This window comes from Dermacentor albipictus, chromosome 4, assembly GCF_038994185.2.
Source record: "Dermacentor albipictus isolate Rhodes 1998 colony chromosome 4, USDA_Dalb.pri_finalv2, whole genome shotgun sequence".
Lineage (NCBI taxonomy): Eukaryota > Metazoa > Arthropoda > Arachnida > Ixodida > Ixodidae > Dermacentor > Dermacentor albipictus.
In genome coordinates, this window is record NC_091824.1 from 118,587,079 (window position 1) to 118,875,436 (window position 288,358).

Sequence of the window (288,358 nt, forward strand, 5' to 3'; positions counted from 1 at the left end):
AAATTAAAGAAAGAAAGAAAGAAAGAAAGAAAGAAAGAAAGAAAGAAAGAAAGAAAGAAAGAAAGAAAGAAAGAAAGAAAGAAAGAAAGAAAGAAAGAAACGAGTGTGCATGGTAGCTGCATGGGGCTACGGTTGTGCGTAGCACGAATGTTTCGAAGAGACGCTACAGTGGCACTTTTTTGTACGCACGCACGCTCGCGTAGAAAAGGCATGCGGATCAATAACATCGGTACCTATGCGGTTCCCCTCCTTCGACGTGCCTCCTGCCATTGGGAGAGTGAGGAAAACAAAGAGTACACGACAGCGCCCCCTTGACGAGGGTGCGACTCCCGTCGTTACAATAAAAGCGAGCCCTCTGAATAAAGACGTCGCAAAAGAAATCCAATATTAATAAATAAATAAAAAAGACTGAGAGAACGACAGCAGCGAAATAAACAAAGGGTCGCTTCAATTCTTTGCCCCTGTGTCGCCAAGACTTTGTAAACGTTACGTCTACGGAAGACATTGGTCCGCATTATTGAAGCGTCAGATGAAAAGGACAACCAAACGATTGGCTCCCCACATAAGGGGAGAGCGAGAGAGAATGAAATATATATATTTATTTCTTATAATAGAAATAGGAAAGATGCGGTTAGCTTACGAGCAGCGGCGTAGGATCCGTGCGACTCGGACGAAGCAAAGAGAGGCCTAGCAAAGAAAAGGCTTAAACCCACTGAAAGAAGGCCACGGAAATAAAAGGCCATTTCCCTCTCGAGAGAGGAGGGAAAGCGGACTGTAGCCCCGGGTTCGCACCTGCGTGAGTTAATGCCCTTCCGAGTGTGGGTTCCTTTCCGCATTCTACGTCCTTCGGTCACGTTCCTGATGACGGAACGTGGCTTCCGAGATCACTGCGGATCCCGGAGACCACGGGTGGAAAGTGGGTAGCCAAGAAAAAATGCGGAACAAATACTTTGCCGTTGCCAGCATGCTTCTTCCAAGTTCTTGCCAAGCTTGTGCGCGTATCGGGAACCTCGCGAAGAGCGTCAGGCTTGTCCTGTCGAGGTCGTAGTGAAGAATTTTGAACTCCATAGCGAGAACAGTGTCGCAAAGACAACGCCAAACCACTCTGAAGAGACAGCGACATTTCTTCCTATTTTATGCAACTGCTCTTCACAAACGCTCGCACTCAACGTCATGAGTGATGTTGTAGCAATAGCGCATTGTTTGGCAAGCTGGTTCCTTGCTGGTTATTTTTGTATAAAGATGGAACCACACATGAAATAGGTAGGGCTGTGGGAATATTCTATTTGCGACGTTCAATGTTCTATTTGCGACGCGCTGGTCTGGATGCCGGCCGCTTGAGTAGGTGGCGATGTTGTGCCATTACCACAAGCCCGGATTCCGAATCTGCAAGATGCGGAATCTATCCTGCGAGCGCCATAATTCTCCCTTCACAAGACAAGATGCTGCGCCTTCGTCCGGGAGAAGCCTCGGCGAAGCAGCGTGTTTAAACGTGTCCGCGTGTGGCCGACAGCCCGGCGCCGCACCTCCCTTGCCTGGAGGTCACCGCGCGCGCGAACTTTGAACCGGGTGGCCAGCGCGGTCGCTGGTTGGACCCCTCGGACGACCGTCGTGTGCTGACTTTGTATTGGGCCGTTTGAGTGACAATGGGCCTCGGGGATTATAAAAGCAGTGACACGCCGCTCGAAAACAGGATCTGCCGACCCCACCGGGAGAGAGTGTCGTCCCGACTGGGGTGAGATGTGTAACGCGTTTTCGCCGGACGTCGTCGTGCGAGAACAGTCGCGTTTGTTGTGAGCACTCGGCCCCAGTGCCGACCCGTTCATGTCCTGTATGATAACCTGTATATAATGTATAAAGTCCCTTTTGTTATTCTCATCGACGCCAGGCTCGGAGTCATCGCTACCAACGCTCTGTCACGAAACGGGTGACGAGCGCTACGGGACCACAAAGCCGTAATCGTGGTGCAGCGGTACAAGTTCGTAACACTGGTGGCACCGGTTGGATGTCGTAATACTGGTGGCACCGGTTGGAAATCCGTAACACTGGATGGCAGCTACGGGATTGACCGGCATCAGCTACCTCGGCGCGGTGAGTGCCTGAAGTTTACCTCGAACACCAGACTTTCTCTGACACAGGTTATAGTAGCTTAGGGAAGGATTTGGTGTTGCATTGTGATAACCTTGTGTGTTTCAAGCCTAGTAAGAGTGTTTTGAAAACCAGGGGATGCTGAGGGGGTAAACAGGGCAGTGTGTGAAATACTTGCATATGTCTTACTAGTAGTGTTATAGTAGCGTACGGCAGGTATATTCAAAAAGGGTAAACAGCAGGAGGACAGTGTGAACGATGGAGAAGTACAAGGTGAAGGAACTTCTCGAAATTTGTGAGGAGTTGGGCATTGAGTTGGGCTCAACCAAAAGAAAGAATGCGATCCTTGAGGTCATGAGGACTGGGGACGTAACGGCTGAGGAGGCCGCTGAGGCCTGGGCGGATATCAATGAACGACGGGAAAGGGAGGAAAGGAGAGAACAGGAACGTCGCGAAGAGGAGGAAAGGAGAGAACAGCAACAGGAGGAAAAGAGGGAGAAGGAACGTTGCATGGAGGAAAGGAGAGAGATTCGTGAGCACGAGCTTAAAATGAAAGAGTTGGAGACCCGAAATAGCTCGCCAGCGCCTAGTCTCACTTCTAACATTCCAAGAATACGCGATCAACTTCCACCCTTTGTCGTCGGAGAGGATATGGCCAAATACCTCGTGAAATTTGAGCACGTGTGCGAACGGAATAGCATTGAGCGATCCCTCTGGGCACAGAATCTGTTAGCGTTGCTTCCTGGGGAGGCATCAGACGTAATAACTTGCTTATCGAAAGAGGCGTTTGAGAGCTACAGTGATGTGAAGGAAGCGCTACTGCGGAAGTACAAATTGTCGCCCGAAGCCTTCCGGCAGAGGTTCCGGTACGCAAAAAAGGGTAAGGAGTCGAATGTTGACTTCGCGTTTCGTCTAAAAGCCGACCTGGTGGAATGGCTGAAGGGCGAAGAGGTTTACGACGACCGCGACAAAATTGTCGAATGCATCGCGTTGGAGCAGTTCTACCGTTGCATTGATGAGGATGTCCGGCTCTGGCTGCAAGATAGGCTAAAGGAGGTTAAGCTAAACAAGGCAGCAGAGTTAGCGGAAGAGTATTACACCCGCCGCAGCTTGCACAGCAAGGCAGTGCGTGTAGAAAAAGCAGATAGAAGAGATGTGTTTTCCGGGAAGCCCGACGAACGGAAGGAAATCACGCGTCGCGAGTTTCAGGACGACGAGTCCCTTCCCAAAGAAACTGTAAGGGATGGACAGAATGCATCTCAGAATGATGACGATGGTCCGAAACAGCGAAACGAAATGACGCGTTCTTTTGAAAAACGGAGACCGTTAACCTGCTACAATTGCAAAAAGCAAGGGCACATCGCTGCAAGCTGCCCAGAGAGAATTGCTTTTGCAACGATACGGGAAACTCACAAGAACATACGTCTATTGGAGCCCTATGTGCAGGAAATTAAGGTAAACGGCAAGAAGTGCCGAGCACTGCGGGACTCTGCAGCAACTATGGACGTTGTTCACCCGTCTTTCGTCTCCTCGAGTGATTTTACGGGAGAGTGCGTTAGGATACGGCAAGTGGCCGAGAAGGAGAGTGTCTGTTTACCGATCGCAACGGTTAGCATTGAAGGAGAATTTGGGAAACTTAACACCGAAGCCGCTGTGTCAGCCGCCCTCCCGGAGCAATTTTCCTACCTCTTCTCAAATAGCTCGGAGCAGCTGCTGAGGGATCAGGGCAAATCATTCTTTGCCGACGTGGCGTACATGGCCCCCACGCGATTCAAAGCGCGCCCGCTGTCGAGGGAACTTGACTTAGCGTCGGTGAGCGAACAGCGGTGCGGCACACGGACCGATCACGGTAACTTGAGTGGCGAGCAGTCACGGGAGAGGCAAAGCTCGGAGGCTGGCCTAGACGAGCGGGTCCTGGAAGTGAGTGGGAGTGACGCGTGCAGTGCTAGCCGCGATAGAGACTCGACGCCGCAATTAGGCGACGCGGGCTCCGCACTCGCTCCGGTTTCCGCCAGCCGGCAGGAGCAGGCTGCAGTTGAAAGAAAAAGTCTGATTCGCGAGCAACAGGAAGATTGTTCATTAGCCGATCTGAGGAAGAGCGTCAAACGGGGAGTGGAAAAAAAGGGGGTTTCATTTGGCAAGGAACCTGGCTTATTGTACCGCCGCTACACGGATAAGCAGGGTCGCAAATATAAGCAGCTTCAGATTCCGCGAAAATATCGCCGGGAAAAATGAATGACCTCATTTGCTTCCTCAGAAGTATGTTTTCGGTCCAAAGCGATTTTAAGGGGACCATTCTATTTGTAATTATTATTGCTGATTGTTAATTGTTTCTATTTTGGTGTGTTGTTGATTTGAAAACTGATTGTTTGAGCCTTGTGTGCTAGATCGTACACCTGCCTCTTGTTGCAGCGGGAGCAAAAGGGGATAGCGATTTAGTTAGGTTGATTTGAATTATGGCCTTGTCTGGTGTTTGACGGGAGACAGAGGGCACTTGTTCGTGTTGGGTGTTGCCTTTTGCCGGTCGATTTTGCAAGCTGCAGAACGACCAAGCGGGACCAGTGGCGAGAAGCAAGGTCTTAGGAACGACCCGAGCGGAGCTGGTCAAGGTGCCTTGGCGACGACGTGGTGAGCAGAGCTCCTGTCCTGGCGAGTCGGACCTGGGCACGTGATGTTACCTGGCGTCCCGACACTGGACGTGAACTTGGACGAGCCGGACGAACGTGCGCGCCTGGCATCCGAGCCACGTGGAGGCAGCTCGTCTTCCCGGCGCCTTATCTGAGGGCGGGGATGCTGTTGTGCCATTACCACAAGCCCGGATTCCGAATCTGCAAGATGCGGAATCTATCCTGCGAGCGCCATAATTCTCCCTTCACAAGACAAGATGCTGCGCCTTCGTCCGGGAGAAGCCTCGGCGAAGCAGCGTGTTTAAACGTGTCCGCGTGTGGCCGACAGCCCGGCGCCGCACCTCCCTTGCCTGGAGGTCACCGCGCGCGCGAACTTTGAACCGGGTGGCCAGCGCGGTCGCTGGTTGGACCCCTCGGACGACCGTCGTGTGCTGACTTTGTATTGGGCCGTTTGAGTGACAATGGGCCTCGGGGATTATAAAAGCAGTGACACGCCGCTCGAAAACAGGATCTGCCGACCCCACCGGGAGAGAGTGTCGTCCCGACTGGGGTGAGATGTGTAACGCGTTTTCGCCGGACGTCGTCGTGCGAGAACAGTCGCGTTTGTTGTGAGCACTCGGCCCCAGTGCCGACCCGTTCATGTCCTGTATGATAACCTGTATATAATGTATAAAGTCCCTTTTGTTATTCTCATCGACGCCAGGCTCGGAGTCATCGCTACCAACGCTCTGTCACGAAACGGGTGACGAGCGCTACGGGACCACAAAGCCGTAATCGTGGTGCAGCGGTACAAGTTCGTAACAGCGACGAATGAGCATACGAGCGTCATCAAGCTTGCGCATTTTGATCAGTTTCCGATTCAACACCATTTCTGCAGAATCACTTCATGTGCTTGAATAAACATGTCTCGCCATAGGCAGCCTATACGAGTTTGCCGATTCGACTTAGGCAAAGATTTTATTCTTTGGCCAGTGTCACAACGTTAGTATTCATTTTAAACGACGTGCGGTGCTGCTCTACTATTACACTTAGCACCTTAAACGAACACTGTGCTCTATTACGTGCACCTGGTGACGTCATGCTTTTTTGTTTCATCACGGCCGATGTCGTGGTGCACAGGGTACGATCGCGTTTCCTTTATTTCTCAATCGCAAGCTGCTGAGTTACCATCACACCCATTTGTTAACTGCATCAAATGTGTCACATTAACGTAAATAAATACTTTTTGCCAAACAGGCTCCGCAGGAAGTTTATTTTTCACTTTGGTTAGGAATGGGAAGCACGCGGTATTAGACTCGGTGCTCCAAGGTTGTTTATCTCGAATATTCGTATTCAATTTGATTCAAACGTTTTGCTATTCGAGCACTCTTAATAAGAGAAAAAAATTCGTTCGCAAGCTCGGGGAGACGAATTACACAATGGGGGAAAGAAAATAAAGAAATTTTAGAAAGGGATCTGCAGTTTTTAGCTACATTGCAGAATTCTTGTTTCTAGAATTTGAATTTTAGAATTTTAGGACGGAGAAATGAAATTAGCGGAGGGGGGGGGGAGGGGAGGGGGGGCGAGTTCAGATCCAGATTCTATTTTATTGTTTCATTAGTGGTATATATTTATAGCGTGACCTCTTGTTTCTCGTTGCATAAAATATACATTAATAAACTGGCGACATTTGCGATTATAAATAAACAAAAAATGTTTACATAAGTTATACAATGTTTAAGCAGTAAAAGAGAGAACAACACATCTGAACACGAAAACTCTATGTAATGAATAACAGCAGGATGTAGGCAAAAGGAAAAAAGGAAAATGTGAGAGAGTTGTAGACACTTTTTAAACTAAAGAAACATATTACACGGTAATCTATTTGTTTTGTCTAGGTAATCATAGACGGCTCGCCAAACGTTCCTAACCCTGCTGTGCTCTGCCAAGGAGAGAGCACAGCAGGTCTAATATTAGACCAAGATTACTATGGCGAAACCTTGAGAAATCTTTTTTTTTTTGTAGTCTTGTATTGGAAAACCACTGGCAGAATAAAAAAAAATTTGGAAAAATAATAAGTATCAGATGATCCGAATACGCTAAATGAGGTACATGAAAGTTGTTCGTGGTTCATAATTGGTTTATGTGGTGATCGCAACTTTTACGCAATATGTATCATTCTGTTCTGTACTTGCAGTGTATTACATGTTTTGTGTGTTTTGGCTGTTCAAAACATCTGACTTTATATATGCGTACGTGGACTGAACTAATGCACAGAACTTTGCGACTCATGTACTGTTGGACTGTATATTTTTTATTCATGCAGTGTTGTACTGAGTGCCATATTTCGTGTCGCTATTCTCCCTTTTTACGCAAATTTTTTTCGTTTGCCAAGTGACAAGGAGTAGCCGGTGCCACCATAAAGACGCCAACCTCTCCTAACGTTCACTTCAATAAAATGAGAACGCAGACACCCCATAAATGGACAATATTGTACGATGCCAAATCAGCGCTACAGGCGCTAAAATACTTTTTAAACAAAGGACCATACTATCGGCTCGTGCTGGAAATCGTCGAACTTTATCACAGTGCCGAGTTAAGTGGCCACGTGATCACCTTTCAATGGGTGCCTAGCCATTGTGGTGTTTTTGGTAATGAACTCGCTGACAGTGAGGCAAGATCGGCCTCCCCTTCCTGTGATGAAGTACGGATTGCCTACTCGCGACCTGACACCAACTCCATGATCAAGGCACTCATGCAGGACCTTACAAAGGCTTACAGAGCCCACTCTGATAACATTCACAGACGTCTACGTATGATTGACCCAGACGGTAAATTCTGTTTACCCCCGAAGCTTACACGGAGCAAAACATCATTGCTACACAGGATTCGGCTCGGCGTTGCTTTCACCCGTCGCTACGCACACCTCATCGGCCAATCGAACAGCCCTGATTGTGTACACTGCCAGATGCCCGAAACACTGCAACACGTACTGTGCGACTGCCCAGCATATGTGCTGGAGCGAAGGACGTTAGACAGTTTCCTAGCCAGCGTTGGCAGACAACTACTGTCGGAGGAAGCTATTCTCGGCCCATGGCCTGACACTGCAATTTCAATGCTTGCCACAAAAGTATTGTTGAAGTTCCTGCAGGACACCAAGCTCGACGAGCGGCTCTAGCGAGGGAACTGTCTCATGTACATAAGCACTCACCACTTCTCTTATCATCATCATCCATCCCAATACTTTCACTCCCCTTCCCTCTTCCCCAGTACAGAGTAGCAGACTAGAGCGCACTAGCTCAGGTCGACCTCTCTGTCTTTCCTATCAACAAATTCTATTCATTCATCATTCATTCAATAAAAAAAATTGCTATGAATGGATTCTATTTTACTTTATTTAGAGCATAGATGAGATAGTGCCAGGCTAGACTTCTGCAAGTGTAAATTAGCGATGAGGACATGACAGTGGAACATCGTTAACCAATCTTCGAATTGTCGGGGATTGACACCACCCTCCTAAGAACAACGCAAGCGATAAAATTATATATATATATATATATATATATATATATATATATATATATATATATATATATATATATATATATATATATATATATATATATATATATATATATATATATATAAATTTTTGGTCCTAGACGTCCCCAAAGTGTGCAGTTCCCTTAACGGAAAAGCGCGTGATTTCAACTCCTTCTTTGATCACAGTTGATCACCAATCGCGGTATACCTCAGAGGTGGTAATAAAGGAAAAGCAAAGAAAGTCGCGTAAGCTGAGTGGCTATGGCATTCCGCTGCTGAGTGTGAGGTCCGTCCGACTCATTTCGATGTGCGCGGAATGCAAAAACGCTCCTGTACCTTGCATTGGGTGCTCGTTAAAGTAACCCAAGTTGTCAGAATTAATCTTCGGTCCCTCCCCTAGGATGCGCCTCAAAAGCACATCGTGGTTTTGGCACTTAAAACCCACTCCAGTATTTCAATAAATTTGACTAATTAAAAAAAAAGACGTGTAATGTTGCCCAGCGCTATTGCTGACCAGCGATATCTGTGCCTCTAGATCTTCCGGCGTACTCAGAATTGTTGTGTAAGACTACAACATCTACGGAATTAGTGGCAATAAGAGAGGCCGTTCAGTATATTGCGCGACAGCCTCCTCAAATATGGACAGTTTTCCGTGACGCAAAATCGGCTCTTCAACTACTTAGAGTGGTGTTGAAAGAAAGCGCTTATAGAGTGTTGGCTCTTCAAACTGCTGAGCTCTACACTTTAGCGCAAGAAAACGGCCACCACATCACATTTCAGTGGATCCCTAGTCACTGTGGTATACAGGGCAACGAACTGGCCGACGCCGAAGCGAAGAAAGCACTCGAAGAACGAGAGTCACTGCTTTCAATTCCATTTTCAAGAGCGGACGCCAACTGTCTCCTCTCCAGTGTCATCCGAAAATTGACAGCAAAGCACTGGGACAATCCGGATAATCGCCACAGACGACTCCAGAGATTGGACCCCACCATGAATTTTAGGCTACCACCGAAAATTCAACGAAGCTGTGCCAGTCTTCTGCACAGACTAAGGCTGGGGGTAGCGTTTACGCGCGGATACGTGCACCTCATGCGACGCAACGAGTCTCCACACTGTGAGGTGTGCAATGTGACTGAGACTATAGGTCATGTGCTTTGTGACTGCCCTAAGTTTGTGGAAGAGCGTGATAGGTTGGTAAAGGACTTTACGCGTCTCGACAGCGCACCGTTGTCGGAGGACGTTATTTTAGGCCCTTGGCCAGACGCTCAGTCGAGTTTCAAGGCCATCAAGGCATTACTGAACTTTTTAAAAATTACGGGCCTGGATTGCAGACTTTGAGCATGCCAAATTGCTTGCCATATGTTCTACATCTTCCTTCTATCGTCATCGTCGCCCATCACGCACCTCTTTCTTCCCTCTTTCTTTCCCTCTTCCCCTTCCCCCAATGCCGAGTAGCTGGCTAGAGGAATATACCTCAGGCCGACCTCTCGGCATTTCGTGTCATTAAACTTCTTTCTCTCTCTCTTTTTTCTACACTTTTTTTTTAAAATAAAGAGGCTATATATCTGAGCGCAGCGAACATGGCGTTCTTATGCAGAGACGTTTAAAAAGTATAATTGTCAAAATATTGTCAATTAACCTTCCCTTAGAATCTTCGGGGCAGTTGTTTACATGAAAAATTTGTAGGCAGTCACATTTTGAGTAATCTCCTTTTTTTATAGTATTTAAATATCTCACATAATTCGAGATAATCATCGTCGAATGTCAACGCTCAATCCAGACATTATTGAAATCGAGTGCGCTGGTAGCGCATCATACGGAAACACCTTGCGAAGAAAAGCGCGGCGAAGATTGAAACCGTACGTCTCGAATAAATTCTGGGGTCTTACGTGCCAAAACCGCGACCTGAGAATTAGGCACGCCGTATTGGGGGACTCTTGATTAATTTCGACCACGTGCCAGGAGATCGTAAACGTGTCCCCAATGCACGGGACACAGGTGCTTTTTTTTTTGCATTTCTTCCCCATCGAAATGCGGCCGCCGCGGCAGGGATTTGATCTCGCGACCTCGTGCTTAGCCGCGCAACACCATAGTCGCTAAGCTACCGCGGCGGGTGAAACTGAACGCCATCTCCAGTCACGGCAGTTATACTGACACGGCACGTTTCGACTGTCAAGCATCTGCCGCGACTGCCGTACCAGTATATTTGCCGCGATACACTTGAAACTTCGTCACGCACTTTGTTGCGGCGCATTTCCGTCTGACGTCATCCCAGGACAGCCTTTCTTGCATTTCTGGTGCACTCGGTTTCGATAGCGCTTGGATTGAACATAGAAATTCTATTATGAGGATCCCGTATCGTGTGAATTGTGGAGACTTTTCACAGCGGAGCTGTTACACGCTAGGTTCTGGCGGTTTGTGTGCGTAGGCAAAAAAGACAGCGGCCACCAAGCGCTAAAAGAGCTAAAGCATAATGCAAAAACGTATCGCCGGGCATTCCCGAGTTGCGTTCAACAGCGAGAAGTGTCAAAACACATTGTGATAAAAAGGATATCGTAATAAAAAAAGTAAGACCGAATAGACACTGGAATAGACACGTCACGGGCTCTATAGGCAAATCAAGGGGCAACCCACGTAACCCAATTCCCTTGCACCCATGCAGTGGGTAGGCCGCGTGCGGTGAGTACTGCGGAAGAACAGCGCGCCTACGAAGAACACCGTCGTGAACACAAGCGGGAATGTGCGCAGCGACGGCGGGCGGCACGTAATACGTATACGAAGATCGTGTCACAAACGCAAAGAGTATGCACCTTTGGTTGGATCACCCCTACCGACTCCGCTCACATGGTTATTGTGGGTGATAACAACACTGGAGAACATTTCAAGTGGAGGACATCGAAGCACCCTGAGATTTGGAGGGAGGGGACATGACATCCGGGCAACCTTCCCGGACTCGTGCATGCTCGTGCCCTCGCTCCCAGCTGCATTCTAAGTTGCGCCGTCATTACCGCAGGGCAACTGCGCATGCGAAGTGAGTGCGTGCTCCCTTCCATGATCCGCGTTAACTTTCTGAGCTTGAAGAACTGAACAATAATTTTGCAGGTGTTGCGGGCGATAATTTTGGTTAAGGAGACACTTCAGCAGTGCATGGAAAGACTGGAAACCGTTTTGTCGACGAAAACGACTTCGGAAACTAAACCTCGAGCAATGGGCTGGGCGTTGTTATACGAGCCTCGCGCCAGACCCTTGATGTGCTGTCAATTACGTAAACCGGCTCGGAATGAGAAATGTTTTCAACTAGTAATAGTCGCCCCTCAGTTAGCACTTCATAGGGTACGACACTGCCTCTGCGCAAAGCTATGATGTGTTGTACTGCATGGTGTGGCGCGCACGCTATTTTACCAGTGAGGCAAGTCTGCGTTCTGGTAATAGCATGAAGCCAGTGGCGTAAGCATTCGAGTCGCACTTGCCGCCCTCTGCGACTGATTCGGCACGTCTCGGTGCTGTTTTAGACTACGGGCACGTATATATCGCAGGGTTTTCACCACTGCCATGACGAACGCGTTACCGCATGCATCGCGGAAAAAAGCTGTACAGTTCCGTGGGGCCAAACGAAAAACAAGCCAGGAATGTCGCCGCACATGCCATCGGAATGCTTCGCACGAGACCCAAGTAACACACTCGCGGGGTCGCATTATACAAAACTCCGAGTCAAAGCCGTCTCCATAGCGTCGCTTGACGCCGTGGCGGGCGCGATCGCTTGCATGGGGTTTGTACTTGCCTGACAAAACAAAGTGTTGGGTGCACTTCCCTTCTATACCCGCACGTATGCCATGCCACACGCTACGTCTCGAGAGAAAACAACACTTACCGTGCAGTGCACTTGCACTCGACGTGCTGAACTTTTGCAGGTTGTTTGTTCATCGTGATGAGCTGCTTGCAGCGTCTGCTCTTCACTGAGGGCAAGCGCGTGCATGCGCGTGTTAACCGCGTCATTCACGTCGAGCCACTGCTAACGACGGGCGAGTTTATCCCGCAGAAAATTCCTGCCGGGACACGTTGGACGGTCACACGAGTATTCGCCAGTTGGATCAAAGTATACTGGCCAAGCTGTTCAAGAATGAATTCTATCCCGGCCACGGCGGCCGCATTTCGATGGGGGCGAAATGCGAAAACACCCGTGTGCTTAGATTTAGGTGCACGTTAAAGAACCCCAGGTGGTCGAAATTTCCGGAGTCCTCCACTACGGCTTGCCTCATAATCAGAAAGTGGTTTTGGCACGTAAAATCCCATAATTTTTTTTTTAAGAATGAATTCTGACGCATCACCAAAACCTCGGTTCCATGCTTTGTCGTCGCTATAGATGGAGAGGAACGGTCTGCATGCCGCAATAGGCATGTTGCCTTCGCGTCGATAAATGGAAAAGTTGTTATTGCTGTTTACGTTAACAAATGTGTGCGCGTTAGAGCAAGGACCATGTGAAGCTCCTTCAACAGCACAAGCAAGAAGGAAGAAAGAACGAAGAAAAAATGGGAAAGAAAGAAAAAAAATAAACGCAGGGACGCCTCGAGAGGCTGCTTGGTCAAAAGGTACCACTTCATAGAGTCGAGAAGGGGCGGAATCAGATCCAACATGTGCGTTGGATTTGCATAGCTAAGAGAGAGAGAAGAATTTTTAACATATTCGGGTTCTTCCATGAAATTTGTTGCTGAGAGGTGTCTTCCTGAATTAGCAAAACTCTAAAGCCGCGTAATTATTTTCAACCTTCGCGTAACTGATGAAATCTAACACAGCTAGCCCTTTATAGAACGACAGCATGCTACTATTGCAGCAGGTAGAGCCACCGGTAACAGTGACCTCACAGCTGAACGCAATGATCGGATTGGTTAGTATGCAGCTTGACTTTCGTCCTGTGAAATTAAAGAACTGATAGTATCCCGTGTGTCCCGGCTAACGTTAGCCGGGACTAAGGTACCTATGCAACCTACGCGCATAAATCTTATACAGTGTTGAATGCCGACAGCCTGAGGAATACACACTATTTATTTAGTCAAGTTAGCTAACAATAATTAACCATTCTCTAAATGTTCAATTTTAGATTACGTTTAGAGGGAAAATTTAGTCCACTATAAAAAACATCAAATTCATCGCGCCGCGATACCTGTCACGCGGTATTTATTTATTTATTTATTTATTTATTTATTTATTTATTTATTTATTTTGTTAAATAAACATGCAGCCTGAGCGAAAAATTTGCCACTGCCGCCGGTTACACAGCATGCCCAGTGGGCCCAACTTGTATTGAGGATGCCCGCCGCATTCACTCAGTGGAACGACAGCGCCACGCCACGGCTGTTCACGGCAGGTGCCTCACGTGGGTAGAGTGCATCTGCGTCTGTTGCACCGGCTGCGAATTTCAATGTTTCAGTCTACTTGCAGCAGGGATTACGTACAAAATAGGTCGTACTAGAACAACACCCGGCACGGCGGTTGACGTAAAATGATTGCTGGAACACGCTATGAAATCTATGCGAATATAAAATCAATTTACTAAAGAGGCCGCTGAACTAAAATTACGCAACTGGGTGCACTTCAATCAAACCTCCTAGGCCTTAGTATACAGGCTGCGCCATCTAGTATGAATAAAAAGAAGACAGTCATAGCCTCTAAGATTACAGATGCTTTGCAATCTTGGAGGCAAAAACGTTTTGTTTTTTGCCTTCAGATGGCGCCACATTACAACTAGTTGCTGTTGGTGTAGCGTTTTTTACTGATAAATAATTAATCATTGAATCCTTATCGCAGGTGTGACAGGCTTATCCTTACATTCTTTATTATACAATACCATGTGTCTTTGAGACATTTTCTACGTCTATAAAGCAATGAACAGGCCGCAAAGAGGTATCGGACACGCCCAGGAAGAAGTCAACAACTCCAACGAAAACAAACTTAGCAAAGCAGTAATATTGCTGTGCATACTTCTGCGCGTTTGCGTGTTCCTCAAGGACTCGTGGAATTATTATTTATTGGACACCACCAATCAAAACCCCCATTTCTGAACAAGCTTCGATTATGTGGGACTGAAATGCACGCTAATAGCCTTATAAGCATATAAATTTTATTGAATTTAGTGGAAGCGGAAACCGTGTCAAAATAAATGTAAATCTACGTTTGAACTAGAAATAGTAAAGTACTAAATTAAAAAGAAAGCTAATAAACTTAAATTAAAAAGAAAGCTAATAAACCTTGATAACAAACCAAAACTTTCTGTGATAACGTCGCTGAGAAGCACCTACTAATCACAGAACAGCAACGCACCGCAGAGAAAACACAAATCACATCGTACTAAAGCCCGCGAACAACCACGAACAGTCGGGCTGTCGCTTCGGAGCGATCGACCGGCAAATCCAAAACCGAAACCTTCCCGACAGGCGTCGTGGCGCGCGCCAGGGGCGACGCATGCGCAATGCACCTGTTTGTGCGTACGTTTCAATGAATGTGCGTGCGTTTTCATCCGGGCATCGTAGCGCTGGTGCGAGGCGCGAAAGCAACCCGAACTTCTTGAAAATTTCGTCAGCGCATCGTAGCCAAAGTTCTGCGCGAAATCTCAGGTAAGTTGGGCACGCTTTTGACCTAGATTCGTCAAATGGCGTCGCGGTCTAGCCGCGGCGCAGGTGGCTACACCGCTACGGACAAGCCCCCGCTAACAGCGCGGCACCCAAGGTTGACATTCTGATGCAGATGCCTAGGCCTAGCGCCATTACTTGTGGCGGGAGACGTTAGCTCGGCTGTGTTTTTTTCTCACCGACCTGGCGTGCACGGCTCGTATTCGGCGTCGTGTCTCAACTGCGAACGTGGTGATAGTCTGCGACGCCAGCACGGGCGGTATCTTTGCGGCTCTCTGCCGCAGAGGAGCAGACGTTAGCAGTCTGAAGATTCAAAACTTTCGCCAAAACAAACAAACAAGCGTCGCAGCTGTTTCGGTCTGCTAGGACGAGTTTCCGCGGCGGTCTTCCTACGGGCTGGCTTCAGCACGGTGGCGTATTATGTTCTGCTTCGGATATTGTAAAAGCTGGAGAGCTCATTTTCCTGCCCGCAATCGCGCCGGTGTGAACGATCGCCGAGCGACTCGTAGGGCAAAACTTGCGGTGTTGAAGGTAGGCGGTACAGAAGGCCTCGGTAGGTCGATGAGCGCTGTCTCGAAATCGATTCGTGGGTGCTCCGCATAACGAGCGGAAGGTGTCTCGCTTTCACCTGGGGTGCCGCGATCACGTTTGCATCGTGATGTCCCGGTATGCATGCACATGACTTGCTGATCCGAAAGCCGCCAAAACGTTTCGGCAGGCGCGCGCGTGTGTCTGCTGAAATGCGCGGAGCATGGTTCGAACGAAGTGGCGGTGGTGGTGCTTCGAGCGTCACCCTAAAAATAGCCCCTCTATTTAGGCGGTGTGGGCCGGGCAGCGTCGCTATGATAGGAATTTACGATTCCTTACGCCACAAGGAAAGGAACGTTTCTTGTTTATACTTGCGTTTTTATTTCGCTAGGTTTCTTGGTCAGCTTGCGCAAACTTTCGTGAACGCTCGCGCGCGCGCGTTTTGCACGAACGCTGATCGCATGCGCGCAGTACAGGTTGCTCGTGCCGATGAACTTCTGGCACGCCGCACGCGTGCCCTACAGTGAATAATTGCGAGCGCAAATTGCGCCCTTGTGTTCGCAGTGCGTGCGACGACCGAGAGAGAAAGCTTAACAGCTGCCTGTTTTAAAACATCTGTTTCAAACGTTTAACGTGCTGGATAGTTCGTGCCCTCTCCGGGCGTCAGTTGACTCAGCTGATGACTCATCGGCTGACCGATTTCAAGGCGTTCCGCCGCCCGGTATTGATGTCGCGGTGATGCCTTGCGTGGGCTTTCTCGATGCAAGGAGGAGAAGCGCCCGCGGCCTGCTGTAGTCGTATTCGAGAGGAATGCGTTGATCACGTGACGCGCTCGCCTGAGTATTGGTCTCAGGTTCTTAAACGCGGGTGCTAGCTCTCGAAATAACAGTATGCCGTAACACACCCGCGTATATGTTTGAGCGGAAGGTACTGTATTCGCCTCCTCAGGTGTATAACTATTGCGTTCCTCTTGAGCAGAACACATTGTGTGAATTAAGCATGTGTGTTACGTTTTGCAACGCTTTTATTAGCCAACCATTCGCGCAAGCTTCCAGTGGAAATTTTTACCGTGTTGCAATGCACGTCTCCTCTTTGCCATGTTCCGTTAACAACAGGTGCGAAAATTCACACCTTGCGGGGAACGCGGCAAATGACAGTTTTTAGAAACACAAAATAGAGCAAGTTACCTGCATCATTTGTCCTCTTAGTAAGTATATATAAGGAGAAAGGAGGAGGAAAGGCGAGGGGGGGTTGCTATTTTGTTAGTGTCAACCTAGCGGACATGATTTCGTCTGCTGCTAAAGTGCTGATTGGCTGTGGGCGCCTGTCTCCTTCTCACGCGTATTTCAGCCCAGCCAATAAGAACTTCAGTAGCAGACGAAATGGACATGACCACTAGATTGACACTTAAAAATACCTCCCAATTAAAATTGAATTTAGTATTGTGGAGTTAGGGCAGAGTGAGTGAGTGAGTAAAAACTTTATTGAAAATAAAATAAGGCACGATGGTTGGGTCCCCCCCCCCCCCCATTCCAGGGCCCCACTGGCACGAGCGGCTCGCTGGGCTTGGTCCAGAAGAGCCAATTTGCTCTCCCGATCCATTGTGGAAAGTTTGGTGTCTCAAGAGCTTCCTATGAATTCTGGGGGGAAAAGAAAGGAAGGAAAGGAACAAAAGCTGACCGACTCCACAGTGCTAAATTAAAAGCGCCAATACCACTTTATTGTTCCTTCAGTTGCTGCATTACCGGTTTGCCCTTTTCAACGTAGAATTCAGTGACCGTAGTACCAGTGAAGGACAATCCCGGCTCTTGTATAAATGGAGCCACCTTAGTGCGGAAACAGTCTTCAGAAGATACTTTAGATTCGACGAGATTGTGATTGAAGCACTAAATTTACGTAGGCACTGAATGCCCATAGAAATTTTAGGTTTTTCTCTCTCCTTTTTTTTTTTATCTCCAACCAGGAGCACGCAGTATTCACCTGCGCTTGGGCTGCTCCTAGAAAAGACCGTGCTCGGAACGTACTCGAGAAGAGACGTTACGAAATGTAGGCTGTGTGACGCTGATTGTGCAGGGAAGGACTATAATGTGGCATGATGCAGCATGACAATGAGCATGTTGGAGCTTGATGTACACGTATCTCGCGTGGCTACGCCAGTGTATTCTGCAAGCAGTCGAAACCGCAGCCGAGTGCCACGGAAAACACTCAGGTGGCAGGGGTCACTCCGCAGTGGAGAAGGTACGAGTTCCTGTAAAGTAAATATGCGTCGGTAACGTATACGAATGGTGTACGTATACAGTCCTGAGACTGCGAGCGCTACGTTGCCCGGTGATTTGAGGCATTTGCAGTTCATCGCATATGGCTTCACGGCTAACACGAGAACAGACAGAACGCGAGAAAATAGCGAGCAGAAGTGCACCTCTCGGCTCCTTGTCGGAGACCCCGAGGAGGGCAAAAAAGCGCCGTTAAGCATGCATTAAACAACATATATCCTAGGAACCTACCACCTCCTTGAACTAATTTACTATATATGATAGGTATTTATTCTTAGGTCGTATTTCTTTTCTCTTATTATATATTATGATCAGGTAACCCACAATTTTTTTTTTCATTGGTTTGTACCTTTCGACCTGTGCTATTCAGCAGTGCAGCAGGAAGTGACACTTTCTTGACATTAGCCTGTTCGAAGACTGAGTTGTATTTATAACCCACGACTGGAACCGTGCTTCCGTTTCCACAGCGCAAAGTATAATGTACAATATTCGTAAGGAAAGGGTTCGCCCGAACTCTGACGCATCTCAAGTGACCAACCGAGGCAACAGGTGCCACGCAGTCGGCCAATCGCTATATAGGGTTCACGAACGGAGGCTTCGTGAACCCGGCCCAGGCTCAACTCGACGACGCTCATTGGACGAGGGCTTGGAAAAACATTCGCGCGGCTCACTGGCACGTCTGATCACATCATCCCCGCCGCACGGCATATATCTCGCGACGCAGTGTGGAAGCAGCGGCGAATGGGCCCGTACCGCGTCTCGCATTCGCCGCGCTGTATCTTCGAACCATCGAATCGGCGGTTGCGCTTATCCTCGCGTCGGCTCGAATCCGCTCGCGTGCGCTCAGCTGTTCGGCCTGTACCTGCGCTCTCTGGAGTTGGCACGGGGGCGACGGAAAAAAGCCGAGCGCAAACAAAGATCGGCCGATTGCGCTCGGACACGCAGCGAGGGGCGGGCACAACCCTTTCGCCGCTTGGCGGCGTTGACTGCGAGTAGAGGTCGAGGTGTAAGTGAACGACGGGGGAAACTGCCGAGTCCCCCCCGTGCAAGAGCAGCCGCTGCAATCAGCGTCCGCAAGGCGGCTCTCGCAAAACAACTGTTATTATACCGCTTGGCTTCACTTCTGCCACCGCTACTCATGTGTCCTGTGTCGCGAGAGGCAATTCCGCGAGAGGAAACAGCGACCCTACACCGCTTTCTCGCTGACTGAGCTCACTCCTCTGTCTTGGCAGCATTGTATTCAACGCGCATTGTCACCACTGTGCACTACAATACGCGCAATCGTGTCCAGTCTCGAATATGCGGTGGCCCGTCGTGGCTCAAGGAGTGAGAGTGCACGTGGCACCCCACGTACTAGCTGTCCTCCTTTTTTTGTTATTATTACGGCGCCTGTTGTTTTCATCGGTGGTACGAGCCACAAGACTGCACTACGAAGTTAAGGCGCAGGAAATGCCGTCCAGGTCACTTCGAAGTAGCCGTCACGTAACCTTCTCCAGAGTAGTTAAATGACGCAGCATTCCCGCTGGCGCGGCTTTGTTCTCGTTTCTAAGGAGATCCTGAACCTTTTCTTTTATGAACACGAAGTCTTTTCGCTGCTGTCCTGGTCCCGTTATTGTATAACCATCATTCGACAAAACTATAGTATGCCGTAACGAACGACACGCGGCACCATGTGCACAGGAATTGCGAATTACTGTCGTTCGGAATTCCTGTTTGATCAGCCGAATACGCCCTGGAATTCATCTCGCTCGCGGTAACAAAACAGACGCACTACCACTTATCGTTAGTTGCCTGAGCTGCGGGTCATACACAACGTGGCTAAAGCCGTCTGCTCGTTCGACAGTCTTGACGCGGCCCACCTACGTCTGTCTGCACAAGTCGCCGAGACACGTCAATACACATTCCGAAAGAATTCGCTAAGGCAAACCGAGTACCGGGAAAGATACAGACATCATATGCCTTGTCAATCCACGCTGAACCAGTCCGCACCGAGTGCAGTGGACCATGACTATCGAGCCGACAGTATACGTAGCTATCTCTGCGCTGAGTATGTGCTATATATAGAGGAACAATGAGTTATCGCTCGCACCACGGCGGTGTGAATCTTCTGGAGTGCATCGCACCAACGTGCGCGTTCGAGTTTTGAGGCTGCAGCATGTTTTCGTACAGTTGCCTGTCGCGCTTGAATGCTCGTCCGAGCCGCGACATCAAGTGATATTTGTTCAGTTTGTCTACTTAGGGGTGAATTCGCCCAGAATGGGGCCACACTCTCTGAAAGAAAGCCGAAAAGAGGTTGTGAAAAGTGCGCAAATGTTCTCCAGCTACAGAAAAGCCAACCGCGAGGGTACATGAGAGAGAGAGAGACAGACAGAAATAAAACAACCAATGTAGCTGTTTGGCGGTCTTATCACGCTACCCTGTATCACGCACACATTCCTAATTAGTCGAGCAAAGAGGTCAAACCAACGAACTGTTTTTCCTGCAGCTGCATGAAAAACGTTGATTGATAGTTGTAGGACGCACAAAAGGAAAAAAGCTCGCGTAGCGGCGCAATTTCCGAAGGCGCACCTGCGTTGCGAAATTACTTTGCATCAAATTGCGGGACAAAAAAAAAAAAAAACGTGCCGAAATTGTGGACCTCATGCCGAGCCACTTCCACTTTCGCACTGCTTTCGCACTGCAAAATCGTGTCGCAACCTTTGTCGTCCTCTCTCCCGTTTTTCTTTTTCTTCCTTCCTTTCTTCCTTTTTTTTTTCATTAGCTAAACCTCCAGTGTCCTAGACTGCGAGAGAACTTTCATAAGAACAAATGCGGAAAGCCTGGAGAAAATCTGGAAATTCGAAAGCACTAACGTTGTAGACACACTGAAATACAGTTAAAGGAGTTAGAGGAGTGTGGACACCAATTTCAGAAGCCATATTGACTACAGCATAAGCTTTGCATGCTTACAAGGAACGTTTTCACGAGGTATGATTGACAGCAGACGGCTAAATGATTATTCATTTGTTTCAAAGTCTAGAAACGAAGCGTGCGGTCCCTCTTCAGACTCGTCGTGATAGCCATGATGAAAACGTCGTTCTTATAGGAGCAAAATGTGCCACGTTAGAGTGCTGGCCTGGCCTGGTTGGTACATCATTAGGACGGGAACAAATAGCGCTTGGACGGGACGAATTGAGGACGACAGACAAGGCGCCAATGTCTGAAACTTAGTGGTCCCATACCTATCAATGCAATTGCTAACTTCATCACACACGAGGTTGTGGGGCAAATAATTTTCACTTTCACTTTCCCGGTGAAGGCGCCTACTTGCTCCGGGCACTCAATCTGAAGGTATTCAGAAACCCTGTTCGGGCTCACGATGAGGCACAGATGGTCGACGGCAAGGACATCTAGGAATGACTGCAGATAAGAAGGCACCCACCGTTGCTTGGTATGGCGCTCCGAGAAAAGATTGCCTTCATTGTGGGTTTTCGCGGAAAAGAGCACAGACAGGCACAAATTTCGTGCTGCCTTAACAGATGGTCGGCCAGGGCAGAGACCCACCTCTTCACAAATCTTGACCGCTTGGGTTCTAACTTTTGCCTGGTTGACACCGGCCAGCCTGTCGAGTTCCTTGAGACGGCCTCTACAGCTTTGTAGTCGTATTCCCGCCTTGGCGCTATACAACCTTGCCTTACACGTCGCGGCGGCGAGCAAGCTCACACAATTGACTGATGACTTCAGAAGTTAAGGGGAACAGTAAGGGGGAACAGCAGAGAAGAAGGGCCCAATGAGCTAGAAATGAACTCAAGGGGTGTACTGATCTGGGCTGGTTGGTATACATGAACGTCAACAAGCAGCGCTTGGATGGGACGAAGTGACGACGGCACACAAGGGGAAACACTGCGGGGAGTCGCATGTGCGCGTCTCCCACGTAGCATCGGCGCGTTTGCTGACTGTGTCAGACGTGGGTGCACGTGTGGAATCCAGCAGACTAGGGGTGAGACATCGTCGTTGCCGTCAACGCTTTGGTGGTTCACGGGACGTCTGTGGCGTCGGGCATGGAGTTTCATACAATAATTGCGTCGGGCACTCTTGGCATACGTATTCGCCCCTGCTGGCGGGAATTTGAAATCTGGAACTATGCGATAAAAATTGTGTGATTGTAAATTGTTGGAGGCAAGATCGTGCATATGCCGGCCAATATGACGGTCCCCAAGGAGCTGCGCATTACAAAAAAAAAAAAGAAACGGATAAATTATCATTCGAAAAGCAGCACATCTGCAGAAATTGTTCGATTATGCGGCTCGTAGGCTGTTCTTCACCCAGAATGATTATGTATATACAGTGTCCTGTGTTCGGAGTTGCCGTCGAATAACGCCGCGAATGCATCACCTTGAGTAACAGCTCGACGCACTCCGGTTAAGGGGCCCCCCTCCTCGTTTTTCATGCCATGATGTCACGTGTGACACAGTGCGCGCCAGTGCAGTCATAAGTCTATCGGAAATCGAGTAACTCAGCGCCGCGCAGATACCGCTTCGCGTATACGCGGGCCCAGGTATACGGAGTCGTCGGCGCCTTGCAGAGACGGTGCCATCGAAGCGTCACATCCGCCCTGCATCCGGCGCCTAGTGTGTCACCCCAGGCAGTCCCGCTTTCTCACGCCGCCCCGCATAGGAGACACCGCTCTGGCACGTCCTAGCACGTGTCGGGTGCAGCGTGCGATCGCGTAGCTGAAAGGCAATGCGAGCGTATAGGTGCTTGCTTGCGTGTTTGTTTGTTTGTTTGTTTACGTGTGTGCGTGCGTGCACAAGGGCTGGGGAAGGGGCGGGGGGAAGGAAAGCATTGTAGTTTTACGTGCCAAAATCGCCGTATGATTACGAGCCACGTCGTAGTGCGGGACTCCGGATTAATTTTGACGGCCTGGAGTTCTTCGGCGTACACGTTTAAGCACACGAGCGTTTTTGCTTTTCGCCCCCATCGAAATGTGGCCGGCAATCGAACCTGCGACCTGGAGCTCAGCAGCGCAGCCACAGCCACTGGGCTACCGCGCCAGTTCGAGGGAGAAGGAAGACGGGCTGACTCGTTCCGGAGGAACGATCGCCAGTTGGCCAGTCAGTCATGCACCGAGACCTGCTCCCTAGCGGCTGTAGAATATAGCACCACTCTTTTAAAACCACCCATCATCGATCGGCCGGACGGTCAAGCAGCCCACCTGTCACTCAGTCAGTCGGTCAAACCACCAGACGCGCACGCACTCACTCACTCACTCACTCACTCACTCACTCACTCACTCACTTAGTCGGTCAGTCAGTCAGTCAAGCCGTCAGTCATTCAGTCCACCTTGCACTCTAGTCCAGTTAGTAAATCAGCATGTTCTCTCCATAAGAGGATATGATTGTTAAGTGTACGTGACTGAAGAGAAATCATTATTTCGTGAACACTGGTTCTAAAACGCGATTGAAGGTGCACAGAGTGCATCCCTTTCGCAGACGTTGGGCCGCCTATCATCACTTTGGCCTCTCCTTTCAACTACGTTTTGCAGCGTTCGATGAACTCCGCACCCTGTGATAACGTTCCGCCGCTTTCCGGACGCCCCCCGCATTCTTCGAATTTGACAGGATCCCTGCCGGACGTCGGAATCGTCGCCAGGGTTCGGCACGCGACGCCCACAGCACGTTGTGTCGCTAGGCGTTACAAGTATCCGGTGTTCGTGGTTGCAAACAAGCAAACAAACAAACAGACAGACAGAGTGCTGTATATACCTACTCCCACTTTAGCCTTTGCGCGATCTCCACTCATACAGCAGTTTGTCGAGTATATAATAATCGGCTAATCGCACATTAGATAACTCTAGTCATATGCGTTTATATGCAATTTTCAGGACGCCATAAAAGGTTACGACCAGCCGTATATGTAGATTACGATACATTAATTGACTATATTGGCACATCGCGAAGAGACATTAAGGTCAACGGTCGTATAGGATATGGGCTGCTGTTCTCCAGACAAGTTCCGTCGTGTTGGCATTTTGGGCCTCTCATATAGAGGCCGTAGCAGTCTTGTGGGGCCTTCCCATTATGTTGCGTTTATTCCGAGCTCAGACAGTCCTTTTCTTTTCTTTCCTTTTTTTTGGGGGGTCGCAGTGACTGTTGAGGAAACTTAATTCAGAATGCAGTACGCTCGTTGTGCAAAATTCGCTGCCCTGAGTTATCCTCAAACGCATTCCTCGGTGCAAGACTTTTGCGGGTGCCTTTCTTCTTTCATCTCCTTTAATTTACTTGCGTTCAGCCGCAGCATCACGTGACATGCAAATTACGGAGGCCCTCAACCCGACTGCTTAAATGGACGGTTAAAATCAAGAGAGCGAGTAGGGAGCGCTTTCGAAAGCCTGGTAAGCATTAAGCGTTGCACAACAGCCGTGCGCCAGAGCCTTATCGGCAGTTCGTCGAAGAGTCGTAGCGCAATTCGATTTGCGCTAGCGTTTATAGGCGCGAAGCTCACACCGGGATGACGCATTCGCACTTCGACATGGGAAGTCAAGGGCATTCTTACTAAATTTGAAGTTGCCTACTAAGGAAAGAAAACGTTCAGTACCGTCGTTGGTCCCTCTCGCTCGCTCTCTTTTCCTATGATTTTCCCCCTGCATCTTACAGTATATAATAGACCATCGTTTCTTCTCCGAAGGCTACGTGAGGGACTTTTTTTTTTTCTGTGAAGGAAAAGGCAGGTTCTGTGCGAATGAGAGTAGTTGTTTCTATTTCATTCCTTTGCGCTGCCTAGAAACGCAGTTCGTACATTGACGTTTCACCTTTACACAGCTCTGTAGAGGCTTTTCGAGGTCCTTATGCCGAGCAGCAGGTCAGAACTTTGATTCAGGCCGACCTCTAAACTTTTCTATCATAATAAATGTCTTTTTTTTTTTCCTGTCTTTCAGGGCCCTTGGTTACGAGTCAAATATCGCGGCTCCATCCTGCGCATGCGCCGTTGCGATCCTATTGTTGCGCGAGTGCGTTCCGGGCCCCTGCTGTGCGTCTGCGTCGCTTTTGTCACGACTGTAAAGCAGGCACGAAATAGCCCTTTGTGTGTGCTTGCAGCAAATGACTGTTATTTTTTATTCTTTTGTAACGTGCTCCAAAGATGAGGGCTTTGCCTTCGTCCGTACGTGGAGCTAAATTACGGCCGCGTTGATCAGGTACCTCTGCGCTATTCTGGGGCATTCCAGTGTTCAGAGGTCTTTGGGCAAACCGTCGATTTGTAGGTAATGCGTACTTCGGCGGCTTTCGTGCAGGTTCCAAAGGCAGGTGTTGGTACTTTTTGTGCCCCTACTGCACCGATCGTCACACTTTCGTCGAAGGGCCGAACCGCTCATTTTATGCGCTGTCGAAGGATCGGTCAACACAGAAAAGTGCCGTAATCATAGGGCCGGCAAAACCGCGCGCATGCACGACAGGTCTGTCACGTCATTTTTCCTTGGATCATATTTTTTTTCCCTTTCCGTAGCTGTTTTAGGCTTGTAGCGCAGCTCGGAAGAGCAAAAAAGGAATAAGGTAGGGGTAATCAAAGGGAACGGGATTGCTCTTCCGAGCTGCGCTACAAGCCTAAAACAGTCATGACATACCAACTCGCCCAAACTGCTACGCTTTTGACCTTTCCGTAGCTCACTATCGTGTTTAGTCGATCGCGCGTTTTCGGCCTGTCAAACGTTGCTCAACTCTCCACAAGTCCCCCCTCGTGTTGGAAATGTCCGCACTAACGGCCATGATGTAAGAGTAACTTCTTGTCGAGAAAAAAAAAAAAAAACAAGCTACTCGACGTGTTGACGTCAGCCACGCTTGCTCGGTGGCGGGATATTAGGCCGGCGCTTCAAGTTGCTTCTCATCGAATTCTCGGACGGTTGAACATTGCAATGCTCGTAACTAGAAGTTGCTGTCACGCTTCTGACTCACCCGATTTTTTCGTCACTTGTTTTTTTCTTCCAAGCTCTCCTCTTCCTCCTGTCAAGCGTCTGTGGGATCTGAGACATTGCTTCGTTTTCGGCGCTGCGTTCTGTCGATGCGAACGTCTCCATCCTGCAACAAGATGGCTCGTGAAAGAGGAGATTCGTGCTGAAGAGTCTGATGTCCAATTGCCCAACTCGTCCGATTTCATACCATGTGTTATAAGCGCTTAAGTGTATATGGAAGGCCTTTATGTTGAAAAAAGGGGTGAAGGTCCGGTAGGGGGGTGGGGGGTCGTTATCCTGCTCCTCGCGCCACAGCTGTCTCGCTACTGGCTAGGCAGCTATTATCGTTAGCTATTAAGCTATTAGCGTTAAAGTAACGCTAATAAATATTATTTTGGGATGTATCCGTAAATTACCGTTTTTAAAACATCGAAAAAGGCCCATTCTAACCGCCGGAACAGGCTCGGGCCAAAAAAGGCGCAACAAACGACAGACGGAGGAGGGGACGTCACCTTCAAGTTCCCGCACCAGCTAGCCGTGTGGTCATAAATTTTGATGGCGGGCTGTCTGCTCGGGCCTACCTAATATATATTCCTTTATCAGAAGAGATGGTCTGCATTGTATTCTAAGTGATCCAAGGACGCTAAGCAAGTTTCGAGAGCGTTTGTTTACCCAACCTAAACGGCACAAATACTATGTGATACCTCGAAATTCGTGACGTCACGCTGGCGCACCGGTGTCGCGGTTACGGCGGGAATTTGTCTTAAGAAAAAAAGAATTGCCATGTTCATTTTCTTAGCTAGAAATCGACCTCTTACCGCGAAATTAACGAAAAGAGTCTTGAAGAAGATCAAAAATAAATGAACACTCGAAACAGTCTGAACAGACCCGCGGGGGAAAGGGAGATTTCGGCTCTCGGCCTCGAAGGTATTCGGCCTCCTCCCTCCTACCGAGCCCGATACTTGGGAGTCGGGGCGTCATGACGACGAAAGAGTTCTCCGACGGCTTTCCTCCGCCGCCCGTGCAGGGCCACCGCCGGCACCTCGCGCGGCGAGGGTCGACCGTATGGAGGGGTGGGCGGGCGCGAACGAGGACAGCCGCGGATGGCGCTGTGGCAGCCGCGTCGCGGTGGTGCTGCGTGTACCTGTTGGACCTGGCCGCCGCGCCGCTGCCTCCCGCGAGAGGGAGCGAGGGGTCTCTCGCGTCGCTCGTGCTCGTGCACCCCGGGACCATGTGAATGTGCTGTACCTGCGGTACAAAACGAATGTCAAAGGAGAACAGTTTTTGTGGAGGCTTTGTTGAAAGATTTGGTGATGGCGAGATAGAAGAACCACATGAAGAGCCGACCTGGAACACTGTAGACATCAGCGGCACGCCGGCGCATTTTCAGATGGAGATTAGGCTCAGCGGGGGAGTGCCGTCCCTCGTAGTTCATCGTAGTCGTCCCCGCGCTACCCCCCAACTCCATTGGTTGTCGCCGCCGCCATGCTCGCGTCTCTGTTTTCCCTTTTCGCGTCGCAGCCGTCGCGCGTGTTGTGCGCGAACGGTCTGAGAGGAGAGGCTCGTTTCTCTCGTCATCCCTCCCCTCCCCCTTGCCGCCGCGGCACACTGTCTTGGGAGGGTGCGCCTTGTTTATCTCGTCCCTGGCTCACGCACACCGATGGAGCTTCCGCTGTTGTGCTGCTCCTCCTCATTTTATCGTGCGATTGTGCGCAGACAACTCTCGTTCATGGACTCCGGCGGTAGGTGTGATAGTCGTCTCTTATTGTGTCACTCGGTAGAAGAACGGAGGAGTGATAGCTATGAGAGTGCGAGGCCTGTGTTTCAGAAATTTGTGTAATTCTGTACCGTCTCGCCCAAGAAGAGTTAATGAGCTAGAACAAGACTCCTTAGACAGGGTCCACAAACCCGGTCCCTTGTTTGTGATGCCTGCACAGACATTTAACCTTTTCTTCTACACAAACGGAAGACCAGTGTCTACAAATGTAGCAGCTGTGTTCGTATAACGAATCACCTCGAAAGTCTGTTACGAACGTCGGCTGATGTATAGTTTGCCTTTGGTGTTCCTATTGAGTTGCATGCCGGAGAGCTGCTGCAATGTTGGAGCCACTGCAGACGCCGATGGCGCTGTGTATACTGTTTCCTTTAGGTAGTCTAATTGTATACGTTTGCTTCCAAGTGTAACTCATCATGCTCAAGGACCTGAAAGTTCCGAAGATATTTCGATGTCGCTAAGCGTATTCTACGTCGTAAGGTAAGCGCTATGAATCCAATCACGGGGCTAGAAGAGAAACTTGGGCGAGATGGTGATTCATGTTTCGGAAATTCACAGCGCAAAACAGACAAGGCAAACAAAACAAACTGCGCCAATGTCGTGTTTTTCTTTTCCTTCTTTGTTGTCTGTTCCGCGCTGTTAATTTCCGAAATATGAATCACGGGGCGATAACTTTTTTTCTTCTTTTTTTTCCCCGTTAGTCTTCTGTAGGGCGGGGTTAAAAGAAAACGAAAATGCCGTTATGCGAGAGTCTACAATCTCGGAGGCTATGTAGAAACAAAGGGAATTCCGCGATGCAATACGCCGATACGAGTGATAGCGTGAGACCCATATATAGGGTGCAAAATGCGCCGGATAAAATACGCCCACTGGAGCATGTGCACCAGCTGCGTCAGGCTGACTTCTGTGCCCTCGTTTTATGTAGATAGGCGCAGGCTCTTTGGTTCCACTTCGTTGTGTAACGACGATGATGTGTTGCGCGTTTCCTCGTGTTCATTCGTATACGACTCGTCTGCAGCTTTCGCTTTTAGTTGAGGCTTTTCATCTTTGTGGCACTCGACGCCACCGCTAAACTAGCTCACTTATGCCCGTATATATAGTACGTTTTGGCAAGAGAAACCGTGGATGCCACTCACGCGAGTGAGCAGTCCGCGCGCTCGACTGTTACGAGTGGCTGTGTGTTCGTGCTCGCATGCCCGTTGTGAGCATTGTGCGGCGTGGCGCGATACCGGCCTCGAGCAGCAGCGACAGTTGCCGCAACGTAGTACGTATAATTGAGCCAGGCTGCGCGCTGCCACGGAACCGGAGAAGTAGGCCACGAGCGCGTTGCACGGAGCACGTGTCCTCCGCCCCGTTGTCGGCGCGGGAGTCGGGTGGAGGTGGGGTCGCGGCACTTTTCCTGCGAGGACAGCGGTCGAGACAACGTGCGCACGCAACGCTGGAAACGAGACGCGGCGCGCGCGAGAGGGTTCTCGTTTTTTTCGTCGTCGTCGTCGTTACCGCAGCGGTCGCCATAGAGCTATAGGCCACCACCAGACGAGAGGATAGGCGGAACGAGTTACAAGCGGATATATGTGTCTCGGACTTGCTGTCCGTGTTGGATATGTTGCAGCACAGAACAAACGGGGGAAAAAAACGCGTTTACCCGGAGGGCGGGCGGCCTGATTGTTCAAGCCAGCTCGTGTGAGCTGGACAAAGAATGTAGAGGGAGGAGGGGGTGATATAGTTTGCGGTTATGGCTTTGGCTACAAAGCCTACTGTGACAGTATGACGTCCTGATAGCTTCGTGCTAGACACACGCACTGATGACTATGGCTACGACGGTAGCCTGAAGTTCTAACTTCGTGCTGCAGTCGAGTGGGTGATAATTTTCCCGTTCATGAAACTTCCTCCAGCATGCGGTGTTGCGCAGAACTGATATGTCATAGGTGAAAAGAGCTCATAGGTGAAAAAGCTTATATGCTTTTTCGTGCGCGTTGGCGCAAATTGGCGCTGTCTTTCCAACTGCACGACACTTCAGAGCAATCGATTTGAAACAGAACTGACACTTGCGAGCGTGTGTTTGCTCTGACGCCACTTTCTTTACCGTTTCTGGACAGCAGTTGGTTCGCAGGCAGGCCTGTAGAGTCGTAAAGCTCCTCAGCGTTGATAATAAGGTGAAGAGTTTGTGACGTGGACACGCCGTATACGCGCTCCGTGGGACAGTTCCCTGCCACCCCTAGCTGGCCGTCCTGTTGCGTGGCTACGCGAAGCCGGTATTGATCAGGGAAAGATGAGGGATCGATGAGGGCCAGCCGCAGGCTTCTTGCCATGCTACGCCTTACCGGTCGGCCGGGACGCTCTCGCTCGCCGTGACAGAAGGGGGCAGTCACGTCAACACCTCCTATGTTGGTCACGTGCGCTCTAGGTTCCTATCGCGTGCGCCTGGGAGTGTATGGACTTAAGGTCCCTATGTAAACCTTATGTGGACGAGCCTGCGCAGCATGACGTCACAAAGGCGCGATGGCGGTGTGATGGCGCTGCCGCCTTTTTCGGGTCACTGGCGTTCGTTTCATGAAAGACAAAATTAGCGCTCAGTTTCATGTAAACGAAGGGCGGGCTGCGACGCGTAGTGCAGGACTCCTGGTAATTGTGTCAGACGTGTAGGAAATGATAGCGGAAGAATGCGCCAAGTTCCCGCTTTAAGTGACGTTGAAAACTTTGCCTCAAGTATCCGACCTTTTGATGAAATTCATGCCAACGGTTTTTGTCGTAACTGACAGAACCCAAATCCTCAGAAGTCGATTCGCCGTGCGGGCCGATCTCGGATATCGGTACATCGGGCACGTTAACTAATTTGGCTAGAGCCTCGGGCTCATATGCTGGAGGACCTTGATTCAAATCCCACCATCGGACACGTATAGTTCTTTTATTAAAAAGGTCCCACACGAGGCGAGACAGGAACCTATATACCTACCGCTAAGTGTCTGGTAAGAAGCAACAATGCCGCCTACTAGCCACTTTGCTTAGGGAAGAAAAGAAAATAAATTCCGGTGTTTTACGTGCCAGAACCACGATCTGATTGCGCCACAGATTAATTTTGACCGCATGGGGCTTTTTAATGTGCACCTAAATACACGAGGTTTTTTTGCATTTCGCCCCCATCTAAATGTGGCCGCCGCGGCCGGGATCGCACCCGCGACCTGGAGCTTGGCAGCACGACGCCGTAGCTACTAAAATTCCGCGGCGGGTACTTTGCATAGTTGTGTAACCACTCAACAAACGCCTACACGACACCCGTCGGCACCTTTTGCAGGCGCACATCCCCGCTCAACGGATGAAGCGCGCGAGCTTCGCCCGGCGCGCGCGCGTTATCGGACGGGATTGAACCGCACGCGCTCGCGTGGTCGCGGAAAAGGCCAACGTAGCGAGTACAAAAGCAAGAGTGGAGTCAAAGTGGGAAAGAGCGTAAAGCGAAACAACTTCGATCTCTGGCGGCCGCGGCGGAGCCCCGACGCGCCGCCATCCGCGGATGCGCGCGCGATGGGTTTGCGCCTGGTGTGGTCGCGGCGATCGAGGCAGGCACGCCAGGGGGGGGGGGGGGGGGGGGGGGGGGGCGACGCTTAGGAGTCCCTCCTCCGGCGCGAGTGACGGCAACGACGACGCTGCCTGCTTGCTGCCCCGGGGCGGCGTAATCGCGGTGTCGTGCGTATTGATCGCCGCCCACGCTCGCACGCCGAGCGGCCTTTCCAGTTTCTCCCGTGGGGAAGATGATGGGGGTCGTCGCCGTTCGCGCGGGCGGGCGCGCGTGCGAGAGAGAGAGACAGCTTGGGAGCGAAAATGAGTGCGCTGGAGAGCGAGCGGGACGCTGCATGCATCGACCACGCGAAGGGTCGTTGTCGATTTCGGTGCTGCGGAGCCGCGATAGCACATCATTCGCAGAACCAGCCGTCCGATCGAGTCTCTGTTGGAAGGCCGACAATGCAAATATTCACTGATTACGACGAAGGCGCCAAATAAAACGACGGCCGAAGGAAGGCGACACGGGACAACCACGTAGGCGCTACGTGTTTCCAGTGTCGTCTTCCTTCGTCCGTCGTTTTGTTTTGCGCTTTCGTCGCAATCATGTATAACCAACTCGCCCACCAGCACGTGCGCAGTAAATATTCACTCGAAGGAATTTTCTGCTGCGAATGAAGGACTGAGCCGATCGGGAAGGTCTCCTAGCTCTCGGCTTCGAAGCACCTGTTCACCATGTGCCAAACTGCATGACCAATCTTACATGCATAAAAAAGTTTGCGTTACATTTCATCATACTAAAGTGTACTGTTTGTTCTTCCTCATTGGAAACAAGGCTGCAGAGCCACTTTTTAATCACCATGACTTGGATACGGACAGACACAGATGCGAATGTTTTAGATATGGCATAACTGATGCAGTGGAGCCATATTTTTAGCAATTCATATCATTTCCCAATCTTTTTGCCATTCGTGATTGGCTCTGCATTGCTGAGTGACGACGTCGCAACATAACTGGCATTGGTCACTCAGCATGACACGAGACAATAACAGAAAATGAACCGGAACATTATAGAACACTGGTACTCATCAACTTATCGAGGCAGTCACTTGAGGCAAGTAACAGGGGCACCTGGAGCATTTTAGCTTAGCACATTTGAGGGAAATGTGCAGATATTCAGGTATAAAAGGACAAGCACACTGAAAACTGGGTGTGCCTGGTATTCCCTTCACTACAACATGGTAGGTGACCGAAGGAAACTGGCCATGGGCGCCTGAAGTCAAGTAGGCCGGGTAGTGACAAGGTGCAGCATTGCAAAATTTGACAATTTATTTGCGTCATGAAAGTCAAAACCCAGTGAAAACACTTTGCCCGTGGGACACTTTGAAGAGAAATAGGACATCCGCTGGACGTCTACCCCTACGATGCGTGCCCCTTGTGCGGCGACACGGTAACACTCGCACACATGCTCTAGGAGTGTAGAAATGCTCCGCCCGGCTTTACCTCGGACAAGGGGGAGAGGACCCTATGGAGCCTGCTATTCCAAGACCAGCAATGGGCCGTCCAGCAGGCTCGCACAGCAACTGCCGTTCGCGCAGCGGCTACCAAGTACTCCCTGTCGGTCTCTGCGTGGGAGACGCCTACTGCGCACTGACGTGCGTCCCGCATGACCTTTCATAAAGTTTTTCCAGTACAATCCTCTGGTCGTTCAAATTTGGATATCTTACCACGGATGTCCCAGGGACATTGTCATGGACCTGTTTCAGATATCCTACCATCCCAAACAAGCCTTTTTTGACATACACACATGAGTATCTGTCCTCCAATCGAGCCTTCGTCTTTGAGTTTTCTCGTAACAGAATTATGTTTTCTCACATGTTTGAATTGCAATCCAGAGATACCATGTCTGCAGCTCGTGCCTACATCGTAGCTTACAAATTTTCTGGCGCAGTTTGAAAACTTCAATCAGTTCAATCAGCCACTGGCACTTGGCGGAAGGCCTAGAAGGATGATGATTGAGTGTCCTGCACTTCCACACATGTGCATGTATGTGTAACGTACACATGTGCACAAAATGTATCTTCTTGATGTGGGGGCGCTCTGCATGTTGCATCTATCACGCAGCGTGTGCTGCTACCATAATAGGCATTGTGGCGAAGACAGTGGAAAAGGCCCTGGCATATGTTTGTAAAATGTATGCAGCATATCCCCATAATGTCCCCTGCAGACATGCAAGGGAGGTCTGCAGGACATGGAAAGTGTGGTCAAACGGTCATGTGAGGGAAGCATTGGTAAAAACCTCTTTGTCACTGATTTCTCTGTGAATGTTTCCTTCAGGGCAGTGGTCTAGTTCGCCTTTGCAACACCTGCCAAATTGACCATTGCTAAGCCACCACAATGGAGTGTGCGTGTGTGTATATATATGTATATATGTAGATGGCACACAACTCGGTAAACTTTTTTGGCCGTGGCACGGCTTTTACCAGAGTATTCCCTTTTCAACATACCTTTTCTTTAGACAACAGGATTAATAAAATTTTGTGTGTGTGTGTGTGTGTGTGCGCGCATACATTGGCCCCATATAGATTGGTTGATTGTTGCCATTAATTTTTTAGTCTGTGAAATGCAGTTTGCAAGAGTTGCTCTTCACTGCTGATGTTCATGGCAGGCATTTTTCTGTGCAGGGCAGCCATGCTGTCAGCATGCCAGTAGGCAGCCGGCGCACAGCTGGCGAAGGCCGCCAGTGGGCTGAGCCTGCAGCAGCAGCTGTGACGACGCATGAAGCTCGCAAGGCACATCGGGCTAATCTGGCCACAGTGGCAAGGTGCCGTGCAACCCCTGGCATGCGTGGATCATCGGAGAACAGAGGAAACAATGTGAGCATAAAGCCAGAGGGACATGTATAGCATATTCTTTTATAGTTAGAACAAATAAAAAAAAATTGTGTGTCAGCTAGTGCAGACATTACTTACATGACAAATCACCATGACCAGGTGGCTAATTAAGAATATTAACTAATGAACTTTTTATTTATTGACTTTAGGGTAGATACTGCAATAGTGAAATTAAAGAAAACAGTATCCGTGGAGGCAGGCTTGCTTAGAGGAAGTCTGAAGATTAGCATCACTTTTGAGAAATCCGGCTTTAAAGGGGCCCTGAACCACCCGTCGGGCTATAGTCCGCGGGTAGCACACGCTGCTGTGAACATCTCAGCCAAGTTTTGCTGTCGTATGCGGTGCATGGAGATCACAAAACGGAGCACAAAGTCACCTTTCTCTCAAATGCTCTCTCTTCAAATAGAAGCCTACTACTCCTCGCTCTCTTCTGGCCGCTTTATTTTGTAATAAAGGCGATTCTAATACACGGCTGCTATTGGTAGCTGCGGTCGACTGCAGAGCGTAGATACCGCGACCGCCGCGGAGTGCCGCCACGAGTCCACTGGCTAAGCACACTGCAGCTCGCTGAGGGCAATCACGTTTGGCTTACGTTTAGCGCGTTACAGGCACCAAAATCAGAAGTTGTGGCGTCTACGTTAACATCCAAAAGGAAATTTGAACTGCATGCCACAATGGCATATAGAAGGGAGAGTGTTGTGGGCATGCCCCACTTTGCCGTAGCCTTCAAAGTGCAAGGCACTGAAGAAGGAACGAGCGGACAGTGGAGGCCATGTTTGATTGCCAATAGATTTGCTTCTGTTGAACGCATTGAAGTACTTTTGCAGGCAAAGTATTTCAGAAATAGCCTATTTTTACTTCAAATGCCTTTCTGCGCTTCAATAAAAATTGTTCAGGGCTCTTTTAATCTCTTAACAGTTTTGGACAAGCCGCTCTCACCAGTCCAAACAATTGTATGAGTGTGGCTCGTCCCTGTGGTGTTATCCCTTGAACATTTTAAATGAGAGACGCTCATCTGCGGCTTCATTGGTGTTTCCATTGGCAGACGGCAGCATGCCCAGTGATTTCTTTCTTGTACATCTTGAGTGCGCTTTTCATGTGGCAACTGGCATTTTCAATATGGCGTCTGACAGGCAATATGTGTATCACTGGCCCGTCTTGTGAAAAAAGAGAAATTTCTTCGTCATCTTCTTCTTGCGGCAATGATGGTTCAGGCATCGAGGTATGCATAGTTTCAGGAAGTGAAGACTAATGTGATTATGACTGAGGTCAGCAACTCTTCGGAGAAAAGAGACGAATAGAAAAGCTCACAGGACGACATCGCAAGCACATGTCCGTGGACTAAAATTTATCTGAACAGCATTCCGACGAAGCCTCCTCTGTTTCCTTTTTTTCTGTACCCAGTAAGAAGTTTATTGTAAGCTTGCCAACTGAATTGTTTGAATAAATTGAGTATTTTTTAGAGGAAGAGCTGGTACTAACGATAATCGATGAAACCAATTGGGAAGTGACTCTGTGTGATCCTTTGTTTTGAGCTGTACCGCTGCCAAATTTCCCTTTGTTAAATAACACACTGTTAACATGCGCAGCTAATGTGACAAAGACAAAAGAATTTCTTTGCATATTCCTTCCATAAATTTGTTGATTACTAGCAGGTTGTTGGTGCATTTATACTATGCAAAATAAACTTCTGTAACCTACTTTTATTTCTCCTATGAATTGGTTATCTTTTTCTGCCTCAAAAACTTGCTTTTTATAACAATGTTATTCACACTCTGCAATAAATAAAATATAAGCATTCTAGGTAAGAAATTTATTGATAAAATGCAATGACTAAGGGGTTAAAGTGCACTGTGACATGCATTGTTGTTCAAGTTAACAGTTTACTAAAAGCATGCATCAAGCAGCTTGAGATGATCTTAACTGTAACACCAATGCACTTTTTAGCAGTTTTGGGGGACAGGTATCTTGAAAAGTTGCCCTGGACAGGATTTCTCTTATGCAGCTGTGGCTTCACTACTGCACCACTTTAATTTTGCACTTGCAACATCCATGCTAAAGACAATAATGAAAGAGTTAATTAGTAAACCTTTTCAATTAGCCACCTGGACATTGTGGTTTGTTGCGCAAGTAATTCAGCCGATGGGCCAAAATGTGCTACTATGAGCTCCACGTCATAATTTTTAAAAATTTGTTCGCAGTTAAAAAAAAACCATGTCAAGCATTCTTACTACTGTCATTCTTGAGTCTTTTATGCACAGAATGTTCTTCCGGCAAGAAATTTGTTTGCTGTCGATTAAACTGTGAGTACAGACTGAGGAAACAGTGTTGAGCAGGAGTTCCAGGAGAAAGCTGAGGGTGATAGTCGGCTTGTTGTTAAGCAAATTGTACTAAGACGCAGACCGACATATGCAGGTGTCTGTGAAGTAGAAGTATCTTCATTACATTGTCAATGTTCTAACATACTCAAGTTTTCATCATGTATTTTGAATGTGCCTTACAAGTGTGATTCTGTTTGTCATTGAGTGTGTTTGTTGACTATTATGTTTGTGTTATTAGTTTTCCAAGACCATTTTCAAAAGCCAGTCATGCTGTCGCTTCTGTCAAGGATTAGCTTATTAAGTAGGCGAGGTGGTTGCCAGTGTAATGTCAATTCTGGGGCATGCTAACTTTATTATTATTTTCTTTCGTCATGTAGGGTTCATACATGGCCATGAGAAAGCTGGACAAGCCACGGTTTGCCAGTCCACTAAGAAAGAAAAACTCAATGGTGAGAGCATGCTGTTTGTTGCATATTCAAAAATATTGGAAAGATACAGTAACTGTGAACATTTACTACATTCATGGCCAACTTTACCGTAGCTGTGAAGAGAGGGAGGAAGAGAGGGCGTAGAAAGGCAATGGGGTTAATGGTTCTGGTTGGCTACCCTGCACAGGTATAGGGGGAATAGAAAGAGAGAGCAGGAACACGAACATCAGGGGTTAGGAGCTTCCTTGCCTCTCATATTGGTAAATAGTGCATATTTGTAAATAGTTCCATGCAATTTTCGGTTCAGTTTTGCTACCTACAGCACTACCACAACTTAACAAAAAAAAAACCTTGCAGCAAAATGACATTTTGCCTGTCTTGGCTGTAATATGCAAGATGAATCAGCAAACAAGAAACAATTCTATTAGATAATTTTCTTTCACTTTCAGATGTTGTGAGGCAAGGAACACCTGATGTGTTAGAATTCCCATTTGTTTTGATTTGTTGTTTACATGTCAACATGTCCCTCCTAGGGTTGTGGACTCTTTATGGCATGATAAGGAGGAACACTAGTAAGTTAAATTATGTGGATGTTACTACACTTCTAGAATCGCTTATAGGCCACCCATATTGTCAGTGGAGGCTTTGTAAGCCATAACAGACGCAGAAACTTGGGGAATGCTTAAGCTTCGCCGTTAAGAGTGGAATGCAATAGCATTCAAAGATACCCGACTGCTTCTCACGCTTCCCGGAAACTTCAGTTTATGTAGCCATAATGTTTACCAAAAAACGCTGGCAGCGAACGCTATGCACAAAGGTGAGCTTTCTGTTAGAAATTAGGCCTCTTGTGTGGGCTGTGGAGGCGCGGAGACGAGCGCCGTCTGGATCGTGGTGCCAGGAACCGGGCGGGCCACTCTATGAATGGAAGGCACACTGGAAAAGGGGTTTGTGTTTAACTTTCCACGTAGCAGAATTATGTTTTCTCCTATATTCAAATTAGAATATCACGCTATGTCTGTAGGTTGTGTGTAAGTCATACTTTATGAATTTTCTGACACACTTTACTTTGAGAAATTCAATTAGTTCAGTAACGTAATTGCTTTACTCGAAGGCCTGCATGGTTGGCCCGGAGAAGTTTCTATAACGCAGCTATTGCTGCCTTAACATTGGATCTTGTACTGTCCTGTGACTGGCACAGCATGGCCTTAGTCGCTTTTGCGCCATTAAACTCGAATTAATTAAATTAAATCTGAAGCAGGCAAAGTCGACAACAGCAAAATCATTGCAAGAATAAATTGTGCCCCAGTGGAGTTTTCGCTCTTTACTCTCCAAGACACCGATTTCACTTGCGTTTGTGAAAAACTAAGTAAGCTTGTCGCAAAAGGTAAATCCCATTAAAAAAAGAAGTGCTGCCGCCCGCAACCCCCCCCCAACCCTGCTGCAATATCTTCAGGTTGGCAAGTATGCATGGATGTGAATGAAGGAAAGCTGTCAACATTTTTCAGTGCACAAAGAAAAACAAACTATTAGACAGGTTTAGCTTGACGTTTACTGTCCGTTTAGCCCAGACCAGTATATGCACCATGGTGTGGTATACAACGCTCATGCCAGCAACAAAATACAGAATGTTGCCTTGGCTCCAACAGAGCCAATTTAGGCATACCATGATGGTGTGTCCACTTTGCTTTGTCGCTTTTGCATGAAAACACACTTGCACATCTCTTGGAGATCCGACGGCACGGTGGTAGCAACGCCAATATTGATGGTGCGGATGCTCTGTGCGAGCATCTGTATAATTTATAAAATAATTATAAAGCATTTCAAAGTGAGCAAGCGCTCGACCTTCTCACATTTGTGGACTTTTAGTGCACATAAATTGTCCTGTGTGCATGAAAAGAATGTAAAAATCCATGATGCTTGTCAGACGTCACTGATAGACTGGTTTTGGTGCAAGGTCACAAAACAACAGTTCAGCCTTCTTTTTCCCTGGTAATAATGAACATTTTTCAACTAAGGAACGCAGATAAAAATGCTTTGAAACAACAATGTGCCATGAAAGATTTGGTGTTTCACTCATTGTCCCTTTAAAGGGGCCCTAAAACCCTTTTATAACTAATCATAGAATAGCCTCACTATTAAAGTATGTTGTCCCACGAATCTCATGGCGCAAACATTTTTTGAATCCTTCAACTATAACAAATTATTGCACCAACAGCTAGCTTTCTCTGTCTTTTCATCTCTGCTAGCATGCTGGAAGCTACACAGCAGAGAAATCAAAAAGGCAAAGCCCCGGCGAGAAGTTTAGTGCCGCGGTGGCAAAAGGGCTCATTACGGCACCTCATGATAGCCACGGTAGACTACGCTACGCAACACACTGCCTGCCTGACTACGCTACGCTGCCATTTTGCAACACTGTGCAGCTTTGTACAGTGTAAAGATGAAATTACTTTTCTGTCTTTTTGAGATTGCAAACATTGATATTTTTCATTTATTTAACTCAAAATTAGCAATTATGTATTACTGAGAATGTTCTTGCAATCGCGAAATCAGCCAGTAGTGTTGGTCGGTCAACAGGTTTCGATTAGGTTTCGATTAGCTTTCGATGTTGACATTGTGGATGCAAGGGCAAGCACCTTTTCGCTGCTTTTGACTGAACATTGTAAATTCCCTGCTGCATGCAGTGTAATATTTGGCTCACATGTTCACAGGAGCCTCATTAACAAATTGGCAACGTTTTCTTGCTGTGTTCAAGAAGTATTTCAGGGCCCCTTTAATGCACTCTCAAAAACTAGTTGTTTTACAGCTCAGACTGTGTAAGTAAGTGGTAAGGAAAATACTTGCATCGTCAAGCTATTCTGAGCATTGAAGCAAGTGGAACAAATGCTACCATCTTCCCTGGCACCATTGGTCTGGCACACACACACTATGTTCATAGTGTGTGTGTATGTGTGTATTGACCTTGCCAGTGCCACCAGTCTTGTGTCTGCATGTGCAACAAAATCTCGTGTGACAGGGACGTAATATTGCTACTATGACAGATAGAGGTACTGTGAATGGTTTGGTCTACAACAGAAATATAACCACGACAAAAACAAAGCTGCCTTTATGTTTATGAAAACGCAACAGTAAACAAAGACAAATATGCAACCAAGCTGTAAGGTATACAAGAAGAAAATCTGGTTGTTTGATAATTGTTATTGTGTAAAAAAAAATGGTAAAAGGCTGGACAAATATATTTGGCCATCCTGACTGGGTCAAGTAGGGAGCCTTACTGAAAAGTCGGGACTGTCCTGATAAATTTGGGACGAATGGCAACCTTAGATAGTACGCAAGCACTTTTGAATTCATATCTCCATTGACATGTGACCAGTAATCCAACCCATGACCTTTAGCTAGAACACCACTGAGGCACGTCCAAGCACATACGTAAATAGTAGTATGCATTCCTCACAAAAGCAAAACTGAATTCTTAGTTACCTGAAAAGCAAGAATGCATTTGAGACTGTCCAGCAGTGTCTTTTCTTGTGTGCTTTCTTTTCTTTTTTCTTTTTTCTCCTTGTAACTTGGGCTCCTTTGCCACAAGAAGTTGTCTGCGAGTGTAATGGAAAGAGAAAGCACGTACAACTGGCACTTCAACTTGTCCTGAGACATTTGGATGCTTTGGTTGAACTTCAAGGACCTGCGCTCATGTGTGCTTCTGGAGATGCGCTATTCGTGTTAATGGGCAACCAGCATTTTGATTGGTGCTCGGCAAGCAGCGGTGTCATTATAGGGGTGTTGATGCAGTATGCAGTACAACATACTTTAGCATTTAGCATGCGGCAAGCTGTGTAGGTTTGTTCTATGGGGAAAGTACATTGCATGTAATTTCCATGTTTCTCTGTTTCTCTGTACAGTAGCCCGATTCTTTAATAATGTCAGCGCTCTGCAATGGGACATACACAGTCACAGTGAATGGAGCATCCTAGCATACTACACTGTAACATGTGCGCTTTAATGCCACCACGTCTGCCCCACCACAAGGTGCTGGTATCATTAAAGAATTGGGGGGCTGTACATGAAAAGGTGTCATGTGCTTGGTTATGCCTGTAGAACTTGCCTGTGTGCTGACCTTTGCCACTTTGTTGTTTGCAGACGAATGAAGAAAAAATACTGTTAAAACGGCCGAGGGACTCTGGCAGCTTTGGTGGCTGCGACAATGACACCAGCCTCATCACCAGCGGCCGGTGCATACAGCAGGCTCGGCAGAAGCCAGGGCGCCAGTGTTGCAAAAAGGCTCGCATCTTTGTCACAGGTGCATCTTGTGTGACTTTTCATCTTTCTTTTCTTCACATGTTCATTTTGTTGTGGTAATTAATTGGGATTATGACAACAATGACCACCGTACAGACCAGGATGTTAAGAATGTGTACTAAAGCAACTGACAATCTAAATCCTCAAATGAGCTGGCTCTGTTATAGATATCCTTCAGCTTACAGTTTTAATTCAGAAGCATTGGTCGTTAGTTCTAAAAGACATAGTTGAGATCAATCACTTTGTCGATGTTGTCAAGCATAGTGGCAGCAAAGTGATGTTGCCAAGGGCCTTTATTTCGCCCTTCCTGGCTTACCCATCCTCTTCTAGTAAGATCGGCTCATTTAGTATTCTGGAAGCTACTTACTGATCTAGCTTAACTTCCTCCATAGTGTCTCTATAACACTACTGTTAGTGAAGCCTCGTAGATTATCCTTATAGTATTTGAAAACCAGTAATATTAGTTTATGATAACTTAAATTTAGTTGAGTATGCTTTTTTATCCAAGGTGACTGATGATTTATGCATGCATGTTGACAGTAGAGCATGCACTTGATTTAGTTGTGTGAAAAGATTCCTACATTGTCATTAACATCTCACCAGATGACACCCCCAGTGAAGTGACAGAGCCGTCGGGCCCTGAGGATGCACTCTTTTCACCTGTCTACCAACTTTTCAATGGTATGTTATTAGTACAGTGTTGGTGCCCTTGTATGGTAACACTACTGGATAGTTTTCATTTTGATCACTGTGGTAGTGTATGTTATTAAAGAGTATGATCAGCACTCCAAATTATTCAGGCTGAATTCTTTGTTACCATTGCTGTGCACGAAATTGTGAATGTGTGCCGTAAGCAACTTAGTTTTGTGATGGTACAACTTCTATGAGTTCGTTGAGTAGCCTGGAAGCAAGAAAAACGTGTAGTGCAAGTGGTTAGCAATACCAATGGTTCTGCTCACAGCCCACTAACTTATGTGGCCATTTTTTTTTCTTCTTTATAAAACTTAGTGCCCGCAAATTATTTCAGTGTAGCAACACAAAATTCAATGAAATTACAAAATGGCAAACTTGCAAAGCAGAAGTAATTTATATTATGTTGTGTAGCTGAAGGAGGGACTTCAACAGCTTTTTTAGTTGTCCGTATACAGTGCTTATTCTAGTAACACAAATTTCTTCATCTTGCAGTGCGTGCCAAATGTGATTCTAAGTTTCTGTTGTATTTCACTTGGGGCTTTCATGGCACGGTGAGACTAATGGTGAATATTTTGATGAAAGCACTGACTGTAATAGTGACTGAAACAACGGGTAAAATTTAGGCAGTTTGGTGAGGTAAGCCCAATGTAGAGCGCAACCAGATGCGAGGTGCCAGACTGTTTTCCGCTGTTCCCATACATTGCTACTTCTGGTTTTCCAGAGGCAAACACAGACGCGAAGCTGGGATTCCAAAGTCTTGCAGTTGATCCTTGCCCAAATTCTGATGATGAAGAGCCACTGCCTGTGGATGGTAAGTCCTTGGCACACTTGTGTGATTGACAGCAAGCCCATGATGCACCAAAAATGTGTTTTATATGCTTGCACATTTAGTGCTGTGCTCTCTACTTCGAATGAAAATGGATTAATTGATTGATTTTCCAGAGCTGCAGTCATGTGACTTAGATCAGCTGGTTGACCTCAAGTCCGACGTAAGTGCAGAGTGCCCGTATGTGGAGCAGGCATCTGCAGTCTACAGCTCCGAGTGTGCAACGGCTGAAGAGGCCAAGGTTGCTGAGGACTGGGATACCTTTGACCCGTACGTCCTTTTTTTTCCCTTTTATTCTATAAATTGATATTGGCAGCGGTAGTGTGAATGTTCAAAATTTTATTTATTTATTTATTTATTTACTTCATACATACTGCTAGCTTGCACACGGAGGTTGTTGCAGGACATGGGAAAATACATTGCATCATAATATGATTGACCAAATGTTATACACTTGTTAATAGCATTGCAGCTAACAACAAAACATAGTTGAGCAGTACAGTAAGAGGGTATGACCTTGAGCCAGCCCTTAAATATTAATGAACAAGTGGACACATTTTGACAGTTTAATAAGTTTATTGATGCTCATCAGCTGTTTTGTGTGGTATTTTCACCTGTCTACCAAACTGTGTGGTATTCAACAAACTGAGGTTCGTGAAAAAATTGTAAAGGTATAAATAGGGAGGGCAGCACAATACACTATATACCAACTTGCTTCCTTTGAGCAAGTTTATCCTGTATTTGCTCCTGATGCAGGTGAAACTGGCAGCAAAAAAGTTGCTGAGAAAGTGAATGTGATCTAAAAACAATGCATCGCTTATCAGTCTCTGCTGATAACTGCAGTCCCTGCTGGTTCCAAGTTTGCTGTTGCCTCTCTGCTGCATCTAACGTTAAATCATCCTTAATAAAACATGTCTGCCACAAAAGGTTGTGCTAAGGGCAAAGTTTTTACAGATGCGTGCCATCTTTTAGGAACTTTAAAGATCACAGGTGGCAGGTGTAACTGTGGCTTTCTTTTCTACGCATGTGTGACTCCCATGATACATTGATTTCCACTCTGGCCACAGGGCAATTTGGGCGCCTGCAATTGTGTAAAACTGTCACAATGCCATTGTTTCTGTGTTTTATTGTTGCCAATAAACTAATTTTCTTTTTTCCAGCTATTACTTCATTAAGCATCTGCCGCCATTGACGCCTGAAATGCGTGCCCGCTGTCCTGCGTTGCCACTGAGGACACGAAGTAGCCCAGAGTTCTCGCTTGTGCTGGACTTGGTGAGATTTGGTGGTCACTTGGTTAATTTTCAGAAAGAACGCAGAATTGCATTCACATATAAGACGAGAGCTCTTGAAAGTAAGAGGAAGCACATTAAGCCTAATATAACTAGCAGAACACTGTCAAAGGTTGTCTCAAAGTCTAGAAGCCAAAGAAGGAAGCTTCACATAATGAAGAAAATGCACGCATGATTGAAAAAGAGGTGCGGGGATGAAGACATGCATATGCTAAGTTCTCGTAGTCCCTCCCAATGCCTGCATAGCAAGAAGAGTGAATGCATTGCAAGAATTGGCCAAGCTTAAGCATGCGAAAAAAACGGCAATGCTCGTGGAGGCAACTGTGTTGGTGATAGTACCAATAATCATTCTTTCTTTTTCCCCATTCTTGCTTTCTACAGGATGAAACTTTAGTGCACTGCAGCTTGGTAGAATTGGAAGATGCAACATTTACCTTTCCAGTCACCTTCCAAGATGTAGAATACAAGGTAAGCGCTAATTCTTTCTTCTTATCTTTATCTCTTCTTGAATGCTGTGCATTATTTCAAAGATGTGTTTCTAGTGAACAGTGATGCTTTATTTTCCCAACAGGTGTATGTTCGAACGCGCCCTTTCTTCCGCGAGTTCTTGGAGCGGGTGTCCAAAATATTTGAAGTCATTCTCTTCACGGCCTCCAAGAAGGTCTATGCGGACAAGCTTCTGAATCTCCTGGATCCTCAACGGAAGCTTATCAGGCAAGTTTGTTTTTAGACATGTTGATCCTGGCTGGCAGGGGTGCTCAACTTCTTGAATGCAAGAGCATTATTAAGGCTCATACTCTTGGCTTCTTTTCCTCAGTTTGTGTTGGAAACATTCCGTTGACCAATATAAATGTAGAGGTAAGGTGAAAATGCCTTCTGGATTAGTCCTCATCATTTACCCATTTGAGTTTGCTGCACAATCAAGGCTTCTTCCTGTAGATCGCCAATTACCCCTGTCTTATCCCAGCTGACACCATCTTGTGCCTGGCAATTTTCTAATTTCATCACACCTCGTACTATCAATCATCAGCATAGTTGTGCCTAGCAGCATTTGAAGATTTGCTCCGCATGTCTTGCACTGCGCTGTCGATGATGTCTTCACGAAGTCTTTCCAAATAGCACTTTTTTCTCTTCGTTTCGGCATGGTCTCCAGATTGTTCCTCCGTTTCGCAGACTACTCGCCATAATCCCCTTCTTCTGCCATGGTATGCATCGGCTAAAGTGCAAAAAATCGGGTCCTCGTATTGTAGGTTAGCCCCAAAGAAAGTCAAACGATCGCGTCCGTTTGGCGCAACACACAAAGAAGCCATACGACACACAACCATGCTGCTATAGTCAATGTCGATGAGCCTTAGCAGGCCTTGCATACACCATGGTGGCCATACACCATACACCTACATCATACAGCAATGAAAGCGTGTGCTGTGCACACATTCAAGCGCAGTCGCCAAGTTTGTTTGCTGTCTTGGGGGAAAAAAATAAAATAAAAATAGATTGTCGGCTTATTTCATAAGTTTCGCATAATCGAATCCCTCCAAATATTTGACGATATCCAAATATTCGAAACCTTTAGAATATTCGAAATGTTAGAATACATAGCTTTCGAAGCGAATACAAATATCAAAAATTTAATATTCGAGTAATATTTAAACATTTCTAATATTTTCACACCCCTAGTAACCGTAAAAGTGGCGCCTTGGCCTTCGACCGATTGCAGAGGCCATGGGAATGCCATCAACAGTCTGAGCAGACTTGGCAAACATGGCACGCCGATTTCTGCCAATGCCCTGCTGCTATTGGTGTCATCGTATCACATTATGGGGGAATGAAATGTGGCATCTAAAACAGTGATAATTCGAGTATAAATCAACTCTTATAATTTGTAACTTTTTTTTTTTTCTGGCAGATAACTTGGATTTGTGTGGGTCAGTTTTCATAGCTCCTTTTGCCAGGTGTTCTATGACATGCTAAGAATAGACTTAGAGCAAATATGATGACCCAAAAGAAGTGGTGGAAGTCCCCTTAAAAAGTGGTAGACCACATTCAAAGTCAATTTTTTGCACAAGATTTGGCTTTTTGTTTTATATATATTATGTATGCCCAAACATTCAGCAACATGCTGAGAAGAAATTATCTTCCTATCATTATTAGTTTGGGAGTTACATAGAGTTTTTCAACCCTTATTGTGAAACTGAAAATCAGTACTATTTCTTTTATATAAATGTTATTCAAAATACCTTTTACATTTTATGTTGTTGCCGAGCAGTCACACGAACAAAAGGAGACTAGTGCATCTCTTGGGGGCTCCAGCTATGAAGCTGGTGCATTTTAGGCCCCTGTGTAGTTTTGACATCTTTCACATGGTTTGAAGTTCTGCTTATGTTTTTCTCTAAACACGATTTTGCTCCATCTCATGTTATGCAAACTTTGATAACTCAATTTTGAGTGAGCATTTTGATGTGAAATTTTGCACACTCATTCCTCACATAGAGATATGTGCAGTTAGAACAAAGGAAATTGATGCAATATTTTTACGTTTACAGCTCATTTTGCTAATAAATTTGGTCTAAATTGGCTATTGTTTTCGCTTTGCTTAGTTTTTTTTTTAACATTACATTCTTAATATTAATCACATTGCATTTATCCTAGTCCATTACACAGGACCCCCACTTAGCTACATAAATGTCAAAGCTTTACTCCCTTCAGCAATTCATTAGTTACTTATCACTGCTGGCTCAACTAGCACTTTTAAATTATTGGATTTTACATGCCTAAACCACAATCTGATTATGAGGCATGCCGTAGTGGAGTATTCCATAAATTTGGACCACCTGGTGTACTTTAATGTGCACCTAAATCTAAGTACATAGGTGTTTTTGCGTCTCGCCCTCATCGAAATGTGGTCGCCGTGGTTGGGATTCGATCCCGCGACCTTGTGCTTTGCAGCCTAACACCATAGCCACTAAGCAACCACGGCAAGTGCGACTAGGACTTTTGCCACATTTTATGACAAAAATTGCCTGCCAAAAAATAAAATGAACCATTTTCTGCAATTTAAATATTTGAATAAGCTAAATAAGACATGCTTATCTAGGAAAAAAGTTTGTTTGAATCGTGGCTTCCGATTTAAAGAAAAAGATTTTGTGTGTGGCCTACAACCTTAGGAGCAGTCAGTATCTGTGGTGGCACATTTCTGGTAACGCACTATTGCCCTTTTGTTCAGGTTCCGGCTGTTCAGGGAACATTGCGTGTGTGTCAGTGGGAATTACATCAAGGACCTGACCATTCTGGGCCGTGACCTTGCCAAGACTATCATCATCGACAACTCACCGCAGGCATTTGGCTACCAGGTAAATCGGGATGCATGCTAAACAGCATGGAGCACCACATCCGGAAAAATAAAACGAGTGAGATGTCTATTACGAAATTTTTGTCACAGGTTTATAAGAACAGAAAAATACATATATCTCGTTCAGGAGCTCCTGGCCTGTGGGTTGGCTGTTGATTATTTGATTCTGTTCGGATGTGTATTTTAGCATATCATATGAATATGGCGAGCTGTGATGCACAGGCTTGCATCTGCTGGATTAAAGGTGTAGTGTTTTCTAGTCGGAGTCTGGTCATGGTGAAATAGTACTAGCAAACACAGACAAGTTTTGCGCCAAGACCACACACACAAGAAAGGAGACAACAGCGGTGGATAACCCCCATGGGGGGTTATGTCAGATAACCAACTAGCGCAGCAGTTCACTCTTTTGTAGTGTTAGCAAAATTTACAAACATAACTCTTTTTCTTAGTCTATGCATTTGCAAGGTTTGCAGATGGGCATGTTCATTGCATACTCCTTTTACTCCTGCTCTTCTCTCTGTTTTCCATACTCATGTGATTTTAGTTTATTTAAATTGTGACACACCACCTGCCTTCAGCTGATTTTCTGTGCACATGATATGGCATTCTCACATGCCCTGAAACTCCCTTGTGCACGTTCCTACTTCCTTCCTGTGTATTGCAAACTACAATTGGTAATTAGCACAATTATAATTAATACAAATGGCAAGCTCCAAACTGCAAATGCATACAGGTGAATGAAGTGACTGCACTTAGGCACTGAACTGCCTGTTCATGTGCTTACGGAATCGCCTAAAGGTGAAAAGCAGTGCGATTCATTTTGCCTTCTAAAAATAATGCTGAGATCCCTTGGTGAGCTTTATGCAGCACCAAACGTTCCCTCCCCCCCCCCTCCCTCCCCCGAGCGTATAGTCTTTGTAGCTACCTGAGCTGTGGGAGAAGGCATTATTCACAGACATCATGCAGTGGTGTGTTAGAAATCAGTTTCATGTTCTGTTGACAGCAGTAGAACATACTTCAGAGGCAGACAGAAGTTGTTGGTGAATAACCGCTTGAAACACACTGCGCTGTATTTGCTACGTGTTGCAGCTGGAGAATGGCATCCCGATTGAGTCATGGTTCATGGACAGGAATGACAGGGAGCTCCTGAAGCTTCTGCCATTTCTTGAGAGTTTGGTGTCAATGGTAAGCAGAACTCTGAATGTTGCTATGCCAAATTATATCATTCAAGTCCAGTGATGAGGTACCCATACAGTTTGTACCAATACTGTGATAATTAGTTTTTATCAAGCTAACATTCTTCCTTTTTTCCAGCTTTGTGAATGTCCTTACAAGTGAATCGCACTGCATGATTTTGGCTTATATGTCCCGGCCTATTTAGCCTGGTACATTGTGCAACTGTTGCTAATGGTTGCTTCCTGGAAGTGCGCTCTAGAGAGCGTAGCTTTAGGTCAGGGCCACCTTCGATTTTGCCCATTCAAATACATTCAGGGTTCGTACACCTCCTTAAAATCCTCGAAAACCCTTCAATAGAGACTTTTAGCAGTGCCGTGTTACTGTATGGTAAGTGAGGTATACGGTATGGTATTACCATTCCGTGAAATAGTCATTTTGGCCAATATTAGAAAGCTTTAGCTAGTCCATGCACATATTACTCTTTACGGGTGCGGATGCCAGTAACAAAGCCAGTAGCGACATGTGACACTTTGTCCAACAACATGTGATTTTATTATTATTATTGTCACGTGGTGGTGACGTTGAATAACACAGTAGCAATACTGTGAACGAGAAAACTAACTTTTATTGGGCGAACCTGTGCCCACAAAACAGGCTACACTTATAGCTCAACGAAAGCGGCGAACACAGTTGGCGATCGGCGAAAATCTGATCAGCGGCTCAAGCGCGTCGGCTTTTATAGAGCAGTCGTCGAATGTTCCAGACTAATCGTTTGGACCCGCGTGCCTTCCACAAAGTTCTACACCATTCGCGTTACGCGATGAAATCAGATAACACAAAGTTCGGTGACAACAGACAGCCGGGAAGAAGCATCGATAACTTTCCAGAAACGTCGGATACATGCAGGCGCATCCCTCGCTGTGCGATTACATTCGTTAAGCGGCGAAACGTGGTCGCCCGATAAAGATAAGTACACGTGTCAATACCCCCCTCTTAAAAAGCATCGACCCGATGCTGCAAACAAACGAAGGTAATAAACAAAAGCACTTGTAGCAAAGAAAAGAACAAAAAATGGCGAAGTTTGTCAGCGTCCGTAAAAGGGTTTAAGGCGCACCACGTGGACCACTTCAGATCGTGCGCGGCGCCGCTGTGAATGCGAAATGCCGTCTGGCACGACCTCATAGTCCAGAGCGCCAATACGTCGGATGACCTTGTAGGGTCCGAAATAGCGTCGGAGTAGTTTCTCACTGAGTCCTCGTCGGCGTATCGGGGTCCAGACCCAAACACGGTCACCAGGTTGGTACTTGACGAAGCGTCGTCGGAGGTTGTAGTGTCGGCTGTCGTTCCTCTGCTGGCTCTTGATTCGCAGGCGGGCGAGCTGTCGGGCTTCTTCGGCGCGCTGGAGATAGCTAGCGACGTCAACATTCTCTTCGTCAGTTACGTGCGGCAGCATGGCGTCAAGCGTCGTCGTCGGGTTCCTGCCGTAAACCAGCTTAAACGGCGTGATCTGTGTTGTTTCTTGCACCGCCGTGTTGTACGCAAAGGTTACGTACGGCAGGACCGCGTCCCACGTCTTATGTTCGACGTCGACGTACATTGCCCACAAAACAGGCTACACTTATAGCTCAACGAAAGCGGCGAACACAGTCGGCAATCGTCGAAAATCTGATCAGCGGGTCAAGCGCGTCGGCTTTTATAGAGCAGTCGAATTAATCGTTCGGACCCGCGTGCCTTCCACAAAGTTCTACACCATTCGCGTTACGCAATGAAATCAGATAACACAAAGTTCGGCGACAACAGACAGCCGGGAAGAAGCATCGATAACTTTCCAGAAACGTCGGATACATGCAGGCGCATCCCTCACTGTGCAATTACATTCGTTAAGCGGCGAAACGTGGTCGCCCGATAAAGATAAGTACACGTGTCATTATTATTGCGATAGCAATTACATGGACATTCCAGGCGCATTTCTGCCGTCGCCATGAGGTTCAGTATGAGTGAAACCGTGTGAGGGTGAGCTGGCAACCAAGGTTCAATCTCGCATGCGCGAGCAAGGAAGGAACAGAGAACTTGTCATCTATTAGAGAAACAGAACATGAGGAAGCAAAAGAGTGTCGAGGGCCAGGAGAAATCAGACTTGTGATGGTATTAGTAAATTTGTAGCCATAGCGTTAACATAAAACAGTGGTATAATTACAACTCTGGGAGAGGCCTTTGCCTGACAGCTTATGATGACAATGATACGCCAGCACAGTAACACTGCAAGTTTCCAAACACACCTTCTCCTCGCAGAGGGATGACGTGCGGCCCCACATCTGCAACAAGTACCATCTGGCAAGCTTCCTTCCCCCAGACTAAAGACTGTAAAGCCATGAGACATCGACACCACAACAGCCCACACCACTTCGAGGACAACCGGACAGGAAAGCATCATTTAGGAAGCAGTTCTCTGTACATAAGTAGTCTGTGCCGCTGTTTTTTTTTTCTTTCTTTCGGCACGACAACAGTTTATTACATCACTGCATCTCAGTATACATACCGCTTCTATGAAAAGTTTTGCCATTGGATGTTTGTTCGTAGCCCTGTCCTGAGAGAGAGCAGAGTGCTTGTGATGTGTGCCTGCAAGAATAGGCCTAGACTGTTTGCATGGTAGGAAACATGGCTGTCCTTTCTCCAAGCTGTGTTGTTCCACCTCTCAAAGGAGGTGTAGATGGTCTTTGGCATAGCAGAGACGTAACAGTGTAGAGACATGCCACAGTACTGAAAGGCATATCTGGGAACAGTTGCTGCACTTGTGGTGGCACCTTGCGAGACTGTGGTGAACTTTATTGTGCTAGAAGCATTCTTGCTTCACATGACCCCCCCCACCTCAATAAAGACTTTTTCACAATTTAATACGTAGGTAGTGAAGGAGAGGAATGAAAGTATCTTCGTGATGCTTTCAACACCTTTATGCCAGCAGATAAGTGTAAAATGGCTCGGCTGGGCTAGTTGGTGCGTTTTCCATTGCTGAGACATAATTAGGCAAAGGAAAAGGCAAAGGGTAAGAACAAATAGGCAGGACAGTGCACTAACTTTAACCCACCCAGGGTTACTTTTCTTAAATTTTTTACAGATTGAAAATTTTTATACTTATTTCGAGAAATAACAAACTATTAATGTTTTAGATGGCAGTAGGGAGTTTTAGATCTTGCGCACCCAAGGTAAGGGCTCGCAAATCATGGAGCATACAAAAGAATGCAACACAGCGTACAAAACAATGCAAGCAGAGCATGGGCCTTTGGGTACGCAAGCACTCGGGTGTGCCATTTCTAAGGTTTCCCAGTAACATGACAAAGAATTTTTGTATGTGCGCAGTTTTTACACTGGTTGTCATTAAATACATGGACAAACTAGCACAATTAATTTTTGCAAATGTAATAAAATTCACACAACTTATTTTTGTGTTCTAAATAGGCTTGACACAACTAGGGCCCTATTCTGATGTGTTCCATCTCATATTCGACTTTCATCCGTCATGCTGAGGGTGTGATGCAGCAGCCTATGAGCCACACCTGAACTAATAGCAAGGAGTCGGAAGAATGAAAATGAAGTGGATAAATATTGAATACTGCCTGAAGGACACGTGGCCTAGCGAAAGCAAGGCATACCGTGCGAGCGCCTGCAAAGAAACTCGGTGGTGCAGCATACCCGTCAAAAAAATAAAGCGAGTGAGAAACTTGCAGTAATCAATTTTTAGATCGCTAGATGAGATTTCGTCATTTCTTGTGCGTCTTGCAAAAGAGAGATTCACACTCGACATTATCGCAAGTTTGTGAACGCCCTCCTATAAACTAAATAACCGCACGACTACGGGGGAGCCATGTGGGCGAGCATCTCGTGCTAAAGCTTTGGGTAGTAAGAAACACGATAGAAATCGGTGTTTCCAATGCCTGTAACTCAGAACGACACACACGGGCATGTGCATGTGGAGGTAAGCTAGGCAGAGCAGGAATGCTTCCAAACTACTGCAGTGGTTCTGGCAGAATCAGTTTTGACGGAAGCGAAGGGGCCACAGAAAAATATGATTTTTTTTCTAGAAGTCACGGAACGTTTCAGCACCTCCAAGGCGACGCTAGGCGGCGCTTTGTTTTTAAAAAGCGTGTTAATGTTCGGTTGCTGCACTAGACATAGGGCCATAACCACTTGGGAGTTGTCACCGCCGCCTACATGTACGACGACCCTCAAAGGGTCGACACCACTTTAGTTAAAGCTAGTGCTCTGTCCTGTCTGTTCCTTGTCTTTTGCGTTTTCCCGCATCAAATTATGCTTCAGCATACTTGGCAGGACGTAGCCAAGTTCAAGAAGAGAGTGCTGCGCACTTTAAATGAACACAGTCTCACTTGATGCTGCCACCAGCGTTGCTGCACACATCTATGTCATCCAGTACTTCGTTATACGTCTCTGCTATTAAGTCTTAATGTGCCAGAACTTTCCTCTGAGAGTTGCAAGTAATATTTTACATTATTGTGTTATATCTCACAAGGTGAGGCTTTTATCTGCACTATACTGTTGTTTTTAGCTGCAAGTATTTTTGTTGGTTTCTGTGCAATAGCTTTTGCTTAAGAAATGACATGTGATGAAAAAAGTGTGCAGTAAGGAAGGGATGGAGAAGAATTCTATATGAAATTAAGACTCCTCTCTTTTTTTTTTTAACCGATGTGATACAGAAATTTTAACAGCTGCCTAACCTAACTGCAGTGCAAACTTATGTATGTAAGAGTTTTAGAATATATCAAATTTTAATTTCATTTTGTTTTATGACTGGTGTGGCGTGTGTCACTGCCCCGGGAGATTAGGGCAGGGCAAAATGCAGTGTTAATAGCTTATGGTGTTGGAAAATAATTTTTTTGTATTGTTTTTGTTTGTTTGTGTGCAATGCAATGCTTCATCTGAGACGGCAAAGACTCTAAACCGTTTTCAGAATGTATAAACCATAAGCTTGGTTTTATTGTTCATTTGGGCAGATTGCTTGTGACAGGCTTCACATCACGTGTCTGTTCTTTCTTGCATTTGATTTCACAAGCAGCTCAGTGTTACTGAGCCATGCAACAGAGAGAGAAAAAAAAAAAGACTAATATAGTTGTGTAAGTTTAAGCGGGAATCGCCAGAAGAAAAAACACACGAAAGGAAAAAAAGAAAACATTTTGACACCGCTGAACTTCTGTTAGTACAGTAACCCACGTACGTGAGCCATCTGCATGAAAATGTCTCATGTTTACTTCCGAGTTCATAACACTCAAATCTCGCACAGAAGCTACATCTTTTAGCCTTGCATTAATAGATCTGGCATTGGTGTCTGCTTGGTTTGTTTGGTAGTAGTGGAAAACTGCTATAGCCTGCAAGACTGGCTGGCCATTTGCACTGATGCTGCCACGAGGTGGGGGTAAACAAAGCTATTATCATGGAAAACAGCAAAGGTCAGTGGCTTGACGGGCAACTCTGACTCAAAGTCCAAATTCGCAGAGGAGGATGGCTTTCCACTTTTTGCCAAATGAGCTAGGCAACTGCCAGTGCCAAAGATTTGTTAGAAAGGAAATCCTCACTCATAACAAAAGCTATGTATAAGAACCAATTGAAACTTGTGTGGTTGGCGAGGACGAACCATATAGATCTAGGACATGTAAAGACACAGCGCAGCAAATAGACTGTACACCCTTGCAATTTTTTAATAATATCGCATGGCTATGAACTGCACGGCGTGTCAGTGGCCTTGTAGTGGGGAGGGGTGGCAGGATCAGTAAATTTATACGCGGGCACACAATGCGATTTCCATATTTGAATGTATTCTGCTGTGCTGTTCGCTCCAGTAATGCCCCTTGCCGCTACAAGGCAGCTGACACGCTGTGCAGTCAGCCCTCGCGCGGTAGTATTAAAACATTGCAAGGGTGTACACATGGTGAACATGGATGCTGTGTGTTTTCAATTTGCACTTTAGTATAGTTTACTCAATGTGAGATTTAAGTGCTAACAAGTTGTACTTCTTTCAAACTTTGCCCAAATGAGCATAATGCCACGTACGTACGAGAAAAGCAGAGGAAATTCAAATAAGAGTGGAAATGTCTGAAGATACCATAGTGATCTGTTTGTGTGGCTGGCTTGGAACTTCGTAGGAGAAGGCCAACAGCATCTAATATATTGGCCACTGATGAACAAACATTCTTGTTCCACCCTTTCTTTTTTTTTAAATGTATTTGAGTTGACTCATTCAACTTTAGTTTGCCGGTGGCTGTTTACATTCACAACTATCTGGATTGGCAGAAGTTTTGTCCCGGCAGAAAGGGGGGCTTTCGTCAGTGACATGAGTTTTGTTTCTTGTTTGGTATACTGTTGGGAGCCCATTGCCTGTTACAACTTTGTCAACAGAAACACTTGCTATTACTTATTTTTTTCTTTCTTTCTTTTGGTGAAGTGCAATTTCTGCAAGTTGGCAAGAAGACAACTGTAATGGCTAGCAATTTGCTAAGAGTATGTAAAAGATGCTGCAAAGTGTGTAGTTATGCTAAGTATGCTTGTGAGTGCATTCACGATATGGAAATATATAGATTGAAAATTTATAACACTGAGTAACTTACGTGCCAAAAACTGAACGCTAATGCAGACAGACTTTTCCCAGTGAACCTGGAAAACCTGGCCTGCTGTACCTGCTGCAAAAATATATTAGTATGTGCAAAAAAGAAAGTGTGGATGTTTTGTGGTTTTTATTGTACGCTGTTAAAAGACTAGCAGAAAGTTTTTATTATGTTAGTTATTATTTCGATGCTTGAATCACATATCATTATTTCTCATCATGCAGGCATGCATATGGATCATATTTGCTGTCCACAAAACGGTTTGTAAGAATTGCATCTTACAGTGGGTGCCCTTGCCAGAGAATTTGTGCGTTAATGAGTAACTGTAACTGTATGCTTCTGTGAGGATTTCTGTTTATGTTTTATTTACAGAACAGCAAAGGAAATATATTTTGACATGTTGTAGACTGTTGATAAAAGTGCAATCTCTAATTCAAATGACAAAATAAGATGAAAGTCCCCAAGAGAAAAATCGAGGGGGGGGGGGGGGGAATTTGTTTAAAGTAATGACTCTAGGTTCAGTGTTGAAAAGAAACACGCAGAGTAAGTAAAAGAAAAAGTAAATCCGCTATAGGCAATATCCACGAGCTAGTTTCCTCACATGGTCTGAACATGACCACTAAGGAGTGTGCTGCACTTGGGAAAGCAAACGAGTCACTACAGACATGCTCCTTGCTTCATGCACTTTGAGTGGAGGTGCTGCCATTCAAGTAGCGGTGTTCGAGTTGTGTAAAGAGGAGCCTTCTTGTGCAAGTCATTAGCATGTTGTGGGACTGAAGAGGGATGGCATTGCTTGTCTGTATACGTAAGCTGAAGCGGTAGCACTATGCCGTAGCTCTGTGCTGATGTGGGTATGCTTGGCAATACAAGATCACGTGTGGTGCGATTGAGTCACGTGTTTATCTATAAATGCCTTTACATATTACTGCTGTGATGAGCTTCCCATGGAACATGCAGTGGAGTAAATGCGCCTATGCCATGCTTGGCTCTTGGTGAAAACGAATGTTGTGAAAGTATTGTACCAGAGAGCATCAAGGGGTTGGCATCCGAGTGGTTCACATTACAATCTGGCTCGAAAGAATGGAATAAGTTTTGGGAGCCTACATTACTGCTATCAGCTGCAGTTATGCTTTCGTCAGCAGATTTTATCTTTCACACATTTTGAAAAAAGAATAAAGTCAAGATGTTTCGCATGCAGTTTGCAGTGATCAATAACAGTGAATTCACGTATCTATTCTTGTGGAAACCTGAAATTTATATCGAATCGATATTATGACTCGTAAGAGTAAGAGGACATCATGAAAAACATCAAATTTTCAAAGATTGTTTTTGATATATGTGAGCCTTGTTGCCCAAAAGATTTCTGCATTCTAGTGTTTCGGACAACACAAGATGCAGACCCTGGGCTCCAAAACTGCTGCATCTAGTGCAAGTTGTGGCTTACTGCAGTCACCTTGGAAAGTCATAGTATGGCTCATCATAACTTGTTCGAAACTTTCAGCCAGTGTTCAAGTATGTATTAAAACAGGGTTGGCTGGCTTGGTGAATATATGAATGAGGTGACTGCTGGCTTGCGTAGTTGTGTGCCGAAGTGGAAGAAGAGTGGCCAGAGCAGTTTAACCTGTGCTATATCATCGCATGTTATCATACCATGCCAGCTGTAAAAACTATGCTTTTAGACGTTCCGATGAGAAGGCTTGTCTCTCTAGATTGTTGTTTGTTAGATATGGCACATTGTTAACGAGCGTAGCTGTTGTCTGTGTGCTCCTGTTGGTTCTTTGGAAAGTTTAAGATAGCTCTTGGTGAAACGGGGATGGCAGGGAATGTAAAAAAACAACAAAAAAATTTACAAAACGGGATACTGGAGATAACGAATGCTTATGAGTGCCATTAAACTGTATGTGTAAATGTGTGCACTTATCAGAGGATCTCACTATCATTTCTGTTCACTGTACAATGTATGGCGTATACAAGGAAAGCCTCAGGCAGGGTTGTGTGTGTCGCTTCTAAATGTTGTGAAACTTGCTGCTTGTGTTTTCTTGTTATTGTTTTTGAGAGAGTAGGCACAACGCAATGATGATGTGCTGTTCTGAAAGCGTGTATGCAAAGAAAAAGGCATCTATGGAAATTAGCATTTGTTGAGCTGACCGTTGTGGCATTTGTCCCATACACTAAACCCCCGAAAGGCTCAAAGGACATTGGCTTGCATGCACTTCTAGTTTGTGCTGTTTGTGTTAAGCTTTTGAATTAAGTAGAAAAGAGAATACTGTCTGTTCCACAGCAGAGCTTAGAGGCCGAAATTGAAACTGCGAGTGTTTGTTATGTCTGCCAAATTTTCTGTCCAGCTTTTTGTCTTTTGTACTCTTTTCCTGCATCTCTGTCCAGAAGACTGCTAAAAGTAGTACTTCGACAGCTTGTCTCTGACGGAGATTCATCAAATTGGATTAATTATCATAACCTGCCTTTGGTTGTGTCCAATTTTATTTTGCTGGCTTGTCACTTTGGTCAATATTTCAAAGAAAATCCCAAAAGGGGGAACTTTCTACCCTCTAGTTGTGCCCAGTGTGTGCTTTTCTCAAGGCATCTTGCTTCTAAAGTTTCTGCACTCAATACCTCAGCAACGGCACCCGCCTCGCCCATGTCCCACTTTTACTCTGGATGTCTCCTTTTCCTTGGCTTTTGTGGGAGCACTTTCACATGCATAGAAGTGCCACAGCCAGATGGATAATCTATCATCCTAGCATAGTTTGACTACTATCATCTAGATGTCATTATACTATACTTCGCATTTTATACTCTGGGCAGGGGTGAAAGAAGAAAAAAAAAAAGAAGAAGGGGGCCAGTGGTCTAGACGTGTACATTACCTGCCATGTCAAGTGTGGAAAGCAGCAAGCAGCGCAGGGGTACCAGAGACCGCACCAGGCTGTTTGAGTTGTTCTGTTGCTAATGGAAATTATTGCAATAGTGCCTGAACTCTGTACTCCAGCTGGCAAAACCAGACAGCGTTGCAGTGTTTCTGAGGCATGCCTTTCTTTGTGATTTGGCAAGTGCAAGTTGTGGTGCGAAAAACACTTTGAAGGAGAAACTCCTTCATTGCTTGCCTGTTTATCGCGTGGCTGAAGAAGGTCACTTCAGGGTATGCATATGAGGGAAGAAAATTCGTAAAGGTGCCGTCTAGAGGCATATAGTTCAAGCTTGACTAGTTTCCATGGTGGCTGTGGCTGCAGAATGGCAGCAGGTCTGTTGCGTTTGCCTGCTAATGGACTATGCCAGCACATGTGAATGGCTGTGTCACCAGCAGCCTTTGTGATGCTACCTGGCTAAGCTGGAGTTTCTGCTGCCAAATGTTGCTTGCTCCACAAGTTTTGGTTGTAGGGTAAATGCTTCTGCAAATGTGTCGTCAAAGCCGAAAGCCAAGTAACTGTTGGTTCGCTTGCATAAAAGTTTTATGCTGAAAGAATGCCCCTAGAAAATGAAAGGGATGCACATTAATATATCAATTGAGAAAACTGTGAAGGAAATGATAGAGAGATGGATGCTCCCATAATGGACGTTTGAAGATGCATGAGTAACTTGTACAGATGTAGCCAGAGTCCAAATGGAGCTGTGCATCCAGTTGGCCACAGAAATGGTGCACAGGAAGCATAGGACACATTGTGTTGATTGAGGACAACATGCCTTCATTGCTTTTCTACTCCCATCGTTTTAAACTGCAGTTACCATGTGGAAGTACCGCATAATTTGGAGCCAATCTTCCTCACATGCGAAAAATTCCAAGTTTTACTCTCTATAATGCGCACTCGCACTGTATGCCAAGCTGAAAGGGTGGCATGCACGTTCGGGTTGAGTACGACGAGAACTGCCTGCATTCGTTTGATGCAGCCCTGGACATTAGTATTTTGTACAGTACGCTGAAGAAGTCTTACCTCTTCGATACTAGAATTTTTATGCAAGTTTCTCATCAGATGCATCCAGACAATAGTAGTGCTCTTGTGTAGTTCAAAAAAGATATGTTCAGTAATGGCAACACTTTGGGTTGCACTGTTGGTGTGTGCTTCTCTCGACTTCAAGCTGCAGTTTTTTTGCAGTCATGCAGAACTCGTGGAAATCAAAATCTCCAAAATTTGTGCCATGTGTAATGCGACTGAAGAAGCCAAACGTTGCGCTCCGAGCCTGCTGCTCCACTAGCTTGAACGTCTCGGATTAAGAGCACTATTGCGCTACGTCTTGTTCTGGGAGTGCCTTGCCCACAAAAAATGTTTGCGCTTCAAGGCAAGTGAACCGGTTTTAAGGACGTTTCCAGCACCTTCAAAACTGCAGTATGTGCATTCTTCCCAATTTTCTTAAACTGGTTTGTACCATACCAATTACAAGAGAACAGTACATGTACAGGCATTACTAGAACTGCCTGATACTCGCTATCGTAGAGCTTCATACTAGAACTACTGGAGGGAAGCCCCTTGCTAGTGTTGACAAGAAACAAATATGGCTGTTTGACCATGATGGAAACTACAGGATGTTGGAACTGTCTTGCATCCATGTGGCCTCCTTGCAATTATTTTAAAACAATTTGACTTGTGCAAATTATATTGCTTTAGTTCAACCTCCACCTAGCCGTTTCTAGTGCTTCTAATGTAACCCAAACACTTTAGTCACAAACTGTCTGTCAAACCCGAGGAGCATGTGTACAAAACGACCGGTTTCATTTATGTACCCAGAATTCTGCAGCACACCGAATTAGTTCCAACACTGAATTGTTGTTGCTGCTAGGTATTGCTGGGTTGTGAACTAAGTTATTATCAGTAATAATATAGCGTAACCAAATTGGCTCACGAGATTAAGGTTGATCATTCCATTAGAAGTTAAATTGTTAGAACTCAACTCTGCCCTCCGGTAAAGTTTACGTTATAACTCCAACCGCTAATTGTATGCCTGTCTAAATCTACACATGACGCAGGCATATTTTAAGCAGAAGCATTGTCTGCGCATACCTAAAAAATTAAAATTTGGGACAATTTTTAAGCAAATAGTTCTTGTCATGCATTGTTACCCTTCCCACTTTATTTGTAACTGCTGGTGAGTATTGCTGTCGCGGTTTGCTTAAATTGAATCAGCTGTGTACATTTCTATGCCCCTGCTGCTGTTTTCGTGCAATTAAACATATAATTGCGCATTTATTATACTGTCTTTCATTGAGTCAACCAAATAAACAAACAGTCTACAGTTGCGTTACTGTTTTCTTAATCTGCTTGCTGCAAAGCCTTGCTCTGCAGAAACGCTGCAGTACTGCAGCCAAAACACCTCTGATGATTTCTCGAACCGTATCAGTTCAATAATGCAGGGCTTTGATCAGTTCTGGACTTCACAAGCAGATGAGGGTAAGAAATGGTTCAGGCATGCATGTTTAATGGCAGTGCATTCTTTATTTTTGGGAAACGGGGCCTTGAAGGTACTGGCTCTGTGTTAGCATTATGTGCTGCCATCTTGGCGACGAGATTCATTAGTTTCGTATGGTCAGGTCTCAGTGCAGCTGTCTGCAGTGGTGGAAAAACTGCGCCAATTGTGCCAAACTGCGCAAAGAGCAGACCCTTGTGCTATCCTACGCCAAAACTGCGCTTTAGCGGAAAATTGTGCCGAGCCTGCACCAAAGCATGTATGAGAGCACACCCCTTCTTACATTGATGTTTCGCAGATTACAAAACTGAAATCGAAACCAACAGCACGCTATCATTGAAGCAGAGGCCTGTCCATGGAGTTCCTCACTATATGGTGAGAAACTCTATGGGCACGTTGGAGTCCAGTTCGTCATTCACACATTTTTTTTTTTCTATCGGATGTACACAATGTAGTGGATCATAGTTTAAGAATGGTATTAGCGAATGAGGTCGAATGTGGTACACCACGAGAGCTTGCACTTCGATGGGTGCCGCCATGTTCATTGGCACAAAACTTTTGCATTGAGCTTGGGTCACTGTGTTATTTCAGTGAAATGGTATTGCCGATGTAAATGCAAAACCCTATTTGCGTCTCGCACATGCGCAATGGCACTGACACTTTTTTTCCCTTTTTTCTCTCAAAAACTCCTTAATGTGCATGGCATGAGATAAGTATATTGCATGATGTCGTGTTCAGTGCAGGCACGCATACTCAGTCAGTCTTGCGGCGAGCCTTTGTCCACAAGCCGTCCATGACTGTTGCACTTGTTGCATCCTAGGTTAATAAACATGCTTGTTCATGATTTGTCTGTGGTACCCCCTCTGCACCGTATTGACATACCCGGCCATAGTGCTCTCTGCATCACGGTGTGGAGGAGCGTCGCATCCTTTCCTGACCGCACTTGCACGGTAAGCCTTGCGCAAACCCGTCTCCACAACATGTCGACTATATCACTTAAATTTTGCATGGTATATGGTAAGCACATGCGCGTTGGGTGCTGTGCCAGAAGTGCTTGCTGCTGCACCAAATCGGCTTTTTGCCTGTGCCAGTACCTGTGCTGAAAGGTGAAATGTCTGTTCCACCACTGTGTCTGCGTGTTCTGGTTAATTCTGCTGCAAGCACGTGCTTATTGTTGCCAGACATTGTGGCCAACTGACGCACGTTTCCATTTGTTTGCATTTTGCTTGGCCATGAGCAAAAACAGCCAAGTGTATGCGAACTTCCTACTAACGAGGTACAACCAACATTGGGACCAGTGAAATTGATCATAGTGCATCCACCACTTCTCTATAGTACTCTACGCGATAATGAACTTAGGCTGTGAGCTACCTAAACATTAAACTCGTTTTTATTGTTTGTTTGCCATATTTGATCTAATATGTAAGCAGAGAGTGAAGGGGATATATGGCTGGCACATGTACACTGTGTTTGTATGGTGCGTGTGTACCTTCGGTTTTTTTCCAGTAAATGCTCAGTTGTAGGAGGCAGACGTGTCCCGTCTCCCTTCACCTTGTCTCGTTCTAAGCCCCTTTTTTATTTTATTTCAGTGTGCTGTCAATTCCATGGACAGGATTATTACAGGAGTGGGTGTACAGTATAGACGAGATGAATGGCAACAACATTCAGTTATGTTGCGATAACACCATGGTGCTAACACAAAATTTACAACTCTAGTGTACAACTCAAGTGCATTACTGTTGGATAAGACCCATAATGCAAAACTTAATTTAGTTTTCCAAAATAAGGAAAACTAAAGTAACTTGAAATGGTTTACATTTATTAACTTTAATTTTGCAATGTCCCACTGTATAATAATAGCATTGCCAAAGGCATTTTTCTCCTTCCAGAGACGATAACAAGTTGCAGTGTGCAAAGAAATGCGACAAATATCCATAGGAGTGTTGCAACATGAAGTTGTGGAGACACCAAAAAGGTGGAAAAAATGGGAGACCGCAACTCTAGGCTCCTTGTAGCACGCATGTAGCCGAGTAGTATTTCACTCGTGTTCACTGCAGCATTGTCTACAGTTGGGTAGATCACATACCCCTAAATAAGATGTGTTGCAGATACTCATCTATGATGCTGTTTGGTACCTTAAGTCAATTGTTTCACTGTATACCTGGTGAACAACGCCCCCTACCAGTAACCCTAGAGGTTGTCTTTGTGGCTAAGTGATAACCACATGCAAAAACGAAATAATGAGTAAACTCGATTGGTTGGTTACATTTGTGAAATGACAAATGGGCCCGTCTTACAAGCAGAGCTAGGTATGCCAGAAATACAAATGCAAAAAAGAGATGGCAATCTCACTTAGGGATACACATGCAGCGTCTTGTGATGTCAATGTTTGCACTGTGTTTGTGATTATGTGATTGTATATAAAAAGATTACACTGCATTCATGCACACAAATCAATCTGCAAACTTTGGTGGACTTTCCTGTAGTACAACATATGAGAATACGTTGGGCAATGGCTGTTGTCACTAGCACTGTGGTTTCAGCAGCTAGTCTAGGAAATTAAGTTTGGCACTTACTTCTGTTACTAATAGGCAGTCTTTTTTATGCCAGAGTATTAAAGGAGTAATCCATTAGCCCACACAGACCTAGCCATGCATGTTACTGTCCCATAATAGGCTTTAGCTCAAACCAGGCCCTTGGCAAGTTTTGTTTTTTGCAGACAAAGTACCAAAACAAATGCAGCTTCTGCAACTGAAAGAGCAGTCAAACATGCCAAGGATCAGAGAGAGCTTGCACGTTTGAAACATGCATTACATATTGCCAGAAGATGAACTACAGAAGTACTTTTTTTTTTGCAAGCTAGGGTAGTTGGTCTATTTCTGCCAAGAACATGAAATGTTATGCAAAGTCAAGGGAAGAGAAGTCGACTTTTCCCCATAGGTATTGTACAGAATTTCAAGTTCTTAGCATTTATTACAACTGTGCTTACATGCTGCACATGTCCAAACCTGTTTAGGGCTATTTTTGCAGTACACAGCATGTTTAAAAAAATGCCACAGCATGAAATTAAATGCTATTGCATTTAATGTAGCAATTCAAGCAGGCTAGACAACACACACACACTGTGGTTGAAAATTAAACATTTACTTCTGCCAGGACCATACAGGCATGGCATCGTCAGAGCAAGCAACCATAGGCAGGGATGCACAGGATCTTCAAGCCAGGCCCTTTTTCTTGAATTTGGGGCCAAGCCATCATACGGTGCGCCTTCCGAAACCCACAGTGGCCATCCGAGACACCAGTCGCACAGTCGACCAGCAGTGCAAATGTCCAGCAAGGGGCACCTCACAACAGCTTCTGCCTTGTGCACACCCACACACTATGCAAGCCAAAGGTAAAATTGAACACGCTTCTGCAATTCAAGTTCATCGGCACATCACTTAGCTATAACTTAGAGGTACTATGAGCCACAGTGCTTGTGCATGACAAAAAATGCCACAATCTCACCGGGTCATGTGACAACCAACTTTGATGGCACTATGTTCTATTTAACTTCTGGTGTGCATAGCGTGTGACGGTTCACTGTGCAGGGACTGCTGCATGAGGTGCTTGCTCAATAGCCTGGAATAAAATAATTACCATTTAGGTACACTGTCCATCACTAAAAATTATGGTGTTATATGTGTTCGAGAGTTAATGCTTTTGTGTGCAAGCATGTGCATTCCGAGTTTGGCCTTACACCAGCGAGCACACCTCCAAGGCTGGTAACATTTAACTCATTTCTCAAAGAGGAGAGAATTCATTACAGGGAAGGCAGATAGATGAGGCCGAGCTAGGATATCGTTTCTTGCTGTATTTCACAAGGGACAGTGGAAAGGAGACAAAAACGATTAATGAAAGACGATAACAGGGAAGAACAGTGTATAAATAATAACCACACATGCAAAGGGCCATGTATCTTTGTTTCTATATTTGTCTTTTAGACCCGTGGCTTGTAGTCAGCCCGAGTTGTCAATTGATTTTTTAACCAGCCTTTAGAAATTTTTCCGTGAAGAATAGGGCAATATTGACTCGTGTGCTTTGGAGTTTTCTTGATTGCTACATGTGACAATGCAGGCTCATGCAAATAGTATGCATTCGTGCTCGCAATCCAAATTGGAAACAAGTTCCCAAAGAAATAAACTTCAATAGACTTAACGAGTGCTGGATATCAGCTGAATTTTATTAGAATTTAGAAATATGCACGCACGTGCATTGTGCACAAGTGTGGATAAAGAAACTGTTAGTGACCCAAAATAGGCCTCTGCAAATGATCCATAACAGCCCTCAAAGCTACTCTTGCTGCAGTGCAGTCACACAATGTACAGCACCTTCTGATGCCTGCCAGCATCTTTCATTGTAGCATGCATGTACACAGGGCAGGTGCAAAAGATGTTGCAGTCTAAACAACAGGCATTGTTCAGTTTGGGCTGTTCTTCATGGCCAATGAGGCGTGCGCAGTGTTGAGTGAAGGTGACGTCCAGCCAAACTCGGGACAAGCATAAGTGCTTGCCTGGCTTTGCTTGACTTTAGCTGGGAGCCCTAAGACCTGTCAGGGTCCATTTCTCACAAGTGCCTGACCAATGGTCTGGTTGAGCCCAATGAGCTACTGTACAATATCCCATGAGCAGAGTTAGCAAGGAGTTTCCATCAATACGCAAGTATGAGATGGTTACCTTGGCAGTCTTAAAAACAAGATTCTTGCTTCTGTATCAGCTAGCATTTTCCTGGCCAAGCCAATGCTCAGCACCAATTGTAAGGTACTAGAGTGACTATCCCTCAGCACAGTATCAAATAGCTGTACGACATATAGGGCCAAGTCATAATAATGTCCCCTCTTCAAGAATCAGTGGCTTGAGGTACTGATTTTACAAGAATGAGTACCATCCACATACAATGTATCAGGCTGAAGACAGAGTGGACAGCTTCTCTCATCAAAACTAGTTCGGCAGCTGTTGACGACCTATGGTTTAATTTTAATTGACGAGAGGTACCCAGCTGTGGGATCACAAAGGTAGTCATCGAGATGCACGAAGTTATGGTCTACGGCAGCCAAAATTTTTTTAAATTTAATTACCGGGTTTTATGTCAAACCCATGATTTGCGATTTGTTCGTGAGGCGTAGCAGGAGACTCCAGATTAATTTTGATCACTTGGGATTCTTTATTGCGCACATAAATCTAAGCACACAAGAGATCTTGCATTTTGCCCCCATTTAAATATCACTACAACCGGTATCAAACCCGCAATCTCATGTTAAGCAGCGCAATGCCATAGCCAATGAACTACTGTAGTGGAGAATAAAAAAATGTACTTCGTGACTAAACACTTTTTCTTTTATCTCTAGGGATGAATTGCTTCTTTCACTGACAGAAGACACCGTTCATTGCAGAAACAACATAAAATGCAAATTGTCTTTTAGTTCCAACCATTCAACGATGTGCAGAAACTGCAAATGGCTAAAAAGCCAGCAACAACAGCCTCTTTTAAACAAAACGGTGGATCTTCATTCCCGCAAAAGAATTTTAGGTGCAGCCAAGAACCCCAAGAAATGGAAAGAATCATACCTGGTTATGATTTCTGCATGCCGGTGACTGGCTGCACAGGCTTCCCTTGGCTGACATCCAAAACTAGGGCGGCAACCTATCGAATGTGATGAAGGAAGTGGGTAGGAACTTATCACATGTGCAGAGATTCTCAGTTGACCAGCAAACTAGGTCAAGGCACGGTTGAAGTAGTCTTAAAATTTGGTGTGGGGAGGTTTCCTGGCTTAATACTGACAGCATAATAAAAGGTTTGTTTTAGCTTCTTGGTTCAAATGGAATATGTTTACAACAGACACGCTTAGCACATATGGGACACACACCCAAAACAATTTGCCATAAATGGTGGCACTCATGCCATAGCTCTTGAAAGTTGTGCTTGTGACATAGCGGAGGGAAATACTTTTCCTTTCAATTGACCTGCATGCAAAGTCACCTCAAGTATTTCAGCAGTATAACCAGACCAAGCATGCATTTTCCATCACTGCTTTAACAGATAACGAAGAATTGGACAAGACCATCAAATATTTTCAGAATCAGAATCAGAATCAGTTTTTATTCATGACAAAATGATGATAATTACAACATATGTATATACAGAAGGAGGTCCCGTAGTTAGAAACTGAAATGGGACCTCCTAAATGGGACCTCCTCCTTTTAGTGCTGCAACTGTGGTGCCGAACGTATGGATGTCTTGAAGCTTAGAAACGCTCTATGTACTGGTTCATTGTGCTCATTTTTGCGTTTTCAATGTTAACACATAGGTACAAATGTGGAATCCTTACAGTAGTAACTTACAAATGTGGACTCCATGGTACAGTAGTAAAGTTAACTGAATGGTAATTCACCAAGTTTAATTTCTACATATATTTATACAAACCACAAATCAAAACTACACGTTCAGAAACTTAAAGGGGCTCATAATAAAGTTCATTACAGCGCAACACAAGACAAGGACAAAAGAAGGTATAAAACGACGATCTTGACTTGTGTTGCGCTGTAACGAACCTTACTATGAATCCCAACCAACTAGCCCAACTTGCCATCTTCATACTTAAAGGGACACTAAAGGCAAATATTAAGTCAAGCTGAAGTGATAGATTGGTGCTCAAGAATCTCTAAGGCGTCAATATTATTGCAAACAGAGCCTTAACAATAGAGAAATTGAGGTAAATGTAGGACATGGTTAGAGACTCCCCCAGGACATTCAAGCACTTGCCCAATGACGAAAGCATTCCTCAGTTAAATTCTGTCACTAGTACTCAACCATCCATTGCAAAAGTCATCCTTGTGTTGTATTGTAATATGAAATAAAATGCTACTTGTCCAGTTCTATTTCATTTTTTAGAAACGAGAACTCATTGAAATTACCCTTGACAATGATGCAGGTGGTCGAAAGGTTTCATTTTCGCTCGACTCCGCATCACCCACGTTTTCGCATTACACAAGCTTCGTTATCGCGTAATGCTGCACTGGTTTTGCTGGCTCGCGAAACTCTCACAAACTCCAAGTAGCAGAGAATTCAACGTGCATGTGATGTCGCAGAATGCCCAAACAGTTTACTCCACTTGACCAAAACGCAGCTGTAGAGGCGAATCCACCACTCTGTCTTGGCTCGGGCGCCGTCTGTTGGGCGGGGTTTTACTCACCGCCGGCAGCAAACAGTGGCAATGGCGTATGCAACGTCACTACTCCAATGGTTGGGCGGGGGAGATACGAATTTTGAAAAAGACGTTCGGACCCTTTAGGTGGAATTTTCTCGTAAACTAAGTCTTTTTCTTGGTCAAAAGCGTTGCAAAGTTTCTGGAATAGTATTTAAACAGTTCTCGTCAACTTAATATTTGCCTTTAGTGTCCCTTTAATAATAATATGCATGTTTTCATGTTTTGAGATCAACAAATATGTTGTGAACCTACCTCTCCAAAGTCAGGGAAGGAGCCCTTGTCGAGCTTGGAGAAGACCAACACGTCATTGATCTTGACTTCAAAGGACCCTGTGCAAACCAATGAGAGGCAGTGAGCATGATCTGTTGAACACTAGAACTTGTGAATTTATGGCGAGTAAGAACAAAAGCAAAATTTTATCCAAATGTAACAGAACAAAGCGTTGGTTCAGGCTAAATTCTGCGCTATAACAATATTAAGTTTATCCAAATGTTGGTAGTCACCAGTTGTTTTGCTTAGCTAGCTTATTCATTCACGGAGAGTTCAACATATCAGGATTACGTCCACTTGTACTGTGCATCTTTATTTTGTTTCACACTACATTTCTTTAACATATTTTTTGTGTTATCGAGAAGCGCACTGAATCCCACTAACTAGACGCAAGTCCACAGATCATTGATATCAAATAATTTGGCTTAATTAACAGAGTTAAAGGGCACACGCTAAAACGACAGTCACACTTTGTTGAAAGATGCCTTTGAGCAGACATAAGACCGTTATATTACTGTCTGTGTGCCATGCAAGAAAAGGCACTTTCACCCTTTTTGAGAAACACTTATCTCAGTGACATAGCAATTTAGTTAGCTTGTATGTTGCTTATCTATGACATGCACTGAGCATACAAACTTATTTGTCATCATTTTGGTCTGGAGTAACACACTAGGAGTAGCAAATCCACCCAGTTTTAATAGAGTCTCTCTTTCTTTTAGCATGCTTTTACTGAAATGTGAATGAGACACAAAATGCAATATAAAAGCACAAAGCACCAACATTCCAAATACCATGTCATCCTCACATAAAAGGTGTCCTAGATGGAAACATTTTGCCACAGACAATTAAATTGCTCAAGTGAAAGAAAGTATCAAGCTCATACAATCTGTAGTACATTCGGAGTGGCAGGTACAACTTTAATGACTTGGATGCTCATCCTGTTGCTTCTTTTATCACATTTGTTTGCCTTTATACAGAGATATATAAAATTAATGAAATTCCAAGGCGATCCAATTATGAGGCTTGTTGTAGTGGGGGACTCCGGATTACTTTTGGCTACCTGTGGTTTTTAACGTGCACCTGAATCGAAGTACGAGCTTTCTTGCATTTCGCCTCCATGGTAATGTCGCCGCTGCAACCTGGATTGAAGCCGTAACGCTGAGTTCAACAGTACAACACCACAGCCACTGGGATACCATGGTTAGTTTTAATATAGGGAGAGTTCGGTCATTTTGAGGGGCAAGGAACACTTAACTGGTCGAGGAAAGACATAGGCAGCGTGCATGTAAGCAATTCACTGCACAGATAGGAAGTGCATCACAGTCTTCTTTATGTCAGTTTAAATGTTTTCCATTCTGTGTAACAGGGGGCATCCAACGTACTGGTATGACATGTCTTCTTGCAGTTTTATGCGGCACACTTCAAGTTGATGTATTTCTGTACTAGTACATTCAGCTGGCACGCAGTGAACCTGGTTGAATATTGAGGCACAGCTGGATTTTTTTTTCTCTTAATCATTTAGTTATCATTTTATGACAGACCCAAGTGGAACACCATGGTACGATACAAATGACAGTATGGCAGATTTTTTTAGACTGGTGCTGTAAAGATGTGACAAGTGATTTCTGATGAATTGAAAATATATTATTTTTTTGTTCATTGATGTAAGAAATACTGTGGACGGTTCTTCACCATTCTAGCAGGAGAGAGCCAGATGTTCATAACCAAAGAATCGAAGGCATTTGATGTTGAGGTTTGTACACAATCGGAGGGCAGCGAATTCCAGTTGTTGATGGTTGGTACAAAAAAAGGGGTACTTGAAGGTGCTACTGCCTGCACTGCATCGCACAGTTGCAGCATGTGATCTAAAGAAAATAAAAATGCGGCAGTGTGTGGTTCTTGAGAACCACTGCAAAGTGGCAACTGGTGGAGGTGACGCTTTGTTGTGTAATGGACACCACCGTCAAACAGATCTCAACTGGTGAGGTTCAAGAGGTCCTATAGTCATTGAGCACTCCCGACCTCCAACTCAAGCTGCTCAAATTCTAATGTTTCAAATTTAAGAATGTACGACACTCCTCAATGCAAGCTTGATCTGATTAGAAATGTCTCTTTAGCTATAGAACTTATATGACAATATTTGTGAAGTGCAGCATCCGATACAGCAGGTGCACCTTGTGCGAAGCGATAACTCAAATGATAATCTGGTGAAAACGTACAGTGGCACAATGTAAAACAAAGCCACATGGCAATACGGTCAGGTTTGTCTCCACCATTGCAGGTCGTAGCTATGCTGGTTTTTTTTGTTTTGTTTTGTTAGGTGTGCTTGCTGTTCACTTCAGGGCTACAGCAGTGGTGACTGCAATCAAACTTGGGCTGCCAAGGAGTTGTTCTGCAAGCCAGCCCCGGAAAGCATGCAATAAGCAGAAGAAGAAAACAGCAATCCACTCACTAGAACGTCCTGTATTGCCTGTCACATTGGCACTGGGCACATGTGTGAGGATCTGCTTTTTCAGAGCCTCATAGCGAGGAGCGTAGCCTCATCCACCACTAGAAAAACAAGAAAAGGAAGACATATGATCAACTTTGTAAATGCTGTACAAATGAGTTCCATAATTGGAACTCCAGTTCACCCTTTTCATTTTGTTCCTTCGCAATCCTTTGTTGATTCTGTTGTATGGCTGCATTTTGTTCAACAACTATAGACCTGTCATCAAATTCACAATCGTACATCAATCAAATCAATGTTTTACCTCGCCTCCATCAAGGCAGACGGCAGCACCTCCTCTCGACTAACTAGTCACTGTGCTTAAGCAACTCTTAAGACTGTTACGGAGATAAAAAGTTGCATCAGGAGCAACTCTTAACCTGAATGCGTTGAACGAAATGCTGTAGTGTTCGATTACAAGATCACAGCTCGGAACCTATTGAAGAGCATTACTGGAGGGCAGTGACAATCTTAGTTAAGGAGCAGTGCTTCTTTTCACTAAATGGGGTACAACTTTAATGACTTCGATGCTCATCCTGTTGCTTCTTTTATCACATTTGTTTGCCTTTATACAGAGATATATAAAATTAATGAAATTCCAAGGCGATCCAATTATGAGGCTTGTTGTAGTGGGAGCTCCGGATTACTTTTGGCCACCTGTGGTTTTTAACGTGCACCTGAATCGAAGTACGAGCTTTCTTGCATTTCGCCTCCATGGTAATGTCGCCGCTGCAACCTGGATTGAAGCCGTAACGTTGAGTTCAACAGTACAACGCCACAGCCACTGGGATACCATGGTTAGTTTTAATATAGGGAGAGTTCGGTCATTTTGAGGGGCGAGGAACACTTAACTGGTCAAGGAAAGACATAGCTATTGAAGAGCATTACTGGAGGGCAGTGACAATCTTAGTTAAGGAACAGTGCTTCTTTTCACTAAATGGGGTTGTGGAAGGGTATCAAGTCAAGGCCTGTTTGTAGGTGGCAATTAAGGTCTGAACTGAAACTTATCAGATGCCAGGCCATGCACAAAGCTATCTGGAGGCTGCATTGTGGCGATTTGGTCATGAGGAAGTGTAAATCAAAACCGACAAATTGGCAATTTGACATCCCAGAGATGCCTTAGTGGGGGGCATCGGTTTGGCCAAGTGCGGTTCTTTCAACATCCAGCAAATGCTCGGGGCATGAGCATTTTTGTATTCCACCCACGAAAGACTTACAAGAAACTTGCAACAAGCGAAAGCTCAGGTACGTCACAGAGACCACAGGTTTGAGACTCATGCTACAGACAAAAGCCCATATTGGTCAGTATGTTTAACCCTTTTCATGCCACAGACGAGTCTCACTTAAGCGTCAAGTGAGCAACACAAGCCCAGATTTTAATGCATGGCCAGGTTTCCAATTGCAGACACGGACCTCGGAACGCCAGCACAAGCAACTGTGCGTCGAGACATCCCCATCAGGTTCTGTCATCAGGGCCATGCTGTGCAATATCATCAACACCCTGCAACTGCTACTCTCCGGTTTAAATACACCAGTGGTCCCAACAGCAGTGATCCTGGCTACACTGCAGTACCCTCGCCCTCTGCTTGCAATGATGCACATACAAGTTGCACAGAAACCATACACTGTGCAGCTCTCGCCAACCACACCATAACACCCTCCTTCCTCTCCACATCCTATCTCTGTTTTTCTCCCCACACCTTTTCTCCCCCCAAAAGAGCATTTATATGGCACAGTGTGCTTCATGTATGTCACAGTCAAGGTCTACCACAATTCTACACCAATCATGCCAGGCCTACACAGTATTTCATGTTCACAGAATGTACGAACCATTCATCTGAATGAAATATTCGCATATAAACCTACAGGACGAATTTCCGAGGCCGAGTGTCGCAAAAGCTGTTTATTTGGACCCTTCAATTTTTTTTTTTACTTACGCATCAGAAATTTCAAGAAAGGATGAAAAAATGGGTTCATGACTGCAGTGTCAAAAAATGTCAAAGATAAGGCAATACTGAAATTTTTAACTACAACCGTTGTAATTAGTTCATTGTATGTACACGTTTGCAACAAAATGTACTGCCTACAAGATTTAGCACGAGTGCAAAGACGACATTTAGCCACCAATATGGCATGTTTTATTCAGTGACAAAGCTTATCCCACTCACAGGAAAATTCAGAAGAAACAAGAAAGGCAGTGTACAATTACGCATGAAGTACTATGCGTGCACTTCCTCAACACAGCGTGAATTCTCATACACAGGTTAATTTGTACCGTGCTGAACAGGCGACAAGGCGGTTCTGCCACGACGCACCATGGCCTCTAAAAATATCGGACAAGGCCACGCGGCGCGTACCGAAACAACCGAGCCATCAACAAACAAATGCGATTCGCACGCGCAGTCATGCAAAGTGGCGCACAGGCACTGCATCGCCAGACCACGCTAAGTCAACCTCCGTAGGCAATACTCCCTGTATATGCAAGGTGACCTTTCTACGTCTGCAATGTGCGTTTCTCCACGAATGGACTGCGTCCGCGTCTTGTAGCGTTCGAGGTGCTCGATCCTGTCAGCCTACATATATCGCGGGGACCTTGGCAAAGCTGTGGCATCAGCGTTATCCTCGAAAATTAATTCCGACCAACATAAACGATTAGTAGCAACGTCAAAGGGAATAAAGGGCACAAAGGGCAACTTTATATCACAGCATGCGTCGCTAAAATTTGTATATCACAACACGTGACGCCTAGCTGCGAGTATGGCATAAACTTTCAGTAGCTGTTTCTCGACGTCTGCACCTATTTTTCTGGTAGCACCCTTCAGTTGAAATCAGGATTTTAAAAAGACATTCAGTGCCGACATAACCGCAGACAGTGGTCGACCGAAAATGCGGAGGCAGCCGCGACTCACCAGTACTCGACGTGCACTTTCACTGGCGTCTGTCCTGCCATGCCGGTTAGAACCTGTCGAGGAAAGTGCAAGTGGTATCTTCTTACAACGTACTCCTTTTAACGCGCATTAGCGAATGGGTAAGAAGTGCTACAATCCTCACCTGATCCGTCCAACTCACACCAAAGCGAGAATGCGCGGTAGCGGCAGCTGCGGACAGCTTTTACGCAGGCGGCGGAATGCAGCCTGCCCGGCCTGGCCGGTGCGGAGGCAGCGGAGGTGCGTCCTCCTCTCCCTTTTCCTGGCATGTTGCTCTGGCTTTGAAGCTTCCAAGGGCGATGACTGTTTTGGCAACCGGCAGCATTCGACGTTCATCGCCAGGCATTCCATATGCATACGGAACAAGAGGGAGTCAGGACGTGCAGGCTCCACTTTGCAGAAATTTGGTGCATCTCGCATACACGTGATTTACCCCCTCCCCCCCCCCCCCCACCTCCTAGAAAAATAACGGTGCGTACAAAAATTGGCTCCAGTTTTAAGATTGGTTTTGGTGGGGCTATGAGTAAGTAAGTAAGTAAGTCACTATGAGTAACCCGGCCGTAAAACAAGATCAACAAAGTAGTTCATAACAATAGCATATAAAAATGTAATATGCGAGACGTACCCCAAATAAATTATTGTTGCAGTTCGATGTATTCATTGGAACGAAGCATTTAGCGTTCTCTGAATTAGTTAAAAATCTGCCATAAATCATGACCTACTTTTCTTTAACCACGGCACCAATTCAGTCACCTAAATTTTGCTTGCACCAGACAGATATATATCACAATAGTTAAATTGGGAAATAGTGAACGGGGGATATATTCCACTGAAGTGAGCAGCCATTATGCATTCAACGCATGAATATAATTTCGCTTTTTGAACTGATAGAGTTTTAATTATGTTGTATGACCCAGTTGTGCATCTATATATTTTTCTTTTCTCTATCCCATTTGGTGGTCAATGGGCCTAATTATGTTCAAAAAAGCCATCTGGTCCAATTGAAAATCCTAATGGCTTCTTTTTTTTACTCGGATATGTGACAGGCATTACATGCATTGCTCCCGATAATCAAACTGCTGTGGAGCAAAGAAATCAGTTTATTTGAAATTTGCTGCAACCAAAAGAAATTGAAGAATGATTTTGAAAATGGATACTTCGCCTGCACTCAATGAAATTTTCTAACAGCAAGCTTCATGCGTGTATGCAGCTGGCGCACAAAAGCGGCAGTTCGTTTATGTATCGACCCGCCGCTCGATCACACGCCCCACTTTCTTTAGCAGCATATTGCGAGAGCGTCACTTGTTGTTACCTTTTGAATGTGGCATGTGTGTGCCGCTTATGACCTTGTTTGGGCAACGCAGCTGTTGCTGCTAAAAATAGCAGGGTGCTGCACCCATGATCCTCCAGCAGAAAAGTAGCAAGTGCGTCACTCATAATTTTTAACTTGTAGTTTGTACACTGTTATCAAGTTAGAACAATGGACTTAGATTTTTCTGACATTAACACCATTTCTCACAACTGATGTTTCACTAAGTCATGAACTTAGGCCAGTAATGTATTACAATTTATGTGGGCCTAGCTGGAGCATGTGCTTTTGCTTTGAAATTGTCACAGTGCTACATAAGCAAAAATCACAGTCGTAACGGCAGGAAATAATTTGTTTGTGTGAGCACAATAAATGAATGACAAGAAACTATTCAAAAAATCAAAAAGGCACACTGTCGACATTTGAATTTCAAGTTAAACAGTGCCAGACCATGAGTAGATGCAACTTTCAAATCTTAACCAATACCTTGGCCTTTCATGGTAGTGTATCCAGTGTTGGTTGTTATCAGATCTGGTATCTTGAGTCCGCGTCTGGCGTTATGTTTCAAGATCCACCAACAAGCAAGGAGGTTGTAACTACCACAGTCAAATTGCCTGAACATTTCCCCATGTCAGAATTAAAGCAACATAACATGTGCACAAGGAGGACAGTACAACAAGGGAGGACCCAACCTTAAAGACAATCTGTAACTGATGAAGTATGGTTTGTCAACAGGTCAATAAGCTATAGAGGATGCAAAGGACCATCATCTATGCAACAATGAGTGTTTCTACAACGTCATAAATATTGTGCACAGTCAGCAGCCTTGGAACAGCACCATTCATCGTGGACACACTCTTCACAATGATGAAGTGCCCATTGCCATGGACACCTTGTGTCGACAGTGTACGCCAAAGCCTGATAAACAAAATGCTTGAGAACTTGCCATTAGCAGAAGAATGACCTGCTTGCCTTCTTTAATGTGTGGGCAATAGGCGACTTACCATCACTGTGAAAAGTGGTGGTGTGGTGATGCTAAATTCATGTTCCGTTACTTGCACGAAGCTGTAGTGCCATATACTGATGCTTCCTGCAGCACCCATCTGCAGTATGCTATTGCAAGATGGGCTTTAAAATCACCTCTGGAAAAGTTTGTTAATTTTTATGATTTAGCTTACAGATTGTTGCGGCTACTCACCCATCTAGCGCCTGCACGCCGAAGGGACGAGGAATGAATAAAGCATTCTCACATCACGGTTTAATCATACTTAAAAAATATATATTTCCAATAATATCAAACTGCAGTACTCACTGCAATCTGTGCTACTGTCACAGACATCTAACGCACATTCATGCTTCACACAATGTAGATGTGAATTAGACATCCAGAATGGTAAGTCAAAGAGAACACCTTCTCTATGCACCACATGGCACAAAGCACAAATGGGACATCCCTTACATATACAGGACATCATTTTTGTCTGAGAGATTTCAATCTTATTGATAAGTGATATGTGGTTTAATTACTAGGTCGCACCTGTTAAGGCACAAGTCAACTTTAAAAAGTTCTATGTAAATGAGAAACTACATGCAATTTGACATCTCACTTGCAAGTACCTATAATGTTTCCATCCTGTCTTCTTCGTTGCGACAGTTACATGCATGAAAAATAATTCAGCAGTGAGCTGATTTGCATTTTAGCAGAGCTACATACAGGGCTAATTTTTCAGAGGGCTAGCACAAATTATCTCTCGAATTTACTTGTTGCATTGTTCAAGTGCAACACTGTAATAATCCACAATTATTTTTCACTTATCCTGCAAAAGAACTCTGTTCCATATGTCCATGTGAAGCAGACTTCTAATCCTCCTGCATTTCATAATTTCAACCACACCTCAACATGATTTGAAGAATCACTGGTGCACATAGGGGAAGCCATCCAACATCCATTGTAGATCCATTGCACATTGCCCTTGTCAACCAAGCACTCTACCAGCTGCCTTTTATCTCACTATCTCAGATGCAATAAAACGTCTTACATACTGCTGAGAAAAGGCCTCAGAATTGCTCTTGGGGTACCAGGGACCAGAGCAAATGAAAAGATTCCCTACGAGTACCAATTACACTTTCTACATTGTCCTTGCAAACTGCTGAAAAAGCTTGTGCTGTTGGTGCTCCAAGTGCTTTAATTTTAACTTATACAATACTGCAGAAAAGAAGTCTAAGCAGGAGAGGGTGTACAAAAATACATTCAGTGTAAAACAGTTTTGTACAAATTGAACACCTTTGGAGGTCCACTTGGTTCCAACTGGACATCATCAGGGCTTAATTGATATACAAAATAGTCCCGAATGGACCTAATTGGAAGTTGCTGAATGAGACATACCGTGAAACAACGAAATAGTTAATAATAATTGCATAATTATAATGCATCTCTAAATGAAAAATCTTTGTATTTCGGTGTTATCGATGGAGGAAGCATTTAGCTTTTTGTGAAATTAAAAATCTGTTTGAAAGTTTATCCATTTCTCTTGAAGCGTTGGTCCACTTGGTCAAGTAAATTTTGCTTACATACATAGTGTGCATTCACCACGTCTTGTAATGAGGTGGTGAATGGTGGGTATGTCACTGCAGAGAATTGCCATGATGTACGTGTCCATGCATGAGTAAGCGCTCTTGAAAGGAGTTTTCAAGTATATCCGTCTACTATCAAGGTGAAGTCCCACCTAGGGGCTTTCTACTTTTTCTTTTGTTCACACTGCTATTAACGAGTCCAACTGATGGACCAATTGGGTCCCAAATGTGTTAGAAAAACTGATTTGTCCAATTGGGAATCCCAATGGCTTTCTTTGATTGATTGAGATGTATTGTCAAGCAAGTTCCTATGAATTTGGCTCTTGTTATTTCACAGACTTAGAAAGTGTTGGAAAAGATACACAATTTTTTTTTAAATTCATTTACTTGTACGAAGTCCACACATGAATGGCTTTCACAGAGCAAGTAGCAGCAGGCAGGAATACGCTGGTTCTTCAAGCAAGACCCTTTTCAAGATTTGGGGTCAAGCCATCATTCATACGCATTCCAAGGCCTTCAGCTATTGTTCAGTTAGGCCAACTGCATGGCCAACTGGCAGAGCAAGTGCGAAGGGACGGTGAACAACCTGAAAAAGTAAAGTTTGGTCAGAATTACTGATTGGGCAAACTAACACCGAAGAATCAAGAGAGGGAGACAAAAGAAAAAGTAAAGGACAAGAAGGTTAGCCCAGCAAGAAGTCTTGCTGCTGGCAACTGTGCATTGCTGTAAAAGGCCACGGTTTACTGATACAAAAAAAAAAAAAGGTGTGCACAAACATGGAAGACCGAATGATTCCTGACCTGTCATGCATCCAGGATACATCTTTGAAGAAGTTAGGAAAAAATCTGTTCTTTCTTTTAATAGATAGCCATCAACCCTTTACTACAGTATAAAGTCTCAATTCCTCAAAAGTGCAACAAATAATTATGGCATTACATTTAAATGCGACCCATTCAAAACACAGGCCAAGTGCAGTACAGCTTTGTTACACCACAGAAAGTGGAGGTTGCAATCACATTGCATCCCAAACCATTGACACATTGGTGAGCCGATTTGGTGCTGGGTGCGGCTATTAATCGAGCACAGCTACACTATTAGAGAATCGCTTATAGATTATATGGCTTACTCAAATGCTTCTTGCATAAATCCATAAGGTGGAGGAAGTTTCATGCAAGAAAAAAAAAAAAGAAGCCAACTGCCTGACCATAGCAGATTCCTAGTGATGCCCACTTCAGTCTCCTCCAAAGTGAACTACACAGGCCATGTGATCATGCTGTCTCTATTGTTCATGAATGAAGAAAAAATAAATAAGGATAGGATATCACTCCTGTGGCATATTCCAACAGATAATGTGGTTGGTTTGAAGAAAGGTTCACGTCAGCTTTTAATAAAGCATTCAGTAAAATAAATGCTGACTTCAGGCCCAATCGGATCACTTGACCCTTTCAGTGCCGGGTATTTTTTCTTGAATATAATAAAAACGGTTTATTTTCGGTTATTCAAAAGGGAAAAAATGACACATATAATGGAAAATGCACTCTTAGTATGATCCTCACATTCCTATCTTCACTTTTCTATCTCCTACCTAGGTAGTTTCATTTTGATGGGCATGCTTCCACGACAGTGCTGCTGCGTCTGGGTAAAAAAAAAGTTTATGTGGTGATTTAGTAGTAAATGCGACAGAAATGCATTAGCATTACCTCCCATTGAGGCCCCGGAACCATGACTTAAACCATGTTCACCACATTGCAAAGTGTTGTTCAGGAGCTCGCTCGACACATCCCATGTCCTGCCTCTTCAGAGGTTAATTGCAACTGACGGTGGTCTAGAGTAGACAGTAGCACAATAGATCTGTGTATGTTTGTGTGTGTGCGTGCGTGTGTGTGTGTGCGTGCGCACGTGCGTGCGTGCATACGTACGTGTGTGTGTGTGTATACACAAACACACACCACATACATGCTCTTCTAAAATCTCTTATTACCTCTCTCTCTGTACCCCGTGACTGGCTTCTCTCATCTCACAAACACACTTTTTTCTACTTTGACACTTCTCTAATGCTAACGCATTAAAAATGTGCTGTAAACCTAAAACAGATGGCAGAAACTCTCTGAGTAGTCCTCATGAGTAGTCCAATCATGAATAGGTTTCTCTGTTCATTTCTGAACAGAGAAACCAAGGGGATGAGCAAGCCACATATTAACACAGGAAGCTCAAAAAGGGGCAGGAGGTGGGGGGGTGGGGATAAAGGCGATAGCCTGCACGCTCACAAGACATTCATTACATTATTTAACATTTTCATCCTAATAATGCATTGTTACTTCCTATTAGCACCAAAGCTTGTGGGTTTGGGTGCTTTAAGTCCACCTTAATTAGCCGTCTTAATTAATGTCACCTTAGTTAACATCAAAGTTCACAGATTCGACTTCCACCAAAGATCATGGCTCGAATGCCTGAATTCACTCGATCTTGATCAACTGTCTCTTAATTTACTTCGCCGTAATGGTCGTGGATCTGAGTCCCACCAAAGGTTGACGGTTCGACATTCAATTTTGGTGCCGTTGAATTTTAGTGCCATAACGCCAGAGGGTCAATGTCTAGTAACATCAGATGGTCACATTTTCGTCCCAGGAGCAATCTAAGGCTTTTAACTTAATATACTAGTCTGTTTTATTATTAGCTTCTAAATACTACCCTAGAAAATGACATGGTCATCTAACTTAACAGATATGACGCAGATCTCCGAATGTGGCCTCTCAGATTTTTGGCACACTGCATGCGCCACCCAACCTTGGTCATACTTGCATGTTCATGGCATCTTGGAGACCACACCCAAGAGCCATCCACAACTGATCTCAACATCCGCGGCTTGTGTCATTTCTGGAAATTTAAGCGGTACTAGCTAGCAGACTTTCTTTTTAGTTTCGGTACCAAAAACATCTGTTCTTGCTTTTTGCGAGTTTTTCATGATGTACCACTGTACCACCAGCTGGCCAAGGAGAAGTGCAACTGGAAGTTAGGAAGCAGCACACTTGGTAGAATGTGGTAGGCAGAATGCATGCAGCATGCATGAACCATCAGGCACTCACGGGCCACAGGCACGAACGAGTTTAGTCGACACATGTCTGGAAGGCTCCGACAGGGATCTTCGAGCCATGGGCTATCCTCTGAACTACTTCTGCACACCGGTTACAGCCTGCACAGGTTTCCCTTGGCTGGCGTCCACAGCTCGAGCAACAACCTGATCAACAGAGCAAAAATAGCAGTGTGTGTATGCATCCCTGCTAAGTTCATCCACAGATGAAAGTATCTGTGGCTAGGCACACACTGGACACAGCTGAACTTGAAAAACTGTAGAGCCACTGTTTTGAGAGATAGGTGAGCCATAAAGGCAAACTGCAATGAAATTTTCAAATGCATAAAAAGTTTAGACTCAGATACTGTAGATACAGTGCAGCTTCTGTGCAAAATGTGACGTTTTAAATGTATGTAAAGTAGACATTTTCGATACAGAAGCTTAAAATAGAAAGAAGAAAGAAAAACTACATTATTCCTTGCTGCAAATGACTCATGGCCAAAAAAAATTAAATTACGGGGTTTTACGTGCCAAAACCACTTTCTGATTATGAGGCACACCGTAGTGGAGGACTCCGGAAATTTCGACCACCTAGGTTTCTTTAATGTGCGCCTAAATCTAAGTACATGGGTGTTTTCGCATTTCGCCCCCATCAAAATGCGGCCACCGTGGCCGGGATTCGATCCCGCAACCTCGTGCTCAGCAACCCAACACCATAGCCACTGAGCAACCAGGGCGGGTGACGCATGGCCAAGAATGACCTCCGTGGTTAGGCAGCGCCTACAGCGAGCTGGAGATCTCTAAGGTAACATGTTAGGATTTGTGTCACATCTGCAAGCCATCACATGCACACATCATTTGCTTAGGTGCTATTGAAAGGCTGTTAATAAGCAAATTGGACAAGTACCACCCCTGTAGCATTGCCAATATTGCTTCGTGTATACTTGTACTCATTTATAACCAGTTAAGTCAAAGTAAAATATTGTTGCAGCAAGCCTTTAACTTCTATGTTTCAGCATGCATTGTTCTAATTTTACAGTGTCTGCTGTCAAGAGCGCACCCATACTCATTGATGTCTATTCTCCAGATAAACCATCTATTTTTTCGTCTTACTGAAAGTATCTAGCGAAATTGACTAGTCCCTGTGGATTTATGCAACTCTTACTAAGCACATACCAAGAACAATGTCAGCTAGTGTTCCACCAAGAATCCCTGTCTCCAGATTTTCACAATCCCCACGATTTCCACCAGACTGAAAGGAGTCACTTTAGCTATGTCTGCACAATGACAACAAGATGACAATGATGGCCCCAAGCAAAATTGGCCAAATCCCGAGCATAGGGTGATGCTCGGCAGATCACTGAGAACCGATCATGTCGACATAGAGAGTTTGGGCCATAAAAAGGCTAACCTACATTGCTGACCTCATTGGTGCTGGCTAAGCCATGGATGCTGGCTCGGATGCATAGGGCTGCATAATGCTGAGCATAAAAGTTTGGCTGGCCAGAAACGTCGGCTTCACACTGGCCTGACGTACACTGCTAGCTGATCATTTAGGATGCCCTTGCCAGCCGGCACCAACTTTTTTCCTGCTGTTACTGTTTCAATATATACATCAAAGTGTGTGGCAAAGTTGCCATGGTGCCATAGTTATTTTCTTGCTACAATGCGAATATATGCAATGCTCGAGGGATGTAATTAGGACACGAACTCATTTTGCTGACTTTGACTTCGTATACCTCAAAATTGGTGCTAGTTACAAAATTGGTTCCGATTGAATACACCCTGCATGTTGACAGGCTAGAATTCCACCATTACGTGTGCATTAAAACGGTTAATTAAAAAATAATTACCACGAATGTTTCATATAAATGCTTCTGCACTCGCAACTTATCCAGAATGCAATGACTGGAAGTTGAGGCAACCCAGTTGATGAAGCATGCCCTGAAGTGGTTAATCAATGGTATAATTAGCATATTTTTTAAGATTAAGTGCTTCTGCAGTGGCAATTTATTCATAATGTCCACAAGTTAAGGTAATCCAGTTGAAGAAGCAGAATATGCTGGTACTTGTGGCAGGATAGTTAAATATAGTAGAAGAAGGAAAAGCAAGTGGTATATGTGACAAAAAAAATGAAAAAGTGAAAAACGAATTGTGAATACTGGTGAAAGAACACTCGCCGCAGACAAGCCACACTGCTACCATCATGGGGAAGTCATCGGCACGTGTGTGTGGGCTGAACGTGGCCAGGATTATTTAACCGCCGGTCATGACACTGGCCCAGTGGTCGCCAGATGGGCTGGCTATTTGGAAAAACCAAGCTCTGCGTGATCAAGATGGCCGAGCTCATTTTTTCACTTGGGGCATTGCCTTGATAATGTCATTACGACAATGACATGAAAACAAGGCAATGGGAATGACAAAAGCTGCCCGATGACAACAATGCTATAAGAGCATAAGAATGATATGATAACAAAATTTTCTCTTTTTATACTCTCATAACAATCAATGCAAAGCCTTCACTACAGCACCGCATGCCAAGGAAACAGCTGAAATCTGAAACCAAATGAATGAAACCCATCCTCCCTCTCAAGAAAGCTCCGCTCCCAGCCAGAGCTGTAGTTGTAAGTTGTAAGCACTCCCAGATGGCATTTTCCAGTATATATATATGAAAAAAAATTTGCAAAGGAGCCTGGCGAGGAGCCTTTTAAAGAAAGTTACATTTAGAAAAAAAAATTATACAGTGTAGGAACCAAGTAGGTATTGCAGAGACTGGTCTAAGTCTCTTAAAATGTGGTTAAATGCTAAACTGCCAACAATAACCTTGTTTATCTTTTTGCAGCAGTTGCGCCTTAAATTATGTGACTGTGGGTTCACATAGCAGAAACACAATGGCATAGTGGCACAATTTCACATATGAACCTCTGCATGATTGAGAAAATATGTATATGACACTGCAAGGTTAGTGACAGCCTAACCAGAAGCAAAATGATTGTAACAGACAGTAAATCGGGACAAACCAGAAAACACCACAGGTTAACTTCAGGAACACTTGCACACATTTTCGTGTGCACACATGCAATATAACACTCAATGCAAATAGCTATAAAATCTGCAAGTAAACAAATGTGCAAGCATAAAACAACACTTATAGAAAGCTCTATCGCCACCCTACAGCAACACGATTTTGTCACACTAAGCTAGGCACAGCAATGTTAACCAACAGAAACACATGCATGTACCAGAATGTTTCTCAAGTACTGGAGCAGAAACACATGAATGCACGTGAGCATAATGTTAAGTGTGAAGGTGTGCATCAGCTTGGAAAAAGGGTACATGATGCTTTTCTCAGAAGCAGCATCTGTAACCGCAACTGCTTCTACTGAACATGTATCATTGAACATCAGATTAATTAAGACCGTGAGGATAAGCAGCAGAGAATAACACCAATAAAACAAGTTTAATTATCTACAAGAACATTTACCTGATAAATTGTGGCTGAGCAAGTGTTGAATGAGTGCTTGTTATATAAGTTACAGCTGACAAAATAGACTTGTAAGTGGCGTCAGCTTACCTCTCCAAAGTCAGGAAAGGCACCCTTTTGGAGCTTAGAGAATACCTGGACCCCATTGATTTCCACTTCGAAGGATGCTGCAAGAGAGGATAAGAAATCGGCACAGTCTAACAATATAGCAGAACTCAAATGGCTCCATGCACCAGCAAAAAAAGTGCTGTCTCAAAGGCAAGGTCAATAACAATCATGTTTACCCCCTTCAGGCACCAATTAATTTTGTCCACTAAAAATTCAATTTCATCATATTTCTATTATCTTCAGAATCATGAAAAGCGTACAGCTGCCGAATGGATTAAAAGCTTACATTTCTTTAGTGAGTTTTGTCAAGTTTGCAGAATGTGCACTCTTTGTGAGAACTCTCTACAGGAACATCAACTATATCATGCCTGGCGTACATAGAAAGCACCGATCCAGTTATTTGAAAAGTCTGACTAATGTAAAATATTGTGCAGAACAACAAAAGCATACTCACTACATGACGACATACTGACAATAAGAGCAAACACCCAGCTACTCTACCAACTTGTTTTACAATAATGTTTCACAGACATTACTCAAACTTGCAGCACACTTCTGATCAGAAATGACTTGAGATATATGCAGCATGCTTTAAATGTTATTTTCACCAGCATATCAGCTCTTCTTGGCTTGCACAATTGTGTACACAACACCTGATGGTCATGGGGTAATACAAACTGCCAGAACAAGAACAACTACATGTAGTATATACAAGTAGAAAATGTAGATATCACATTTAAAGGAACTGACAACCACCCAGAATGTGTCATGAAGTTTTGATGGAAATGAAGAGATCATGATATATAGCGATATAATCGAGCATGCTGTTCATGTTCATGATGTTCATGGTTTAAGTAGTAATTATAATTTTAAATTGGCACGGAATGTCACAAAAGACACTATGCCATGCTGATGAACACCGTCTGCCTGCACAAGCAAGGGAAAAAGGGCAGGGGAGCGAGCTAACATGATCAAGTGTGCGCGAGAGTGGAGAGGGGGTAGGCAGGCTGACGCACATTTCCTTTTCTAGCACAGTCATGACTGAGCAGATACGCAGCCCGCGCACCCTTTTTTAGAGGTAACCAACCCCTTTCGTGCATGAAAAATCCATCAGCAATTACTTATTTTGCATAAAATGTCGTATACAATATAGCAATATAGCAAAATTAAAATTTCGATGAACGAAGCAAATTGCAGAATTTACTGAGTTCATTATGTCGAGGTTTAACTGTGCATAGGCGTTTGTGCTTTATTTATGCACTTTATTATGTAAAAACAAGTTCAGGCTAAGAAGCAGTACTGCCATGGTAAGCCATGGCATCCCTCGCACAAGAGTGCTTTCGTATGCATGCAAGTTTGTCAGTGAATACCTACAGTTCCCTAGTCTTCCTATAAGATACAAAATACCACAAATGCTTGTGTAGAAATTTTGTCACTTTCACCTATCACCGATTCTTTCCAGCATGTTCCCAGTGTAAGATCATTAACATCATTGCAACTGTAGTTAGAAAAATCTGATAAATTTTCCACCATGTTTTCCACGTCACGATTATCGGATTTCACACTCTGACTGGTAAGCTTCAAGGAAAAAAAAAGGACGAGCAAAGATAAATTTGTCATCAGTTCTTTAATAAATATTGACTCTAGAAAGAATGTTTACGTGTAATCTCTTTGCAGACAAGCAAAATACAAAAATAAAATTTATTTACAATTTAGCCTTTCCTGAATGCAAAGTAAAATCTTTGACAATAACAAGCCTACATGCTGAACTAGCACCCTGTCTACGTTTCACTTTCATTTGCCTTCAGTTCTTCAAACGTGCTGCTTGTGCAGTCCAAACAGTATACACAATAACAAAAACGCAAGCAAGCTTAAATATGTGCTAATATCCTGGACTATGTGATAATATCCTGCAATATGTTCTAAAGTAATGACGCAGGTTACTGATTATGTTCTTACTGCGTCCACCTGAGCCTGCTTTTGTTGCTAGCATTAGAGTGAAAAATGCTAGCTAGCAATGGTACTTTGCATACAACGTTTAGCCCCTTGCAAACATGTGTGCACTGTGTATACAAATGCCATGACAAGCGAACATAACAAGAAGATTCCATATAACCATGGCCACATGAACAAAAAAGTGCCACAGATTATATATAGACAAAATTTCAAGAAATGTAAGCACAGTGCGAAGTGAGGGAATGTTATACACACATATTGCCTTCAAGTGCTGCATAATGGAAGTGTGTTTCATTATTACCATGAAGCCGCACCCAAAGACAAGAGAGAGGAATATAGGAAGGCAGGGATGTTAAGCAGTCAAGGCAGTCAAGGGTCTGGTTGGCTACCCTTTGCTGGGGGAAGGGTGAAGGGGTAGAGAGAGAAGGAAGAGAGAGAAGGAAGAGAGAAGGGGTAGATACATGTGCGGACAGCACTTTAGTTAAAGCCGCTCTAGCAAACCAGACATACTGAGAAAGCACGATAGCGCCTTCACTGCCTTCTGAGCTGATGATCGGTGGGGATGGTGCTCTAGTAATGTCTGTTCACTCAGAGGACGATCATGTCCTCAGATATTTTACTATCATAGTCAAGTGTTCATGTTGAGGCCAAGCAGCAAAATGTGACAGAGCACATAATGCTGCTATAGCTGAACGGCATGCCATATTCTAGAACTGTGAGATATGTTCACAAGCACAGTATGACATGTCATAAACAGCAGAAGCAGACACAAGTGTTATTTGCAATATCCATTTGTACTCTATATTCTATCCAACAGCACTGGAAAACATGCCTTGCTGTTTAAGCAGCCACATAATGCGTCACCTAAGCTGTGTTATGTAATGCTTTATACATAAGAAACAAATAGTGTCATTAAACCTACATTATAGGTCAACATAGCAATCTCAAATATCAGATTACCCACCTAAAAATCTGCCGATGTTTGTTCTATGCTAAGAGATGATTTAGTTCCAAAGTAAATTGTTACTAAAGGAGTCACAATTCTAACAGCTTGAACGGGACACACAAACACACACAAAAACCTGGACACAGTAATTAACACATGAAAGTTTGCCAACTATCGCATTAACTTTGGAGGACAAAAGAAAACTAACCATAAAACAGCATATTTAGAACACAACATTAAAACATTAATGCACCTAGGCATGTACTGTTAGCAAAGCTTATCAAGTTGTATTTTCAGTCAGCACTTTTTTTCATCTGCCATGGATTCGAGCACTATTTAAGCAGGTGATAGTTGGCCACGAACTTCATTCTGTTGCACACCGACGACATATCAGTAAACCCCCATGGAAAGGTACCAGAGCATGCCTGGAATTGAAGATTTCCACAACATGGTGTCGTCAAAAACCACTGATGCTAATAACAGAGTGCCACATTCTCACACATAGCTCTGATGCAACTGTGCAAGAAGCTATAGTATCAGTGAGTAGTTCCAGAGAATAATACAACAGCCAAACTGCCTTTTCTTTCATGCTGAACTGCAACTTAATTACCCTCTTTATTATCAGTGCTTGGCTGGAATTTCCGAATTATGAATTGGACATGTCATATTATGAGAGCTGGCACTGTTATTTTCACAGTAACAGTGCTGATCTTGTTCATTTGTTCACGTCATATTCTAAGTTACGTGCCTTCATCTTTATATGTAATTCAATTCCAACAAGTTCTGTTCTATACACCACTTTATCTATCTTTATCTACTGCTGTATCAATTTATATAACTTTATCACTTTAGCTTGAAACTTGTGATGCCTGCAGCAAAACATACCCGTCAGCTGTTCTAGACAGACAAGGACATGAAACACTTGGAATCTCTAGGTTAATCGAAAAGGTGGTTGATCCCTCGAAGTCCTGCAGATTTTCCAAAAAAAATTCCTAGACTCAGGTGCTACTGTCAATGGGAGCTGCAAGTATGAAGGTTCAGCCAGCACAGGATTGATGAGTAGCACACATTGATCTGCCTAAATTACGTCCTTTTGACTTCAAACAGCCTTGTGACTCTGTAAACTGATTATTTTCCACAAGATGTTACATTATAAACGCAACCACTTGTAGTAATTATGCATGTACACAGAAACTTGTTGCCTTCATGCACTTAGAGACGAACGTTATCTTGGAGATTTAAAACGAGAAGCCATAATGAACAACGCCACAAGAATGAGGATTAGGCAAATCCATCCACTAACCACCATCCCCATGGTAGCTGAACAATCGCAATGCCAGATTCTCCCTAGTAATCTTTGTAGGAAGCTGTGCACACTCCTATAAACAGGCCACTTCATATGAAGCAAGCTCACTTCACTGTCGCAATGGTAGACAGAATCCACTTACTTTTGCGTCCTACGGTGCCAGTCACAGTGGCATTTGGCAGCTTCGCAAGGATCTGCTTCTTCAGTTCCTCGAAGCGAGGGCTGTATCCTCATCCCCCACTGAGAAAATGAAATAAAAATAAACAGAGAAATGTCATTACAAACAACAGAGAACCATGTATTCATGAAACATCAGACTAAGCATGAGGCGGTGAGCAACGTGGCAAGTTTTCGAACAGGGGTGCTCGTTTTGAAACAGCAGGAGGCACGTAGTTCACTTGGCGAACATTTGCAGGATTGACAGCTTTGTAAGAAGTTGGTCTGTGATGCACTTACAAGGCAATGCCACTTGTACTTCCAACTGCAAAAGTTGCGTCCCATCATACATATATGAATGCACCTACTAAGTGAACAACAATGATGGCTCAGTGGCATGGCATTAGCCTGCAGAGCACGAGGTTACAGGTTTTATTCCCAGCCTCGGCAGCCGCATTCTCTTGGGGACTGAATCTCAAGGTAACGAAATTAAATGATGATGGAGAATTGCCAGATGTCGTTTACCGAGCCAACAGCAGCCATCTTATCAAGCTATACCCAAGAAGTAGTCAAAAGGAGAGCAGTTGCAAACTTTTCCACCATTATTACGTTAAGTTCTGGCAGTAATTCCAAATGTACGTTAATAATGCAAGTACATATTGTCGTGAAATGAGACAGCATGCCTAGAAGGAGGAAAGTTGCACATGAGGCCTGTAAATATATACTAAGAGGTGAATGAGCACATTTATTGAGTGAAAAACAAGGCATGCATGGTTATTATGGGCATCCATAAATGTAAGAAATTTGCCCATATATAATGCTTTTGCTAAACTTGTGCAGCAATATATAACAATATATATTAAATGTGCCGATCTCGCAGGTCACAGAATGAAAAGCAAACAATGAAATCTATTGTGAGCTGTATGTGCCTGGGTATATTTACATAGATTATGACAAGGCATGCTCAGTGTTATTTTGGAAACCTTGTTGCTAGGTTTGACGACTTTTTGGTCTGTCCAGCGATTAATGTTTACTTTAGTACATGTACCAAGCGACTTCTTTTGGGGCAACATGACAGTAATATTTGCAACATTTCAGTGACTTCGAAGTTAGGAAAATTGCCGAAAAGATTACTTTATAGAACATACTTTATTATTCAAAAGCTATAAAAAGGCAGCTGAAATTGTATGCACGGCACGTGGCGTCGATGACCATGATTTCATAGGGGGTCTGTACTTGAGGAGGCCATACACTGTGGCTGATTGCACTGTGGCAAACAGGCTTGAAATTATACTAGGAAAATACATGTTTTTGCAATCTCTGGGAAAACCATTAGAATATGTCTTAATGTTACAGGTGCTGCAGTTTCACTAAGTATGCTCAATTGGTGGATATAAGCAAGAGTAGCAGCAAATTAAATATGAAGACTTCTTATGAATAAATTGAATATGAATATGAATAAATTCATACTATGGTGAGATTCCAGTGCAGGCATCCTGTCGGACAGAGAAGCAGGCACTAAGATTAACAATATTTTGTGACCAGTGCAGAATACAAAAGTTAATACAATGCCTTATTCTATATTAAATGAAATCAGCCTTACAAACTCTGTAGCGTTTACACCTGTGACATCGGAGGAAGTCATGCAATTAATATACCAGATCAAAAATAATGTAGTGTATTGAAGTCATTGTAGCGCAAAGGGACATGGACAATGAAGGGGACAGGACACCATGGGCGCTAACTCACAAGTGGTTTATTGGGTCGAACCAAGAAAAATTAGAAATCATAAATACGAAATCGTATAGACAATTTCCTGTTTTTCTGGGGTCGACCCAATAAACCAAATGTGAGTTAGCGCCCGTGGTCACCTGTCCTCTTCGTTGTCCATGTTCAATTATGCTACCATGGCTTCAATGCTTATTAACAAATTTGCCCAAGAAGTTTTATTAATAAAGTAGTGGCTGGTTTCGACAAGGTTAAGACAACTACTCTAAAATACATAGCCAATATTATAGCCCCAATCATCGTTTAAATATTTAATAGAATGTTTGAACCTGGTGTTTTCTCAGACCGCTCAAAATAGTGAGTGTATGCTGTGTTTTTCAAAGGAGGTGATAAATGACAATTCGCTTACTAAAAACCAATCTCCTTCCTTCCACTTTTATCGAACGCATTTCAGAATGCAATAAACGCTCAGTTGTACAGATTCTTTATCAAGTGTAGAATGTGATCAGTGAGGTGTAGTATGGCTTCCACAAAAATATGTAGTGAAGCAGCCCTCTTGAATATTACACATGAACTAATCAAAAACATTGAACATAGCCTCTGCAAACTGGGTTTGTTTATAGATTCTAGGATGGAATTTGATTCGGTTTGTCATGAAGTCTTCATGTACAAACATAGCAAGTATGGTGTATGTGGAGCTGATGAAAGCTAATGAAAGACTACCTAACGAACTGCTATCAATACATTAGCATTAGCATAAATAACAGTGCATCGGCTTATGCAACTATAACCAGAGGAGTACTGCAGAGATTAATACTCAGCCCTCTGCTTGTTCATAATTTGCATAAATAATCTCTGTGACATATAATATTTTCCCAAGCTAATAATATATGCAGATGACACTAATATTTTTTTCAGCGATACATTCATTCGGGAACTTGAGCGCCAGGTGAATAATTACCTAAACAAGCTGGCAGTTTGGCTTCATTCAAGTAAATTACAACGAAATGTTAGTAAAACAAAATACACAATATTTGCTCCAATGAATAAGCCACGTAAATACAAAACAACTATTTTGTGAGGGCTGACAGAGCAGGTAAAAAGCCAGAAGTTCTTAGGAGTTTCTTTACTGAAGGCCTGATGTGTAATGCACATGTAAAGAAACTAACAACAGAACTTGGTAGGATTGTTGGGTGCTTATACAAAGTCATTCCAGTCATACCAATATGGTTAGAAAATGCATTATATTATGCTCTGTTCTATTCTAGAGTAACATACTGTATTTTGGCGTGGGGTACGACCACACAAACTAATTATCAAAAACTACTAATTCTGCAGGAAAAAGTTCTACAAGTATTCGGACAATATCATGGCCTTATCAGGGACTTCAATACTAACCTCTTTTTGAAGAATATTCAATGCTAAAACTAACACAACTGTATTATTTCAAGCTTTTACAGTGGGCTATGCAAAACAAGCATGGATGTCTGCAGACTACTTCAGCAGGTACGAAGTGCAACATGTCAGCACTAATGCAAAAAAAAAAGAACTACCACTGAGGACAAATTATGGTAAGCAACCCATAGAATACCAAGTACCAACATTGCTAAATAGCTTACATCATAAATTCTGATCATAAACATTCTGGTACCATGGTCAATTCCATCCTGACAGGTCACGATAATGAAGGAATAACAGCAGCATCAAAAAGCACACACAAAAGAAAGCAACACTGACAGACATGGACAATTGCTGCTTTACGGGTTAACTCAGAAAGAAGGGCGCACTGTAGAAGAAATATACTTCACTAAAACAAGTTCTTGGGTGTGTTGGTCACTTATTGCAGGCATAACAGTGGCACCAACGATATTCAGTTTGCATAAATAATGAAGTGTCTGAATTGTGTTTGTCTTGTCACACTTTGTCATTTTGCACTGTTTAATACAAATGTGTTTGCTTCATTTCACATTATGTGCAAGTCTGTATTAACTTAATTGTGTCAATGTTGATAATGTACCATGACTAATGCCACAGCTAGTTGTCTCATTTTTTTTTCTCTCTCTCTTTTTTCTTCTGCTGAAGGATAACTTTTTCTTGAAGTGATTGCAGGTGCAACATTGTGTTATGTTCATTGGCCTGCGTGCAGAACTGTAACAGGAGCATAGGCCTTTTGTCAGACTATGTAGCCTTTAGCCTCTGCTCCCGTTACTGTAAGCAGGCAGGACAAATAAACTTTAAACACATTGGAAGTGTCAAATAAAACGGATTTGCCTTCGAACAAGATTACTTCAAGTTTGTATATAAACACATCTACCATAGTCGCAAAGTTGAACAAGTAATGAATTTAATTCAATTACAGTATGAGGTACACCGTGGTGAGGGAATCCATGGAATATTCTTTACCATCTTGGGTTCCTTATAGTTAACGTGCACCAAGTACACAAGGCGTTTCACCCCCATCGAAATGTGACCAATGCGACCGCCGCGGCTGGGATCGAACATGCAACAATTAAAAAAATAATTAACCGTTATGCTACACTTTCAGACAAAATTTTTGCTGAAAAATAGTCCGCAAGTACATAATTAACAAAAATTTGTGATTAGAATGGATGGACACCTTTTTGCCACACAACAATAATCGTCATTTATCTTGTCCGCATTTCCTTTCTTTAACGCGGCGAGTCCGGTACTTTCCAGTAACCAACGGCATGCGCGTTATCAACATGACATAGCATTCCCGACAGGAAAGTAGCGGGCGCGGCATTTTCAAGGAAACGCAAACAAGGCAGATGATGATTATCGTTGCGTGACAGAGATACACCCCAAAGGGTGTAACTTTACCTAAGAGTGTACTTGCCAACTACACTCTTAAGACGGTTGCACCGTTTGGGTTGTATATTTGTCCCACAACAATAATCGTCATCTGCCTTGCTTGCGTTTCCTTTCCTGAAAACTCGGCGCTCGCTACTTTCCTGTCGAGAATACTGCGTCACACTGATAACGCGCATGCCGTTCGTGACTGGGAAGTACCGGGCAAGAAAGGAAACGCGGGCAGCACGGATGACGATTATCGTTGTGGGACAAGATACGCCCCAAAAGGTGTAAATGTTTCTAAGAGTGTACACTCTTAAGCAAAACTACACCCTTTTGCCACACAACGATAATCGTCATCTGTCTTGTCCGCATTTCCTTACTTTAACGCGGCGAGCCCGGTACTTCATGCAGTAACGAACGGCGTGCGCGTTATCAGTGTGACATGCCATTCCCGACAGGAAATTAGCGGTTGCGGGGTTTGCAGGAAAGGAAACGCAAGCAAGGCAGATGACGATTAGTGCGGCAGGGATGCGCCCCAAAGGGTGTAAATTTGCCTAAGAGTGTACATTATCGCGAAAATTTTGTCCGTAAAAGTAAACACCTGTGCAAGCTTAATTCATCTGCATGCATAGCTCACCCCGCAATTTTTTAATTCAAATTAATATAATAGTTTAACTTTGAGAACGTACCATATGCAAGCTCGAATACAGACAGATATGACAGATGACGATTATTGTTGTGGCAAAAGGGTGTAATTTTGCTTAAGGTAAAGTGCGTTCCAAACGCGAAGGCTAGCCAGTTTTTTCACTTGCGTACTCTACCCCTCTTTTCTTTTCCTGCATGTACTACGTACGCGAATCAGCTGAGCGAAACTATCATGTAGTTACTCAGGGCGTCGCAGAACTTACCAATGCTCAACGACTACTTTAACTGGCTTCGCTCCAGCCATGGATCCTCGCCGATCAGTTGCAACTGCTATGGAGAAAGCCTGCAAGAAAGAGAAGCGACTGGTTTCCAAATTGCATCTGTACACAAAACAGGCGTACCTAAAACGTCCGTCCGATCGGGCACGGTCGAACCATAGAATAAAGAAGTGGAACGCGAGAGGTGGAGCGCGCGCGATGGAACGAAGACCAACGCGAGAGCAGGTAGAGGATGATAATGATGATGAAGCAATATTACTGGGCCCGAAATAAATCGGTGGTGCACGCAGGCGCCAGACGGGGTGGTTCCCTAGTTAAGGGACCCATATGTTCCCTGAAGTTCCTGGCCCCTGTCCGTCAGTGCGAGGGTGCGAGGGATTGGGAGGTTGGTGGGAAGCTTGGGGAGGAGGGGGGGGTCTTGAGTTCTGTGCACTCTGCCGAGGCGGGCGGCAGGGTGCCCTTTTCTCTTCTGCAAAAAGGACAGAGCATATCGTATTCCACAGGGCACATGCGGTTCATCAGTACGGGATGCGCAAGCCTGCGCTCGACGCAGGATCGTTGTTGCCTGGTGAGTTTGGGGTGCTGTTCTGGCAGTCTGCACCTTTCCTCTCGGTACATCCGGGTAATGTCCCGAAACGTGGTAGCCGGGTGCGGTAGCTGTTCCGGCTCGTTCTCGGCCCGGATTGACATTTCTCGGGCATGGTAGTAGGCGATGGTGTTGCCTGTTACCTGCGAGTGAGCCCGGACCCACACGAGCTCTATACATATATCGAGGGGACCATATGGCAAAGCTGTGGCATCAACGTTATCCTCGAAAATTAATTCCGACCGACATAAACGATTAGGGCCCGGGGCAAATCAAAGGATATAAAGGGCACAAAGGACAACTTTATATCACAGCATACGTCGCTAAAATTTATATATCACACAACATATGTCACGCCTAACTGCAAGTATGGCATAAAATTTCATTAGCTGTTTCTCAACATCTGCATCTATTTTTCTGGTAACATCTTTCAGTTGTAATTGGGATTTTAAAGATATACTCAGTGCCGACATAACCACAGACAGTGGTCTCACTCGTACTCACTAGTACTCAATGTGCACTTTCATTGGCGCCTGTCCTGCCATCCCAGTTTAGAACCTGTCGAGGAAAGTGCAAGTGGTATCTTCTTACAACGTACCCTTTTTAGCGCGCATTAGCGAATGGGTAAGAAGTGCTACGATCCTCACTAGATCCATCCAATTCACACCAAAGCGAGAACGCGCGGTAGCGGTAGCTGTGGACGAAGGCGCGGAGGTGCATCCTCCTCTCCCTTTTCCTGGCATGTTGCTTTGCTTCCAAGGGCGACGAGTGTTTTGGCATCTGGCAACATTCGACGTTCATAGCTTATATTAACGTGCTCCAGGCATTCAATATGCATATGGAACAAGAGGGAGCCAGGACACGCAGGCACCACTTTACAGAAGTTTGGTGCGTCTCGCATACACGTGAATCCCCCCCCCCCCAAGACAGACAGACAGACAGACAACGAACTTTATTTAATCCTGAGGAGCTACTGTCAGGACCTCCTAACGGGAGGCCATTGTAGCCGCTGGCCGCGCCCACGTAAAGGACAGAACGCCGCGACGCTCCGCTCTTTCCTGGGCCCTCTGGATAGCCTGCGCTTGCTTTCGGAGTACCGTGCTTCTGATGGCCTCCTCCCATTCGGCTTCACTGGAGAGGAAGTCGTTAGGAAACGCGGGACATCGCCAGAGCATGTGAACCATTGAGCAAAAGGTTTCAGTGCAGTCGGGACAACTAGGGTCCACATCCGAGTACATCCTACTGAGGAATCCCCGTGACGGGAAAGATCCCGTCTGCAGCATTCTAAGTGTAGCTGACTGACCTCTACTGAGCTTCGGGTGAGGCAGAGGATAAATTCTCCGACCAAGTTGGTAATGTTTAGTGATTTCATTAAATGTGAGGAGTGGATCGTTCTGCTGAGGCCCTTCCTGAATAATAATTTTAAAGAAACATGGAGTTTATTGGGTTCTTTAAGTGGTACTCAATTAATTTTGCCCATCACTCTTAAAATGGTTGCACCCTTTGGGGTGTAAATTTGTCCCACAACAATAATCGTCATCTGCCTTGCTTGCGTTTCCTTTCCTGAAAACTCGGCGCTCGCTACTTTCCTGTCGAGAATGCTGCGTCACACTGATAACGCGCATGCCGTTCGTGACTGGGAAGTACCGGGCTCGCCGCGTTAGAGAAAGGAAACGCGGGCAAGACGGATGACAATTATTGTTGTGGGACAAGATAAGCCCCAAAGAGTGTAAATTTTTCTAAGAGTGATAGCTGTGCGTACAAAAATTGGTTGCAGTTTCAAGATTGGTTCTGGTGGGGCTCAGTATATGACACTGAATTGTGGAAGTCACTATGAGTAACCTGACCGTAAAACAAAATTAACAAAGTAGTTCATAACAACAGCATAAAAGAATTTATGTAATATGCGTGACCCCAAATAAATTGTGTTCGATGTGTTCAATGGGAAGAATCATTTAGCGTTTTCTGAATTAGTTAAAAAATCTGCCATAAATCATGACCTACTTCTCTTTAACCACGGCAGCAATTCAGTCACCCAAATTTTGCTTGCACCAGACAGATATATATATCGCAATAGTTAAATTGCGAAATAGAGAACGGGGGATATATGTCATTGAAGTGAGCAGCCATTTTGCATTTAATGCATGAGTATAATTAAGCTTTTTGAACTGATAGAGCTTTAATTATGTTGTACGACCCAGTTGTGCATCTACATATTTTTCTTTTCTCTGGCCCAATTGGTGGCCAATGGTTCTAATTATGTTCAAAAAAGCCATTTGGTCCAATTGAAAATCCTAATGGCTTCTTTTTTTTACTGGGACATGTGACAGGCATTACATGCATTGCTCCAAATAATCAAACTGCTGTAGAGCAAAGAAATCAGCTTATTTGAAATTTGCTGTGAACAAAAGAAATTGAAGAATGATTTCGAAAGTGGATGCCGATGCTTGGCCTGCACTCAATCGAATTTTCTAACAGCAAGCCTCATGCATGTATGCAGCTGGCGCACACAAGCTGCAGTTCGTTTATGTATCTACCCGCCGCTCGATCACATGCCCCACTATCTTTAGCAGCATATGTGAGAGCATCACTTATTGCCTTTTGAATGCGACATGTGAGCGCCGCTTAACCTTGTTTCTTTTCTTTTTCGTTAACAAAGTTGTAGTGCTGTACAATGCTGTAGCATCAGAGCAATATGGGCAACGCAGCTGTTCCTGCTAGAAATAGGGTGCTGCACCCATGATCCTCCAGCAGAAAAGTAGCAAGTGCATCATTCGTAATTTCTAACTTGTAGTTTGTACACTGTTATCAAGCTAGAACAATGGACTTAGATTTTTCTGACATTAACACCATTTTTCGCAACTGATGTTTCACTAAGTCATGAAATTAGGCCAATAATGTATTACAATTTATGCGGGCCTAGCTGGAGCATGTGCTTTTGCTTTGAAATGGTCACAGTGCTAGATAAGCAAAAATCGCAGCCGTAACGGCGAGAAAGAATTTGTGTGAGCGCAATAAATAAATGACAAGAAGCTATTCAAAATATCAACAAGGCACACTGGCGACGTTTGAATTTCAAGTGAAACAGTGCCAGACCATGAGTAGCGCCAACTTTCAAATCTTAACCAATACCTTGGCCTTTCATGGTAGTGTATCCAGCATTGGTCGTTATCAGTTCAAAGTTTTACAGGTATTTTGAGTACGCATCTGGCGATATGTTTCAAGATCCACCAACAAGCAAGGAGGTAGTAACTACTACGGTAAATTGCCTGAACATTTCCCAATGTCAGAATTAAAGCAACATAACATGTGCACAAGGAGGACAGTACAGCAATGGAGGACCCAACCTTAAAGACAATTTGTAACTCATTGAAGTATGGTTTGTCAACAGGTCAATAAGCTATAGAGGATGCAAAGGACCATCACCTATAAAACAATGAGTGTTTCTACAACAATGTCATAAATATGGTGCACAATCAGCAGCCTTGGAACAGCAGCATTCATCATGAACACACTCTTCACAATGATGAAGTGCTCATTGCCGCGAACACGTTGCGTCAACAGTATACGCCAAAGCCTGATAAACCAAATGCTTGAGAACTTGCCATTTGCTGAAGAATGTCCTGCTTGCCTTCATTAATGTGTCTGCAATAGGCGACTTATCATCACTGTGAAAAGTGGTAGTGTGGTGATGCTAAATTCATGTTCTGTTACTTGCACGAAGCTGTAGTGCCATACACTGATGCTTCCTGTGGCACCCGTCTGCAAACTGCTGTTGCAAGATGGGCTTCAATATCACCTCTGAAAAAGTTCATTAATTTTTGTTATTTAGCTTACAGATTGTTGCGGCTACTCACCCATCTAGTGCCTGCACGCCGAAGGGACGAGGAATGAATAAAGCATTCTCACTTCACGTTTGAATCATATTTAAAAAATATATATTTCCAATAATATCAAACTGCAGTATTAACTGTAATGTGTGCTACCGTCACAGACATCTAATGCACGTTCATGGTTCACACAATGTAGATGTGAATTAGACATCCAAAATGGGAAGTCAAAGAGAACACCTTCTTTATGTCCACATGGCACAAAGCACAAATGGGACGTCCCTTACATATACAGGGCATCATTTTTGTCTGAAAGATTTCAATCTTATTCGTAAGCGTTATAACATATGTGGTTTACTAGGTCGCACCTGTTAAGGACAAGTCAACTTTAAAAAGTTCTATGTAAATGAGAAACTATATGCAATTTGACATCTCACTTGCAAGTACCTATAATGTTTCCATCCTGTCTTCTTCGTTGCGACAGTTTCACGCATGAAAAATAATTCAGCAGTGAGCTGATTTACAGGGCTACTATACAGGGCTAATTTTTCAGAGGGCCAGCACAAATTATCTCTACAATTTACTTGTTGCATTTTTCAAGTGCAATGCTATAATAATCCACAAATATTTTTCACTTATCCTGCAAGAGAACTCTGTTCCATATGTCCATGTGAAGCAGACTTCTAATCCTCCTGCGTTTCGTAATTTCATCCACACCTCAACATGATTTGAAGAATCACTGGTACACTTAGGGGAAGCCATCCAACATCCGTTGTGGAGCCATTGCACATTGCCCTTGTCAACCAAGCACTCTACCAGCTGCCTTTTAACTCACTATCTCGGATGCAATAAAACATCTTAGATACTGCTGAGAAAAGGCCGCAGAATTGCTCTTGGGGTACCAGGGGCCACAGCAAATGAAAAGGTTCCCTACGAGTACCAATTACACTTTCTACATTGTCCTTGGAAACTGCTGAAAAGCTTGTGCTGTTGTTGCTCCAAGTACTTTAATTTTAATTTTATACAATACTGTAGAAAAGGGGTCTAAGCAGGAGAGAGTGTACAAAAATACATTCAGTGTAAGACAGTTTTGTACAAATTGAACACCTTTGGAGGTCCACTTGGTTCCAACTGGACATCACATCAGGGCTTGACATACAAATTAGTCCCAAATGGGCGTAATTGGAAGTGGCTAAATGAGCAACCCCATGAAACAATGAAATAGTTAATAATAATTGCATAATTATAATGCATCTGTAAATAAAGAAATTTTGTATTTCGTTTTTACCGATGGAGGAAGCATTTAGCTTTTTGTGAAGTTAAAAATGTGTTTGAAAGGTTATCCATTTCTCTTGAACTGTTGGCCCACTTGGTCAAGTAAATTTTGATTACATACATAGTGTGCCTGACAGAGACCTCTTATAATGAGGTGGTGAATGGTGGGTATGTAACTGCAGAGAATTGCCGTGATGTATGTGTCCATGCATGAGTAAGGTTCTTGAAAGGAGCTTTCAAGTATATCCGTCTACTATCCAGGTGAAGACCCACCTAGGGGCTTTCTATCTTTCCCCCTTTTTTTTGTTCACATTGCTATTAACGAGTCCAATTGACAGACCTATTGGGTCCCAAATGTACTAATTTGTCCAATTGAGAATCCCAATGGCTTTCTTTGATTGACTGAGATGTATTGTCAAGCAAGTTTCAATGAATTTGGCTCTTGTTATTTCACAGACTTAGAAAGTGTTAGAAAAGATACACAAATTTTTTAAAAATTCATTTACTTCTACGAAGTCCACACATGAATGGCTTTCACAGAGCAAGTAGCAGCAGGCAGGAACACGCTGGTTCTTCAAGCAAGACCCTTTTCAAGATTTGGGGTCAAGCCATCATTCATACGCATTCCAAGGCCTTCAGCTATTGTTCAGTTAGGCCAACTGCATGGCCAACTGGCAGAGCAAGTGCGAAGGGACGGTGAACAACCTGAAAAAGTAAAGTTTGGCCAGAATTACTGATTGGGCAAACTAACACCGAAGAATCAAGAGAGGGAGACAAAAGAAAAAGTAAAGGACAAGAAGGTTAGCCCAGCAAGAAGTCTTGCTGCTGGCAACTGTGCATTGCTGTAAAAGGCCACGGTTTACCGATAAGAAAAAAAAAAGAAAGGCGTGCACAAACATGAAAGACCGAATGATTCCTGACCTGTCATGCATCCAGGATACATCCTTGAAGAAGTTAGGAGAAAATCTGTTCTTTCTTTTAATAGATAGCCATCAACCCTTTACTACAGTATAAAGTCTCAATTCCTCAAAAGTGCAACAAATAATTATGGCATTACATTTAAATGCGACCCATTCAAAACACAGGCCAAGTGCAGTACAGCTTTGTTACACCACAGAAAGTGGAGGTTGCAATCACATTGTATCCCAAATCATTGACACATTGGTGAGCCGATTTGGTGCTGGGTGCGGCTATTAATGGAGCACAGCTACACTATTAGAGAATCGCTTATAGATTATATGGCTTACTCAAATGCTTTTTGCATAAATCCATAAGGTGGAGGAAGTTTCATGCAAGAAAAAAAAAGCCAACTGCCTGACCATAGCAGATTCCTAGTGATGCCCACTTTAGTCTCCTCCAAAGTGAACTACACAGGCGCTGTGATCATGCTGTCTCTATTGTTCATGAATGAAGAAAAAAATAAATAAGGATAGGATATCACTCCTGTGGCATATTCCAACAGATAATGTGGTTGGTTTGAAGAAAGGTTCACATCAGCTTTTAATAAAGCATTCAGTAAAATAAATGCTGACTTCAGGCCCAATTGGATCACTTAACTCTTTCAGTGCCGGGTATTGTTTCTTGGATATAATAAAACGGTTTTTTTTTTCGGTTCTTCAAAAGGGAAAAAATGACACATATAATGGAAAATGCACTCTTAGTATGATCCTCACATTCCTATCTTCACTTTTCTATCTCCTACCTAGGTAGTTTCATTCTGATGGGCATGTTTCCACGACAGCACTGCTGCGTCTGGGTAAAAAAAAACTTTCTGTGGTGATTTAGTAATAAATGCGACAGAAATGCATTAGTATTGCCTCACACTGAGGTCCAAGGGAATGGGCAAGCCACATATTAACACAGGAAGTTCGGAGGGGGGGCGGGCACGTGCCGGTGTGCCACCCCCTGGATACGCCACTGCTTAAAGGCTAACTGCAAAAAAATTTGACTTCCATTAAGTTGTTCCTGAATGACTAGTACAGTAGACTCCCTTTAAGACAAACTCGAAGGGACCACGAAAGTTTGTTTGTCTTATCAGAAGAATAATTGGCAACACGACCAGGTGCATCTAAATATCTTATACTTCAAAATGGTAAATGAAGTAGTCTTAAAACGGGTGGAAAATGACATAAAAAGCATTTATTTAGCTGAACTTCATAGAAAACTGTTTTGAAGTGGTACTCTTGCTTGGTTTCATCCAGTCCATGATGGATGTTTGGCGCTTATGTGCAAATTGGCGAGCAGCCACAATCATTGCCATCTCATCTAATGACCTTAAAAATCCTTCTGTGCCTTTGTGCTGCTGGAAAAAGTTCAGTAGGGAGTTAAAGCAGGCATATGCCGCCTTGCAGGTCATCAGTGTAGGCTCCCAGCTAGCGAAAGTATGAAGGAGGGCGCTGGGCACGCGGCAAAGCAACGCAACCCAGAGGAAATTATAAGATACGTTGAGCGACGTGGGGAAGGAGAAACGAGGTTAAGTGTCACAGATGAGGTAAGTAGGCGGAAGCACGCTGGGTCGACCTCCCCTGGCAGTTGCTGCAGGTTTCATTTGCGATACGATGTACCGGGTTCGTCTTGTGATCCTGCTGCACCGTACGCTGTGTGCACAAGTGAACGCGTGCGACAGTGAGCCGATGATGGCGGCTCAATCTCACCAGCACAAGAGGAGGAAAGGGGAGGAGTAAACGCACCGTCTTCTGTTCTGTCGCCCGCATGGCACTGGGGAAGGGAGGGAGGGAGGTTGTGTACTTCGGCCATGTGCGGTCGTGCGGGCTTTATCATGAACACGATCTGCTTTGGGGGCACAGTCCGGTGGGCCGATGGCTCGTAAATTTGCGTGCGCGGTATTCTCACCATTCAGTTTGCATTGAAGCGACAGACAGCGCACAGGTCACTTCACTCGCTGCTGCTGCTGTGATTCCTCACACTTGCTTTGACAGTGAGTGTCCGCAGTCATCAAGTATGATGTGTTCACGTTTGCCTGTGCGCGCCGACACCATGCTTGTTAATTTAGTTATAAGCGAATGTCTACATGGAGGGGTTCTACTCTGGTGGCTGCTGCATATGGTGCAGCTGCACGAGCCCTGTCTTGAATATGATCTGTGCAATGCAGACAGTCTAGGCGCACCGAGGGCCGATAGCTTCATATGCGCTATAGCACCCATATGCTTGCGCGTCACCCACGTTCACGAAATGAAACGTCACTGCCTCTTTTTGTTTCCTCCTCTTGTTTTCGCCTCTGTCCACGAACGATGTGCGCCACAGGCCTCCAGTAGGGTGCCTCCAGGATCGGCAGCGGTGGAAGTCACTCCAAATGTTCATCTTAACAGAATAGCACGCCTGCGGCCGTTCGTCTTAAGTGGATTTTTTGTTAATTGAGTCTATGGAAAACCAAACAAATGTACCCGTGTCATTCATTATATGTGAAAATTCAGCTTAACCGAGTCTGTCTTAGCGAGAGTTCACTGTATATAATATCGAATAAATCTTGGCAAAGGTGCATGGTTGGTAAAAGTCAGACACTTTAGCATGCACTACAGAGGATGAAGGTGAAAGCCGGCACGTTCACAAGACATTCATTACATTACTTAACATTTTCATCCTAATAATGTGTTGTTACTTCCTATTACTTCTTCCACCAAAGCTTGTGGGTTTGGGTACTTTATGTCCACCTTAATTAACTGTACGTCTTAATTAATGTCACCTTAGTTAACATCAAAGGTCACGGGTTCGACTCCCACCAAAGATCGTGGTTCGAGTGCCTTAATTCACTCCATCTTGATTAACTGTTTCTCAATTTACTTAATTGTAATTAACAATAATGTTCGTGGGTCCGACTCCCGCCAAAGGTTGAGGGTTCAACTTTCAATTTTGGTGCCACTGAATTTTAGTGCCATAACACCGGAGGTTCAAAGTTTCGTAACATCAGATGGCCAAATTTTCATCCTAGGAGCCATCTAAGGCTTTTACCTTAATATACTAGTCTGTTTTATTATTAGCTGCTAAATACTACCCTAGAAAATGACATGGTCATCTAACTTAACAGATATGATGCAGATCTCAGAATGTGGCCTCTGAGATTCTTGGCACACTGCAAGTGCCACCCAATCTTGGTCATACCTGCATGTTCATGGCATCTTGGAGTCCACACCCAAGAGCCACTCACACTTGATCTCAACATCCTGAGCTTGTGTCATTTCTGGAAATTTAAGCAGTACTAGCAGAGTTTCTTTTTAGTTTCGGTATTAAAAACATCTGTTTTTGCTTCTTGCGAGTTTTTTATGATGTACCACTGTGCCACCAGCTAGCCAAGGAGAAGTGTAACTGGAAGTTAGGAAGCAGCACACTTGGTAGAATGTGGTAGGCAGAATGCATGCAGCATGCATGAACCACCAGGCACTCACGGGCCGCAGGCACAAGGGTGTATAGTCGACACATGTCTGAAAGGTTCCGACAGGGATCTTCGAGCCATGGGCCGTCCTCTGAACTACTTCTGCACACCGGTTACAGCCTGTACAGCTTTCCCTTGGCTGGCATCCACAGCTCGAGCAACAACCTGATCAACAGAGTAAACATAGTAGTGTGTGTATGCATTCCTGTTAAGTTCATCCACAGATAAAAGTATCTGTGGCTAGTCCCACACAGGGACAAAGCTGAACTTGAAAAACTGTATAGCCACAGTTTTGAGAGACAGGTGAGCCATAAAGGCAAATTGCAATGAAATTTTCAAATGCATAAAAAGTTTAGACTCAGATATTGTAGATACAGTGCAGCTTCTGTGCAAAATGTGACGTTTTAAATGTATGTAAAGTAGACATTTTCGATACAGAAGCTTAAAATAGAAAGAAGAAAGAAAAACTACATTATTGCTTGCTGCAAATGACGCATGGCAAAGAGTGTTGAGAACCAGAGCAACTCCTAGGCATGACCTCTGTGGTTAGACAGCACCCACAGCGTGCTGGAAATCTCTTAAGCAACATGCTAGGATTTGTGTCATGCCCTTAGGTGCTATTGCATTGCTTAGGTGCTATTGAAAGGCTGCAATAAGAAATTGGACAAGTACCACCCCTGCAGCACTGCCAATATTGCTTCGTGTATACTAGTACTAATTTATAACCAGTTAAGTCAAAGTAAAATATTTTTGCAGCAAGGCTTTAACTTCTATGTTTCAGCGTGCATTGTTCTAATTTGACAGTGTCTGCTGTCAAGAGCAAAGCCATACTCATTCATATCCATTCTCCAGACAAACCATCTATTTTTTTGTCTTACTGAAAGTATCTAGGGAACTTGAAGAGTCCCTGTGGATTTATGCAACTCTTCCTAAGCACATACCAAGAACAATGTCAGCTACTGTTCCACCAACAATCCCTGTCTCCAGATTTTCGCAATCCCCACGATTTCCACCAGACTGAAAGGAGTCACTTTAGCTGCTATGTCTGCACAATGACAAGAAGATGACAATGATGGCCCCAAGCAAAATTGGCCAAATGCCAAGCATAGGGTGGTGCTCAGCAGATCACTGAGAACCAATCATGTCAGCATAGAGAGTTTGGGCCATAAAAAGGCTAACCTACATCGCTGACCTCATTGGTGCTGGCTCAGTCATGGATGCTGGCTCGGATGCATAGGGCTGCATAATGCTGAGCATGAAAGTTTGACTGGCCAGAGACGTGGGCTTCACATTGGCCTGACGTACACTGCTAGCTGATCATTTAGGATGCCCTTGCCAGCCGGCACCAACTTTTTTCCTGCTCTTCTAGAAGAGGTGGTGCTAGTGAAAAGCACTTATTTCTGCTATGAGCACATGTGGTGCAGCGCCGGTAGGGGGAGGGGAATGGAGAGTGAAAGAGCAGAGAGCAGCAGGTTGCCTCAACTGCCTCCGGCAGTCACGTCAGGCAGCATCCATGGGGAAGGAACCGGCGAAAGGCAAGTGCGTACGTGGTGATTGCTTTTTTTTTCTTTCTCTCTCTCTTCTGTTCGATTTCTTCTCTCCTCTTCTATCTACCACTTCAGACATGACGGGAAATAGCGGTAAAGAGATAAGGGGAACCCGGGGGACCTTCTGGTGGGAAAACGTGTTCAGTGGCTCATTGATCGGCATAGGTTTGGACAGTTTCTTTGGTGCTAAGCTTCTTGTTCGTGAAAAGTCAACTTTTAATGAGCAAGGGACATTTCCAGCCAGCAGATTTTCACCTCCTATGGACCTCCACACTTTACACATAAGTCACACGTCTTTTGTGGAGTAAATTTGGCGAGAGCGCACGTAAGTATCGTTGAGGCTGTGTTTCTTGAGCTCGTCTGTGCTTGTCAGTCTGTTGATATCAACATGTTAATAGCGCTGTCGAAATTCAATCTCTTGTGGTCTTTGTATGCTGCGCTTAATGTGAAAGAGTTCACCAACCAAAACTTGTCAGGCAAGCGAATTAAGTGCGTGTGGGTGCATCATGGTATGCATGGAGCACCAATGTGTGCATGCAGTGCCCGTAGCATGCTAGGCATCGTGCACACAATGTATGTACGTTGTGGTCGTGGAGGTGCACGTAAGATAACTTAAAGAAAATAGAATTTTGCCCCACTTGCACCACAATCTTGCAATGCCTATTTTGAGACTAAATAACGTGAAATTGCCTGTGTGATGCATATTTAGTGTTTGTACTGAGGAATCGTGGTTTTGTCAGAACCTGTCTCTAAGTACAATGCTTAAGGGTTACTGAGAGACCATGAAAGCATCTGGTTCAGTTTTCAGCAAGCAAACAATAGTTATACATGTCCCATTTCTGGAACTTACACAGTAGATGTCCTTATTTCAGATGCCAGAATGGTACCACAGCAGAACCAGTTAAGTGACCTGGCTGCACAGTCCTCTCTAGTGAATGGCCGGACTTATGCAATTCACGGAAGGACATACATTTTCAAATGCCCATACAAGACCGTCAGTGATTAATCCACATTTTATGATTGACCTAACTACTAACTTACTATTGCAGCATTAAACAACAAAGTTTTCCCATTTCTGTTGTGTTTGTATATAAGTAGTTTAATAAAATTTGACCAAAAAGAAAAACAACTGTAACGATAATTTGTCCACAAAGTGCTTGCCTTCTATAGCACACTCTAAAACAGAAACGCGTGCATGAAATAAACAGCGAATTCTACAAGGTGTCATTTCATATGTCAAACTATATTTTCTTATTCCTGTTGCAGATACCAGCATTCTGCTTCTTCATCTTACATTTAACCAGCAGACATCACTTTTTAAATGAGTAGTAGTATAAATGTTGCTGACGTTGCTGACATAATTATGCCAATTATCTTTTTATTTAACAAGTTCAGTGCACATGATATGGCAGAAATAAACCCGTTAATGTGTAGGACCTATTCCGTTAGAACCAATTTTGTAACTATGGTACCTGTTTCAATATATACATCAAAGTGTGTGGCAAAGTTGCCATGGTGCCATAGTTATTTTCTTGCTACAATGCGAATATATGCAATGCTCGAGGGATGTAATTAGGACACGAACTCATTTTGCTGACTTTCACTTCGTATACCTCAAAATTGGTGCTAGTTACAAAATTGGTTCCGATTGAATACATCCTGCATGTTGACAGGCTAGAATTCCACCATTACGTGTGCATTAAAACGGGTAATTAAAAAGATAATTACCACGAATTTTTCATATAAATGATTCTGCACTCGCGACTTATCCAGAATGCAATGACTGGAAGTTGAGGCAACCCAGTTGATGAAGCATGCCCTGAAGTGGTTAATCAATAGTATAATTAGCACATTCTTTAAGATTAAATGCATCTGCAGTGGCAATTTATTCATAATGTCCACAAGTTAAGGTAATCCAGTTGAAGAAGCAGAATATGCTGGTACTTGTGGCAGGATAGTTATATATAGTAGAAGAAGGAAAAGCAAGTGGTATATGTGACTAAAAAAATGAAAAAGTGAAAAACGAATTGTGAATACTGGCGAAAAAACACTGGCCGCAGACAAACCACACTGCTGCCGTCATGGGGAAGTCATCGGCACGCGTGCGTGGGCTGAATGTTGCCAGGATTATTTAACTGGTGGTCATGACACCGGCCCAGTGGTCGGCAGACGGGCTGTCTATTTGGAAAAACCAAGCTCGGCCTCACCCAGATGGCCGAGCTCATCTTTTCACTTGGGGCATGGCCATGATAATGTCATTACAACAATGACATGAAAACAATGCAATGAGAATGACAAACGCTGCCTAATGACAATAATGCTATAAGAGCATAGTATGGCATGACAACAAAATTTTTACTTTTTATACTCTCATAACAGAAGCCTTCACTACAGCACTGCAGGCCGAGGAAACAGCTGAAATCTAAAACCAAATGAATGAAGCCCGTCCTCCCTCTCAAGGAAGCTCCGCTCGCAGCCAGAGCTGTAGTTGTAAGTTGTAAACACTCCCAGATGGCATTTCACAACTTCCAGTATATATATTCTAAAAAAATTTGTAAAGGAGCCTGGTGAGGGGCCTTTTAAAGAAAGTTATATTTAGAAAAAAAATTATACAGTGCAGAAACCAAGTAGCTATTTCATAAACTGGCGTAAGTCTTTCAAAATGTGGTTAAATGCTAAACTGCCAACAATAACCTTGTTTCTCTTTTTGCTGCACTTGCGCCTTAAATTATGTAACTATGTGACTGTGAGTTCACATAGCAGAAGCACAATGGCATAGTGGCACAATGTCACATATGGACCTTTGCATGATTGAGAAGATATGTATACGACACTGCAAGATTAGTGGCAGCCTAACCAGAAGCAAAATGACTGTAACAGACAGTAAACCGGGACAAACCAGAAAACACCACAGGTTAACTTCAGGAACACTTGCACACATTTTCGTGTTCACACATGCAATAACACTCAATGCAAACAGCTATAAAATCTGCAAGCAAACAAACGTGCAAGCACAAAACAAGACTTATAGAAAGCTCACTCACCACCTTACAGCAACACGATTTTGTCACACTAAGCTATGCACAGCAAAGTTAACCAATAGAAACACATGCATGCCCCAGAATGTTTCTCAAGTACTGGAGCAGAAAGCACATGAATGCACATGAGCATAATGTTAAGTGCGAAGGTGGGCATCAGCTTCAAAAAAGCATACATGATACTTTTCCCACAAGCAGCATCTGTAACGAACATTAGGCCCCACAACTGCTTCTGCTGAGATGGTATCATTGAAGCGTCAGATTAATTAAGGCCGTGAGATAAGCAGCAGTAAAACACCAATAAAACAAGTGTAATTATCTACAACAACATTTACCTGGAAAATGGTGGCTGAGCAAATGTTAAATGAGTGCTTGTTACATAAGTTACAGCTGACAAAATAGACTTGCAAGTGGCATCAACTCACCTCTCCAAAGTCAGGAAAGGCACCCTTTTGGAGCTTAGAGAATACCTGGACACCATTGATTTCTACTTCGAAGGATGCTGCAAGAGAGGATAATAAATCGGCACAGTCAAATAATATAGCAGAACTCAAATGGCTCACCAGCAAAATAAAGTGCTGTCTCAAAGGCAAGGTCAACACAGGGTAACGATCATGTTTAACCCTTTCAGGTGCCAATGAATTTTGTCCACTAAAAATTTAATTTCACCATATTTCTAGTATCTTCAGAATCATGAAAAGCGTACAGCTGCCGAACGGATTAAAAGCTTACATTTCTTTAGTGAGTGTTGTCAAGTTTGCAGAATGTGCACTCTGTGTGAGAACTCTCTGCAAGAACATCAACTATATCATGCCTGGCGTACTTAGAAAGCACCGATTCAGCTACTTGAAAAGTATGCCTAATGTAAAATATTGTGCAGAACAACAAAAGCATACTCACTACATGACGACATACTGACATTAAGAGCAAACACCCAGCCACTCTACCAACTTGCTTTACAATAACATTTCACAGACATTATTCAAAGGTGCAGCACAGGTCTGATGAGAAATGACTTGAGATGTATGCAGCACGTTTTAAATGTTATTTTCATCAGCATATTTGCTCTTCTTGGCATGTACAATTGTGTACGTACACGACACCTGATTGTCATGGGGTAATACAAACTGCCAGGACAAAAACAACTATATGTAGTATATACGAGTACAAAATGTAGATATCGCATTTAAAGAAACTGACAACCACCCAGAATGTGTCATGAAGTTTTGATGGAAATGAAGAGATCATGATTTATAGCGATAGAATCGAGCATGCTGTTCGTGGTTTAAGTAGGAATTATAATTTTATATTGGCACAGAACGTCACAAAAGACATGCTGAACACCGTATGCCTGCACAAGCAAGGGAAAAGGGGGAGGGGAGCGAGCTAACATGATCAAGTGTGCACGATAGTGGAGAGGGAGTAGGCAGGTTGACACACATTTCCTTTTCTAGCAGAGCCATGACTGAGCAGATACGCAGCCCGCACACCCTTTTTTAGAGGTAATCAACCCCTGTCATGCAAGAAAAATCCATCGGCAACTACTTATTTTGCATAATATGTCGTATATACTATAGCAAAATTAAAATTTCGATAAACGAAGCAAACTGCAGAATTGACTGGCTTCGTTATATCGAGGTTTAACTGTGCATAGGTGTTTGTGCTTTATTTTATGCTCTTTATTATGTAAAAACAAGTTCAGGCTAAGAAGCAGTACTGCCATGGTGAGCCATGGCATCCCTCATTGCATGGCACTGCACAAGTGTGCTTTCGCATGCATGCAAGTTTGTCAGTGAGTACGTAGAGTTCCCTAGTCTTCCTATAAGATACAAAATGCCATCAACTTATGGGTCTCGTATGGAAAATGAGTGCCAGAACTACATGAGTAGCACTACTGCCATATCCTATACCGCTTACCACAAATGCTTGTGCAGAATTTTTATTACGCTCACCTATCACCTATTCTTTCCAGCATGTTCCCAGTGTAAGATCATTAACACCATTGCAACTGCAGTTAGAAAAATCTGATAAATTTTCCACCATGTTTTCCATGTCACGATTATCGGATTTCACACTCTGACTGGTAAGCTTCAAGGAAAAAAAAGGACGAGCATAAGAAAAATTTGTCGTCAGTTCTTGAATAAATATTGTCTCTAGAAAGAGTGTTTGTGTGTGATCTCCTTGCAGACAAGCAAAATACAAAAATAAAATTTCTTTACAATTTAGCCTTTCCTGAATGCAAAGTCAAATCTTTGACAATAACAAGCCTACAGGCTGAACTAGCACCCTGTCTAAGTTTCACTTTCGTTTGCCTTCTGTTCTCCAAATGTGCTACTTGTATTCACAATTTATATGCTACAGTATTCACAATAACAGGAACACAGGCAAGCTCAAATATGTGCTAATATCCTGGACATGTGCTATAATAATGACGCAGGTTACTGATTATGTTCTTACTGCGTCCACCTGAGCCTGCATGCTCTTGTTGCTAGCATTGGTGTGAAAAATGCTAGCTAGCAATGGTACTTTGCATACAATGTTTAGCTGCTTGCGAACATGTGTACACTGTGCATACAAATGCCATGACAAGCGAAAGTAACAAGAAGATTCCATATAACCATGGCCACATGAACAAAAAAGTGCCGCGGATTATATATAGACAAAATTTCAAAAAATGTAAGCACAGTGCAAAGTGAGGGAATGTTATACACACATATTGCCTTCAAGTGCTGCATCATGGAAGTGTGTTTCTTTATTGCCATGAAGCCACACTCAAAGACAAGAGAGAGGAATATAGGAAGGCAGGGATGTTAAGCAGTCAAGGGTCTGGTTGGCTACCCTATGCTGGGGGAAGGGAGAAGGGGAAGAGAGAGAAGGAAGAGAGAAGGTATAGATACGTGTACGGACAGTACTTTAGTTAAAGCCGCTCTCGCAAACCAGACATTCTGAGAAAGCACGAAAGTGCCTTCACTGCCTACTGAGCTGATAATCGGTGGGGATGGTGCTCTAGTAATGTCTGTTCACTCAGAGGACGATCATGGAATTTCCTGAATGCATTGCAAAAAGATTGCCTTTGTGTTTGAAATTGAGGACAATGGCACAATAAGTGGTCAACGTTCTCCTGGCATCCGCAAACATCACAGGTAGGACAATCAGTGATTCTAATTAGTGCTGAGTAGACCCAAAGACAAAGTTCACATATATGTATATGTGCTCTACATTATTAGGAAAAAGCCATGTACTTTAACTGAGCAGCATTGAAAGCAGAGATATCTTATCCTAGCAAAGATAGTCTCCCGAGATTTTCTCTGTGTAAACATGGTGGTGAGTTTGGCAAAGGTTTTAAGATTGTATATTCAGTTATTTGTGTGCAAGTTACGTGTGAATCTTTTCCTCAGAATGTTATAATTATGAGTGGGGCATCTGTAGGCAGAGGTGCATTATAGGCAGGTTATAGATTCGAAGTCTCACAACAGTTTTTCGAGACTTCAATACTTTAGGAAAAACACTCTTCTGCGTATTGATTTTGAAGTCTTGCATCTCTTGTTCTAATGTAGATGGAGCAAATTGGTCGGTCTTTAATTTTTTCTGCCACTGACACCCTGTTTAGTTCAATCTGAGGAACTGAGCTTTCACAAATTTTTACTGAAATATTTTACAAAGGAACCTTGCATAAAATTAGAATCAGATGAGAAATAAGAATGCTTCTCATATTTGAAGTAAGCACGTAAATTTACAAGTTTTCAGCACCAGAACTCGAAGAATAAATATTAAAAAAAAGACCTTTAGCCTAAGAATCAACTTCTCCCTGAAGGATGCATGGATGAACAGAGCATACTCAGCTATGAACTTTTAACTACTGCCACAGCAAAATAAGAGTCTAGAAAGAGATGCATAATGCCACAGGTGTTCTGAACACTTCACAGTGCCTTCACACTGCTCTCTAAAGCTATCTGTCTTCATTTATTTTCTTTCCGCCCATTAGTCTTCCAAAACTCACTGTGTAAGCAGAACTTTTGACGCAAAAGCGTCAGGTGGCCCATTGAGTGAAAAAGCCAATGCCTGTTGTCTGCAGCAGCGAAACGGCAGCTAAATTTCCAGTGCGGGCGAAAGGGTACACCTGCTGCTGGTTTAGCACGACAGGCGTTGCGTCAGGGCAGAGGGCATTGCCATGACGCCACGTCAACCTTGCTCTCGAAAGCCTGTGCTATCCGCATGTTCCTTGTCCGCGCAAGCTCTCGTCCACATTCTAACTGCGGGCCAATAAGGCCAAAGCAAAATGTGTCAAGCATCTCAACATGCTCACTTGCTTGCGAGGAGTTCATAACTTGAAGTACCACTCAGCGGTATTCAATTGGGCATTAGTGCTTTCACATTCACAACTCGTAAGAACTGCTTATGTGTCCTCGGATATTTTACTATCATAGTCAAGTGGTCATGTTGAGGCCAAGCAGCAAAATGTGACAGCACATAATGCTGCTATAGCTGAAGGGCATGCCATATTCTGGAACTGATAGATACGTTCGCAAGCACAGTATGACATGTCACAAACAGCAGAAGCAGACACAACTGTTATTTAACCATTTGTACTCTGTATCCTATCCAGCAGCGCTGGAAAACATGCCTTGCTGTTTAAGCAGCCACATAATGCATCACCTAAGCCATGTTATGTAATGCTTTATACATAAGAAACAAATAGTGTCATTAAAGGTACATTATAGGTCAACATAGCAATCTCAAATATCTGATTTCCCACCTAAAAACCCACCAATGTTTGTTTTATATGCGAAGAGATGATTTAGTTCCAAAGGAAACTGTTACTAAAGGAGTCGCAATTCTAACAACTCGAACCGGACACAAAAACACACACAAAAACCTGGACGCAGTAATCAACACATGAAAGTTTGCCAACTATCGCATTAACTGTGGACAAAAGAAAACTAACTATAAAACAGCATATTTAGAATACAACATTAAAACATTAACGCACCTAGGCATGTACTGTTAGCAAAGCTTATCAAGTTGTATTTTCAGTCAGCACTTTTTTTCATCTGGATTTGAGCACTATTTAGGCAGGTGATAGTTGGCCACAAACTTCATTCTGTTGCCCACCAACAACATATCAGTAAACCCCCATAGAAAAGTACCAGAGCATGCCTGGAGTTGAAGATTTTCACGACGGGTATTGTCAAAAACCGCTGATGCTCACAACAGAGTGTCACATTCCCAAACGTAGCTCTGACGGAACTGTGCAAGAAGCTGCAGTATCAGTGAATAGTTCCATAGAATAATACAACAGCCAAACTGCCTTTTCTTTCATGCTGAACTGCAACTTAATTACCCTCTTTATTATCAGTGCTCGGCTGCAAGTTGCCAATTATGAATTGGACATGTCATATCATGAGAGCTGGCACTGTTATTTTCACAGTAACAGTGCTGATCCTGTTCATTTGTTCACGTCATCTTTTAAGTTACGTGCCTTCATGTTTAAATGCAATTCAATTCCAACAAGTTCTGTTCTATACACCACTTTATCTATCTTTATCTACTGCTGTATCAATTTATATAACTTTATCACTTTAGCTGGAAACTTGTGGTGCCTGCAGCAAAACATACCCGTCAGCTGTTCTAGAGAGACAAGGACATGAAACGCTTGGAATCTTGAGGTTAATGGAAAAGGTGGTTGATCCCTCGAAGTCCCGCAGATTTTCCAAAAAAAATTCCTACACTCAGGTGCTACTGTCAATGGGAGCTTCAAGTATGAAGGTTCAGCCAGCACAAGATTGATGAGTAGCACACATTTATTTGCCTGAATTATGCCCTTATCGCTTCAAACAGCCTTGTGACTCTGTAAACTGATTATTTTCCACAATATGTTACATTATAAACGCAACCACTTGCAGTAATTATGCATGTACGCAGAAACTTGTTGCCTTCATGCACTTAGAGACGTACAATATCTCGGAGATTTAGAACGAGAAGCCATAATGAATAACACCACAAGAATGCGGATTAGACAAATTCGTCCACTAACCACCATCCCCATGGTAGCTGAACAATCACAGTGCCAGATTCCCACTAGTAATCTTTGTACGAAACTGTGCGCGCTCCTATAAACAGGCCACTATGTATGAAGCAAGCTCACTTCACTGTCGCAATGGTAGACAATCCACTTACTGTTGCGTCCTACGGTGCCAGTCACAGTGGCATTTGGCAGCTTCGCAAGGATCTGCTTCTTCAGTTCCTCGAAGCGAGGGCTGTATCCTCATCCCCCACTGAGAAAATGAAATAAAAATAAACAGAGAAATGTCATTACAAACAACAGAGAACCATGTATTCATGAAACATCAGACTAAGCATGAGGCGGTGAGCAACGTGGCAAGTTTTCGAACAGGGGTGCTCATTTTGAAGCAGCAGGAGGCACGTACTTCACTTGGCAAACATTTGCAGGATTGACAGCTTTGTAAGAAGTTGGTCTGATGCACTTACAAGGCAATGCCGCTTGTGCTTCCAACGGAAAAAGTTGCATTCCATCATACAGATATGAATGCACCTACTAAGTGAACAACAATGATGGCTCAGTGGCATGGCATTAGCCTGCAGAGCATGAGGTTACGGGTCTTATTCCTAGTCTCGGCAGCCACATTCTCATGGGGACTGAACCTCAAGGTAATGAAATTAAACGATGATGGAGAATTGCCAGATGTCGTTTACCGAGCCAACAGCAGCCATCTTATCAAGCTATACCCAAGAATAGTCAAAAGGAAAACAGCTGCAAACTTTTCCACCAGTATTACGTTAAATTCTGGCAGTAATGCCAAATGTATGTTAATAATGCATGTACATATTGTGGTGAAATGACACAGCATGCCTAGAAGTAGGAAAGTTGCACATGAGGCCTGTAAATATATACTAAGAGGTGAATGAGCACATTTATTAAGTGAAAAACAAGGCATGCATTTTTATTATGGGCATCTATATATGCAAGAAATTTGCCTATATGTAATGCTTTTGCTAAACTTGTGCAACAATATATAACAATATATATTAAAAAGTGCCAATCTCGCAGGTAACGGAATGAAGAGCAAACAATGAAATCTATAGTGAGCTGTATGTGCCTGGGCATATTTACATAGATTATGACAAGACATGCTTAGTGTTGTTATTTTGGAAATTTTGTTGCTAAGTTTGACGACTTTTTGGTCTGTTCAGCGACAAATTTTTCTATTCAGTAACTAGCGACTTCTTTTGAGGGAACATGACAGTACAATTTACAACATTTTAGCGACTTCGAAATTAGGAAAGTTGCCCAAAAGGTTACTTTATAGAACACACTTTATTATTCAAAAGCTAGAAAAAAGCAGCCGAAATTGGATGCACGGCACGTGGCATCTGTGACCATGATTTCAAAGGGGGTCTGTACTCGAGGAGGCCACACACTGTGGCTGATTGCACTGTGGCAAACAGGCTTGAAATTATACCAGGAAAATACATGTTTTTGCAATCTCTGGGAAAACCATTAGAATAGGTCTTAATGTTGCAGGTGCTGCAGTTTCACAAGGTATGCTCGATTGGTGGATGTACGCAAGAGTAGCAGCAAATTAAATTATGAAGACTTCTTATGAATAAATTGGATATGAATATGAATAATTTATATTTTATGGTGAGATTCCAGTGCAGGCATCCTGTTGGATAGAGAAGCAGCTACTAAGATGAATGAGTATTTTGTGACCAGTGCAGAATACAAAAGTGAATACAATGCCTTATTCTATATTAAATGAATTCAGCCATACAAACTCTGTAGTGTTTACCTCTGTGACATCAGAGACAGTAATGCAATTAATATGCCAGATCAAGAATAATGTAGTGTATGGAAGCCATTGTAGCACAAAAGAACATGGACAATGAAGAGGACTGGACACCATGGGTGCTAACTCACAAGTGGTTTATTGGGTCGACCAAAGAAACATGAGAAATCATAAATATGAAATCCTATAGACGATTTCCTATTTTTCTAGGGTCGACACAATAAACCTAATGTGAGTTAGCGCCCGTGGTCACCTGTCCTCTTCGTTGTCCGTGTTCGATTATGTTACCATGGCTTCAATGCATATTAACAAATTTGCCCAAGTTTTATTAATAAAGTAGTGGCTGGTTTCGACAAGGTTAAGACAACTCGTTTAAAATACATAGCCAATATTATAGCCCCAATCATCGTTTAAATAATTAATAGAATGTTTGAACCTGGTGTTTTCTCAAACCGCTCAATATAGTGAGTGCATGCTGTGTTTTTCAAAGGAGGTGACAAATGACAATTCGCTTACTAAAAACCAATCTCCTTCCTTCCACTTTTATCGAACGCATTTCAGAATGCAATAAACGCTCAGTTGTACAGATTCTTTATCAAGTGTAGAATGTGATCAGTGAGGTGCAGTATGGCTTCCAGAAGAATATCCAGTGAAGCAGCCCTCTTGAATATTAAACATGAACTCATCAAAAACATTGAACATAGGCTCTACAAACTGGGTTTGTTTATAAATTCTAGGACGGAATTTAAATCGGTTTGTCATGAAGTCTTCATGTACAAACACAGCAAGTATGGTGTATGTGTAGCTGATGAAAGATAATGAAAGACTACCTAACGAACTGCTATCAATAGATTAGCATTAGCATAAATAATTACAGTGCATCGACTTATGCAACTATAACCAGAGGAGTACTGCAGAGATTAATACTCAGCCCTCTGCTTGTTCATAATTTGCATAAGCAATCTCAGTGACATCCAATATTTTCCCAAGCTAATAATATATGCAGATGACACTAATATTTTTTTCAGCGATATATACATTCAGGAACTTGAGCGCCAGGTGAATAATTACCTAAATAAGCTGGCAGTTTGGCTTAATTCAAGTAAATTACAACTAAATGTTAGTAAAACAAAATACACAATATTTGCTCCAATGAATAAGCCACGTAAATACAAAACAACTATTTTGTGAGGGCTGACAGAGCAGGTAAAAAGCCAGAAGTTCTTAGGTGTTTCTTTACTGAAGGCCTGATGTGGAATGCACATGTAAAGAAACTAACAACAGAACTTAGTAGGATTGTTGGGTGCTTATACAAAGTCATTCCAGTCATACCTATATGGTTAGAAAATGCATTATATTATGCTCTGTTCTATTCTAGAGTAACATACTGTATTTTGGCGTGGGGTACGACCACACAAACTAATTATCAAAAACTACTAATTCTGCAGAAAAAAGTTCTACAAGTATTCGAACAATATCATGGCCTTATTAGGGACTTCAAAATTAACCACCTTTTTTAGAATATTCATTGCTAAAACTAACACAACTATACTATTTCAAGCTTTTACATTAGGCTATGCAAAGCAAGCATGGATGTCTCCAGACCACATCAGCAAGTACAAAATACAACATGTCAGCACTAACGCAAAAAAAAGCACCACCACTGAGGACAAATTGTGGTAAGCAACCCATAGAATACCAAGTACCAACATTGCTAAATAGCTTACATCATAGATTCTGATCATAAACATTCTGGTACCATGGTCAATTCCATCCTGACCGGTCACGATATTGAAGGCATAACAGCAGCGTGAAAAACACACACAGACAAAAAAAAAGGAACACTGACAGACATGGACAATCACTGCTTTCAGGTTAACACAGAAAGAAGGGCCCAATGTAGAAGAAATATACTTCAGTAAAACAAGTTCTTGGGTGAGTTGGTCACTTATTGCAGGCATAACAGCAGCCCCAACGATATTGAGTTTGGATAAATAATGAAGTGTCTTATGTTTGTCCTGTCACACTTTGTCATTTTGCACTGTATAATACAGATGTTTTTTGCTTGATTTCACATTATATGCAAGTCTGTGTTAACTTAGTTGTGTCAATGTTGACAATGTACCACGACTAATGCCATAGCTAGTTGTCTCGTTTTTTTTTTATCTCTCTCTCTCTCTCTTTTTCTTCTGCTGAAGGATAATTTTTTTCTTGAAGTGATTACAGATGCAGTATTGCGTCATGTTCATTGGCCTGCATGCAGAACTGTAACAGGAGCACAGGCCTTTTGTCAGACTATGTAGCCTTTCACCTCTGCCCCCGTTACTGTAAGCAGTCAGGACAAATAAACTTTAAACACATTGGAAGTGTCAAATAAAACGGATTTGTCTTCGAACAAGATTATCTTCAAGTTTGTATATAAACACATGTGCCATAGTCGCAAAGTTGAACAAGTAATGAATTTAATTCAATTACATTATGAGGTACACCATGGTAAGGGAATCCATGGAATATTCTTTACCATCTTGGGTTCCTTATAATTAACGTGCACCAAGTACACAAGGTATTTCGCCCCCATCGAAATGCGACCGAGGTGACCACAGCGGCCGGGATCGAACACGCAATCATTACAAAAATAATTAACTGCTGTGCTACACTTTCAGACAAAATTTTTGCAGAAGACTAGTCTGCAAATACATAATTAACAAAAATTAGTGATTAAGATGGATTCAAATATTTTTCAATTGTGTATTTGCCAACTACACTCTTAAGTAAAATTACACCCTTTTGCCACAGCGATAATCGTCATCTGTCTTGTCCGCATTTCCTTTCTTTAAAGCGGTGAGCCCGGTACTTCCCAGTAACGAACGGCATGCGCGTTATCAGCGTGACATAGCATTCCCGACAGGAAAGTAGCAGGCGCTGCGTTTTCAAGAAAGGAAACGCAAGCAAGGCCGATGATGATTACTGTTGTGTAGCAGAGATACAGCACAAAGGGAGTAAATTTGCCTAAGAGTGTACATTATCGTGAAAATTTTGTCCGTAAAAGTAAACACCTGTGCAAGCTTAATTCATTGGCATGCGTAGCTCACACCGCAATTTTGTAATTCAAATTAATATAATAGTTTAACTTTGAGAACGTACCATGCAAGCTCGAATACAAACGTACACTCTAAGAAAAGTTTATCCCCTTTGAGTCGTATCTTGCCACACAACGATAATCGTCATCTGTGTTGTCTGCATTTCCTTTCTTTAACGCTGCACACCCAGTACTTTCCAGTAACGAACCGCATGCACGTTATCAGCATGACATAGCATTCCCGACAGGAAAGTAGGGGGCGCGGCATTTTCAAGAAAGGAAACGCAAGCAAGGCAGATGACGATTATCGTTGTGTTGGAGATACACCCCAAAGAATGCAAAATTTTTTTAGAGTGGACACTCCTAGAAAAATTTACACCCTTTGGGGCGTATCTTGTCCCACAACAATAATCGTCATCTGTCTGGCCCACGTTTCCTTTCTTTAACGCTGCGAGCCTGGTACTTCCCAGTCACGAGCGGCATGCGCGTTATCAGTGTGACGCAGCATTCTCGACAGGAAAGTAGCGAGCGCCGAGTTTTCAAGAAAGGAAAAGCAAGCAAGACAGATGACGATTATTGTTGTGGGACAAATATACACCCCAAAGGGTGCAACCGTTTTAAGAGTGTACACTCTTAGACAAGGTTACACCCTTTGGGGTGTCTCTCTGCCACACAGCGATAATCGTCATCTTCCTTGCTTGCATTTCCTTTCTCGAAAACGCCGCGCCCGCTAGTTTCCTGTCGGGAATGCTTTGTCATGCTGATAACGCGCATGCGGTTCCTTAGTGGAAAGCACCAGGCACGCCGCGTTAAAGAAAGGAAATGCGGGCAAGACAGATGACCATTATCGTTGTTTGGCAAAAGGGTGTAATTTTGCTTAAGAGTACACTAAAGAAAAGCTTACACCATTTGGGATGTATATTTACGACACAACACACTCTAAAAATGTTTGCACCTTTTGGGGTGTATATATGCCACACAACGATAATCGTCATCTGCCTTGATGCGTTTCCTTTCTTGAAAACGCCGCGCCCGCTACTTTCCTGTCGGGAATGCTATGTCATGCTGATAACGCGCATGCCGTTCGTTACTGGAAAGTACCGGGATCGCCGCGTTACAGAAAGGAAACGCATCACGGCAGATGACGATTATCGTTTTGTGGCAGAGATACACCCCAAAGGGTGCGAACGTTTTTTAGAGTGCAATAATCGATCTGCCTTGCATGCTCGCGTTTCCTTTCTTGAAAACGCCGCGCCCGCTACTTTCCTGTCGGCAATTGCTATGTAATGCTGATAACGCGCATGCCGTTCGTCACTCCATGGGAAGTACCGGGCTCGCAGCGTGAAAGGGAAATGCGGACAAGACAGATGACGTTTAATTATTGTTGTGTGGCAAGATACGACTCAAAAGGTGTAAACTTTTCTTGGAATTTTAGAAAAATTTACACCCTTTGGGGCTTATCTTGTCCCACAACGATAATCGTCATCCGTCTTGCCCGCGTTTCCTTTCTCTAACGCGGCCATCCCAGTACTTCCCAGTCACGAACGGCATGCACGTTATCAGTGTGACGCAGCATTCTCGACAGGAAAGTAGCGAGCAGCGAGTTTTCAGGAAAGGAAACGCAAGCAAGGCAGATGACGATCATCGTTGTGGGACAAATATACACCCCAAAGGGTGCAACCGTTTCAAGAGCTAGTGTAGGTAAAGTGCGTTCCAAACGCGAACGCTAGCCAGTTTTTTTCGCTTGAGTATTTCCCCTCTTTTCTTCTGTTATCTTTTCTTTATTCCTGCATGTACTACGCGACTCAGCTGAGCGAAACTATCATATAGTTACTCAGAGCGTCGCAGAACTTACCAATACTCAACGACTACTTTAACTGGCTTCGCTCCAGCCATGGCCCAGCTCTCGCCGATCAGTTGCAACCGCTATGGAGAAAGCCTGCAAGAAAGAGAAACGACTGGTTTCCAAATTGCATCTGTACACAAAACAGGCCTACCTCAAACGTCTGTTCGATCGGGCACGGTCGAACCATAGAAAAAGAAGTTGAACGCGAGAGGTGGAGCGCGCGCGATGGAACGAAGACCAACGCGAGAGCAGATGGAGGAAGTATCATCACAGCAGAACACCTATGTATCATAGCAGGAAAAACAAACGTTACAAAAATTGAAGTAACGATTACGTACGAGATTACGACCGGTGCCGATCGAGTTTTCGCACTTAACTTTCACCTCCACAGGTCTGGTCTGGCATGTATCACCATTGTGTCCTTTATGCAATGAGAATGAATCTCTGCAACACTTTTTGGCCTGCTGTCGTCTCATTATTCAATGGTATAAATATTTAGAAGAACCTTTCCAAAAGCATGGCTTGAATTTAACTCTTCCTGTAATTTTTCCTTTGAGGCTACCGTACTGGGTTACAGCCACTGGAACGTTTGTGAAGCCCTCTGCATACTGCTGCGTGAGACAAAAATAATTGGATGCTAAAATTGTTCTTAATAGTTATGCTCACATAATTGTTTTATGTAATACTTAGATAACTGATATATATATATCTGCACCTGTAGACACTTTAAAGCTCACTTGCAAGATACTTATTTAATTTCACCTTAATTTATTTATTTAAAAAACTTATGACAGTTTTTTCACCGCCTGATTCATGACCGATGTTCCAGAGCACATTGCGCCATTTCACCAGAGAACATGAGCCGTGGAGGCATGCCAATGATATATAGTGCTACAGATCGAGTGGTCAACCTCTGCTCGCCCTTGCGTCTAAATTAATGCCGCCGCATTGATTATTGAGGGAGGAATGGAAAGAAGAGACCATTCAGGCACCCTAAGTTTCTGCGTGACGGGAGACAGTCCAGACATTTTAGCCGATTTTAGTGAGCATGTAGCTAGCTGGACCGGGACCCTGAATCCATGGAGCAAGGAAACCACAACGATATTGAAGCCACATGCGTCGGCCCAACACGTGATCGTACGTCAAAGTGCGCGGTTGTTTTATGCGAAGCATATTACTAGAGCTCAACCCAGCTCCTCAGGCGCGGCGGTGTCGCCTTCAATACCACGTGACACCGTGACGTCACGACAGAGGAGAAACGGGGCTCCAACTCGCGCCGTCGCCTTCAAGGCTGACCACGTGACCCCGTGACGTCACGACAGAGGAGAAACGGGGCTCCAACTCGCGCCGTCGCTCGCGGCGTCGCGGCGGTATATAAGCAGCTGCGCTTGCCTCTGCTAGACACTCACGAGGTGAGATGCCTCCTGGAGACAGAGATTCTCGTTGGAATGAGAAGCGAAGGTTGCGGCGTGCTACAGACTGTTTCTAGGTGGCTTTGCTACGGCGCAGCGACTACGCGCCCCGCATCGGACGCGGTGAGCGTCGAGCAACGCAGCGTTCGGCGCGACAACGAAATGTGCGCCTGAGCAAGCGCCGCACGCCTGAGCCGACGCCGACGACACCGGCTTTTCTGCTACACGAGCTCCTTAACGCTGTCGCGTTAAAATAAAGGCTAGTATGCTTCGCATCCTGGGCTTAACCTTAGCTAAGCCACAGCCAGTTTTTTCTTCCTCCATGCCTGCACCGGTTGGACGTCGATTCGCGAGACGGGCGGCCCCAAGGTAATCATGAATTTAGGCAGATTAAGTACTGCACGTAGCGACACACAAGCGAACAGCAGAACACGAGGAGTTCGAAATTGACGCACGAAAAAAAGAAAAAAGGACGATTACGATACTCCCCAATGCGAAATTTGAGCGCAGCTGTATACGCCTTTTCATTTCGCAATATATCGAGACAACGCACCGCGATCACCGCACCGACTGGCAGCGCCACGACGCGCGCGGCGCTAGACCGGCCACACAGTTGCCGCTTTCCGGAAACTGCAGCTTATGCAACTGCAATCTTAACAGGAAAACGCTTGCGGTGAACGCTATGCGCGAAGGCGAGCTTTCTGATATTTTTTCCCCCGCACGGCCGGTGACGCCGCTGCCGCCAATGCGCAAACGCATTCCTCCTCGCGCTCTCGCCGTATTTCATCCCCTCCCGCGCCCGTTCTTTCATTTGCTTCTGCTCGTTCGTTCGGCTACGCCGCCGAGGCACGCAGGTACGGGCGTTTAAGAGCTGCGCTCTAAAATTTCGACAGAACCTACCTCAAGATGAATGTCGATGTTCATGCGATCAGCACTGCATAAACATCGTATTGACACCACCGAACCGCGTCCTATATGAGGCGTGCGCTGCAGCCGGGCTCCACTCTCGCAATGCTCTCCGGACACGCTGCGCCATCTGGCGCCGCCGCCGCAATGCCTGCGCGTGTCCTCCGAGATGCACAACGCGCTGGTGCATGTAAATGCTGAGAATTGCTCCTGTACTATCCACAATGCATTTACAGCGCAGCGCGCTAAAGCATCAAGCTGCTGCCCTTGGGGGGTCCCGTGTGACGTGGCTTCAATTCTACGAGCACCGGATAAATATTAAAGGATGGCACATATCAATTCTTGAGATAGACCAAGAATGAGTGACTTCCACTCCTTAGTTACTTTTTTGCCCCCCCTCCCCTCGCGCAATAGTCCACTGTGGAGCTTATGAGGACAGAATAAATCAACGGACCCAACTGCCTATTTGAGCACTCTCTCATACCCGTGGCATAAACTGAATACAGAGCAGAGTTGCATCTCTGCAGTTAAAATGGTTCCAGAATCATTATGCATTTTGAAACACCCGGAATGAAATGATGGCACCACTTAAGCAGATGGAATGTGAGCACGAGATTCAAGAATGCAGTTGAAATGGAATGGGCACATAGCCCAGTAGTGCTAAATGTTGCTTTTAGATGACTACAAAGCCAGTAAATTTGCCAATTAGACTAAATTAGACTTGGCCAATTTATTACATTTCTAAATATTTACTTAATACCAAACCATTACACAGGTTGTTTCACGTAATTTGAACAAAGGACTTTAAAGAAATGGTTAAATGCGACTAAATGAAACCAACGACATATTGCCTGCCGTCAGTGGCACTCCTTAGGGAATTTTTATATTGCGCATAATTAGGTGATTAACCAAGATCAATTATGAAAAATTTTTACTATTGACTTTCAGGCCAAGTGTGTTTCGTCACATTGTAGAGGCCATTCCAAAATGACCAATCCAATTTTTTGTAGCAACGTACATGCTGTGTGATTTTTTCCAGCGTTTAAGGAAAGCCTGCAAAATATGAAATAAAGCCATGTGACTGCGCTCACCGAGCGCGCGGACCGTGGCGAAGTGACTGGCCATGGCTCTAGGCAGGGGCTTCAAGGTGCGTCAGCATCTTTGATGGTGGCACACCGAAAGGAAGCACTGTCGTCCATGATAAAATTGGCTTGATGCACGCGGTTGAAAGCGCTACAATACATTAGCTCACGAGCGCAGTCACGTGATTTTATTTCAGATTTCACTGGCTTTCTTTAAATGCCCGAAAAAAATCGCCATGCAGCATGTACGTTGCCACAAGAAAATGGATCGGTTGTTTTGGAATGCCCTCCACAACGTAATGAAACAGCCCTAAAGTGAATATTAAAAATATTGCATTATTGGTATTAGCTCATTAAGCAATTATGCGCAATATAAATACACAACAGAGTGCCACATGACAGAAAACCATATGTCGTTGGTTTCATTCAGTTGCGGTTAACATACTTCTTTAAATCCTTGGTTCAAGTTACGTGAAACACCCTGTACATTCTCCTATAGGCAACTAACTCTGCCATGATAATCATAAACACGATATTCTACACTTCAGAAGACACTGCTACTTCTCTGTGCTCTATGTTGAAGTGGATTTAAAGGCAGCAACTTTTAGTTGTCAAGAATGACTCAATTTATCAAGAGCATGCTTGACCTACGACAGAAGGGTTGAGGCAAAAAACAAACAGTTGTACCCTGTGCAAGTCTACGGTGATTTGGAAGGTACGCCATGTTTTTTTGCTCCAGCATTGAAAAAGCATGATAAGGTGGCTACAGAGGTATGCTGGAAAAAAGTGGTGCCCGTTAATATGCCAGAAAATGTGAAACTAAGATCTGCCTGAATAACACATAAATGCATCTTGTTTCTATGGTAGTCATCGAAGCGACAGAATAAGCTAGCTGGATGCACGACATGCAAAATGGAGTAAGGTATTTTTTGTACTTTTCCTTACTCAAACAAAGCGTTGTTTTGTTTACAACAGATTTTATTTAAAAGCCAAGCCTTACTTTCATCACAGCATGCGATGTTGTGAGCCGCCTTACATTTGAGCAGCTAAAGATCTGTCACCCCAGTGCTTTTTTTTTTCCCATCAATATTTTGAGGAAGAATAAAGAGTGACCAAGCCTTTGCTCCGTCTACACGCATTTTTCCACGCGAGAAAAGCTTGAGAAGACATGACAGGCTGCAGCCTGTCATGCAGTCCATTCTTCTGAAAGTGACAATTTGCATTCATTGCCAGTGCCCAATTAAAATTTCCCAGATCCAGAGGTTGAGATGGCTTATGCGGAGGGCTTGTTTCAATTTGCCGATAATGGTGAGCCTGCTGACATTAAATGTTGGCAACGAATTACTCCATATCACCCGTCATGCCATGGTCACCAACGCTCATGGCATGTCTCTGAAGGAACCATCCATTTATTTCAATATATCGAATTTTAAATACTACAAAAATCTTCGTAGAAACACCTAGTATAACACAGCGTCTCAATACCAAAGTTGAAAATGAAGAAACACACGGTTATTAAATGCCAAATTGATGTACGGAAAGCAAACACACATGCAATTCAATATTTTGCTGCATGATGAAGCAGTGACCACTTGAGGATAGATCGCATGGGCCTTGTCTACTTCTAGGCCATTGGTGAGCTGCTGAGATAATGTATGGAGTGATGTGCACCAATGTCGCATCCGCTCTTCCATTTTTTTCTCATATGGCAAAAACTGACATGATGGACTTTCCCGAGCTGTCTGTACTTATCAGATAAAGAATAGCATTAATAAATGCTCCATCTACCCACTTGTACTAATGCACATAAAAGCACTTCAAATGCTTTTAGCATTCTTCAGGAACTAACCGCGATTTATTGTGACTGTAGCCAGTTTCGTGAACTAACCTCGAAGGCAGTGGAATCTAAGAAATAGCATGGTAGGATGGTACCAACATGCGGTACCACCGCATGTTGGTACCATCACCATGGTGAGTGTTCTTGCATTCTTCTGTCGCGACAGCTAGTATGTGGTGAAACTGCTGTTGAGATGCCGCACCTCTTGTTGAAGATGCCAATGCTGTGCTTCTTGTCACAGAAACAATGCATCCATAGAATTTTTGTGCAAAGTTCTACTTCCCAAACACAAACAGTCGCAAAAAGAAACAGTCGCATGTCTTATCACTTGCAAGGTCAGCATTTCATCAGATACTCAAAACAGCAGGTGAGAGACTTCAACAACATGTCAGAGAGACATATGCCACATGGTCCCACAAACAAGTTTCAATCTAGAGCAGATTATTATATAATAGTCCTCGCTATGTCGCATCAAGCAAGTTTAAGTTATTTCGGCTCTTGTTATTTCACAGAATTAGGAACTTCTAGAAAAAAAGACTAAGAATGAAACAAATGCATTTACTTCCACAAGGTCCATACATGAGTGGCTTTCACACAGCAAGTAGCGCCGGGCAGGAACACGCTGGTTCTTCAGGCAAGACTCTTTCAAGATTTGGGGTCAAGCCATCATAAATGCGCTTTCCAAAGCCTTCAGCTATTGTTCAGGAAGGCCAACTGCATGGTCAACTGGCAGAGCAAATGCGCAGAGAGCACCCAATGAGGTGCCGTGCTATAACAAAGAGCATTTGCCGCTCGCACCAAGCTTCACGCAAGGCTTCACCTCCTTGCCAAGGCTGGCGTCAAGTACTCGCTGGACAACCTGAAAAAGTAAAGTATGTTTGGAATTATCGACTTGGCAAACTAATGCTGAAAAACCAAGATAGGTAGAGAAAAATTAGACAGGGATGTTAGCCGCAAAGAGATAGGATTGAAGGATATAGAGAGAAAATATTTCCGTGCACCAACAACAAGAGTACAACGATTCTCATAACCTGTCATGCATCCCATATGATAATGAAGAAGTTTTGACAAAATATTTGCTTTTTTTTTGTATAGATAGCTGTTGGCCCATAATTACGGTATTAAGTCTCCATGACTTGAAAGTGCGAAGACCTTTAAGCACTTCTCTGAATACGAAAGCATTAATGTCTAATTGAACACCACTGAGCAGTCCTTTGAGTTATAAACTACTCCAGGTAAGCGAGTGCGTTGAGACGCTTGGCCAATGCCTCCTAGATCAAAGTCCGGTGCACTATGATCCGTGATGTCTTGCAACCTTGTCTGACTGCCACAGAATCTAATGGAGATACTCTTGACTAAGCCGCGGTGATCTTGATGTCACTGCTTTCACCATGCCAGGCTTCGCAATGGGAATTTCGGTCCAAGTAGCATGATGTCACAAAGCAGAGTGTACAGGCCTGCTATCTGTGAGGTGCTGGTTTAGCCCAGTGAGTAAGACACTCTGCTTCTGAGTGTGGAGTCATAGGTTCAATACTCACTACGGACAACCTTTTCCCTTTTGAATACATAGTTTTTTTTTATACACTATTTTTTTATAGTGATTACCGGGCCAAAGTAACAATGCAGGCAAGAACTTGCGTTGACAAGAAATGTGTGGTTAATACAGGGCTCCGACAGCAAGGGTGACATTACATAAATGCCCTCTCCCCTCATACAACTCCCAGTGATAGAAGCGGTCAAGGGAGATTTGGAGCAGCTCTGGGAGCAACACATTGGAGCAGGTTTGGAGCAGGAATTGTTCGTCTTGGAGCAGGAGCACATTTTGGAGCATGTTAGGCAAGGATCAAAATGAGTGAAGTACAGACAAATCAGGTTATGGCAAATCAGTTCTGCGGAAGCCCGCAACATGGAGGAAAATTCACTAAAGAAAATATATGTCATACACCCGACAAAAGAAACCCATATGTGTTCCTCAAAAACAACTATTAAGTTACGTACCGGACATGCCAGCTACATGTGACCAAGAAAACAAAAAGTACCAATGGATTTATGCAAACAGCACCCACTGGATGTTGACATGCTTGTGTTAATACTAGTCAATACTTTCCTTTTCGTTCCGCTCAAGCAACTAATATTTAAGTTTAATTAGCTAACATAATTACCTCACTTACTGGATAAGCATGGTGGATAATGCAAATCCTAGGTTACTTTATGTCCAGTTATCGCTCATGTTTAAACATCATCCACAAGTTTTTGATTGACATCTTGTTGATAGGTAAGTTTATATGTGTTCGTGCACAATTAAGAAATACTGACTGTGACGACCATGACCTACACCCATAAACATACAGTAAACGTGGTTCGTATAATGCCCTTAGTTAATTTTTATATTCTTGACAACATTCAGATGGCATAGCAGAGTACCACAGAATAAATGGTCATAGCATGTCAGTTGGTCATAGCATGTTTGCCAGTATTTCATATAAATTGGCAAGGAGAAAGAAAAATCACAACTGACATTTATGAAAAGAATAAAGGAAAAATAGTGTTCAGTGGCTTTCCAACCAGCATTGGTAACCAATGTTTTGCAATCAATTATTAGGCCTGCCCCATGAAGTCAATGTAAAACGGCAGCCTATATTTTGAATGCAAACAATGGTTTCTTAAAACTCTGTGACTCGATCTGGGCAAGTCGCGTTGTGAACATCACTGCGGTGAATGCAATTTCTGTCCGCATATTCTCTGATCCATTGACTGCCAATCGGCCGCTACAGTAGACTAAAACCGAAACTTCGCATCCTCGGTTTGCATTTTGCGGCCACAAGTCTGATCTTGTATGGTGTGGTTGAGCAGAATATAGAGTACTTGGAGTGCACATTTGAGTGATTGAGTGATTTGAGTGCCATTGGATAGTGTTGGTTAACAAGTTTCATGAAAGCAAGCAGCTCTTTTGTCAACGTGCTCAGCTACCACCTCTGTAACCGGACATGGTGCATGCACGAAGTATATTTTAAGGTTACACGCATGGTGTTCGCCATTAATCGATGCAGATTTACCAGGAGGACATACAAGTGAGCCCTAAAATGTATAACAACAGACCGTATGACTTATTCATTCAGTTGAGAGCGTGGCTTTCTTTCCCAAGCTCCCCATGAAAAGAGCTGCAATTCAAATCACCTTTAGCTGGTCCACATATTCTGCAAATGTGCAAGACTTACATAAAACCTTCGTAATGCATTGTATAGCACAAAGAAGTTTCAATTTCCTGCAGTCAAGTTACAATGTGCCACCAAACACACCCACACTCTAATGACGCTGGAATGGATTGATTTAGCTTGGCTTCTAGGGCCAAATAAATGCTAGCTAACACATGGCTGTGTGGTTGCCACTGAACAGGCATCATCATCATCACCACCACCACCACCACCACCACCACCAGCCTGGTTACACCCACTGCAGGGCAAAGGCCTCTCCCATACTTCCCCAACTACCCCGGTTATGTACTAATTGTGGCCATGTTGTCCCTGCAAACTTCTTAATCTCATCCGCCCCACCTCACTTTCTGCGGTCCCCTGCTACGCTTCCCTTCCCTTGGAGTCTAGTTCGTAACCCTTAATGACCATCGACTATTTTCCCTCCTCATTACATGTCCTGCCCATGCCCATTTCTTTTTCTTGATTTCAACTAGGATATCATTAACTCGCATTTGTTCCTTTACGCAGTCTGCTCTTTTCTTATCCCTTAACGTTACACCTATCATTCTTCTTTCCATAGCTCGTTGTGTCGTCCTCAATTTAAGTAGAACCCTCTTAGTAAGCCTCCAGATTTCTGACTCGTAGGTGAGTACTGGTAAGACACAGCTGTTGTACACTTTTCTCTTGAGGGATAACGGCAACCTGCTGTTCATGATCTGAGAACGCCTGCCAAACGCACCCCAGCCCATTCTTATTCTTCTGATTATTCCAGCCTCATGATCCGGATCCGCGGTCATTACCTGCCCTAAGTAGATGCATTCCCTTACCACTTCCAGTGCCTTGCTGCCTGTCGTAAACTGCTGTTCTCTTCCGAGACTGTTAAACATTAGTTTTCTGCAGATTAATTTTTAGACCCACCCTTCTGCTTCGCCTCTCCAGGTCAGTGAGCATGCATTGCAATTGGTCCCCTGAGTTACTAAGCAAGGCAATATCATCAGCGAATCGCAAGTTACTAAGGTATTCTCCATTAACTCTTATCCCCAATTCTTCCCACTGCAGGTCTCTGAATATCTCCTGTAAACACGCTGTGAATACCATTGGAGAGATCGTATCTCCCTCCTTGACGCCTTTCTTTAGCGGGATTTTGTTGCTTTCTTTATGGAGGACTATGGTGGCTGTGGAGTCGCTATAGATATGTTTCAGTATTTTTACATACGGCTCGTCTACACCCTGATTCCGTAACGCCTCCATGACTGCTGAGGTTTCGACTAAACCAAACGCTTCCTCGTAATCAATGAAAGCTATATATAAGGGTTGGTTATATTCCGCACATATCTCTATCACCTGATTGATAGTGTGAATATGGTCTATTGTTGAGTAGCCTTTACAGAACCCAGCCTGGTCCTTTGGTTGACAGACGTCTAAGGTCACTCATGGTCAGACTCAGAGAGGTCAGAGTCACTCATGAATGCACCACATGTAAAAAAGCAGTTACTCTTAGAGCAGTTCCTTATTCTTCTAGCAGCTTATCCCAGTTATCCTAAGATGGGCGATAACCATGTGAAAGACTTGCCTTCGGGCATGCTTAACTGTAATGCAAGCAAATTTACAGCGACAGCATCAGGTGAGGTTCCGTGTACAACGGAACAGTAGCAGATGAGAAACCGCAGGTGCCACGTGAGGCCCTCAATACACCCTGTACCTCAATACCCTGTACACCCCCCCCTCCCCCCCCCCGCCCCTTGAAAGAAATAAAACTCATCCCAACCTTGTCATCCAACCTTGCGAAAGTAGATGTCCAGCGAAACTGTTGGAAACCACCACTGCAACTGCTGCTGGCGGTAGGCAATGCTTTATTGCTTTAGAGTAACGGTAATTATGGTAATTTTGACAGCATTCTGCCACCCATAATGGTGCTGCAACGACACTGAAACCAGTTGCTAGGCTGGTTATCTAATATACGAAAGGCTAGGGACATCACTCCCCTTGTTGCAAACTGCCGTCGGCGGTGCGGCTTACGAAACAATAATCTTTACAGAGAAATGTATGTGGGGAGCACTACATGCTTTGCATTGCTATCAGGAAAGCCTTATCAATTCTGTAGTTCAGATGATTGTTTTGTGCTTGCTCTTAATGTGTTATCAGGAGTACCTTATCATCAATTATGTGGCTCGAATGATTGTTATGTGCTTCTTCTTAACATGTTCTCAAGAACGCCTTATCACCAATTATGTGGTTCTGATGACTGTTTTATGTTTGTTCTTTATTGAAATCCGTGTTGTTCTGTATGTTGCATGTGATTCCAAAGGACATATGCACTGTTTGCGTTACTTTGCTGACTGCTTAAGCCTCTGGCCTTATGCGCGTACAACCTGCTGCTCCTGGCCCTGCATTGCCATTGGGATTGGCCCAGATTTTTTGCTGATGGACGTGAAAAATGCCAACCAAAAAGAGGCTAACAGTTTCACTGTAAAAGCAAATGCAAGTTAGCGGGAGCATGTCGTGCAACAGATTTTCTGATAATTTTTTTTATATAGCGAAAATTGAAAATGAGACGGCACTGATTAAAAAAGGTTGCTAAATAACTAGGCTTAATGCAAAGGCTGAAAGCAAACTTATAAAATGGTACATGGTGCTTCCTTCACAAAGAGTATCTGTAAGGAACATTAGGCCCCAAAACTGAGTCTAGTGAGCATGCATTATTGAAGCATAAAATTAACGAAGACCATTAGATGAGCAGTAGAGAATAACAGCAATCAAATTAAGTTTAGGTATTAACAAGAACATTTATGCAGGAAATGGTGGCTGGGCAAGTGTTGAAAGAGTATTCTTTTTAAATATATTACAGTTGATAAAATGAACGTGCAACTGGTGTTAACTTACCTCTTCAAAGTCAGGAAAGTTACCCTTTACGAGCTTAGAGTATACCAGGACATTATTTATTGTCACTTCAAAGGACGCTGCAACAGAGGTTAAAAAATTAGCTTAGTGTGATGAAGACAAGTTGGATAGCTGCCATGTACCATCAGCAGAAAGGAACAGAAGCATCAGCGGTAGTGTCATCTCAAATGGACAGTCAAGGTGTTTAGCAAGTTCCTTGTTCAATATTCCCAGACTTTTGCAGGTTTTCCATGGAGAGAGAGAGAGCAACCATTTCTTTCAACATAATTTCTCTCCCGCCAAACAAATGTGGACATCCAGAACAAGCAGAACACGGGGGAAAGTTTCCAGCTTACAGTAGCAGCAGGAAACATCCAAGTATTGTAGACTTCCATTATTTGGAGTCCAGCTAATTTTTTCTCTTTTTAATTTGATCCTGATCGATGGTCCTGGCCAGTGCCCATACATTTCTATGGGCCCAAACTTTTTGTTTTCCCAATCCTGAAATTACACACACACACACACACACACACACACACACACACACACACACACACACACACACACACACACACACACACACACACACACACACACACACACACACACACACACACACACACACACACACACACACACACACACACACACACACACACACACACACACACACACACACACACACACACACACACACACACACACACACACACACACACACACACACACACACACACACACACACACACACACACACACACACACACACACACACACACACACACACACACACACACACACACACACACACACACACACACACACACACACACACACACACACACACACACACACACACACACACACACACACACACACACACACACACACACACACACACACACACACACACACACACACACACACACACACACACACACACACACACACACACACACACACACACACACACACACACACACACACACACTGATAATTCCAAGACCGGCAGTTCGGGTGTTATTATGAAAAATGTTGCTTTATACTGTATTATTTATCGCCGAGTGCATTAAATGATGAACATGACAGCACAACTTTGCGTAATGCACGAATGGGGCAGAAGTAATACAGAAGGTAGGCCACAGGGAGTGCGTAAGTGTGTGATATTCCGAGATATTATGTGCCCAAACAACTAGAAGGTAGGCCACACAGTGTGTGTAATATTTAGTAAAAATTAAATTCTGAGGTTTTACATGCCAAAACTACAATACGATTATGAGGCATGCCGTAGTGGGGGACTACAGATTCATACAGATTTTGACCGCCTGGCGTTCTCTAATGTGCACCGAATGCATGGTACACAGGCATTCTTGCATTTCACCTTCATAGAAATGCGGCCGCTGGGGCCGAGATTCAGTCCCGTGCCCTTGGGCTTAGCAGTGCAACACTAAACCACCACACCACTGCGCTGGCTGCATAATTGTAGTAGCCAATAGGTAAAGTAAGCATAGCTGACAGTCATAGTCAAGCATCCACACTGTTTTTTCAGAAAATCCATCTATTGGGCTAGTTGGTCTAACATAGTTACTTCCAGATACAGCGCAAAGAAAGTACACATAGACACGACGAAGACACAACGTGTCTTCTTCGTGTCTATGTGTCTTTCTTTGTGTCTTGTCTATGTGTCTATCGTGTCTTCTTCATGTGTATGTGTACTTTTTTTGGGGGCTATAACTGGAAGTAACACTGTTTTTAGTTGCACAATGTGACACTGGATAATGTAACCAATACAGAAAGACATGCTATTTGGTTCCCGAAACTGCAAAATATGTTCAACCATGCAACATGACAGGTGACAAGTGTCCATTTATGATGGCCATTTCTCTGATGTCCTATCCAACTACAACTTTTTGCAACCGATATGCATGCACACAGAGACTTGCCTTTGTGTGTTAAGAAAGATACTAGTTTTCTGGAAATTTGGAAGGATGAGGTGCAATAAATAATGACACAAGAGCAAACCCACATATTATTCCCATTCCCACAGTAGGCAACCAATCGCAGCACTAACTTTTATCTAGTAATTTTTGTAGGAAACTTAAGCAAATTCCTACATAAGGGTGCCAGTGTGAAGCAAGCCCACCACGCAGCCATAATGGCCCACAGAATGCACTTACTTTGGCGTCCTACTGTGCCAGTCACGTTGGCAGTTGGTACTCTGACAAGGATTTGGTTCCTTAGCTCCTGAAAGCGAGGGGCGTACCCTCATCCACCACTGAAAGAAAAAAGACATGGTGCTACAAATAAAACAGAAAGCACTAACAAGAACTGCGTTGCAAGTTATGTGAGCAGGGGTGCTCAATTGGGAGCACAAGGATAATACTCGTAGTTCACTTGGCAAACATTTACACATGTAGTTGATAGCTTCATTACAAGGTCTGATGCATTTAAGGCAATGGCGCTTGAATTTCAAACTACCAAAATTGCACTCCATCCTGCACGTAAGAAATTACTGGGTCCCTCACTCACAAGGCAGAAATCATCAATATTCAATTCAAAAATAACTTCCACATTTCTTCTACATGAACTAACCAATAGGACACATAACATAGACATAAACCAATAAAACATCCTCTAAACCTTCCTACCAAACTAAATATTTAATATTATGACGTTTTTTTCATAAGTGTGGGCAACACTGTGCATCCTTTATGGATTCAGCAGAAATTCAGTCGAAAGAACGGAATAGGGAAAAACGAGAATCGAGTGGACAAGACTGGTTAGTTGTGAAACAGGACCTTTAAAAACAGAAATAAATAAATAAATAAACAAGTAAATAAATAAATAAATAAATACAGGTAGCACCTATGACTGTCCTTTTTCTTTTGCAGAAATGCTTTTTTTCATACAGCAGCAAACTGAATATTTTTTATTTCAGCAAATGCAAGCTGAAAATGACTCCACAAGGCCTGTTGCAACACAACACTTAGCAATAAGCTTTTCATGTTATGAGCCCTCTTTAAAGGTTTAGATTTGTGCTACCACAGGAAAATTCAATTTGCTGACTAATCCAATTTAGCAAAGCAATAAAGCACAGATCAATCAAGAAAATACAGCGACGCATTCTATAGCACCCAAATACAATATGGTACAGTAAAAGAAGTGAAAAATTATGTTGTGATAAGCAATACAAAACTGATGTTACTGATCTTCTATTCACTATGATTTCAGTGCGAGGTCATTGTAAAATTAAAATGCAACATATATTATCAAGTGTTAAGCATGCTGCAAATATATAAGCGTGCTTTCTCTGCATATATAAGCATGAGAACAGATTGCCACAGAAAAAATTGGAGGATGCTTAAGCTTTGCCTTTAAAAGTGGAACGTGATAACATTCAAAGACCCCCGATTGCCTTTCACGCTTCCTGGCAACTGCAGCTTCTGTAACCGTAACACTTACCGAGAAACGCTAACCGCGAACGCTATGCACGAAGGCAAGCTTTCTGGTAGAAACGTGGCCCCTTGCGTGGGTAGATCTCCTGTTAGTGTTTCGCACTTTTAATATTTCAGTCCGAGAAGTGATAACAAAATATATGCGCTGTCGGCGTTTTTTTTTTCCATTGCATTTGTTTATGCGCTGCCATTCTCAAAATTCCAAGGAATAACTTTGTAAAGAATAAAAGACCAGGCATGAGCAACTTTGGTGGTAGAAGAGTGATTTGGTATGCGTGGTTCGAAATTAGTTCAAAATTCTTTTTGCTGAAACAACACCCGACGCCGGATGCTAATGCCGGATTTTCTGCAACATGGGGCTCTTAACACTATCGCGTTAATAAAACAGTTGTTCAAGAGCAATCAATAAACGTGGCTTTAAGAACTTGACACAACCAACTGGAATGAGTGTGTGTATTGTATCAAACAATGCAAAACCCAAGGCAAATAATAACCCAATGCAAGTTATTGCGGCTTTAAGAACTTGGCACAACCAACTGGTATGACTGTGTTCAGTGTTCCAAACAATGCAAGCCCAAACACATGGATAAAGCAATATTTAATGCAGACATTTTTATAAAAAGAAAGATTTCTGGATGTTTAAACTGCTTGGGGCTACTCACATGAACAAAATTACAAACTTAAACACTATGAAAGATTAAGTGGTGTTTGTCATTTCAGGTTACAAAACTTACAAGTGTAAAATATGAGTATTAGACTACAACACACGTTTTAGCCTAAAGCTTATGAATGTAAGAGTCTAGTTGGCATTAGCTAATTTCAATGTAATGACTACAGAGAATTCAAGGATATTCTTTATCACGCCAGCAGCAGTTGCACCTTGGCAAGCTATACGACAAGTAATAAAGGAAACCACGAAAGGTAACCATAAAGGAAAGGTTAATGTTCTCAGCAATGATACATTAACTTTTGACAAAGTCAAATATGTCAAATGTAGGTCAATAATGTATTATGGTCAAATGAGACAATAGGCTCAGAAGTACTTAAGTTGCACGAAGTCTGTAAAAAAATACTAGGGGGTGAATGAGCACATTTACGAACCGAAAATGAAAAACAAGGCATGGTTATCAAGCACATCAGAGTTCAAGTTTGCCTATAATGGTTTTATTTAACTTATACAACAACATTTAAAATGTGCCAAGCCACTGAACTTTGTAACCTGGTTGGCTCGATACTGGCGCCGAAGGTTGTGTCATGTAAAGCCAACAATCCATAATGTCTGGGCGTATTTACAAAGAATTACGAGTCACACTCAAGAAATTCTTCCTAAGAGACAGGTGTTGGGAAAATAGAGTGTACTGATGTGGCACAACCTGTTCGAGGACCCCTAGTAGGGCAAAGAGCTGCAACCCAAACGAGTACTGACACACATTTCAAGGTTGTCGAAATGCTACTACTCAGTTTCTCACACGTAAAAGGATGACACTTAGCAAGTATGAAAGTTGGGAAACACTGGAAAGATACTATCATTTGATATTAAAGTTGGCCTCAAACACCAGACCTGGCATTATTGAAAAAAATATTATGACGTCTTGACACAGGGCAATATTTTCTGACATTAGGTAGCAATAACGCTAGTTATGAAGAAGCCAGTCAAAAACTTAACAGAAGCGCTTTGTATATTTGTTCTGGCTATGCCTATGCATGGCAGCCACAGGGATTGAAGGAATGGTGTGCGCCAATGTATCACAAATCTTCGGTGCCGATACCACAACTGGCTCGTAAGAAAGATATCATGGATTAAATTGTTTAGTGTGCTCCCACGTATGCCTGTATTCTTTCTACGGTTCAGAGAGTTCGGCCTTTAAAGAATTAAAAATTAAATGTACAAGTCGAAAATATTGTCTCAGTACTTTGATAATTTAATGTAATTAGGCACGTCTCTAGCAAAGCCGTGGAACTGGATGACATTCGTGATGATATGTCATGTGCGGGTCATAACCTATAGAGGAAGTTCGAACAGCTTCCACCAGTTCCTTTTATTTTTATTTAACCCCACAAAGCCTGAAGATGATTTCACATCAAAGAACACTAAATTACTTGTTCACATTTATCTTTAGCCATGGCAAGTAGATTGGTATGAAGAAAACAGTGAAATGATAACTGGCTAAAAATTGATTAGTATGGTAATTAATTCGTAGTTCATTCGGTGGACTAGCCACAAGTGACAACTGCATTCAACATATTAAAAACGCTAGTATGGGCTCTATATTCGATTTCCAGCGCTTCAATAGAGATTTCAGCATCAAATTCATCGCATCAAAAATGATACCTAGGCTTTGTTGGGTTAAAGTAATCGGTCAGGGCATGCTAACAAAGGAAGAACACACACACACAGAAAAAAAAAAAAACCTTGCTTCTTAACGTTCCAGCCAGTGTGTCTGTAGATATGAAATCAGTGTGCAGAACTGGCCCAGTTGCCTTTTAGATACAACTAACGGATAGAAAATAAGTAACCAAAACATTCCTCAGCAGCTTGGCCACAATACATTGGCAAAAGTTACGTTCAATGTTTTGCTCAACGGTCAATTTAGGCACAATTTTTGCCTCACTGCTTCACACTGATTTCGCTCTTTCCCGCTCAAAGTAACCATTACACTAATATTTTATTACGATGTTGCTTTTGTAATTTGGTGCAATAGTGTTTCGATATGGTTACGGCTTCTCAGTACACGAATGTGCGTCTCTGGTGTGCTAGATAATTCGCGGAGAATGGCGACGAGGAAAGGGTACGGAATGAAAGGGGAGAGTGGGTCTACTAAAGCCCCTACATCCACGCGCCACCGCCGACCAAGCTAAGTACCGCCAACCTACCCTCCTCCTCCACGCTCCACTCCCACTCATCCCCTCAGCTTCCGGCGCCAAGCGGAACTTACGTAGCTTCAGCTTCCTGTTCCGAGTCGAAGTGACGCTATGTTTTTAGCGTTGTTTGCTTTCGCGTCTACGGAGAGGCTTTAATTGCACCAGCTGCGGTTGAAACTGTTAATGCGATTCCATCCAAGAACCACCGCCTATTGTAATCGGCGATCTGGTCGTGTTCGCTGCTTCGCGTCAACCTGCGACGGATTGAGCCTCGAGAGACAACGTACAGTGGAATGCAGTGCCTGGGTGCTTGGAGACCGCTCCCGTTTTTCGTGCATTTGGAAAACAGCGACCGCAAACTACTACTTCAGCGCAATACAACAGCTTGTCCCCTTTGAATTCTTCTTGTTTTGAAGCATACATCCCCTTCAGCCAGCACGTATGGAGGGACTTTAGTGAAGGAGTTCGCGACGCCAATTTGTACGGCAGACGCATAGAGTTTATGCTGTTGATTCTGAGGTTGAACTTGTCTCGTACGGCAGATCGAAGGTAACGAACGTACCAAGTGCGTGCACTGCGTGAAGAACTGCAATGACGTGAAGCTATGAAATATAACAAGTTCAAATTTGCGTGGAAGGCATTCAGTGACATGGTGAAAGCAAGTGTGCTTTTCTTGTGGGATATGCGCGGAGGTGTGCAGTGAATTGGTGCGTGCGCGCGTGTTGTAACGCGTGCAAAGGTGTACGGCGAATTGTGTTAGTGCTGTGACGCGAGCAGATGTGTACGGCGAATTACGTTCATGTGTTGTGCCCCAGCCCATGGCTCTCCGCACTTTGTCAGAGAAAGGGGACGACAGGCAAAGCGTGCGGGCGCAGCGTACGCAAACAAGCACGTAGATGCACACGAATGACGCTTGGTGGAATGGCTAGAGCGAGCTACTCAAATTAGCACCGGTTGCTAAGCACGGGCGTCTCACCATCGTCTGCAATCACAGTGGAAATTCTCGCAGCGCAACTCCGGTTACTCCGGGAAGCGTAAACGCCGGAACCGGAAATCTTAAAACCGGACATGCCGGAACCGGAAACGCCGGAAGCGGAAATGCCGGAACCGGATTTGGTGTGAGGGGAAAAGGCGGTTGGCGGTACTTAAGAGAGCGGCGGTGGCGCGCGGATGGAGGGGCTTTAGGGTCTACGAAATACGACGTCAAGTGCCGGCTTCTACGCTTCTGAAGCCATGCCAAGCTCGAAAACTAACGCGTAGGAAAAGTTTCAAAACGCGATTGCTTGCCAATCCTAACCTGTTTTTCGAGGCCACACAAGGACACAACGCAAGCTGATGCGAGAACCAAACATTCATGACAACTACAACGGCGGATAGCAAGCAAATTAATGCACCGGCTAGTGCGTCTTTTACTTATTTTCTTTTTCGCCATGTCTAAAGGTACGTCCGATGTCAAGAATGAAAACTTTCAGGCGCCTGCGGCGCTCGTGATGGGTCACGTTATGCCGGATTATGCCTTTCTCGTGCATTAACTTCTTGGATTCGGGCACGTACGACGTACCTTTAGACACTTTGCTTCTTTTCTTTTTCCCACATCTACTGTGCGGCTCAGCACGTCGCAGAAACTGGCAGAACTTACCAGTACTCAATATGCACCTGCACTGGCGTCGGTCCAGCCATACTGACCAATCAGCAACTGCAACCTATTCGGAGAAAACCTGCAGGAAAGAGTCGCAACCATAAGTTCCCAAGCTGCAAAGAGAAACCTGTAAACACATCACACCTACCTAGAACGTCCGGCCGCTCGAGCGAGTAGAGCAATGTGGACCGATGTGCAGAGCGCAACAGACGCCGTAGTTCGCCCTCTATGATTCGCCAGCGAAACAAACGGTACGCAGGCGACGGGAGCCGAGCGAACCGACGGCAGATAGAGAGTTTCCTACCATAGAGAAAGAAATTTCTTTCTCTATGTTCCTACTATGACGGCAGCGGCACGCCTGCTGAGTTCAACGTTCCGCCAGTTGAAGGAAGGTACTAGGCTATTTTCTGGAACGCGGGCGCGTGTAACTAGGCTATGGTCTAGTGGTCCGAACGACGCTTTCTCGCTGAGGCGCCGCGTGTGGAAAAATTTTGCGAGGGCGCTGCGAGCGAACTCGATATAGAGTCACTTCGCGGCATATTCAACGTAATATCGTTGCGTGCTCTGAGACCGGTTGCGCGCGTGCTCTCTTATAATAGTGTTTTATTTCCACTGCAAATTTTGATTATCACATTTTTGCCACGTATGTGTATTTCAGGCATGTGTTATACAACACGACGTCTTCAATTTTGTTGTCGTTGTCTAGTGAGTCGTCTGCTAGCGAGCGCGCTCCAGTGACTTTAGAGCGCGCGTTCGTTGCGCGGACTCTGGCGGATGGCGAGTTTTTCTTGCAAAGAGTCTGTGCAGTAAATTGTTTTTCTGGTTTTACTTGCACAGGTGCGCCCGCGACTCTTGTCGGCCGGTACCAATTGTAGTTTTAGCCAGGTGAACTGCTGTTCTTAACGTTGTTTTCTAAATGTAACACGTAATATTTCCACAGAGGCCGCCTATCTGCAACATGAAGCAACGTAAGAAAACGTTATTGATATCGTGTCATTTGACGCGCGTTTCTTGTTGGTGGAATATTTATCAGGGACAATGATCAAATAGAACAATATTATGGTGAAATGAACTAGATTAATTAACTGCGCGGCACGAAGAGATGCAAATGACCAATGCAATTCTAGGTAGACATATATCTCCACGACATATACACAATAGAAAAATGATAAAATATTCTAAATGCACTGATTGAAAAAGTGAGAAGTTCTGTCCGGAATAAAGTGTGTTTCTTTTAAAAGCTGTACCAGCCCCAGGTGAACCAATGGACTTTCCAAGAAAAGGAATCAAGGCAATTATTCGACGTTAACATGAACAACAGGGTTAGGGAAAAGATATTGCCTATGTACTCAGGCTCAAATGGGAAGACCGGGGAGTCTTAACCAAAGTAATATCCGTGACTTGTCTGGCGATCTCCTTCAACGTGCCAGAAAGCGAAATGAAGTAGAAGCATATAGTGTAATCGAATGGTATTTGCTATTCAGATCGTATTCGACTTCAGAATCCACTATTAAAAATTATTGAATAGCCGTTTGCGTTCGAATGTAAGGAATAACAGCACTTTTTGAATCCTCGAAGGTGGATGGAAGTGAAGACTCTTGGTCCGAATGATTGATTGCGCTGCTGGAAAGTCGTGGTTATTGCGCCGAGGCGCACCGGTTCCCGATAGAATCACGTGTGATAATCGGTTCTGGTGAACAAGTTCCTAGCTGTCAGCCAATATAAACGCCCCGTTTTGGGGCAGCCTGTAAATCTGCAAACTTGATTCAGGCAAGAAAAACATTTTTTTTTTGACAGTCCCATTAAGACTGGGTGCCGAATGTAGTACCCCACTTGTCTTCTACAACGAACACGGCAGATCTAGAAATATGTTTACTTGTATTTGAGGCATGCCGTTCCTTTAAATGCTTCAGTATATTGTGCTTATATGATAGTGCACCTGAGAACTGAAAGCAGCCGTTTATATTAGAAGCTGCTTAGTTCAGCGGACGTACAGTCGGGAACGGCATTAAGGTATGAAATATAAGATAAGCGTAACATGTTTTTCTCAGTAATCAGACTCGAGAATAATTTTTTTCGTTTACACCCCTAGAAAAAAGCCGAATGACGCAGCTATACCTACTTTTTTTCTTGTTCTTTTTTAATTGAACAAATTCTAGCGTTTTACGTCTGGTGATATGCTTATGAGGCACCCTGTTCAGTTACCACCTGAGGTTCTTTAACATGCACCTAAACCCAATTACGAATCGAAGTCCGCGACATGGTTTGGACCCGTGAGCTCGAGTTGGAAGGCACAACGACTCAATAGAAGACTGAGACGGAAGGTCGCACTTCTCAACAAAGAAATTGGAGCACACTGCCGCGTTCTAAGTCGACAGCAATGGAGAGAGCTGTGTCACTCTCTATACGGGCAACTCCACTACCCCTGCTCGTGGAAAATCCTCAAACATTTGAATGATAGCACCACCACCCGCTCATATCAACAAGATCGCCTCAACAAGCTTTTATTCACAGAAAGCAAGACGCATGGCCAGGGCCATGTTAAGAATATCTTATGTCAAAAGTACATCCCATCTTGGCCCACTCAATCTCACGGGCCATACACGGGGACCTTCAACCCTGCCCTTGATGAGGATTTCAGCGTGGCAGAGATTCATGCTGCCCTGCACAAGCTGAACACCCGTTCCGCTCCAGGTTCAGATGGTGTTAGGAATAAAACACTAAGAAATCTAGATGAACCCTCGATGAAACAACTCATAGAATATATCAACAACTGCTGGCGCCAAGGATCCGTTCCTCCGACTTGGAAAACGGCCAACCCGGTTAGCCATCTAGCCTCGCCATTCTCCGGCCCATCTCGCTAACTTCATGTGTAGGCAAGGTCATGGGGCACGCGCTCCTAACCCGTATAAACACTCGCCTCGAAGACAAATCTGTTTACCCCACTCGATAATTGTCTTTAGAGAGCATCTTTCCCCCCAAGACGCTATGCTCCAACTTCAACATCAAATCCTTGATGGCAAATCCCGTCACACAAAGGCGATCTTGGGCCTCGACCTCGAGCGCGCCTTCGATAACATCAGGCACTCCATCATTCTCGAACGCATCTCCTTGCTCAACCTTGGAGAACGCACTTACAACTATGTACTTCCATCAAATCGGGAGGCCTTATTCCTCTCGGTCGGAGACATTCGATCGGAGGAACTCTCCCTCGGCAGCACGGGCACACGGCAAGGCTCTGTCATTTCCCCAATACTGTTTAATCTGGTTATGATCGGATTTGCACAAGAACTACAAAAACTCGACGGCATTGAACACACCATACACGCCGACGACATCAATTGGGGCTGCAATGGGCAGTGACGGCCAAATCGAAACTGCCCTACAAGACGCCATTGACGTTGTAGAAAATTATGTTCAAGGCAAGGGAATGCGCAGTTCTCCTGAAAAGTCGGAGCTTCTCCTATACCGTCCCACACTCCGTAGACGCCCCCCACGGGGCTCCACGAGTAAACACCAATACGAGGTAATTGAACTCCACCTGAGGGATGGCAGACCCATACCCGTGGTTCATAATATCCGCATTCTTGGTATGACCATAGAAGCCAACGGAGTCAACTCTACGGCTATCTCCAAGATCCTTCGACAGACCGCTAATACATCCAGACTGCTGAAACGAGTGACTAACCGACGAAGGGGTATGAAGCCTCATCCACCATGTCAAATCTTTTATCGTCTGTCACATTACTTACGTTACTTACTTTCTCAACTGGCACAAAGCTGAAAAGACAAAACTGGACATAATCATAAGAGGAGCCTGTAAGCAGGCCTTAGGACTACCCAACCACACCAGCACGGAACTACTACCATTAGGTATCCACAACACCCTAGACGAGTTAATCGAAGCGCAGCGTCTATCCAAACTGGAGCGGCTTACCGTCACGGAAACGGGCCGCAGCATTATAACCAAGCTTGATATCACCTACCACCGCCAACATGGAGACAAAAACCCAATACCACGCGACATTCAGCAATGGATACACGCCGACCCTATTACCCAAAACATGCACCCTGACCTTATGCTTATGGCAACACCGCGGGCGCCACCATCGTCGACGCAGCTAAATACCAAGATGGACGTCGCTTTGCGGCGGTTACCAAAGCAGGCAGCTTGCTCCAACATGCTGCCAGCATTGTTACCCAAAACGCCGAGACGGCCAAGGAAGTGGCCATCGCCCTGGCTACTCTTGACCCAACCTGTCACACCATACTGAGCGATTCTCGCACAGCAATCAACAACTACATCAAGGATCGTATTTCTCAGCAATCACTCCGTATCCTAAAACAAGCCCCGCATTCGTTTGAAAATCAAATAACCTTCGTCTGAATATCAGCACACGCCGACGATGTCCACCAGCATCTCACCAACCTCAACAAGGTTACACACTCCGTAGCACGAGAAATAGTCAACCGTGCCGGAGACTGTGCAGGTGCACCCACAGGACGCGACCGCCTTACAAGATACAACGACCTTGTGAAGTCATTTTACCTCGAAAGAACAACCTTTCCCACCCCTTGCCGCAAGTTAAACAGGGCACAGGCAACCGCCCTTCGCCTGTTACATACCAATACGTATACCCCTCTTTCACATGCTATCACATCATATACCCCGACATCTACCCAAGTCACACGTGCAAGATCGGTAAAACTCAATCAGAAACACTCCCCCACATCCTATGGGAATGAAAACATCAATACCCAGCCGCGTTTACATGAATGCGACAGTGTCGCATCGCATCGCATTTCTAGCGCATCACATTCATGTAAACAGCAGTAATGCGCTAGAAAGGCGCATCGCATTAATGCGCCAGGCGAGGGTAGATTTACGGGCGCGAGTCGACTCTCGCGGAGCATGTAAACGCAGGATCGTCGCATTAGGAATGATGGGAAGGAATTGCCAAACAACATGGCGGCGGTCCCGGCTGCCCGCTTCGAAATGAATTTGGCTTTGCTTTTGTAAAATGCACTTCGTTCGCAGCAAATGAATGTGCAAACGGCTTTCGCTTAGTCTCAGGCCGCTTCGACGACAGGGTATTATGGATAACCTTGTGGTGTTTTCGAGATCGCTTCTCGTTTCGAACGAGGCGAAGCCTAATGAAAGAAACATTCTAGATGTCAGCGCTACCTATCGCTATAGTCGGAAAGTAGCCGCAACGACGAGTAATGGCCTCCGAGATCCGAAGATCTCGCTGGCCAGCTAAAGCTGCAAAAAACGTGCGCTGCTTCGCGTCCGCTACACTATAGCGTATAGCGTACGCTATAAGTTGCGTACGCTAAACTAAAACTGTCTATTTCTCGGCACTCAACCACCAACGTGCACTCGGCCCACAACCGGAAACCAGTTGCAGCGGAAGTCGGTTGCACTTCACTTATACGACACCATGTGGCGCTACGTTTTTGCGAGAGTTAAGGCGCTACATGTAAACGGCGTCGCATCACCTTTCCCAAATGCGCTTGGAAATGCGATGCGCCACTGTCGCATTCATGTAAACGGGGCAGACCTTAATCCAGTGACCCTCGCGTCGCGATGGCACGCAGCCCTGCGCAGCTCCCATCTCGACGACCAACTCTGGGCTACCCAGCAAGGCCTGCGAATCGGCGAAGAGGCAAGACCTCGACATCCCATCGTGGGAGGCCTAGGCCCAGTCGACTTAACTGCTGGTTCTCAATAAAGCGCTCTCTCTCTCTCTCTCTCTCTATCTATCTATCTATCTATCTATCTATCTATCTATCTATCTATCTATCTATCTATATATATATATATATATATATATATATATATATATATATATATATATATATATATATATATATATATATATATCTCACTGCTGCACTGTTCTTGCTGAAATTTTGCAGAAAGATCGCATTTTGGAGTATACGTCGTTTAGTATAACACTTGGTATAGTATCACTTGGTATAGTACGTGTCAGAGAATAAAGTTACAGGCACTTACGGCCACCAAAGACATTTTTTTTTACATGTACATTTCCATCTTTGTTACAATCCAATCCGCGGAAGTTTTGGAGTATTGTCAGTGGGAATAATGAAATTCAGCTAGGCTATGAGCAAGGTGATATATCATACCACGCAATCAGTGCTGTCTTGTTCTTCACAACCATTTTGTTGCTTCATTTTTCAATGATGTATGATGCATTGCCCGCAAGCTTGCAATGACTTCTTTTTCTCTGATCGGTCCAACATTGGTTGACTGGGTTGGTATAGGCAAATTAAATACGGGAACTTAAACCACATTCTTCACCCGGTACTGAAGAAATCACCGCTGTGTTTCTGAAGTACACTTAGACATATTCTCCCATAATCTTATGCCAAATATTTACTCACTCCACGCAGTGTTCTGAGTTCCCTGACGACTGGAAGGCGGGGAGTGGGGTACTATTTGCCAGAAAGGTAACTTATCTAGCCCTCAAAAGTGATCTAAGTATTTATCCCTATAGGCCTAGGGTTGTGCTCATCAACTTTGGGGTTTGGCGTCATTGTGGCGATATAGCCTCTCAGAAAACCAGATTTTCAAACCAGATTTTTATGTTGTATAATAGTAATTACGGTTTCATTCGTTTTATAAATAAAAAAGGAAAGGAAGGATATTACTGTTGACAGCTCAATGGCGATCAGCCGGATCAGCAGGTGACATCAGCGTATGCCGCGGAAAAAGATGCACGCGTGTCCAAGCGTCCCTTTGGTTCACACACGCTGCCATTCTTTTCGCTCGCAGACGGCAAAACGAGGAAAAGTGCACCGAGCAGGAGGTTGCTTGAGGTCCCTGTAAGCAAGCGTGGCCTCAGCATAAATGTCCCCGTCCTGCTTTCCTTTGGCACTTCCAAGTTGGGCTACAGTTACCGGCATGTTTGAAATGCGATGAAACGCATTATTCTTGGCACCCATCGGCTGCCTTGCTAAAAAAAAAGCAAATTTATGACAATTACTTACATGTTTTTACTCACTCTTGCATGATGAGCGTTCCACTTTGAACACAGAGCTATAAAACGTATTTCCACGATAAAGCTTCTTTTTTCCCTCTAAGCTTCTACTAACTTGTGCAAGCACCCCCATTTCTTGGCTGATCCTCTACTTGCGCAGAGGAACAACAAAAACTATGTATTTGCCAATCATTATGCCATGAACCCCTCGTATGACTTTAAACACGTTCGTGTGTGATTCAGACAGCTGAGTTCGCCGCTCTATCTAACATACGCAAATTTATGCCAACTATACAGTCATATCCGATTATGTTGAACCTGGCTAAATCGAATTATCGCTTACATAGAACAACACATGCCGGAACACCGAGAAGCCTCAGTAACAACTTACAAAGGAGAATTTAGGCTGCACCGAACGAAGTCGTAGCTCGAAAATCAAAAAGGGGTGGCACTTTGAACGGATACCGCACATAACATTGACTGAAAAAAATAAATAAATAATTGTTTGAAAGCCCTAACAACTATTACTTATCGACGAGCATGGGTCGTTTGGGGAAAGAAAAAGCAACCAACCTACTGCCTGGATCGGTACAACTTGTCTTCGGCCATTGTAAAAAAAAGAAGCGCTATTATAAGCAAACGGTTCGCGCACAGCTCAGTTGAAGAGTTAATAAAATACTACTAGAGCAACATTTGAGGAACTAGCTCTAGTTACTGAGGACGGCAATGAGAGAGAGAGAGAGAGAGAGAGAGAGAGCAGTATTTAGACCCTTTGCTCGTGTAACATTGAGAGACGAAAATGAAGAAGAATGTGAGCTGAAAGATGCTCGCGCACTACTAATGCACGGGCGTCTGCGGAACCCGGCAAACTCCACGAACGGCCATTAACATAGCGCTGCCTCGTGTAATGGATCACGCACCGCCGAACGTATACACTGCGACTCACCAAAATCCGTGCGCTACCGCGAAAGCTACACGGGTTGCGTCAGCTAATCGCAAACGACAGCCCATAGCGTGTCTCCTCCGTGCTGTCCACCGGTAATCTTGACATGCACGATGCCGTTCCAATGCGAAGATCGCGGAAGGATTGGCGACAGACAAAGGGCGAGCTTTTCCTGTTTTTCAGAGATATAAGCCTCACTCTTGAATTCAATGGCGGGACGTGCAGCTTTCGCCACACTGCACGGAATTAATTGACAAGACGGAGCATATAGGTCGCAACCTGCGCACTGTGCGGGGCCATTAGGGCACTCTGTGCCGCAAAATAAAGTCCACGCCAAGCGGCAGTTCATCTCGCGTCGACTCCGCTTTCAGGTGATCGAAGGGCGGTTCGTAACGTAAACCGTCACTCGCCGAACAGTATACTGATTACCGGGGCGTTTCGAGCGGTTTAGTGTGTTTATCCGGGGCGGTAGCTTAAGCGCATTGGCAAATGTAGGCCAACTCATAATAATAATAATATTTGGGGTTTTACGTGCCAAAATCACTTTCTGATTATGAGGCACGCCGTAGTGGAGGACTCCGGAAATTTTGACCACCTGGGGTTCTTTAACGTGCACCTAAATCTAAGCACACGGGTGTTTTCGCATTTCGCCCCCATCGAAATGCGGCCGCCATGGCCGGGATTCGATCCCGCGACCTCGTGCTCAGCAGCCCAACACCATAGCCACTGAGCAACTACGGCGGGCGTAGGCTAACCCCTTAGCTTATGCCTGCATATACAATACTGGTAAACCAGGCATGGGCTGTTCGTTATGCCATTGTTATCGACATGTCGTGAATATAGTTTAATTATTCTTAGATTTTATGTGCCGAAATTACGATATAATTATGAGGCATGCCGAAGCGGGGGACTCCGTATGGATTTTGACAAGCTGGGATTCCTTACTGCGCACCCAATGCGCGGTGCGCGGGCGTTTTCGCATTTTGCCCCCATCGAAATGTGACCACCGTGGTCGGTAAACGATCCCGCGCATTTGGGCTTAGCAACGCAACGTCAAAGTCTCTACGTTGCCGTGGCGGGAGGCATAAATACAACAGCTCAAAGCATGGCAAAAAAGAAGAAGAAAAAATGCTATGTAGCGACCACTGAGTGGCCGGATTCATAAAGTCTTTCTTTTGTATAAGTCATGTGTGCCACTGACCGGTCGCGTTCGCTAATAACATGTTCAACATTACGATGGATGGCCTATACTCTCAAGTCCGCTTCAAGCCCACATTTTTGTGCATATGAGGGTCCGGAGCTCCAGTAAAGAAAAAAAAATGTTATGCTAGAATTGTTCGTAAGCCAGTGTTACATGTTAGCGAATGCGGTCACTTAATGGCAAGCGGCACTCTCGAAAGAAAAACTTTATGCATTCGGCCCCTGGATCCATGCCCGACAGGGCAGTTCCAAACCGCAATTCCCTTGGTAGTCTTCGTCAAGGAAGCTCTCGATGGAAACAACTGGAAATAGTATGACTGTTTCCACGCGATGGCTGGAAAACGTCACTAACTGATTGGATGACACCTAGGGCTCTATAACGTATAATGCTTTCATTATGATTTTATTCGAATTTCCTGACGTCAAATTTACGTAACGCCGACGTAAGTTAAGGCGGTGACCCGCAACGTTGTTTGAGCAGTCCGATCAAACGCTCTCCTTGTTTATTTTAACCCGCCGTGGTTGCTCAGTGGCTATGGTGTTAGGCTGCTGAGCACGAGGTCGCGGGATCGAATCCCGGCAACGGCGGCCGCATTTCGATGGGGGCGAAATGCGAAAACACCCGTGTACTTAGATTTAGGTGCACGTTAAAGAACCCCAGGTGGTCAAAATTTCCGGAGTCCCCCACTACGGCGTGCCTCATAATCAGAAAGTGGTTTTGGCACGTAAAACCCCATAATTTTTTTGTTTATTTTAGGCGTTAAGTTTTGTTCGCTTTCAAAGCGAGTATAGCATTTCTGGCCTTGACAGGTTTTCCTTATCTATAATTGGCTGACAAGAGGCGAAGAGCGCGCAGAGGTAGAGTGGCTTTTGGTGGGGTCGAGCATGCGCAGTGAAAGTAGATAACTATGCGGAGTGCATGGTGCCAGCGTCTCTGATTGGTCCGCTTCCCTTTGATCAGCTTGCGGTGGCAGGTTGAAAGTGTCGGCGACGTGCAACGGACAGTTCAAAATGCCGCTAAAGCAGAACCTCAATGAAGAAGAGTTGGCAGATCGATGTCACATATGTGGCGAAAGGGCTCGACAACCTTATACTACCACACAAAAGCCACAGTTTCGCCCGAAAGACGGAGAATCTATTGCGACAGAAAATTATTCGACATACTTACCAAGTAAGGAAAGCAGTTTTATTGGCTGTTTAAACCTGCAAACACGCGCTTACTAACTAAACTATCAAGCATGCATGCTGTTACGGGCGCACAGGCAAACATGTACACAGTTCACTCGGTGACCGCTGACATCCCTTGTCAAAAACGTCGGCGTGAGGAAGCGCGGCAGCAGGAACGAGCGAATTTACTTTCTTGCTGCCTCTCGCTTCAACGCGGACTAAGCGGCAAGATCACAGCGCACACGAAGCTATCAGCAATCGGCGTACCTAGACTCTGCCCCCATCGCAGATCGCTTTCAAGATATGGCCCGCTCGGCAGCGCTCAGCCGTGCCCTACGCCTCCCCCGCAATCATCATCCCATCATGTCCCCATCATGTACCCATCACCGGTGCCTTGCGCGCGTTGGGAGACGGCACGCTTCCTCCCCGTTTTCCTCCATTGCGCGCGCGAGATAGAGCCACCACTCTAGGCTCACCTCGCACACTTTCACTTGGACACACAGCATACGGCACGCTGTCGCGATGTTACCGCACTTGGACTTTATGTGGAACATCACGGCTACGTCAACGGCGGAAATGTGCCTGCAGTGTCCATATAATTACTATCGCAATAAAATGTTATTACAGCGAAAGGTGTATATGATCAGCCTTCGGTAGTTTCTTTGGCGACCGGCAACAGAAACGGACTTAGCGATTTCTAACAAACCCATACGGGTGCAGTGCGGCGGCGCAGATGTCAAATTGCGTAACAGATTAGAACGCTCGCCTTGAGCAATAGGTTGTCGTCAAGGTTATCGCAGTGTATAAGCAGGAGAGATATCGGTACTAAAACAGCTGCGTTATCGATGGGGCGGACACATATAATTCGTACAACCGAAGAACAACATGCGTACGAGGAGCGCTGGAGGGAACAGCAACGAGAGTGTAAACGGCGCCGGCGCGAAACGACCACCGACGAAGAACATTCCCGCGATGCTGAACGAAAACGACAATCGCGAGCCCGGGCACCTCCGAACGAGCAACGGCGCCAGACTCGCAACGCAAAAAATGACAACCATTCCACTCTGTTAAGATGGAATGGCAGCGAAAGCACTTTGCTTATCGTTTGAGACTTTCAATTGACTGTCGTCAGCTTTCGCTGCCATTCCATCTTCGCAGAGTGGAATGGTGATCATGCTTAATTATACGCAAATAAATCCATTCTCGCCGGCAGCTCTGAGTAGCCAGCGCCAGAGCGATCTTCGGAGAGCCATCTTTTATTCCCGTCGGAACGGAGCATTCTCCAGATATATAAAAAAAAATGATTTCAGTTTTATTCGGCATTTAATGCGTCCTTAGTGCGTAACTTTGACGCGGCGAGTTTTCGTGGTTTTCAGACGTCGCGTGGCAGACAGGCGAAGTTGGCACGGCCGGAAATTTTTTGATAAACAGTGGAGGGCAAATGGTGATGAAGGCGCAGAATTTAAAATATACTTTTTCTTCTGTTGTTCAGCCTAATCATGCATAAGCAGTGTGTACTATGTAATTATGGGTGAGCGAATGCTTATTTTTGAGACCGAATCGAATACGAATCGATTAGTGCCAGAAGGGAATCGAATCAAACCGAATAGTTTTCGAATAGCTTTCGAATAATTAACAGCCGCTATCACATTAAATATAAAACGATGTTCACATCCTAGTGTTCTTAAAGTTAGCAAGTTTCTGTCATTATGTAGTATGTTATGAAGCGTTGCTTATTAAAATAACAAATAGAGCATTAGGAGCAAACGTAGTTTCTTCGCATGTGCAGGACTCTTCAGAGAATGGGAATGATCGCTGTATATCCTGTAAAGTATGGCTACCTATGCGACGTAGCCTGCTCCACTACGCGAGCTCTACTTTTTTTATGTCTATGCTATGCCCACGGGGGTGAAAATTTATCGTAATCTTGCTCCAATTCTACGTTTAAGTGGGCCTAGTTGATGTTTTGAAATATTCGAAAGGTATTCGAAAAATATTGCGCATTTACGAACAGTGACCATTCGATTCGTTATCCGAAAGATTCGAATATTCGCACACCCCTACACGTAACTTTGAGATGAGGGATTTTCGGGGTTTTGAATAACAGACAGGCGAAGTGAGCATGGGTCAAAGAATTTTGACCAGTCCCGTGGGGCTAACTTGACGCAATTGGAATAGAAACAGATTGGAATAACTCTAGGCTATGGCATCCCTATAACTTCCTGTATTTTTCTATGCCTGCCCAGCCTCTGAGCCAATGCGTTAGTGGTCCGCTGCGGCTAGTCATTTTATGCCTATAGTTGCTATAGAGAGCTCCGTGCTCGGTGTCCGATTTTGGGCTTGCGCATGACGTGCGACGAAAGATAGTTGACGTGACCCAATACAACTCTGCCCAGGAACTGCGACCAATTACTGGGAAAGTGGCGCCCTCTGATCAGTGATCCCTGATTTGGGCGTAATTGGGCTGGCATTGAAAAAACATAGAAGATACTATGGATGACACAAGCCTTATGCTTCGCTGCACTGTACGGATTTGTTGGGTCTGCATTTAAAGAACAGTTTCGATAGTATTTCATCAGCGACTATGCAAAGTCATTTGGGTCTGCTAGATCGTCTCATATAAGTGCTGTTCGCATAGTAACGGAGTTAAGGTATTTTAAGAAAAATCAGGAACATTGGCCTTATTTCCACAAGAACACTTGTGCAATATAGAACAAAAGGAAAGAATAAAATAAAACGAGAAATGATTCATCAATGCAGGCAGGAAAACCGACAACGACAAAAAAAAAAAGAAGAATGAAAGAAACGGAAGTTGATAAGAACTGCGAAGTTTAGCTGTCAGATCAAGACAGGCGGAGTTATTCCTTTTCTATCCTTCTCAGGAAGTTTTCGTTCAAGACAAAGATATGGAAGGCCAATTTTTTCGCTCAGTCGAATATTTCCTATGGCGATAGTTTATTTCCTCGTATGCCCTTGTTCACCTCCTCGGCTGTACGGCTATTCTGGGCATGACAGCACCAATGCGCTGGTAGACGACACTCGTCACAAGAAGAAAGAAGACACGATCGTTTTGTTTATTTCTTTTCACCCTGCTTTTTTAGCACTTCAAACATATTTTCTGCCTGCAGTCTGAGCTGGCGAATTTCGGTTGCCTCTAAGACGGATGAAGCAAGGGAAATGGTATATTTCAATAAACGTCGGATTTCTCCGAACGGCCTTCGAAGAGGCAACGAGATTCCTCTCGCTCCCTTCCGGTTTTTATCGAAGTGATGCAATTGAACATTCCCTTTTTGCTTTGCGTTCGAACCACATAAGACATGTTTTCGCTTTAATATGATCACCTGTAGATTACTCGGTAATGAAGACTCTTTGAAATCAATTTAATTTTTGTGACGTGAAAGGAACGTTGGATGATTCTTGTTTAAGCATTCAGGCTCAGGCTATATATATATATATATATATATATATATATAGTTGTGGGCTCGTTCCCCACCTGCGGCAAGTCATTTTTCCATCCACTTTGATTTCCATTAATTTATCATTTCTTTATATCATTTATTAAGCAGAAGTAATTTCCCCTATGTTGTCCTGCCACAAGCTGCCCCCACTTTCGTGCGGCAGAATGTACTTTGGGCAGACGGGACGCTGCCTTAACATCCGCCTTAGGGAGCACCAAGGTGCGATCAGGAATGAAACAGGTTCTAATCTGGCCGCGCATTGTAGAGTTTGCTCATGCAAACCCATGTTTGAACAAACGGAAATACTGTATAAAAATATGAATCAAATTAACCGCGAGATTGTAGAGGCCTACTTCGTGCATGTGAACTCAGGCGCGTGCGTCAGCCAGACTTCTATCACCCTGCAGGATAAAGAAACTGATTTTTTTAAGATGGCAAGATAGGCTAACACCCTAGTAAACGTCACTTTACACGTTTTTACATTTTCTGTATATTATAGTCCGTTGCTTGAAATAATAAACCAGTTGTTAGTCTGCGCTCGTATTGTGTACTTCCTCTCGTCCTTCCGGGTTGCGCTGCCCACCCCATATATATATATATATATATATATATATATATATATATCAAAACGTTTATTTAAAAGAAAAATAAAATGCAGAAAGCGAGTGGGTGGAGCCCCATAGGAACATGTTCAATCACCAACTCGCCCAGCTTGCCGTGTTAACGCAGTTGAAGGCGTGCATGGATTAATTGCAACCTTTGCACAAAAAGCCTTCAGGACGCGCTCTAAAAAGTTATACGGCCGTTATTCGTTATGTTTCTCAATGTCCTCTTCTCGTTAGCGCCGTTTTTCTGTTTTTCTTAAAATATATTACACCAACGCGGCCCAGATCAAGCTTCTGCTACCCAGGCTGCGTCAGCCTCAGTAGCAGGGTAACAACAACGCGGCCTTCTCATTACAACGACAGAAGAGAAGTGAAATGCTGCGCTGGAATGATGAGGAGCAACTGAGCCAGCTGTGGAAGAAGATGACTTCGCTCGAGCCCGCCATTGCTGATTATGATATCTTTTGCTGACGCAGATTTGTTGACAGACACGAGAAATGCACGGAACGCTACCCATAAACAGCTGCGCTGTAATAAATAAATAAATAAATAAATAAATAAATAAATAAATAAATAAATAAATACACACACGATGCCCAAGCAGGCGGCTTACATGTCGCCTGAGGGTGACAGCCCCTAAAATTACTTTGGGTCGCGCGTCAAAACGCGCCCGCGTCATTTTCGGGTCACAAAGAGCCGAGAATCAAACTCGTCGTCCTCGGGCAGCTTTGTGTCATCCAACCTTATACACTTTTTTGAACACTTATATAAATGACTGCAAAAAAAGAGAGAGAAAATAGAAAGTAAAAGAAATACATCCCAGTGAAACAATATCATCGGCGCATGCATGACAGACATAGATAGACAAAGGACCGGAAGGTGGAGAGAAAAAAAAAATTAACCAACAGGTTAAAAAAAAAAGGGGCCCACACAAAGGACAATAGAAATTTCGACCGACGAACGCACACCGCATCGTTGCAGCGGTCTTTCTGTGCGTACACCGCGTCGCGAGAAGGTTTTCCTTCTCGCTCATCGATGTTTGTTAGCGATGGGACTATAGGTTAAGACATGCAGCCCTGACGTCAAGCGGCAAAGAGAAAGAAAAGACGGATACATTGTCGGTGCGGAGGCGGTGGGAAGACACAGGCCAGGCTTCCCCGGCACGCGCGTCAAAGACCTGTCGCGCTGCGAGCGTCTCGATCGGCCGGCTTTGTTCTCCAAGCGGCATATCGATCAGGTACCGGGATCGAGCCTTCGGACCGAAGCTTTGCCCTGCCGCCCCAATCATTCCCGGCAGAAAGCGCGCTGCCAAGGGCAGACGACGGCTCCGCGCTGTCGTGCTGCTGCAGGTCGTGTGCTCAGAATTGCGAGTATGTATACAGCTTTAGCTAAGCTTCGGCAGAGAGATTGCGCAACAGCGCCGTCTTCAGACAAGGCTCTTAAGACAGGAAAGTTTGTTGCAATCTCGATACTTTCGTAAGCGGTGGACGCGAGAGACGAGATTAGGAAACCGGATCATTTACACATGCCGACCCACACCCAGTGCGTTTCTAACGGCATCCACTAGAATTACGGAAAGTTTACGGCGGTTAGTCGGCGGAGCGCAAAACCGATGCTGCCACCGCCTCCGACGCCCTGCGACGCCTTCTGAGTGCAGCCGGATGCCTGAATCGCCGGAAAAGGGGAAATGACTTGTGCTGACTCTATTCACTGTACAGGCAAGCATATTGCACATATGAAGCAAAGTGTGAGGTGGTACACCTGAAAAAATGAAATAAAAATGTCGCAGTTTCGCTCGGTAGGCGAAACATTGATAGCGATAGCAAAGTATCATAGAACTACATGAAGGAAGGTTCGTAGTTTAATCCGCCGTATAAATTGCAGTAAACACTCGCTTACTAACTAAATTAACGAGCATGGCGTCACATGTGCACGGGCAAACACGAACGAATCGGACTCGATGACCGCGGACACCCGCTGTCGCAGCGCTGGCTTGACAAAGAGTGGCAGCAGCGGCGAGCGAATTTTCCTTCGTGCTGCTTGCTGCTTCAACGCGAACTAGGTGCGTGATAACACAGCGAACACGAAGCCATCAGCCATCTCGGCTCGCCCAGCTTCCTTTTTTCGCACCCGCCACATATTACCTCCGAGATAGGGGGCGCACGACCGTGCTCAGCCACGCCGTATGCGCAGCGGCACGCGGCTGGAGTAGAAGGCGAGACGCGCGTTAGCCTCATCAACGCACACAACATGCTAAAAAAATTAAATTATGGGGTTTTACGTGCCAAAACCACTTTCTGATTGTGAGGCACGCCGTAGTGGGGGACTCCGGAAATTTCGACCACCTGGGGTTCTTTAACGTGCACCTAAATCTAAGCACACGGGTGTTTTCGCCCCCATCGAAATGCGGCCGCCGTGGCCGGGATTCGATCCTGCGACCTCGTGCTCAGCAGCCCAACACCATAGCCACTGAGCAACCACGGCGGGTCACACAACATGCCAACATTCTCTGGCGCTTCTAATGAATACAGGCTTGAATTGCGATCTATAGGAGCCGGTGTGAGGGACAAAGCTGTCGTTTCTCAAATCGGGCAAAGCGTTTCTCCTCTTACTTACCTGAGTATTAGCTTATTTTGTCATAGCGCAAGCTTGACAAGGACAAAAGAAGGCACATCAGACACACACAGCGCTGTGTGTGTCTGATGTGCCTTCTTTTGTCCTTGTCAAGCTTGCGCTATAACAAAATAAGATATGCCGTACCAACAAGCCCCTATTGCTATCCTCATCGACTGAGTATTAGCACCTTGCGTGACATGAGTATAAAACGAGACAGATGAAATGGAGGAGATATTTCGTGCCAGCTGTAATAACCTGTGCGTTTGTAGCTGTGTCAGAATTACGGGCCGAGCGTTTTACAAACTGGAGTTTGCATCTGCCGGTGTTTACGCGAACACATTAATGCAACAGCATAGAATTTGACTTTCTCAACAGCGCGTGCTCATCACTTGACGGTGTTATTTCTGCATGTTCTTGTCTGCTTCGGTGCCCTTACTAACCCCCTTAAGCACAAGAATCTAAAAACGAGTAGCCTAATATATATATATATATATATATATATATATATATATATATGTAATGTACTTACATACACGTAATGAGAGGAACACTTGTTAGTCTCACGGTGTTTCCCTGCTCGCTGTCAACCTGTTCCTGGCCGCACCAGTTTTTATCGCCGAGCATTCTTCCGAAGGAGGGATAGCAATCGCCATTCGCAGCCCTTTGACAGAGATTACGGGTACTACTGCCGTCGAGGAGGAATGTTGTCACGCGGATACCATCGGCCACTTCGCTATCTTTGCCGCCCCGTTCTCGCTACAGCGAGCAGACTCGCTCTATCGCGCTGAGAAGATTAGGCAGTCGACCGCCGTCCCGAGCGAGACGCCAGGACGTACAGCGCTGACACTGTCCACGTGATGGGGCGACCCGGGCGTGAGAGCCGCCGGTAAAATGCAATACAGAGGAGAGGAACGGAAATATTCCGTGGGGATCTCGTACGCTGCAGGACCGCGTCGCGACCCCAACGATTACCCTTCGCAAGCGTCTCTCTGGCAATGCTACAGATCCGAGGCGCCATGTTTATGCTCTCTTTGGCAACGCTAGGACAACAATTGCTGCGGCGCTCGTACAGGCAGGACAGCAACTGCGATAGCACGGAATGCTTGCGGAGAAGCGCAAAAAAAAGGCACATATAAAAGATATAAAGAAGAAAGCCCTACGCGAAAACAAAGCGGCGTATGAGATAACGCGATTGGGTCAGCGAGATATGGAAAAAAATGAAAGATCGGTTCTTCTGGCGCAACATATAACAAAGTGAAAGTCTGGGCTTGTTCGTAGCGCATATTAGCCGATAAGAGCCCGCAAACAGAAAGACAATACAATGGAGCGCTTTGCCTGCATGCATCTATTGTACCGTCCTTGTGTTCTTGTGCGCCAGACAGCCAATGGGGGTAATGGCGGTTGTGTTGCTAGGTACGGGCGGTGTTAGCGTGACTTAACGTGACCTAACCTCACTCCACTGGTCTATTAGTTCGCAATCGCGTAAAAATTGAAAGTAGAATACGCGACACTTGCTTTCGCGATAAGCGTGGTGCATGCTCCGAAAACGCTATAGGTCTCGCATACTCGCATAATGAAAATAAATAAACTTTTCCTATATGCACTGCAGTACCAACAGTACCATATATATGGTGTTCCGCGTCGCCCACCATTTCAGTCAGCACTCCCATCAAAAACGAGAAAGCATGTGATTGCTTGAAAACACTGTTGTCGTCATAACTGTAACTTCCATCGCATAATTTGCAACCCCCCCCCCCCCTCCCCTCCAAAAAAAAGTGAGAACCCTTCCCCTACCGGGAACAGGGGTGCACGCGAAGTTTGTATGTTATTTTTTTTGAGCATTTGAGACACATTAAAGACACGTTAGCACGGCGTCGTCGTTGCGCTTCTACTTCAGCTTGCCGAAGCTCTGGAATCGCCCGGCGAGTATGAGCACGTTCACGGGCCCGCTCCCGCTGCCCTTCCTCCAACGCATCCTGCTCTTCGGCAGAACGAACCAAAGGGGGCCTCCCCATCTGAGTGGCGGGCCTGAACTGGCGGTAAACCGCGGGTGCGAGGCGAACGAACGCGCGATCACACCCTTTGCCTTGCACTGCGCATACTTATTCATGCATATAAAGCCTCGCTTTAAAGAGCGCGTATGACGAACCTACAGCGGCTGAATCGGTTGGCGTGGTGGTCTCGCAACCCGGAGGTCGGTGGTACGAATCCGCTGGCCGATAAGCAATTTATATTTTCGCACGGCTTGGTTTATTTTTTTCGTACGGCGACACCAACACTGACTATACGAGTGAGGCAATACAAGCTTCGCTTGAAAAAATCGGCAGAGACCCTCAAAACTGCTTATGTGTGCCATTGCGAAAGCATTATAGTCCCTTTGGTGAAATGTCTAGTCAGCTATCGGACCGTGGCCACACCCGTTACTGGCACGAAAAGCGAATCGTGCATTAGTGCAATACTTGAAAGGCACCGGCTTACGAGACCGTTTATAGTGTCCCTGTGCAGTGTCCCGCCCACACGCACTCAATGCTCACTTTCTACCATTTTCCTCTTTCTATTCCCCTTTCCCCCACACCCAGTGTAGGGTAGCAAACCGGATGCTCTTCTGGTTGACCTCCTTGCCTTTCCTATCCTTGCTTTTTCTCTCTCTCTCTGTCTAGTCAGCTAGATGGCTGCGACGTGACGTGTGCAATGACGCCCGCAATATAGGCACACCTTTAGTCAGCGTGAACCGTGGAACCGCTGTGGCGTCGGGGAAGCGTGTTCGTCCCGGGAGGCCCGGTTTGATCCCCACCCATACCGAGATGTATGAAAGTTTCTTTTAAAAGCCATTGATTTACTTTGTTTCCTCACTGAGAATGTGACTCACTGAGTGAGAACCTCACTGATAATGTGAGGTCAATCTGAGCATTTACGACGAATTTTTACTCTTCGCGCCGTCGGCCATTTTTGGTACCATCGTTCGGTCACGCCGCCGACGCCGCCACCGGATTTTCGCGTAATGGGGCATACAATGCTTTCACATTAATACTGATTTTCATGAGGGCACATTACCGGCGAATGCAAGTGAAAATGGCTCGGAACAAAAGCGAGCCGTTGGAGCGAGACGCCTCGCACGCGTCACATGGCATTTGCTGTCTCAGCGCAAAAGGCATAATCTAATTTATTCATTTTTACACAAATTGTTTTGCTCGGAAGGCTCATGAGTTGAATTAAACAGGAATGTTTGCCTAGGCTTAAAAAAAGAAGAAGAAAGAGCCCCAGGGAGAGAAGTGTAAATAGAAGCGACTCATTTCGCTGAGAGTCAGTACTTGTGCTGGTAACATGCAGAAATAAGGACAGACGCGAGAGGCGAGTGGAAAACGCTTTTCGGGCCTCAAAAAGAACAAAAAAAGTATTTTAAGTGCCCGGAGCGAATTGCTCTCGCCCCGCCTTAGTTTTGACTCGCAGCTTCTTCCTTCGCAAGTTTTTGCTTCAACTATAATCTTCATTTCGTGCGCTAAACTCATTCCAGAGCAAGCCGTTTTTCGTGTCTTTTCTTCTGCTACTGTTATGCGACAGAAAAAAAAGAATAAAAGAAGAGAGAATGAAAAAAAAGGAGAAAAGCTAGCGGTTGACCCTCACTTACCTAAATTAGACGGTACAGCGCAGTGCTACAGTGGCGCGGTCCTTGATGTCACATTTTAGATCCCCCTTTTGACAAATAAAAGCCAAGCAATTGTTCATCAGCCAGAGGTATGTGCACTCATCTGCTTGAACTCCGGCGGCACATACGTATTTCATAACCGCGTCAGCAGTCCATCGGCGCTTTAATTATGCGCTCAAAAGTGTAGTTGCGAGGCCCATGCAGCAGCACTCCATGGGCGCGTGCCATTAAACGGTCCGAGAAGCCAGAGATGGAAGCGAGCACAGCTGGCGCCGAGCTGTGTGCTAGTTTTTTACGAGCGTCAAGAACCGGCAAATTGGCCATAAACGACAGCAGCTTACGGCAGTATACGTCTATTATGATTTTTTTCGTCTTTCTTCATCAATTGACTACATGGATAAAATGTTTTCTTGTGTTTTCTTTTTCTCTTTTGGTAGCCTCTTTGCTTCCCCTACTGCCTCTGCATAATTTTTAAACAATGTTCGCTAGCCAAACCACCAGGAAATATAGCTACGCTCACAAGTAGTGCCGGGCTTGCTAGCGAAGGAAACTACTATAATCGCGTTTCGGCATTCGGAAAAAAAGAAAGCTGCAATGTGTTTCTGGAATATTGAACGGTCTCTAACTCCGGTATGCAGTTACACAGCGACGCATTGACTTAACGTGTACTGCAACGGAAAATCCCCACGTAGGACACCACCACCACCACCACCACCACCACCACCACCACCACCACCACCACCACCACCACCACCACCACCACCACCACCACCACCACCACCACCACTACCACCACCACCAACAACAACAACATCAACAACAACGACTGGCAACAAAGGGAGATTTCTTACCACGACGTCAAGGTGGTGGCAATTTCCGGCATGTTACGAACGAACGAATCAACAGCCGAGGTTACCCATAGCGGCTGTCGCTGTAAATGTGCGCCATATTAACAGCGTTGACGGACGCCTTGTATTAGAGAACAAAGTTCTTGGATCGTGGTGACGCGATGATAAGCAGAGATATGGTGTCAACGCAATTCTGGACTTCTTAGTGGAGCGCCAGTTCGGTGTTTTGCTTTCCGCTTATTAAGTTTATGCGCAAGCTTGGAGGGTTACTTATATTATAGCCAGCAGTAGTGTGGGATTCTCTTAAACGTGGCGTGGGTGACGCACTACTAACTCGACTGTGCTTCTGGTGCTCACGTCCTCAAAGACACTACTTGTGAGATTGTGACGTGTCATAACGTGTTCACGCAGTGCTCCTTTTATTGCCGTAGCAATTACATGGACACTCCAGGCGAATTTCCGGCGTCGTAGTCGCGATGATGTTCCGTTATGAAGTCCAAGTGCGATAACATCGCACCGTTATGCTGTAGGCGCGAGAGAAACCTTGCGAGAGTGAGCCCAGAAGGATAGTGGCTTCATGCGGCGGTGTCTTCTCGAGCTCGCACAGGAGCAAGGCTCCTCCCTTTTGTGCCGTCTTCTCACGCGCCCAAGAAGGGAGAGCGGGTAGACGTGCGCGCACGTACTAGAAGCGGGGGGGGGGGGAGGGGGGAGGGGCGTATGGGGGCAAGTTCATCTCTTCTACTCTAGCTGCGGCCGTGGGCGTCCTATCTTGGAGGCAATGTGCGGTGAGTTCGCAGGCAAGCCGACCTGAGATAGCTGATGGCTTCGTGTGCGCTGTGCTCTAACGCGCCTGGTTTACGTTGAAACGAGAGGCGGCACGAAGGATAATTCGCTCGCCGCTGCTGCCGCTCTTCATTAAGCCAGCGCTCTGACCGCTAGTGTCCGCGGTCATCGAGTGAGATGTTTTCGTGTGTGCCTGTGCGCGCGTTACCACGTGTTCGTTAATTTGGTTAGTGAGCGAACGTTTACAGCAGTTTATGCAGCTGATAAAACGATTAGCCTTACTTCGCATGGCTGTCTAATAATTTGCTGTCGCAATCATTGCTTCGCCTTTCGGTTGGAACTGGGGCGTCTTTTTCCTTCTTCTTGTTCTCTCTCTCTTTTTTCGTTCCTCAGTAGTGTGTGAGATGTCGGGTTAGCCAGCCCTTGAGGGGGTCGGTTAGATTTCCTTTTTCTCCTCACTTGATAAACAAATAGAGAAAGAGAGAGAGAAGACAAGTATAGTACGCGAACACACAGAAGCCAAGCGAAAACTATCCTTGAAATATATCTGCTTAAACAAGAACAGGAAATGTGATCAGGTCGCGTTAGTGTTAGAAAACCATACACCTCATTTGAAAAGGTGAGGGACGGGTGACTAACGCAGTTATCGGCCGGCTTTTTCGTGAAAATATTCGGTGAGTTCATTGTCAGCTTGTCTTTGCTTGCTCGCAAAAACAGAACTGGCGGGCGAAAGAAAGCTGTTCCCTTTGCTAGACAAGGAATTTGGTTCCGTAAACATCACATGACCTGATAAAGTTGCCTGTTTTCGCGCAAGCAGTGAATTCCAAAGGCGGTATTCTTCCTCTGTTCCGACCGTGCTGTTTGTCGCTGCGTTCAGTTTTGGTACCCCGAAGTAACCGTAGTTGGAAGTTAGCGCCTAGGCATCTTTATTCTCACTTAGTTCAACAACTTTTTTTTGCGTGCGCTAGTGTTGAAATATACTATTCATCGCAAGCTCGGTGGACATCCAATCCCAATACTCAAGGGAAATCTTCGCGTTTGGACAGCCACCATTGCTCTGTGTAAACACAGCAACGCACAGTGGAGGCTTGCATTAAAGCAAGCACGTCTTTCGCTGCCAGAATGAAAGGAATGGTAAAAAACAACAACAAAAACAAACGGAGTGAAAAAAAGAAAGAAAAGAAAGGAAGGCTCTGCCTTCTAACACTGTAAGCTCATACGGATCGAATTGAACGGATGTTGTTTGGGGCGTCGATTGCGCACCTAACCAAAGCGCTGACGTCATCTCGCTTCCAAAGCGTGAAGGACACACAACGCCCTGACGAAATTAAAAGCGCGGTGCGCTTTTGTTTAGGAGCGATTCACATTTGATTAAATACTCGCATAATAAAGAAAAAAAGAATGCCATCCATTCATCTGTATCACGACGAAGCTACAAAGGAAATCCAGTGGGTCATCGGAAAGAGAGCTCCGCAGTTGAAGAAAGAGTTGAAGAAAGGTAACCAGAAGATCTAATCAGATCGCAGAGAGAGGCCGAAATAATCGACGATTCAATGCACGAAGGCACTGGACGCATGGTAAAACAGGTACAGGGAAGCACGCAAGAAGAGGAAGAACTCATATGTTGCGTGTGAACACTTCAACTTTGTGAGCATTTATGCTATGTGAACTCTCCTGTTGCGCGAACATTGCTTTATATCGCAGTATTGAGACTTCGTACGTGAATGTTGTTTCTTGTGTTTATTAGTCCAGTTTTGTGATTGTTGACAACTTTCCTACGATAACTATCACGTAAGAGAAGAGGAGTTGTAGGCGCCACGCATAGCTGCCTATCTCTCCTTAAATACATTTAATAATAATAATAAAAAAGAAAGTTAAACTACAACACCCTCTTTCTGGTAAATCCATTTGGGTTTCCTTTGTAGCTTCGTGCTGTGAGCGGATAGATGACAATAGGCACGTACCCAGGATTTTTTTAGGGGGGCGGGGGCAACCCAAGGTAACTTTTCTATGCAAATGAGGTGGGGGAGGTACTTTTACTAGTAGAAATGTAAATAATGCCCACCATTCACCATAAAGACACGTAAACCTGCAAAAGAGAATTGAAATAACATGTATCTCACAGGTGCGCCTGTGAGAATACTCCTCTCCTTTACTTGGCAAACAAAGAACAGCATCAAATGGACTCACGCATGAAAGATGCGCAGGAAGAATCTTGCCAAGAAAAGTTAACAAGCGAATGTGCAAAATAAAGATTTCGAGCAGCGTTCTTTGAATTACCTCTGGAAGAATTACTGAGAAATAAATATTTGCGGAATAATCACAGTTCTTTTGGATCCCTCGTTTACTGCTCTACCAAGTTAAGTGCCAAAACCGACTCGTATTGTTGTGATTTGAGAAATTGCGTAACGATGCGTGGCCGCAAGTCCCGTGTATACAACCGCGTAGAGCGCAGGACGTTGCGGTTCTAGATGTATTGTGCCCACCGCGGAAGGTTAGAAAAACATCTACACATAAGCACATCAGAGAAGTGGATCCGTCAGGCGGCCTCGACTGATAACGGCAGAAGCGTCATTCGAAATACGCAGAAATATTCTCCACTTCCGGCACCGTTTTCTCTACTTCCTTTCTAAATAAAAAGATGTTGATCCATAAATATTTTCACAAACAACGGTTTCATTTGTTAATTTTCGCTTTTCCTTCCTGTATGGCTGTTGCCACGGCTCTCTCCCTTTGTAGATCGCTTAATTTCTCAACTCCTTGCGACTCTTGTTTCCAGTTGCTAATTTCACACGAAAAGTTGTGTACAATTAGGGAAAAACCAGACGAGGTAACGGGTGACAGTCATTGCTTATGAGTTTAACGGATATTGTAGGGTTTGGTGATGGACGCTGTTTCGCACTATGTTAATTTGCACTTATCTAACCCATATCGCGGGTATATGGTTCTGAGGATCTGTCAGCGTCGCGGCGAGCCGTCACTCGAGGAAATAATGAAGCAAAAGGAAAAGTTAAACGCAAGTGGCGTTTTCTCCGGTCGCAACTAGTTACACGAGCATACAGACCAGCTGACTACGAACCGAATTCCTTTCCTGGTCCCTGGTTCAGTCTAAACAAAGAAGGTTGAACTAATGATGCAACAGCGATGCGCGTGACCGTTGCAATAGATGGTGACAACTGCACGCATCTCGAGTTAATCGCGCGAGCACCGAATCGATGAGGAAACTGGCCTTCCTATCCCAGGAGATGCCGATAACTACCGTCATCCAAAAGGAGTGAAAAAGGCAGCAAAATGTTGACCGTCGAATAGCTGTCAAGTCTCAAGATTGATTTAGCGGCGCTTTAGGAATGCGTGTGAGGAGTGGTGGCGTGGGCGGGGACGAGGGGGGGCCCGTGCCGCTTAATCTCGGAAGGGGGGGGGGGGGGGCACACTCCTGGGTACGTGCCTCAATGACAATTTTCGATTTTTTGAACCTTCCTCCACCTTGCGGGTTTCAGCCTAACGTTTTCGCCAACTGCATGTACACGCATCACACTCGGTGGCTTTGCGGCTATAGCGCTGCGCTTCTCAACAAGAGGTCGCGATATCGATCATAGACGCGGCGGCCACATTTAGACAGGGGGGAATGGCAAAACGCTTGCGATCTTAGAAATAGATGCAGGTTGAAGAACTATAGATAGTCAAAATGAATCCAGTGTCCCACCTTATGCTCTGCTCCTTGTGGTCCACAGCGTGTACTTCTGGGATGCGAAACCACCCGCAATTTTTAAGTATTATATGAACAGCGAAAACGGATTAACAAACAAAATGGACAATTACAGAATGCCTGCCGAGAAATTTGTGCTTTGAATGACCTTCTTCTAAGTAACGGGATAAGACGAACAGGCAGCTGTCAAGTAGATTTGAATGGAGTTTTGCGTATTCTATGGACAGAGTTTAAGATAGAAAGAGAGAAATAAGACATGAAAGGCAGGGAGGTTAACCACGCAGAGTAACTGTAGGGTTGGTTTTTTTGCATAGGGGAAAGAGATATGATAGAAAAGATGAGTGTAAAACAAGTGAAGATAGGACAAAAATGATTGTTCTATGTACAAATACGGTGGATGCGCCTGACAATGGCTGTAGTCCTTCATACAGTGGCTTGCACAACATAGATGAATGAAGCCCTTAAATAAGGAAAACAACGCCGCTAGCACATTTCCTGCAAGTTGTGCGATGTTCAGCATAATATTTCTTTTTTTTTCATTTTGTGTTAGAACGTGGGTCTGATGTTTTAGTGAGAAAGTAAGCTTTACATAAAGAATATTATGCGATTTATTGACGCTATTACGCGCATATAAGCCATGAAAAATAATGGCATTGTATTGTCACTGCAGCATAGTTGGATAGATATATCAGGTTGATGAAGCAGCTGACATCTTGTTTCAAGCAGTTGCCGGCAGTTTGAAACACGAGTGCACGCGCATCCCCTCCTCTCCCTCTCTCTCTTTTGTAGAGAGAGAAGGAAAGAAAGAAAAATAGAGAGAAAGACAGAAAAACTGGCGAATCAGCGAATGCACTTCCATTACGATGTTGCTATAACAAATTTACACAAAAGAACGTTTATCGATTGCGTGCAGGCAACATGCCGCTTTCGCTCGGCCCTGTCAATATGTGTCTTCTTATATCTGAATGAAATCTAAGACATGACAATTCTCAAGGTTTTTTTACAGCAAAGATGCATATGGCTAGCCGACTAGTCCGTCCGTCTGTCACCTGTACGCCGAAAACTCCGCCGGCGCAACCCCATGCGCATGCACGAAAAAAAGAAAGACAGAGGCACACGATTGGCTGCGCTAGTAGTGACGTCGTTGCTCTCCGTCGCAGCCGAGCGCGCGCGCAGCAGTTTCTATCCGGCTCCGAAATGGGTAGCCACGCGCCATGCGTGCTCCTGAGGAGCAGGTAGCTTTCGATCAGCAACGCCGTGAGCAGAACCGGGAACGAGCTTGTCTACGCCGTGATCGATGTTGCAGCCGGGCACAAGAACAGGCTCGTGCAGCCGAGCGCAAGCAGCAAGTGCGTACCAAGGATCCGGCAGCCTACCAAGCCGTCCTTTAATGAACCGTCGGGATTAACCCAGTGATAAGACACCGGGGCCGCACGTTTCAGGTTCGCTGGTTAACCATATGTACGGAGTGCTCGGGCGGTGATTTTTCTGCTTTATTTCCTTTTTTCTTTGCTAGTGCGTTTTTTTATCATCATTAATTCATTTTTCTCTAGCACAGGTTAGTTGGCTGCTCTATGCATTGGCATCCTTACTGTCTTTCCATATGTTACTTTTTTCCTTGATACCTGAAAAAAAGCTGCATATCTGTGGGCAAAGCTACTTTGCTATGGCCTAATGAAGAATGATTTCACAACGATGCGCTCGCTTTTAAGCATGGCAGAAAATGGTAGAATAGCAATGCACAGTTCTTGAGATTCTTCTTAGCTTTATCCTCTTTGTATTTTTCTTCCAAGGATGACAACGCGTCGCAGAAGTCTGCAGCTTCCTCTTCAGTTTCGTGGCCATCTGGAAGGAAGGGCCACTTAGAAGTAAAGCTCCGTCAGACCATGTGTTAGCTGCCACAAATCTAGTATGGCGGTTATGCTAAATGTGAACCCATTCTTACACTGGTTGATGACAAGCGTGGCTTGTAATTCATCCAAACGGCCCTGACATCAGGTGCTTAACTGCAACCCACGAGTGCGATGTGTAAGTGACCATCAGTAAAGGCGCTGGATTGTCTGAACAGTCGACGATGGCGACAAGCTTGGAGTAACCACGCGGTGGCTGAATATTTAAACTACCGTACTTCTTGTTTCAATCACTTGCACGGTGAGTGACAACACTTCGACAGCGCACTCACACATATGCACTGTGGAATGTTGCTGCATGTTGACGACTGCATAGGAGCCCGTCCCCCCCCCCCCTCCCCCACCCCGAACTGTCATTTGTCGACCGTATGTGCTGTTATTATAGTGGACCAGATGAACCGATGGTTGCTATAGGTGCTCGCATTTTCACGCTGAATTGTCCGTCCATGAGAGAGGCAGGAGGTGATCGATGCCCAAGATACTCAAGTGTGAGTAGGGTCTTCCGTGGACGATATGACACCGCAGTTCTCACCAAACTGTTACACTTGTATTTGTTGATAAAGTACGCTTTCCAAGCGCGTCGTTATTTCACGTTCATCGCCATCTTCACCGGGGAAATGATGGAGTGCGCAAGGGGTGATCACTCAAGTGTTAAGCTCTTGGAAGGTTGGCGCTGTTACTTACTGCGCCGAATAGACGCGTCGCTGACGCATACGGCCTCGGCTCGCCGTTGGTGCTACCGAGGCAGACTTGCGTGCGAGTTGTCCGTGTTACTTGTTGCTTTGCTGAAAGCAACGCACGAAAGTCCAATCCAGGTCGCTGTAAGCTCAGAGGGCGTGGAGTCCGTTCTGTCCGTGAAGGAAGAAAATTAGGAAGGGTCTCAACGCCAAGCAAGCCTTCGAAGTCCCGCGAGGTCCTTTTTTTTTCGCTGTTTGCCGCATCTAGGATGCCTGGCGGCTCGGGTCACCGGTCGTTTGGTAACGAATGTTTGATCTGCTGTAGATTAGATTATAGCAGGAAGAGGAGAAGATAAGAACAGAAAAAAAAAACACTTTTATTGGCTCGAAGTGCGGCATCCTTTCGGGCCTCGACGGGGATCAGGCTTCCCAGTGCACGTGGCATGCTACGCGAATTAGGTTACTTATGGCGAACGCTAACCCGATCTCCTAAAGACACAAAATTACTCATGTATAAATATCTAATCCGCCCTGTTCTTGATTATGCATCTGTAGTTTGGAGCCCGCATAAGCAGTTAGAGATTAATAAACTAGAGGCTATACAGAAAAAAGCTGTGCGATTTATATGCCATCGTTACGATCGAGACTTTTCGCCCTCTTCAGCACTTTCTTCCTTGAACCTAAACACGCTCTCTTCTCGTCGCCGTGTCGACTCATTAAAATTCTTGCACTCCATTGTCAATTCTTTATTAGTTAGGCTCTCAAATGATAATTACATTAACTTCGCGCCGGGATCATCAACGAGAAGACATCATGACCTAAACTTAATACCCTACGACGCACGTACTAACATGTTCAAATTCAGCTTCTTTCCCCGCTCAATCGAAGACTGGAATTCATTACCTGGATCCATTCGCTCATGCTCATCCCAAATTTTTGCAACCGCTATCCCAGATGCATAATCATGGGTATGGGTATGGGCATAATCAGGCATGGGTTTGCCTGGCAGCATTTGTATAACTTCTTGTGTATTCTTTCACCAGTGCTCTTTTGTAAAAGTGTTCACTTGTATTTTTGTGTATTTTCCTTTCATCTGTGCTCTTTAAAAGTGTTCACTTGTGTTTACCGCTGTATACTCCGATACATTTTCTGTACATTTTCTTAACCCACTCCTGCTATAGCGCAAATTGCGCTGCAGTATGTATAAATAAATAAATAAATAAATAAATAAATAAATAAATAAATAAATAAATAAATAAATAAATAAATAAATAAATAAATAAATAAATAAATAAATAAATAAACTGCTTGGCGCCCGGTGCCTGCCACGTTCTCAAGACACGTGACCACGCACAAGGCACAATAATTTCTGGTTTTTCATATTTTTAAAATTTTTTATAGCACTTCAAATATCTGATATGACGCTCTGTCGTCTTTCCTTATTTCCTTTTTTTACATGGTTTGCGACCCCCCCCGGACTTTCTTGACCGTGGCTGCTGGATGACCCTTCGGTCTTGCCGTATAGCTGAAACCTAAAGAAAAAAAATCATTTACGATGGTGGAATCAATCCTAGGTCCTCCAGCACAGTATCCCGATGCTCTAGCCATTAGGTCATAATTGTTTCTTTTTTTTTATCTTACGTGGTATTTATTGCATCTTGTATATGCAAGAATAGTACTATACGCGAGAAACGTGCAAGCATTAGCCAAGGCACCTCGTATTCATGGCCGACGAAGGACCTATAAATCACGTTGAGAACAAACACCATGCACCACACAGAAACTATAACTAGCTTTGAATTAAAAAAAAAAAGGCAACGACAAGCAATTTAAGAGGTGGTGCCAGTCCGGTTTAAAACCTGTACAGTCATACATGTCCTTCAAGCGTCCAATAATTTGAAAATAGTGAAGTTTCGACGAAACAACGGGTTCAGCGTTTTGGTCCAACATAGGTGTTTTCCATAAGCTATGTAGTCCAATTAGGAAAACATATCAAATGGCCCGTCTTCACCGTGGGGTGCTATAAAGTACAGGATGGCATGTCGATTCAAAATGAAGTCTTTTTTACGAGTTCTTTGAAGCACATCCCAAAATAATATTGCACCTTTACAACTTATGAAGCAATGCTCTATTTTTCCGGGTACACCGCAAATGCGACAATTCACAGTGGATACAGAAATGAATTTTTTTGTGTAACCATGTTTTCACATATTTTCATGATTTAGCAAAAGCATTTGACCGAGTGAACCACGCCTTCCTTCTCAAACATTTAGAATACGTTAGTGTCGGCTCCGTTGTTTATAAACGTGTTCGCATGTGCTACACTAAGTATTCTACCAGTATCATTGTTAATGGTAATCTGTCCGAGCCGGTATCTATTATTTGCTCTGTAAAACAGGGTTTTCGGTTATGGCCATCTGCCCTTTATTAAAAGCAATTGTGTTTAAGCGTTGTAAAGTGCAGTCACATTCATGGGGTTTTAACATTTTGGGCAACGAATTGAAAGTATTAGTTTGTGCAGATGATCTTGCCTTTTTCTGCTCAGACAAACCGAGCATTTGTCGACAAATTTCTATCATTGACTGAAAAATTTGGTATGGCTTCTAGTGCTCAGTCAAATGGGTAAAAAAGCTCAAATGTTTGGTTTGGTTTATGGGGATGCACGCCGACTCACTATGCTGGTATAGAATGGACAACCATGTCACCTAAATAATTTGGTGTTCCTTTTGATGCGTATAATCTTAGCACACATTCCTGGCACGAACGTGTACCGGCACTTCAACGCCAAGCGGGTATCTTTTACCACACCGCATTTCTATGTTTGGCAGAGCGGTGGCTTGTAACTTGCTCCTGGCTATGAAAATATTTTATGTACTGCAGATGCTTCACTGTGCCCGAACATGCATTCAATGTTTTCATAGAATATTCACTGCTTTTGTGTGGTCTTCTGCTTATGAGCCTATGATGCAAGATATCTTTAGACCAGTATGTGCTGGTGGACTTGGTCTGGAGCATGTATCTGTGCAACATATTGTTTGACGTTTCTTCATTTTTTGGGAGAAATTTCATACGTAATACTACGGTAATTCGTACAAAATAAATTAGTCAATGCTTACCTATATATACCCAACCTGGTAATTTCATCCCAATTTTCTGAGCGACCTTGTTTCGTGAGGTTTTATGTACGAAGTGTATTACGGTGTAAAATTACTCTTGGTTCGCGGTTTTCTACTGAGTATCCCTACACAGAGTCCAGAAAACAACTGTATGAAGAATCGATATCAATGATTTTCCCACCTCGCTTTACCATTCCACATTCTCCAGTCTACCATGGCATGGCGTACACTTCAGCGAGTTCGCAAGATGGCTTTATCCCCCTGTGCAAAAACATTTTTCCCTTTAAATTACACATGGAAACGTTGCCACCGATTAGGCCACAGTCTCTCTTGACCATTGAGAATAGATTACCATTAATTAAACCATAATCACACGTATACTCCTGTCGTGCCAACATAAAACATAAAACTAGCTTTCTTTGACATGATCGCCGTGTGTGTCACATCCCGTATAGCACGGGTGTGCGTGAGAGCACATGGGCGCGCACGCCAGCTTTCGTTACACCGAGGACGCAGGAATGAAAGATTCACGAAAGATTCACTTCACATAGATTCCAATATGTGCGTTGTATCAGCGTAGTTTTTCTTTTCCACATTTGTTTCAGAGGGATACGGAAGGCCTGAAAGTTCGGGACAAACGGCGGCGAGCGGTTAACCAAAAATAATGTACCAAGAAACCAAGTTCGAGTCTCAACGGCACTGGATCTACGCCAGAGAGATATACTTTTTGAATGAATGAATAAATAAATAAATAAATAAATAAATAAATAAATAAATAAATAAATAAATAAATAAATAAATAAATGAATGAATGATTGAATGAATGAATAAATAAATAAATAAAAACAAACAAATAAACAAACAAATAAATAAATAAATAAATAAATAAAAATAATATCCGACATGTTCACTTGTCAGTGTGTTCACGTCGTGGTGCGAATGAGATGTGCCTCTCCGTTCAGTAAACGTTTTCGTCCGTGTCCAGGATCTGCTTGCGTGTGTAGTGGTGCTGATATCGGTCACAAAGCCAAGGGTGCGTCAAAGGATCTACAGGACTTCGTATAAGTATAGAGAGACTAGACGAAGCTGGATCGCGTTCACCATTACCGACGCGGACAAAATAATACGACAGAAGCGCTGTGTCGTATCCTCTTGTCCGTGTCCATTCGTTGGGCTGCATACGTGATTTACGAATGAGAAGAAAGCCACGAGCTTGGAACGCAATCCAGCCAGCGGCCATATAGGGCCGCCTGCGATACGCCGGGGCTGCTCTGTTGCTCTACCATATAAAATAAATGTGGTCATGGTTGCCTGCACGGCTATACCTCTACATGTTAGTATCGCCGTCGTCATAACAATTCGCTATGTTCCTGCGGGTGTCACGGAAGCATGTTGGTCGGAAACTAAACGAGCGCATCGATTCTTTTGCACAGACTCTGGTAAATGTTTTTGCCGAGACTACATTACTAATCGAATGAGTGCACTATGGGCTAGTTGGTTTTGCGTTGTGCTGTTTTCCAGCGCAGAGGCGGGATAACAGGACAGACAAGACGGAGAGAGATATACATGTATGTGTCCTTTCCTGTATGTCCTTTCATACGTCCTGCTTTTCTTTTGTGATTGCGGCTTATACCGTACATTCCGCGGGATCCAGCAATGAACATGAGCTGGTAGTCGGCGCTCTCTCTTGGCTATTCTGTTGTACCGTCTTTGCGCTGTAGAATAGTACTTAAATACATTATTCGCGTACCATGCACGGAAATACTCCAGACCGCGCTGATCTGGCGTTCATCTTTACTAACTGCGTAGCGTCTTATGCTTGGTGGTCCTTGCAGCCGCACTTATAAGGGCGAAACATACCGGCGCGTAACGACTGAACGAAAATGTCAAAAATCGACACCAAGCATTTAGATGTTCAGTGCATGTCACATGAAGAAAGTTGACAGCAGCCGCTCAGCAAAGCAAGCTTCTACGCAAGGCGCGAGTTTCCTTGCGGCCCCAGCTGCGTCTTCTTTATTTGTTGTCCACTCGTATTCTCCGTGCATTTGCAACTGCTCCGTGTCGTACTTCTGCAGCACCGACTTTTCGACAAGCTACCAGACTGATGCTTCGGACGGTTGCCGCTATTCTTCGCTCAGGTTTCCCCGGGATGGAACGCTTCGTCGAGCACAGTACTGCGACAGTTCTAAGCCCCCACGACGCTGACTGAGCACGCTGACTGTATACGTTAGCCACAGCATATATAGCCAGGCCAAGCATTTCCCGATTTTACTTTTTTTTTATTGGAGTGCTATGAGAAAAGGAAATATATAATTTACTCCTGCCAAAGTAATGATACACGTGCACGTGCTTCTTACCAAATTAAAAAAAAAAGAAGCATACAGCACGTGTTGGTGTGTTTTGCCGCACCCAAGAACACACACATGCACGCACGCACGCACGCACGCACGCACGCACGCACGCACGCACGCAGAGAGACAGACGTACGGACAAGCATATATAGAACCAAAGGTACAGTAGCGAACTCACAATCAATTCCGAACACTTCGATTTGTCTTCTCTCGTCCACACGCAACCGCGCAGGAAGATGAACGAATTCGAGCACTAGAGAGACGGCGAGTGATTGGGTAAGCCCGCAAGGGGTGGCGAGCTTTACTTTATCGCTACACGCAGAACCACACGTGTAGCCAAGCCAGCCGGAGGCAGGAGCAGTGTGGGCCGAGTGGCTAAAGGCACCGACGCGAACGAAAGAAGACGAGGTGCTACTCCTGAAAGAACAGCGCGGTGTAAGCCGCCTACCCTTGTGCTCGTCAGCCCCTCCCCCCCCCCTCCTCCTCCTCCTCCTCCGCCACCGCTTTTTTGCTTTCTCTTGCCGTCTAGCTCGCGTGGCTGGACAAGTAAACAGAAGAGACAGAGAGAGAGAGAGAGAGAGAGCCACTAGGCGTGCCTGAAGCCTCAGGGCGGCCAGCAGCCACTGAGGCCCATGACAGAGCACTATAGGCGCCACGTTATGACCAGCTACAGCTCCTCTGACGCCCACCGTCGCTAAGGTTGGAAGCGTTGTTTTTTTATATACTGCTTATCCGGCCGCGGGCTACTGCTGCTGGTGCTTCTTAACACAAAAGTCGTCGTTTCCTCGCCGTCCTCTCACAAGCCGCGGGAAGGGGCCGCTTCCGTTCGCGAGTGTTGCGTGCTCTGCCGGATAAAGCGGTTACTCATCACCAGGCCGGATAAACCCCGCTTGGCGTGTTTCACGCGGGAGGGACGGCGAGGGAGCGATGTCATCACGCGGACGAGAAGTGTTGCCTTTTCACACCGTAGAGTTTCCTAGAGAAATTACTAGAGCGAATCTCTGGCGCTGCGATAGTTAAACTATGTCACGGGAACAATAGGGTGCCATTCTGGACGTGGTCAAATGTTGGCAATGGCGGCATCTTAAGTCATTCAGACAGTTCAGCACAATGCGTTGGCGGGCTAGTTGCCGCGAATCCGTAATTACCTTGTTTAGCGCAAAACAACGGACACAAGAAAGACGACAGGACAAGGCGCTGTCCTGTCGTATTTCTTGTGTCCGTTGTTTTGGGCTAAATAAAGTAATTATCTTTCGGACAGGCCATACTCTGGGTACTGTGGACCTGTTTTGGTCAAGGCGGAGCTGACAAGATGGCGCGATCTAGAATTTGGCGGAATTTGTCGATTGTACAGAATAGCATTCATGCTTAGTATACGTGGGTTTGTTTGATCTTCACGCTTGTGTCATCATGCGTACTTGAGGCCTTACTTGCTTCGCTTTATCTGACTTTATTTCCCTAAAATTTGAGGAAATAATAATTTTTGTAAGCGCAGAAGGCAGTAGGACTCTACCGACATGTGTAACCAAAGGGGAATGTTGCATTTTAAACGCAGTACTTTGTTGAAAGTGTTCAGTTTGCAGAACCACAAAGCCATTTAAAGTCACAAGGACGAAGTTTATGCAAACCCACATACTAAACCACCATCCCCAGGCTGTACGTTGTTCTCTTAATAGGTTTTTTTTTGAGACCATACATATTTTTTTCAAAAATCGGCCGCGGTCGATATAACAGTTCCAGTCATTGAGTTGTATTTATCGGAGAGACAGACACTAGCACGATAAATCTAAATGTGTAGCCGACAAGTTAAAAAGGTTTACTAATTAGGTTTTTAAAATAATTACATTATAACACATAACCACTTACGAATTGTAACCGGTAAGTTTGCCAGGCAGATTCACTCGGAACGAATCCTGAGGATGGGCTCTATGTTCAATATGTGCGCTGCCAAACTTGCGGTGTTAATGCGTTGTTGTTATAGTTACATTTACAAAGCGCCGTTTTGTGCATTGAAGCACAAAGTAAGTGGAGCGCCAATGCATTTCGCCGTACACATTGGGGTTTAATTTCCCGAAGCTGGTGTCACCCTGATAATTCGTTCCAAGTGGGCCCGCCTTGCGAACTCACCAGCTCCCATTCGTAAAGTGCAATTTGTGCCTTAATGTAATCAGTTAACATTTATTCAGCGGGATTTAATTAGTTGATTAGGTATTTCGACTTATCGTGCAAGTAACATATGCCTCATCGAATAATCCAATAGAAATACTATAACTGTGATATCGGCCACTGGCGATTTTTAAAAATTATAGTAGCTCCCCCCTCACCGCTCTCCCCCCCCCCAAAAAAAAAGAAGAAAGACAACCTGCTCCCAGTGTGTTAGCGCTGGATTGAAATCCATTGCAAATCCAAGGCATGTGTGCCCAGTCTGCGGAAGTATCAAGCTTTGTATCGAAATCACGTGGTCCTTAAATTATTGCTGCCAACGGTACTTTCCAATAACGTTGAAGAAGTTTAATTGAAGAAGTTTCTTCAAGTTGAATTGAAGAAAGCACATTTTTTAGAGCGCAGCTCTTTGGCGTCCGTTCCTGGGTTTCGCGTCGTCGTCGGCGTTGTCGTCGGCCTCGTAACCAGCTCCGCCCCCCTTTCATCCCCCCAGCGCTAGCAGCGACCGACTGATACCGCTGGATGCCGCTGACGCCGCTAGAGAGTCAAGATAACGTGACTGCATAGAACACCGTCGCCGCCATGCAGAAAGAGGAGGAAAGGGTCCCCCCCCCCCCCCCCCCTGTTCTTGTGTGGCGGATAGGGTGCTCTTCAGTTGCCGACGCGCCGGTTATTTCACGTAGGCCCCGGCACGTCGACGAATACGTGACCACCTTCCCACGGCTAGACCTGGTTCTTAGCGCTGCGGAAGCGAGGGTATCATATTGTTTGTGTCGGCATCGGCGGCGTTGTCCCTGAAACCAACTCCGCAGCTGGGGTTGACTCACTATCGGCGTCAGCGGCATCAGTCAGTCGCTGCTATCTCTTCCCTCCTCCCTTTATCGTGTTGTCCGCTTGCTGCGCGCGCTTCTGCCCCCATCGTTTGCTGCTGGGTGTACACGCCGCCCCCCTCCCCCCTCTTCCTGCGAGTCTCCGGTTGTCAAAGCGCCGGCTCGAACTTAATTCGTTTCTTCGCTCCTCCTCCAATGCAACCCCTGTGCGGTGGCAATCAGAGAGCCAGATCGGTGGCGGCGGATCTGTATATGTGCACCGCCCGAGCCGAAATTGCCGCTGCCGTTCGCCCTGTGCGGTGGCTATTTTGCTGCGCTCAAATTTCGCATTAGGAAGTAACGTAATCGTCGGTAATTTTTTTGTCACATTTTCTATTCGCGTTCCTTTTCATGCATTCAGAAGACGGGCAAGTAAGGAATGGATATACAATTCGATATTCGAAGCCCGCAAGTTGCACATGTTCGTATTCGATTCGATTCCAATGTTTCACTAGGCAAACACACCCAGTGAATTAGTTTTGTCATGTAGAGAAGCAAATTTCACGAGATGATGGCGGTGCACGCCGTGTTGCAGATCGCAAACATCAATGCGTTTAAGTCTTTTTATTGGTAGCGTCATATGATTGAGTTTGCAACATGGTTGTATTTGCAACACGATTGTCTTTGTTCTTTACTTCTTTCGCGTGTTTATTTTTTACGTTCTACGTTCTTCTATTCTTCAGTATTTGCTTCGTTCATTGTCATACCAATGAACTTCGTCTTCCTGGTTTTTTGTCTTTTGCTTGTTATATTTTTTTCATCAACTTTCAGTTGATTATTTTTCATTCCGCTTCACTTCGATGGATAGCAGTGTTCATTGCTTCTTTGTTCCCGCACAAGTTCATTGTTGCATTTTGACTAACACAATTCATAATTTTTTTTTAGTACAGGCTCTTTCTCTCTGATAAAACGCAGCAGATCCAACGAGTTGGAATCTATATACAGCGAAGCTTCTTGTGAGTGCATAAAGAGTCGAAACATGAGTTTGCGTGTATGAATGCCCGCACAAAGTGACACGGAAGGCTTTAATCGGGCACTGCAGGGAAGGTAATGCAGTGTCGCCACCAACGCGGCAAATGATTGCTTAAATAACCATGAAAGAGAAACCTTAAATCAGTTTATACTAATAAAGCATTCTTTCGAATGTATATTTTCGGTGATTGGACGCTAATGGGCTAACTATCAGAAGAGAAAACGTGGGGTCGAACTTCCGTTCCTTTAATTTCGCGCGGATACCCCAGCGTCGAAACGTCAATCTGACGTCATGTATTTCAAAGCATTTGTTTCGTATTTGGACCAATGCGGCTCGGTAAAAGTTCTCAAAGCTTGCTAAGTTCAGTCCGTAGCTTTTTTGGAATAAAGTGCAGTCAGTATTTATCGACGACAAGTTAACTAGACCCGAACAGACGACATCGAAATCCATGACGTCACAGCGAGCTAGTGTGGGAACTTCGATGCAGCGTCGCCACCTACATTTCGTTTGTGTCTTTTCTGACTTACCATGTCTCTTATCGCGGTTGGAGTGTCGTCTCCCTTTGGTATTGTAAAAGGGTAATTCCCTTATACAGGCTCAAACTATTCTTTCTCTTTAGTTTCCATTTAACTTGGGGCGTGGGGCCCGTCAAGACCACGCTATCGTCGGATTCTTGACATCGCTCCCGGCATCCCTCTCAAAACGAACTAAAGTCGAGGTTGAAGTTGCGGCGCTCGAACGGGGAACGGCGAATCGGGTCCCCGAGAACGTGCCAGCTGGTTCGCCATCCCTCTCGTCCCGAAGCGCCAGCTGCTGCCATTAATTCACCGAAAGGCGCTTCCTCTGCCTCTAGTCGCTGTTGTGGGTCCCCGTCTGGAGCTTTAATGCGGCGCGCAGTCTTTGTCGGAAGTTTCCGAACCACCGCACGCTCGGATGGACGCTTCGTCGGACCGCGCATCGTCGGATCTCTGTCCTTGCACCGAAGGACGAGAATTCGCATTTGCATAACTTTGCTCGTGTCACAACGCGTCCCCCCATTGGCCGGCGTTTTTTCGGCGCCTGCCACTCGGAATGGCGATCATCGTTTCTACGCAGATCGAGGCCGTCGCCCCGGTTGTTCCCAGTCGCGGACTTCCGTAAAACGAGTTTTGCGAATGTGGACCGCGATACTGAGGAAGACAGCTGATCCCTTTATTGAGCTTCGGAGCACCCGAGGCCTTGTAAAAAAGTGCTGTCACCGGCGGCGCAACTGGGAGCAGAGACACAAACTTGTCAAGTGAAAGACATAAGTTTACTTGAGAATTAAGATGACAGAAGAGGCCTGCATCACCATTTCTTTTTCACACTTGAACTAAAAGAAAACTAAGTTCGGCCTGAGGTAGACTTCGATTTAGAGCTACTCTTACGGGATGGGGAGAGAAGGAGGCGCTATCGGCCATGACGATGTGGACAGAAAGACGCGAATAAATACGTGTCACCGTCACAGAGAGGGTGAAAATAAGACGGAAAGGCAGGGAGTGCAGCAAGACGGGGCAATCAGACGCGCACCTGCCGCAGTACCCGAGTGACTATGGCGGTATACGCTGCTGAGCACTAGGTCGTGGGTTCGATTGCAGCCGCACTTTGATGTGGGCGAAATGCGGCCACCGATGAGAATTGTGTGATGAACTTAGCGTGGCGACGACATTGCATTCATGTTGACCAACTCGTACAGCAAGATATATATTCGGCGAGGAAGCAGCCAGCAGCAGCGGGAAAGTCGTAGGAAGAGAGAAAGAGAGAGAGAGAGAGAGAGAGAGAGAGAGAGAGAGAGAGAGAGAGAGAGAGAGAGAGAGAGAGAAACGAAGAAGCTCCGCCTAATAAGTCGACTAATTAATTGTGTACGTGTTTATACCTACCGCAACTCGGTCACTGTCGTAGCGGACAGTGACCGAGTAGCCGGCTGTGAACAGCAAAAAAGTAGTAGTTTAATGATTGGAAAATGTAGAGAGGTCGGCCGGAAAATGGAGCATCTGGCCTGCTACTCTACGTTCTACGTAAGGGAAGGGGAAGAGGGGAAGAAAAGGGGTCGCAATGGGGGATGATAATGGGAGGAACGAGGTGAAGGACATATTGCATAAATGTTATCGAAAGCGTGAGTCCAGGCCCGTGTCGCCTAAGAAACGTGAAAGAGCACGCATTGTCTCTGTCGTCTGCCAACTCTGTGGCCATGCGCCTAGCAAGAGGTTCTCCGACAGTGGTCTATTGTGTAAACCTCTCAAGGTAGATGCCATTGTCAGTCTTTCGCGCGCATACTTAGGGCACTGTGTAGTGTACTTGCGTGAGCCGCAGGTACACTACACAGGTCTAAGTATAGAGCTCCCCATCGCTCGCTTAGCCCTTCGCAACCGCGCAGTTGCGCAGTTTGCTCGGGCTGGCGTGGCTAGCAGCATCCGCCCGGCATTGCCGCTTGCGATTCTTCAAAATTAAATTGCTTCAAAATTAAATTTTACCGTCACGTAAGGCAATAGATAGCTCATACCTCCTTAAGCAATGGCTCATACCCCCGTAAACGCGGCCTCCCCATTATACGACGACAAAAGGGAAATTCTACGCTGGAATGATGGGCGGCAACGGAGACCGCCGTGGAAGACGACGACGACGACGCTCGAGGCATTGCTGATGATGATAGTTTTAGTAAACTCTGACCACGACGGCACGGGGTCCGCATAAATAGCTTCGCTGTAAAACAAAACAGGCCGCTGTGGTTGCTCAGTGGCTATGGTGTTGAGTTGCTAAACACGAGGACGCAGGATCAAATCCCAGCTACGGTGGTTGCGTTTCGATGGGGGCGGAATGCGAAAAGACCCGTGTACTTAGGTTTAGGGGTGCGTTGAAGAACTCCACGCGGTCCCCATCCCCAGTGTAGGGTAGCAAACCGGAGACTCATAACTGGTTAACCTCCCCGCCTTTCCTATTCATTCTCTCTCTCTCTCTCTTTTTACAGGTGGTACAAATTATTCCGGAGTCTCTCACTACGGTGTGCCTCATGATCAGATCGGGGTTTTGGCACGTAAAACCCCACATTTCTTTTAAAAACAAAACAAGAACTGCAGGGGAACATAGTTAAAAAAAGAACACACAGAAGCAATAAAAAGAACAATTGTGAGAAAAAAAGAGTGTACCTACAACAAAGCGCAAGGTAAATACAAAAGAAAAAAGAGGATAAAAACCGCTGAACAATGCGTGAAACTCTGACACAACAATGCAAAGTTCGGAAAAGAACGATTACAGCGAGTTTGGAAACATATCGAGAACATAAAAATAAGCCTTATAAAGACTCTGTATTCTGAGGGTGGTTCAGTGCTGGTGATGACAGAGAGGAACATGGAAAGGTCTATGTTCTCTGGCGATCTTGCGTGGAATACGAAACATGATACAACTGAGTAGTTCGGGACATGTGAGGATACCGTGAAGGAGTTTGAAAAGAAATAGAGGGTCATTGCGATTACGTCGGCAGTGAAGTAGGGGCAGTGAAAATAATCCAACAGTGCTAGAACAAGGTTCAGTGCCCGTGTTAGCAAAGCGGTGAAGATACACGCTTAGAAACGTGTTTTTACCCGATCTACAGGGTATTTCAGCTAATCAGCTAATTCGGGCCAAACGTTCAAAGCTCATAGTGTGAGTTACGTGAATGCTACCAACTTAATACTGTTCGCTGTCCTCTTGAGCAACTCAAAGTATTCTTTTACTATAAGCTTAGGTAATGATTTACCTAATTTCCATGGTGATAATTTACCTAATTTCCATGCTGATATCTGCAGCGGTTTTAATTTTTCCCAACTGCAAAGAAAAAGCCTTTGACTTAAAAATGTACCGCGTGACTACGTGCTCACGCACAGCGACACTGGTGCCCTCAAACACGCCACGAACGAACGATCGATGCGGCATGCAGACAGAAGTCACGAACGGGTCTTGAGCAACGAAGCTGGATCGAATACAAAGGCCTTCACCTCCATTTTTGCCTAGATGTCTTATCGGTTGAAGCGATGAGATATGCGATAAATAATGCATGGTATTTCTTGAAGGTTCGTTAAGGGCGAGGATGTTTTGGCGGCGGATGGCGATGTATTGGACATGACGGGTGTGGCGATCGCCTATTATTATTTCTTTTTTTTGCTTGCATCCTATTCATGCCTTCTGTCTGCATGCAGCGTCAATCCTTCGTTGGTATTGCATGTTTGAGGGCACTAATGTCGCTGCGTAAGCGCGTAGTCACGTGGTACTGTTTCAAATATCGCGCGCTTTATTTGCAATCCGGAAAAGCTAAACACAGAGCCAGCTATCACCACGGAAAGAAATTATTTGGAGGCTTCTCAATAGGCTATACAACTTCTACATTAAAGATATTGCGTTTAAATCAATACTTTAAAGTTGGTTAATTAAGTGTTGTTAATTAATTCCTTAAGCTAATTGCAAAAAAAGTATTTTGAGTTGTTCAAGAGGGCAGCGAACTATATACTAAGTTGCAGTTCTTGTAACGCACGCGAAGACTGTTTAATTTTTGGCCCGACTTAGCTATAACACCCTGTGTATTGCCACTGTTGGTTCTAGAAATGTCATTCCAAACACATATTAGAGATGAAATCAATCAATCAATCAATCAATCAATCAATCAATCAATCAATCAATCAATCAATCAATCAATCAATCAATCAATCAATCAATCAATCAATCAATCAATCAATCAATCAATCAATCAATCAAGTTATTGATTCAGTAATTATTCAATTGATAAGTTTTTGTTTGATTGTTTAATCAATGGATGATATACTTATTAAGCGATTGTTTAAATTATTATATTGGCCACGTAACAGTAACTAATTAATTACTGTTACGTGCCTAGGGACAACAATAAATGTGCTGGTGCATAAAAAATGAAAACAAATAAGGTAAACATTTAAAACAACTATGACTGAAAGCTATAGGATAACAATAGAATGAAAAGACGAAGACCAAAAACAACTGGATAAACAGTTACACAATGAACAACAATCAATAAAGCAGTAACACGCAATCGAGAGACGGAGTATATGTACGGAAGGAAAGAGAAACTATGGGAAGTCAGGAGAGGGGAGTGTAGTTAGAACGAAGGCTCAAGAGAAAGTGCTAATCTCGGAACAGAAAGAAGACAAAATGACAGTTGAAGAGGGCAAAGAAGGGAAATGGCAGTTGTAAATACTTTGCATTCCGTGCAGATGCGAGTGTCAGCCGAAATAGGCAGGAACATGGAAGGGACCATGTTTTTTGCTGGTAGTCTTTTTGCGGAACCCGCAGTGAAACAGGAGCTAGTAGATCCTAACAGGTAATTGTTTCACGTTTCTACATTAAATTATTACTCGGTACACATGAACTTATCCTGAAAAATAATTATGTCCACCACGACGACTAAGGCCTCTCCCAGTGATTTCCGATTGACCCTGTCTTCCGTCTATGTCGTGCTCTTACGCCTGCAAATTTGTTAGCTCTGCACCATCTCTTGGAGCTAACATTTCTTTATCGGGTCATGTCAATAAAATAAAGAAAACGATAAAACAAGCGCACTTTCGGTGCAGTTCCTCAAAAAAAACCACGCACGATTGAAGGAACATCCACCCTTCCAAGTGTGCCCGAACGACTGCATTTCCAGACTTCCTTAAATAATAACATTACATAGAAATCTATGGCCAAAGCGTCGGTCATCGCACCCCGTTTCTCCGCCTCGTTTCCCTGGTAACCATCCCCCACTCTTCCTTGGCCCATCTCTCTATAGGGTAAACCTCACACGCAGTCTGACTGTTTCCTTATTAAATTAGGCCCGCAGCTCTAGCAGCGTGGAGACATCCAACGAACTCCGTATTTGCAGGGTCTGAGTACCTTCCGGTGGCACGCGAGATGAATATTGTAAAAGGAACTAAAGTCAAATAAAGAGAGAAAATTAAAATTCTTAGTCACGCCATCTATATTACGTGCAAGAAGCAAGAAAACGAACACTAATCAGGAGACTTGCAGGAGTGTACCGCATTCCACCGTCTTTGCTGTTGAGAGCAAATGTTATTTTTTTCCCCTCAGGCAAGATGCGGCTGCGTTGTTTGAGGATGCTTCTCATTACAGCGACGTAATGATAAGTCGTAATTACTGTGCTCCTTAAGTGGTTCAATTTACCTAACTCATGGACGCTGAACTCCCGGGCATCAAAAATAAACAAACAACCAAAACGTGTGTTCTGATACCCCGCATGCCTCGCAGTTTCGGACGCAACCACATTAAGGAACTAAGCTTCCAGCGCGCGCGGTGGTTTCAGTATGTTAGCGCCACAAAGCTATATATGAGCTTCTGGAGAGCTGCGGAAAAGACTTAGGCATTGGGCACATTTCTTTTTTCCGGAGGGCAATGACAAAGTGAAAATATTTGAAGCCGCACAAAGCCTCCTTGGTGGATCACCGGCTATATGGCTTGCTGCTGCCGAATATGAAGTCTCGGGCTCAAGCCGTATCGTATCGGATGTATATTAAAGAGTTAGAATATTGCAGAGGTCGATCACCTAGGCTCAAGCGTACCTTAACGAATTCCAGGCGCTCCAAAATAAATTCGTAGCTTTCTGTTAAAGTTTTCTTCATAGTTCACCATTCGGAAAGTGAAAAATAGGACCCGACTATTATTATTATTATAAGCTTGACAAATAATTATTTCGCGAAAAGGCGCACCATAGAAACTGACTCTGCTACAAAGCGCATCGTTATGTTTCGAGTTAAGCATTCCGAACAAGTATAGGTGCAGAGAAATCACAGCTTCAGCTTTGATCTTGAGTCAGCAGGTGGGGAAACGAATCCGCATCCTCCGCAGTACGCGTGCGACGCTTTAGCGCAAGCGCTATGGGGATGATGTTGTCTTTACAGCTATACTAAAACAATGCGAAATAATCTCTTCACATCCCCGAGATAGCAGTTAACAGAACACAATGAAAGTACCGCTTCTCCGTAATTACAGATTTTTTTACCGCTAAGATTTTGCCATGAAGTTTATAACAGAGCGATTGCACGCACATTTCCCTCACGCCATCGCCAACGCGCACTTTGAGGCGATTGGCGAGAGCGTTACGCCGAATAGCGTGCACGTGCAAATGTGCATGCATGCACGCGTTCCAGTTTACAACTGAGACAGTTGAATGAGCACGAATGAAACGCGCGGATGAAACGCGCAAATCGCACGCGTCACGTGTCACGCAGCAACAAGTTGTTTGTAAAGAAAGGAGAGCGTGACAATTGCTGCCATTCTTCCCTCCATTCTTCCCTCGTGGCAGCTAGCGCTACGTGACGCTGCGTTAAATTGCACAGCCTCCGGGATCGGCTCCCATTTCCCCCGGTCCTTCTCTCGTAGCAGCCAGTGCCACGCAGACGTTGTGCGATATTACACCGCCTTCAGAGGAGGAAAGGGAGGAGGAAGAAGAAGATCTTGGCTGCAGGCGGATCTAGACTCGCTGAAATTGCCGGCAATTTCTCCGCCTCGGCGGTGTCTTTTGAGGAAAGTTGTCACAGTTCCCGAGCGCAACACGAGACGGGGGACAGCCAGGCAGAGCAGGACGCACGCCCGCAGCTTGTAATTCATCCCGCGCGCGGTGCCGGTTCGGGCTGCCCAGCCCCAGGCACAACCTCTTGAAAGAAGTATGTTGAGCGTTACCAATCACAGGCCTTAGTCCACATCGCTTAAAAAAGAAAAATAAAAGAAAAAGGAAAAAAAGAAGACTTCAGCAGGAGTGGGGAACGCCGTGTCGTTCACACAAGCGTATGGAGCGCCTTGAAAGTGGAGTGCTGCAAACAAAAATTTGTGCTATAACGCGCTCGAGACACACCAACGAAGACTTCTTGGGATCTTCTCACGCGGCTAAGTTTCCACGCCGAAGTAAAAAAAAAAAGGTGTCAGGAAAATATCGAAAGTAAGCGATAGCTTACCAAGGGTAAGCCAAAGTAAGCGAACCACAGAAACGAAGTGACACACACTGGCAGACATACTATCAATGCTTCTGAAGTACAATGCTGAGGCAAATAATGGCGTTTGATGATGGCGGCAGAAATTATTGTCGATCTGTTCTGGTAGACGGCATGACAGCGTGGCGACGATGGAATGGCTGTAAAATCAGAAGACCTCGTTGTTCGGGTTTACAAGGCTGCAGCAGTGGCGAGGGACAGTACAGAGGGACGGAGCCCAGAGCAGCGCTCCATTCCGCTGCCTCTTTATCCCCAAAAAAGTCGAATACAACACGTGCCACTTGCTATCCTACTTGAGCACTTCGTTTTTTTTCTATAGGCACCAGAAAGCGAACTCCAACAAACAACAACAACAACAACAACAACAACAACAACAACAACAACAACAACAACAACAACAACAACAACAACAACAACAACAACAACAACAACAACAACAACAACAACAACAACAACAACAACAACAACAACAACAACAACAACAACAACAACAACAACAACGACGACGACGACGACGACGACGACGACGACAACAACAACAACAAGCAAAGCAGCAGGACCTTGATGTGGGCGAGTTGGTCTAAAGTCCTTGCAGAAAAACAACAGCGCTAAAGACATAACGTACACAGGAATAGGAGACAGTGGGACGAAATTGGATTAACAACTGAATTATCCTTGCAGGAAAGGCAAAACAAAGCTTGTGCAGGCGCATCGGCCAGGAAGAGCAAAGAAGAATCACGTGCGGTGTCAACGCGACATTGTAAAATATGCTTGTTTGACACGTGATCCATTGTACTTCCTCGTCGTGCGAAAATCTGCACATCGGCCAAATTGTCCGGTGCATAAGCGATCACCTGAGAGAGCATAAAGCGTCCCCTTCGACAACTGACGGTGCGCATTTGTCGAGTCACGTAAGAGGCCCGGGTGCTCCCCGATGTTTGACTGTTCCAAGGTTATGTGCCGCGGAAAAAAGGGGAGCTTTCGAAGCTTTTCACGTCGTTAGGCAAGGAAACACGTGCGTAAGCTCAACCTCTGAAACCTGAGTGACAAAGAGTGACAGTGAGTGACAGGGGCAGCCCATCGGGTGATTTGGTTATAGGGTAGGTTCGTGCGTTGGCTTTTCGCGCATGTGCCTGAGGACTGCCGGAGGTTACTTATTTATTGATTTCCTGCGATAAAAATTCAGTTGTTAGTCCAGCTTCGCCCCGTCGTTTTCTATTCCTGTACACGCGTTTCTCTTCGCTATCCTTTTTAACCTTCAATCATTGACCAGCTGGCCCAGCTTTCGACATTGTTGCATCTGTTAGACTGCTATCTCGCCAGAGCAAGTGCCCATTCCTTAAGGAAAGATACCCGCCCGCCCAAACATGTCATAACGGTTCTGTACATTTGCCTCGACTATAAAGCACACCTTTGAACGTGGATGCTAGACAAACTTTAGACTGTTTCTGTTTGAATTTCCCCCTGGTTTAGCGGTGTTTCCCGACAACTCGTCGTAGATCCATCTTAGAAAAAAAAAAGACTGCATGAACGGAAAAGAGTTCGACGAATGCGGTACGCGCTAGTCACCCGTTGACGGCGCGTCGTGCACCAACGAGCCCCATTCAAACCACTCCTGCAATTTTCGCCAATCTGCTGCGTAGAGCTTCGTTGTCCAAACAAGAGTGTACAGTGTTGAAGTAAGACTACACAGACTACATGAGATTCGAAAACGGAACTTTCCCTAATTTAAACGTACATAACTCATTTAAGAGCTTAGCATCGATCTGACGCGAAAGTGCGACTAAGGGAAAGGAGAAATTCAGACTGCAGAATCACAGTCGCACCTCCCCGTTCGACCATTTCCACCCACTTTCCTGCGCCCACGTAGAGCCCGCACTAAACGCGGAAGTAACCCTATTATGCACGTGGATGCAATGCTATGTCACCGTCGGATGTGTTTCGCTTCCCGGTATCTGTTCCATTACTATGATTAACCACTGGGACCTGTTTCAAGCATACAAAGCGTAATCCTTCTCCGTCTTTGCAAAAAAAAGTGAAAAGCGCATTATCGCAGTGAATCCGGAAAAGAGGCGTTAGACAGGAAACGGCCAAGCTAACGCAGATAACTTAGTGGCACGTGTTTATCGTCTAAAGCCATGCTTCCACGTCTAAAGCCATGCTTGTGTTTTGGCTCATAATTTACCGCCTGCGGCACTGACACTGTTTCATTTCATTTCATTTATTTTCACCCTAAAGGCTCGAAGGCATTACATAAGGGGGGGGGGGGGGGGAGGGAGAAGGCTGGCATACAAGGTGTAATATACACTTCCACAAAAACTCAAAGAGCGAAAAAAAGCATGCAGCAGGGAAGGTAAACAATCAAAGAGCATTCCAAAATGGCATAGGACGAATATATTCAGTTATATTGCCACATGTGATTGTTTAGTATATTGCGGAAAGTTTGTCGGTCACTGCACGTGGCTATATTATCGGGTAGGTTGTTCCATAGTGTCATACCATTGGGAAAGAATGATTTATTCATGGCAGAACTTCGGCCGTTGATTAGTGCTATAGGGTGGCTGTGGTTTATGCGGCATGAAGTTCGATGTGATGGTTGCAGTAGGACGTGTCGTGATTGAGGGTGATAGAAAAAAAACCATGGATAAGGCACATTCGGGAAACGATACGACGAGATTCAAGTGACCGCAGATTCAGTGATTCTTTCAGTGCGGTGATGCTCGTATCGTTTGAGTACTGGGAGTATATAAAACGGGCGGCGCGGCTTTGGATCCTTTCTAAATCGTTAGTAAGATAAGTTCGTGAAGGGTGTCAAATTGGACAAGCATACTCGAGTTTCGGTCGTACGAAGGTTTGATAGGCTAGCTTTTTTATGTCCGGTGATGCTAATTTCAAGTTGCGGTGAATGTATCCGAGTGTACGCGAAGCTTCTGCGTAGCTGGCTTGAAATGGGTTGACCATGATAGCGACGGTGACATGTGCACTCCGAGATATTTGTATGACGAAGTACGGCTAACCGGAAATGACTTGATCCTATAGGTGTAATGTGCTGTACTGATTTTGCGGGTGAGAGGCATCATATTACATTTAGTAAGGTTTAATGGCATGAATGATTTATCCCACCAAGTGGCAATTAATCCTAGGTCATGTTGAAGTGTAGTGCTGTTCTCTGGATTAAGGATGGGAGAGTATAAAACGCAATCATCGGCAAGAAGTCTTAACTTGGTAAATGCGTTAGCGGGCAAGTCATTTACATATATAAGGAAGACAAGCGGGGAGAGAAAGACACCCTGGGGTACGCCTGACCTTACGTCAGGGAGAGGCGAGTCGCAGTTAATAGCGGTTGTGAACTGCTTCCGGTTAAATTTTTTTTCTAGCCAGGACATTTCAAGCGTAATAAAACGTCACTCACTCACTCACTCACTCACTCACTCACTCACTCACTCACTCACTCACTCACTCACTCACTCACTCACTCACTCACTCACTCACTCACTCACTCACTCACTCACTCACTCACTCACTCACTCACTCACTCACTCACTCACTCACTCACTCACTCACTCACTCACTCACTCACTCACTCACTCACTCACTCACTCACTCACTCACTCACTCACTCACTCACTCACTCACTCACTCACTCACTCACTCACTCACTCACTCACTCACTCACTCACTCACTCACTCACTCACTCACTCACTCACTCACTCACTCACTCACTCACTCACTCACTCACTCACTCACTCACTCACTCACTCACTCACTCACTCACTCACTCACTCGGTCGGTCGGTCGGTCGGTCGGTCGGTCGGTCGGTCGGTCACTCGCTCACTCACTACCCCGTGCATATTCTCTTTTCTTGAAAGTACATCGACCTTCAAAGCGAATCAAACCACCATGCCTTGGCAAATTGTTGCACGCTCCTATGAAGTGACTTAGTAAGAGCGAGAGTGGCAGCTTTTAATGTACGAACAAAATCGTTCTCTGACGGAGCTTCATGCGTTCAGGTTTAAGTGCTTCCCTGAAACAGAAACTTCACAAAGGCAGCAAATGACTCATGCAGGAAGGAAAAAACTGAGGAGAGGCCCCGAGGTCACTCTTTGGGAAACCTCAGTGACGTAAGATGTTCGCTTTGCTCTGCCATCTTGCCGTGGCAGGCTCTCCTCTCTTGTTCATCCCATTTCTCGCCTCCCACGCGCCACTCCACCAGGCTGCGCGGTCACGCGCGCGCCGTAGCGATCCCACCAACGGATCCAGTTGCGATGCACCATCGCGATAACGTTTCCAAAACCATGTCTCCCGAGTACTGCGCTATAGCGTTGAAATAAGCTCGTAATGTACTCCGCACTTTAGACGGTGCCGGCTACTTTTGCCTGCTTCGTGAAATACGCGGCTCTGTGCATTCTCACTCCCCTGCAATGATGCACAGGCGACGATCGGCAGCACACTTTACGCACATCGCGGCCTATAGGGCTAGCCTATCTGCAGGTTACGAAAACAGATACGTGCGCTGGTCGTGCCTTGAGGAATTGTGTTGTTTATTGAACGAGTTTCGGGTGACTGCGCACCGCGCAGATGTGACGAGCCACAGCGCGCCGACGAGGGGGCCAGCAGAAGAGAACGTCGTTACGCATTTAGATGCACTGACTGCAGCCTGAACAGTATTCTCCTCGCGGTAAGTGAAGCTTCACGGAACCAGAGTTCTGCGATAGCCGTCGTGTGGGGCCGAGCAGTACGCGCGTATGCGTGCGACAAGCGTGCTGATCTGAATTACGTCCGACCATCAGCCGTTTGGTGTGCGGGCAGGCGTACGTTCTTCTGTCAAGCATTGTTCACTATTGCACCGTTCATAGTAAAATATTCTTGCGCGCACAATTGACAAGGACACAGTGAAGGGGACACACGTGTGTCCCCTTCACTGTGTCCTTGTCAATTGTGCGCGCAAGAATATTTTACTATGAATTCGTACCAACTCGCCCAACTATCAGTTCTGCTATTGCACCGCATTCGCCAGCCTTCACTTCCATGCGCCCTTCGGCCGTACAGATAAAGAGATAAAATGTATGCGGTAAGCAAGGTTCGTCCTTTAATTACTCACAGCGGCCGCTTCTTTCCCGTCCTTCCAAATGGCTACATTGCGTGCCCCAAATGCATCGTCTGCTGTCTAAAGCAGGAACGCTGCACAACTGTCACTGAACTGCAAGGTGTTTACCGTGTAGATTCTGAAGCACAGCGATTTCGGCTTGTGATGGCACGTTAGTATAAATCCGCCGAAGGCGGCAAAAATACTCCCCACATTGTTTTCCTTCCCTGGCATGGTGCGTAGTGTAGGACGTTGCATGTGCGCTCATTTCACACGTATTTACTTATTTCAGTCCCACCTGGCCACAACAACAGCCGAGAGAACATTGTCTAGCTATCACAGTGGCACAAAACATGGATACTAACGCAAACCTGCACATACGATGCCTTTGCCACGGTACGAGACCTATGGAGCAGCGCGCACGTGAGCGCGCATCACCATCACAAATAACCGGCATTATGCCACAAGGACATGGCTGCGACAGCGAAAAAAAATACCACGTGACTTCCCCAACACTTTTCTTCTAGTACGCGTACTTAGTACAGCCTCTCCACTATTTTTCCTTCCTCCATGGATTGAATTAAACAACGCTAAGTTCACCGACATGATTGCTCTTGGCGATGGCGCTGGAGTATGCAGTGACATTACCTTACCTGCACTACTGACAAAGCGTGTGCTGTATAAGTCGCGAACGCAAGAGTAGATGTTTTACCAACTGGCTTCCGGAAATACGCTTTCTTCAAATAATGCGCAAACCGAACGTGTCATTGCGTCTAGCAACTCGAGGCACAGCTCGGGGAGAAACATTGAGACATTGCCAGACGCCCCTGTCTCAAACCGCGTCGTAGAACAACTCACACATGTATGTATATATATTAAAAAAAAAGAACAAGAAGAAGAAGCAAAGAAGAAAAAAAGAAAAAAAAATGTTCGAGAACAGAATCCGCCGCGTATATCTTCCATAACATTATTTATATGGACTTAACAGCGACTGATGTTTCTCGTTTTCGTACTTGAGATATCCCGCGACGGGCGCTCATCAGCGAGACGTCCAGCCTGGAAGACGCTCGTATAGAGCTCTCTCACATAGAGAAAAGATATAGATGGTGCATATGGTGCAAACATATATATGGTGCATCATCTCGACGAGAGGGGCGGCACAAAAATGGAGGGGTTTTTATTGAAGGAAGAAGCACTCGATGCAGAAAAAAAAGAAAAGAAACACGACCAAGAGAGAGAGAGAGAGAGAGAGAGAGAGAGAGAGAGGAAAACGAACAAAGCAATTGCCTTGACGTCTGGAAACGAAACACAGCCAAGTCACTATTCTTCGAGAAGGAAATGCCCATAAGAAAACGAGTACATATAACATATAAAAATAATGGAAAAATAAGCCCGGACGTTAAGAAAAAGAGAGAGCTTCGCACCACGAAACTCGACACATCAGTGGGGCATTCCGAAATTATTTTCTTACGGCTTCGCGAAAAACACAACGCGAAATAAGTGAAAGAGAGGATCGTTGACGCAGCGGTAGTAGAATGGAGCGTGCGCTGGCTTTTCTGAAGACGAGAGCCGCAAGAGAATGAGAGGTTCTCTTTCACGTCGTCCTCCCTATAGTTGTAAAAGAAAACGAGATGCGGGCTTCTCCGCAATGTGAGTCACTGCGTGGGAAAGCCAGTCATCTTTAGGGATCCACGAGAGATGACGGTGCGATTGCATTGTGCTGCCTCTTTCTTCTCGTGCAAATCTATATCTTTCAAATAATGGCTTCCAACCGCTATTGAACCTTCAGAGCGAACGTTTACTCAACACGCAAATGAAGGAAGCTGGAAAATCGTACTACAAACTCTGATGACACTCGATATGAGATACACTCTATATTGTAGCCTGCGGCAACTGTCTTCTTCGGAGTAGCGTTGTCACTCTCGCGTGGTACCTTTGATGAGAATGAGGTGAAAGACACGGCCGTGGGCGGTAACGCCGTGCTGGTGGGTCAGATAACTAATAATGCAAAGTGCAGAAAGAGAAGAGATGGGACCGAAAACACCTGTTAGCGCTGGCTAACAAATTAGTGCCTCCTGACTTCGGAAATGCTCTACTTTTACTTTTTTAATGCCGCTCGTTTGGCATAGAAGCACGCTAAATTGCGAAGGAAGTTTTCATCAGTTGAACCATTTTAAGAAACAGTCTCCGCCCTCGTACCCCAGAAGAAAGAAGAAAAAAGAAGAAATTTGAACAAATTCACTTCTGAGCCGAACTAACGTAGGTTACCCCAGAAGCGGCAGCCGCTGCGTATCACAGGAACAGTGGAAATGCAAAATCAAAAAGGGAACCGATAGAGGGAGCAGCATACTGTGGTGTAAAAGTTGCAAACAGGGATGTGGTGCCTCAGAAAGGCTGACCTACATTTCGATAGAAGGGCCTATCTTGATAGGCCCATCTGTCAAAACGTAGGCCTGCCTTTCTGAGGCACATTTCGGCGCAGTTCGACAAAAAGCCACGCAGAGGGTTTGTAGCCTAACTGTAGCCTATCACAACGGCGAATTCACAGATATTTTCATTAAAAACACTGGTTGTCCTTGCCGTGCCACGTCTACTAGTCCCATGCTCAGTATAACACTTGGCGGGTTCCTGTTCTTAACCTCTCAAGCATGCGAATCACTTAATCGGAACGAGCCACGAAAGAAAAGAGCAACTTAATAGAAAAGCACCCAAAATCGTAAACACGTCTGTAAAGAAAAAATATTCCCCTTGCAGCTGTTTTCGATCAGCACAGGTGATAAAGTGAACTGCTGGAGGCTTGAAACAACAGCATGCGTCAACAGTCGATCGATTAGACACTACGGAAGGACTAGGGATAGTGTACGCATCTCGCCGAGACTAACTTGTAGATATATAAAAAAAGGAAAAGAGAGAGAGAAAGAGAAAGAGTGGAAAAATAAAGACGAATGCGTTGATTGTTAAGGTAAGAGCACAGGTAGGAGCCAAGAAAGTGAAAAGCAGTCGAATGTTGGAAAAGACCAACCGCATCCGCGACCCCTACAAGAGGGCCACTTGATCGATGAAATTTGCGCACTGGCGGCGGCTGCGGCGGTGTTCGTCACGCCCACACGGTCGGCTCGAGTGGTCGTCGACTGCGGTCCACGTGTGCGCGCCCTCGTCGTTAAGCGCTCCCTCGGCGTGTGCAAGGTGATGAATGGCGAAAGGACGGATCACGTGATGAGAGCGTGGGAGTACACTTGACACACCGACGCGCTCGAAGCAACTGCAAGCGCTCCAGCCGCAGGCGCCCTGTCGGCAGAAAGCGAATGCTTTTGTGCCGAGAATCTCTGCAATTGCGCTTTTCGGCGACTTTCAGTGATCGATTTGAAGGATACACTGGCGTTAAGACGCGAATGTTTTTTGTCACTTAGACGCTCTCTGTAGCATTCCACTGAGTAAGTTAAATTATGAGTCTCCCAATCTACCTTCCGCTGCCTGGAGTGAACTGTGGAACAAGGTGTCTGCGCATTGTGACCTGCTGTGCGCAGAACAAACATGCATATCAGACATTTACATAGTTGACTGTACGCTATCATTTATACCCACACTTCCCCCTTCTCTCTTTTCCCTCTTCTTCATTTCTCCATACTTTGAGCAGCAGGCTAGAGACAACGCTTCTCCGGTCGACCTCCCTGCTTTATATTATTTAAAAATATTTTCTTTCTCTACTTACCGCTGTATCCTTAAGCCAATTACGCTAGCAGTGTGAGGTAAAAAAATAAGCGATTGAACTAAATGTTACGATTGAAAAAGAAAAAGAAGGAAAAAGTGATCTTGACACTCGCCCCGTATGACACGTCTCAAATGCACACTCTAGGAAAAAGTTACACCATTCGGGACTTGTAGTACACGCGCAAGAATGGCAATATATCTTGCGTGCTTTTTGTTCCTTCAGCTCAGGAACGACATTCGCATATCCGCGTGACCTGAAGTTTTCAATCGCAAAGCATAGCGAGCGAAGAGTGCGGTGCAACCCGCCGTGGTTGCTCAGTGGCTATGGTGCTGGGCTGCTGAGCACGACGTCGCGGGATCGAATCACGGCCATGGCGGCCGCATTTCGATGGGGGCGAAATCCGTAAACACCCGTGTACTCAGATTTAGGTGCAAGTTAAAGAACTGCAGGTGGTCAGAATTTCCGGAGTCCTCCACTATGGCGTGCCTCATGATCAGAAAGTGGTTTTGGCACGTAAAACCCCATAATTAATTTTTGTAAAGTGTTCGGCAAAGAGAGCCATGCGACATCGGCGACGATTATTGTTGACTGCATGTGACGCAAGTCTCCCCAACCAAAGGCGATTCAGTCACAACTTCTCTCGCTTGCGAAGTGCAAGCGAGAGAAGTTTGCGAAGTGCTTGCAAAGTGCAAGTGAGAGAAGAGGAAAAGTAGTGAGGCGGCGTGTAATAGAATAAAATACCGAACAGCAATTAAATAAGCGATGCATGCGAGCTTGCACTGGCTTGCACTTTATAAAAAAAGACAATAAGAAAGAAAGAAAGAAAGAAAGAAAGAAAGGAAATGGCACGAGAAGATGAAGACGTAGCCTTTTCTGTGATAGAAATGATGTCAAAACTTAACTTTTCTAACGTTTGCGTGGTATTAACATTCATCGCCCCTTTAGGGAGAAATAATCTAAAGCAGCTGTCTTTAATAATTGTATAGAACAGCGTGCTTGTTTGCATGTCATAAAAAGAAGAATGGGATGCATGAATAGAAGGCACTGACGGAGGCGTTGTCAAACTTCAATGTAAAAACATGAGTAGGAAGATTGTATAGGACGGAAACATTAAGTTTTGTTTCTCAAAAAAGCTCTTAAAGCCTGCAGGCTAAGGTTAATTATTGCTTAGCTGTCAACAACAGCATGCAAAGCGAAGCACTTTGCTGATCAAAGCGCCATGGAAGAACTGCTACGTACGCTGCTTTATGGTTGGATGTATCTGTCATTGCGAAGAATTCTTGAAAGTTCCCCCTTTTGAAGACTAGCATTGCATTTTATTCACACACACACACAAAGCGCATGGGTAAGAGCTTTGAAAAGGCCGTTCTTGCTTTTATAGTGGACTGACCGGTGTTTCGAAATGCAATCATCTTTGAAAGGTCGGCTGCCTCTTACTTTTTCGTGTTGGCAAAAGAAGCACGCTTTACAGGAGAAGGAGAAGACGCCGGCCAACGAGAAGCAGGCATCTCCACTTCACTCAGGGCTCAAGAAAAGAGCGTATGCGAAAGACAGCAAAGTACGACAAGAAATACATATAGTCACAACGTAACGGTAAGATTTCGCCTTCTTGTGACATCGCGAAATGCTAAGCAGCTCCATCTATACCTAGGTTTGACTCAAACACGTCCTGAGAATCAAAATTCGCATTGCCTGACGGGCGAGCGTTTTCATTCTTGCATGCAGTTTAATGCGACAGCGTTAAGGGCACCGTGTCACAAGAAATCCGGCGTCGGCGTCCGGCGTCTCCACGAGTTAAAGTTATTGTATATATGTAGCTATATGTAAATATCACGCCTTGCTATAGGACGTGCGGCATATGCGGGTTATATTGCCACACATTCTATCCCCAAAGTTGCTTATACCTTGTCGTACGTTCTTGACAAAGATATTCCTCGGAATTTTGAGAATGACAGCCCACAAACAAATGCCATGGAACAAAACACATTGAGAAACGAGTTTTAACGATATGCTGGGGCTGTTAGCCTGGCTGTTCGCCTGTCATGCTACTCCAGATGTTGGATGCTGATTATGAACACCGGCAGCGCATGCCTTTTAAATATTCTCAGACTGAAATGTTAAAAGTGCGAAACAATAACAGAAATCTGTAAATTGGCTTTTTTTTTCGGCGCGGCTGTGCACTTCCTCCAGGATCGGCCCACGCAAGAGGCCGCGTTTCTACCAGAACGCGCGCCTTCAAGCATAGCGTTGGCAGCCAGCGTTTCCCGGTAAACATTACGGCTACATAAGCTGCAGCTTCCTGATGTGCGAGAAGCAGTCAGGGATTTTCGAATGCTATCGCGTTCCACTCTTAGAGGCACATCTTAAGCGTCCTCCAATATTTCCAACAGCATTTGCGTTTCCTTGAAGTTATTCAAGCTTACGCCTTCAGCGAAAACGCTTTAGAAAACACAGAGCTAGCTTTCGTTACTACATGGTTTTTGTTGCCTATGTAATCAGATCCAGCTGTTCGAGCACTCCGTTTTCTTTATATAATATTCGTATCTGCAGGAATATGCTATACGATAGTCGTTACTTAGCCTTAGAACATCCACACATATTTGCAAGTGAGATGTGGTGCGAACAGAGATGATGATAATACTAATAATGACAAAGAAAAGCACTGCTATGTAACAACCCCAGAAGGAGACGGAAGTATGGTATATCTATTATGACAGTGTCTACGCTAGTACATAACATACACCGCCTTCATCTAAAAAAATGACTTTTGTGCTTGTACTTAATTAGACATAACTGACGAACTTGTAAGAAAGAAAGAATCTCTGCTTATTACTTTCGTAAGAGGTGTTGCACCTCATACTTTCGCGTTCGCGTTTTCATATGTGCCTGACAATACGTTCTCGCTGTCTTTAAAGCTGTGTTTAATTATTTAAAGGCCGGCGACAAATAAGCGCTATCGAGAATCTACGAAACTTTACCAGAGCTTGACTGAACGCTGATCAGAGCTGCCTGTAAGTACAGCTCCCGTTTCAGCTAGCAGCTACGCGCAAGCCGAGCTAATCAGTTTCCCCGAGATATACAAAAAGATAGAGTCTCGAAAACGCTTGCCTTAAAGAAAAGGGGGTAACGCAGGAAATAAAATAACAATTGACACGAGAATAAAAGTAGATGGAACTAGTGTTCATGTTGCTGCGAGCAACTCGAGTCTTATCGATCGCGCGTTGTCCGCCTTAAGCGCCTCTTAGTTGATAAATAATGAGCAGGCAGTCGAGGCGGGTGAACAGGCTGCTCCGCTACTGTGGGAATGTATTTTCTGCTTCCACTATTCGTTTCGTTTTGTGGCACACTATCAAATGCAACAGCATAGGGATCGCGGGGTGCCGGCGGCGCGACCTTGCTCCGAATGCACGGTTCTCGACAGCGGCAACGCCCTTGTGGCCCGCCGGTGTCGCTATAGCGATGGACGTGCTATACGAGAACGGCACAAAGTCTATGCCTTTTATGTTTCCGGCGAACCCTCGTCGGCGTGACCCACGCGCGACCAGATTGGTCTGTCCGAATCGGGCAGTCTCGGGAAGTGTGGTGTACGCGTTCGCCGTCCTCACCGATACTTGTTTCCCATTTCTTTCTTTCCCAGATTTGCGCCGCCGTATGTCTAGTCTGCGCTGCTACTGTCCCGCCAGGAACATGCCTTGCGTGGCCGAGTGCTTTTAAGCGAGCCGCACGCGCTCAGTCTTGGAGGTCGAAAAAAGAAAAGAAAGAAAAAGCCAGTGATCTCACCGGACGTATGAGTCACGCTGGCTGACGCGGGAAGTGAGGAGCTTGTCTGAAATCACGCAATCCGTGCTTCGTTATCTCCTTCGCCCTTCCGAGAAAGGAAACGGTAGGTATCATTTATCTGTTTCTTAATCTTCCTCACGGATATTAGCTAACCAACAACAACGGATGGATGGACATCGTTGCTTTCTATTTAAATGCAGCACACCCCTCTAGAGGAAAAAAAAGCAAAGCTTTCGACTTATGTGAGTGGGGGAGGGGGGGGGAAGGAAAGGGGTACGCGGGTGCGTATATGTGTGTGCGTATGTGTGGCCGTACCTGTGCTGAGAGTAAGCAAGAGGCTGAAAGTGTGCGTGTGTTGGGGGGGGGGGGGGGTAGTGATTGGCTGGCGAGTAATGTAAATGACATTGTTGGTAGCAGCTGCTCGTACGTTTCTTGCTTTCTTATCCATTTATTCATTTCTTTGCTGTCATCACTATCGCGTACTCAGCACCAACGAACATCTTCAATGAACGCCAGGGAACGAGGAGCAGCCTGGTCAAACATCGAGTTCCAATGAATTCCTATTTTTTGATCTCATCTGTTTCGTCTCAGAAGATGTGCGTAGTTTGAAATCGGCTAGTTAAGTGTGCTTTCGTTGTCTTATTACCAGCATTGCTGGTAATGACCTCGCCGATGAAGCCGCCCAAGCCTGACCAGTTCCAATCCGCTTATCCAGAACCGACGCTGCAAGAAAGCTTCATATAGTGGCTAAAGCTATGTCACACAAATACTGGTCTTCTCCCAACCTCCCCAAGTGTCATCTTCATAGACTTGTTCCATCCCTAACGCTACAAGTGCCATCAAAAGTTCCCTGCTCTAAGGCGACAATATTGTGCCCCCCCCTGACTCAGGGTGCCATTTACGAAGGCCTACTCGTTCCGCATTGGGATGGGGTATACGTCCACGCGAGACTTTCGTGGAACTATAGAAACGATTGAACACATCCTATGTCCCTGTCCCCAGTATGACGTCGAGCGTGAAGCTCTCCGGACAGCGTCGAACCGGCTGGACTCTAGACAGTTTTCGGAAATGAAGATCCTTGGACCATGGCCGCACACGTCGATAGCACAGAAAGCCCCGAAAGCTTTGTTGCGCTACCTCAAGTCGACAGGTCTTGGCGACCGTGTGTAGACTCGGTGCGAACCTTTAAACTTGGTTAAAACACGTTGGCGGGCTAGTTGGTTAGAATCCATGATAGAGTGTATAAGCGCGACAGAACGAGGACGCAGAAAGAAACAGATACAGCGCTGTCACTGTGTACCTGTTTCTTTCTATGTCCTCGTTCAGTCGCGCTTATACGCTCCATCATGGAACCTTTAAAAGTGCGCGAAACTGTGCTCTCTCTATGTCTTTCCTCCCTCTCCCTCTTTTCATTCCTATACACCTTACCCCAGTGCAGGGTAGCAAACCGGACTCGCGTATGGTTAACCTCTCCACCTTTCTTCGCTTCTCTCTCTCTCTCTCTCTCTCTCTCTCTTCCCGTGTGTCCGAGGCCACTAAGGTTTCAGTATCACAGGTTCTTCGCAGACTGCCATATTCCTAAGGCGATTCGCACGTGTTTTAAGAAATTTCAATGAAGATCAATAATAAGACACAGTGAGCAAAAAAAAAAGAAAGCAGTAACTGCTTGGCTGTACAAGGATAATGCTACACTTATGTTTTCACTTTGTTTCCTTTTTCTCTTCATATCTTTAGAGAGTCGGATGTTCGGAAGGGGTACCTGTAAGTTAAATACTTATATTTATAGGCATAATTGTACAATTGGTTCTCTTCACTCGTTTTGCTGGCTCAATTCTCTCATTCTTAAACGAAGCTGGATAGAGCTCACCAGTGTTCATTATTTGATTAGCTCTGGATATCTTTTGCCATCAAGAACGTGCAGGCGAAGAACTCCACCCGAAAGCATGCTGAAGTATGTAGCAACATGTATCCAACGATATGAAGGGAAAAAATAAGATAGAAAGATAAAAAAGGAAGAAAACTAGGAAAATAAAATAAAGAGTGAACGAATGAGCGAAAGAAAGGGAGACAAACGAGGCAAGGGGGAAACCCAGCAAGCAAAGTGGGCAAGCAGGCAAGCAAGCACGATTGAACGAAGGGAGAGCGAGAGCGAGCCAGTAAAGAAAGAGTGAAGGAAAGAAACACAAGTAAAGCCACGGGGCGTAACCGCGAAGCTGTTCATCACGCACGCAGAGCAGAAATTTTACTTCGCGAGCACTTGCGCAATAAAGCGACGCCCGTTTCGAAACTTCGACGCGCGACGCGGAGAAAACGAAAAATAGACAACATCGGCGAACAAGCGCTCTTTCAAACGAGGCCGGCGCTAGCTATTAGGGCGAATCGAGACGTGTATAGCGGAGCCGCGAGGCACGCAGAAACCCACGTCGCGTTCCCGGCGTACCGCCTCGGCGTCGCCGGCGGCGCGCTTGGCGTCGCGACTCGACGGCCGGCCGGCGGCCGCCATGGCCTGACTTGGCCCAGCCGTCCCTTCCCGCGAAAGCGCTGTTGCACGGAGGGTCACGTGATCTCCCCTCCTTCCCCATTCTTCGTCCTCCCTCTCGCGCGCAGGCCCCAACGCGCGCTCCACAGTTCCTGCCGCCGCTCCCTCAGCGTCCGCTTCTTCTCTCAATACGTTGTGGAGGGCCTCTTCCCTGTCAAGCCCGGGGCGCATGCGCGCAAAAGCTTGCGCGGGGAAAAAACCGGGAACGAGGGAGAGGAGTACGCGCCCGCGTTCTCCCCCTTTTGGGGAATCAAATAACGAAACAAAGGGGTAGCAGAAGACAGCTCCACTTTGAATGAATAAAGGAAAACAAAAGACACGAAAAATGCAAAATGGAGTGGATGGTCGGGGAGGTAATGAAGGCGCGGAAATTCAGCAGTGCTATAAAGGAGGAGGAGGAACGGGAGCGAAATGAGGGAGCAGGAATGCGTGCGCCCGCTATGCGCTGACGGCGAGGGGGTTGACAGAGGGCGCAGGGAGGGAAGGGATCGGGAGGAGAAAGAGGAGGCCGAATCATCGGGCGCACAGGAGGACCCAGTTCCTTACGGCCGAAGCCGGCGGCGCACCCTGGTGGTGTGCGAACGGGCGCGGGCCTCAAAGGAAGGAGCACGTGGCTGCGAGCGGGGTAGAACAGCATCGCGTCTCCCGGTGTCGTCCTGGTCCTGTCAGAGTCGAGTAGTGGCGTCTGTGCAGTGCTTGTGGTTGCGACCGCGCTATTCAGTGAACGACGGCGGTGCAGGGGTCTGTTTCTCTGCCAGGCATCAGTGAGGAAACGTAGGTGGAATGTGGTGAAACCATGCGTGTAGGAGTGCCGGGGAGGCCCTGCAACGACCGTGCATCGAGGTGAAGGAGAGTTGGGTAGTGCCTCAGAACAACGCACGTCTGAGGATTACGCGAGGCTCAATCTGAAGTTGCTGCTCCGGTTTCGCCCTACAGTCATCGCGAGATACACGTTACGAAAAAAGAAAGCTTCTTCGGGGATCGTAGAAGTGCTTGAAACTCGGTCGTTGTGTCCCAGGTGCCGGTGCTGTAGTCAGTGGCTAACACGTGCTCGATACGCGATGGGCTGCAATCTGGGAAAAGGTTCCCAACCAGACGACTCTGACGTGCGCGACAAGTCCAACGCGACGTCGCCTCAGACTCCTCCGCCGGGCATGCTGGCCGACCGGATGGCGGACGGCGCCGCTATGGTCAACAAGGCTTGCAACGACGTGCCACACGTGTACCGAGAAAAAGCTTTGGAGAACCATCACGATCACCAAGGTTTGCCTTCTCCACACCTACTCGTTTTCTTTCGCCGATAAAAACGAGCTTGGGCTGTAATGCGCTCGCATGCAGCCGCGCATTTCAGCATCGCAAGTTTTCTTGTTGCCACTAGTGTTCCCAGCAATATATTCAGACCTGTATTCACGAAGTTTCGCTGACGATAGCGCACAAAAAGGTCAAGAAACCTTTTAGTAACGGCAGACTTTTTAGTTTTCGTAATTAGCTCCATCGGTTCTGTCAGACGCACATTGTATCACAACCGTCACCTAGTAGCAGCGCGACTCCATGTGGATCGGGTGGCAATCGGATAGTCGGGATCAGATAGGGTGACGTTAGTCTTGCTCGTAACTTTCGCCCAAGTAACGCTATCCCAACGGCGACCGTAAAACGAGTGGCAACTTTTTCAAACCGCCTAAGTAGTACTACACCTTTGAGCTGACCTGAATGAAAACATTTATAAATCAATTTTCGCACAGTTGGGTTGTTCTGCTAGGTTTCCTACGAATTTCCTACTGAAGATTGTAACAAGAATTTCGCCGTCGCTGGAATGCCTTTCATTCGCTGAGAAAAATTTTAATGGAAGATCACGGATGGCTCCGTCTGAGCCAACCCGCCTAGTTTTTTGCCGTTGCCATGCAACATAGCCGAACGTTTTTTCTCTGCGTGCGCATATGTATTTATTTATTTTTGTTGTCAGCTAGAATTTATTTGCTTCTGTTCAGCGCGCCTTTATGCTTGAAGTCATGCTGGGTGTTTTTACTTCACGCAGATGTGTACTATGGTGTTCTTTATTCATTGTCTGAACAGGAGCACATAAAACTACCGCACAATTGCTCCTACGAGAGATTGCGTAGGTCTGCTGAGACTGGCGTAAGTTCTCGCGAGATTCCCTTTGAAGCTGATTTCTTTCACCCACTGAACAAGGCGACAGAGTAATCTAAACTTCTGCTCAAAACATAAACAAAACGTGAGCTGTTCCTGTGCTGAAATGCGAACCACCCTCGTGTTATAGGTAGTCCATGAACGTGAGCGAATGCAAGAAACACGCCCAAGGGCAGCGTACAAACTATAGCCCAAATCAAAGAGCTATTAAAATACAATTCTCGTCTTATAGTTTGACGCACGTAAGTTCATCTGGGTTTCCTGAAGATACCCACTATAGGCACCTAGTTATCTGCTTGCTCGGCCTTAATTATAAAATGAAAGTTTCGTGTTCTGTAACCACGATGACAAGAAACTAAAGCCTTCCTTGGCAATATGACACAAAGATATTTTACTCGACTGCGTGGACGATCATTGAACAAAGCTGCCAAATAGAAGGCGCCTATATCCTTCCACGAAAACGCAATTTCTGTTTTGTTTTCGTTTCCAATAATCGCAGTAGTCAACTGTGGTCGAACCAGGTTGGGTATTCTGTAAGTGTACACTTAGCGGACCGTCCATTTCGGCTGTGGCTTAAGTGCTGATCGGCTGGGCTGCTGTAGAAGCGAGAAGGAGTCAGGCACGCCCAACCTAGCTTCTTTTCGTTCGTACAGCTCCATCCACTATGAGGTGGCCGAAATGTATACACTCTCACTAGGTGGACATTTACAAAATACCTCCCACCCCTCTCCCTCCCCCAGAAATACCTCTGTAGCCGAGATACATATCGCTTGTTCCAGAGACATGCCCTGTTCGACTGCTGTTGCTCACTTCAAGTCTGTACCTGTGTACCCCTCTCTTGAGCCGATCGCAGTTGTGTATTAAGCTTGAACGCACGCATGTGCCGCGGAAGTAGTATGGGAAGGCTTCGAAGGAACCAGCGCTGTTTGTATCGACTGCGGAGATACACCCAGCAAGCGCCGGGCAAACAAAGATGCCAAGCGCGAACACCAAGAGTACGAAGGCCCGGCTTCCACTCCTGCACGAAGAAAGAGAACAACCGGGAAATTTTGGCCGGAACGGTTTGTTGTTTGAACAGCGGAGCTGGAGCAAACATTGCCTTTTGGCACGCTCGCGTACCACTCCGTACGCTGTCTTTGGGGTGGTCTCAGTTCGATACCATATTGAGTGAGGGCCGATATTTTGTGACATTTGTTGCTCAGAAGAAGTGTAAATAAGGAAAAAGAAACTGAAGCCTTCCATACGACCTTACCTGAAGCTCTAGAGTACAGAGGCTTGCAGGATCTTGTAAACCATGTTAGGCCACCGTCATAAATTTTCATTCAGACAATATATAGAGTGTCTATACAGGTGCATCTGAGATGTCAACAGTTTCTCTCAATAGACAGCCCGAATAACTTATGATCTTTCACATTTTGGAAGACTAAATATTTATATACTTTTTGACTTTTGTCTGTAAACAGCGTAAACAACATAACATGAACCGCCTATGAGAAAACAAACGGGAGATTTTTCGTGAGGATTCACTGATTTACAGAAATGCGTATATCTCCGATGTCCTTGTACTCTCTCCTATGCCATCCTTTACTTGTGTACCGGAATTCGCAAATATTCGTTTCTTTTTTTTACTGTATTAAGTCTCTCTTTCAACGCTTCTCGTGTTTCTTTTTTGCCCTACCACGAGAACCAGCCGGTGCCGCTAAAGGCGCCAACGTCTCTATATATTCATATATAAAAAAATATGCAGGGCCAACGAACGTGTAAACATCTATGTCAAAGGAACCTTTCGGGCAGCGGTTGATTAATTGCTATAACAGCAAATGCGATGCGTACGATTGCTTTCATTTCGATCCTATGACATGTACAATTTTATACAGTGTTTTGTGCTTACTCCCCGCACCGATCACAACTTTAATGTCATGCAATGCGTATGTATTTCCACTACAGCATCGGCAAGACAATATGCAGCGAACGCAAGTCCAACCTATGAAAGTGCCATCTAGTTGGCCACAGAAGGTTCTACTTGTTACTTTTGTGCCATATAGTTCACAAATATTCATGTTAAACTGCAAATGTCCATAAATATGGTAAAAAATTAAAATAAAAAACCCTGTCATGGTATTTATAACCCGGAAAAAACATTTTCATACTTGTTCCATTCGTAATACCTTCCCAGAGGTGATCTCGCGCACAAAATTTAGGTTATCCTATGATTATATGTAGGACAATAATCGAAAACTTCTCAGCAGCGGCTTTTAAGCATCCCTTATATATATATCAAGAACCATATTCGGCTTGCGCCGTCTTAAAATAAAATCGCTTGAGTACAGCACACCAATTCAGTTAGTTCTAGGATATCTGATCATTATGTGATTCCCCCATAATTAACGACTAAAGAGATTAGAAGACGATGTATACAGCCGCAGTTAGGTTTATCTTTAACAAGTACACGTGAAGTGAATTGACAACGCAACAAATTCACCAAGGTAGCATGTTAACTTCGCAAAGTAAGAGTAAGTTACAAGAACGGAACTTTTGGATTCGATTACCGCATAACCAAATAACAGAAGTTGGTTCGACTTATTGTTCGCGCATGCCATATCAGCACGACACAAACACTCACAAACACTTCTCAAACTCAATGCCGACTAAGTCGTTTTAAAATTTGATATTTACCTCTTGTGCATACAGACAGAAAAAACTCGGATGTTTGAATTACTTCATACTCTTTAGGCATCAGCGTCGCACAAGGTGACTGACTGATTGATTGACGGGGTTTAATGTTCCACATGAACACTAGGGTGATGGGAGGCGACGCGGGCACCGAGATGATTTCGACCACCTGGAGTTCTTTTAACCTGCGCTAGCGCGAATCGAAGAACGCACGGGCTTATTGCATTTTGATCCCATCTAAATCCAGCCACCATGGCTGGGATTCGAACCCGCGGCATCATGCTCAGTGGCAGAACGCCATAGAAACAGCGCCGATGCGGCGTGTTGCGCAAGATGACAAAAAAAAAAGAATAGTGCGGATCACAGTTACGTTGACGACGTGTTTATGTCCTTGTTCGTTTTAAACGCTCTTTTGCAAGTGATATTACTCCGAAAGAAGTTCGATACCACTCTCTACGTTATGTGACTTTGGTGCTGGCTTTATTTAGCTGAATGCTTTTCTTCTTCTTTTTCCTTTATTTTTCTAACTTCTTGCCGCTAATATGTAGTTTTTTTTCTTTGTTACCTTGTCTTGCTTCGCACTCGTTCTTTTTTTGCACGTTGGATCCTCACAACGGTAAATCCATCACGCAGTGCTACACGCTATGCGCGATTCCCTCCCATGCTAAGTTTTCCTTTCCTTCTTTTGAGCTTTTCATTTTACTGTATTGACGTGTTAGATCTTCCTGCTATAATCTCATATGATATCGACAGCATAGCAAAACAAACAAACAAGCAAGCAAGCAAACAAACAAACAAACAAACAAACAAACAAACAAACAAACAAACAAACAAACAAACAAACAAACAAACAAACAAACAAACATCGTTACAATACGACATTATGTGCGACATGCCTTCCCTATATTTTTATTTTCTCTTCTTTCAATTCTGCCCTTTCCCTATATGAAAGAAAAACGTCACGAGGTGGCTCAGCGAATATGGTGTTGTGCTGCTGTGCAGCGGAAGCATTTCGATGGGGTCGGAATAGGGGAAAAATTATGCTCGAGTTCCATGCTTTGGGTGCATGGAAAAAAGAATACAGGGGGTCAAGATTAATTCAGTCCTTCGCGATGGCATCGCTCATAACTTATTGTGCAGTTTAGGGACGTTAAACATTACAAATTTATTATACTACTTTATGTCTCAAAGGAAAATGGCATATGTGGCTGCCATACGTATGCAACAACAGCCAGGTGCGTTACCACACACATATCGCGAAATGACAAACCTACGGAGAGCAAGGGCAAGGTTTTCCTCACCATCGACGACTTGAGGCAGCTGATTTTTAATACTGACCCTATCTACAGATAACAAATATCTTGCAGGCTACAGAACCATGACCATACGGTGGAGGGCATTACGTTTTATTTTCCTATTACAAAGGACACACACACGAAATAAAAACGCAGTAGGTTTCAGCTTTTTAACAGCGGCTAACTTGCAAGTAAATCATATCGACAATTTATGAATTGGCGTGCACAAGTATGGCTTTTCGCGAACCTATATTTAAAAACACGTGACCCCGACTCAATTTGTAGAGATTTGAATTCCGATGGTGTTTATAATTTGAAGGAAATTTTTCCCTCACCAAGAATGGAATTATTAAGTTTTTTCTGCTTCCTAAGCAAAAACGGAACGAGCTGCCACTAAAACCTACTTTGACAAGCAGCTTGGCTAGGCGACTGTCTCTATAATTTTCATAGAATGTCAGATATCGCAATACACGCTCAGTTATCAAGAAATTATAGTTTTTATCGATTGGCAGCACGTAAATGGAACTTGCGATGTGCGTAACACGTGGTGTGTGCATGCGCTAGTATAGTTTGTTGAAACCCGCCGTGGTTGCTCAGTGGCTATGGTGTTAGGCTGCTGAGCACGAGGTCGCGGGATCGAATCCCGGCCACGGCGGCCGCATTTCGATGGGGGCGAAATGCGAAAACACCCGTGTACTTAGATTTAGGTGCACGTTAAAGAACCCCAGGTGGTCGAAATTTCCGGAGTCCTCCACTACGGCGTGCCTCATAATCAGAAAGTGGTTTTGGCACGTAAAACCCCATAATTAATTAATTAGTTTGTTGAAATGCGCCATTGCAGCTGTATTGCTTGCAGTAAGACCCTCTGTAGGTAGAAGCCCACTATTGGAAGCACGCACGCACGCACGCACGCACGCACGCACGCACGCACGCACGCACGCACGCACGCACGCACGCACGCACGCACGCACGCACGCACGCACGCACGCACGCACTAATCTTTCGGTGGCAAGTATAGTCTTTAGATGCCCCCGAATAGGATCAGAACAAAAAATCCTCCCAGCTCGAAGCACACAAAATTTCAGTAAGCACACGTGCGTGTAACCTAACCGGCATCTACGCTTTGCGTTAAAGCTCCAGTAAACAAACCGGATCGTTTTGTCTCCAACTAGGCCGCCATGCAAGGAAACAAGCAAGGAAACAAGCAAAAAAACTGAAAATAAAGAAAAAAGCCACCAGTAAAGAGAATTTACAACTACTATTATTTCTATTTTTATCGTCGGCAACCTTACTTGTGCTGACAACGCCGAATGAGCTTGCCTAAACTTGGGCACAGGGTTGCAATATGTCATTGACGTGGCATCTGATATCGTCTTTCTCTCATATCGCCTGTCTCTCCACTTGAACGGTTCTCAGCGAACATTACCAACAATATTAGGTACAAATTTGAGCTTCAGAAAGACATTCGAATCTCGTGAACGTTGAAGACGAAATCGGAGCGGCATTCACGAATCATTGCCCCCACTCTTTGGCACGCGCACCTACTTGCTGCCAAGGGCTCTTTTTGAAATCCTTTCGCATTACTTTTCCAATCTCCTTCTAAGATCTATATCCCGTGCTTGAAAATCGCCTCCTCGTAAGCGAAATACTTTTCGATAAAAAAAAAAAGACTCTTCTAAAGTATGAGGCGTAAACGCCGAAGCGAAAGTTATAGTAGTACGGAAATGTCACATGCTTGCTTACCCTTACAGAGAATGCACAGGCAAAATAAAAAGGAATTCTCAGCCTTCTGAAAATGACAGGGTACACAGAGAGCCAGTTTTTCGCCTGTCCAGCATCAGAATTCATTACTGCGACGCAAAACAAGATTGCAGCGTGCTGCTATTCAAACATTTCCTTAATGAAATAGCAAAACAAAAATGTAAGTTTTCCATTGAAAGACCTTACACGCCAGGTCAGTAGCTGTAACTCTTCTCACTAAGATAAAAAAAGCAAAAAAAAGTAAGACGTAACAATTAACAAATGAAGCAGAGAGATGGGCGTCAGCGCTTCTTCTAGTTAATAAATGCAGCGCCAGAATTTTAAACAAAGCTGGAACACGTGCCGTGAGGCGAAGAAATTCGCTTCGCAAATAGCTAGCCTGCTCGCGAGGTTCTGGGCAGGCATCCGCATTGCGGACGCGAACACAACGAAAGAAGGTTCGAAGTATCATGGTTTCAAAAGGATGAAGAGCCACTATTGTGTGCTCAAGGTGCACCTTCCTTTTTTTTTTCAATCTCGTTTCCAAGGTGGAATTATTAATCGGCTTTGTTTGAAAGTGCAACGGCTGGAAGATACTAAAAGATAACTTGAACACCATTTTGGGGTAAGTCACAACTGTAAGCTCGAGAGCGTTATAGTTGATCAATAGAAGAAGTATGCAGCCTTTTATGAAGCAAGATGTGTCTGTAGGTTAATTTGTTATCACCGAATCAGTGAATCTGCATCAAGTACGCAGAACGCAGATATAAAAGGGGACGGTATATTATTCACGTATAAAAATATATACATCACAAAAAGCTTAATGATTCTCGCCTTCCACTGCGGTTCCCTTTTCGTTGCCTTAACTTATTGGCCACAATTTCGTTCACAGGTTTGCAACGTAATTACTATGCGCTCTTGTAGTCTTTGGAGTGCAAATAATTCTAGACTCCCATGAGGCGTATCAAGGTGAATTCTCTTGGGTGACGAAGCTGGAGAATATTACTGAAGCGCTATCATCTGACGTATGCAGGAAGAAATGTGTCAGTATAAAAGTAAGTATAAAGTTAATATAAATATTTACGCAAATGTGTGCTTATATGTAAGCAGTGCTCTATATAGTATATATTTTTGCTTAGCCAGACAACATCACACAATCATTCATACCACCCTTAAGTGACCATGTTTGAAGTTATACGTACAGTCAAGATATCCCCCTCCCAGCCGCAATTAGAGTTATCAGCAGGTTAACGTGGCCACGACCTCATCAAAGTTCACATTTCTACGTCCTGCATGCAGAACATTTAGATGAGTAGTAGTGATGGAACAGTGTCAGGTTTTGAATGCTCACTCACTCACTCACTCACTCACTCACTCACTCACTCACTCACTCACTCACTCACTCACTCACTCACTCACTCACTCACTCACTCACTCACTCACTCACTCACTCACTCACTCACTCACTCACTCACTCACTCACTCACTCACTCACTCACTCACTCACTCACTCACTCACTCACTCACTCACTCACTCACTCACTCACTCACTCACTCACTCACTCACTCACTCACTCACTCACTCACTCACTCACTCACTCACTCACTCACTCACTCACTCACTCACTCACTCACTCACTCACTCACTCACTCACTCACTCACTCACTCACTCACTCACTCACTCACTCACTCACTCACTCACTCACTCACTCACTCACTCACTCACTCACTCACTCACTCACTCACTCACTCACTCACTCACTCACTCACTCACTCACTCACTCACTCACTCACTCACTCACTCACTCACTCACTCACTCACTCACTCACTCACTCACTCACTCACTCACTCACTCACTCACTCACTCACTCACTCACTCACTCACTCACTCACTCACTCACTCACTCACTCACTCACTCACTCACTCACTCACTCACTCACTCACTCACTCACTCACTCACTCACTCACTCACTCACTCACTCACTCACTCACTCACTCACTCACTCACTCACTCACTCACTCACTTTAACTGTCCGGCACCCTTACATTCGAGATGTGTCGTGTTCCTAGGTGTGTCTCGCGCGGTTATGAAGCCGTAAGGAGACCGTTGCGATGACTCATACTTTGCGCAGATATCTGGCTAACCTCCCTGCCTTTCTTCTTCATCTCTTTCTCTCTCTTGCGCAGATGTCAACGAAATACGTAAGCAATTACATCCCTACGATTGACGTGGTCTTGAGAATAGAAACGCTATTCCACCCTCCTCTCCCGTAAACTCATTAAAGAAAAAGAAGGTTAATAACGAAGAAAAAATACAGTTAATATTCACTAAATTTTTTCGTCATATTGAAGTACCGTTAATCGGAGGAATCTACAGTTTGTACGCGTAATATACAGATCTTGCCGGCAGTTTTGCTAGGTGCTTGTAGGACCGGTGTAGAAGAGAACTGAGGGTGCAAAACCTCTGCTGCTGTGGCAGGAGCAGGAGTGGAAATTTTAGCTGTAAATACGCTAAATAAGCTGTAGGCACCAATAATCACGGGACTCCCTCCTTGCTAGTCGCAAGAAGGATGACAAAAGTACAACGTAGAACATCAGGGGATACACGCGAAGTTATAGCATTTATTCATTGCTTTTATAGCGAAGAATATAGCGCATACAATTACAGCCGTGTTACAGGTGCTAACTTTTTTTAACGTGAATCATTGCAAACGTCTTCTATAAGAGTTAATGCGAAAACTCGCTTGAGAACCAACAGCGCTCGTGAGCAGCTCGCCCTTACATGCCACCTTATGGCTCGATAACAATCAATCGCTGTGGTACCGATATAGTCTAAGTTTAATGACCATGTGCTTCGCGTGTCCTTTAATCAGTGCACGAGATTTACACCGCCTGCAAAGAGCAACCGCTGAACGTCGATAACGGCTGGAGGTGTGGCCGAATTTAGCTATCTGTTACACGTTGCACAGCCAGCATGGTTACCCAAGCGCCATTAAATTGTAGACTTTAGGATATTGTGCTTCACTGTGGGGCCTTTACAAGCCCGCTGTTCTAAACATTGCTGCGATACGGAGTGAAAGCAATGGAAAAAAATAACAACCATTCCACTCTGTGAAGATGGAGTGGCCACTAAAGCTGAAGAAGTGAAAGCTCACAAACGAAAAACAAAGTGCTTTCGCCGCCATTCCATCTTCACATAGTGGAATGGTTGCCTGGGCTCGCAATTGTTTTCGTTCAGCATTGCGTTAACGTTCTTCGTCGGTGGTCGTTTCGCGCCAGCGCCGCTTACATTCTCGTTGCTGTTCCCTCTGACGCTCCTCGTACGCATGTTGTTCTTCGGGTGTACGAACTATACGTGTCCGCCCCATCGATAACGCAGCTGTTTCTAGCGCCCATACCTCTCCTGCTTATATATTGCGATATCCTTGACTTCACGCTATTGTTTACGGCGAGCGTTCTAATCTATACCGCAATTTGACATCGGCGCCGCCACACTGCACTCGTATGGGTTCGCTAGAAATCGCGAAGTCCGATTCTGTTGCCAGAAGCCGAAAAAACTACGGAAGGTTCGTCATATATAACTTTCGCTATAAAAAAAAAGAAAGAAAAAAGGAAAACCTGAGGACACCTAAGCCCCTCTTATGAGTTGAGAATGCGAGAGTAATAATGTCCAATTGAACTCCGTTGAGCGGTCCTTCGAGTTACGAACTCCTCGCGGGCAAGCGAGCCCATTGAGACGCTTGGTTAGCCCAGTGGGTAAGACACTCGGAAACCAGATTTTTCTGTTTATTTGTTTTTTCGAATCAGCTCATTTGATAGGACTAGAAAATTTCTTCGTTACCATATCTCTAGGATCTCGTTAAACTCTAAATGTTTTTAAAACATTGTTTCTGCCGCAGTGGTCTCTCCGTTAGCTCAAGCCTTTCACTGCCAGACCGGAGAGCATGCGTCATCGAAAAAAGAAAGGTCCGAAAAACACGCCACAGCACAACTTCAACAGAATGAAATATTTTTGTCATTAATAACTTCTTCGTTAATTTATTTGACATATGTAAATGCCACAAAGATTATGAGAAACGCTGTCCGTAGTGCTGGGCTTCGACTAAATTATAGCTTTTAGATTTCACCTAACACGACACGCAAATGTTTCTGCATTGCGCCCCCGTCGATACGCGGCCGCTTGGGCGGGGAGTCGAACTCGCGACTTCGCGTTCGGCAGCACAACACCCCAAGCCATGAGGCACGGTGTGTGTGTGAGAGGGGGGGGGGGGGGGGTTCACTCACGCTTTCCGAAACCAGAGTACTTCAACGAATCACTGATGTGGAGTACTCGGAGAAGTGAGTTGCGAAGCACGGCGATGGTCCGGAGAGCTGTTTGGCATGCTGGCGGAGTAGGGAGTCTTCTCCCCATTGCCGCTGAGTGGGGAGGAGAAGTTTGCGCAACCCGCTCTCCAAATTGGGGCGCGCTCCACCGCATTCCGATAGGGGCATTTGCAGCTCGATTACGCCAGTCGCGTTTTCTCTCCGATTGGCGGTTGGAAAATAGGAAGGTCATTATCTGTCTCTGAGATAAACGGGGGAAAATGGGACCCGCATTATTTTTCGCTGCTGCTCTCCGTGAGTCTGAAAATTAAGTTTCAAGCATCCCTTGCTTCGTGGCTTTATTCTGACCTCGAACAAGATGCTTTACGGCGATACAAGCCGCGGCATCCCAGTGGCTACGGCGTCGCGCTGCTGAGCTCGAGGTCATGGGTTCGATGCCGATCGCGACGAATGAATTTCGATTGCAGAAATGTGAAACAACGCACCTGTACTTAGATATAGGTGCGCTTTAAACAACTCTAGGTAGCCAAAATTAGCCCGGAGTTCCCATCCACGGCACGCCCCATAATATCATCGTGGCTATGCCCCGTAAGACCCCAGAATTAATGATAATTTTTGCTTTGCCACTAACACATTTACATAGTGTTTCTTGAACGAGTTAACCGAGTTAACGTAACGAGTTAACCGTAAAGTATAATCAAAAACAGCGTGAGAGGAGGCTTCCGAAATTCATATGTGCTTCTGTAATAATGCGGCAGTTGACAACGGTGTTACAGAGTTGGACACTTACAACACTTCACCCCTGATGGCGACACGGTACCTCGTAGAACAGATTGCTGCAAGCTGAAGCTTCCGGTATTTGCCGTCTATTTTTATTTTCGCGTGCTAGCTAAGCTCACCTCAATGCACATATGTATTGCGGTAAATGTTATAAGAAGAGTTTAAGAGTCCTGCCCCCTCCCCACCTTCCTTTCTCGTTGATTCAAGTGTCCGTCCTGTTGTAAGTCTTTTCGTCATAGTTTATACAGCAACGTGATTAACATTTGTGCCTGTAAGCAGGAAAATATGACATACCACCACGTCGTGAGAGGCATATAATACGATCAACAAACCCAATTACAAGAAAACGAGAGCCACACACACACACACGCACACACACACACACACACACACACACACACACACACACACACACACACACACACACACACACACACACACACACACACACACACACACACACACACACACACACACGCACACGCACACGCACACGCACACACACACACACACACACACACACGCACGCAGAGAGAGAGAGAGAGAGAGAGAGAGAGAGACCCAGATTATTCGCCAAATTCTGCTTTATTGTGAAATCCATTCTTCTCCGCAAATTTTCGAAGACGATCGTACGTCTACACGCTTAACAATAGTTCTTTGACAAAAGAAATTAAGATAGAGGGGCTATGTAGAAGTAAAACAGATGCCGTGATCGCGATCAGCGATCCGCTATTCATCCCCTAATGAGGACACGGCCGCTTCGTTAAAGGGACGCACAGAAAAAAACTCGTATTGTTATATTGCTATACCATGCCACGAATTGTTTTCAACCGAGTCGAACCATGAGTAAAATAAAGTACCTTGGCAGATGAAAATAAACGCGAACTTGGCGCTTAACTCAGCAGAAGAAACGCCAGAATTTGCGGAAAACTTGTTTTATCTAGCAAGAGAGAGAGAGAGAGAGAGAGAGAGAGAGAGAGAGAGAGAGAACCTAACGTCGCAGTATGGTTCGCTATTAATAAAATTGTCCGTGTATATGAAGTATGTGCCCTCTCACGAGTGAGGTTCACTCATTTGCCTCTTTTTTATATATTCATAGTAAGAAGCACTTTTATAAATTGACCTGAATAAAGACTTTACTGGCGCGTGAATGAGGTGCCGGCTACACTGTGTCTTGTGACAAGGCTGATTTATACATATTATATATCATAAGCTCTATAACTCTTATGCATCCGTACATGCAACCTATACATATAAATACTGCGCGCATATAACATACGTATATACCACATACGCAAGAGCCGTCGGCATTTTCGAGCGTCATTTCTTTACAAGTTAGGTGTTAAGAGAAAAAAGTGTGAAGAAAGAGGAACGTTACGGTTATGTAGAAATATGCGAGCTATTTATGACAGCGCTTCGTGATCCGTGCGTACCTTACACAGTTGCACAAGCTCTACTTTTAGCGCCTAAGCGTGCATTTCCACGCGCCTGCATTTGTCAACGGGCGAGTCACTGTTTCGCATATCACACCTTACAGATTTGTATTATGACCGCTAACGTTAGAGCTAAATGAAGTGCAGTTAATTATTTCCTGGAAATAATAAAGAACATGAAATGCATTTCCGCATCCTACAACTGAATAAAAACATTCCGCATCGTTTTTACCTATATGAAAAGTCGTGTCGTGTTCACCTGTTTGTGAAAGAGCGCATAGTTATCGCTCATCGAGTAAGCGCCGGTCACACGACGGGATTCGCACTAGCAAAGCAAAAGCCAGTGAAATATGCGTTTTGTCAGAAACGGGAAGCTCTCTTTTGGAATGCCACTACCGTGTTAATAATGTTAAAGCTCCTTCCCCGAGATACACTGCAATGTTGAGATAGAGCTACTCCATTATGGCGCTGGTGGCTCTAACTCGCAGCGCGCGCATGCGCTGTGCAGAATTTGCAAGTTTTTGAGCCGTAAAGTCTTGATTTTACCGTACGCTAAGACGACCTATTTGATTCATGAGAAAACAGGCAGAGAGACAGACGGACAGACATTTTTCACGTACGCCTTGTTTCACGAGTCCTGGCGAAGCCCTGATAGATTACGTTTACGTCCCTTAATTCCTTATGCAAATTTATTCAAATGAAAGCAAACGTAAAGCTTGATACACAAGAAATATTAAAAGGCACGTTACATTTACTGCTGCCGGGATTACTTATTTTTGTCGTTTGACGACGCTGGTTTCGCAGCGTCGCCAAGCATGGTTTTAGCGAAAAAGGGAGGATCCGCACCATTGTCAAATTAAAAAAAAATGATTTTGTTTAGTCGGAGTCATCGACAATCAGCACCATGGCGAGATGTCACAAAGGCTCGCGCAACGTTGGCACACGGTGCCAACTAATTCGTCTTCCTTCAGGCGATCCGCGCTGGTTCTTCTCCACTATGCACTTAGTACGTTTCGGAATTTGCGATACGCCCCAGCGAATCAAATCCTATGGCTCTTTGTTTTTGAGAACGAGGTCGTGGGAGCGATTACCGGTCGCTGCGGCTGTACTTGAATGGGGTCAGAATGCCAGAATTTAGTATTGGTTCATAGCTCGAGATGTAGCTTCGAACTGATAGGCCGTTGCTCAGCGCCAAACGAGGCACCTCGCTTACTGGACAGACGATCCCTTCAGTAGCGCTTACTCTAGTACTGTCCCTCGAAGTCTATTGGCTACATTTTCAAAAAAATAATGAATAAAGAAACAACGACAGCAACGCAGATGTAACAAACCACTTTGCAGGCGTTGCACAAGCCATTTGTTTGAGATTTGAGATGAGAACTAACAGCAGCCCTTTTAAAGCCTATCTTCTGATGCAGATGGCGTAGACTGAAACGACAGAAATAATAATAAAAAAAAATGTAATCTCGTTGGCGAGTGGCAGAAGTATACTATAGTGCTTGAGAAATATCCATGACTAGCGCGCCAACGAAAATACGGTTTCAAGAGCTAAAAGGGCTCACAACGACGATGTTGGAGTGCTCAGCCGTAGAGTGCTGGAACATGTTTAAAGGTGCATTTTTTTTTTGCAAAGGAAACAAGAGAAGCAATAAAAAATGGAAAAGATTCGCTGCGGAGCACTTAGATGACGCACTTTGTCACCCATTTCTTTCTTTATTTCATTTTTGTACCGTTGCGAGAGTTAGATTCCAGCGTCGCGCTTGAATTCCAACTTGAAGTTTTATTTTTCCTTGCCGCCTCGGTTTGGACGCCATGGTTTTGGACTGTGGCTTTTAAAAAGTAATATAAATGAGGCGCGTGCTCCTGCTCGAAGAAAGAACATGAAGTCGGAAGCCGGCACACCGCATACCGACCATACCTCGCCGGGCAGTTTGCCATTGGACGACGCCGCTGGCTTACAGACCTTTCTTTCTTTCTTTCTTTCTTTCTTTCTTTCTTTCTTTCTTTCTTTCTTTCTTTCTTTCTTTCTTTCTTTCTTTCTTTCTTTCTTTCTTTCTTTCTTTCTTTCTTTCTTTCTTTCTTTCGTTCTTTCTTTCTTTCTTTCTTTCTTCCGCACTTTTTTCGCGAAGGGCCTCTTTCACAGACTGACCGAACATCTGAGCTATCAACCTTCGCGTGAACGTCCGCTCTGTGATGCCCGAGGCCAAGTTTACGAGTTGGAAATTCCAACGGCGCCAAGTTTTTTTTACAAAGCCGTAAGAACCCCGCGTTCGGCGGACCTTTATTTCTGAAACGGTAGAAGCACACCGAGTGCGTTTCGAGAGTCGTTTCAGCGCCGGCCACTCTCTCCTCGCATGTTCTTTCTAGGAAGATGCCGTAAGAAAAGGGAACTCCCTCTTTCGTTTCATTTTTTTCCCCTATGAATGTGCTGTCACGCCAGTATGAAACGACGAACACGAGAAAACAAACTAGAAGGCGAGTTTCGATTTGCGCATCTGGCAAGCGCGCTTTATATGGCGTGACTCATTCAGGAGTGCTTAGTTTTGGAGGTACATCGCGATTAGCACCCTGTTAAGGCCTGTCCCCGCCTCCCAACTTGAAGTAATCAAGTGTAACGAATGCGTTCCGCATTTGTTAGCTCTTCGTAGCATTGCAGCGTGTCAGTGCTATCACACTGCAAATGCACTATCCTAGTGGTAAAAAAGAAAAGAAACAGGGTTACGCTGGTAAATATTATGCCTATCCAACACGAAACGAAGCGAAGCTATCGCGAGATGGTTGGTTACGCTACGTAAAACTAAATGCTATGCGCACAATTCCCTTTATTTTCATTTGGTGCAACGTGTAATGTTATTTAATGTCTATGTACTACTTCAACGATAACTTTATTGTCATGCAATGCTTATGTTTTATGCACTAAATGTGCTGAAATGCAAACACCCGTTGACGTGGATGCACACCGGGTGACGTCGACGCAGTGATGTTACGTGGACGAAGGTGGTGTTTGATGCTTGTCGGGGAAATAATAGTGTCGAGAGGAGTGCGGCAGAGAGAAGAAAGGCATGGATGGATGGAATGGATGGATATTATGAGCGTCCCCTTTGGAACGGGGCGGTGGGTTGCGCCACCAAGCTCTTGCTACTATACTGCCTAATATCCTACCTAGGTTAAGCAATGAAAAAAGAAAAAAAAACACACTCTGAACTACCACACCCAAATTTTCTGATCCCCTATTGCGAAAAGGCACCCCGCTGGTTTCTCTGCCCTCTTGTGGTCACAGTGACACATACCCATTCCTGGGGATTTGCCAGGAATGGCCACACATACGCAGTGACCCGAGAATTGGAGCAAGCCCAAATGTAAGAAATTTCGATAGAAGCTATTGAACATCACGCACTATTCTATTGTGAGGGTTGTGTGCATTTGAGATACCGATGAGGCGACGTTATATGTATATGTGCTTTAGGTCGTAATTTATTGTTTTATTGCACAGAGCAGTGAAGCAGTGATCTATGGCACTACTTCGATGACCAACGCGCAGCAATTACATTGGCCAGTTTGATGATGATCATTTTCTTACAGCTTAATTCTTGTGCGCTTATGAAGTTTTATTTATTTATTTTATTTATTTCAAGATACTGTCAATTTCTGGTGAGATTGTAACAGGGGTAGGAATGATAACGTGTTGGTGTAGAGTTTAGATCAAACATATATGCCAGGAGATAGAGTGGCACAATCTACTGCTCAAAACAATTAAAGTGCAAGTCCAAGGATACTTACAGAAAAGCAGGCAAGCAGGAGAATTCTTATTGTGTATCAACGTACGTATATAACACAAGTAGTACAATCAGGCGCTTAATATACATGCGGAACAAAATGTAACAGCACACACTGAAATGAAGGTATCAACAGAAAAATGACGTCATATCAGGAAAAATACTCATTGTGCGTTTGACCAGAGTAGTGTTTCCTCTACTAGCTGCACAAACATTTCAGGCGAGCTCTGTGGAGTAATTACTGGATCCAGTTTGTTCCACTCGCGCACTGCGAGTGGGAAGAAGTTTAAGTTATTATATTGGCAAATGTATGGTAACATTGCAATATTGCAAAAGGTAAACTTGACGGTGATGTGCTTGAACGGAGTCGCTAAGGTAACTGGCGGGCATTCGCATCTCAAGGCTTACCACCCGACGTAGTCGGCTTCAGGTGGCTGCGCGGCTAACAGTATCTCCCTATGCGCGGCCGACTCACGGCGTAGGGTGTTCATTCGGCATCTTGCCCGCAGTGCGAAATAAACTATAGAGCACGCAAGGCACAGTTGTGTAGTCGTATCAACCTTCCGGCGCCTCCTGAGCCGCATGTTCCCAGTGTGTTTTAATACCGTTACCAAGTCACGGAATCAGTGGATTAACTTACTTTTGTGCGTTGCGGTCATTTGTAATCTTGAAAGATCACGGTTCGGCAGGTTTGTGTGCACGGTGCCAGAAGGCCTTGTAACCTCTGCTGTAGCGGCTACCTGTGGGTGCCGTTGAGAATTCGATCAGCGAATTCTCAGAGGTTCTGTCGAGAAAAGGTTTTTATTCGCAGTTAGTCAATGCGCTTTTTACAACGAAGAACAATTATGTTACAATGACAACGAAGAACAATTCAAGAAAAACATATTCAGAATACTGTTGGCAAAACACCCTTTTATTGTAGATTTCGGAGAAAAGTACAAGATGAACACTTCTGCTCTGCTTTAAAACAAATATGAACTGGCACTTCGCATTGGTCGCCTAAAAATTCAGTAAGAGCATAGCAACACATTTATATATGGCTAGAAAACCTGAGAATTCCTAATAATACCCATTCGCTGTTAACAAGTTTTCAGCTATATATAATTGCGTTCACTGCTGTAATTTTTTAGGGGGAGAAAAAATCTCCAATGGTAATAGAAGTTAATCTCCGCTTACTAAATTCAGTTAAGGCGCAGGCACATATTACAAATGACTTCTGAATGGCTACAGTGGTGGATGCTACAAGCTCGCCGTTACCAGGGTTAAGCTTACCTTACCAAACATTTCTTGAGATAGTAAAAAATAAATCGGAGCAGGTAATACTCCAGATATGCCAGTTCAAAGTGATTTCTAAACTAAGCTTCATTCCCAGACATGGTCACATCGTTCTCTTCAAGTACACCTTCTTGGTCCCATGACGATGATGGTCGTTGCACGTTTTGTGTTTTAAGAGTCTTGGTACAGTGAAGTAGAATTTGAGAATAATAATTGGAGTCGTTTATTCGTAGATTTTATCAGAATATCTTGCTCCAAAAAATATAGCCAGAAAAGTAGACAACTAGCCAACTGAAAAATTTTCCCGCCACGAGCCTTCGAAATGAGCCAACCCTCCGTGGTTGCTCAGTGGCGGTCAGTGGTTGCTCAGCAGCCTATGGTGTTAGGCTGCTGAGCACGAGGTCGCTGGATCGAATCCCGGCCATGGCGGCCGTATTTCGATGGGGGCGAAATGCGAAAACACCCGTGTGCTTAGATTTAAGTTCACGTTAAAGAAGCCCAGGTAATGAAAATTTCCGGAGTCCTCCACTACGGCGTGCCTCATAATCAGAAAGTGGTTTTGGCACGTAAAACCCCATAATGTTTTTTTAATGAGGCAATTTGGTCCAAGGTAGCCCACAGCGCCCACCAGTGGCGGAAAAAGCGCCGGTCGCCATGCATCGCGTTTGAATCTCTGAGCACGGTACATCAAGTGCTGCATTTGTGGTTCGACACCTCGTTACGTGTGACCATAGGAGAGCAACCTCACTCCTGAGCCGACTAATAAAAATTGAGACTAACCAATAGTCTGCTCATGGATCGGTCTGAGCCTGAGTGAGTCCGCCTGAGCAGACTTTTATTGAATCTGAGTCCGAGTGAGCGCAGCTGAGGAGGAGGAGGAGGAGGACGAAAAACGTTTATTGAGCTCTAAAGTAGAATTTTGGTGCGAGTTTGCGTGCGAGTGAGCATGGCTGAATATAATTCTCGTGTTTGAGTGAACCCTGCTGAGTGTAATTCTGTAGAGTTTGAGTGAGAGTGAGGCCAAAGCTAACAATATATTTTGTGAGTGAGTCTGAGTGCGTTCTGATCATGTTGGCGTTCTGTGTAGACGGCACTGCTTCTTCCGTGAAAAGACGTTTCTGCTGATTGGACTGCAATAGTTGTGAACTCTCAATATGAACTGAATGAGAATGAGCTATAACGCTAGGAAGACACATAAAACGACCAATACATACATTATACCATATCAACAAAGAGAAAGGAAGGAACACCAACAACCGTATCGCCCACATTACCTGTGCCCAATAACCATGGACATGAGCTGTTTTGGTAGGTGAATTCATGTGATAATATCTTATTATTGAATGTGGGCGACAATGTTTGGTGTAGGGTGTGTATAGAGCATGTACATCAGGGATGAAGCAATCTTTACGTAACCAAGAATTCATAGACACTTAGTATCAGTGCACTCGACCAGTCAAAGTAAATTAGCCCCTGCCTTGCCTGGACGAGTTGGCTTCCTCGGCACGTTTCTGGTAAAAAACGGCAAAGGGCGAGCTCCGGCTCTCCAGTGAGACTTCGCCTTTTCTAGCAATGCTATGGACGAGCCTAGTTTCGCCTCAGTGCTTATAGTTGTGTTTTCGGTAGATGGCAGCACACAATTCATGGGACAGCGCAAACAGAAGCGAATTTATTCTCTCTCAGGAAGTAAAACATGTTGGCAACGCGGATCTCTAACAAATAATCTGGCCATTATTCGATCAGAACGTGGCATAATAGCGCGGAACAAAAGGGTGTTGGTACAGATGAAATTTAGGTCACCAACGCCGACTGGAGCTATCTTCAAAATGCCGAGCCACTCGCAATGTTCCAACATTTCGTTTCCTTCAAGCTTTCTTCGCTGTTCGCTCTTAGCGGTGAATCTGCACGTGCCGTCAAGGAAAACGAGCCGCAGCATCAGTACCGAAATTAGCATAATGGTACTGTCTCTAGCTCTCTTAAGAGCCGGGCGCGCTTTTTCTACTAAAACATAAGTTCTCGCAAAAAAAAAAGTTTCGCGCTCACTCGAAAGCGACATAATGCACTCAGTCGCACAGAGTAAAAGTGTAATAATTCACGAAAATTAGACGACAAGTGCTGCGGTCGGAAATGTGCCGGAACGCTAAGCGAGATAGAAAGATCGCGAAAAAAAAAAAACGCGAACCGTTAGAAATCGGGGCAGTGAGCGACTCGAGAAAGCCGAGCTTTGAAACTGACTGGTCGGCGATTCTCGTCACGACCGCAGATGACATCGATTATTGGGGTTTTCAGTCGACTCGTTTGCCTATACGAGTCTGTGCTTAAAGGGTGTCGTTCGAAGAGCGTGGCTTGTCGGAGAAAATCGTTTCCACGCAGGTGGCATAGTTTTTGAGCAAGTTCCCGATGTGTCTCAGTCGCTTTGTAACTTCTAGATTATTTCATCCTCTTTCTATATTTTAATATCTGGGCTATAGCCGCGACCCACTTTCATAACGTCACTTGTGCATTTTGAGAGTGTAGCGCTGAATTTTTTCTTTTCTGGCGTGAATGTTTCGTATCAGCCTTCGGAAGCCTCTTTGTCGTCAGCACAGTGGGCATCTAATGGAAATTTTTGTATATCGTTACAGCCTCTTGCATCTTGTTTTTCTTTCTTAACTGTCTGACTCCGTCTCACCAATCGTATACTTAACTGCGTTTACAGCGGAGACGGTTATCGTACACTCGGCGCAGCAGCATACGTATTGTTGTGGATGCCGCATACTGAATGTAGCTTTATAGTCTTTTTTTTTCATTACATGACTGCTGGGAGCTGATGACGCATGAAAGTGGCTCTGGGTGCTCACGTTCACATAAAACGGATACGCAATAAATAAACAGGAAGCAAAAGAGATGCATATGCTTACGTCGTTTATACCTCGTGATTTAAGCATTTCTTTTTTACCCTAACACAATGAGCAAGAGCGTTATCGTTAGTAGCCGCATGCTTTTTAACGGAGACCATTTTTTTTTCGTTGTAGTTTACGGTATTTGTATTCGTTGCCTTATTCTCATGAACTTTTTTTTTTCAGTACACTGAATTCTGTTTATTCAACCATGCCAGGTCAGGACCCGTACTTTATGCCGGAAGTAACTTTGATACGAATGAACGAATAGATGAATGAACGAATATTGATCAAATGACCTTGCGCTACACAGATAGCCTCTGTCAGGCAAACGACGGCAGGTAGCTTTTTGAGCGACTGCTCAACAGATAGGAGTCCCCAACGGGGAAAATGACATTTGCCTTCCTCGAGATTGTGGATGTAGGAGGAGGCGCGGTCCCTGAGCACCAATTCAAACGTACTCGGCTGCTCGTCCACTTCAGTGTTCCTGGGGATCGAAAGAAAACAACACGATGCCCTACAGGTGTACGCCAACTGAGAGCGTCCCTTCTAGAAGACACACATAAATTTCACTGAGGTTTACACAGAAGCTTCTGTTCCCGAATGCAGCACAGCTGCTGCGTTTTATTGCGCAGAGCCTGCAACAAAGCGTTCCATTTGAATAGATTACACGGCATCTTCAACATTTACAGGACTATTAAGCATTAATATGGCGCTGAAACATGTTATCCAAAATTCGAAATTGTCAAAGGCTGTTAAGCATCTTAAGCAACTGCCACGGAGATATCAGCCGGCTGTCAAGCGCCAACGCCGACTCACCTACTATACGGCTTCCTCTCGCCGTAGTATGGATATATAAGGGCGGAGACCCTTAACAAATACATAACCACACTATTATGCCATACACCCTGCGCTGTATTCTTATAAATGCCCACATTGCGATCAATACGCAACGCTTTGCCACACAGTATGGGCTTGCGCTAGCCCACCAGAGCTCTCACCCGTAACACACCCCATCACGCGGCAATGGGAGGCAGCGTTGTCCAGATCCGAGTCGACTGACCAGCTCACCCTTGTCTACCAAGCGAGAAGGGCCGCTAAGGCTGCCGAATTCATTAACTGAGGGGACCACTCATTGCAGAGCGGAGGAGCTACCTACGCTCGCGTGCCCTTTTGTATAAAGTTTATTCGCTTTCCTCTCTTTCCGAATATGTCCACAGTTGTCGCTGTGTGCTGCTGAGCAAGTTCCAACAATATAATCTTGCTCGAACTGCGCTTGATGATATCGTGTTTCTAAAACGACCATGTTTCAACTCGATAAAAGGCTCACAAAGTTGTGCTGGAATTCTTGTCAACCACGGGACTAGACTCTCTTTTGTAACGCTGGTACTTTGCGTGTGATATTGTGACGTGCTGTGGTGTACCCCGCTTTCCCCCTTTCCTTCTTTTAATTTCCTTTTCTTTTTTTGTCTCTCTCCTCTTCAAGCGGGTGGGAGTAGTGTCTCTGTTAGGAGGGAAATGCTATCCTGTTTTTTTCTCCTTGCGGCGTTCGTATGCTTACATGAATAATAATTATAATAAAGTTATTGGTATTATAGGCGTTTCAAAAGAATTCTCAAACATTTGAATAGAAGAAATGTTTGCTGTTCTCCCTACAGAACTTATTGTCAGAGTGACTGTATGTTCACAGAGTACTGAGCAAAAGGGAAGCCAACCAAGGGAACCTCCAACCAAGGGAAGCCAACCAAGGGAAGCCTCAACCAAGCGTGCCACAACTACTCACGCAGACGCATTGCTGACACGTGACGGGTACACTTGGGTCCTCAGGGCGTACCCAAGCAAAAAAAAAGACCTTACATCAAAGGCCACTATAATGTGACGAGCAAAAGGAGACAACGTTTATTGCCGTAGAAAATCCGCTTACATACTATATTTACTGATTTGCTGCAGTACAAGTGGCAGGCGCTCATCTCAGCTTTGCGTCTGTATAGCACGATAATGTTTAAACACTTGACGTACAGTTGTCAGAAAATTTGATGCTATACTAAGAACGTGATCGGAGATGATACTATGTTGAAGAAACTGTATGACTTTAATGGCGCTAAAGCCGCAGAAAATGAGGACAACGGTTCCGATACCACTGACATTCAGAGTGTCAGGTGTGGTCAGGTTCGGTCAGGTGCGTTGCATGCCAGCTAGAGCGCACACCGAGGGATCTTATCACTCACGAAATGGCTTTCAAATATTCGATATATACGGCACATTGCAGTTACTCTATTTCAGCGGCTGCATCACGTCGTCCTACAAGTTCTCTATTTTGATCTTGCGTGTTTTCGCACAGACTGCTTCGCCTGCAATACTCTCTTCATATGAAGCTATGTTTATGTTGTTCTAGATTTATTTGAGGTGCTCTCCTGCTGGTAGCCACGTACTCCAGAGGAAGCGGATTCTCTTCGCAACATCAACATAACACCGAGGAAGCTGCTAAATGCCCCCTCAAAGCGCGCACAAGCCGCAGCTTACCCTCTTTAGGGCGTGGTCCCCTTGCAAGGACTAATAAATAGGATATACACATTTGTATTCGTTCAAACGAAAAATGAAACGTTAGGCGAGCGATACGGCACTACCCCTCTCTCAATAAGGTTACGTAAAGCGAAAGACGGCGGGACTGACGGCGTATCTACAAAGGCTTTTATCCCGCAGAGCTCGGGCACAGAGCTCAAGCACGGCCACGCCTCCTTGCTTGGCGCCACTTAATTTGGGGTGGCAGCCATACTTCATTGCGGGATGTATGTAGGTACTAGCGGACGGCTGTCAGGCTGCACCACGAGTCCGGATAATTGACCATCCTTACAGGGTATCGTCGTTCTGAATCCAACGCCCACGACCACAACTCCGTCCACCAATCTCAGCTGTCAGCCTTCATTAAGAGGTCCCAGTTCTCGAAAGGGTTGGCGCTCCGTTTTCTATAGTTGACAAAACCCCACACGTAATTGTCCAATCCTCGTTGTCTCACCCGGCATTGTTTTCCCAGACAAATTGCTAGGCATTTGTTTTCCTTGGAGTTTAGGTTCAATAAGTCGCATGCTTCAGGTCTTCGAAAGCGCACCGCGTAAGACCATTGTTGTTTTGTCAACTCTAACTAAGCGTGGAAGTGCTGAGCACGTGCATGAAACTTGCTGAGTTATGTTCCCTTAACTGTAACATTTTTTTGTTTACCTCGCCTCTGAATCTCACTCTACAATTGTCAGCATGTTTTTGTTATTTCTCTGTGTTTTTTAAATTGTTTTCAACCTCTACAGCTCCTCTCTTGTTCAATCGCGAACTGCTTAGCGTGTTACATAAACATGTGAGATGGTGCAGTCGAGAGCATCTTGCTTTCTAATTTACCAATTTATGCAACAGACAACAGCGCCTTGGAGGTTAACAAAGATAATACCAACACGGAGGTTAGCAAAGAGCCTCGAGAACAAGTGATCAAGTTATAGATAATGCAAGGAACGATGTAAAAAGGATGTTAGGCATAACTTTAAGAGAGAGGAAGTGAGCAGTGCGGATCAGAGAGCAAACGGGGATAAGCGATATTCTAGTTTACATTAAGAGAAAAATAACGGAGCTTGGCAGGCCATATAATGCGTAGGGTAGATAACTGGCGGAGCATTAGAGTTACAGAATGGGTGCCGAGGAAAGGGAAGCGCAGTCGAGGATGGCAAGAGATTAGGTGGGGTGATGAAATGAGGAAATTTTGCAGGCGAAAATTGGAATCAGCTAGCGCAAAACAGGAGTAATTGGAGATCACTGGGAGAGGCCTCCGTCCTGCAATATACATAAAGAAGGCTGGTGCTGCTGCTGCGGATTATTATTATTATTATTATTATTATTATTATTATTATTATTATTATTATTATTATTATCCCCACCTACTTTAGTCGTTGCCCGACATTATTAAGATCAATCGCTTACCGCACAATGAACACAAATTCAGGCTTCTGTGACGGTCAGCGGTGATACTGACCGACTGTGGTTGTGTGTATGTACTTCATGTTTTTCTCTCTTTGCGTTCTTATCTATTTACGTCCCCTTCTTCAGTTTCCTAGTGTATGGCTGAAAAGCAGACTTCACCTTCAAGTTAACCTTCATGCCTTCGCCCTTTCTTTAGTCCCCCTCTCTTATTATGACCTGCTAGTTGATTTTCACTAAATAAGTCCTGTCATTTTTCGTGATGTACTTCATTAATTCTCGCTCTCAAAGTTCATCAGCAATAACGTCTTCCTATTTTTTCCTACGATCCGCTTAACCAAGCAGGCTTCGTATGGTTAGTTCAGCGTCGAATTCACGTTTTTTTCATCAGTGCACACACACAGAGGACGACGACGACGAAGTGACTGCGAGCCAGAACGCTATTTTTCTAGCTCAGCAATTTTCGAATGCAGCAAGCTGCCAGGAGCGTGCTGGTATCAAGTTTCAAGGTGGGAAACGTTGTTTGGCTACTTTAGAAAGCACTTCCGCCCGAGCAACGCCGACGCCGCGTTCAGACGCTGGGCACGCCTGGAGGCAAGCCTAGGCGAGCTACCGCCCGCCAGGCCTAACAATACCCAAGCCCTAAGAATCACTTTTCGCCAAGCATGGAGGTCCAGGTCGACGGACAGGAGATGTCTCCTGAGGAATTCGGTGAAGATGCCGGCTGGTGCATGATCGGCTCCAAAAGCCGGTCCGGCCCCAGCGCATCGCGGGATAGACCTAAGAACGAAGCCTACTCCCGCACCGGCGAGGGAGACGGTCGACAAACGCCACGACGCTCACGGAACGTAAAACAACAAATACTCAAGGCCAGCAGAATGCCGGCTCTCCCGAGGAACGACATCAAGATCGTCGTTAGACCCAAGGGCGGCCTCAACACCGCAACGATTGGCGCAGTCAGGATTGCGTCAGCTATATACCGGGCTGCAGGAGTGTCCGATCAAGACGCCAGCGAAGACACCGTCTGCCCCAACACCCACCAAAATATCGTCGTTATCAGCACACCCAGCAGCACCAACGCAGAAAAATACAGGAAGCTCGAGGTCATCAGGATCGGCGACCGCCAATACGAAGTCAACGCCTATGAAACGGCGCCCGATCATACGGCCAAGGGGGTCATCCGAGGCATACCACTCGAAGAAGACTCCAGGACAATTAACTCCAAGATCGTGAACGACAGGAACCCGACAGCCCTGGCAGCCAAGCGTCTTAGCAACACGACCACAGTCATCATCGCCTTCGAAGGCCTAAAAGTGCCCACTCTCGTCAGGTATGGAGGCACTCTGCTTCGCTGTTCGCTGTACAGGAAGCAGGTCGACATCTGTCACCAATGCGGTAGACTGGGGCACCGTATGGACGTCTGCCCAAATCCCCAGGACAAGATCTGCAGGGGCTGCGGTGCCAAGAACCCAGACCCCAATCACCAGTGCACGCCAAACTGCCGCTTATGCGGAGGGAAACACCCTACGGCAGACAAATCCTGCCGAGCAAAATTCAAGACCCCGTATATAGTTAAGAAACGAAGATGGGAAAGGAAAAGAGCCGAAGCGGAAGCAGAACTCGAGGCGGTCAAGGAATCCAGAGATCAAGCCCCCGCCCTGCAAAAGCCAAGATCCAGATCCAGAGGCCGGGCCAGGTCCAGATCGACGTCGGCTACCGCGACCCCTCGTTCCCGCCAGCACAGCTAGTCGAGGAGCAGAGCTCGCAGTCGCACCCCAGGACCGGGCCGAGCCAGGTCCAGATCCATCCAGGCCCTCCCAGAAAAGGTGAGCTGGGCAGACGCGGTCAAGGGTGCGCCAAGGCGCGGGGTATACGGAGTAACTGCCTCAGAACCGCAAGTCACAAAGAACATAGACAATGAGATAATTGCAGAAATAAAACGTGAGAACGCCATGCTCAAGAGCCTTGTACAACAGCTAACCCAAGAGGTACGCGAACTGAGAAAGGTCGCGCCTCCCGCGCAAATCCCCATACCCACTCCCGTCAGTACTCCTGCTCCGAGCAACAATGGCGAGGAACCGGACAACGCAACCCCACCCGCGAAAAAGCGAGCCGTACAAAGCCAAGACACCAGCCGCGCCGAACAGGCTAGATCGGAAATAAAAGCCATGCTTACCGAACTACAAAGTGCAATCGGCACTCTGTCTTCCGCCATATCCGGCCTCACAACCAGGGTGGTCAAGCTCGAAGAATGTGCGATGTGGGCACCGTCTCTGTCGCAATCACCACAGCCAAACATGGGAACTCATAATATAAATCCCGTAATCTCAGACGTTCCCATGGTGGCACCGCCCCCCGTGCACCGCTCCAGTTTTTCAACAGCTTCTTCTTCAAGACTCCAGGATGGCCAGACACGATAAAGAGTTATTGGTCTGGCAGTGGAACTGCAGAGGTATAGCCGGGAAAAAACCTGTCCTACAACAATACGTAAGAAACATCCAACCCAAACCCGATGTGATAATGCTTCAAGAAACTGTGGGCGCGTCGGCCAACATCCCGGGCTACCACGCCCTCGTCCCTAAATTCCAAAACGATAGGGGCATTGCCACACTAATCAGAAAGGGCCTAGTACCCATTGAACATGAGATTACAGGCCCGCAGGCCGAGCATATAATGATAGAAATTATTCCTAACAGAACGCAAAAGAATAGCATCTTCATATTGAACATATACAGTAGCCCATCCAAAAGACGGCAGCGTTTTCTCTCCCTGCTCAAAAAGGCAGCCGAGCTCGCCGGCCTGAACCCGCTAATAGTGGGTGGGGATTTCAACGCGCCGTGCCATGCCTGGGGATACGGCCACACCACCACCAAGGGCAAACAGTTATGGCAGGACTCGCAAGACTTGGGATACACGCTCATCACGGATTCCAGCGCCCCAACGCGTATGGGCAATTCGGTTGCAAGAGATACCACACCGGACTTAACAATGGTCAAAAACATCGAGAGGGCTACCTGGAGAAACACCCTAGAAGACCTAGGTAGCGACCACATGATCATCGAGATCACGATCCCCCGAGCGGGAACCACCCTCCCAGTCAAAAGCTTCAAATGGACAGACTGGGACAAGTTCCGCAAGCACCGGGATATCAGGCAAGACGACGAGCCAATCGGTGACATTAACAGATGGATCGCAGACTTGACCAGGGATGTCGGGGAGGCCACGCAAACCATCACTCCCGATTTCCTGACGGAGAAGATGGACAGTCGCCTCGCCCACCTCTGGGAAGCCAAGAAATCCATAAAAACCCGATGGCAAGGCCAGCGGTTCAATCGAAAGCTGAGAAAAAAGATAGCCGACTTAAACAAACAAATCGAAGAGCACTGCAACACCTTGAGCAAGCAACAGTGGGACGAAGTCTGCAATGCCGCGGATGGCCAACTCCACAACGGAAATACGTGGCGACTGCTGAGGCACCTACTGGGCGAAACCCAGTGCAAATCCAAGCAATGCAGAGACTTCTGCACAAAGAAAAAGGGGTGGCGAGCGAGAAGCAAATCGTCATGAAACTCTGCGACAAATACCTCCCGCAACGACCGACGGTCGAGCACGGCCGGTACACTGGCAGTCCTAGTCCCAAGTTAGATGAAGACTTCAGTGAGGCGGAAATCAGAACGGCACTCCAAGGACTCAACAGCAAGTCAGCCCCAGGACCGGACAGGGTTAACAACAAAACGCTCAAAAACCTGGACGACAAATCTGTTACCAAACTCACGGGCTATATGAACAAGTGCTGGAGAGAAGGCCGCATCCCGGAGCAGTGGAAGAGGTCCAAGGCTATCCTCATACCCAAGCACGGAAAGCCGTTGAGTTTGGAGAACCTACGCCCAATCTCTCTCACGTCGTGCGTGGGTAAGGTCTTGGAACACGCCTTCCTGAACCGTATCAACAGCCATCTAGAAGAGACGGAAGCCTACCCCCACACCATGATAGGCTTCCGATCCCGCCTGTCCACGCAGGACGTCATGTTACAACTAAAGAACCAGATCCTTGACGACAAGACAAGAAACACCAGAGCCATCCTAGGACTAGACCTGGAGAAAGCATTCGACAACGTCGCTCACGAGTCGATCCTTAAACAAGTGTCTAATCTGAACCTAGGGGAAAGGTCCTACAACTACGTGAGGGACTTTCTGAACGATCGCAAAGCCACCCTTACGGTTGGCGACCTCGAGTCCGAAGAACGAGCCCAGGGAAGTGGAGGTACCCCCCAGGGCTCAGTTATATCTCCGCTCCTTTTCAACTTAGTCATGCTGGGTCTCTCCAGCAAACTACGCGAAATCGAAGGAATCCACCACGCTATATATGCAGACGATATAACGATATGGGCAGACCGCGGCAGTGATGGGCAAATTGAACACGCACTACAAACGGCCATTAACAAAGTGGAAGAGTACCTCCAAGGAACGGGCCTCAAATGCTCCCCGAGCAAGTCCGAACTACTCCTTTACCGGCCCACGCGCAGAGGCATGCCACCAAAGAGCTACACAGGACCCCGGGAGTACGAGGAAATCCGCCTGTACACCCAAGACGGAAACGCAATCCCCAAAGTGAACAAGATCAAAATCCTCGGAATGATCATTGAGGCCAACGGAGCTAACGGTGAAACCGTGAGGAAGATCGAAGGCAAAGTCATCAGCGCCACGAGACTCATAAAGAGAATAACCAATAGACACGCGGGCATGAAGGAAGACAACGTCATTCGACTGATCCACTCATTCGTTGTCAGCCACATCGCCTATGTAGCCGCCTACCACAACTGGTACGTCGCGGAAAAGAACAAGATTAACACGCTCATAAGGAAAACGTACAAGATAGCCCTGGGCCTACCGGAATCGACGAGCACCGAGCTCCTGACTCAGCTGGGCATATACAACACCATAGAAGAAATAGCCGAAGCACAACGCATCTCGCAGCTCGAACGCCTGTCGACCACCACGACGGGAAGACACATTATGAACACGCTCGGCATAACGTACCACAACCAGCACGGCCAGAAAATGCCAATCCCCAACAAAATCAGAGAGACCATTACGGTGGCAACCATCCCAAGAAACGTGCACCCCGATTACAACCGAGGTAGACGAAAGGCAAGAGCCGAGGCTCTGCTCCGTTCATTCGGCAGGGACAGAAACGCGCGCTTTGTCGACGCAGCCGAATATGCGAACGGCCAAACATACGCCGCCGTAGTCATAGACGCAGAATCAAAAATCAGAACCACATGTAGTGTATACACCAAACACTCAGAAATAGCGGAGGAAGTAGCGATTGCGCTAGCCCTCACAGAACAGGAATGCGAAGTCGTACTAAGTGACTCGCAAACGGCAGTAAGGAATTATGCCAAAGGTCGAATTTCCAAGGAAGCCATGTCCATTCTGGCCAAAGCGGGCAGATCCAAAACCGCGAACTCGAGGTTCATATGGTTCCCCGCGCACGTCACCACGGAAGGCGACGCGCTCCCGAACCTAAACGAGACGGCGCACCGGACGGCGCGAGACATGACCCGCCGCGCCGAACAGGGAAACGCCTCTCGCACGATAGTGAACGCTTCTCGAGCAGAACGGGACAGGCTCACAAGATACAACGACATCACCAGTGCATATTTGAACGCCAGAAGGATATACCCCCCGCCGAGTCCCAAATTGAACAGGAGGCAGGCCGTCGCCTGGCGACAACTCCAGACAAACACGTTCCCTAATCCATTCCGTCTCAAACGCATCTTCCCAGATAAGCATCACGACGACACGTGCAAATTGTGCCAGGAAGGACCAGCAACACTCAAACACATGCTGTGGGAGTGCAATGTAGTTATAGGAGGGATGGCAGTTACTCCGGAGACCCTGTCGTCGAGGTGGGCCGCCGCTCTGCGCAGCTCAGACCTCGGAATCCAGACGTGGGCAGTCCAGCAAGCCCGTGAGGCGGCGTTGAGGCAGGGCCTTGACGTTCCTCCATGGGAGACCTGAGCCCGGGTCGCGTTAAACCTTGCAGGACGTACAAGAAAGTTGTATCCATCCATCCATCCATCCATCCATCCATCCATCCATCCACGCACACACACACACACACACACACACACACACACACACACACACACACACACACACACACACACACACACACACACACACACACACACACACACACACACACACACACACACACACACACACACACACACACACACACACACACACACACACACACACACACACACACACACACACACACACACACACACACACACACACACACACACACACACACACACACACACACACACACACACACACACACACACACACACACACACACACACACACACACACACACACACACACACACACACACACACACACACACACACACACACACACACACACACACACACACACACACACACACACACACACACACACACACACACACACACACACACACACACACACACACACACACACACACACACACACACACACACACACACACACACACACACACACACACACACACACACACACACACACACACACACACACACACACACACACACACACACACACACACACACACACACACACACACACACACACACACACACACACACACACACACACACACACACACACACACACACACACACACACACACACACACACACACACACACACACACACACACACACACACACACACACACACACACACACACACACACACACACACACACACACACACACACACACACACACACACACACACACACACACACACACACACACACACACACACACACACACACACACACACACACACACACACACACACACACACACACACACACACACACACACACACACACACACACACACACACACACACACACACACACACACACACACACACACACACACACACACACACACACACACACACACACACACACACACACACACACACACACACACACACACACACACACACACACACACACACACACACACACACACACACACACACACACACACACACACACACACACACACACACACACACACACACACACACACACACACACACACACACACACACACACACACACACACACACACACACACACACACACACACACACACACACACACACACACACACACACACACACACACACACACACACACACACACACACACACACACACACACACACACACACACACACACACACACACACACACACACACACACACACACGCGCGCGCGCGCGCGCGCGCAATATTGTTATAGATGCAGGAATAAAAATGTGTTTAAAAACCTGCTTTTAGCAGTAATGCTTGAAGCCGGCCGAGTTCACCAAATTGCGCGCGGTGGGATAAACGGAGCGTGCAACAGATAACACGAGTAATGCACAAGCATCTTGCGCTCCTCTCACGCGCGTTTGTCGATACGAACACCGCTGCGCGCTTCTACTTTGCACCATTTATCGCTCAATGGCAGTATTAGTTCGGTTAGCAATAAAAACGAATGCGAAAGACACGAAAGCAGAAAGCTTCGAAGAAATGAAGGTTCACCGGGTACCACGCGATGTTATGTTATTTGGCCGCCTGAATGGGGTTCGGGGTGTTCGTTAATATATGATGCTGACAAATTCGCTAAAATGGAAGCTATGAGAGGAAAAAAAACTAGAAAGCAAAGGAAAACTTCCTATTGCAAAGAACGCGACGTGCGCATCTAAATATTTTCCACTGGTTACGCTTGGAGCGCGTAAATCTTTTGGAAGAGCACACGACGCTGCTGTCCTTCGCCTGCGGGCACGCGATTGAAAACAAGCTAGGAACTTTAATTAAATGCAGGGAACAAACAATTAAAGCTGGCGGGACCAAGATTGATAGCCTGTAAAGGAGGAGGGAGAAAGAAAAAGTAAAGATGGATCTGGCACGCGAGCCAGCGTATTAACTAGACGGATCTCTCTGAATGGTTAAAGCGTAATTTACGCTCTTGTTCAAAGGGCCATTTTGCTTCTCGGTCAACTAATGGTATGCTTTAACCAAAGTTCTCACGCCGGCTGCTGTCTTGTTTAGGCGCAGTGCTGTATTTCCGCAATAGGAATGCCTAACAAAAACCTACAACGCCGCGTTACTGTGCCTCAGGCTAGAATTAAGAGGATGGGTAAATCGTGCGATATTCCTTGCAAAAGAAAAAAAGAATACTAATTATACAAAGGAGCGGTTGAAGAAGTGATCTTCTCCAACTGCTTTGACGATGGCAGCACGATGGTCGACAACCTACAAAAAAGCGGTCTTACGCACAGGAACCTTTGAAGACGTTGTTTTTCCCGGAGGGCCCGCGGCATTCAGGAAGAGAGCGCAACGACTGCTGATAGCCTTCCTGCGAGACACGGGGCTCATCGACACCTGGCGACACACCACTGATCTCAACTCGAAGGAGGATCAGGCGGAACAATTTCCGGCTATGTATGCCAGGCTAACCCCGCCTGCTTCAACATCACCACCACCACCACCACCACCACCACCACCACCACCACCACCACCACCACCACCACCACCACCACCCGGCAGCACGATGATAATAGCATGACGACAACCATGATGACTTCGAAGCCTTGACGACTACACGTCGTTGACCAGCATCTAAAACATCAAGAGCCATCTTTGCAAGAGGAACACCGAAAATGAGAAGCTGCGCTGAAAACTGCCCTGCGAACGACGTTTCTTAACTTGATCTTAAAGTAACCCCGCCTTCTACCAATTAACTATGCTTAGGGTAATTAACCCACAACCCAGAAGATACAGCGTGACGTTAAGAAAGCTCAATCTCGCTTCCCTCGGTCATTTGCTGGGTGCAGTAAATCTTCCGACGTAATGTGCCGGCCCAGAAGAGCTATCGCGGCAGTGTCGGCACTTCTGACAGCGTGGAAGACACGCATTTACGCCGCACGAAAAAACGTGTCGTAAGACGCTCAGTGTGGTTGCCGTCTGCTGTGTAGACACGGCGTTGCAAACGCGGGGCTAGATTTACGAAGCTATTTGTTTTTGGACTGCTCCGTGACGTTCCTGCGCGTTATTCTTTAAGATTCAAAGAGAGAGAGAGAGAGAGAGAGAGAGGAAAGGAAATACAGGAACGTTAAGCTGACGCAACTCCGGTTTGCCACCCTACACTGGGGGAAGGGCATATAGGGAAGATACGGTCGAGGAGAAGAAAGACAGACAAAGAGCACTAGTCGTGGCAACACGTGAATGTGCGCACCAAGTCTATAAGCGGTCGCAGAGCCCTGTCGACTAATTGAACTGTATAGATACGCCCTTGTTGCTTTCTGCGCCAGTGACGCGCACGGCAATGGTCCAATGATCTTTCGCTTCCAGAAAAAAAAAAAGAAACGGTCTTGAATCAAGCCAGTTTAATGATGCGAGGAGAGGTTCTCTCTCGACGTTGTACCGGGGACAAAGACAAAAAAGTTGCAAAACGCGTAATATATAGGCTCCTGTCATTCACGGAGAATTCTTGCGTACAGGAAATACTCTATGAACTCAAGTTTCCCAACCGCACTGCTCATTCTCACAAGTGTCGAATGGCGGAATTCATACACACGGTGTGGTAACGTTGGAAACGTCACCTGAACGCACGAAATATATGTGCTAACGGTTCCAAGACATGGTCGGAGTAATAGCTCAACGGGAAGGGTATACACAGTGTATATCTTGGAAGGTATACATCCACTTTCGAGGCACACATTGCCCTTGGCAGCCCTTGCACAGCGAAGCAAAGCAACAACAGGTGTGCCTGTCCTAACAAAAGAGAAAGAAAGAGCATGCCTGAATTGACAAAGACTGGCAGCGACAGCGAATAAAGTGCGGACGTTGCAGAACTGTAAGCAGAACCAGCCTTTGGCATAGAATGGAACCCCGCGTAAACAATTCCTTCTGTCTGTCCGTCTGTTAACTAGAGCAGCAACGTCGCGTGCGCAAATAACGTGGGCTTTGCAAACTTTTGCGACATTCCGTGGAAACGTCAGTGGATTACCCTGTGAAAAATAGACTGCCGGCAGTTGTTCACAGCGTTCGAAACAGCTCTGCCCCCGAGGCTTGGATAGGACGCATGGAACAAAATTGTGACAAGCTTAGGGAGCGCCGACGGGTGTGGTAGTTTGGGAACGACTAATTGCACAAAGCCCGAGACAACACAAAGACAAAACGTCCACTGACACGCCCGTCTCTTGGGGATCATGGGTTCAGAAACATCGTTCTTTCCCAGAGGACAACTGTTGTTATCCCTTCACTCTACTGATAAATGGTGTTGCGACATTGCAATGCTGTGGTCTGTTGTGTTTTTGACTTGACGTATACAGTAGGGAACACAAAAGTATGATATTTTTACCTTTGCGCCCTGGAAGCTAAATTGCTCAGATTGTTGGTGCTGCGTTATGCCAGACCACTGTCCTAGGGCCAGTGGTCTGTCCCTATCTCTATCAGGAATGCAAGAAGACTTGAAGCTTTTTGCGGGATGTAACTGATTCTTCCGGCAACGCAAGGTTTTGCAGGCACGCATGTAGAAGGTCATTCTTTGTAAGGTTCTGAAACAGAGCTTCACGCTTACACTTCCTCACACACGCTTACGCTTCGCACAGTTTTTGGCCCTTCTGGGCCAAGACTCCTTGGCGTTACTCCTTCTGTCATTGTCGCAACAACAGTTTTGACTTTCTGCTTCACGCTTCCGTGCACTTGATCTCACTCACAAATTGCGACGCCCCTCGTCGTTGTGGCGTGACGAAATGTGCCACACAGACCACAGGAGACGCAAAGCGGCTGAGTGAAGCAAATAGTGTTTCGTACTAAAATATCTCTTAACTACTGCGACCGTGTGTTAATGCCTCCGAAATGGCCTGACTTCTCGAAGGATTGTTCTGAGATGAGGATGATGGTTCCGGAAGTTTGCTTGCTGCTGGGATTTTCAATCATGAACTTCGGGGCCCTTTGACGCAACTGCTTTTGCTTTAAATGTGATATAGCAGGGAGAGAGACAATGATGCTGCTTAAGATATAAGGTGAGAAATCAGGCGATGAACACCATCATCATGCAAGCGCCCAAACGGCAAATACATATACAAATATGCGCACGCACAGTTGAGCTACTCAAAATGTTTTATTAAAGCCTGTAGAAGACAGCGACGTCGTTGATACGCCGCGTACACTGTTGAAATAGCTGTGCGTTTCCTGCCAGTGATTAGCTGGAAAAGCACGGGGGGGGGGGGGGGGGGCTACTTGAGTAGGCAAAACTGGAAGCTTTGTTCTTAGGATATATATTTCCTATTAAGAGAGGGGCCAGTTTTCTATAAAAAAATAAGACAACCGTACACATTCGCGTAGGACGAGATGGATAATGCCGAAACGCATATTTTTACGAAGTATGCCTGTTTCAGCTCCTATGTTGATAGGTGGCTCATACAAGGGCAATATGTAGATATAGAAAGGAGTTTTGCATAACACAGTTGGGACTCAAGCCACACAATTAGCCCGTAAGTTCCCCTGAAATAAAAATTACGGCGCAAGGCCGGATCGGCCTATTCCACGGAGAATGACGTGACATCCACTTTGTTGTTGTAATCATTGTTGTTGTCGTTGTTGTCGCAGCCTCGAAACATGGCTCATGTGACGCGTCACGAATTTCATTTCTCCTGGCTATTTCTCTTGGAGCTTCTTTCGTTAAGACCGTTTTCTTGTTTTCTTCTTCTTTTTTACGCGCTCAACTCCAACTTCACCCACAGACATTATATACACTCGCAAAAAGTGATCCCGGCGGTGCCATGCGCGAAATGGCGCGCGTTATACGATTGCGATTTACAAGACGTCAAACGCTCCCGCCGACAAGCAAGCAGCGCGAATCGAGTCTCGCTCACTGTTCTCTCTGTGGGGGCCCTCCATTTCACGAGGCAATATCCAGAGACGCCGAAGTCCTACCATGCGCGGTTTCCAGGGGAAGTTGGCGTTGGTCGGACGGGGAAGGGGGGGGGGGGGGGGAATGGTTCAGCTCAGCCGTAATTTGTTCGGTGCTCTGGCCATGGCACGCCGCGCACGCGCAGGCCGTATATTACGACAGGAAGGATGGTGGTGACTGTGAGCACTACAAACAAACGTCTGAGGCAAATCGAGCTCAACAGCCTTGAGGGAGCGCACGCCATTCGTTTATCCGCGGGCGCCAGCAATGAGTCCCGGCGAAGAAAGCGCGTGGGGGAGGCGACGGAGGGCCGTTTAATGGGTTGACAGAAACCCGGGTCCACAGTTTGTGCATGCATCGTCGACTCCGCCGGGTACCGCGTTTCGGCGGAAGGAGCCCGCTGCTCGGCCGGAGGAAGTCAGAAGTTTCTTTATGGGCTCGTAAAAAGAAGGATCTGCAGAATCTTCGAGACGGCGAGCCGGTGGGGGAACACGGCGCGTTTTCTCCGTTGGCGACGCGGTTCCCGCATGCACTCCGCGAGAACCCAGTACGTCTTGTCGGCGCCCGTAAGATCGCGTTTGGCTTGAGCGCCGACGAGCGATCCTCGAGGTAATACACTGCCACTGCCGTAAGCTTAGTACAGCAGCCCTTTTCGCACATCTTATCTCGAAAGTGCGTTCTGTCAGTGATGCGTTTCTCAAATGATTGAGAGAGGTACAGTAGGTGCGTGTGCGTGTGTGCGCGTGCACCTCTGTGTGTGTGAACGAGAGCGTGCATGAATATGTGTGCCTTTTTTTGGCGCCGCATTATAGTTGAAAGAAAACGATTAAACGAAAGTAGCGCGAGCCAATGTTAAACAGGTACTGCGAGCGCGAAATTTGTCGTTTATAACCCATCGCTCACAGATGTCAGTAACTTCGTAATCTGAGAATCAACTGTGTCTCGACCAGATGGTATGTATCCGTTGCACTCGCGAGAGCATTGCGTGTGATCAATACGTATGGGTTTCAGATGGCTGATTCTGGTATACAAAGGAAGACCGTTGGAAGGGCTGCCATGTGCGTGATCTGCTCCGTTTATAAATTAAAGCCGTCCCGTCGCAGCTTCGTTGCGAAGCGCTTGTCTCCATTAAGGAAGTACGAAACTTACCGGCGCAACCTGCTCTTGACTGTAGAGCGCTGCGGAAACGTCCCGTGTGAAACCCATCCTACAGCGTTGACACGACGTCGAAGAATCGCAACCTTCGCACAATCTGTGGCTACGTCTGCGTATTCTCGCTTGCGGTAGTCAGCGTTTGTGTGGATGCCAATCCCGTTATCTGAGTGGTTTCATCTCTCAAGGTTACTTGGAGAGAGAGAGAGAGAGAGAGAGAGATGACAAAGAAAGGCAGAGAGGTTAATAAGATATTAGTCTCCGGTTTGCTACCCTACACTGGGGTTGGGAGATAGAGGTTATTTGAATGTATACTGTAGGCATGACATGATGCTCAGGAGCAGTTGCATATTACGACAAAGTCCACACCGAAGGTTAGGCTTCTGTTGCCGGTACTAACCTGATACAATAATAAAGAAAGTTTTGATGATGGCCTCAGGCATCGCTCCTTCACAGAGTGACGCACACATTGCCCCATTTTTATAAGTTCACTGGCCTCACTGGCCGATTGCAGACGTGATAAGAAACTCTGCGCATGTGAACCTGCTAGAACTTCTATCCCTTCTTTTTGTTTTTGCCTTAACTCCTTTCCCATGACAAGGGTAGCAAACCGAACGTGTGCCTGGTTGACCTCTCTGTTTCCTTTCTTTTTCTCTTCCATCTCTCCGCATACGAGCAACCCTGAAATAAGGTCGTTGTCCGTAACACCAGCAGCACCGCAAAGCGTAAAGTGGACTCTGGTCCTGTGCGCTGTCGCCTAACACTATTTTAGAACATGGAAAATATACCCAATGTAAACGAGAGACAACAGCAAGAACGGTAGATAAGCATAGTATATGCCGTATTCCAATCGACTTTGTCATCTCTGACGTGGGCTGCTAAAGCGAGTAACAGGGTGCTATAAGAGAGAGAGAGAGAGAGAGAGAGTAGATGAGAAAGGCAGGCAGATTATCGGGAATATAGATATCCAGTTTGCTACCCTGTACTGGAGGAGGGGTAAGGGGAGACAGGAAGATCTTTAGAAAAAGTGCACACACATGAAAAGAGTGGGAGAAAAAAGTGTCAAATGATAGTGCTAATGAAGGCCTCGCTTCCTTTACTCGTAGTTCTGCACGACACTCGATTGACGGACATACCTAATTAAGTACTTAGATTCACGTTTGCAGCTTATGTGATGAACGCTGCTGACACTGATTGTCAGTGAGTGATAGTAGCTTTCAAGTCTGTGGTTCCACTGATTTAATGGATCAGCCATACATTATGTGTCCCATGTTGGTAGCTACAGTATAGAAAAATTATGAGTGTTTGCTACATGCTTACGTGAACAGGCGACAGTGACTTGAGCATGCTCGTGCTTAAGTGGTATAGTTTTCCACATTGAAAGTATTCGACGCGTAGTAAGATGTATTTGAGTTATGAAGAAAAGAACACTCAGGTTTAACATTTGCTAGCAAAAACTGCCACGCTCAAATTCCGCTCGAAGTAACTACACAAAGAACAATCGCTGGTTAAGGGTGCTCGTAAAAGAGAGCTCAGTCTCACTAACGCCTTTAATCTTCCAAAGGTATATGCGGTTCGATTTATCTTTCTTGTTTTTATTGTCAGACAAAATCTGGCCAGACCTGTTTCGAAAATTGCCAAAGACGAAAGAAAAGAAAATGCGAGCAGTAAGAAGTGAAGACGAGGAGGCTGGGAGGTGTGAAGAGGTCTGTAAGGCAAGGGGGATGGGGTTGAGGGAAAAGGTGGGTGGGCAACAGTTCGCAAATACCAACGCACGAAGCGACGAGAGAAACATTCGAGCTCGAGAGCATGTCTTCCACCGGGTCATACGCGGCCGACCGACCTGCGAACGTCAATATCGGGGTGGGAACGACCTCTTTGCACCTGCCATCGCGTTCACTCGAACCGCTGACCGAGCGGGCTTGCTGGTCCAGGCCGGGTCGCCGGTTTTATAGAAGATTCGTGGAGCGTTTTACGGCGTCAGGGAAGCTTTACGACCCGGGCACGTCGGGGTTTCGTTGGTCACCGTTTGCATACGAAATGAAGACGGAGCTAGGGGGTACCCAAATGCGAGTGCTTTGTGGGCGTATCTCCGTTTGTGTGCATGTTTTCTTTTTTAAGCTGTACCGTACTAGGGAGCTGGGGACGTGATAAGTGAAGAGGAAGCTCGAATAGATGGCAGCTACGTGCTATCTGTAGCGACGTCGACATGGATTGCAGATTTCTTTGTTAGGGGGATTTGTTTTCAGCTATAGCTACATTCGAATTATTAAAAATATGAAGAAGTCAAGCGCCGCTTTTCTCGTAAAACATAGCGACGATGAATTGCTGCATGACGTGCGCTTTACTTATTCAGGGTACTTGCATACGCATGCAGGCTACACGCAAAAGAAAGAGCAGTCAGTCGAAACGTGCGCGTTTGAATAACCATTTCCTTTAGGATTCACTTTTTAAATGCTTCATTACGTGCTAAAGTTTAGGAGAAGTTCACAGGACTAAGTTAATGTGAATTGCTATCTGTTCGCGACTATTGCGAACTGAAATATATATATTTCAGTAACCTAACGTAGAAAAAAAAATGATTTCAAGGTTTTAGTACGGCGTTGACATAAATTTATTTTGTTTTTCAACGTGGACTTACTGAAATACGGATGCAGTTTCCAGGAACGCTTATCTTACAACTTTATATACAGGGTGTCCAAACCACCATGCACCGAGATTTTAAAATTTTGAAATTAATATTTAAGATATTAAATTATGAGAAAGATTTATGTGAAAAATGTGCAGGTGGCAGCCATTCGAAATAAAATATTTGTTTACTCTTGTTTCCATAAGGTTAGTAAATAAACCACCTCTGATGCATTAAAAAATGTCAATTATACCCAATTGTTTTTCGAACGCTGCGTACAATGTTTTCAGGCGGGATGAAAGTACTCCTTTCTACATTATAATACACGAGAATCCACCATCTCATGGCTGCTTTCGTACTTAAAGAAAAAAAAAGACATTTCTAGTGTAGCTTGCTTGACGGGATTGCATACAAACTGCATCAACACAGTGAAATAAGCTTTTTCTTTGCCATTCGTCGTCGCTATTAATATTTGATATCTGCAGTACATCGCATGACGACCCCGTTTGAGCAATGTCACAATGCGGAAAGCTGTGGCCTCTTCCGTCCAACAGGTTGTCATAACAACAAAACAGGTTTTCGAGCTTTTAGTTCTTTTCTTGTTTTATTTGTTTACACTTATCGGCTATCATTTGCAGTTATCGGCTACACGCACGGCCTCTCACTACTGACTTTCTGACGCGAGCACTAGCCTTCGTTGCAACGCATGAAGTCGGTGAGGCGCAGCGTAAGCGCGTTGCAACTTTCCTCCCGCGTAGCGGCTGGTACATCGTTCTTCATCGCTGCTGGTGCGCTAACCTTTGTAGCTGGTGTGTAACATTCGCGCACGCTGGCACAAAGATTCGAAAGGGGAGGGAAGGAGCTCCTGGCTGCCGTTTTTATCTTCTGTGTGGTGACACTCCAAGCGAAAACAGGAAATAGGCAATCGAATGGGGAAGAGTTTGGTAACTGTGTGCGCAGCAATAATTTTTCTGGACGTTTCAACGCATGTAAAAAAAATGCTGTGGGCGAATAACCTCAGCGGATCCCACGCCCATGTCGGAATCGATGTTAAGCGGGCCTCTCTCTGATGTTCGTGAAAATGTCAAACTAAATGTTACGCAAACGAAGCGCAATTGACACAAGTGTTTGTTGGAAATGACGCGAGTTGAATGTAAATTTACGCAAATGTAAAGTCAGTTACGGAACTGTTGCGCAATGTTCTATAGAAGGGATCAATAAAGGGACTGCCTAGATCCATTGCGCCCCTTTACTTCTTTATCCTCACGCGGCACCCTCTGCTGCCGACTTCATCACCTCTTACCTCTTCTCCTGTTTGTCTATTCAGACAACTTCCCAGCGACACACGCCGGTTATTCGGGCTCGGCCGAGAATGGGCAAATACCTAGTGCCAGATGCCAAACTTCACGTTCCCAGCGGCAGCTCTATGTTGTGCACCTAACCAATGGCACATAGTCTGTCTACTACGCAAGACAGTACCTCAAAGTTTGCCTTCTGCTCAAAGTAGGAGCAGAAGGCAAACCAAGCTTCGCTTTGACAACGGATGTACGGAGAAACTAGGAAACTACAAAACTAGACGTTCCAAGTAGGGTTCAGTCCAACATGATCTCTCATCTAACACTGAATCTTTGTGCGAAGTTGTTTTATTTAAGCTTTTTTTTTTGCTTTGTCAATTCGACAGCCTTGTTTTCGGATTCGCTATCGCGCTAAATGTATCGCTTCTTACGCCGTTTATTTATAAGCACTTAGTGTGGCATACATTTCACTAATAAAAAAAATTTATTCTGACGTCGCATCCACTTGTTTTGACATCCTAGTTGTCAATGGATGGATGGATGAAAAACTTTATTAGATGAAAAACTTTATTACTCCTAGTTGTCAAGTCAAAATTCAATAATTTTATGGCCACACACTAAACATTAGGTGCGCGCATGTCATGTGGACTGCAATTTTAAGTTTACATTAAGACAAGAAGACTATTCTTGTGTTCCCGGATGTATTTGCCAAACGCGGCGCTTTAACTGGTGGGCAAAATAAGGTCTTGCTTTTCTGCGGCACCTCAGTTATCACTCGGTTTTGAAAAATAACTTTTAAACGTAATACAAGCTCTGCAGATCCTATTTCTGGTGAAATTTACATAACACTATCGTCCTTAAGATCTCGTTTTTTTTTTCGTAAACCATGTTAATTACTAAGCATTTACTACTAAATTTTCAATAAGCAGGAACGTAAATACAGTGGTTACAAGAAATGCAGCTACCAAAAGCAACAAAATCTGTTCCCTAACATATATTTTTTACTTCACTAAGTAACTTGCTTCGATGCTGCACCTTTCAAGGCTCGAAACCACAAATGTTCTTTAACGTTTTAACGTTTTCGGTAATGAACACATGTCTTAGATACATATACATACTAATAAACTAATAACAATGCTAGAGGGAGTGTAGAGAAGGGCAATCAGAATTATTTATAGCGAGTATAACTGCCTCTCCATCTCGACTAACTAACAGGGCCGGATGACTCACGTTACAAAATCGAGCCAAACTTGCTCGTCTAAAAGTAATCTACCAACTATTACATAAGACGTTGTTTATAGATAGCTCCCGCTATTTGACTAAATCTGAAACTAGACAGACACGTCATAAACATAACCAATAACTACAAAATTACTGTTTTAGCACTGTCTGTTTTAGGCTATCATTCTTTCCACTCACAATCAGAGAACGGAACAACTTACCTTCACATGTCATCCTCAGTCCCTCACTAGAAACCTTTTTGCAATCTTAAGAGACTGACCTACATGCCTCGCAGACATGACTGCTCGACCTTATTCCATTGCGCTGCAAATAGCATTACAAATCTTGTTAATTGTGGTTCTTGCTTTCATTAATTAATTCTCATATATATAAATAGCCTAATACACTGTGTGCAACCACCTGTATTTGCGCACATTGGTGATGTACCCTTGATGACTAATATTGCATGTTTTCGTGAGCAGCAACATTGTAACACTTTCACTACTCCACAAACTCCACAAGAAATAAGTCCGCCTGTTGTTAGGAATGGCCGTACGGGGTGGCAACGTGCCAGCTTTCAGCCCGCTGCACGTGTTCCAAGCCCACCAGACGAGACGCCCTTCCGAGAACTGCCGATGGCCGGCAGCCACGTGGCGCGCGGTCAGCTCAGGAATGTGGTACGGAGCAGAGTTCCACGAAGCCCTCTGACGTCAACACCGAGAGATGTGTGGCACTGAGAGCTGTGTGTGTGTGCAACACGAACATTTCCGTCCACGGGGCTCTCGAACGTGTTAGCCCTTGTGTGTGTAGGCTCGAACGTGTTAGCCTTTGTGTGTGTAGGCTCGAACGTGTTAGCCTTTGTGTATGTGGGCTGTACTGCGGGGCGGCGGCAAGTTTACAATGATTGGACGAACGTTTCCGACCACTCGCACTCCGTCCACGCCGAGCGATGACGTCGAACTATGACGTCAAGCGGAGAGCTTATAAGCAGCGTTTGCCGACTGCTAGAGCGTGCTCGTGTCGTGGTCGTCGTAAGGAGCTGAGTGCTCGTTGTTATGCTGAAAATGTAGTAGTGAGCTGTGTGCTCGAATGCTGTTTGCTGAATGTTAATCTTGCTGGCTCCATATGGGAGTCGCGCTAGACTGCCGATGTATGTCTTGTCTTAAAATATGTTAATCCTGTAAATAAATCCTGTTAACCGAGTTCCTCATCTACGACCTTCGACTCCTTCAAATGGTGGCAGCGGCGAGGTAGTCCGACGAGTCCTACATCTGCTTGACAGCGGTAGGATCGTCCGACGAATCTAATACTGTATACTCACTCTTCGATCTGTATTTTTGCATTGTACTTTTATTGCCCTCCTGCAATAATTCATTCTTGGGATTGATAGTATGCTTAAGTAAATAAATAAATATGCACACCTCTCTAACGTGGCGCTTAGTAAGCAAGATTATTGACACGCCAATAGAGCACTGCAAACAGTCAGCAACCGTTGGAGCTTTCATTCGCGCAGCACAAAACGTGCCAATACCACATTCGTTCCAACATACCGACGCAGTAAATGCAGAGAGAGAAAAAATAAAGAGAAAGAAAGCTTCCGCAGACGAACGCCCCCTTGGCGGGGAACGTACTCATCACACAATCTCCACTCAGGACAGAACATAACTGCAGAAAGCAGGGGGCGCACCAGAATGCCTACGCTGCGTGCTCATCACGTGCCATATCTGAGCGCCCATATATAGGAGAGGAAAAAGGAAACAAAGAAGCACATCCTTTGTGCTTCCACCAGACGGCAACAACAACTAAAAATAGAGATAAATAAACAGATAAAAAACGCGTCAACACGAGTCGACCTTTGGGCCATTGATCGGGTTAGGTGGACCCCGATAGAAGCCGAGCCCCGACTCCCTTCGTCCGCGGCAGACGTGCCCAGCGCTAGAATCACCTGAGCGATCGGTGACGTTGCCGGCGCAGGCATTCATTACTCGATGGCGTGAGCTGCGCATCGGTCCCCCCGCGCGACGCTCCCCGGTCGACCAGGCGCGCGCTTTCGGCGAGGCGCAGTTTTGCATACGCGCACGCACGTGGAACTCGGTCAGCTAGCACCACTCGATCGGCGATACACCGAGCGTACAAAAAAACACCGCGACCCTGGCGCTCATAATCGCCGATCCGCAGCGAGCAGCTTGGCCCCGCGCTTGTACTCTGCCGCTGCGACAACGCGCGGCAATGAACAGGCGCCCGTCGACGACAACTTCGGTGGAGGTGGTGGCGGCGGCGTTAATGTTTCGCGCGGCGGCCTTGGGGCTGTGAAATGAGAGAGTGAGTGCGCGTCACGCTGGCTTCGTGGGACGCATATGAAAACGCGTTAATGAAGCGCCCATGGTTGCCAGCGCGCGTCCTGGGCAGTGAGTGCATGGAGCATGGAAGGATGAAGCTATACGGTCGTAAAAAAAGTGCGCCCGTCCGCGATGCTTGTAGAGACTGTCGCTTCTTGATGGTGGCTTTTATAGCTTAAGGACGTGGACTGAGCTTGGATACTTGACCTGACTTGCAGTGCATTTCGGAAAAAAAAAGCAGTTATGACACGACAGATGCCTGTTTCTTTTCCCTCTCGTACTTCGGTGTCCTGTAGCGTAGTCTTGATGGAATACTAAGTTTACTTTCGAAGCCTTCCTAGTCCAGTGGTGGCACAATGCATCCAGTGTCTTAAGAAGGGATCTGACATGTATCGCGTTTAAAAGGTAAAAACTCAAAATTTGGCTTTCTATTTTCTTTTCGTGAAAAAGTGAAAGGAACACGTGACAATGATAACATCTTCGCGAAAAAAGAACTAAAATGCGGAGTTCAAAGTCGCCGTGGTCTCATTATAACGTACTGTCTGTCTGTCTTGTTTCTTTTGCCATTCTTTCGTCAAAACTTGGCAGCACGCTCAGCCATGAAGTCACGCCGACCATCCCCTGTCACAGCTTTAGCTACAACGTACTGCTGATCAAAGGCTAGATCGAAAACATCGTTTGTAGTGCTTGATTAGCGACATTCGGTGACTGACGCATTCTGTTATTATATGATACCGAGGAAGCTATGCTGAAATATACTAGGCGTTTATTCTGCCTCTAGCTTTGCGCGCCTATAATGACTGCGTCGTAATGGTTGAAGAGGCTCTATGACGTTGTCAGTATATAGTATATCTTATGCTGTTAAAATGAATAGTGTACTAGATGTTTCAGCAAGGCCATAATTTGGTGTGTTCGCATTCAATATAAACGCGCTTCACTGCATGCCGCAATGAGTACACCAATTAATTTGTACATGACGCTGCGTTGGTGAAAACACGCGAGCATTGCACAGAAGGTTGCTTGGTTTTCCTCTTAGTATGGCTCACACCCAATATGAGAGATTGGTCATAAATTCGATGGGATTAGGAAGATAATAAATGAAGTTTAAAAAACTAAAAATGTTTCAGAAATATAATTTAAAAGTAACTTAACTCGATGTCCTAAGAATTTATGTAGCAAGCAAATCGTCTTGAATGAAATAGAAAATTCTCAATGGCTGCGCTGACATCCTTTTTATAGTGCCCAATAGGGAAGACCCCTAAAGAATGAATATTATGAATGGAAACAAAGCTGATTACAATACAGCAAAACGGCACTTCTAAAATGATTTTCCGTAACAGTGAGAAACTACCGATGGGTACTTCTTTACCGCAATGTAAGTGTGCAATGCAGCAAAACGCAAGCTAACGGACTATTTTTCATCATATTGAGTTCGTCAACGAACAATGGAATAACAGTGCGGGCTTTCTGGAATTCGCGACCAACCGAAGGCGGCCACTGTGGTCGGGCATCGAACACGCAACCTCGTGCGCAGAAATACAATGCTGCAGCCACGACGTCAGCGCGCGGCTGCAGGCGATAGCTATCTGGAGAAACGCAATTCTCCTGATCACGCAGCTTGACGCGGATACGTTTGCGCTAGGATGGGAACATCGCAGTAACATAAAGCAGTCAGTAGAACTTCGGTGTCCTATGGTCCCCGCTCCTGGTGTTGGTCGCTGCGTGAGCATAACGCGCATGTAGGAATCCTGGCTCCTTCGTCATAATGCCCGCCTGACTCTGTAGAATCGTGACTTTGCGGAACTCATTTCGGGCTATACTGGTGCGTCAGCCCTTAGCACTGCGAACGACCTTTCCTTTTGTAAGGAAAGGTCGTTATTAATCTCCATTGGCACCACAACAGCCAAACAATGACGCTCGTGCTCATTGGAATCATCCGTCGTCGTCATTCCGACGTCACCAGTCCCGTTCGCCACCAGATCGTCAACCGCCGTGCCTATCGCCACATGCTCGTTTCCCACCGTCCGCGATGTAACCCTGATGCCCGTCTCCGAAAAACGAAGTGATGCAGCTCCCGGAGGTGACGCTGCATTGACGACTCAACCGCAAGACCCTCTGATCACTTTGCCGACCAAACAGAGCTTGATGAACATTTCAGTCGACGGCGTCAGTGTCCCAGCATTCATTGACACTGGCGCGCACGTATCCGTGATGGGTGTCCAATTGCGCCGACGCCTGAACAAAGTTCTCCCAACCGCTGCATTACGAACCCTCCGCGTCGCCGACGGAGGAACGCCTACCGTGCTTTATTTGTGCACCGCTCGCATTGGCATCACGAGGCTCTTAACGACTGTTTTGTTTGCCGTTTTTAACAATACCCTTACGACGTTATACTCGGCTTAGACTTTTTATCATCCCATACCGCCCTCTTTGATTGCGCGTCTAGTGTCATTCAGCTTGAACTGCCCCACGGCTGCTATACTCCACCAGTCCAATAACCGCGGTTATGATCTTCTGAAGACATCCGCCTGTCGTCTCAAGCCACTACGTACGTCACTCTACTGTCGTTGCGATCTGTTCCTCACGGGCCTGTGTACTGCGTCCCACCGCTGACATACTGCTTGAAAGAAATTCAGTCGTTCCCCATTCCGTGCTCACTGTTACAGGCAATCAGACTTCGCTCCCTCTCCCTAATTTTAACTGCTCGACTCAAATTATTCCCAAAGGCATGTTTTTGTTCGACATGTCGTTTGTGAACGATTGCGAGACAGCTCTCCACACCGAAATTTCGTCGCCCTCTACTCCCACAGACCAACTTAGCAAAATAATTGCAGCTGATCTTTCAGCACAAACTGCTGACTTCCGCCGTCTCTTGGAAACTTACCTCGACATTTTTGACCCTGACGGCCGCCCTTTAGCCCAGACATTGGTGGTCACCCATCGTGTTTACACCGGAGACGCCAATCCGATACGCCGCACGGCCGTACTGTGTTTCACATGCTGAATGACAAGTGATACAACGAGAAGTCGATCAGATGTTGACTAAAGGCGTTGTCGAGTCATCTTGCAGTCCGTGAGCGTCCCCTGCTGTCCTTGTCAAGAAGGAGGACGGCAGTTGGCATTTTTGAGTGGTTTACAGACACCCTAACAAAGTGACACGCAAGAATGTCGCGTATTGATGACACCTTGGAGTGCTTGCACAGAGCCAAGTACTCTTAATCGATAGACCTCCGATCAGGCTATTGGCAAATCTCGGTAGATGACCCGGACAGTGAGAAAACTGCCATCGTAACACCTCACGGCCTCTACCAATTCAAAGCTATGCCGTTCGGCCTTTGTAATGCCCCGGCAACCTCAGGAAGAATGATGGACTCCTTATGTGGTGGCTATAAATGGCTCAAATATCTGTATTATCGACAATGTCATGATCTTTTCACCAACATCATCGAGTCATCTAACGCGTCAATCGGCTATTCTTGCTGTTTTCCGACGCGACGGCCTGCAACTGAACTCATCCAAGTGCCACTTTGGACGTCGTCCAATTACCGTTCTTGGCCATCCCGTCAATGCCGCTGGCATTCAACCTGACCCTGACAAGATTCGCGAGAAGCTTTGTTGGGATATGCTTGTATTTCTGTTGTCTTATCAAGAATTTCGCCGAAACAGCTCGCCCACTCGCCGACTTACTTAAGAAGGAGGTTGCCTTCACATGAGGCCTTGCTCAAACCAAAGCCTTCTCCGCCCTCGTACGCTTGCTCACGGCTCCCCCATTGCTGGCTCACTATGATCCATCTGCCGGCACTGAACTTTCACATGGATGCCAGTGGCCATGGAATTGGGGCTGTACTTGCTCAATGGCAACGTAACGCAGAGCGTGTAATTGCATACGCCAGTCGCCTGCTGTCACCCGCCGAGAGGAATTTTTCAATTACCGAAAGGGAGCGCCTGACATTAGTTTGGGCAGTTGCCCAATTCCGCCCCTACTTGTATGGCCTCACATTTTCCGTGGTTACCGATCACCACGCCTTGTGCTGGCTCTCTTCAATTAAGGACCCCACTGGACGATTAGGTAGATGGGTACTACGGCTCCAAGAATATTAATTTGCTGTTTCATACAAGTCAGGCCGTTTGCACAAGGACGCCGACTGCCTCTCCCGTCATCCTATCGACCGCCCTGAACACGATGCGCACGACACCGGCTCTTGCGTCCCGACCATTTCTGATCTGCACGACATCCGCACTGAACAACGGCGTGATGACTGCTTACGTGTTCTCATCGATCGTCTCAATTTTGGACATTCGGAGCCCACGCTGCACATGTTTGTTTTCCGCGACGACGTTCTCTACCGTCGCAGCTTACGCCATGCAGGACCAGAATTTTGCTCGTTGTACCACGCTATCTCCGGACATCATTACTTGAGCAGTTGAGCAGTAGAGCCCCAACTGCAGGCCACCTCGGCGCTTCGCGAACTTAGGACCGCGTACGGCGCTGCTTTTACTGGCCAGGCCTGTACCGCTATATGCACCGCTACGTTGTGGGCTGTGCGCTTTGTCAGCGGCGCAGGAAACTTGATGCGCTGCCCGCTGGACGCCTTCACCCCATCGATGCACCCTCAGAACCATTCTTCCACGTCGGTCTCAATCTTCTCGGCCCTTTTCCGCTGTCGAAATTTGGCAATAAGTGGGTCGCTGTCGCGAATAATTACGCGACCCGGTACGCGATCATGCGAGCTTTGCGCGCAAGCTGGGCAACTGAGGTGGCAGATTTTGTTTTACATGACGTCATCTTCCGTAACGATGCACCCCGACAGCTCCTCAACTGATCGCGGCCGCGCCTTCTCGTCCAGAGTAGTTCAAGACCCACTTCGCTCCTGTTCTGTCGGGTACAAACTTTCCACCGCCTACCATCCGCAGGCAAACGGACTAACGGAGCAGCTCAATTGCAAGTTTACAAAATTTCTATGTACGTTTCCGACGGCCACAGTGGTTGGGAGAGCACGTTGCCCTTCGCGGCCTTCACCTACAATTTGTCTCGTCACGAGACCACTGGCTTTTCACCCTTTTATCTTCTGTCCGGCCGGCACCATTCTTTGCCCTTTGACACACTGCTTCCTTCCCTCACGAACACTCGCACTGAATATGCTCAAGACGTCTTCGCCCGGGCTCACACGGCACGTCAGATTGACAGCTTCCGGCTCGCCGAGTCTCAGGCCGCGCAGGAGATACGGTACGACAGCCCACATCGGTATGCTCGATTTCCTTCTGGCTCCGCTGTCATCCTATGGACACCGTGCCACCGCGTTGGCATGTCCGAAAAGCTGCTGCCGCGCTATGCAGGGCCCTACACGATGTTGCGTCAGCTTGGCGATGTGAACTACGAAACCGCTCCACTGCACCCGCGCGTCCCCACGGGCTTTGTGCATGTGTTCTGGCTGAAGCCTTACTTTGCCGTGAGCTCACTTCCCTTAAAGTTAGCGCCGAGACAGCGCCTTTACTGACGGGCGCTTTGTTTCGGCGCAACGAAATGTCGCGCCAGTCAGCAGGAGACGATTTGACGTGTATATAGAGATAGAATCACTCTCAACAGCCATCTCGTGGATGTATTGTTGTCTCTCATGTAAATAATGCAAATACATCTTTATATGTGACTTCTGCAACATAACAATATAATTGAACTTTCGCGGAAATATAAAAAAAACTTCACCTACCACCGATTCCCACATCAGCGTCGGATCCGCAGAATATTATGCCGCTCATTCTTGCTGGTTTGTGTCGAGATTTCGATACGTTCTGCAGAACGAGTCTACGCTAGGGGGCGCGACGGTTCCATTGTAAGATGACAGTGTACGCACTGACGGTTCCCTCTTTTTCGTCCTTGTTTTTGCACAGAGCGGAAAACTCTGCTCCGTTACCGCGCGGAAGTACCTGTGCCTGTGATCACCACAGGAGCGAAATCATGGATTCATATCTTTTAGCAACGAGGCCCTGCATTTTTTCAAAGAGCTCGTACGGTTACGCGCATTGTAAGAAGAAGCTGTGCCGGAATATCACCGATTGGCGGTCGATTAATGAAGAAAGAACTCTCACGAATAAAAATAAAGCAATGTACATCTAGCGAACGTATCGGAATCTATCAGAAGTGATGTCTTATTGAAGGAGTTAATTAAAGTAAATAAGACTGCGACGCGTTGAAACGTCTTTATTTGCATCCTATCCAAGGTGCCATCGCAAGCAATGTTCATTTTCAATGTTTATGCATCGAAAAGGGTCACAATGTCAGACGTCATCTCAGCGATATCACGAGGACGAATGTGATGTATGATGCGTGTCGTGGGAAGCATGACGATGACAGGCATTTGCACAGAGAAATACAGAGCATATCTAAATACATACAAGGATTCTATATACCTCTTCTGCCAAAGTGACACGCACCCATTTCGGACTTGATTGGGCATTGGGAGGGGAGGTTCATAGGAGGTCCTCCTCCCCTCCCAATAGACCATATTCACACTATCAATCAAGTGATGGAGAAATGTGCAGAATATAACCAACCCTTATATATAGCTTTCATTGATTACGAGAAAGCGTTTTATTCAGTCGAAACCTCAGCAGTCATGGAGGCATTACGGAATCAGGGTGTAGATGAGCCATATGTAAAAATACCGGAAGATATCTATAGCGGCTCCACAGCCACCGTAGTCCTCCATAAAGCAAGCAACAAAATCCCAATAAAGAAAGGCGTCAGGTAGGGAGATACGATATCTCCAATGCTATTCACAGCGTGTTTACAGGAGGTATTCAGAGACCTGGATTGGGAAGAATTGGGGATAAAAGTTAATGGAGAATACCTTAGTAACTTGCGATTCGCTGATGATATTGCCTTGCTTAGTAACTCAGGGGACCAATTGCAATGCATGCTCACTGACCTGGAGAGGCAAAGCAGAAGGATGGGTCTAAAAATTAATCTGCAGAAAACTAAAGTAATGCTTAACAGTCTCTGGAGAGAACAGCAATTTACAATAGGCAGCGAGGCACTGGAAGTCGTAAGGGAATACATCTACTTAGGGCAGGTAGTGACGGCGGATCCGGATCATGAGACGGAAATAATCAGAAGAATAAGAATGGGCTGGGGTGCGTTTGGCAGGCATTCCCAAATCATGAACAGCAGGTTGCCATTATCCCTCAAGAGAAAAGTGTATAACAGCTGTGTCCTACCAGTACTCACCTACGGGGCAGAAACCTGGAGGCTTACGAAAAGGGTTCTACTCAAATTGAGGACGACACAACGAGCTATGGAAAGAAGAATGATAGGTGTAACATTAAGGGATAAGAAAAGAGCAGATTGGGTGAGGGAACAAACGCGAGTTAGTGACATCTTAGTTGAAATCAAGAAAAAGAAATGGGCTTGGGCAGGGCATGTAATGACGAGGGAAGATAACCGATGGTCATTAAGGGTTACGGACTGGATCCCAAGGGAAGGGAAGCGTAGCAGGGGGCGGCAGAAAGTTAGGTGGGCGGATGAGATTAAGAAGTTTGCAGGCATGGCATGGCCGCAATTAGTACATGACCGGGGTTGTTGGAGAAGCATGGGAGAGGCCTTTGCCCTGCAGTGGGCGCAACCAGGCTGATGATGACGATGATGATGATGATGATGGTGATGATGATGATGATGATGATGGGGGGGGAGGGGCAGGGGCATAAAGAATCTAAGCAGCCTCCATAATAACACCGAAATTTCGGGGGAGAAAGGGGGGGGGGGACGTGCCCGGTGCGCCACCCCTGGCAAAGCCACTGCATGTAACGTCCACGTTAGACAATATATATATACAATATATATATATTACACATTTCAATGCAAAATAAAAATTCTTCTTAGACCTATTGAACAGAAGATGGTATGCAGCTACCACTTTCTTCATTTTTTCTCGTTGTTTGTCTTGACTAAGATATTGAAATAACTAATATAGAAGAATATTATAATTATAATAAAAAACAAAACAAGTGCGCTGTAGGGACCGAATAAGTCTGAAGGTAGTCCTACAAAAAAATAATAACATTTACTTCATTGAAGCGAGAGGCCCGCGGTCGAATTCTGGGAGAACTGTTTCTTAATGTGCTCTAGACACGTACACACGCGTGACACTGGTCAATAAGACTTTTCCTTGTGGCTTCGATGAAAGACGTGGGCCTTGCGCATGCTGGCCACCACGAGCGCATTACCCATGCATTAATATTTGTTGGCCTGTGTCTCTACTTGTCGTGGAAGAAATGGTGAGCAATTAAAAAAAATGTCCGCATGATCTTCGGCTGCTAAAGATTTACTACGATATACGACGTGTGTGGCTCACTTCCTTTCAGAGTCGGAGCCGTTTGGTGACTAGAGGATATCTGTTTCATATGCCTGAAGAGAAAGAAAGAAAGAAAGAAAGAAAGAAAGCAAGAAAGAAAGAAAGAAGGAACGAAGACAACAACGAAGATAAATAAATAAATAAATAAATAAATAAATAAATAAATAAATAAATAAATAAATAAATAAATAAATAAATAAATAAATAAATAAATAAATAAAGACAGGGTGCGTAGTACAATTACAAAACCTAAGCTATTTAATCGCCAGAGGGCTAACGAAGGAAAACCATAGATCATAAGATCGTATCTTGCACCATGCTTTTATTCTTTCTTTTTAATTCAGCAGCTTGGGTAACGTCAGCTCAGACACATATTGACATATTACTCGCACATCGCCAGACAACCACGAAGAGAGAGATATAAGGGAGGAAAAGGGCACTTGCTGCGCACATAGGTGAAGGTGCACGCCGGTGGATGGTGCACACTACCATCTGGTGCGCACCTACAGGTGGAAGTGCTCGCCGAATCTGAAAACTGTCACAGAAGCGTATCGACTTGACAAGTTGCAGCAGCGCCGTTGTTGCTTTCAACGCCGACGACACACAGGGCAATGGTCCAAGGATTTTCGCCTCCGAAAATAACGCTCCCGAGTCCGACCAGTTTGACTTTGCGTGGAGAGAGAGGCGCAAGACGTCGTACCGGAGGAGGGGTTCAATATGCTTTTTCTACACACTATAGTCGCACGCAGGTGTGTCATCCCATTTCACTGAGAAACAAGCCAACATTCGTTAGTGCCTCCATGATGCAGAGGAAGCACAGCCATGTAGCATTAGAAGGGAAAATTCGTGATGGCATAGCAGCTTTACCGCTGAGAGTTGTATTATAAAGGGGAGTGGCAACGATGACAGCATGATGACAATGACTACGAAAACGCAAGCAACCGCACGAAGACAACACGGTGATGACTACACGATGATTATGAAGATGCTGACACTGCAAACATCGAACAGGCAATAGACCTCAAGAGGTTGGTTGTTGCGTTCCATAGCAGTTTGGCTGAGGAATCGCCTCACCCCCCCCTATCCCCAGGTGGTAGCTCACAACTACATCAACCTCACGAGCAAACAGCCGAAACGCCTCGCCACTGTATATTTCAGTGCATTCGTGTCTTGCAGCTCTCCGCATTTCGACTTGTGCTACTTACTTCCGATGGCTGTTGTTCCCCTTCTCTTTTTTTTATTGATGTGACAGTGAAAGAAATAGATTTGTTCATCTTGTATTCGTGAAGACTAATCCTTTTAACGTTGCAATACACAAAAGGAAAAACTAATATAAGACAGAAAGAAAGGTCGAACGTTTCACGAAGCAAGAAAGGAGAGAGCTAAATGAGCAGATCAAGTTCTCACGACGTACAGGTTATGCAGTTGCGTGGAATTAAAAGTAACGTCGCAAACAGAGCTGAAAAGTCATACGACGCCCAGACACGGTCCACGACATGGAGGTTCACACATTTAAACAAGAACACAGCGCTGCGTGCAGTCTCACAGTTGACATTCAAAAACTGCACAATACGTCGTACATCCGACGTCCGTACTGGCGAATTGGACTACAGCCGAGAATGATTTCGTTCATGATAGCAGAGAACTGGCGGCATTGAAATGTACTGAAACTGGTGACACAGTGCCTGTGCGGCCCCTTATCAATGCGATGTGAAAAACAATACAACGGAAGTCGCATTAGAGTCCAGCTTATTTAGCTGCTTCCGTTTTTGTCATCCAGGAAAGCAAGGAACAGAAAAATGTAGGCAAAAAAAAAAAATAACGGGGCAAGAAGTCGAAGACGTGAGCTGGCACGTGCGCTTGTGCTATTCAATATCATGAGGTCGATAATCTCGCGAACTGATTTCTATGGCTTCGTATTTGCTTCTATTAGTGTCTTTATACACCGTTTTATTATGTGTTTTCATCACTATGACCAATTTCAATTCTGTTGAGCGAGATTTCTGATTTTCTGCCCAAGCTCGATGCTTCCGAGCCGTCTGTGTCGGCGCCTGGATTCGTCTCTCAGCTCCATTTAATTATGCATCCCTACCAAGCAGCCCGGATTTGTTCTCTGATAACGAACCGCAATGACCTGACGAACGAGCATTATAGGCTTCGCAAGCCGGGACTAATGCTGTGCCCCCCCCCACAGAGAAAAAAAAATAAAACGCGTAGGAGCGGTCACAACCCAGAGAATTTCCAAGGCTAAGTCAAGAGAACAGGCCTCTTCCCGTCGCCTCCCGGAGCCTGTCGGCTGTACGGTTATCCACCCCGTTTGCCGGGAAGACTTCTCCTGCCTGTGCACACAAATTAGGGAATGGCTTAGCCGACCCGAACGCACGTAATCCGCCGAGCGTGCGCTCAATTGCGTGACCTTAAGAGAGGTGCACTGCACCCTGTTCCTCCCTTTTTTTGTGTGTGTCCTTCCTATCCTTCCCCAGTGCTGAAATGGTTGTGCATCTCCCGCATGCTCTACTGAGTTCCATCGTGATGCGGGTCATTGGACCTACCATGCGCCCTCTCTTCGCCGCCGAAACGCGGCGGTGAGAATCCCCGTTAGCGTTGCGTTCACGGCTGCAAAGCTGGGATTAATTAGTATGCTGATTGCCACGGCCGGCGAAAAGAGACCCGAGGACGACTTCATTCCTCCTGTGGTCGTGTCCCCGTCGCCGAATTTGCTCGCGAGAAGCGTGCGCGGCTCTGCACATGTCTGGTTGCGAATACAAAATCGCCGGGTACCTCGAATAATCTCGGCAAGTCCTGAGAAGAGAAGCGAAGCTTCTTGGGCGTGGGTTCCCGGCATAGAAGGGGCAGGCTTAATGTAACTGTAACTTTTATACGATCTGTTACACGCAAACCACACGCGGCACATGTACAAAAAATTGCTGCATCGATTCGCAAAAGTTGAGACAACTGTGCAGAAGCAAGGATGCATCATTCCAGGTCCTGTTGCTCCTTCCCTTCGTGTTCGTCTTTCGCGCTGTTACTATCGTATATTACTACGAAAGGCTATCTGTGCGCATTAATTTATCTACTCGCTTACTATGGCTCACTGATTGATTTCCCGGCTCGCTCTATAAAATGACTTGTTGCTGGGCAAGTTCGATCAATTTGCTGGGATTTCTGTTCAACAGCGCCACGACAGACCCCACACACAAAAAAAGTATTGCTCTTATAGTGCCTGTGGGTGTCGTGTTCGGTATGCGCTGTTTATTTTCGCGCCGTTAAAAAAAAAAGCAATGTATGGCCTTGCATTGCCCCTGTGCGTTGCAAAACTGCACAGGGGCTATTTTGGCGTGATAGCGCAGAACTCTGGATTATAGTGACCAATCGGGTTTTCTAGGCTGAAATTCTTGTATAAAGTTAGGTTATAGGTTGGTTTAAAGTTCAACACGCGAGCGTTCTTTAGGGTTGAGGAGTGGGTGAGTTGGTACTGCATTCTAAAACAGGTACAGCGCAACATGGCGTTCTTGAGTGACCGAACGATATCCCCAATGGCCTTTCTCTTCTTCTTTTATTCTTTCCGTCCCCTTTTCTCTTTCCCAAGTGTAGGGTAGCCAACCGGGCTCAGTCCTGGTTAACCTCCCCACCTTTCATTTATCATTTGCTCTCTCTCTCGCTCTCTCTCTGTCCATGAGAATGCGGCCTCCGCGTCAGCGGGTAAAGGAACCTACAAACTCGTACTCAACAGCAGAACGTCTTATTTACTGAACTGCTGATGCGAGTGGTGGCTTAGTCTATCTACAGATCATAGTACGATACCTATACAACGTCGAAGCCATAAAGCCGTAAACGAAAGCTCCTGCACGGCGTAGATCAACAGGAACTTGCCTTTCCGTACCCAATGAGTATTGCCTACAACAGAAGTGATTCTCTCACAAACACACTTCTTTCCATCCGTTCTTCTCGCATTTCCAGCTGAGAAGTATAAGTAAATGAACTCGACCCAAGGTTGACATAAACCTGTCATAACAATCAAGCTCGAGCGCGTCACAGCCGGAAAACATAAAGAATTCTCTCGACCATATTGTCTGTCAACGACAAAAACCTTCGTGCGAAAGCAGGCGTGCTAAAGAGAGGCAAATATCTAAAGCAGTTCGAGTCAAAACGCGATGCAAACAAAGAGACAACTACGAGTGCCAACAGAAACCAGCAACCAACAGGGTCTGCCGTTGGCGACAAAATTGCGCCATCTCGGAGAGCCGGCAGAGCTGGTCACAAATACCGGGTCTGGGTCTCCGCTCTAATGAAACGTGCACCGGGTAAAGGTTTCGCTTAGAGCAGGGTGAAGGTTGGAAGCCCGGCACAATGCAAGAGAAAAGCAGAAGCAAATAACCTGGGACAAACGAGAAAGTACGTGACAAATGGGCTGAGAGGGAAACGAAAAGACAACGTAAATGGGAAACAGAAAGCAGAACCACCGAACTGGGTAGGTGGGCGTGGCGGCAAGTTTTCATGCACAAGCTGCGGGTTCGCGAGAGGCAAGTGGAAACACGGGAGAGGCGCAGCACAGGCCGACACGCTTCAGCGAAACAAAAAAGAATAAGAAAGATGAAAGAGAAAACAATGACAGAAGCAGACAGGCGTGAGGTCAAATCCAGCGACGTGCTCGCCATGGAAGAGCGAAAACAGGCCGCGGTCACAACATCGCGGCTGACTGTGTGTCAGAACCTACTGGAGCGGAAGGACTTTCAATTTCACATGGCGTGCAACGAAGGTTAGCGGAAAGCTACAAGAACCCCAACTGGAGTACCGTATTTGCTCCCGTAACTACTGCCCCATCCCGCGCCCCCTTTCCTTTGAAGCTAAAAGTAATTCGAAGGAAAGAAAAAAGTTCCACCAAAATGGCACTCGGACATAAACACCACTTGTCAGAAGATACAATGTCGAGCGATGGCATATCAAAATTGACCAATAATAATGGGTATACGTTCCTATGATGATAACAGCCATATCCGGTGCAACACTCGCGGTGCAGTACGAAGACAGCCATGAGCAAAAAAATCAGCCCCATATGTTAAGGTTTGGTTAAAAAAGGGCGCAGCTTGCACGAGCAACTCCGTTATGAACGCTTCAATTAGGTATAGATGAATGGATGTGTATAATTGCTTGCCCTTCGTAGGAGGGACCGACTGTAAGCACGTTCCTTGAAAAGCTCACTTCTAAAGTGTTGCCTGAGAAAGAGCACTCGTTTGTGCTTGCATAGTGAGTGGGCTCCCGGTGGGTGATAAGACACATAAGCTTAGCTTCTTTCAAAATAAAACGAAAGAGTGTAGTAGTTCGGCTCTCTGACAAAAAAAATCGAGTGCATGCTAAAGCAAACAATTGTTCTTAAACGGTTCTCGCTTGGGTCAACAGTGACTTGACACCCGATGCAAAGCCGCGAAGAAAAAAAAATAGTTAAGTTAGAGTGATACACGGAGGACAGAAAGAATAGAAAGAGACACACGAGCTCTTGTGCCATTTTTTTTCAGCATTGTATGCATCGCGATATTTAAACTTTTTAACGGCCTACCGGCGATGCCCAGACACCTTTTCTAGCGCAAACAAAGCTGAAAACCCAGCACCTGGCGACGCGTGTCTAAGTCAATGACGAAGAAGCTTTGCTGCTGGAGAAAAATGAAAACTGACGTTCTTGTTACATAGCTGGGCTGTTTTGTCGATGTGAAAAGCAGGCATACGTGATGGTGCCAAACATTAACTATCTCTGTGCACGTAGAGAAGACGCTTTGCTCTTAAGCAAAGCACGTTCATTTATTATATACCCCAAACATTTCACAAGTTCATGTAGGTCAGCTGTTGATTGTTTATTCTCTTCAGATGAAGCCACTAGCGTTACACACTTCTTATTATAACAGTGTGTTTAGGTTTTGACAGTGCTTTGTAAGTGCTGAGGACACTGGATTCGGACTGCTTACAGAGCGAACGCTTCCCGTCGACTACTTTTCAGCCTAGGAGACTTACTTTTGCCTATATAACATCTATGGAAACATATCGACTAAGCTTGTCAGAAAGCATAGTTATACAAATGTGTGTCATGGGGACTTTCAAGCGGGTTATTTATAGGCAGACGAAAGTCCACTGTTTGTATGTAGACGGTATATAGTATATTTTACATAAAGACTACATAAAGGCTACATAAAGACATACTTTACAAACTACACTGATTATCCATACAAGCATCTGCAAGGTGCAACTCGCTACTCCAGGCGTACTAATACGTCCTGCTTCGCCTTACACATACCTGGTTTGGTCGGGTGCCGGTAGCCCAATTTGCACCTTGCTTTTTCTTTTTCTTCACACCAAGTGCGTATACTTTTCGCTATAACAGAAAATGTTGGTGCATTTTCTATGGCTTTCATGTTCTTTTCGAGCCCATAAATTCACGTCTTGCTGAAGTGCTATTTTGTTTTTCACCACTTCACGCCTTATGCCGAGATAGCGTGAGTTTCACTAATGTAATAGCAATAGCACGGAGTATGCCCAGTCGCGAGGACCCTGTGCTAAGCGCACTACAGGCGTCACAGCGGGAGCGCTACAGCATGGCAGTCTGGTGGCCGTGACTGTGCTGCGGCCGCCATTATTGGCAAGTGATTCATTTCGGTGAACTTAAAGGTGCTCACAATTATTGTGCCGCCTGACAAACCACAAACAATAAATTGTTCAATGATGAAGGAATTATAAGAAAATGTGAAAGATGTTCTGACAATACAGCAATCTCAGCCAGCGAACGAGGCTTCCGTGTGGAAGCCGAAACGTTTAACAATTTTTAGACAGCCCAATTTTGGTCGAAGTTCTGTTTTTATTCCTATTATGCCGATAAAGCCTATGTCGTAAACCACTAGGCCTGAGCTGTACTCGTCTTGATTATTCAAAAAATGTAGCTTTCACAAAACACGATTTATTATTCAAAGTATTCATTGAATACAAGCAATATAACATACATAGCGTTTTTTTTTTTTCAATGACTGCGCTACGTGGAAAAGCTCGGCGAAGTAGAATAAAATTTACGAAATTGTTCACGGTTTTCCGGGAAAGAGTTTCTGAGTCGAAATTAAACTTTAGGGCTTAAAATAAATATAGAAAAAATCTGTAGAGCTAAAAATTGCGCACCTTCTGCAATTAAACACAAGTCAATCAATGATGCAAACTGAATAATACAAAATAAGCAAAAACACATACACACACAAGGACGCGCTAAATGGTAATACATAAGTGTTAATAATAGGACAGCTAATACCAACGATGACAGATTATCGAAGTATGCGTGCTGTTCACGCATTTTGGCAGTGACTTGTGGAAAAATGTGCTATGATAATTTGTGGCCGCGTAAGGAGTGCATAAGATAGGAACATCAAATGCCTCTTTGGTTATAGGCATCAACGGGTCCGATGACTTACGTCTTACAAACTTGGCAGAGCTTAGTCGCGCAGATGCTTACTTTATTCTTTATTTATTTATCACATTACAGCGGCATTAGGCATTACAGCGGGGGGAAAGCAAACAAAGAACCAATAAATATATAAATAAGGTAGGTAAAACAAAACATGTACCGGGGACACTTTAATACTCGAACATCCACACAAAAAAAAGAAAGAAAGAAAACGCTATCTTACTTCGGTGGCCTTATTGAATTTGAAAATACCTCGTTTGAGAGAATCGCTGTGACATCGAATGGTAACTTGTTCTGGCTTATGCTTCTGCGAAGAAAATGACATTTTAAAGGCTTCAGTTTTTTCAAGCTATTTCTTTAATGTTATTTTCATGGTCCAGCCCTCGTGAAACGTAATCAGGCTTGGAAAAATATTTCCCGGGCTCTATACCTGTTCGAGACTGCAATATGTTGGTAAAAAGTTTCATTATAAGATATTCCCTGCGTTGTTGAAGTGGTTCCCAACCGAGGCTTTCTTTTGCTCTCGAAACACTGAAATTCCTGGTATAATTTGGACAAACAAAACGAAAGGCTATGCTTTGAATTCTTTCCAAACTGCTCACGTCACGTGCCTACCACGGATCCCACACAGCGCAAAGCATAATCGAAAGCGAATCGGACATTTGATTTGTACAATGATACCTTTGTCTCGAGCGGCAACCTTTTTTCCATTTCCGCGCAGGAAACCGAGAACGCGGCAGGCTTAAGTATTGATACGATCAATGTGACGGCTCCAAGAAAGAACAGGTGTGAAATAAACTTCGAGATGTTTGTGCACCTGAATTGATAGTAGGTTGGTTGAATTTAGAGATCAACAGAATTAATGAGTTGTTCTTTTCCTCGAAAAACGCATATGAACAGATTTTTTTTTTCAAATTAATGAGCATATGCCACTTCTTGCACCACTCATTTACTTTTGCACAGGTCATTTTGTAAAACACTGCAGTCATGGGTAGTATGAATAACCCTATACAAGCCACAATCATCCGCAGATAGCCTGATTTGCGATGAAATACCGGAGCAGATATCATTTATGGAGATGAGGAACAAAAGTGGTCCCATGACTGATCCTTGGGGCATGCCAGAGGGCGCATCAACTTCACGGGATGTCCTGCCGTTAAGCACAACTTTCTGTCTTCTTAAATTTAGATATTCATTTATCCAGTTAACAACCGTACTGTCTATATTATACATTTCTAATTTTTATGTAAGTAAAGAGTGAGGGACAACATTGAACGCCTTTTCAAGATCTAGAAACAAACAGCCAACAGAGAAAGCCTTATATTAGCTCCTGCTAATTCATGTGTCAACTCAATCAGATGTGTTCTGCAGGTAAATCGACTACGAAATCCATGCTGTTGGGGTATGAGCAAGGAGTGCACGTTCGTATGGCTTATAACATTACTGTAAAGCACATGCCCAAGTATCTTACATGCAATGCCGTTAAATGAGATAGGCCGGTAATCAAAAACGCTATTACGCGGTCTACCCTTATGCACAGGGACGACATTGGCAAGTTTCAAATAATTTGGTTAAGCAATCACTTGTGAAAATTTGATGAAGCTTATACATTTGATGAAGCTTCCATGTAGAGAAAAAAAAAGAGAAAAAGACATGAGTCTTCTTCCCACTTATTACAGCATGTGCGGATGTGCTCAACAGTTTCAAGCAGCTGACGTAATATCGAAGACTTAAAAAAAAGAAGCTAGGAAGGCTGATAATTTCGGACATCGTGAGTTACAGGCAAGGCACTCAATGCATAACAACAATACTGCAGCAACCCATGACACTTCAAGTCACCGGCTGCATCGTGTCGAGCACTCCTGGAATCATTCCAAAGCGCCCACAACACCTACGCAAAATTCAGGCGGCAAAAGACAACCGACTGATCGTCGTACACATTTATTTCCCATTCTGCGTAGCTAGGACATTGTTATCCCACAAATGACTTTCCCTTACGTGCAACTTTATTTCTAGTTCACTTATTATTATTATTTTTTGCTTTTGCAGGCGGGCCTTGCAAAACATACTTGAAGCGTTGAACTCCGCTCTCTCTCTCTCTCTCTCTCTTCGATTTGAATAACTGGTTTTAGCGCCAAGGGAGCAGCTGGAACGTGGTGCGAGACACGTATTTTGATGGTTTGTAACGTGTGATACAAACAAAATACTCTATAGCTTCAAACAAACAAAGGGGGTCTAGTACGTGAATAACGGGGAAAGGACCTGAAACGTTTGCCTCACGCCGGAGTGTCACCTGAGTATGATTGAGCATGCAACACCGCTCTACTCTCAAAGAAGCATCGCATCATGAGTGAGCGAGGTCCAGCGGGAATCCATCACGATGATGCGAAATCAATGCACCCCTTTAGTTGGTGTTATAACAGTGATACGCATCTTTGCGTCAAAGTAACGACGGCCATCGGCCATACCATGCTGAATACGCCAGTTCTCGTCCGAAAGTAACGACGAATGGAGTTCCTGAAAGAAGCGGCGGGGGAGGCTGCGTTTTGAAAGGACATTGTGACGGCTCCATGAGACAACTCTTTATTGAAAAAAGTAACGGAACCTAGAGCTAGGTGTAATTCTTAGAATGCGAATACTGCGGTTGTAGATCACAGACATAGCGCAGTTTTTTTTAATACTCTGTAGTGTAGTTTGCACGGAAGGTGAGTATATTAGTTCTTTGTAAAGTCTCGCACAGTCTGAAACGGAATACACAACTAGTACTCACCTGCTACAGCCGCCCAAAAGCCCCGCGAGATAAATGTTTACGTAAATGTTTACGTACCTCTCAGAGCTGTGCTGCAAATTACTTTTCCCCCACAAAGTTGAGGAAACGTTATATTTATGCTTGACCTTGTTGTAAATAGGTCTTTTTCCTATGGTGTGGACGGCCCCTTACAATGCCATCCACCTCTAAGGGGTGCAAGGCAATGCGCGAGTCGCAATAGGCGAGTCATTCGCGCAGCGCGGCCGAACACATAAGTGAGCAACTGTCGCACATGTACGGGATGTCGTGTGCTGTAATGACTGGTGCTTACGACGTTGCCATCAATAGAAGTTATCTCATTACTCACGCTTGTGCATTCCGTTCAACAGTCGGTGGTACTGTGCAGTGCGTATTGGACAGTTTGGTATTGTCCGCTCTATTATATGAGTACTTTCACTTTCCATAAATATCAAAACTTTATCTTCGTAACTTCACTGCCAGTTCAATACCATGTAGTTTTTTATTCGTTTGCAGTCGAATGACGCCGATGTTCATTTCATTGGAGCAGTACTATCATTGGAAGCAGATCTGCGGCGCGATAGCTTATTTTTCATTGGTTTGTGGCTATGCTACCACGGCGGGCGAGGATTCTATTTTCTGTTGGAGCAACTGTTCGAGCACCCGTCCATCCTTAGTGCACCAATATATTTATTGTGCTTTATAAACATTGTGCTAGTTCTTCCTTAACGGGCTAGCTATAACAGCGAGTAGTACGAGTTCAGAAAAAGTTCATTAATGCAGAGACAATGTACGTCACCAAAAACACCGGCCCCCAAGTTCCACCAATAACCCAATGGAGCTCGTACACGGTCAAGGAAGCTATATGTCAGTGCACTACTTCGTAAAAAGCATAATTTCTATATAACTCAGAGCTGTGCAGTGATGTGAATTCACACACACACACCCACACGCACCCCCCCCCCCACACACACACACACGCACACACACACACACACACACACACACACACACACACACACACACACACACACACACACACACACACACACACACACAAACACACACACACGCGCGCACACACACACACACATACACACACACACACACGCACACGCACACGCACACACACAGAGAAATGTCGGTCACAAATGTTTACTCGACACGGGCTCCAAGACAAATGTGGATTTCTGATCTGTGCTTAGGTCGTAAAGGCTACTTATATGCAGGCTGAAACTGAATCAGAGGCTACGTGCCTAGGCTTCGCGGGAATTCATTTTCACAAATCGGAGGCCCCGTATCCTTCTGTTGCTGACAGAACGCATGTATGTATGTATGTATGTATGTATGTATGTATGTATGTATGTATGTATGTATGTATGTATGTATGTATGTATGTATGTATGTATGTATGTATGTATGTATGTATGTATGTATGTATGTATGTATGTATGTATGTATGTATGTATGTATGTATGTATGTATGTATGTATGTATGTATGTATGTATGTATGTATGTATGTATGTATGTATGTATGTATGTATGTATGTATGTATGTATGTATGTATGTATGTATGTATGTATGTATGTATGTATGTATGTATGTATGTATGTATGTATGTATGTATGTATGTATGTATGTATGTATGTATGTATGTATGTATGTATGTATGTATGTATGTATGTATGTATGTATGTATGTATGTATGTATGTATGTATGTATGTATGTATGTATGTATGTATGTATGTATGTATGTATGTATGTATGTATGTATGTATGTATGTATGTATGTATGTATGTATGTATGTATGTATGTATGTATGTATGTATGTATGTATGTATGTATGTATGTATGTATGTATGTATGTATGTATGCATGCATGCATGTATGTATGTATGTATGTATGTATGTATGTATGTATGTATGTATGTATGTATGTATGTATGTATGTATGTATGTATGTATGTATTCATGCATGCATGCATGCACGTATGTCTGTCTGTCTGTCTGTCATAAAGCACACTTTTTTGTCTGTCATGGACAGTCTGTCATGGAGCACACGAAAGCACACTTTTTTGAAGCCTATACACATGATAGCTGAAATAAAGTGACAAAGCCCGAGTACGCCTATTCGACGAATGTAATGCATTGCCACAATTGCAGGTTGCACAGCTGTGCTAAAGTTTAAGTTTTTCGCCGATGCCCTGGTCTCTGGACTTTTCTTTTCGACTGTACATATGTACGCATATGCACTTGTGTGTAGTATGAACAAACAAAAGGGGCTGTAATATGTTTCACGTTCACTTAAGCGGCAACAGCAGCAACTGAGGAAGAAGAAGAAGAAGAAGAGGAAGAAGGGAGTTTTGTTTGAACAACGTCGGCACCCCTTATTTTTACTTTCCTTTTAAACGTTCCTCCTCGAGAGTTGCTAAGTTCTAGTTAGAAATAATGAATGCGTTCAGTTTTTTTCTCCCGATTCCTTCGGTGGTGCACACTGCGCTAATATTTGTAACCGAACGTGATGTGATCTATGAAAGCTGGCATCACAACTGAAAAAGGCATGCGGAAAGATTGCAGTTCTTATATATGGAAATGCACCACTCAGGAAAAAGGAGACAGAGCAAACACCAAAAACTAAATAGGCCTACAGGCCAAGAACACTACGTGAAGAAGGCGATGAATACCATTTGCCGAAGGAAGCACAGTAAGGAGTTTCCTTCATTTTCTTTTTCTTTTTTTACATGGCCTTTGTTTTTAATATGCGCTCTTTAGGCATGGCGGTGCCGGTCTCTCACTAAGTTCGAAATGCTGCTGAATGCATAAGTAATAAACCTTTCGTCCTTTATGCTTACCACGTGGCAGCTACAATACTTGGTTCTGGGAGGATGTCGAGATGAACAAGACAGGGAGGCAAGGAAGGAAGAAAGGAAGAAAGAAGTGCACTGCGAAGCGCCAGTACATGCGCATGCGCAATAAAGAAATAAAACGCAACGGACAAAAGAAGTGCAGTCAAGACAAGACGCTGTGCATGATTTGCGCCATTCACTGGAGAAGGTTTACGCGTCATGAAAACGTAAGCTTAGCAGAACCCAACGACGCAAGAAAAAAACATAGGAGAATGATTGTCAAGTGATAGCTCCCTTGGTAGGCGTTCTAAAGTTTCCTGCTGAGTACAACACACTTATTTGTCAGTTGTATTGGTTAATGCGATGAGGCGTGTGGCTGTTGTGACGTTGCACTGCCTCCAGCATCTGTCCGAGATACAAGGAGGAGGAGGAAAGTTAGTTCAAGAAAGACAGGGAAGTTAGCCAGTGCAAATACTGGCTACCCTCGCTTAAGAAATATCGCGCAACGGTATCAACAGTGGCCTACAAAGTGGTCACCCATTGAACACCGTCTTCAGGATCCACCCAGCTTTAAACACACTACCCTCGAAGTCAGCCCACATTCCTGGGCCAAATAGCTGTCCTGGCCAGACAGTGTCCCGGGCCAGACAGTGTGTTTCTTAACGTTGTTGGGAGTTGAAAGGGCTTGTTTAAGTATTAACAAGAAAAAGTTAGGATAGGCTAGATTAGTGAATGAATGACGCAACCAAACAATCAATATATCAACCAAGAATTGTTGCTTGCATTACGTCAGAATGGATGCAGGGAGCTACACTCCCCGCTCAACAGCAAAGAAGCAATACTTGCATGAGCGCGGGAAGAATAAGCTGTTGGCACGCTGCTGAGCTATTGCACAAGCAGTTGCCCCACAACGCGCTTTACGCATTCGCGACAGTTCTTCACCCAGAGATTTCAATTCATGGAGCAACGCCCACCGTGCCATGCATTTTACTCAGCGATACACTTCCAATCAATCATTGCGTAGTGTTTCCACCTTCCATGGCATTGCGCGAGAGGAATTGCCCGACTTACGTGAAAAAAATGCAGTAATTTAATCTGTCAAAGAAGCATTATTCTTGATCAGGCTCCATTAATGTCTATCACGCCCTTCAATATATAATATTGGCGAAAGAAAAGAACTACGGGTCCGTGAAGCTTCTATGTTCTTGATACAAGATTAAGATGAATATAAGTTTCACGGCACATGCTTCCACTTGAAATTCTCGTTTCGCTCGACAGTGGAGTTGCGAACGTGTTACTTGGTCGTAATGAACATTATTACTAAATTGAAAAGCACCCCCACCTTCACTTTTCCTTTACTGCAGAATTTTCACACGCACGATACCGTTATGCCATTACACAAGAGCATATTACGCGCAGACGCCTCCAGCTGCGTTGCGCCAACAGAAAGCTCCTCATTTGCGTTGGCTTGCACGGCTGCTTACTAAATTGCGCCGGAAAGGCTCGCTATTGGGTTAAAAAAAAAACTTACATGCAAAAAAAAAAGTGCTGATAATTTTTGCGCCAGAAACGCGATTTTTTTCGTCTTTTTGCTGTGGAGAACCCCATCCAATCTGTTTCGGCCACTTGCGCATTTTCGACATTCTCTGAAATCTCCAGGCACGAGCATCTTTGCATTCCACTCTTTCGGAATGCAACCGCCTTCGTCGAAAAACTCGTTAAAAAAAAGGCAGCTTCGGGCACTTTGCACTGCGAGGGCACTTAACGGAAAACGGGAAAGAAAGGGAAAAGTGTGATTTCCTACGGGAAAGGAGCGCTAAATTGCGTGTGTTTATTAGGACTTTCATTATCACTTTCCTTAAGACCATTCAGCGCCGTCGCCGCAAGCTGCCAGAGCAGAGCCTTTCTAATTGTGCTGCCCATCGTACACGGTGTTATGGATAATCTGCCACGAATAAGGCAGACATAAACGTGCTTTTCACTATTGCGTAATCGCGCTAAATTAGGGTCGCCGAAAAAAATACAAAGATAAGAAATAAATAAAAGAAAACATAATTTGATATACAGGATATTCCGAACATGACTCATAAAAAAGAGAGAAAGAAAGAAACTAGACAACCTCGCTGTTAGAGTACGTTGCCAAGAACCCAGAGCTTCGCTGCAGCACTTGTTCAAGGAACTGCTGCGACTACGGGTATGGATTTCTCTATGCGCAAAAGCGCTTTGTTAGTTTTAACGAACTTCAGACAAGACACAAATATTACTGATTACGAGTAAAGCAATAATGTTGTAGTTTATTCTGACTTGATAGCATACTTAAAAGGCGCCCACATGAGAATGAGTATGGACTTTTGCGCGCAAGTATGCAGGCTATAAAAATTTGATATGATGCACCTGCTCTGTTTGAGAGGTACCAATTGGCTCGTTTTCGAAAGTTTGTTTTGACAATAATATGCACATGGTGTTGCGTACGTGCGCATATCCTACAGCGTTTGTTAAAGTTAATGGCTGTGTACTGGTATACCTTGGACTCTCGCATGTACCAAATTAGTTCCCTTTAATTGTTTTTATTTCGTTTGCACCCTATTTAATTTTAAAACCTTCCCAGAGTCCTTTCTTTTCCTTCCTGACGCCAACCTTTGCCACTAATTTTTTTCGCAGGAGAAACTCTCAGCGTAATTTCGCGTATCACTATTTAACTGTTAAGTGCGTCGGATATTATTACATGACACATAGTATATTCTAGAAGAATCACTGGTTTTAGCGTACAACATCACTGTTTAATTTAAGGGCCTTAAACACCACCTAAACTCAACAAACTTGAGGCTCAAATTCTCGTCAACGGTTCACAGCGCTTTTTCACTCTCTTACAGTTTTCTTGTCTTTCCTTTTTTTTCTTTTTGCGGTTGTTTATTTCGGCCGGAACGTGCTAAGCGCGTAAAAGAATGGATGTGGCCTAAATATTATTTACATGTGTTGTTGGCGATTCTGATTGGTGAAGAATTCAAATTTTTTACACTGCGCATGCCTCGCCGATTCCCGTTGATCGCGGACTTGCAATTTTAATTCGGAAAGGGACAGTAGCGCAAGAACACAGCGTAAGCGGCACACATGCGGAAAACATGCTTGTAGAGCTCCTTCCCAATAGAACACGCAACCACAGTGTATTTCTCCTCAACGTATATAGTAATCCGGCTCACTCACGGGCTCGTTTCCTCTCTCTGTTCCGAGGGGCGCTTGCCTTGGCGGGCGCAAACCCGTTTCTGGTCGGGGGAGATTTTAACGCCCCGAACGAGGCCTGGGGCTATGGCTACACTACCGCCAAAGGTCGACGCCTGTGGCAGGACCTACATGATGCCGAGTTAACTCTTATTACCGATCCCACGGCGCCGACCCGCACGGGCACCTCTACGGCACGGGACACGACACCAGACCTGACGGCGGTCCGTAACATCCCTCAAGCAATGTGGCGCAATACCTTTGAAGATCTCGGTAGTGACCACATGGTCATAGAAACACGAATTCCTCAAGCGGGTACACCCCCTTTTCCTAAGCTATTCAAATGGACGGACTGGGACAAATTCCGAAAGCAGCGAGCTGAACAGAGAGGTGAGGAGAACATCGATGACATCGATGCATGGATGGAGACGCTCAACGACGACATGAACAAGGCGACGCAGACGCTCGCACCCGAAGTCCAGGTTGACAAGATCGACAGCCGACTAGCCCACCTCTGGGAAGCCAAGACGTCTCTAAACGCAAGATGGAAAAAGCAAAGGCACAACCGAAAGCTTCGTAAGAAGATCGCACATATCAATCGCCAGCTGGAAGAACATTGCCGGACCTTAAGCCGCCAACAGTGGTATGACATCTGCAACGCGGCCGATGGGCAGCTCCACAATGGCAGTACGTGGCGCCTCCTTCGTCACCTCTTGGGGGAAACGCAGAGCAAGTCTGCTCAGCAAGCAAACCTGCAACGCCTTTTGCACAAGGAACAGGCTACCACGAGTGATCACCAGCTCGTGACACGCCTGCTAGCCAAGTACTTCCCTCAACGGCCCGATGTTCAACACGGAGATTACACTGGAGAGACAAATGTGACACTCGATGAAGAATTTCACGAGTCAGAGATCCGCGCAGCTCTCCACGACCTTAATGGCAAATCAGCACCTGGTCCCGACAAGGTTACGAACAAGACTCTAAGAAACCTCGATGATGCCTCGATAACCGCTCTTACGGCATACATCAACAAATGCTGGCGAGCAGGTTGCATCCCAGAGGCGTGGAAACGCTCTAAAGCACTCCTGATACCGAAGCCAGGCAAGCCGTCCAGCCTCGATCACTTGCGGCCCATTTCCCTCACATCCTGCGTTGGCAAGGTGATGGAGCACGCGTTCCTCTCCCGCATCAACCACCATCTCGAGGACACTGGAGCCTACCCACCCACTATGGTGGGCTTCCGGTCACACCTCTCCACTCAAGACGTCATGCTCCAGCTCTACCACCAGATCATCAATGACCCTACTAGTGGCAACCGGGCCATCCTCGGTCTAGATTTGGAAAAGGCATTTGACAATGTAGCACATGCAGCAATCCTGAGCCGCATAAACAAGCTCAACTTGGGTGAGCGAAGCTACAACTACGTCAGAGACTTCCTGTCGCGCCGCACAGTCACCCTCGCGGTCGGCAGCATGACATCCGACGAACATACACTAGGAAGCACCGGCACTCCTCAAGGATCGGTCATATCCCCGCTCCTTTTCAACCTCGTTATGCTGGGTCTCCCGGCCTACCTCGACCAGATCGATGGCCTCCATCACGCCTTGTACGCAGATGACATCACCCTGTGGGTCAACAAGGGCAGTGATGGTCAGATAGAATGCACCTTACAAGCAGCGGTCTCTGCAGTTGAAACCTACCTCCAAGACACAGGTCTCCGACTATCTCCACTGAAATCGGAGCTGCTCGTCTACCGCTCGCGCCGCCGGCCCAAGCCTACAGCCGAATCGCGCCAATGTGACGACATAATCCTCTATACGCAAGACGGCTCCTGCATTCCCCGAGTCCCGAAGATACGCATCCTAGGCATGCATATAACAGCCAACGGGTCAAACATAGAAGCTATTCGCAAAATCGAAGGCAAGGTTACAGCGGCTACCCGCCTGATCAAACGCATTACAAACAAGCACACGGGCATGAAGGAGGACAGTGTCATGCGCCTCATACACTCGTTCGCAATCAGTCACATCACTTATGTGGCTGCCTTCCACAACTGGAATGTCACTGAAAGGGAGAAAATCAACACCCTTATACGCAAGACATACAAGATCGCCCTTGGCCTACCGGAGTCCACAAGCACTGCTCGTCTGCTACAGCTGGGGGTATACAACACGCTTGAGGAAATTGTGGATGCGCAAAGAACCTCTCAACTCGAACGCATGTCTCTGACAGCCACGGGCCGCTACATCCTGCAGAAACTCGGCTTCAACTACCACGTCCAACACGGTCAGAAACAGGTCATTCCACCTGACCTCAGCGACACGCTGATTGTCGCCCCTATACCTCGAAACATGCACCCCGAATTTAATCGGGGCCGACGCCAGGCCCGTGCCAAGGCACTGCTGCGCTCCTTGGGTGGAAAGAGGACTACGCGCTTTGTAGACGCCGCAGAATACACACGAGAACACCGGTTCACGGCGGTAGTCGTAGACGTTAGCTCCCGGCTTACGCACGCGTGTAGTGTCGCAACAGAATACCCCGAAACAGCAGAAGAGGTAGCAATTGCGCTTGCGCTTACCGACCCCCTCTGCGAGGTAGTTTTTAGCGACTCACAATCCGCAGTTCGCAACTACGCGCGGGGGCGCATTTCCTCCGAAGCTCTCCAGATTCTAAGGAAAGCTGGTCGACAGCACTTAGATAACACCGCCATCATATGGTTTCCAGCGCACGTCGCCACCCCCACCGATGAGGGCCTCATTAACTTGAACGAGGTAGCACACCGCTCTGCGCGAGAACTGACCCGCCGCGCAGAATCGGAGACCGCCTCTTCGAGTTCAGAACTGCTGGCTCCAAACACGCGAGAACGCCTGGTCAGGTACAATGACATCACCAAGCACTACCAGCTAGGCAGGCGGTTGCTGCCCCCACCTCACCCCATGCTGAAACGTCGCCAGGCAGTCATCTGGCGACAACTGCAAACACAAACCTTCCCCAGTCCGGTGCGATTGTAGCACATTTTCCCCGCGCAATACCCGACTGCTCTTTGCAAATTATGTCAGGCAACTAGAGCGACGCTGTCACACATGTTGTGGGAGTGTCGGGTTACATCAGCTACAATGGCAGTAGCTCCGGAGGCTCTTGCGTCGAAGTGGGCCGCCGCTCTGCGCAGCTCCAACCTCAAGACACAAGAGTGGGCTGTCCAGCAAGCCCGAGAGGCGGCGACGAGGCAAGGCCTCGAAGTCCCCTCATGGGAGACCTGAGCCCGGGTCGTCAAACTTGCCGGATTCAGAATAAAGTTGTTTCCATCCATCCATTCAAATTTTTTAGTGAGTAAGCCGATTCGTGACGTAGAGTACACAGACTAACACTTTCATGTTTCCCTGCGTGATGATAATGAACAAAATTCGTGGTTCCCTCGAACTCAAACTTTCAGTAAGGTTATTAAAAAACTTACGCAAGTACTACTCACTCGGATGGTTACTGCGCTTTGGCGGACACAACTATTATGAAGAAGCTGTGTCAGCAAATGCATAATTAAGAAAAGCTTCTCATTTACCGTTAAGAGTTTTGTGAATGTGATCTACATTTATCTAGAAGACATGCGTACGCGGAGGCAACTTCATTTTGTTTGGTACTGCTAGAATGACGACTGATCGCGGGACTATAGACGAAAAAAAAGCCACCTGGAAGAAAACGTGACATAGCCAATGCTCCCAAAATTTGTACCCCTAGAAATTCCTTGGAGAGGCATTTCGTTATACTTAGTCGAAATCGAGCTATGACTATGACCTAAATCATTATGATATTTTTTTTCCAAACTCAAACACGGCACCGACTTCCTTGTTGGTCGACTCGCTTGTGAAATTATTAACCTTTTGGAAAACTGTACACCAGAGACCTCAATTTAAAAGTTGCCCTGCCATCCTGGTCCGCATCTGCTCCGAGTAGCTTGACTGTCTGATGAAGTTCGATAGGTTTGCCGCAGAAACGAAAGCCAGCACAGACCTCTTGGGAAAGCTTGTTTGGTATCGATGGTCATTATATTCGTTCACAGCTGTCCTCGTGGTCAAATAGGGCGCCTGTTTGGCACAACTTCGGCCAGGAATACTATATGGACAGCGTGCAAGGTCGACCGCGATCAAGACAAGCAAGAAAGCACGGAACACAGCTTCTTGTGGCACATGAAGCCTTTGGAGATTGGGAGAGTCTTTCGAATGCAACCGTATCTTACGCAGTTTTTTTCGCATTGTCCACGGCCCTCTCTTAATTTACGCATGCGGTAACGCACTATTACCTTATTTTTTTACAAAAAATGCTACCTGCAGCCCACTCACTTTCTTGTAAAGCAGACCTTTGTATGGAAAACACCCTTTTCCCATTTATTTTCCTGTAATCAAAGATGGGCTTCTCCCTTGGAAGTCTATTAAAAAGGTGGTGCACGCTTTACAGGAGAAACAAACTTGCGGTTTGCGTATGGCTCGGTTTTATATATATATATATATATATATATATATATATATATATATATATATATATATATATATATATATATATATATGGTCCGGAACAGACCATCATCAGTTGCACTTCGGTCCTCGAAGAGACAGGGCAAGCTTCGAGTGAGCTCCTGTGCATTGCTTTGTAATGTACTGAACACTGCTTAAATCATGGATCCCGTACCTCAGAGAGGTGTGATGTAAAGCTCGCGCATTTCTCTCGCATTTACCGCCAGATCTCCGCTGAATTTTTTTGCTGAAAGTACCGAAGTATTCATAGATAGCCGCAAGCAGTGAAATCCCACTTCACGATGCTGTGCATGATTATTGTGCTAAACGAACGGCACTCCTGCTCTGAGTCGGCTACAGGGGAGTCGAGTGACCAGGTAAAGTTTTCGGGTTCATGCACATGCCGCGAGACCGAGAGCCCGTGTTTGGTCCATCGGTGCACACGAACGATTTTTCTATAGCGGGAAATTAAGCAAGAAACGAAAAGCGGCCCTAACAAAAAGAAAGTAATTCGCCTGGCTTTACAATATGGTCAGCTTTTTTTTTTTTCCTGCGTGTTTGCTTTCCCATTCCCCGCGTATAAATTGTACTTTCGGTCAGTTCGCTGACCACACAACTGCTTGCATGTGCAGTCATCGGCGCGCGGCATATTACACCAGCGCAGCATGTTCACCGCTCCGTTTATGCGTCCTAGGATAAATGGTCAACCAGAGATGGGTAGGAGGCAAGCACAACAACTACAACAACAACTAAAGAAATAAATACAAAGAAAGGGTTTCTGAATGAAACGCAGAGCGGAATTGGCTCCATTCCCGGACCGCACGCGAACAGCGGAGGTTTATGAGACTTTATAGCCGCCCGCCGAGCGAGCAGGAAAGGAAGCGCGGCTCCCCTTTCGACTTGAACGCAGCGGAACGCCCGTGACAAAAGGCAGCCGCGCGGACAACAAAGCCCCGCCAACTCGCCGCGCTGCTGCCTGACTTCCCGACTGGCCGAGCATTCACGGTGTCCGAGGCTACCGGCGAAACGTTTGCCCGCGTGCCACCAGCAACCACGTATGCGAATCCGTGGCCCGAACGCACGAGCTTACTCCGCGTTTAGCAGACTCCGACGCCGCGCAATGGTTTCCATAGAAACAGACTCGAGCGGCGTACGCCTGCAAGCAAGGCGAGGCGACGTTGCGAAGCAATGAACTGAGTGCGGAGGGAAAAAATAAATAAATGAACGAGGAGGTCGACGACGCTGCGGATGCGTGCGTCGACTAGAGCGAGCAAGCCGATGGACGCTTTGAGCGTCGCGTCGTTGCTCGCCGAACGGCGTGGTGGTAAGCCAGGGAACGTGCGTAATTCACCGGCCGAGATCGTAACGAAGTTCCCCTGTCGTGCTGCGGTGGTCTGACACTGTGCTTGTGAAAGGAACGAAACCCCCCCGCACTATGCCTCTGCTCACCATCCTCTCAGGCTCTGCACGTAACCCTCTCACCCACCTCTCCGTGCGTTTGCACAGTAAAGCGTCACCTCGTCTCTTACAGCAACGGCACGGAGAAAATTCGCTTACAGTCGGTTGCGCCGGTGGAAAGGCAGAGGCTGTGGGGAAATGATCAACCAAGGAAGGAGAATGGAAAATATGAAACTTCGTACTTTGCTCTCTCATTTGCGCTCCCTCGCATAGCTCGCTCCGCCACTGCAGTATATTGCGGCGTGCGGAGGGCGAAGTTATCAAGGCTCGCCAGAAAAGAGGCGGCTGAACAGAGAGGGGCAGGAAAAAAATTATGTTTTGGCGTGAACCTTTCGCAGTTATTTACGGCCGGTCGCGCAGGAGTGACAGCGAGGAAAACGGCGAGACGATGAAAACTTGTGAGACAGGAAGCAGACTACCAGCTTTGCTAACTTACTTGCTTGTCCGATGAAATAAAACAAGACACCAACCAGTAGAAATTTAGTAAGGTTAACGTTTCAGTTTCCAGACGGGAGCCTTGCTCATAAATGAGATTGATGTCGACAGAACAGTTGCTCAACTATGCCGTATGACGCGTCCGAGACACCTGGCGTCTGCAGGTGGCACATTTTCATCGTTTCGGTTAAGAGTGTTCACCATGGCTTGAGTATGAAGCGACTCTAAACAAAGACGCATGCTACGATTGTTTTCTTCCACAATCATGCGTGTCAAATCGAAATTAAGGACATGCCCTGACGAAACGCAATGTTTAGAACGCGCCCTGCCTTCCCCAAACGCGGGCCCCAAGGTGGGCACTGCTGGAAGCATTTAAGGGCAAGATTTGTATAAGGCTATTAAACATTACCGGCAAAAAAAAAAACGTCTTGCTTGTGTTGCGTTTTTCAGAATGCTGCCGACTTCGTATTCGTACGAGGCTCCATGGTCTTGAATGCTTAACGAGTTCCTTATTTGTGCGATCTTTAAACACGGACGCTTCGAAATGTGCGTCAAGTAAATTGCAGCGTTGCGGCATCCGACATGCTAGGTGTTTTGGCACGGCACATTCTTGACACGCTTCACCAGAAGTGACCAACATATTTTTTTAGGGCTCCGGGTGAAGTAGTCCGCTACTCCCAACTGTCGGAACGCTTGTCAGATGATAACTTTGACAGTACAATATTTTTATAAGTGAGACAGCTGTGCACTGCAAAAAGATGTGTGCGCATTCAAGGTGTGCGCTCCGCAATGTGCACATGTTCGGTTTTCTGCGTCCCGGTCAAATGTTATGCGCATAGGATGGTTTGAGTAAGAGGTGCGCGCGTGCTCTCCGTATGAGTGAGGTTTCCATTCTTAAATGCGCAGAGGGTGGTTTGTGGTTGAGAGTGGACGCTTTCCTGCAAGACATTAAAATTCTAAGCTTTGCTTTACGTTGTATGTTTTCTGGGGTTGCAACTTTATTTAATAGGGAAAAGATTGGAGGTCGCGGTATTGATGCGCAAGAATATTGCGCTTATATATTACGGCGTGCCATTATTTTTAACTACTCTGCAAGGACAGTGCGGCTTGCTCTGTGGATTCACTTCACCTTCCTCGCGTTCTTAACCAGAAATCCACAAAATCAGCTTACCTCTGACCGTGACTGTCCAGTCAGGGCCTTATTTAGATAAGAAAGTAAAGCAAATCATTGACGAACGGATACACACTTGGGTCTTTAAACAATCTTATTAACACGAATGATTTGGTTTCAGAGTGCAGTCAGTGTGGGCGCTTGATTTTTCACTAGTAATCTCTGTTTTCTTCACAGATGCTCTCCACTTGTGGCTAATAAACCTGAACGAAGGTGGGTAAATGAAGAATGAGAACAATATTAATTGAAGCTTGAAGAAGCAAGGCCGACGCACACATATCATTGAATGAAACCTTGGCTGACCGCAAGGAAGGAAGGAAAAAAAAGTGGAGAAGGAAAGGCAGGGAGTTTAACCAGTTTAGCTTAACCGGTTTGCTACCCTACACATGGGAGAGGGATGGGGGCGTAACATGAATAGTGAAACTGCGGCTCCAACGGGCATGTCGGTTGAAGCATCAGCTTTCCGCTCATACGATGGGTATGTTTCGATTATTCCGGAACGTATACTTCGATGTCTTCCACGGAGGTCTCATCAAGTGAAGAAGCAAGAAGAAAAAGAAATCCACTCTTTCTTCACTTCGTGTCAAAATGTTTTCGTCCATTCACCAGCGATTCCGTGCCACCGCCAGAAAGACGAAGGAGACGGGACAAAATAATTCCTAAGCTTTCATTACGTAATCGACCTTTCGCAGCGCCTTTCATTGCGGCCATAATCGAAGAATTCATCGCGAACGTCACCGACCATTGTGCTTCGCACTTTCCTTTCCAGAGACATTGAAGCTTTCCATCAAGTAGGATCCCGTGGCGACAGTAACAGAAATAGCAGCGAGAAGTTTAAAGTACGCTTCTGTGATCTTTGAAATCTAGGTCGCGAATTTTAAATTGTGACGTCGTTATCATTTTTTTTCTTTTATAGGCGCTGCATCGAAAATGAGGTTTTATGCACAGCTGTGGTCGTGCCGTGCACTTGAGCTTTAGGCAGTTTATTTTCCTTGTTTGCTTCTTCTTTCTGTCTCTCTCTCATTCTGTATGTGTACCGGAACGAAGCATGGCCCAAGTTTTCAACAGATCCGTTATGCTTTTGTGTTGTAGAGCTCAACAGCCGAAGTCCATTTCATAATGACACAATGGTTGGTTTCTTTATTGTCTTACCTTTTTTTCTTTTTGCGGCAGCGACACCCTACACTGTCTTTTTTTTTCACCTTTTTTCGCATTAGATAACGCTTTTACCATGCCAACATTTACTGGTTTGTTCACTACTGGACGTTTGCTTCGTTTTTGTCGTAGGGAAAATTTATGGCTCCAATTTTTTCACAAAGGCTAATGTAGCGCGAGAAACTACATTTTTTTGTAACTGTGACTCTCATCGCATTAGTGGATGGCTGCATCCTGAAAAATCATGAGCCGTTCCACTCTGTGGAGGTGGATCACCAGCGAAGCCGTGTAGCACACGACAAAAACGTGACACAGAATTTTTGAACTAAGGTACGAACATATTTATCACCTTCGTAGGTGGTCATCCTGACGAAAGGCGCACGCACGCACGCACGCACGCACCCCCCCAAACACACACACACACACACACACACACACACACACACACACACACACACACACACACACACACACACACACACACACACACACACACACACACACACACACGCATGCACGCACACACACACACACACACGCAGAGAGAGAGAGAGAGAGAGAAACCCAGATTATTCGACAAATTCTGCTTTATTGTGAAATCCATTCTCCGCAAATTTTCGTAGATGATCGTACGTCTACACGCTTAACAATATTTCTTTGACAAAAAATAAATTAAGGTAGAGGGGCTAGGTAGGAACAAAACAGATGCCGTGATCGCGATGAACGATCCGCTATCCATCCCCTAATGAGGACACGGCCGCTTCGTTAAAGGGACGTACAGAAAAAAAACTCGTATTGTTATATTGCTATACCATGCCAGGAATTGTTTTCAACCGTGTCGAACCAAGAGTAAAATAAAGTACCTTGGCAGATGAAAACAAACGCGAACTTGGCGCTTAACTCAGCAGAAGAAACGGCAGCATTTTGCGGAAAACTTGTTTTATCTAGCAAAAGCAAGCCTTCATACGTGCTATGGATTTGTTATACACATTCGTTATATACATACGTGTTTCAATTTCGTGTTATATTGAGGCAAAGAATTTGAGACCAAAATTGCTGCACCGTGACGGCGCTGGCTCCTTTCAGGGCCAGTTCCGTCAGTGCCTTCGCAGAGGGAGGGGCAGTATGGGAACGCTGGCATGCATGGTGAGCGCCATCGAAGCCAGCTGCGGTGGAAGACGACGAAGGCGCGAGCGTTCGCACGATCGCGCTTGCGCAGTTACACCGCGGAGCGCCAACGTGCCTGCTGTGGAAGAAGACGTCGACGAACGCGTGAGCAGTTGCACGAGCCACTGCTGACGATGATAGTTTTTGCTTGCACACAAGAAAATTTCACGGAACCCCAGCCATAAACAGCTTCACTGAAAAGTTATCATACAAATCGCACGCCTAATTGGAAACGCACCTACTGCTAACATAAATTAAGGTTCTGCTGTTTCGCGTGCAAAAACTACAGTACGATCATAAGGTACGCCGTAGTGGGGGACTCCGGATTAATTTTGACTGCGTGGGGTTCTTTAACGTGCGCACAATACACGGCACACGGGCGTTCTCGCATTTCGCCCCCATCAGAATGCTGCCGCCACGGCCGGAATTTGATCCCGAGTCCTCAGGCTTATTAGCGCAATGCCAAAGTCACTGCGCCACCACGGCGGGTGACTGCTGGCATATGTGAACCAGTGTAGACGTTGGAGTAAAGGCTGAATGATCTCCAACTAAAATTCATTTTCAACACTCGTCGCTTCGAAGCCGAGCTAGCTCCTCTTTCAGGGGTGAGATGGCTAATGGCACAGCAGTGCTTACATGTGTTTGTGGTGATTAGTCACGCGTGTGGAGACCTTGCGCAATCCTTAGAAATAGGCGGTGGCAAGAGCTCTCAACGAGTGGTTGTATCCCTGCGTTTTTTGAATGCGACGCTAGTGAAAAAGAAGCCGCCTCCGGTAGTTGTTTCCTTTGTTCGAGAGACGCCACCTACCCCATGTAAAATGAGCACATCTGGCTTCGAAATGTCGGGCTTTTAAAATGAATTTTAGTCGAAGTCTTATCCATCTTTAATTTAGTTATTGTTCCCAGCCACGCAGATATTTGCCCGAATGTATATCTTTGAGCGTCTGTATCTTACAGGTTCACACAACTTCGGTAAATGTTAATGCCTGCAACACAAGAAAACTCAGTGTAAGCATGGTGCCCAGGGAGTCTGGCACATGTAACAGTGAACATACGTATACAGGAAGACGTAGTTATCCAACTTTATGCACGCTGCTGTAGGAAGATGAGATGTATACATAATCAATGAAATCTCTCATTTCTACATATATCAACGCAGTACTCAGGAGGTATCAGTAGCTTCGTTGCAAGCGGTACATCTCTACTTGATAAGCATGCCCATGGATGCGTAAGTTATCAGTAGCTCAATACGAGCAGTTGATGGCACGAGATAAAATCCTCAAGGAAGCCAGATTGGCCAGACAAATACTATGATAAACTGTCTTGCATTGGTTGCAAACGCATGTTTGTTTACGCCGCATAGCGGCACACCGGGCGACCGACCTACAGCCAACGGTAGCATACGACACGTGACACTTGGAATAGCGGCACGGACAGCTGATCACTGCGAAAATAATTGCAGCCAGGTGTCGCCACGTTACACGGTAATATCGTTCGGCGTGGTAAGGAGCGTAGAAAGGTTACTCAACTCACGAGAAGAGTACGTGTTTAGTGTTGTGTACTATGTATACTGCTCTCTGTGTTTAGGGCTGGTTTGCCGGTTTTACCGTCAACGTTCTATAATTTCCCCAACACACTATTTTAGAGAAACGAAGGAATCAAAAGTACTCAGTGAATCAACACAGATAAAGGCGAAGTAAAAATGAACAATGCATAAAACAAATTGACAAGAGCTTACTCCGCACATAGAATTATTCTCCTACTCGTGCCTTCATTGAAGGTGGGGGAGATTAAGCTATGGGTGCTTTAAAAAGTTGCTAAGGAAAGCAGTTGCCATCCTGACGGAGACAAGTAACCTTGTCGAAAAGTTAGCTTCAGCGACACTCCCTGCTGTACCACTGTAAGCCTATCACTTCAAGCCTGCATCTTCCTGTAAACTGCTCTCTTGTTTTGTAACGCTGCAAACTGTCGCTTGGTGCAGTACTGCTCTTCGAGCTCGAGACACTGCAAGTCTTACTGTACACACTCCTTCCGATACCATCGCTTTGTCTTCTTCTCACTTCTGGGTAAAGCTGCGGTAGTCAGTCAAAAAAAGAACAGCCGAGACCCTACGGCAAAACACGTTTGTGACGTTTTCAATCATGGAATATCGTGCGGTGATCAGGTGGCTACAACACAATTCTCGAATGTTCCTGTTTACGTTTACAAGCTTTTCAATTTAATGCGATGGCGCATCCTGTCTGATGGCCTCGACAAACACTGGGCTCCGAGTTCGATTTTATTCCGTTTCTTTCGGAACGGCGAGTGTCTCCGATGACGGGCTGAGCTATTTCTTAGACGTAGACTACGGCGAACCGGTCTCTCCGGGCATTCAACTCAAGGATAAACACAACTGTGCTGACTGTCTCTCCGGGGAAATCAAGGTGATCCTTCTTTAATGTGCGGCTTTTCAAACGCGCGTAGAAATATATACAAGCGAAAGATTAAGGGAAATTGGAACTAGAGATGGTGAGATATAAACAACGTTAAAGTCTAAAGGGACATTAAAAAACAAAGAAACGCGGCAAGGAAATCAACAATGACAAAAAAATAAATAAAACAAAACTGTATGAAAAAAACAAGGGAGGAAAAAAAGGCAAAATAGGGCGAAATAAACACAAATAAGCTAGACTGATGACAGAAAAATTGTACGTCTGGCATTTTCCAAAGTCAGAAGGACTTTATCGCCAAAGTGACAAAAACTTTAGCGAGAACTACTTAAAGCCAGAAATGGACAAAGGTGAGAGATAAGAAAGCGTTAGAACGAGAAATGATGGAGGAATAAAGCGGATATAAAGGAATAAAAAAAAGAAAGGTAAGAGGTCATAGAGACCGGATGAATGCGGTGATGTTGCCACACTCTAATCTTCACCTCGTGAAAGCGTGCCGCCTGTCTTTGGACACTGCGCTGAGCCAACAAAGAAACCATTGTTCGATAGCATCGCTGTATCGAATCGGGTCAAGACGAAAGGTCAAAACAGACAGGTTCTTATTTTCCCCGCTATGTTCGCTCTATTGGAAAGAACACATACGTTTTTTTTTAGTACCGTGCTCGGTTCCCCTGTACCTCAGGTGCACAGAAATACCCTCTACACACGCACGCGCACGCGCACACACATACGCACACACATACGCACGCGCAAACACACACACACACTAACACTGGTACAACGTAAGAAAACATGAGAGGGCACGCAGCTCTTGATAAATGACCTTGTTAAGAACGGAAGACGCCGTAGGAACACGCGGTATATTGCAACTGGAAGCAAGCATGGTCACACCACTAGTCTTAGGAGGCGGTGCACTGTCTGAAAACCGAGACCGCGTCTATCGGGCTATGTGGAGCAACGCTTTGTAATGAAGAATAAAACGCCCCCACGACGAAGGAAAAGGAAAACGTGGAAGCTCCCGAATGAGTATGCTTAAGAAAACACGGGGGAAATTAAATTGCTTGCTCTGGCATCCAGGAATGAGGAGGCCCTGCGGTTGACTGAGTGCGTGATTATCGAACAACCCTCAGGAGTGCCCTTGGGCTTCGTCCATTTCTTGCGCTAAGAACTTCAGACGGGAGGAGCTTGCCGGGAAGAGCGCGAAGCAGCCCAGAAATTCTGCTACGAGCACGCCGCTCCACAGCCGTAGCTTACAACGGAGAAGTGCTACGTCTATTTGTTTGTTCACGCTGAGCAATATATCAGCATACGCCTGCTTTTACTATCCTACCGCTCCTGTTTCTGTCCCTGCCAAGTTCCGTGTGCACACGTGAGGCGGTGTTTGCTTAGCGCAGGCGCGCGAGGCACTTTGCAGGGAAGCTAATGTTAATGACATCGCGGCAACCTTATGCTAAACATTGGGAATAATTAAGATGCAAAAACAAGAATGTGACCAAGAGAACTGACAGGTGTTTCAAGGCGAAGCTTTCTGTGCCTATCTCCACGGGTTTTGGCGTGTCGTCATCGTCTGTCTCGACGAGTGAAGCTTCTCATCACGCATGAAAAAAGTACGCGTCGAAGGGCGGGTTTCGAGCCCGCTGGGCAGCTTTTCTTTCTTTCTTTTTAATTACCAGCATGACTTCAGCACAGCAGATACATTAGTGGCATCATTCTGCGGTCTTCTGATATGTGGTGGTGTTTCTAGCAACGATATAAAATGTTAATCGTATGCAATACTCCTGCATACCTGTTGCAACTCTGGCAAGGCTTCCAACAAAATACCCTCAAGCAGACCGCACATTGATGTCACAGTGTCTATGTGCCACCACGCTGCCTCACACAAGGAGGAATTATGAGAACAAGGTTTCGTATATCCCACTACACCACTAAAAAGAAGATGTGTGTAAAAGGAAAGTTTGTGTAATTGTCCTCACCAGTATGTCTTAGAAGAAATAACCTAATAGCTAGAACATTTATTGACTGTAGCAACGTTATTACCGACAAATTAAGCCACTGCCACATGCTGAGAAAGTAAGGCAGAACTTTCTCGCCAGGGAATCGCCATACAGCGCGTAGCATTCTTTGAAATCATGACTTATGAAGCCTATATTCTACCCTTGTAACCAAGACTTCCGTATTGTAAGAGATAAGTAACTGCAAAGAATACCGCGCACACTATGAATATCTGCCTTGTAAACTCGTTTTTACTACCAATCTAGCGTTTGCTAAAGGAAAGAAATGTTATTGTAGTGCCTTTTTTTTTTCTCGCATAATTTGCCCAGCGATACGCTCGCCTATGTTCCAACGCATCCTCTTCAGAAGCTTCTCCCTGTTTCAGAGGCAATTCTGCGGTTTCTTGCGTTCTCCACGCGTTCCCTGCACGCGAAAGCTATCGTCTGCGTTATAAATGCACCTCGATAAGACCAAGCAGAAACGCGCCAAGCGTCTCAACGGGACGGTTTCGATATCGGACTTCTCGTACTAGGCGGCGTGTGTTCCAAGTCGGACAATTTTACTGGCGTTCATTTAATTATTCGTATAAATGTTTTGTTTACTCGTACCTATGGAGTTTCTCACTACATTACCTAGAGGGAAATCTGGCGCTGCTGCGCTGTGGTATGCATGGGAATGCCGGTATGTTGTGGATTCGGATTGGCATCGTTCTCGTAGAGACAGGACACCTTGAAGACGCGCTTGGCAAGTAGCGTTCCGTCTGTCACAATGATTCATTTTCTACTAGAACAGCACGTGAAAAGCTGTTTTAGCTTTCTAATTACGCGAAAACATGTTTTGTTTAACTATGAGAACTTGTTATTGTGTGTACGACTACATGTTACGTAAGGAAGTATCAGCGGGCCGCTAAAGTTGGAGGACAGACGACAAGGTTCGCGCTCGATTTGAAACAGTTGGTCGTCTGTTCTTGCTTTTCTTCGCTTGGTCATGCATCGTGGGTGAGTAAAGATGTAATATGCGTGAATGGAAACATTTCATGAAGATTTTACTTTGAGAACGCTATATTTGCGTAGCCATATCCACGTTTTAGACGAAGCCTCTTACAACACCAGCCAACACGAGTCTCGCAGACACATATACCGTTATTCCCATGATGGCACGGTGCCCCCTTAAGAAACTCCCATGGACGGTGGCGCCAGATTACCCTCTAGGTGTTATAGTGAGAAACTCTATGCT

The 288,358-nt window shown here is 45.3% G+C and overlaps 3 protein-coding genes, 2 long non-coding RNA genes and 1 pseudogene across 6 annotated transcripts in view; 2 read left to right on the forward strand and 4 right to left on the reverse strand.

Annotated features, from left to right (window-relative positions):
• Nucleotides 1-11,513: 11,513 nt before the first annotated feature.
• Nucleotides 11,514-11,596, reverse strand: LOC135916060 (U4 spliceosomal RNA; annotated as a pseudogene).
• A 3,048-nt stretch (nt 11,597-14,644) lies between these two features.
• Nucleotides 14,645-59,920, forward strand: LOC135916008 (CTD small phosphatase-like protein 2). The gene is made up of 13 exons (XM_065449207.1): nt 14,645-14,848; nt 33,545-33,736; nt 36,453-36,524; nt 40,638-40,797; nt 41,400-41,477; nt 42,211-42,300; nt 42,432-42,585; nt 43,476-43,587; nt 43,986-44,072; nt 44,176-44,318; nt 46,828-46,954; nt 48,043-48,138; nt 50,422-59,920. Exons 2-13 carry the CDS (start codon nt 33,563-33,565, stop codon nt 50,485-50,487), a joined length of 1,359 nt encoding a protein of 452 aa, XP_065305279.1. The 5' UTR covers nt 14,645-14,848; nt 33,545-33,562; the 3' UTR covers nt 50,488-59,920.
• Nucleotides 59,921-63,257: 3,337 nt separating this feature from the next.
• On the reverse strand, nt 63,258-93,735 carry LOC135916009 (uncharacterized). The gene is made up of 11 exons (XM_065449208.2): nt 93,566-93,735; nt 93,428-93,507; nt 87,964-88,061; nt 83,596-83,672; nt 80,035-80,186; nt 73,190-73,368; nt 73,048-73,100; nt 70,103-70,200; nt 67,633-67,709; nt 65,741-65,816; nt 63,258-63,755 (listed from the first exon to the last, which is right to left on the reverse strand). The coding sequence occupies exons 5-8, from the start codon at nt 80,100-80,102 to the stop codon at nt 70,171-70,173; spliced, it is 330 nt and encodes a 109-aa protein (XP_065305280.2). The 5' UTR covers nt 80,103-80,186; nt 83,596-83,672; nt 87,964-88,061; nt 93,428-93,507; nt 93,566-93,735; the 3' UTR covers nt 63,258-63,755; nt 65,741-65,816; nt 67,633-67,709; nt 70,103-70,170.
• Nucleotides 93,736-99,612: 5,877 nt separating this feature from the next.
• On the reverse strand, nt 99,613-160,751 carry LOC135916012 (uncharacterized). Of its 2 annotated transcripts, none has more exons than XR_010568810.1 (10): nt 160,727-160,751; nt 140,109-140,187; nt 134,330-134,427; nt 132,156-132,232; nt 126,641-126,937; nt 120,851-120,934; nt 114,286-114,383; nt 108,534-108,610; nt 103,537-103,688; nt 99,613-99,838 (listed from the first exon to the last, which is right to left on the reverse strand). It is a non-coding gene; the product is annotated as an uncharacterized lncRNA (long non-coding RNA). The 2 variants fall into 2 exon arrangements; XR_010568809.2 differs by lacking the exon at nt 160,727-160,751 and adding an exon at nt 140,257-140,538 and having other exon boundaries at nt 99,616-99,838.
• Nucleotides 160,752-201,839: 41,088 nt separating this feature from the next.
• Nucleotides 201,840-288,358, forward strand: part of igl (igloo) — a 246,681-nt gene continuing 160,162 nt past the window's right edge. The window contains exon 1 of the mRNA XM_065449210.1: nt 201,840-202,527. Coding sequence (XP_065305282.1) covers nt 202,326-202,527 — 202 coding nt within the window. The 5' untranslated portion in view covers nt 201,840-202,325. The remainder of the gene's footprint in view (nt 202,528-288,358) is intronic.
• LOC135916014 (uncharacterized) overlaps nt 220,091-288,358 on the reverse strand; it is a 218,815-nt gene continuing 150,547 nt past the window's right edge. Inside the window, exon 3 of the long non-coding RNA XR_010568811.1 lies at nt 220,091-220,219. This is a non-coding gene — a long non-coding RNA (uncharacterized lncRNA). The remainder of the gene's footprint in view (nt 220,220-288,358) is intronic.

Coding starts and splice junctions, on each gene's coding strand:
- LOC135916009 (XM_065449208.2), bottom strand. CDS start 80,102: ATGGCTCGAAGATCCCTGTCGGAGCCTTCCAGACATGTGTCGACTAAA. Junction 73,101..73,189: donor GTGTGAGTTGGACGGATCAG/GTGAGGATTGTA, acceptor TTTCCTCGACAG/GTTCTAACCGGCATGGCAGG. Junction 70,201..73,047: donor AAAGTGCACGTCGAGTACTG/GTGAGTCGCGGC, acceptor TTGTTTTTCTAG/TGGTGGATGAGGCTACGCTC.
- LOC135916008 (XM_065449207.1), top strand. CDS start 33,563: ATGCCAGTAGGCAGCCGGCGCACAGCTGGCGAAGGCCGCCAGTGGGCT. Junction 41,478..42,210: donor TGTCTACCAACTTTTCAATG/GTATGTTATTAG, acceptor CTGGTTTTCCAG/AGGCAAACACAGACGCGAAG. Junction 44,073..44,175: donor TCCAAGATGTAGAATACAAG/GTAAGCGCTAAT, acceptor TTTTCCCAACAG/GTGTATGTTCGAACGCGCCC.